Source organism: Melozone crissalis, unplaced genomic scaffold (genome assembly GCF_028551555.1).
Source record: "Melozone crissalis strain CALT ecotype California unplaced genomic scaffold, PUWL_Pcris_2 ptg000004l_1, whole genome shotgun sequence".
In the NCBI taxonomy this organism is placed as follows: Eukaryota; Metazoa; Chordata; class Aves; order Passeriformes; family Passerellidae; genus Melozone; species Melozone crissalis.
This window is the reverse complement of record NW_026535782.1, coordinates 5,872,348-6,131,833: the sequence shown is the minus strand read 5'-3', so window position 1 is coordinate 6,131,833 and position 259,486 is coordinate 5,872,348. Positions and strand designations below refer to the sequence as shown.

General features: G+C 40.2%; 6 protein-coding genes and 1 long non-coding RNA gene across 14 annotated transcripts; 3 read left to right on the top strand and 4 right to left on the bottom strand.

The window, feature by feature from the left end:
• Positions 1-26,417: 26,417 nt before the first annotated feature.
• On the top strand, positions 26,418-30,601 carry SYPL1 (synaptophysin like 1). Its single transcript, XM_054274183.1, has 5 exons — positions 26,418-26,486; positions 27,132-27,250; positions 28,405-28,609; positions 29,439-29,627; positions 30,485-30,601. Exons 1-5 carry the CDS (start codon positions 26,418-26,420, stop codon positions 30,599-30,601), a joined length of 699 nt encoding a protein of 232 aa, XP_054130158.1.
• A 14,212-nt stretch (positions 30,602-44,813) lies between these two features.
• CDHR3 (cadherin related family member 3) lies at positions 44,814-78,611 on the bottom strand. The gene is made up of 19 exons (XM_054276491.1): positions 78,566-78,611; positions 75,611-75,813; positions 71,037-71,205; positions 68,669-68,754; positions 67,595-67,689; positions 67,386-67,490; positions 63,266-63,414; positions 61,763-61,952; positions 61,297-61,459; positions 59,739-59,838; positions 59,482-59,580; positions 58,651-58,877; positions 56,981-57,152; positions 55,177-55,421; positions 51,937-52,118; positions 50,392-50,405; positions 48,915-48,946; positions 47,792-47,840; positions 44,814-45,133 (listed from the first exon to the last, which is right to left on the bottom strand). Exons 1-19 carry the CDS (start codon positions 78,609-78,611, stop codon positions 44,904-44,906), a joined length of 2,556 nt encoding a protein of 851 aa, XP_054132466.1. The 3' UTR covers positions 44,814-44,903.
• Positions 78,612-96,829: 18,218 nt separating this feature from the next.
• LOC128937445 (uncharacterized) lies at positions 96,830-100,701 on the bottom strand. The gene is made up of 3 exons (XR_008483047.1): positions 100,623-100,701; positions 100,248-100,387; positions 96,830-98,065 (listed from the first exon to the last, which is right to left on the bottom strand). It is a non-coding gene; the product is annotated as an uncharacterized LOC128937445 (long non-coding RNA).
• A 235-nt stretch (positions 100,702-100,936) lies between these two features.
• On the top strand, positions 100,937-211,730 carry ATXN7L1 (ataxin 7 like 1). Of its 5 annotated transcripts, none has more exons than XM_054273206.1 (12): positions 100,937-101,164; positions 101,657-101,725; positions 136,565-136,669; positions 178,763-178,985; positions 187,025-187,308; positions 192,131-192,213; positions 193,065-193,321; positions 195,849-196,041; positions 198,356-198,477; positions 201,132-202,083; positions 205,854-205,928; positions 209,085-211,730. In XM_054273206.1, the coding sequence occupies exons 1-12, from the start codon at positions 101,050-101,052 to the stop codon at positions 209,124-209,126; spliced, it is 2,520 nt and encodes an 839-aa protein (XP_054129181.1). In that variant the 5' UTR covers positions 100,937-101,049; the 3' UTR covers positions 209,127-211,730. The 5 variants fall into 5 exon arrangements, with proteins under 5 accessions (XP_054129181.1, XP_054129192.1, XP_054129210.1 ...); XM_054273217.1 differs by having other exon boundaries at positions 208,633-211,730; XM_054273235.1 differs by lacking the exon at positions 136,565-136,669.
• A 7,315-nt stretch (positions 211,731-219,045) lies between these two features.
• EFCAB10 (EF-hand calcium binding domain 10) lies at positions 219,046-220,775 on the top strand. The gene is made up of 4 exons (XM_054277874.1): positions 219,046-219,197; positions 219,311-219,475; positions 219,757-219,841; positions 220,368-220,775. Exons 1-4 carry the CDS (start codon positions 219,098-219,100, stop codon positions 220,402-220,404), a joined length of 387 nt encoding a protein of 128 aa, XP_054133849.1. The 5' UTR covers positions 219,046-219,097; the 3' UTR covers positions 220,405-220,775.
• Positions 220,776-221,359: 584 nt separating this feature from the next.
• RINT1 (RAD50 interactor 1) lies at positions 221,360-232,313 on the bottom strand. Its single transcript, XM_054277862.1, has 14 exons — positions 232,204-232,313; positions 230,957-231,152; positions 230,553-230,794; positions 230,214-230,387; positions 229,983-230,132; positions 228,651-228,807; positions 226,772-226,882; positions 226,365-226,590; positions 225,637-225,774; positions 224,692-224,891; positions 223,286-223,500; positions 222,441-222,621; positions 222,239-222,357; positions 221,360-221,658 (listed from the first exon to the last, which is right to left on the bottom strand). The coding sequence occupies exons 2-14, from the start codon at positions 231,131-231,133 to the stop codon at positions 221,445-221,447; spliced, it is 2,304 nt and encodes a 767-aa protein (XP_054133837.1). The 5' UTR covers positions 231,134-231,152; positions 232,204-232,313; the 3' UTR covers positions 221,360-221,444.
• A 727-nt stretch (positions 232,314-233,040) lies between these two features.
• Positions 233,041-253,862, bottom strand: PUS7 (pseudouridine synthase 7). Of its 4 annotated transcripts, none has more exons than XM_054277331.1 (19): positions 253,825-253,848; positions 253,057-253,212; positions 252,384-252,443; positions 251,385-251,763; positions 249,411-249,495; positions 249,181-249,282; positions 248,377-248,521; positions 246,414-246,431; positions 244,032-244,143; positions 242,677-242,754; positions 240,950-241,078; positions 240,662-240,787; positions 240,305-240,366; positions 239,811-239,971; positions 238,768-238,894; positions 237,964-238,065; positions 235,589-235,718; positions 234,456-234,547; positions 233,041-233,774 (listed from the first exon to the last, which is right to left on the bottom strand). In XM_054277331.1, exons 4-19 carry the CDS (start codon positions 251,732-251,734, stop codon positions 233,638-233,640), a joined length of 1,956 nt encoding a protein of 651 aa, XP_054133306.1. In that variant the 5' UTR covers positions 251,735-251,763; positions 252,384-252,443; positions 253,057-253,212; positions 253,825-253,848; the 3' UTR covers positions 233,041-233,637. The 4 variants fall into 4 exon arrangements, with proteins under 4 accessions (XP_054133306.1, XP_054133314.1, XP_054133298.1 ...); XM_054277339.1 differs by having other exon boundaries at positions 253,117-253,212; XM_054277323.1 differs by lacking the exon at positions 253,057-253,212 and having other exon boundaries at positions 253,825-253,862.
• Between the last annotated feature and the right edge of the window lie 5,624 nt (positions 253,863-259,486).

The window sequence follows — 259,486 nt, the reverse complement described above, 5'->3', positions numbered from 1 at the left end:
GTCATGCCTGCTAAATCCCAGTTGCTAACCATGGATGTTATGTTCTTGGGAGGGTTTTCCTGTTTTACTAGCAGCACAGCTGATCTTGGGAATGATTTTAAAACCTCCTTCACAGAAAGGCATTTGGTTTTCATTAATCCAAAGGCCTGAAAAGCACTTAGCAATAGAGTATTTCTAAAACGCATTTTGCTGTGGCACCATATTTTGTTGAAAGGTACCCTGATGTCTGGCGTAATACAGAACAATTCTGAAGATACGGGAGAAAATCAGCAGGATTCTTCTCAAGTAACATATTTTGTTCCATATCATTTCCTTGCTAATCTTTGCATGAGTGCTCCTGATTGCTTTTTGAACAGAACTTCTAGAATTTTCAAGTTATGGTGAGGTTTCCTGGCATCAAAATGGCAGTTTTCTGCTTCTGGCTGGAGCAGAGGTCTTTTAAGGACAGATAAGGAGCCATTGTGCCCCTAGCAAGGTTTTTACTTCCCTCTTACACAACTCTTCTCAGTTCAAGGGCAAATTTATTGTTTGTTTACCACTGAGAAAAAAAAAATCAGTAAATTTGGGTTGTATAATTCCTTTTTTTCCCAACAGTTCAGTTTATATAGAAATCAAGATGTTTCACAGGATCACTAGATAAATTTACACAAGCAGACTAATTTTTAGTATATGTATTTATGCTTCATTGATAACTTGTTAGATCTGAGGATCTGATTCTTGGTAGTTGATCCAATGCTCATGTCAAGTAATCCTACTGCATATAGCCAGGTAATTATAAATTGCTGAAAATGGCTTCAGCATCTTCATATAATTACAGTGCTTTAGAAATTCAAGTGGGTAGATAATGGATGCAGGGAAGGTTCTGAGGGCTGGACATTTTTACTTCTTTGTCATTAATTTTGGTTATTAATGTAGCTATTTAAAGCTTCCACATCATCTCTGCTAGGAAACTTGTTTTATAATGTCTGAATACTCTTACCATCAAAATATTTCTATAAGTAGTACACATGTCAAACAAACTGCATGGACTCTGAATCTCATCTCTTGTAAGGTAAAGGGGAGAACTTCAGCCTCAAGCTTAATTCCCTTCCCTGCAAACAGAAGAAATGAGCTGTTCTTCAGCCTTTGGGACATGCTTTCCTCAGCTTCCTGGTGAAGAACAAGGCTGGTGTGCTCTTCCCTTTCAAGGAAGTTTTCCCCATTCCAAAAGATGCCACCCTATTTTAAGCATAAGGAATTGTAGCTTGTTGTTGGATGTGTCAGAAGGATGACATAGCCCAGCAATTTAAGAGGATAATCTGTGTGAGATGGCTTTGGGTAGAGATATGTCTGTAAGTCACAGAAAGGTCACTCAGAGCATGACAACTAATCTCCCTCTGGTGGGGGAGCCTCCCTGCCCTTTCTGCCTCAGCTGAGCAGGTTCAAGTCTGTCCTGTAATCTGCTGTGAAAACACTGAGTCTGTTCAACCAAAACAAAGTGTTGCCAGGCCCCTGTGATTACAAAGCAGTGGTCTGTTCATGTGCCCTGCTCTAATGTTAATCAATTTTTCAAGCTTTGTATCTTACATCTACTTAGCCCAAATGCCAGTGACAAACTTCACAAAGCTCCTGTTCCTCCCCCACACTGAGGGTTTTGCAGCCTCAACTCCAGCCCTGCTGCTTGAAGACCATTATTTGTTTTTATTGCTACTGTAAATCTCCAGAAGATAACAAGAATTATTTCACCTCTGTACAAGGTTTTGCAATCATTACATCTTCAAATAAAAGCAAGTAGATTCATGCATTAAGATCAGAGAGAGGTGACCCTTTGTTACCTTTTGTGTCCAAGTTGTGATCATGAAAATGTTAACAGACATGAATCCGGCAAAAATAAGGATATGTTCTCCTGAAAATTGGTTTCCATGTAAAAGCCCTATACTTTTACATGAAAACATATATTTAGAACTTTTATGGTCATTAATGAATCACTGCTGGATACTCAAGCACTTTAGCTTGGTTTCTGCAGGTGCTTCTTGACAGTGCCATGTGGGTTGCCCACAGGTTATCCCATCAGACAGGGTCTTGTGTCTGCTGGGAAAGTCCAACACTACATGAAATAACCTGTCCCACTGCCATCCCAACCACCAAAGCTGGGTTTGCTGAGCCTAATTCAGCTCCAGCTCTGGTTGTAGCTGTGCAGACTTCCCATGGCTCTTACCTTTGGAGAGAGCACACATGGTTAATCCCTGGTCTGTCTTTCACAGCCCATTGTGGATTAGGCAAGGCCTGGGAAGAGTTTCAGTCGTTTCTTCTCTGTTACAACAGAGCCCTGCCCAAAGGCATTTTGAGACAAGAACCCATATGGTTATTGAATATGTGGTGTGCTGTAACCCAGCACAAGAGGAGGGAGTGACTTTGGGGCTTGTGGTATGATTGTAAATAATAACTCCTACCCAAATCAATTGATTAGACACAAGTGCTGTCAGTGGTTGCTATAACATCACAGCAGAGACAAGGCAATTGAGGCAAGTCAGCTAAGGCCTCTGGTTCTTTCTCAAAGGCTTTTTCTATCCACTACTCTCTTAACACACATGAAATTTGGGAAATCCCACTACCATCAATCACCCATGTGTAATTTTCCTACAATGGCATAAATCTCTGTGTCACACTGTTCTTGCCTGGCATTTGACTTACCAGCGTTTGGTTTGATTTGCTTTGGTATTAGTGCTTCTGCACTCTGTACTGACATATTATTAAGCTATTTTTATAATACCAGGACTTTCTATTTAAGAGGTAGTAGATGAATCATAACATGTCTCTTTTTGCAAGGTCAGGATTATTTTCTCCTGTGCACATTGGTTTATGCCAAACTTCATGTCCTATTATAATTTGCATTCACAGTGTTTCATAAAGTCCTTTTGCAATTCTTCACAATCAGCTCCCACCTTTATTGCTGTGCATGACTCAGCACCTCCAGCAAGCTGTCACCTCCTTACCCACCCTTCTCTACATTGTTTAACATGAAAAGCAGCAGGAGCTCCAGCACAGGTCACCAAGTGGAGTTTCACTCTGTGAGAAAGCTAAGTAACTTCCTATTATTTTCTTTGATCAATGTTGTGAACATGTAAGGACCTCTCCTCGTGTCTCAAAACTTCTTAGCTTCCTTGAAAACTTTATAATAAATCTTGTTGAATGCCTTTTTTAAATTAAAGAAGGTTATATCCACACACCTATTGTATCCTTCAAAGGACTTCAAAGAAGGTAACTTTCTCTTGCATTTATCACTCAGAATCTCCCCCAGGAGCTTAAATTCATTCTTTCTACTCTAATTTCTCCTTAGTCTTACTGTGCCTTTGTCCACAAGATCAAAAGTCTTTTGAAAAATTGGAAAATCCAACTCCAGACAGCTCAGGGAATTTTGTGAAATGGATTCTTGTTCTCATGCTGTCTGTCCTTTTGCAGGACAGTGCTTGATGGTGAATGGCACAGGATTCTGCAGTGGGGGACCTTGGGATAAGAAAAGCACTGAGCCATTGGGACAAATCTGTTCTTCAGGTTTGAATTTAAAAAGGGACAATTATCAAGGGACAGACCAACTTATGGGAGGCTTCACCTGCTGATGCCTCTCAGGGACTTGCATGAGCAGGAAAGCTGGACATAAAAACAGAGACAGCCCCTCCAAGCACTGTGGGCTGGAGGCAGAGATATCCTAGTTTGCACAGTGCTCATCCTTGGACTCTAAAAAGAAATCTGTTCAGCAAGGGACTCAGGATTAAATCAGATTCCAGAACATTTTTGAGTGAAGAGCCATTTGTTTGAAAACCACAGGCATCATCTTCATGTCCCAAAAAGATAGATGTATAAACCTGGTCACCTCTATACTTGAAACAAGGATGTATTGGAAGCAGTAGTTCCAATGTGGGTGCCTCTGTCCTGTTTGTTGAGCATCAAGTGAGCCCTGGCAGTTGATATTTTATATAACGCTCATTGTATAGGGATCACATACACATATGTACAGTTTCTACACACACGGATGCAAATCTTTATATATGTGAATAGACAGATGTTTACAGGTGTGTATATATTCTAACTATAGAAGGAAACATCCATAAATACTGAGGACATTCTGTTAGTGATTGTTCAAGGACTATGATCTTTCATAAACTCTGTGTACCTGGATCATGCTTGCTCTGTTCTTTCTGATAACATCATCTTATACATCAAAGGGTTGTGTAAGCAGCCTTTTCAGCCACCAGCTGACTGGCAGTTTAAGATGAAATTGTAATCTGTGGTTACTCCCAGCCCTGGCTCTGAATTGGTCCTTGCCAAGACACTGCATGTCTGTCTCTGGAGTTGTGTAAGTTGGTATTTGGCTACCTGCCAGTGGATGTCGTGGGACTGTGATCAGGCAAGTCAGGTTTGCATAACAATAATCTGTCTTTGCCCCTCTTTATTAGCCCTGACTTTATCAATGGAAGGTTTATGTCATTGTCTAGGTCACCACTGAGCAAAAGAATTGTGGCAAAGAGATCCCAGTCCTGTGGCATCACTGCTACATGTGGTCTTGCTCATTGGTGACCTGCAATGATCAATATTTTGAGATCAATGAAACAACTAGTTTTTAAACCACATAGTTAATTACCTGGTAGTTATATATTATTTGAGTTTTCAAAACCAAATGCAGTGTTGTACTAATGCCTTGGAGGAATTAACATTGCATTATGATGGTTTGCTTTATTCAACAGACCTGGAAAAATAAAATAACAAAAGAAAAAACACCAACCCAGTTTCATTCCCTTTTTACTACCAGCTAGCAAAATGCTCTGAATTGCAATGTTAGAGAGAATCTTCTTTCTCCACTTGGGATCTCCTCCTTTTAGCTTTAAACAGGACCTGCTTCTGGCCAAATCCTTGTTTCTACTGCAATACCTAATGATGAAAAATAATGTAATTAGGTAGAGAATGTGTTGGGAATATTTGGCTGCAGAAAACACAGCCCCAGAGGAGAAGTGGGATCTGTGCACTGGCTGGGTAAAGTCACAGGAGGAGCAGGGTGACCTGGGGACAGCCCAGGCCTCTTTTGTCAGCCATCCCAGGACACTGAGCTGCTCCAGCCAGGACCTGACAGCCCATGGTGGCTCAACAAACCTCTCTGGGAGAGGAGCCTGTGCAGCTTTAGAGCAGCTCAAATGCAAGTGCGTGCTGTATTTAGGGGTTGCCTAGAGTGCATCAGAACAACACACCACAATACACCTCCCAGGGCCTGCCCTGGGTACCTGCCCGGTTCCTCCAGCCCTGCTTGCTTGCTCAGAGTCAGGAGTGTTCATTTTCTGCAGAAATACTTGGACACCCACTGCAGCCTCCACCAGCAGCTTCCTGGGGCCTATGAGATCCATGGGGTAACACATGTCCACCTGTGCAGGACAGACACAAAGCAAAGCAAGGTTGTGCAGAGCGAAGAAGTCTATAGGGAGCCAGCTCTGGGAATGCCAGATCCTTCTGTCTGCAATAAGAAAAGCCAGAGGCATGAGCACAGGTTTGTGTACCCCGTTCAGCTTTCCTGTGGAGCTTTCACTGGAGACCTATTAGCTCCTAAAATTTGGCTATAACTTACTGAAATACTTTGCCTTTACTATCACACCAAGGGAAGGGAAGGGAAGGGAAGGGAAGGGAAGGGAAGGGAAGGGAAGGGAAGGGAAGGGAAGGGAAGGGAAGGGAAGGGAAGGGAAGGGAATGAGCAGAGCTAGAGCTGGCTGAGCACACTTGGAGCACGCTGCTCCCCTGGAGATGCCAAGCTGCAGTCAGCAGTGTGGCCAGGCTGTCCTGGGCCCTGCAGTCCTTTCCATCAGCACTTGCTGCCCAGATGCTGCTCTCAGGAGGGGCCTCTGTCCCGGCAGCCCAGCAGCCCCTGGGGTGACTCCACTCCCAGATCAGCACAGGCCAAAGGTTGGTTCAGGCTCCAAAAGCAGAGCACAGCCCTGGCTGATGGGCAGGTGTGGCACAGCCCGTGGCCCATGGAAGGCACTCTGTACTCCTGCCTCATTCATTGGCACTTCCTTCCAGATAAGATCCTCTCAGTGTCAGCTTGGTGCTGGTCAGAAATGGGCAGCAGCAACACCTGGAAGGAAAAATAATTTCAAAAGTGGAACAATCTGGGATTCCCTGATGTCTTTCTCTGCTGCATGAATAACACACCACACAGCCACAGTGTAAGTAGACTCTCTGTATTTTTAGCAACTGATCTATGAGATCATTTTGCTATTTTCAGTTGTTTGTGACTTGGGATTTTTCTGCTAGGAACAGAGTGAGTGGGAGGAGCACCTACCCTCAGCTTCCAGTGAGGGCCTGAGCAGACCCTGTGTAGCCAGTAATTAATACTCATTTTCTGAACATCCCCGGAGCATCATCAGTGCAGGGCATCTGCTGCAGTCTGAGAAATGCCCTCTAGTGTTCTACCAGGATGCAGGAGAATGAGCACACAGCCAGGAAAAGTCCAGACAGACTCCAGTGAGCTGACCAACAGCTTCCATGTAGGCAGGCAGTCTGCCTGGGGCCTGGATGGGCTCTGCCAGCCCCATTCACAAGCAAACAGCCTCTTGCTTAAAGCCACAAATACAATTCCTGCATGTGCCCTTTGGTGCCTCGGTGGATTCAGCACAAGGGGTCTCACAGCACTTTTCCATATCCTGCAGGTCCTGCACCATTCCCAGTGTCCACACAGGCTGGCTACAGGCACATGTGTCTGCCAGCTGGGCACCATGAGCAGCCTGGGCTCCAAAGGGGCATCTTGAGCATCTCCTGCCCCTGTCCTGCTGCCCTGGGGCTCTGCAGTGTGCCTTTACTGCATCTCTTATCTCAGAGCACAGACTGTGACCCTGAGTGCTGCTGTTCATTCATTGAATAAGGATGCAATAATTAAATGACTGAGAGATAAACCAGAGATTTAATTATATGTTAAGCCTGCAGGATTCCCTCAACACCACCCACACTGTGCTAAAACTGTTGATTTCTGCACTGATGGCAGAATTTTAACATGCATTAAACAGAGTCATCCTTTTGCCCCCAGAGCCAGGCTCAGAGAAGGTGATGTACTGGGGCTGCCTGTACATGGCACAGCCTGGGCAGGGCAGGGGTTGGAATGAGGGGCTGCCAGCCACAGCTCCAGGCCCTTCTCCTGGCACCTTGCTCTCAGCCTTAGCCCCCTGCTCCATCCAGCAATTGTTTCTCATTGTAGATGTGATTTCCTGGTAGCAGCCTGAGTTCTCCCTTTTCTCCCCCATGGGCAAGGTATGGACATGCACCCACCTCTCTCATGGCATAAACAATCTCCCACTGCAACAGGCCTTATAAACAGCAGCTTATTCTCCTTCCCCAGCAAACCTGAACCACATCAGCCACCTTCCACCAGTCCCTGCAGCAGCACCACCAGCACCACCATCCCCTCTGCCCAGTGTGGGGACACTCACTCGCAGTGTCTGTCTGTCCTCACAGGGGCTGCCCCACAGCAGGACGTGTGGACTTGGCTCACACCCCACTCCTGATGACCTTCAGACCTTGGCAGAGCAGCAGGGTTTCCAGCCAGCATGAAACTCTGGCTCTGGAAACCCAAGGGCAAACCTGGGGCCACAAAAGCTGAATTTCACCTGTGCACACCGCCAAGTTCCAGCTCGGTTTTGCATGTTGAGAGCTTTGGCAGGACTTCCATGAGTGATGTCTGAACAATGACCCAAAAACCGCACATGGAGCCACAGGGCCATGGTGGAGCTCCCAAGCAGCCTCATGGCTACCTCTGGCTTTCAGTGAGAAACAGCTCAGCCTTGGCAGTTTGGTGTTTCCACAGCTCCACGTTCACCAGCTCAGCCACAGGAGTTTTAAGCTCCTTTACTACATTTTTTTATAGAGATTATAAGAGTAAAAAATGGCACTTTTAGTGCCAAAAGGAGGCTGTTTATCTATTTTTGTTTCCTTTTGTGTTAGAAGAGGAGAGTGAAAGAAAATATGAACTTGCTTTCTCCAAGAAAACAAACTGACCTTTGAGTGTTATAAAAGCCTTTATACAAGAATTTGGCTGAAGAGGACTGGAATTTCTTCTGTGAAACATATTTTTCCTTAAAAAATGCCAGTTTGCTAAACCAGAACAGTTTGCAGAAAGGCTTGGTTTAAGTGAATCTGCCCATTTGATAGCTACTTAGAAAATTTTTGAACTGCTCAAAGGCTGAATTTGTAAGCATAAGTCTTCAAATATGAAATTAATTTACAGGTAGAATTTTAAAAAGTAGAACTTAAAAAGTAGAAAAATAAATACAATTTAAATTGAAATTAAATATTTTTGCATTATTTAAATCCAAAATGTTTAAATTTGCCTGTTCCAAGACACATTGTGATCATCACAACAGCTTTGAGTTGTGCCTTTCTGGGCAGTGGAAAGTTCACTCCCCCCCAGGTAAAGCTGCCCTGGAAAGCCTCAGGCAGGTGTAGAGCAGGCTGTGGGTGGAAGTTTCATGCCAGTGCTCCAGAGAAAACTGGAATCTTGCTCAATGAAACAGGTGATTCAAGGGTCATAAAACATTCATTGCCATAAAAAATAAAAGTGCCTGGAGCTTTTGGAGTAAATCAAGTACAAGCTCAAAGATCATCAGTCAGGGATGCCTTTAATAGATATTTAAGTAATCAATCATTGGATCATGCAATTCCTAGTTCCCTTCTAGCAGACATTTTACCTGTTAATTATTTTATCTGTGCACTGATCTCACACCACAGCCCAGTGTCCTCCTCCTATTCCTGTCCATCCTTCTGAACTCCTCTGTTGTTAGAAGGAACAGGTTTCTTTCAAGGACCATCTTTACTTTAACCATTTATTTAGTAGATTTATTTTGACAATCAAACTAGCATTAAAAATGCTGGTTTTAATCCAGCCCCGGGGTAACAGCTTTGGGCTGAGCTGCTTTAGATTTCAGACACAAGAAACCAGCTGGGCTTGGTGAGGGTGCTCAGTAGCAGATGTATCACACCCAGCTTTGCCTCTTGCCTCTTTTCTCTCAACAGGACTACAAGGTCTTGTACAGGGAAATTATTTATAACCTCTACTAATCATAAAAGAAATTAGGTAGAAACCCACATAGGAACACTCTAGTTAGGATCTAGAACTGCATTTTGCCAAAAGAGAGAGCTGACATCTCCTGGAGTGAAAGATTGCATTTGCCCTCCACAAAGGACAAGAAAATACGAGTATGTCCCCACCTCTGTGGACAGATGGACAGGCATCTCCATCCTGCACCTCTTCAAAGCCTTCATGCCCAGTGGTGGGTTCATTGTGAGGCTGCTGCTGCTTCCTGGAGGCTGGGATCTGCTGGAGCAATCCCATGGACACAAGAGCACATTTTTGTGTTTTGACTTAAGGGTGACACCAGAATGCCTTCATGGCTGTGCTCAGTGTGTTGGAACAAGGCTGCTGGTCAAACTTGTCACTGTGATGGCATTGTGAGCTTTGGGAGAAGCCAGTATCAATCTAACTCAGCATCTTCAGCACCAGCCTCTTACAGGAAGAGCCATCTGATTCTGTGAGCACTTTCCCCACATCCCACTACGATCCAAGGAAATTTCTTAGCTGCCTCTTCACTGCTGTGTTGGGGCACTTCTTGTTGGGAGGGTTGGGGATAATGTCTCTGTCCCTCTGTGCTCCCAGGCTGAGCAGCTGCCCCCCAGCTGGCAGGGACACTGCCACCCTCATCCCCACCATGGGGCTCCCTGAAGGGAATGTGGCAGCACCAGGGACTGCACAGTGCATGGGACAGTCCGTGCGCCACACACGTCACCATGCCACTTGTCACCCGGCTGCAGGGTGACTGCTGATCTCTCACTGATTGTAATTCTTTTTAATGAGAGCAGATGGACTTTAAACCTCCAAAGGAGTGATTTCAGGCAGGGGAAGGTCGATGCATGGCTCAGTCTTGCAGAGCAACTTTGTGTGCTCAGGCTGAGATGAATTAGCTGGTGGTGGATGAGGAATGTGTAGCTGTGCCTCTGCTCCAGGAGACACCCATCCTGCAACCCAGGCAGCCCCTGGCTGCTGTGACCTCCCCCAGCTCTATGGGGATACCAACTGTAGCCATTATATTTTCTGAAAAATCCTTTCCTTAGGGTTTTTTCTCCTGAGAAACAATGCAAACAATGATTATCTGCTGCTGTGGAATGCAACAGGTGCATCTGTGATTGGTCTCATGCGGTTGTTTCTAATTCATGGCCAATCACAGCTGGCTTGGACTCTCTGTCTGAGACACAAGCCTTTGTTATTCATTCCTTCTTTTTCTATTCCTCTATTCTGATGAAATCCTTTCTTCTATTCTTTTAGTATAGTTTTAATATAATATATATCATAAAATAATAAATCAGCCTTCTGAAACCTGGAGTCAGATCCTCATCCTAAGACCCCTGTGAACATCATCACAACAAACAAATTTTCCATGGCTTGCCTTAGTGGTGGGATGCACACCTGTGTTGGGCACATCATAGGGAGGGATTCCATGAGGCTCCCAGTGCTGGCAGGGAGCTACCAGGACAAGAACCCCTGGAAAACAAGGCAGCACAGCTTGGGCACTGACCATCAACCTGGTGAGGCCACTGTGGCATGTATGGGCTTAATGTCTGCGTGCAGGTATGGCTGGGAGGGGTTCAAGAAAAGGACAAGGAGATACCATGTAGACAAAGAGGAACAAATATGATTTTTTTTTTTCCCCAAGGAGAAACTACTTTTAAAACAAAACCAGGAAACCCTGGAGGAGCTGGGGTGCTGCTGCTCTGCCATCCTTGCTGTGAGCAAGGCAGGGATCTGGAAAGCAGCTGCCAAACAAACCCAGGGAGCGAGTCCAAGGCACGTGGCAAGCACAGCTGGCACCAGCTCAGCCCCCAGGCTTTGTTCTCCTGGGACTGAGAACCCATAGGGTGGCTGTCCCTGACCCTGCTCTCATATAAATCACTACAAATCAGACACAGAGTGACATTAGTGCCATCTGTACCTCATTCTCAGATTCTCATATGCCATTTCACAGGGATTCCCTAACTTCTTGGTGCAAGTCTCCTTTTCCACACATTTTAAAGGAAGTTAATTAACCCGAGCTTGTTAATGTGTAAATCAAGTTGAAATATTTGCTGGTAGAAGACAGAGCTTGGCTTGGCACTGATAAATGGAGCTAGAGCAAAATGTAACATTTGGAAACAGAACATCTGGGTATGCACATGAAGCTGAGCTGGTTTGATGGGGAGCACTGATTTTGCCCTACAGTCAATTGCTGCCACATGACTTCTCAAATACTCCCTGTTCCCACTTTGTTCCAAAGCTGAGAACCACCTGCAGCACTGGGGAAAGGATAGATGAAACAATTGCTCTTTCTGTCTTTTCTGTTCTTGGCAACACAGGAAGAGCAAATTGTGAGGGGGAAAAAAAAGAAACAAATCCATATCTGCCAAGATGAGATTTGCTCTTTTGGCCAGTGGGCTGAGCAGAGCTCATAGCATCTTTTTCAGAGGAATCATGACTGCAGTGAAAATTACAACACGGGTGTCAGGAAATTCAAAGCTTTCCCACATGAAATGACCAGAGGAGATTTTTTTGTCACTGAAGACTATTAGCCTCTTCCCCAAAGACATCACAGGATTTAAAAGTGCAAGCAGATTTTCTCAAGTGACAGGATATAAATCTCTGTCTCAAGGGCAATAGAAATGAGAGTACCTCAAGTGCAATTGGAAAATCTTTCATTGTTTCTTACAGGGTACAACCAAACAAAATTAAATGTCTGGTTTTTTCCTTACTCAGGGCTATGCATCTTGTAGATAAAGGAAGATAAATGTACAACCATCCACCTCTGGCAGCTTGTGCGGTTGATACTCTGTGCACAGGGGCTGTAGAAAACCAACTTGCAGAGTGAGGCATTGACTCATCTGTACTGAAATCAGGCCCTATTTTTTCTTTCAGCTAGGGAAGATCCAATATCAACATTGCTGTCATAGCAGTTGCACGGGGAAATAAGTGATTTCCTGTCTGAGCGTGTTCCATCACTCAGCATTTTATTTTTGTGCTGAACCAAAGCCAGGCATGTCACCCCACCCTGAGCTGGGACTCTTCCCCATTCCCTGCCACTGGAAAGGCACTGGGAAAACATCACAGGGTAAAGCCTGGCACAAGGAGCTCCCTCAGTACCTGTGCCAAAGCCTTCTCCACAAGTGTGTAGCCAAGACAGAGGTTTTATTAGTTTTGGAATAGCCTAAGACTATTCTCCCAGCATATACCCCCTTCTCCCAGAGCTGTCAACCTGGTCCTGCTTTTGGCTGGGATAGAGTTAATTTTTTTACTTAGTAGCTGGTACAGTGCTGTGTTTGGGATTTAGTCTGGGAATAATGTTGGTATCACACTGATTTTTCAGTTGTTGCTCAGCAGTGCTGACCCCTAAATCAGGGACTCTCAGTGTCTCGTGCTGTGCCATGAGCAGGTGCACCAGAAACCAGGAGGAGCATGGCCAGGACAGCTGACCCAGATGACAAAGGGATATTCCATGCCACAGGGTGCCATGCCCAGTCTATAAACAGGAGGACTTGGCTGGGAGGAGCCAATCACTGCTCAGGGATGGGAGAGACATTGGTCAGCAGGAGGTGAGAATTGTATTGGGCATCACATGGATTTTCCCTTGGATTTTATTCCTTTCTCTCTCCCTCTCTTTTCTGTTACAATTGGTTCTGCTAATATATTTATTATAATTTACTTTATTTCAATTATTAAAGTGTTTTTAACTCACAGGCTCTACTTTTTTAAGATTCTCTTCTTCATCCTAATGAAAGAGTGAGACGTGAGCAAGAAGCCACATGGGGCTTAATCACTGCCTGAGGTTAAACCATGCCACCTTGGCACATCTTCCAGCCCAAACTTGCTCCAGAAGCCAGGAGAGAATGAAACCTTCTGTCTGGCTGGGTAAGTAACGGAGGAAAAAAACCCCCAGATATTGTCTGCTCTTTTTTTTTCTCCTTTCAGCAGTAATAATTCTTATAATAAGACAAAAGGGTTAACCAGCATCCTAAAATCATCCCGCTTGAGTGCAGTGCCTCTGATGTCCGTGAGAGGGCTATGGGCAAGCTCTTTGGGGTGTTTCACACTAATACAGAAAATACAGAAAAATACAGAAAAAAATACAGAAATACAGAAAAACACTCTGCCAGCTGCTTGCACAATCCATGGGCAGCCCCTGCTCCCCCCAAGCTCTTGCACAATCCCTGCTTTCAGCGAGGTCCCCCTGGGGCAGGAGGCAGAGCTGGGTGCACTGTCACCTCCTCTGCCCAAAGCAAATCCATTTAATGATTCCATGTGTCCAGGGGTTCTGCTCCCACCCTGGCTCCCCACAGGCTTCTGAGCAATTTTTAGCTTTGTCAGAGTGTTTGAGACAAGTGCCAAGGATTGATTTTCCTAATGTGGCAGTTGAAATAAACCTCATTTTTATCACACGCAGCTGAAAGATTCTGTCAGATCCAAAATGATATGTTTTGTGTCTGATCAGGTAAGCATTTATTCTCCTTATTAAATAAGGAACATTTCAGAATAAAACGTGCTTCCACAGTGGAAAAACTAGAGCATTTGAACAGAAAACATGTAAAAGTGGAATCTTGTCTCTAAATAAAAATATTTCATACCTTTTTGTTCTCTGGGATATATCATACCATTACCTTAATCCAAAAGATGCTTCCTAAATTAGATATAGGTTTTGGTCAACACCTGAGAGGTTCTGGGTGAGCAAGTGATATATGAGAAGGAAAAGAAAAAAAAAAGAATAAAAAAGGAAAACACAAACCCCAAAACCTTTTCTAGATCTGAGATTTTGTTTCCATTCACTTTTGCAGTCCCCAAGAGAGCTGTTGGCTCTTCTGAGTGCACCTTGAGGGAAATTCAATCCAGCCCTGAGGTCAACATGAATGTCAGCATTACCTAGATGGACAGGTCCTGCTTGAGAGGGGCGTGATCTATGGACTTGGCTGGTTAATTGCAAAGGGCTGAATGTGCCCTTTAGATTGCTCCTTCATCTCATCTGAGACTTTGTACATTATTTTTGGGACATTAAGCACAGCAGGATGAGTCCTCCAGGGAAATTTTGCAGCGTTGCCAGCATTCTGATGGCTGGTCCCCTGGAACTCGGTGTACTGCTATCTCCAGCTTCAGGAGTCATATGATTATGTGAGGATCTCAGCTTTCACAACAATGAAAAGCAGGGGTTTAGTCATTGAGACTGTGGAGAAAAGCTGGCAAATGTGACCTCCAAAAGGTCATGGATCAAAAAACAAATCAAAGGGATCTCAGCTATATCAAGCACCTGAATTTTAAATGCACAGCTTAAAAACACCATCATTTTGAAGACTACTGTTAAATCTTGAATAGTTTTGTGAAGAGGGGGAAAATTGCTTCTTGCTTTTTTTCTTCTTCCCTCCTTGCACTTCTTCCTTCCTTTCTAGGGCTCCATCCTGTGGCTTATGCTCCTCTGCTGCTCTCAGTCTGGAGCTGCCAGTGGACACCAGTCAGACAGAGTGTGAGCACTGGGAATTTTCCAGGTTTACAAAATGTTTTCCTTGCATTTGCCAAAGCCGACGGCGGCCGTCGCTGAACACGTGCGGCTGGAAAATCACAGGCGGGCTGGCTGCCAGGGGTGCCGGGCTCTTCGGACCAGGGCACCCGGGTGCTGTGGGTGAGGGGGACGCGGGGCAGGGACCGAGCGGCGCTGCAGGCCCTGGGCACGGCCCCGGGAGCGCGGCCTGCCCTCGGGAGGGAGCCTGCGCTGGTATTCAAACAGCTTGACTGCAATTAAAGCGCTCCGCAGGGAATAAACAGCCTCAGCAAATGGCTGGCACTCGGTGAAGTTATCACCGGGTGAAAATGTGGAATTTTGGGGTTTTAGAATGGGGGTTCCAGAGGCAAGATGGAGGGTTTTGGGTGTGTCCTGTCCTTGCTCCTGCTTCCTCTTGTCCTCCATCTTCTGCTGTGATGGTGGCACTTATGGATTGGTTTAGAGTAGAGACAGACTGTCTGACATAGGTGACAGGTATTGGAAAATTATTGTAAATAATGTGAACGTAGTTTTTAGTATAAAAACTAACAATTGCCCCTGAAGGCAGTCAGTGTGCCATGAACCAACCTGCTGGTCAGAGTGACCCCAAGATAAGTTAGAAAGTCTCTTTTCCCAGCCTGGCGCTCGAAGGAGTCAGAGCTCTTCATTTCTCAGTCTCAAGGTTGTTTATTGTTCCTTATATATAAAATTCTTTCTCCTGTCCTGCCGAGATCCATTTAGCAAGACAGTCAGAGGCACTCTGCCTGCCCTGGGACAGTGTTATCTTTTTATACTAAAAACTACATGTACAATATTTACAATTTCTTTCCAATACGTATCACCTGTGTAAGACAGTGAGCTTCTACTCTAAACCAACCTAAAAGTGCCAACATCACAGCAGAAGATGGAGGCCAAGAAGAAGAAGGAGAAAGGCTGGACACACCCAGATTCCTCCCTCTTTCCCTCTGAACCCCCATTCTAAAAACCCCAAAAAATCTATTTTTCACCCTGTGATAAATTCACTATCATTCTACTTAAACTTTTGTGGCTTGTAATCCTTCATATATAGGTTGGTAATTGTTTTTTCCAAGGGCTAAATCAAAGGCACAGGGGTGTTGGGCTCTGTGCCAAGGTCTCCGAGCCCCCCTCACAGGGGCTTGAGTCTTCCAGGGCAACCAGAGGAATTCCTGGGTTCCCACAGCTTGCTGACATTCAGTCACAGTTCAGCATGGACATTCCCAGCACCCCTTGAATCTTGTGCCAAGCCATTAAACCCTCTCACGTGGTGATAGCATTTGCAAAAGGAGGCTAAAAAGGAGGCTACAGGGTAATTATGTGTCGGAACCCAGGAAATTCCTCTGACTGCCCTGGAGGATTTGAGACCCTGGCAAGGGGCTCAGAGACCTTGGCACAGAGTCAAAAACACCTGTGCCTTGGATTTTAACCCATGGAAACCATTACCAAGTTTATGCAAAGAGTTACAAGCCACAAGAGTTTGAATAGAATGATAGTGAATTTATCACTGGGTGAAAATGTAGAATTTTGGGATTTAGAATGGGGGTTCAGGAGGCAAGATGGAGGAATCTGGGCATGTCCTGTCCTTCCTCCTGCTTCTTCTTGTCCTCCATGTTCTGCTGCGATGGTGGCACTTATGGATTGGTTTAGAGTAGAGACAGACAGTCTAACATAGGGGATAGGTATTGGAAAATTATTGTAAATAATGTACACATAGTTTTTAGTATAAAAAGATAACATCACCCTGAGGGGGGGTCAGTGTGCCACAAACCAACCTGCCAGACGACCTCGGTGGGTCAGAAAGATTATATATTATATAAGAGAAAATAAACAACCTTGAGAACCAGAGCTAAGGATTCCTGTCTTCTTAATTGGTCTCAGGGCTGGGATAAAGAGACTTTCTGACAGCTCAGGGTCATCTTGACACCTCGTCAGTTATGTACCATGAGTGCAAGAAGAAGTGTGGTATGGGAAATTTAAAATTTATATTGCCTGTGTATGCCCACACCATCTGGTAGTGCTCAAAACTGGGGGAAAGGTACCTAAAAGTAGGGAAGTTTTTGTCCCAGCCTTAAATGAGATGTGACACACATGATTTGGTGAGGCAGTCCATTTGCTATTCCATTTTTTTATTTTTATAGCAACTTAATGAATTTGTAGCAACTTAATGAAAAAAAATCAAATCTATCTTACAGAAGGTTTTGTCAAAACTTTTAGGGCCTAAATTCTGCCTTCTATGAACAATATTCATTTTAAACAGGTGCTTGAAGTTCATATGTTAATGTAGATTATGTGCACATACATTTCATGCCAAGCCTATATATATATATATATATATATATATATATATATATATATATACATATATATATACCTGTTTGAAGAAGATCCTAAAAACCCACACTGTCTGCTTTGGATGTTAACAGGAGAGCATGGAGAAGGTGGACGTTTTAGGCACTATGAACACCCAAGAATTTGGTGCGTGCTCAGTGCAGAAGGGATGAAGGGAGGAAATACAAGTGGATTTATGGCTTTGCAGACCCAGCCCAGCTGGGACAGCCTCTCAGTTTGCTGCCTGTGCCCCTCAGAGGTTGTTGCAGCTTTATGTTCCCAAACGCTGCCTGGGGTGACAGCCTACCACAGGACCGATGAAACCAGCTCCTGGAAAATCCCCGGGAAGCTTGTCAAAACACAGCGTTTCCACACTGAAACACGAGCTGTGGTGGTGCCTGGAACCCCCTCCTGGGTTCGTGTTTGAGTTTCCCGGTCACACAGGGAGGCAGCAGCACTCGGGTGCCGCCCCCAGCACAGCTGGGCACTACTGACAGGCTGGACTGGCACTACTGCCACACTGCAGTGGCACCAGCAGGTATGTATGACCCCAGAGTAACCACATAATTGAGAAACACAGGTCTTCCTGCTCAGCTTTCTGTTCTTCAAGATTTTCTCTGAGCAAAGGGCTCGTTGATGAGCATGATGAATGGCTCGTGAATCGCTTGTACAGCAGGATGCTTACAATAAAATGGATTTGGAGCATAAAAGACAGTGTTATTATTATTCCTGTGCCTGGCTGGCTTCTTGCCAGCCTCCTGCTGCCTTCCATCTCCCATCCCGGGAGGATCCCCCAGGACTGATTAGCACGAGAGAGCCCTGTGAGAAACGGAGGTGGTGTGAAGGAGGGAGGTGAGGGCTGGAGGGAGAAACCAGGCTTGCAGGCACTGACACAAGCACTCAAGTGCCTGGAGAGGTGGGAGAGCGATGGGAGTCTCTGCAAGAGGGAATGAGAAGAAAATCCCAGGCAACTCCTCCTTCTATGGGTGTTCCAGCCCTCCCACAAAAATGCTGCTTTGGAATGAGGAAAATTCAACAGTGGCAAGGGGAGAACCTGCCCTCGGCTGCTGTCAGTCAGCAAACTGGTGAGGGACTCCAGGGCAGGAGCTGGCCATGCAGACATGCTGCCAAATAATTCCCAGGCACCTTTCAGGAGTGACAGTGGTCCAGGGATGGTTACAACCAGCACACAGAGCCACCATGGTTTGGAGGCTGGGGCTTTATGAGCAGAAAGTCACAGAACACCATGGCAGCTGGCTCAGAGCTCAGGAGGGCCCCTGGCCACATTTCAGTTGCTGCAGCTGAAACATCTTAGGACATTAAGGTTTTCTGCTGTGTTTTCTGTTACATTTTACTCTGCATTCATACTGGTACATGCAGCATTAATAAGGTCTAGAAAGTTAAGAAAACTTTTTTGAAAATTGAAAAGTCTTAAAGTAACTCTTTTACATGACTTCTAAATTCTTTCTGTGAGGCCCAGCTTTTTACAGCCCACGTACTTGAAAATCTGGACTTGTCAGGTCACATAAAGGAGATTTTTTTTCCTTTTGTTTTCCCTGTGATATTGCTTTCCTAGGATAATTTGCCAACATTGCAATATCCCTTTGCTCAGTTTTCCTGCCAGAGGTCATGCTCCTGTTGAACCCTGCAGTGTGACAGGCAGGTACCAGTAGTGGCCCAATTTATCCCTGGCTTGAAGCAGCAAGAAAAGGCCAGGATCACTGTGTGCCTGCTTGATTTGTTTCTGCTAAATGTCAGGTGCTGAGGCAGTCTTGAGGAAAGATGTTAAACATGCAGCTGCCAAATTGCAGTGCCAAAAGTGCATTTGGTTTTTCTACCTGAGCATGATCTTGGACAAATTCTTGGCTTGCACCAAAAGACAGCTCACCCTCGCATTTGAAGGACTATGAACTTTTAGACTAAGGATTTATGAACTGAGTAGTATTTGCATTTAATGACATTAAGAAAGGCTTTTTCATTAACATGGGCTGCTTGAGACTTATTGAGTTTCTGTTTCAATTTCTAGAGAATTTAGTCTAATTAGATAATAACTGAATTACCTACAAAGCAACATTTTAATTTTCTTGCATCCTCTTTTTCAGTTTTCACTTTACTTCTAATAGCTGTTTGCATTTTATTTAACCTTTATGTATTTTTGCAATTTATGATCTAAAATATATGATCTACAAAGTGTATTTTATTGCTTTCAATTTCTAAACAGACTCTGTAACAATATCTATTGTGTCTCATTTGGCAGACAAATGTTACCTGTTTGACCATCTGCATTCCTGTATAGTTATTCCGCCCAACTCCACAGACTTCCTTTCTCACCATTTAGAATAAGAAATACTTGTACTGTTAAACAGATTAATTTTTATATGTGGCCTGATGTCCATGACCTGGATTTGAGTTATAAACCTGTCATTTGCCAGGGCACATTATCCACTGATTGCATAAGCTATTGTTACCAGGATAAATTTCAAATTCATCTGAAAATCACAATTAACCAATTGAGCAGCTCTACAAATAAGGCCAGCCAACATCTCCTGTCCCTAAGTTCAGTAAGTTTGCTGCCAGACTGACTTTTGAGTTTTAGCTGCCTTGATTTGTGTTATAATGAGAAATATCTCATTTCAGATTCAAATTACAACATTAGCTCAAGTGTGTTGGCAAGTCTTTTAAAGACTCTCATATTCTAAATATGTGCATAGATGATAAAGTAGCAAGATCTGAAATAATTACTATTCATATCCTTCCATTGTTTCCTCCAAAAACAGCACTTTAGACTTAGATATTGTTTTCAAAATGATTAAGCTGACTCCTAGAATGTTTTTCCTAAAATGTTTTTGTTTTTTCAAGTCCAATAATGCTTCACAACTATTTCCATCTGGTAGTAATAGTCTTGTTTATTCTGGAACATCTTGGTTTATAGTATGCCTCTGTGTAACAAAATCTATTGAAATCATGCAAAACACCACTCTCTCTGCCAAAGTCAATAAAATTACTACTTGTTGAAGAAAACAGTAAACAACAGAACTTCATAATGATGTCATTAGCACATACTTTGTCAACACTTGGAAAATCTGGAAACTTCAAGAAAAATAAAGAAGGAAAAAAAAGTAATGCATTCAGCTCAGCTGTATAATTAATTATACATAAAGTTTTAATGAGGTTTGGTTAAAAATGCAAACAATTTTCTAGCAGCATTTGCTTAACAGCAGAATGGCAGCAGTAGTTCAGCAAGCAGGGTGGATGCTGTGTTTTACCCATCCATCAAATAAGTGGGCACATTTTAAACTTTCTGCAGTGCTGAGGGTCAGTGTGCTGCAGCAGGCCCTGAGCTGATCCTGACTGCAGTTCAGGAGCCCAGTTTGATACTTCCGGGAGCTCCAAAGGCATTTGGTCCTGCCCTGGGTTTTCTGCTGGGAGCAGAATTCTACTCTTTGTGTTCAGATGCTCCTGGGACGTTCCCTCAAAACACCTTTTGCTTTGTGCATGCACAAGATTTTTACACCTCTTTGGTAAAAAAAAAAATGCTATTTATGGGTTTATTTTTTGTCCTCATCAGTTCAAATGCATGACAGTATAACCTTGTGCAGAAAAAAGTGCAGCCATGGGTGGAGCATGTTTATTTAGCTGTCAGTGCCAAGCAAGTAAAACATAAAACACCACAAAACCCAGAGGCTGGCTGAAGCATTAGAGGCAGATATTGCCTAAAGTGGCATGGTATGGTCAAAACTTAATTTACTGGATTAGTTCTCAGAGATTACTCTCAAGAAATGAAGAGAAGGAAAAGGGGAAGGGTTTTTCTGATTTCTAGATTAATCAAAAAATAAATAGTAGCATACAGAGTTGTACGCTTTGCTGTGAGGTACAGATCATGTGCAGTACTAAACACAGTGAGACCAGTGTATATTCAGAGATGCTGCTGGTGATCCACACTGAATTTAAGAGGTCTGGCTGCAGCAGAGAATGTTTTCTACCCCCTTTCCGCCGTGTGGGAATCAGCATCCATGGCATTCTTAATGGCTTGCCTTCACCCAGGAAATGCTGTTGTCTTTCAGAGATGACAAACATAAATTGGTAATAATTTATTAAATTAATCAAGATTTATCCTGAAAATGAGCCATTTCCACCGTGTGCACTGTCTCAAGGCGCCACTAGATGGTAGAACAGGACTCTGCACAGCCCCGCAGCCGCCCCGACAAACCCTTACAAACCACAGAAATCCTTCCAAATTCCCAAACCCTTCCAAACCAGACCAACCCTTCCAAATTCCCAGACAAACCCTTCCAAAAAGCAGCCGTATCAATCCTGCCTGAAGATTCACAGCTCTACAGTACAGCTTAGAATTGTTATTGCAGCTGCATACATCATATTCTTTGTCCTTTGTAGCTAATTTATGTTTCTCTTCAGTGACAGTTTTCTGAGGAGTGCTTGGAGAGCAAGGCACACCCCAGCCCACTGCCCAGGGGAGTCCCATGGCACCCAACCAACACCTATGGAGTGATAAACTATGAAAATTAAACCACAGGATTGTAAACTGTGATCCCCGGTGTAAATCACATTGCCTGGGAGACAAGGGCAGCTGTAAGAAACTTCTGTTCAGAATCACCTTCCAGACTAGCCACTGCCTTTCTGGGGAGGGCTGTGTGCCCTCCTGCCCTTTGGAAATGGGCACAGAAATGTGGGGAGTAGGGGACACAACCACCTGCTCTTCTACAGGTATCCAGGAGAATAACAAGAATTTTTCCAGTAGTAGAAAATTTAAATTCAAGGCAAAAAGGATACCAGTAATAGCTCAGAAATAACTAAGCTGATATGAGTAAATGAAAAAAGAGGCAGTGTAAAATTGCTAGATTTTTTTTTAATGGTACAATATATTTTAAAATCTAACTTTTATTCACCACAGAACTTAAAACCTGCTTGGATATGAAAGATGACTGGCACATGGGGTGAAATATGTCTCAAGGACTTTCAGCAAAGATCAAACACATTAAACAGTGATTTCCAAAGTTTTAGAGTAAAGACAGAGCTGTGCTACAGAAGTCAGGGAAAAGGAACAATTTAACTTAATGTTGTTGTTACAGAGCCAGTTGAGAAATAAACTGAATAATAAATATACTTACAGGTCTAAAGAGTGTACAGACCTAAGAGTGTTCTATTTGCTTGTACATCAGAGTGTACAAGCAAATAGAATTATGCATGTACTTGAAAACATACAGGTAACTAACAAAATGCAGATTATTACATGACAAGGAACTATCTGCAGACAGTTATGTGGCAAGTTTTATTTACTATGGGAGAAAGAAAAGCCCTTTCTTCACCTGGTGTTTCCAGCCCTGCTGAATAGACAGTGCTGGGGACAGAGCAGTCCTGGGCAATGGTTCCTCCCCTCACAGATAAGTATTAATTTAATCACCCACTTTGCTTTATCTGCAAACACAGAGCTCAGGACTTCCCTGAATTAATCCTTGTTTGGAGTGTGTAGGGGATTGGATGGGCAAAGAACACAGCGAACCATCAAGTTCCACTTGATGGGTTTTTAACACTGCTATCACAAACAACAATATTGCAAATATTCTGAATTCCCTATAAAACAACTTTCAGTGTTTGTCTTCTGTTGGAAGATATTTTCAGAATCTCACACTTTATGTTTAATATAAATTGTATTCTTTGATTACATGCAGGATCCTTTTGATAAACCTGTCTCTTTGTATAAATCTCTGCCTTCCCTGTGTGTGGTCCCTTGAAGGCCAGCAGTAATACCTGTTAGTTATCTTCATTTTGCTAAGCCACCCAAGTTCTTTCAGTCCTAGAAAATGAGCTCTCTGTGACTCTTAATCATCCAGGTAGTTTGAATTAATCTTCCATGGCATTAGTAATGAGGCTGTTGCACAATGCTTCAGGGGAAGCCCCTCTCTCCTCACTTTGCTGCCTCTGTTGCACACACATCTGGGACAGCCAGGAATCCAGGAATCCCACTGGTTTCTCCCACAGCTTTGTCAGACACCATGAGAACAGACATATAAATGCCACAGGTTTTGTCCTTTTTTAACCCCCAAGGGATGGGACTCGGTATTTTGAGAAACAATTTTTTTTTTCACTAATAATATTGATTTTCAGTTAAAGCTAATTTAGATACCCGTTTTCTAATTAAATCAGTGATTACATGAGTTTTATATCCTTCTAGAGTCATCAAATAACAGGCCAAATACCCCACAGAACCTGAAACTACGTTACAGTGTCAAATATTATCTATCAGCCCAGTCTTTTGATCAGCTTAAGCGTTGGCTAATCAGCAAAACCTGACTCCCAAATGACCATGGAGCTTGATATTAACTGCATTGTTCTGATTTAATTCTCTGTCAAGAGGGTTCTGCATCAGTCCCCCTACCTCTTTTCCTAGGAACAGAGATAAATGGATGGGCCAGTACTGCCACAGAAGTCAGACATGTGGATCCCAGGGTTTCAGAGATGACCCTCGATCATTGTCCATATTAACTGAACTCCTTTATCAGCCCTGGCCAAACTGGGGGTGCTGGGTTTTGACAACTGATATAGAAGCTTTAGCAGATGTGACTCAGCAGTCCCCTGAGCCCTGCTGGAGTGGAAAGGATTTATTGCATGATTAGCATATTAATACTGTCCTGCTTTTTCCCTAATACAGAGTGCAATACTGGCTGTTCCTGCTTAATCTGTTTTTTATCCCTTTCTCTTTTTTTTTTTTTTCCTGTAATTTTTTATATTTTGGTCACTTTTTCTCTAAGCCAAGCTGATTTTGCAATCAAAATACCTTTTTTTTTTTTTTTAATAGTGAAGTTTTTCAGTGCTCCTTGCAAATACAGAGTCTTTTTGCCTAAACCTTTCCCTGCAGAGACTTGATCCAGAGTTGCTTTCAGGTTATGATATTAGCCATTTGGAAGAACCACCTGTATTTAAAATGTTTGGTATCACTTTGGAATAAAATACACAAGCAGAAATGTTCCAAAATACTTTTAAACTCAGGGAAAGGATAAGTTATATGGAGTGAAAAATTAAGAGCCTTTCCAATTTTGAATTAATGAGCCTTGAACATTGTATATAGTTCAGAGTATATCCATACTGGACATTTGACATCTGAGAAGGCTTGAGGAAGAAAAAGCGTAGAAATCAGGACTGAGAGCCTTTTTGGAAAATGCTTTAAATAATGAAATGGTCTTAATTAACTGACAAGTGGAAAAACAGGGTAATCAAACCAATGTCTATATATATTTTAGGGAGATGCATCGCTTATAGGGTTGAAGTAGAATATGCAGAAGAAGGAAGAGAGAAAAAATTACAGAGGCACATTGGATGAGAGGACAGAGTTACTTGGTTCATTTAGGCTGAACTAAGATTGTATATGCCACTGCTTTATGGAACAGATTTTATTTGGCATGGAGGATGTCAAGAATATGAGCAAACAGACATCTCACCTTTGTCAATCCCTGGTTTTATACTCCTGTTTTACTCCTTAAAGGCACTGACTGTGCAGGCAGAGAAGCTAACCAAGGTGGCTTGAACCCTCAGCACTGCTGGTCTGGATCATGGTGGATTTTCTGGGACTTTCATGTGCTGTTTAACAAAGCAGCAAAAGAAATGAAAGAGCCATCCTTTCCAGAGCTTTAGCTTGTACTCCCTCAGGATCTGCAGCAGCAGGCAGATGTCAGCACCTCTCTGGTCGTTGCACAGAAAAATTCTCCCTGAACTGTGTAAGCATGGCAGAGCCTGCAGCCACTCAGGCAGTGCAGCAGTGCAGCCCCAGGCCAGCTGAACACTGCCTTTGTTTCCATTCCCACAGGTAGTTCCCAGCCTGAAAACTTTTCCTGTATTCCCACCCTTGGCTGGCCTCCCATGGCTTATCCACAGCAGGAGCACGTGTTACACAGCAAACTCAGCCAAGCCCCCAGACTCCCTAACCTGAGCAGTCCTTCCTCACCTGCTGGTTCCAGCCCCACAGAGCACCTTGTGCTGGTGCTCACAGGGGCCCCAAGATGAGAATCTTGACTCCATGTTTCAGAAGGCTTGATTTATTATTTTATGATATGTATTATATTAAAACTATATTAAAACTACATTAAAAGAGTAGAAGAAAGGATTTCATGAGAAGGCTAGCAAGCAAGAAGAAGAATGGAATAATAACAAAATCCTGTGACTGACCAAATCAGTCTGAGACAGCTGGACTATGACTGGTCATTAATTAGAAACAACCACATGAGACCAATCACAGATGCACCTGTTGCATTCCACAGCAGCAGATAATCATTGTTTACACTTTGTTCCTGAGGCCTCTCAGCTTCTCAGGAGAAAAAATCCTAAGGAAAGGATTTTTCATAAAGCATGTCTGTGACAGCACCTCAGCTTGTCAGCCCCTGGACTGGAGAGCTGCAACCCCTCAGCAGCTCCATCTGAGCCAAGGGAGAGCTGATCAGAGCTGATCCTGGCAGTGCTGGGACTGAGACCCTCAGCACACCATCACCACCACAGCTGAGCACGCCTCTGCTGCCCTGTGGAGGCTGCAGGCCCCCTTTGGCACAAGCTGCTGCAGCCTCTAACTACACCCAGGAGCTGGACCCAAAGCCAGCTCTTCCCTTGGCATCTCCTCAGCCCCTTCTGCAAGGCTGCCTGGCAGCAATAATGGCACTCAGCTGGGAGCCAGGGCCTTTGGCCAGGATCTGCTTCAGATCTTGCTATAAACTGCCAGATCAGCTGGATCCTGCTAGAAGCAGCCTCAGCCTCCTCTAGCCACCCCTTCCCAAGAGCAGCACCTGACATTCTGGTCCTCCTCAAAGGCCCCCAACAATCCCAGAAGAAATTCCTGCAGGATCTTGAATCAGAGCCAGGAAACTGGCAGTGAGTGCTGTGCCCATGGCCACCTCGGCTATCCATGGTCACTGGCCAGGGAAGAGGGCAGCCCCTCTGACAGCCCTCAAACCTTCTTCACCAGGAGCTTTAGCTCTTCACTTTTACTGATGGTTAACATATCAGCAACAAAGTGCAGTCACAGAAAACAAACAGAATTAAAGCGTAAATAGTGAAAGGCAGTAAATGAGATCTTGGCAAGCACATAGACAAACTAAAATAGCCAAAGGCAGTCAATGAGATTTTGGCAAGCACATAGACTGTCAGGTGCCTGAGCTTCATTTGCCATCAAACCATCAAGCTCAAGGTACAGCACATGTAACTGTCCAAAGTGTGCTGGGTGGGAGAGAGGAAGAGGAAGGAGCTGAGGAAGCCTCAGCCTCATTGCACAAAATGACCAGTGCTGTCCCCCTGGTGACAGCCCCTGCACCATTTCCCCAGCTGAGGAGCCCCAGCTGGGCACCTGGGGGTGGGTCCGTGGGGCTGAAGAGCCCCAGCTGGGTACCTGGGGGTGGGTCCATGCCCACCTCCAGGTGAGGGGTGTGGCAAGGGCTGCCCTTATAGGGACGTGCCAGGGATGCTGCAGCAGTTGGCTGGTGTTGGTTCCTGCTGGCTGCCTTGGTCTCTCCCAGGATGGTGGGCTTGAGGATAGACATCAGCATGCTCCTGGAGCCTCTGGGCTTTGTTAAAGTCCTTGAATGGGTGAGTAGAGCTTGGGGGGCTGTTTCCTCTGCTGTCCCTGGTGTGGGTACCCCTGGGGAGGTGTGAGCCCCTGGGCTGACAGAGCCTGCCCCAGGTTGCTGCTGCTGGGTGTCCATCACTGGGCTGCTCCTCAGCCATGCCCTTGAACTGCAGATACACAAACTTGATGTGGTAATTATGTGATTGTTGATTTAAGGTCTGGATTGTGAGAAAAGAGTGTGGTAAAAAGTGACAAAAGCTATTTAGAGAGTCAAGTTGATATGTGATACTCTGAGCATGTACTTTCTGTTTGAATTCATAGTTGTGGATATGCAAGACTTGTAAAAATATTTCCTGTATCACCTGCAAGAAATACTATGCTGGCTGTTAGCATACAAAAAAAACCAAATACAACCCCCAAAAAATGTTCTGTGCAACTGAAAATAAATTATACAGAAGGCACTTTTAAATGGGCTTTGGTTAGCAGCGTTGCTTATGCTTTTGGATTTTAGAAACTTGACATTTTCTTCCTGACATCACTTCATACTTCAGCTTTGCTAACTTTGTTGCTATTTCTTGTCTCTAGCTATTTCAGCTGAATGTTGAGTTTGCTTCCTTTGAGCCCTAGTGGTGTGCACTAATGTGTCTATGTATCAATTCCTACAGGTTCTTGCCATCTTTGTTTTTGCCACATGTGGAGGCTTTCGTGGTGAAACTGCTCTTCTAGTTTCCTGTGAGGGTGTGGTAAACAAAACAGTTACAGCTGCTTTTTCTTATCCATTCAGGTGAGCATTAGCTCTTCAGTTATTACTTGATAATTGCTTTTTATTCCCCTTTTCCCTATCTGCCTCCTTGTGAACGTGTTCTTACTGTAAAGTGAAGATGTGAAACTTCTGGCTTGCTCTGTAGCAGCAATAAAATATTTAGTTGAAGTCATTCAAAGCACTGTATTTGTTAGTACCTTATAGAAAGAAGTAGTTAGAAATGGCAGTAGGCTGTTATGCTCTGTATTATTCTATCCTAAGCTCCAGTCTAGCAGTGCATGAATGCTACAGAAGGTAATTAGTAAGACAAAAACCACAATCCATTTTAACAGCCTAATTCTTCATCAATTTGTAGCTGCTTTGGAGGTCCAGATAAGATTATTTTGAATGTGCCATTATCCTATTTTTGTTCAGAGGCTGAATGGAGAACTCTTTTCAGTTTATTCCAGCATTATCTTGGTGAGGCTGTTGGGCACAAAAAACCTAAATACTTCAGTGCAGTGCTCTTGTAGAGACAAGCTCCTTTCCTGGAGCAGGAGGAAGAAGGATTCCTCTCAGTTCTTGCAGCTGCACAACTACAGGGAGTGCAGGGTTGGTGTTCCATATGCGTTCAATAAATGTAATAACATAAATAAATATAGAAATTGATTCAATGGACAGCCAGTAACAGTACAGAATTTGGTCACAAAACCCAGCATTGTAACCCAGCTTTTGGAGGGGAGAGAGGATCTGAAATAATTCTGTGCTGGTCACAGGGTGATCAATGGTAGTCACACAGATTTTTTTTATTCAGCTTCAGTGCTTGTGAGTTTTGTAGCTATAATGTCTCTGAAGTCCACCTTGTTTAACTGCCAAGTAATGTTGCTGAGTCTGCTTCCAAATCAGGAAATTTTGTTCAACTGCTCTAAAAATGCAATTAGGATTCTTCTCCTGAAGGTACTGTTGTATATCTTCGTGCAGGACTGGATACACTCTTCAGAGAGCTTGACAAATATTTGTGTTTCATAACTGATTATTTATATATCTGTAGTGTATCTTTCAGAGTAAACTCATACAATCAGAATGCTGAAGCTCTGTTGCTGAAGCATGGAGTATAATTAATGAAGTGTAAACAGTGAAGAAAATGAAGCTCCCACTGTGTAGCAGACTCTGAGTACATGGCTATAATTTCACAGGTTGAATACTGCTGTATTTAGTGCACCAGACCCAAAAGGCTGTGGTGGCACCTGGACTGATGTCTGCCTCGTGGGTGACTTCTCCTCTTCTGCACAGTTCTTTGTTGCACTGGCAGCATTGGTGTTCGTCTACTGTGTTACTGCCCTTGTGGTTTATATTGGATATAACCACGTGTATCAGCACAATAACAAGTTTCCAATAACTGTAAGTAATACTGAGGTGTTTTAATGGCTTGACTTTGAAGCTGCAAAGGGATGAGAACTGTTGCTAATGCAAGAATAATTGGTGAATATCCAGTAGTTACATAAGTTAAATGGAGTGTGAACACAAGTTTCTCAGAGTGGTCCCTACAGCACTTTAGCAGAAAAGGGGACCCAAAGCCCTTGGCCATCCATGGCATCGCATCTTATGCAGTTATTGAAGCAGTGGAATGAGCTTTCACTTTTCCAGGTGAACAGTATCTTCACCATGACTTTTCTTTTGTATCATGCAATTGAATATATTGTTCTGTAGCTGAGACCTCCTCTGTTAATCTGAAATTTTTCTCTGTATAGAGGACCTGCTGCAATTGGCAGAGGAAAATAGTTACATTGTGAATTTTAGTCACCTTCAGTATTGAAGCTCTGAATGAGAAATTTCATAACATGCTTGAAAATGGACTTAATGACTTTTCTAACCAAACTTTAGCCTATCAGCCACCCAGATTTAAATCCTCTGCCTCTATCCTATCACCCTCACTTTACTTAACTTTGGTTTAAATTCTCATAAAATAGGTGCTAGGCATCTGATTTTAGAAACAGATTTCTTAGGTTAAGATTGTCTTTTGCATCTGTCAAGCACAAATACATAGTTTTGTAGCAGATTATCAACACTGAGTTGTAACTATAACATTGTTAATGACTAAAATTTGCTTGTGATTGTTATCACTGATGCAGTTATCTTGGTGATATAACTGATACTGTCCCTGCCTTGCTCTCATGTGTATTCCTGATTTTTTTTTTTTAACCTGTTAATGAGTATTTCTCTTGTGTAGGACTTGGCAGTCAGTGTCTTGATAGCCTTTCTGTGGCTGGTCAGTACTTTTGTTTGGGCAAAGGCGCTTGCTGACATCAAGGTGTCCACAGGAGCCAGCATTGTTCCAGGAATTGAGTCTTGCAAAGCACCAGGAACAACTTGCCATTTTCTTTCTGTGACCCGCATGGGAATCCTGAATGTGTCCGTGGTATGTATGCCTTCCACCATATGGGTACAATAAATGGCACCTAAGAGCCCTGTTCTACTGATTGCATGTGTTGCTCTGTGTTAAGATTTCTTTATGGGTTATTTGTCATTCAGGTCCATTATTTCTGTGGTAAAACACTGGGCAAATAATTTCTTGGAGGGAACAAGTTTTTTTCTGAAGGAAATTAAGAGAAACATCTTGCAGGATCTGCCTCTAGAGCTGTTACATGCAGCATTTCTAGACACATTTGAGTGTCTATTTATGCTTTTAGCCCAGAGCAACTTAAAATATCTTACTGAGCCACCCAAGTGGTTTGATGACTGATATAAGTAAAGAGGAAATGCTGTGCTGTTGCTGAACCTAGCTTTTTATTCAACTGTGAGCATTTTTATGCATCAGATTGAGGTTTCTTGAAACATAATGGTATGAAGCTCATGTTCATACAAAGAACACTTCATATCAGAGTGAATTAGGCTTATTGTGTGATCTTTCTTGTGAATCCTACCTTTCAAAACTCAGGCTGTTATTCATTGGCCTAATAATAATCAGTCATTTGGTATGAGAGTGCATGTGTGGGGGTGCTTAGTGAAAAGAATTTGTCTAATTCTGTGCAAAGTATGGAGTAAGTTTGACTATCTGGCCTACAAAGAGCTCTGTTAAAAAGCTACAATAGCTTCTCTTACTCTGAGGAGTTTGGAAATGTCTTGTCCAAATGAAAGGGATGCCAAAGATAGTGCTTGTTACTGGTTTGCCTTGAAGAGACTTTCTGGCTTGTTTTAAAAAAAGGAAAATAAAACCCAATAAAACACAACAGACTTCATAATATAATATTTCCCCCCTTTTTTCTTTCTCTACAGGTGTTTGGCTTGCTTAATATGATTTTATGGGCAGGAAATATTTGGCTTATATACAAGGACACCAACTTGCACAGCCAATGGAACAGAATTTCTGAAAGTCCAACCGAAAGGGTATAAAAACAAGTTGATATTTTGAAGTGCTTCCACTTTCCATGCTCTTGGTAGTGTGATGTGAGCCATTAGGATTCATTTCAGCAATGACTGGTAATTCATACAAACTTCTGTTTTGTACTATGGTTTGATGGAAGGTCTTGGGTACTCCAACTGAAGTGTTTAATTATCATGAAATATATTGTGTCTTTCAAGGCTGTGCAGCATTGTATTGCAGTTTTTGAAGAGCAAAATGAAGAGGTTATCTGGATGCTGGCTCTTTCTGGTTCTTAAATAAGCCTTATAGGAGGCATGGCTGAGAAGCAACTTTATCTGGGTTATTACTGCATCATGTTTAATTCTGCCAAGTCTTCTCTGAAAAATGGAAAGTAAATTCACCCAGGGCAGGTGAAAATGCAGTTTACTTTCTTCCTGCCACGAATATCTTGCAAAAGTCACCTGAGTAGAATTCATAGCTCTGTCAAAGTTGCAGCCAAGATGTGTGGGTTCCCAGATGGTCCTTTCAGATCATTGTATCAGATCTGCTGCTAAGCCTGTCAGTAAGGACATTACTTCTATGTTTAATATGTTGTTACTGTTTAATGGCCTGGGGACAATCTCTGAACAAGGCAATTTGTTGAATGAGTTCATAGCTTCTAGTCTCACTAATATGAGAGTTTGTATATGGGTGCAATAGATGATGGAGGTGGGGGTGCAAGGAAAAATAAAGTATGGCCCAAAACACTCACAAATACTGTACAAATCAAAGTTGATATAGTCTGCTACTGCTTAGGCTTCTCTCTGTTACTTTTGAGGTGCATGAACATAGTTTGTGCATGAAAGGATATAAGGGGAGATGTCTGAATATGACAAATTCTTCATTGATGTTCAGCTCATTCATTAGGAATGGTATTTGGGTCTTCTCATGTGGACTTCTTTATTAAGGTGTCTGACTTCCTGTGAATTGCCCAAAAAGAATGCTTCAATAAACTTAATACAAAGGCTGTTCAGTTCTTTTTGGTTTGCTTAAACTGTTTGTGATGAAAATGGAGTTAATAGTGTGTGTATGTAATGCGAATTGTAATTGTTTGGTGTGCCAGAGCTATTGACCTTCTAATAGTAAACTGTAGTGTCAAAGAGTGCAATAAAGTCAGTGTGAGTGCTGCTGAAGGAATGTGCCTTGGGGAATCCTTGCTGCTGCAGCAGTGCATGCAGATGCATTCATTGGCTTTGCAGCCTCTGGGGCAGGGCTTTAGCTGTGGCTGGAGGAGTTACCTGTGCTGCAGGAGGGGCTCTTACACTGGGGCCCTGTGGGCTTTTTGGTAAAGAGGGCTATGTATCACTCCTGCAGGCTTCTGCTGCTCTGCACTTCTTTCTGTCTGTTCAGAGCAGAGACTTTTGTAACTTATAGTTATCCAGATTTTCATTTGAATTGCTCTTTGGAAGAGGTAATACAGGCAATTTTCACTTGTTTGCATCACTGTGCAGGTTTATTTATTTAAAAATACATATTTCATCCTAAAATCTGAAACTCTTGTTTTCATATTGTCTAAGAAAAAAGATAGTAATTATACATTAAACTTTTCAATCTTTGGGGCTTAAAGTTATAGATGATATGGCTAAAGATTTTATTGACCTTTAATATTTTCAACAGAACTATGTTACTGTCTATTTCTTACGTGCTTATCTATTTTGTCACGCATAGACCTGTTAGTCAATGGTGTGGCCTAGTTGTAAAATGATAACAGTGAGTATTTTTGCACACATCAGAGCTGTAATGGATTAGATCAGTATATGCCTTAATGATGGCTGAGTTCTAGTCAACAAGTGAAACAGAGATGGAAAGCTTAGCACACTGATTTGTTTAAAAAAAACCTTAAATTTCATACTCACTCAAAAAGACATCCTTTGTTTCCTTAAGGCTGAAATTTACCTTTATGCTTTTTGTAGAAGAAACAAGTGTGTCCCATCCCCAGAGTGCTGTCCTTCAAAAAATGAAGTGATGGAAGAGGCAGGGCTATAGCTGGTAAAATAGAGATTCAGAAATAAGAGATTGTTTTGTACAAATTCAGGCTGCATGTGTGTCTGCTCCATAGAGCTAAATGCAGAGCCAGGCTGCTGTTAACAGGCCAAGGTAAGTGTGATATGTAGACTACAGCAAGCAAGATTTTAAGAAAGGAAAGGTAACCCCATGTACAGTTTTGGCTTGTTAGGATAAAGCTGGTTCCCCTCTGTGAGGGGAGGGACTGACAGAATCCTGCAGGCTTTGATGGCTGCTCAGTCCTGCAGCTGGGCATGGGAAGTGTCCTGCAGCAGGGGAAAGCAGCTGCTCTCATTTACCCTGGACCCCCACAAAGGGCTGAGCAGTCCCTGCCTTTGAATTAACATCATGTTTGTGCTGACAGCCCCAAAACACTCAGTGTCTTATTTACTCATGGCACGGGAGGGGATGGCTGTCTGATTTCCCAGCTTTATCTTGAGTGCACAAGAGTCGCCACTGCTATCAGGGGATGCAGTGTGCTTGATCCCTCTGTACTGAGACAACAAAGGGCCTGGATCTCTGCCAGCTCTCTACAGGTTTGTAATCCTCAGCTGGCAGCAATTTTACTTGCAGCCATCAGTGGAGCAAACTCATAAAAATCCTCTCATACTGCAGGAATTATCCTGGTAGCAGCCCTAGCAAATCAAGTGCTGTATGAGCCCTGGTGTGATGCTGGAGAGGGGATTTTGATCAGAAACCCACAGTGGGGAGGAAGGCTGTAAGGTGATGGTGGAGGAAAACAAAGCTGAGGGGTCAGCATGGGGTAACAACAGAGAACTCCTTAGTGAAAAATAGAATCCATTATCATTAGCAGGTGCTTAAGGAAGCAAATACATTGATTTAGGCTGCTGTGACCAGTGATCTGGGGCTTAGGCCTCTGTGACAATGCTGTATAGTGTATATTCTGCATGTGCTGACTCCTGGGAGCATCCCTGCTGTGGGAGCTGGCATGGTGACAGTGCTGGCTGAGAGCTTTGCCACCAGCCTGCAGGAGAAGCAGTAGGAAATTCAATCCAAGAGAGGCCTGGCAATGCCAAATCCCCAAGAGCCAGTGCCAATAGTGCAGAATGGAGTCACTCTGGGTTCTGTACCACTTTGGCCCTGTCACCTCAGCAGTAAACCCATCTGCAGCACAGGGCTGGGGCTGGGGCACTGGAACACAGGCTTACAGGCCAGCACCACTGCTAGAATGGATTGTACTGGAGCCAAACAGTGAATGGGTGGTGAGTTCCTCAAGGCTCTGGCTCTGCTGCACACTTGGCTAGCAGTGGAAGGTGTGGGTGTGGAGCTGCCACTGAAGGTGAGAAAGGAGACAGATGCCACCTTGATGTGAAGGGCTGTGAGACTGTGGGTTCATCACCTCCTCATGCACACAGGGTACCTGCAGCCTGTTTATTCTCCCCCATTGCCCAGAACTGAGCAGCACATAAAGCTGGGGCCATGCCGTGCTGGTTTGGCTGCCTGCCCTACTGCAAACTCCTGGGGAGCTGTAGGGAACCTCACTCCTGGAAACTGCCTGAAGACAGTCCCTCATGCTTCCAAAAAGGCCCCACTCCTGAGCAAGTCATGACAGCACATCAAATATTCTGGATCATCATGGATCATCTACTTCTATTCTTGTGGGAGGACTTAGTGTGTGTTCATTCCTAACAGATTTGCTGTATTGCCTAAAGCAAAACTGTTGTCACAGAGACCAGAGTCAGAAGCAAGAATTCGCTGCTTAATCACCTTGAAATACTAAGCTGAATAATTAGTTAAAAGAGTGGTACGGGATTGGAGTGCATCCCCATCCATTAAATATTAGGGAATGAGGGCACTTTCTTCAAGTTTAAGATCTAGTCTCTGTATATTAGTTGCATTTTAGAGACTGACTCAAATGTGCAATTCCTTTCTGTCATGTCAAGTGAATCCAGGTGTACCCTTCTAAACACTTCTTTCCTACACACACTATCTATTTAGAGCAGGAAGAAGAAATTAAAATTTTAGCCTTGTGTTTTTACAAATTTTCCTTTTTATTTTTATTTGTAACCTCCAAAATTTTGCCTGCACAAAAGCACTCTTCCTGCCTGGATCTTTCATTCTTCATTCTGAGTTAGGGGAAGGCAGCAAGATAAAGCTGTGTTGTGCCATCCTTAAAATTTGTGGCCACGTGGATACAGTCAGAGGTTTGCCCGTTTTTTCAGGACAAACACCCTAGGGGCTAGGGAAATATGCACCAACCCTGACCGTGGTTTTTTTTCAGTCTTTCTTTGAGGAAATCTTATTCTCAGTTGTCCGTGTTTTCAGTTAATGTTTCACTGTGGGTTCTGCTTGGCTGATACAGGAATGCTTCCTCAGGCTCTTTTTTTTTTTTTTTCCCTTACCTCCTGGACAAAACCCATAATACTCAGTAGAACATCCTTCTTATTCTTCTATAAGAGTGTTTTTCTATCTAGCTCTCTAAGTAGGTTCCCTCTCATTCTGCTACATCAGTGATTGTTGCAAACAGTGGGGGTGTGTTTGGACAACTGGCTCTCATAATCCATCAGGCCCATGGAATCTGATTGATTGCTGCTGCTGCCAGGAGATTGTACCTGCTGCTTGCAGGTACCTGTGCCCTATCAGCAAAGTGGTTTGTGCTTGCCATTACATCCTGTCAGCAATTGAGCAACTCCTCATTTATTCATAAATCTTGCTCAGTCTTTTCTTGGCTTGTGACTTCATGTTACTGCTGCCAGCTGTGTTTCCTCCTTAATTGTCTGTGCAGCCCTTTGACTTAATGCAGTCATGGAGGAGGCTCTATGCTGATATTTAACTCACAATCTGAGCAAAAACTGGTATTAGCATGAGCTTTAATCAATTCACCTGTTTGGTTTCAATTTAACTTGAAGTTTGAAGTAGCCTACACTTAGAGCCAGAGTTGTTGCTTTCTGTGGCCTAAGATCAGCAGCTGAATCCCCTGGGTTATTTCTTGTCATGTAAAGCAGTTGTCGTTTCACATGCTGCACCTGCCCTGCCTTGGGATGGTATTCTATCTGTTGTTATACATGTTGATCTTCCTAGCTCCTTTTTATTTTCTCATTTATATTTGACATCCCCTAAATCATCTTCCTCTGGTGACTTCAAATCCAATTCTCCACTACTTTCTGCAGATACAGCAGCTATTTTTAATTTTTGTATCCCAATCTGCTTTTGCAAGCATCTAATTTTGGCTTCACATTTAATATGATCAGGTTCCCTTGGAGGTCTCCTTTGCTCTGGGGTGAAAGGCTGCACTGTTCATGCTAATCCTTCTGCTGGATTCTCCTGCTTTATGTTTCTGTGGCTTTTCTTTCCCTTTTTCTGAATTGAAAATACTATATTTCACTATAACCTTTATGAGCCACTAGACTCTACTCCTTTTCAAGCTTTAAAAAGTATTTTCTTTTTAAACAGCTTTCAGATCAGAGAAATTATTTTCTGCTTTTACAGTGGCTCTAGAAGGACAAAATGTTTTAGCTGCTCCCCCAACAGCCATATTAATACAGGAATTGTATCCTCAGGTTTCATTTCATAATCACTCTAAAATGGCTAGAGAACACTTATTTCTATATTGTGCCTGATCTATGAACTGGAATGGCACATCTCTTCTTCCACAGAGAGGTGGCTGCAGCATGGGAGATCTCAGGAGTGGTTTTTTGTAGATTCTCTTATATTGCTCAGATTTTCAGTTGGCATTTGGGTGGCATTAGTGGCTTCTTGAGGTCTCTGCCTGCAGTGACATAAAGATTGCTGTCCAGCAAAGAAATAAAAGACTGGGCAAACTGTAAAGGACAGATGTTGGCGATCTAATAAAAAAATCCTTTTCTGGTACCTAGCCTAGTCTGAACAGAGCAAAAGGAGGTTATGATGCCTTGAGACTGAATTTGACCTACTCTTACACAAGGAGTTTTGCACTGGGAGTTTTCCCTCTCTTCAGAAGGGCCACTGTTGGCTCTGGGCCCTTTACTGACATGATGTGCTTCTACTGTCCTGGCACAGTTCCTGTTTACACCATGGAAACAGCCTCAAATTCAACCGGACGTTTCACTGTGAGCTGACCAGCAAAGATCCCTGATCAGCAGCAGAAGAGGAGAGGACCCAATATTCTCATAATGAGTGCAAAGGAGAAAAATGGGGATAGAGTCCTTGAAGCTGCAGCAGCCCAGAGCTGAATTTGGGGTTTTCAGAGGTTCCCAGGAATGACTGTGGATGCGAGGCATCTTTATGATAGTGTGCAGGCAATGATCCCAGGCACAACAGCAGGAGTACTCCTGGAGAGGGCTCATACAGAAATTGGCATGATACTGGGAAGGTCTCTTCCTAGCAGATTATGAGTGCAGGTAGATCAAGCAGTCATGGTTAGAGAATAAAATAGTATGTGCTAGTAGAGGAGACAAGGATGATTATTTTTAGCTTTAGTTTCCACAGAGACTGTGCATCAAAAGTAATGAGAAAGGACTGGCAGGCACAGGAGGCTTTTTGCATTCAGCTCCTTGAAGAGCATCTCGAGAATGAAGACAGACCAAGAAATGAATTTGAGAAATGCTTTGCTAAAGTAAAAAGCCAAAGGGCCTGTATTTCCTTTTTGTCCTGAGGCCCTGAAAGCTCTTAATTAAGGAAGTAATTTATTTTGAACTTTACTGACTGTCTGGTTTATTATGTGGCAAATGTGGGCCCTTCAGAGCTTTCAACATTTTCTTGCTGGAAGTAGAGCGGGGCAGCTGCAAACTTGAAAGATCTCTGTTTTCTTCTTCAAGAAACCATGAACTTATTTTTCCCTGAGCTGGGCAGTTACTTGTATGGATTTACAGCAAGTGCAATAAGCCTCCAGGCTGGAGAGAAGGAGTTTTACTGGCCATGCATATGTGCTGGTGCCCCAATATGGACAGAAAGGATCGGTCCCTTCTGGATTAATCTCTTGAGCTACCATTCAGTTGCAACCACCTGTCATGACCTACAGCTAACAGAGCTGAAAGGACAGTGATTCTTTCATGCAAGAAGAGCCAGCAGAGTGATTGCAGCCAAGTTCTGGCTGGAGGCACCCTGGGGCTGGCTGCTGCTTTATTGTGTTAAGAGGGTAAGTTCATGCCCTTTTAACTCTGTGGAAAAAGCTTCTGGTTCGGTGATGGGGCAGGATCTCCTCAGGAGCATGTAAGAGCATGGTAGTGATTCAGCACTGGCTGTGCATGAGGAAATCCCTGTCCTGACTTACAGAGCAACACTAAAATGCTGTCCTGAAATGTCTGTTATTCTTGTTCTTTGTTGATCATCCAAGCTGGCTCCCTCACTGCAGCAGGGGTGGGGAGGGGACAAAAGGGTGTGAGGTAGAAGCTGCAGCTGTGCTGGTCCTGGAGGGTGCCCTGCCATGGGTGAGCTGTCCCAGGGACACCACCCACCCTGTGCAGACAGATAGGGCTACACCAATGCTCTGCCCACTTCCCCCTTCTCTCTCATCCCCTCCAGCACCAGTGGGGTTGGGGGGGGTGCCAAAACACATCCTGGCATCAGGAAAAGTAGTTTGGGAAATTCTTCACTGAGGTTTATGTGTCACTGAGCTGGATTTGCTGCTGTTAGACATTGGTGGGACTCAGATCTCCCTGGTCAGGCTGAAGCAGGGTGCTCACATATCTGGGGAGGCTTTTGGGGTAGTGATTGGCAGAACAAGGCCACTTTCATAGCTGGATATCATCTGAATAGGTGAGATTTCATTTCTGGATTTTAGTCCTTGCTTTTTAATACTTCATAGCAAGAAAATTCTGTTGTGTTTTGGTATAGTGACTCAGAAATACCCTTTGGCAGAAAGTCACAGGCAGAAATTAGTGTCCATTTTGATGTTTTTGAATGCTGTCACTTTTCTAAACTGCTTTTTTTTCCCCCTGAAATGTTGGGGGTGTCTAATCTCATAGATGTTTTTGCCACAGGCTGCAAGCTTTCACATCTCTAAGGGCATTTCAAAGCGTATTAGACAGCTAGCCCTGGTGCTGGTAGTTAACAGAGAAACCTCAGCCTCCTCTCTAGGTGTCAGTGTGGTTATACTGCTTGCATGAAGTGGGATGATGTGATCAGGCTGGATGTTGCAGGGAGGAGCATTTAGAAATTCAGTGTGAAAATGGATTGAATATGGTCCCTCCTTGCTTTGGTGCCCATGGCTGTGCAGAGAACTGCCGGAGCATCCATCCCTGCCTACAAAAGAGTGGGTGATGAAGTACAGGAGCACCCATCCTGTGTCTCAGCTAAACAGCGAGGAACGGGCTCAGTTCAGTGTGGCAAAGGGAAGAGCTGAAAGCAAACAGAAAATAGGTCATTTGATCGTTCCTGAAGTGACCCAGAGCCTCTGCAGCGGATAAATTCTGTAAGGGGATCATCTCTTTCCGGATACGCCTGCATCGCTATGGTGCCTGGCAGTCGGGCTCGTTTTTCTCTAATTCACTTTTCTTTCTGCTTGACCCTCTCAGCCGCCGACCCTGCGGTGCTCGGGCCCCGTGCGGAGCTGGGGGAGTGCGGGCAGAGCCCGAAGGAGCCGGGGGTCGGTGCCGCCGCTCCCGTCAGGGCGCTGCGCTCGGTGCCACCGCGGGGCCGGGCAGCGCCGGGGCTGCTCCCGTCAGGGGGAGTCCGGGCCTGGAGGGGCTGAGGGAGTCCGGGGAGGGTGAGGGAGCCCAGGCAGCAGGAGAGGGGAACCCAGGCAGCAGAAGCGGGGCTGCGGGAGCCCGGGCAGCAGGAGCGAGGCTCTGTGGGCTCCCCACAGCCGGGCTGCCCCGGGGCAAGGCCGCGCCTCCGCTTCCCCGCCTCAAGCTCCATGCCCTGCCTCCCTCTCTGCCAGCAGCGCCTGGAGAGAGTTTGAGCTGAGCAGCCGCTGACCGGCTGGCACAGAGCCCTTCTTTGCATCGCTTTCCGTACCTGCAGGAGAGGAGAGATGGCTGGAGAGAGCTGGGACCAGGCCAGAGGAAGGGTGCTGGGGATTCTCCTCCACCTGGGGCCAATGGGGCCAGGGTGCTCCTCTTGTTACAGAAAAAATAGCGTTGGAAGGGACTGTTGGAGAACATCTAGTCCAACCCCCTTGCCAAGGCAGGATCACCAAAATCAGGTTACACAGGAACGTGTCCAGGTGGGTTTTGAATGTCTCTGGAGAGGGAGACTCCATGACAGCCCTGGGCAGCTGTTTCAGTGTTCCCACCCCCAGCGTAAAGAAGTTCTTCCTCGTGGTTCTTCTTGTGTTTCACTTTTATGGCCATTGCTCCTCATCCTGTCACTGGCACCACTGAAAAGTGTCTGGCGCATCATTGGCATAATTGAGATATTTATGTTGAGATCCGCTCTCAGTCTTCTCTAGATTAAGCAGGCCCAGTGCCTACAGTCTCTCCTCATAAGAGAGATGCTCCAGACCCCTCACTGTCTTTGTTGCCCTTTGCTGGACCCTCTCCAGCAGGTCTTTGTCCTTCCACCCTGTCCCCTCACAGGGTGCTGCTGAATGTGCAGATACAGCAGCCTGTGGGTCCACCAGCCCTGCTGCCCACATGGACAGGACCAGGCTGCAAACCCTCCCTGGGTGAGGTTCATGTGCATGGGATGCACAGAGCCCCTCTGGAAGCTGTCACAGCTGCCCAGCAGGCAGTGCTGGCACAGAGGGGCCAATCCTGTGCAAACACAGAGCTGCTGCTCCAGTCTGCATGGCCCCAGCTGGTGTCCACAAACAGGAATTAAAAATGAAGCACAACTGCATGGCCAGACCAAGCTGTGCCTTGCCCATGTCATTCACCAGCTGAAATCCCAGGCATCTATTGACCCACAGTTTGGTACCAAAGAACTTCAGTTCTTGAATATAATTCAGGGTCAGATGCATTCATCTGTTTTGTTTGCAAGTGTGTCTCTCATTCAATAATGAGCCTGCTGCAGAAACTTGCTGAAACTTGTATTTAACTTCTTTGATCTCCTGGCTGGGCCCATGCTTCTCTTCTGGGCTGCTGGGATGCACATCTCATGGCATCTGCTTCTGGATGCAGAATTACCCCAAGACAGGTCCCAGAAAGCAGACCTTGAAGCACTGACAAAGCATGGCTGGTGCCCCATCTCACCCTGGCACCTGAGCAGGGAGCAGCAGAGCTATCTGACCTCCCTGCGCAGTTTTTCCCTCGCTTTCAGCTTCCTCAGGCACTGGTGCAGTGGCACAGACCTGCCCTCACCTGAACAGCCTGGGCTGAGACTCAGCTGATTTACCTCTGTGTGCACTCTGTAGGCATTGATATCTGATCTAGGCATGCAGACAGAGCTGCTTTCAGGGCACAGCTCATCTGATCTATTCTAGATGTCTGCTTTTTAATAAGCCACCCCTAGTGTCTCTTTCTCCCCTGTGACAACACAGGGAGCTGGCAGGGACTAGTTCAGACAAGGCCTGTGCAGATGGAGCCCAGGGGGGCCAGCCTGTGCTCAGCCTTTCAGCTGGAGCTTTGCAAAGGGCCTGCTGTGGCTGGGGGTGTCAGACACCCAACCAGCTGGGGCATGTGCAGCGTGCAGTTGTGGCTGCTTGCTGTTAAAATGTTAGTTACATTATGGTGTTGCAATCTGGCTCTCATAACATAAGCTAGCAGTCAGATTCTTTGCTCAGGAGGAGAAGGATTGCTTCCCTTGTCGGACCCCCCCCCCGTCTCTGAGGGGATCCAAGCACCCTCTCCTGCTCCTATGAGCTGTCACAAAGTGGCAGCCTCCTGGGCAGACCCTCTCTATCTCTGCAGCTCAAGTAGTTCTCATGTGTAGGCCTCTTCCAGATCATGAAGAAATGCAGTATCAGCATTTTTATATTCCTTGATATAAATGAAGTTACAGTGCCAGAAGCTGAGACTTCTGATGTTTGTTACAAGTGCTATTTATAACACCAGCATGAAAGCAGAGCCTTTGGAGAAAAGCACAAAAACCCCAGTAACATGGTCACACAAAAACTGCCTGGGGGAATTAGACCCCACCAGGACAAGTGACCTGTGCTCTTTCCTAATTACTCTTGAAACTTTCAGAGCAAGGTCAATCCACAGATCTGGAAGCACTTCAGAGATGTGTCATAGGTGGGGACATATCAATTAAAAGCTGTGCCAGAACTCACACTGATTTTTGTAGACTTCAGATAAAATTATTGCATAACATGTAATAGGCAGCTGTAGGTCAGGAACTATTCCCCCAGCCAATTTGCCTGAACCACCAGGTGCCTTTCCTCCTCTTCTAGTCTCAGCTTATCAGTGTCATCACTCTAAAATAAATGGCACCAAAGTTCACACTTTGTATCTGTGTTCACAGGGACTAACAGAGCTGTTGAAGACTAGAGAGGGTGTTCTCATCATCTACTCTGACCCTCTACAGCACACAGCAGCTGTTCTTGACCTCTGAAGGCTTCAAATGATGGAAAGGGTCCATGGTCTTGACTAATTGTTCCAATAATCAAATGCTTTTATTGTGTAGAGCTGCACTTAATCTTTGCTCTCAGTCCATCTAGTGGCAGCTCTAGACACTGACTCTGTGTTCTCAAAAGACTTCTGCATAAAAAACCACAAAAGCTCCTCTGACAATTAGAAGAGGTTTCTAACATTTAAAGCTGTGCTGCACAGTGCATTATAATCTCTATTTTATGAAAAAATGTATGTTTCTTTATATTCAAAGTATCTTATCACATATTGTTTGATACAGTAAGTAACAAGCATACACCTGGGTCAGCCAGTTCTACCTTCTCTGCTTTGTCCTACCAAAGACAAGCCAGAGACATGAATGGATGTGCTTTGGCTTGGTGAGACCAAGAATTCATTCTTGATTCCTTCACAGGAAGGAAAACTTACAGTAGTAGGGGCAGCTGATAGGAAAATTGTGCTGCTTTAGCATTAAGCTACTGCTCATGTAAAATCTTGTCTGTAGATCCTAAGCAAGGGAAGTAGTCCTATGCATGTCCAAAATAAGGTTTTATAGGAAAGGCCAAGATGAAGAATGATTTGGAGCTGGAGATGAGCATTTCCCACCAGGAAGGGTGAAGCTGTGCTTTGTGGTCAGCACTCTTGTTTCCTCCTGCAGGAGCAGCATGGGACTCACAGGGTGCTTTACCTTGCTTAACCCTGACCCTGCAATGCTGAGCACACCCTGTGCTAAACCCACCTCAACTGGGTGCAGGCATTCTAACAGTGTTAGTGCTTGGATCTGGCATCTCTTCTGTCCATGGCTGCTCTTAGCTCAGCCGTCAGCTGTTCTGAGACCAGAGATGAGAGCACCACTCCAAGAGCAGTTGCTTTTCACCCAGCTGTTGCCCAGCTGTGGGAGACCATGGCACCAGCAGTGTTGGCCATGACATTGTGTATGCATGCATGGAGTTCAGAGCCTGCTGTGATGCCAGGTTATGCTGCTGTTGGGGTTTTTTCCCTAAGAAGGAAGGAAATAAGTTCGTGCCGTTCAGCAGGAGCAGTAGTAAAGAAAGATGAGTAGTCATCTGCCTCTTTGCCAGTTTCCTGGCTGAAACTACAGCCTGTCTCTCCCTTGCCTTAAAAAAAAAAAAAGCATTTGTCCCTTAATCACTGAAGTAGTGCTAGAATAATCAATAAAGTAAAGCAGATGCCCTAGAGAAATGTTCAGGAAAGTAAATACAAACCCCCCTGTGTCTTCCTATCATGGAAATAATTCAGTTAACTTCTTCAGGTAATAAAATCTAATGTCTGGAGGTGCCAGGTGTGCATATGGATAGGTTGGTGTCAGAGTGCTAGGAAGATCAGAGTTCCAACAGCACTACCAGCTCCTGCAGAGTTTCTCTATGTCACTGGAAAACCACCTGAATAGAAACTGAATGTGCTGCATTTGCAGCTAAAAAATGCAAACAATGGTGGGTTGGAGCCCTGAATGTGTGGCTGCCCTTGTTGGTGCTGTAGGGTCAAACAATGTTATGACAACTGCCATGGACACAGTGAAGTGATAATGTGCTCAGGGAGTATAAATCAGTCTTTCCTGTCTTTATCATTGTGGTGTTCATTACACACTGGGTTTCTGATTGTGCAATGAAACAACATTTGTCTGAAGATGATTTGTGTTTGTTAGGGAAGTTGCTCCTGAGCCAAGCCACTCCTTTGGAGCACAGCAAAGAGTTATAGCACCATGACAGCTGGTTTGTGAAGTGTAGGTTCCAGTGATTTCACTGTGGATTTCTCCATCCAGGTCCTTCATTGCATGACAAAAACAATGTATGTGAGAGACTGAATGTAATCTTCATTGACTGCCACTGCTCAATTTAAACCAAAATTTTCTTTTACCACCTGATATCAGTCCCTTGCTGTCAAAAAACCTTTTTGCAATCAGTAAAGAAAACAAGCCAAGACAAGCCATGGAGTATTAACTCATCATTTATAATTACTTTTCTTCAGATTAAAATAATTTTATAAAATCTTGTCAGGTTTGTTTGTTTTATATCAGGTTTTCAGACAGCACTTACATTATACATGCTCACACTCAGAAAAGATTATTTCACCCCATGTGTTTACTGTCATTATTCTTTTGAGTATATTCCACTTGATCCTGTAAAGCATTAAATGTGCCAGAGGAAATACCAAAGGTGAAGATATTGAATGCTCTTAGTGTTACAAAAGATAAATAAGCTCAAAGTGTTGACAGCCTGAGATGCCACAAGAAGCTCTGAGTTTTCTCTACTCCAGGACTGCTTTCAAGCCATGGACTTTTCTACAGCAAATGGGAGGGCAAGGAAAGGCTGAAATAAAATACTGAATAAAAAGAAAATATTTTTAGCTTCTACCAGCAAACATTTCTACCCTGGTGTGCTTTTCACTCACTTGGTTGCTCAGCAGGGACAGGAGACCCCATTCACATCTGTGTGTGCTGCCATTCCCAAAGGCAGGCAGAGGATGGGGCCATGCCTGCCAGAGGTGCAGACTTTTCTATGGGGAAGCTACCAGTGTCTGTAGGAGGCAGTGGGCACTGAATGCTTCTGTCCATGACTCTGCTTTGCTTCCTCTTCTTCTCTCCTGCTCTTACATGCACCTGCCAAAGGTGCATCCAGATTCATCCTGCCTTTGGGTCTGGATTACACACCTTATGACCACCTTTTGTTTTACAGCTGAGAGAGAGAGAAAAGTCACATCTGATTCTTTGGCTGTTGCGATCAGGTGTCAGTGGGGAGGTACACTCTGGCCTAATAGAAAAGAAGAGTTCATTTTGGGAGAGGAGGTCAGTTCCTGCCTTAAGGGGCTGGTGAGGATAAGCCCCATCCTCAGACTCCTCTTTCTTCTTCGGCAATCTCAGCCCAGCTTGGCCTGGTGTTTCTCATTGCCCTGCTGAGGGCTTGGCAGCTGGTTTTGTTGCTGCAGTCAGCTCTTCCCTCTTCTCTGAAGGCTCTTTTTTGCTTGGTGTGTCTGGTCCATCCACCCCTTGGCCACTGTTTTCTGTGGCACTGGACATTTCCTGCATAGCCAGCACTGGCTGAAGGGGCTCATTGCTCTTCTTCCACCTCCGAGCCCCCGACCGTGTATTGAACTCATACACTCTGCCAGTAACTTGAAAGAACAAAAAGACAAAAAATTAAAATAATGTTTGCCTTATCAGATTAAGACATGACAGTTCTCAGCATGGAACTGAAATGAGAAACGTGAAGCACTTGGAATTCAGCTGAGCTGGGGAGGCAGCCCTGAGAGGGAAATCCTCATTTCTGTGGGGAACTGGGCATCAGAGTGGCTGCTCAGAGGAGATGCTGTCACTATAAGAATTGTCTTTGCAGTTAGGAGAACAGGGATATTTAAACATTCCTACTCCAAAACAAATAAATTTCTTTTCACCCTATAAATGTATCCAAGTTCCAGCTACCAGGGGTTAACATGGGCAGTGTAACAAACACATCCACATCTGTAAGGACAAAACTTCTATCTTCAGCCATACTGAGCAAGACCATTGTATATGTCTGTGCCTACTTTGTCATGTAGAGTTGCCTACCAGAGGTAGCAAACCCTGCTTAGGAGCACAGCATGCCACATACATCTTCCAGACCATGTCAGCTCATCTGTACTGACACAGGATTTGGAGATCCAGAGAGTCTTGGCTGCACACATTCCTTCTCCATTTACACAAAATGCTTTCTTCCAGGCTTGCTGTCCATTTTGCCATTAGTAGAGTGAAAGTACTGTGTGTTTCATACAAGTACATGATTTTCTCATATAGATAAAATATGGCTAAATTTGTGATGTTTAGCACACATGGCTATCTCTCATTGTCAGAAAGACTTCTGTCTCTATTCAGATTTTATGGGTAATTTCTACTTGAACATTAAAAGCAAAATATTTTCTCCTTCAGTTCATTGCTACCTAGAGATAAGTGAAAAAATTGCTGTGTGTCCAGTGTGATCCCCTCACAGTCTAACTCACTGTATCTTGCTACAAAGAGAATCAGAAGCTATAATGGCACTTTCTGTAATTAAACAATAGAAGACAAACAAAAGACCATTAAGGCTGGGAAAGAAACAGTGGTTACATGCTACTAAATGTTGCAGTTTTTATCAGAATTAATGGTTTGTGACACATTAACACCATTTGAGCAACTCAAGATGAAACTGGACCTCTTTACATGTTATTTTTTCTGTCTGCTTACAAGTCAGACATGTTAAAGCAGCCCAGATCAGGGAACAGCTTCTGACCATCCCTCTTAATCATATTCAACAGATGATGTGCTGGGGATTATTAAATCTCATTTCCAAAGCAGCAACCCTTGATCCTCTAGGGTTTGCAATGAATTGTGGAGAAGAGAGGGGAGGAGTGGGGGGCACACATTTCCCTGTTGTCACCACAGAGCTGTGTTAGAGCTTAATGTTTGTGTCAGGCATGACACAAATGCTGTGGCTCTGGATGAAGGTTTGGATGGGCTCAGATATCCTGGAGTCCAGTAAGGTCAGGTTTGTTGAGAAAGGCAGCCCCAACTGTCTTCAGGAAGACTGAAAAGCAGCTCTTTCAGCAGCCTAGAGACTACCCGTGTTTAATATATTACAAATGCAGTTATACAGGGAAAAAAACAGGGATTTTGGAGCCCATTCCTCCAGATCTCTTTATAAATAGCAGGTGATCTTGGACCTGGATCAAACCAGCCTTGAGCAACCTTGTGGAGGGACTTAATTGCACAGTAGGGTCCCGCTTGTTTGCCGAAATTGTACTGAAGTCTCCATGCCTGGTGTTTCCCATTAGCTCAACACATCCAACAGCTCTGAGCCAGCTAATAAGAAACACAAGTTACAGGCACTTTGGTGGAAATTGGCCAGATGAATCCAAGCCTTGAAACAAGCCTGCCTTCTTCTGGATGATTTCTAGACCTATTGTTTCAGGCTTATTTTCAGATCTATTTTATAAGAACTTATTTTTTCTGATTGTGACATTTTACCAGCCCCTCATTTACATGCTGGGGCTCACAGCCATTAGGCACAGGGCTGGGCACCCTAATTCCAGGCCAAGAATCAAAGTAAGGGGCTCAGGCAGGGGCTCTGTTTCAGGGAAATGAGGTAAGCCAGATCAATCCTCAGTAAAGCAAAAATATTTTTCCTGTAGTGAGCCCTGCTGCAGAGAAATGGCTGTCACTCAGGGAGCTGGATGAGCTCCCCAGCAGCTCATCCTGAGGTTTGCGGCTTTCCCCTTATTTTTGCTCTTCCCAGCTGGTTAATCAGATATGCCCAGAGTTCACATAATTCACATAATGTCACCAGGAGCCTGTTGCCAGCTGATGGCCTTCCCTTTTCTCCCCAACAAGCAATGCCTGAGCCTTGGATAAACAGCAGCAGCACACTGTTCCTGTAAGGGAGGAGGTTTGTGCAGGAGCCAGTAACTCACCCACCCACTTCTCCAGGGAGAAGTTCAGGAGGTGAAGGCAACACTTCTGCAGTGACATTTATCTCCTAGCCATTCTCCAGACACAAGATGGGTGAGACCATGTAGCTATGACAGCACCAGAGCAGGAGACTTGCAACACATCCCTTCTCCCCTCCCACCTTCCTATACCACATCCATACATTCCAGTTTAGCAGAGGAATTGTGAACAGTCTGACCCTCAGATGTGTGCTTTCAAGGGCTATAAGTATATTCTAGAAATATGAAAAACCAATGTCAAGCCATATTTAAATCAACTAATCCAGTTTGTTTCCAGTCTAATATTCATATCCTCTGTTAATTGCTTTTTATTACCTGGATCCCTGGCTTCTCCATCAAAGATAGTGTTTAGCTTTGTCATTGTCTGTGAAGAAACACAAAATGAAAAATGAAAACTGTGAATTAAATCAGAAAGAGGAGCAGTAACTTGAAAATTGTGATTTAAATGGATGGAGGTGGATCTATATGGCTTGTATATTGCATTCCTTTAGGCTGTTTTTTTTTTAAACTAGTCCAATGGCAATACATTGGACCATAGTCCAATGGCAACAAGAGCCATTTGTGGTGTAGGGTTTCCTCACTAGATATTTAAAGGAGAATTAATAAGTTCTGACGTGCTAAATGCCTCCATGTGTGTTACCACAAGACGATCTCCTCCACCCAGAGTAGGCTTGGGAATCCCCTCTCTGAAAAATGTGGGGAGAGGGAGTTCACTAATCAAAGTGCCTTGCACAGATTCACAGAATATCCTGAATTAGAAGGGACCCACAAGGGTCATACCAGTCCAGCTCCTGGACCTGCAAAGGATCACTCCATGATCCAGGAGCCACACCATGTGCCTGAGAGCATTCTGTCTATTTATGCAGTTTTGCAGCCTTTATGCAATAATGCCTATGAAAAGGAAGGAGCCCTGAGACCCAGGAGCAAAGAAACATCTCCAGCAGTGGAAACATCCATCTCCAGCAGTGGAAACATCCAAAACATGACATTTTGCTGCAAACAGCTTATCAAGGCCAAACTCTTCACAGCCTGGGTGTGCTGGCACACCTTGCTGGTTGCACTCAGGTGGATCAGAGTTGGCTCCACAGGAGTCTCAGCAGGGCACTGCTGCCATCAGTGAAGCTGGGGCACTTGTCCCGCCTCTGCAGTGAGTGTCCCTGTCATTGTTGTGGGCACAGCCTGTCTGACCTCCCACGTACAGCATTTGGGCAGCAAAGGAGCCCCAGTGCAGGTGAACATCCCTCACACCCTTGTTGCTTCCAAACACAGAGGCCAGCTGGGACAGTGAAGTGTTTGCACTTGAGAGCAGTTGTTTCCTTGGCTATCATTTTTATGCTCTCTTTGGAAAACAGACACCATTCATAGAAAGGGTCCTATGGTCATATTGCATGATGGAGCTGGCAATACTGGGGCTTCCTTTGAGGCCAGCAGTACTTACCACAGTTACTTCTTTCTTAGGCTTCTTCTTTTCTACAGAAAGGAAAATGCACATTTTTAATAATCAGAATTTTCTGATGGTGACTGTAGACACTAAAGTCAAGATTTCCTCAAAGAAATAGACATTCTTTCTACTCAAATGCTGAGACGTCTTAAATGAGTCTTATTTCTTTTCAAATGCTGAGTGAGAATCCACAGTTGCCAATGACTAATCAAAAAACTAGCCTTGAAAAGTCAGTAATGAATGAATAGTAATTTTATTAAACAAATTTCCCTTTCTAAATAATATGAACAAATACAGAAATTCACCTTTGGGAATATCTGAACTAGAAATGCAGATTATTGTTTTACACAAATGCTTGTGGTTGCAAATCCTTTGTCAAATATTGGCTTGGAGACAAAACATGGAAGAGCTGCATTTTCAGTCAAGTAAAATTCAGATTGAAGAACAGTTTGGTTGTGTGTGAATTCACCACACTATTAGCTCATCCCACACGCAAACAAATACAGCAGCAGTGCCATGGGCATCTCAACAGCACGGATTTGTGGATGGTACCCAACCAGTTGCTATGATTTCTTCTCACTCACTCCTTGCCAATTTGTTTAATGGCCTTTCAGTGGAGAACTGTGCCTGGCCACAAATGGGCTTCCCAGCCAGGTGTGCAAAACTCTGAAGTGCTGCAGGTGGATCTCAGCCTGAGCACTGATGGGAAACCTGTTCTGTCTGGCCCTTTCTGCCCAGCATTTGGGAACCAGTTTTTCAGAATGCAAAAAGCGCTCACTTTTTGGAAATCAGCCAATACTGAAATGTCTCAAATTGGGCAACCAAGAGAACAGCTAATTTTGTGGGGTTTGTTAGTCCTGCGTTTTTTCCGTTTGGGAGATACTGACTGAGGAAAGGGGAATTACAAAAGCAGAGTCCTACTCAGCCCATATGGACAGTGTTTTCTAGCAGAAATGCAATGGGACTAAAAAGAACAAGACTGCTTAAAAAAACCATGCTTTTCCATGTGTGATTTATCTCCCTGCTAGGTTATGCAAACATTTTAGAAAGCACCAATACTTCAAAACAAATCTTTGTATATGTGAAGTAATGGTGCCAAGGGAGCAAATGATCAGAGAAGTGATCAGAGAATGGGGAATTAGACTGGAGAGGACACTTGAAGGTGCTATAGATGGATGGGATTATTTTTTAACAGATAGATAGCATATAAATTGTGTGTGAAAATTACACTCATTCTTTAGCATCTATGCCAGAGTACCATACTACTCTGAATTTGGGTTTTGCCTAATAGTTAATAGATTTGAAGATTAAAAAGGCCATGAAATCAGGCCTTCCATAATTGGCCAGGATTATCTAATCTCAGTAACTTTCTACTGTGTCAAATTTCTATCTAGAAATTAATTTACAGATTTTACACAGAATCGTAAACAAGGTCTTATTTTTAAACATTAAAATATAGAAAAGAGGTACACACCTGGAGCATTTATCCTGTAATGAAAAGAAGATTAAGAATGTAGTTAAAAATTGTCATGGTTTTCTCTACAAAAAAAAAAAAAATTTATTCCCTTTCACTTGGCAAGAAGGATGTGTTTCCTTGAGTTCTGAGATTGGCTTGATTTATTTGGTTTCTGATTTTGCTTTCATAGAAAGCCTGCATCATTTAATGCTGCTCTCAAACAGGAAAACAGTCCTGAGCATTGCTCTAACACCTCTTCAAGAAGGAATGCTCTTAAAATAATAAAGTCTTGTTGATGATAGCATAATGGATTTATATAATCTGGAAAAATATATTTTCAGATATTGTCATTTTGTTCCATCCTGGGAGGAAGGTCAATTTTTTGGGTCTGATGTGCTCAGAGAATGCCTTTTAAAATATTTGAAAGGTTATAAATGTTTTTGAAAATATAGAAATTGCTTTTTGATCTGAGACCCCAGTCCCCAATAAATCATTTGCCCAATTAATAAATAATAGCAGTATCTTAGATTCATTTGTCATTTTTATCACAACCATTTAATGCTTTGCACACATGATCTGAGCATATAGTCACAGTCATTTAGTAGTTCTTTACATTTAATGTAACTTCCAAATTGAAGTCCAAATCCTGAGAATCCTTGTAGAAATCCCTTTTTTTTTAATCCCAGCCACTTAAAGGACTGCTTATCTTTGTTTTGTGAAGTACAAAGTCAATTTAGAGGCAGTCTGGCTCCAGCCCACTGAGAAAGGAGCCAGCAGGGAACTCTCCACTTCCCACAGTGACTCAGAGCTGGTCCCAGGTGCTTCCATGCCTTTTGCCAAGCATGAACACTTAGAGGTAAGCTTTATGGGCCAGAGCCTTGTAACTGGCTTGGTAAAACTCCAGGAAATCTGCAGAAGTTTTGCCAGAACAATGAATTTGGCATGAACACCAATATTTGCAAAGGACACTGGGATCTGTAGCTGAGAGAGAGGGAAATGCATCCAGTAACTACCTAGATGGGAGCTCCCTTGGAGAGGGGGTCAAATGCAAACCAGAATATTTGTGGTCAGCACAGTCTGGCAGTGGCTCCAACTGAGCCTCATGAGCATAGCTGCCTTTAGAGGTTACAATTGCTAATTCCACTCCTACCTTCTTCTAATGTTAATGTTACTAAACTCATGAAAAAAAATGCCAGGCACACATTTCCTTGAGTTCATATCATTACCACCCATTAATATCGCTGTGTTAGCATTTACTGCAGTGCAGCCATGCTGCTAGAAAAGATTCAAAGCAGCAACATTATCATGGCAGAAAGGCTATCTCTGTTACTGCCAGGGGGTGCTGGGGCTTGCCCAGAGTGCCCTTTGGGGACTCACAGAGAGGTGCTGTGTGCTTTCCCTGCCTGGGGGCAGCAACTGTGTCAGCAGCAGGAGCCCCAGGTACAACCCACACTGCTAGAGAAGATTCAAAGCACTGATACCATCATGGCAGAAAGGCCTGTGCCCTCTCTGTCACTGCCAGGGGGTGCTGGGGCTTGCCCAGAGTGCCCTTTGGGGACTCACAGGGAGGTGCTGTGTGCCTTCCCTGCCGGGGGGCAGCAGCTACGGAGCCGGGTCAGCAGCAGGAGCCCCAGGTGGCCCAGCAGCCCCAGGAGCAGCAGAGCGCCGAGGGTGACCACGAACGGCACATACCACGCCGATGGAGAGTACAGGTTCTCTCTTCTGGTCACAACAGTGACACCAGGCTTTTAAAACAAGACAGAAGAGTTCCTCAGGGATGCATACTGATACCAGTGTCACCTTTCATGAGGCTGAACTTCTGCACTGAGGCAGCCCAGCTTGGCCCGGGGCCCGGCAGGTGATGGGCACAGGGAGGTGAAGGGAGGCAGGGACTCGTGCCATGTGCCTGCCTGCTGACTGCCAAGGCAGCTCCTTGAACCCCTGTCTGGGGGGGTCAGAGACCTTGGCACTGACCCCTGTGCCTTTGATTCAGCCCTTGGAAAAAACAATAACCAACCTTTACATGAAGGATTACAAGCCACAAAAGTTTAAGTAGAATGACAGTGAATTTATCACAGGGTGAATGGGGTTTTTTGGGTTTTTAGAATGGGGGTACAGGGGGCAACATGGAGGAATCCTGGCATGTCCAGCCTTTCTCCTTCTTCTTCTTGGCCTCCATTTTCTGCTGTGATGTTGGCACTTTTAGATTGGTTTAGAGTAGAAGCTCACTGTCTAACATAGGTGATAGGTATTGGAATGTAATTGTAAATATTGTACCTGTAGTTTTTATTATAAAAAGATAACACTGCCTGGGAGGCAGGCAGAGTGCCTCTGACTGTCTTGCTGAGCAGACCTCAGCTGGACAGGAGAAAGAATTTTATAACTAAGATGCAATAAACAACCTTAGGACCAAGAACTGAAGAGTTCTGACTCCTTCTCCAAGTGCCGGGCTGGGAAAAGAGACTTTCTAATGTATCTCGGGGTCACTCTGACCAGAGATAAGCAGAGATTCTGAGAGTGGTGGGGTTTAAGAGTCTCAGGTTGCCTGAGAGGCTGTAAGCACACTGGTGGAGGGTGGGCGAGTTCAGGGAATACTGCCATTACTGAGATACTGTTTTCTTTTTACCTAAGGCAAAACTGGAAGTAGGTCATCTTCACTGCAGTAATCATTCAGACTGCTTTGTAAGAGGAGTTGAACCCTAAGGAACTGGGTTATTGTATAAAAAGAAATGGAACTCCTTCTTTTTTACCCAGTGACTCGTTCCAGAAGGAAAAACCACACTTCCTGAGCAGTTGCAATCTCCCACATCTTCCTGCGTGTCAGGAGACATCTAGGAGCTGGCACATCACTTGGTGTTAACAGCTCATTCATTAAGGTCCCATCATGAAACTATTCTCACACATTTCAAAAATTACTCATTCACTCTACCTAGTTCATTACCTAGTGTGGTACTATTAGTTTTGATCACCTACTGAAGTTTTTATTTAATTTTCTGCAAGACATTTGTAATCACGCTGAGTATGAATTTGAGCAGGGTATCTATTTCTTTCCAGTTTAAGGATAATTTTAAAATAATCTATTTAGTCTTGTCAAAAAAAGATACATCCAATCCTTAGAGAAATGCTCAAATAATCTCAATATCACCACCACCACTTTCTCCTCACCTGGACTGAAGTCACAAGTGACATTTTGTAATGGGGCTTCTTTTCTACACTACCTAAACAGCTTTCCAGTTTCTGACTCATTGAGCTGCTGCACTGAACACATGTAAAGAGTAGTGATGGGAGAATTTGCTGTATTGGAAGTGCTCTTCTGGAAAATAGCCTGCAAGTGGAAGGCTGATATCTCTGGGGAGACAGATTTAATGCTGTGGTATGTGGTTGAGGCTGTTTGTAGTTGTGGTGAAGCATGGGAAAGAAATACAGAATAAGTTTTTTCAGCTTAACTTTTCATTTCCACATCAAGTTCGGGGAGTAGAAGGCAGTGAAAAAAATCATTTATTCCTTCCCAAAAGATCATTAGATAAGAACAGGGTTATTAATCAGTCTGAAAATTTGGAGCTAAGCATGTTCAGAGCAAAGCAACCAGATTTGTATGGTCTGATCTGTGTGGTATGATCCTGCTGTTTGCAGGACCCTTTGGTTCTGGCTCAGTTACCAGAAACCTCCAGAAGATCTAGACCATTTTACAGCAAAGGCCTCTTTTACCACTTCACTTGGATATTCCTGCTTTCATTCCTACATGCAAGAGAGAAAAGGATAATGCCATCTGCAGGCAGACGGGGAGTGGATGGACTGTGGATGAGGGAGGGTGGTGCAGCAAGGCATGACTGGTACAAGGATGGAGACAGAGTGGTCTGTACCCACAGTCTGTGTCACATCTACAGACAAGACAAGAGCAAGCTCTCTGCACATCCTGCACCAGCCTGAGGGAAATCAAAAATTGAACTGGTAAGACAGAGCTCAGCTGGAATGGCTGTGCAGAGGGGTGAACAGGATTGCTGGGACACAGGCCCACATCTCCACAGGATGTGCAAGGTAAGATCCCACCTGGGCTGCCAAAAGCTGTGCAGGCTTGCTCAGCTCAGCCATCGACCATCATATGGGCGTGGAGCTCAGGAAAGACCCATCCCACCCCTCTGGATTTGCTGTCTGAAACCTGCTGAAACTGCAGCAACACACTGAGCTGTGCAAAACTGCTTCATTTCCTGACATGCTGCTCCAAGTTTTACACGACAGTGACCTCAGGTCTGGAAAAGAGACCCTTTTAAGTGATGAGGATTTGTTGTTGTTGTTGCTGTTGTTGTCTGTTTCAACTGTGATAGCCACAGATTAATGTGGTCCAATGATAAAAAAGCACACAAAACTGCAAGGCACATGGGGGAGTGAATAGTTATGAATAAAAAAAGAAGTAGTGCAAAATGCATGAGGTAATTTTAAGGTTCCAGGCAAAGGTTAATCCCTGCTCTTTTCTTATTAATAAAGCTGCCAAAATCTTTAACTTTCCAGTTGTATGGTAATGGCAGCATGCCCAGTCCTTTGGCTTCCTGCCCTTTTTGTTTTAGAAACTGAAATACAAAACACATGTTATGACTCTGTACCTGGGACTAATCCTTCATGACACCAAGCACATGAACCACCTCTGGCTTCATCATAAGAGCAAAAGGCTCAGAACCTCCCAGGACTAGATGCACTCCAGGGTTTTGCTTTCCTTTTTCATACATCTACCCTCTTCTCCTTACTCCTGTGGAGATTACACCCTAAAAGAAATGCAGAACTGGACAGAAGCTTTAGTGAACTTACCGTAGTGGTTGTGGTAGTGGTTGGGTTTGGGATAACTCTGATGCTTAAGGTCACTGTTCCAGTTTTAGTTAAGTGTGTAGTTTTGTCCCTCACAGATACTAAATTGTCATCTGTTATGTGGACACGCAGACTGTAAACCCAGTTTGTATCAAGTCCACTCTCATAGTCAAACCTTGATGCAAGAATCAGACGAGATGTGTTGGAGCCAGCCCTTGGTGAAAAGGTGAAATGACTGTTCTCATTGCCTGCAAAAAGGTAACACCAAGATGCAAAAAAAATTTACTTTAATCCCACATTAAAGTAAATGTGTGTAACAAGTGGTGAAGTGTGGTGAAATGTCAATGACCGGAAGGGCTCCTTGATCTTCCTTGTACCACATAAAATCATTTAAACCAACACAGTCATAAAAGCATCACAATCTAGAATAAGATCTTCTATGGAACATAGTGGAGAGGAGGCTGTGGAAACACTTCATAGCCACAGGGCACACAGGAGGTCACCTGAATGACCTGAACTTACAATCATGGGAGCACCCAACAACACCCAGCTGGGGTGAGGACCCTGCCCTGTGACAGGGCTCATTCCAATACTGGGGTGCCCCTGGAGTGCTGCTCCAGCCCCTCTCCAAGGATTCTCCCTCTGCCCAGAAGAGGCCTTTGAAGAGAGTTAATGGCTCAGTGACACTAATTCCCTGCAGTGCTTTGTCAGCACTGTGGGGCAGGGAGGAGAGCTCAGAAATGCTGGCTCTCTACCCCTTGTTTTCTGTCCACTGTAGCTGGAGAGATGCTCATGGCCCAGGCTGCAGGCAGAGCAGCTCCAGCTGTTAGGATATGGACAGGCCACATATACAGGAAATCAGAGCCTTGAAAAGGCACCAAATGTGCTTCAGTTTTGCTCTTGAGGCCCCACAGAGATGAAGAGTTGACATGTGCTCGAAGGCCATGCCTGTTTTATAGCACAAAAAGGGCCATGAGCTACTCTGTGGCTTAGAGGCCAATGCATGACACAGCTCAGGTCTGTACCACCAGGACTGGGCCCATGATCAGACACTGATTTATTAACACAGCCATGCCAGTTGTATGGAATCGTGTGTCAATACTGTGTCTGTAGAGCCCCTCCTTGGCATCAAGGGACTGCGGTAGGACAGAGATTCTCTCTTTTGATGTTCACAGCTTTTTTACTGGCCCCTGGACAATCTGCTCCCTCCTTCACAGCAGTCACCTCAGCAACAAAAGAAGGAATTGCCCCAAGAGAGTGTTTCTATTTTTGTAAAGCTGAGTGTCATCCGACACCACTGCAGTTCTCCAAGTGGATGCAGCTGATCATGAGGTTCAAAGAAGGATTTTTAAAAGAAGGGTTTATTGCATACAGCATGGACCTATGACATGCAAGTTCAAGCAGTTGTTTTGAACAGTGCACCACCATCTATGTGATGGTGAGATACACAGAAATACAGAACTTTCCATCGTTTCTCAAGATTTACTCAGCTGTAATTGGAAGGGAAATTTGACATCGCACACCATCCCAGCTCATTCTTCTGAAGTTCTTGTCAACTATAATTAATAGCCTATTGATAAATATGGCAGGCAATCCAGCTTGCAAGGGAGTGGTTCTAGCTGCTAGCACCTGAAGCACCAGTAGCCAGCTTGTGGAGAGGATCAGTGTAATGATGTGCAGATCATAGCTAGCTCACCATGAAATTAGCACACAAACTATGTTAGGTATTTGTTTATAAATACAAGTGAACTGTCAGCATTTGGTATTTTTTCCCACTGTTCCCAGCTCGCCCACTGTGACACAGTACCTTCATTAATGAAGTAACGGAACGACCTGGGATCAGAATCACGATCTTGACATTCAATCCTGAAGCCATTAACGTTGGTCCCAACAGCTAAATCAACTGGGATTTGAAGTGAGAAGAAATTGGGTGAACAAACTGGTTCTTCATCATTTACTTCCAAAACATTCACAGTTACCTGGAAGAATAGAGCAACAGCAAGCTGAAGCTGCTTCAGTGTGCCAGGACAGAATTTTGCTAATTTCAGAAACTGTTTGCTTTTGCCCATTTTGTTCTTTTGATCAACAACAGTTGAAGAGCACTGAAGTCCCCTTCCAAACTAGCTCCTGCCAGAAAATGTCTGTGATCATTTGTCCTTCAATTCTTCTTGTGATCAGCATTTCTTCTGGGAACAGGTTCCATAAGCTGAGCCATCTTCCAAAAGTGAAGGCTTTTCAAGCTGATATGTCTCTTTGAACAATCTGAATTGCGTTATAGTGAAAATGAGAAATAATAATAGTACCACAGAATCATTAAACTCCCTTCCAAAACTCTCAGTTTGCTTCACAATCATTAGTTATGCTTCTTAGCATATTTAATAACCATTTAGAGTATGATCCATGGAAGGAAAAGTGTTTATAGACTGTTCCCAGTGAGAGAGAAATGCTGGTAATGGCCTCCTGCACGGGTAGGAGCACCCTGAGTAGAACCAGGTGTGTTTGATGTCACCTGGGATTAGTTAGCTAAAAGAAAAAGGTTACCCTTCCCACAGTTCTTCTTTCTAATGTCAGTTTGTCAGACAACAGACAAGCTTGACATTGGTAAAAGCTTCTGATGCTGTTTTCATTAATTGTCACCATAAAACATTGTAGATGATAAAGAGATTAAATACCTCCTCGATAGCAGCTCTATGGGTGGTGCTTGGCTGGAATGAAAAGCAAGCCTAGTACCTGTGTCACCCCCAAGAGATGTGTAAAAATCAAATGTAAAGCAGTCATGAGGGAGAAAGTGTGAAAAGAAGTCAAAAGGAGCCTGCCTGTGAGGGACACTGCGATTCCTTGAAAAAAGTTACTGTAAAATACCTTTGTGGATATAGCATCTGTGCTTTTTCTGCTGAATAAAATAGGTCTGGGCAGAAAACCTAAGCCCAACCCTGCTATTAAAGCCACATCCTCTCTGTACCACTCCCTGAAAACAGCTCTGCAACACAATTCTCACATTACTTTGGACACTTTCCAGGGAAAAAAATGACAAACAAAATCAAAAGTATGTTTGAGGGCCAAGGGACACTACAGAGACTCCAAAAAGAGTTTACCACTAAGCATGGCTACAATTAGATTGTGCTACCTGGCCTCAAGACCCTGTCCTTTTTCTATTTTCTAGTACTTTTGTAGCCATAAAGAATAACTTAAATTGTCTAGGACACAGAAAACAACTTCACTGTCCAGGTAAAATAAGAAAAAGAAGTCTGAGAAGTGAACACCACAGTCAAAAATATTGAAATATTATTTTATCCTTTTTGTGAGAAATAAACCAAGACTGAGTAAACAACACCTCTTTCATCTGAGTAATATATAATTGGGCAGGGTTGCACTTGCCTTTTACAGAAAGTGCTTTGCCCAGTGTCTTACTGTTCTTGCTAGGAAGAAGAGAGAAAGATGTAGGTAAAGGTGAAGTAGTAGAGTGGATTTACTCACTGATGCTGTTGTAGACTTCTGTTGGTCTGAGGCCTGGACTATGAAAACATGTTTCTGAGTTGTTTCATAGTCTAACCTAGCTAAAATCCTCACATCTCCTTTCGTTGGGCTGATCCAGAAGATATTTGTGTAATCCCTGGTGCCAGCTCCAGCTACAATGGAGTAAGTGATGACACTGGGTGGCCAGTCCTTGTCTGTGGCATGAACTCTTCCAATGCTGGATCCAACTTAGAGACAAAAAACCCCATATTTCATTAACATTTAAAGTAATACAAGGCACAGATGAACCTGAACTAAAGATGTGGTTAGAGTTTTTCACCCAAGAAAAATAAAGCAATGGTATGATAAGCACTGTTTCCCTTGGTGTGCTATGGCTGCCCTGTACACGGGCTGCTAACAATAAATGCCAAAACACAAGAATGTATAGGGAACCTCAGCAGAAGTGCTCCATGGCTGGGCCAAGGGAGTCCTCACTCATCTGTGTCAGTCTGTAAAGGTTTCTGTGCACCACCACAGTCCCTCCAAAAGGCTAATTTAGCACGAGCAGAAAGACAGTCTAAAACAAGACATCCGAGTTCAGTTCCTGGCACTGCCACAGATTTCTTGTGAAATTGCTGAATTTGTCTCTGTCTCAGCTTCCATCTGTACAACTGGAGTTTTTGCCAGTTTAGTCTATTTAAGGGTAGTAGGTGGTTGCATGGTGGAGACCCTATTTGAACTGGAACTTTGAGCCATTTGCCTCATCTACATATATGAAAATTCATTTGGAGCAAAAAGGCACTTAACAACATGGCAACATTGTTTCTATCATTTAGGTGCTACTTACTGTACCTTTAGTAATTTCTGAAACACTAAATACATAAGATAAATTACGGAAGACTGGAAAAAATTCATTCAGTGGCTTTATCCTGATGTAAATGTAGATGATATCTGGAAATATAACAGAAGATTAAATCAGAAGATTAAATCATAGTTAAGTATGGCTGTGAAATTTTCTCATGCATATATTCAAAATACATATGGTATTCCTCTCTCCATGATGTTACAGCACAGAAAACTATCAAAAGAAATGTAAAAGGGATACTTGCTTGAGTAGTTAGGATGGGCAATATCTTGCACCCTGACAGTCAAAGTATAAACTTCAACTCCTGGATTATCTGGGTTTTCTAGATCAATAGTTCCAGTCATCTAAATAGAAAGGAACATAATCATATTTGTACCTCCATACATTAAGTCACAGTACACATGATGACAATTACTCTTTTCAACATTCTGTAAGTATGATCTCCCCCTAGGGTATATAGAACTGTTCTATAGGAATAACACAGACTAATAGTCAATTCCAGGATTGAATTCCAGGCTTTTTCTACATGCTTACGCTTCTGCCCACAAAATTTCTTCCCATTTAGAGCAGGAAGTTTAATCATTTGGATGATTAGGTCTTGACCTTTTGCCTAGTCAATGCAAAGCTTGTGTAATGAGCTGGCTGTTTGTGCTGCCCTTCCTTGGCTCAACAAGGATCTGCAATTGCTAACAGTGATAGCTTGAGCTATCACCTGAGCTCATGCCTGCAGACACTAAAAAAAGGTATCAGGTCCAGCCATGAGTGTTTGCCCAGGAACCAAGTTGTTACTAAATGGTGGCTCACAGAGATTTAAATCCTAATCTTCTGAGCTCTCTATCTTGCTGTGGAAGCCTCATAAACTTTGGGGCAGTGGGTCTAGCACAGAGGCATCCCCTGCTGGCTGTCTCTTCAGGGAGGCTCCTGGAGAAACAGGTTGCTTGGTGTAGTCTGTTACATTGCACATACACAGGGATCAAAGGCTTGACAACAATCTTATCCTGTGCAGGAAGGAAAATGCTTTTTATGTTGGCAGATGAAGCAGCTAAGAGTGTTCTTATTGACAAGGAAACCTCAGTTCTAAAATTAAAGTAAACCATACAAAATCATTTTACTGCTCCTGTAGCACTCTTGACTTTTAGACAGAATGCCTATTTTCTGTTGTTTCCTTTTTTCTGCAGTTGCCCACGGGGGTTTTTTTAAAGCAAAAAAACAACCACCATTGCACATGTCCAGGAACTGGTGGGGTTCTGGCCAATGTCAGTTTGCCAGCAGCTATCAGCATAAGGAATCCATATTTTGACATGCAAAATCACAGAAGTGCAAATCCCACCACACTTTTGTGAAAATTTGCCACTCAAAGTGATTTTACGGTTCTGACCAGTTACTGAGTGTGAGATTTCTCAAGTATTTAAATTCTTCATGCTGAATAGCAAGGATCTTCCACAGTCTGTCATGAGTAAATGAGTATGAAATGGCATCAAATTTCTCTGTTTATCCATATCAAAGTTGGTGCTTCACACTCCCTAAAAAAGAATTTTTTTTTAATCGTATCTAGCACATTTATTTAAAACTGAAGAAAACACTCTCTGCTCACTAAATTCTGTAGAATCCTTAGAAAGCATCCTATCTAGGGGTATATAGTTCACAACCAGTCAAAACAGTCATTCTCCACATCACACCTACTGTGAAATGGATTACAGTAATTTTTTTTCTTGTACAATAAATCTAAAAAATCCCTTTTAATATTTCATAAGTTGACTTCTCTAATGGGGTAATCTAACATAAAGACACAAATGACTGACCACAAGTCTTCCAGTGGACTCCAGAGCAAAGTTATTGCTTCCAAAACCAGATAATCCAGTGAAAATAAATTGGTTGTTTGATGGATCAGCATCAATATCTTTACAGTAATTTCTAAGATCAACATGAAATGCCCCAGGAGCGGTATTTTCATTTGCTTCTTTCCTGTTTAAAACAAACACATTTCCCGTCAAAGCAACTCATATTTCTGCTTTTGAACTCTTCATATATCACAGGCCGAAAAATTGATTTACTTTTTAAATTAAATCCTAGATCTAAATATGCAACCATGGAGGAAGCAGCCCAGACAGTGACCCATGCATTGTGATGGACAGCAGCCCTGCACGATGGGCAGGCTGGTGACAAATGTCCCCTGGAGTCTCCAGCTGTAGGTCTGGGGCTGTGCCCTCGTCTGCACACAGGCCTGGGGCAGCAAGGCAGCACCAAGGCAAGGAACAGACTCCATACCTGAAGGCAGAAGGATTGCATTCTGGGGGGTTGTCATTGACATCCTCAACAACAATGGTGATCTCCATCTCTCTGGCATGGCCGCTGCTGGGGCTGTCCTCCGCCCGCACCACCAGGGAGATGTTGGGATGGAGCCGCAGCGGAAGCGCATCCCGGTCGATCCTCCCGGCCACCTGCAGCTCTCCAGTCGCTGCCAGAGCAGCCAGGAGTCAGACATTCACCATGGGGGGAAGCAACAAACAGTCATGGTGTATGTGCAAGAGGGCAGGGCAGCTCAACAGAAAGGTAGCAGAATAAAAACAAGCCTTCTGTTCTGTGCAAATCATGGTGGGTTTAGTTGCTTTTTTAAGTGATGCAAAATGGTTCTGAACATTCTGGGTAAGATTAATGGCTAGATACCCTTGATGAAAAATACACATGGGAGGCCTCAGCAGAGGGTTTGTAAAGCATTCAGGTCTCCCTTGCTCTCAAGCTTCCAGTGCAAGCCAGAGTTGAGTGCATACACAGAGCATCAAGGACAACAAGCTGCTGATGCCTGTGCTGTCCTGGCTCCCTAGCTAGTAAAACAGCTTCTCTTTCCACTGGTATCATTCAAGCATCTGTCAGCACGTCCAAATCTACTCACAGATCAACAGAGCTGTGACAGATTGTGAGAGTGCTCTGGTCAGCCACTCACTTAATACTTTCTTTTCACTTCTGTTAGCCTCTGTCAAAAATAGAAGATTTTTATGGCACAGTACTATTCCCAGAGCACAAAGGAGTTAAAAGAACAGTGCACACATCCTCTGCATTTTGGAGTGTAATGAGGAGGAAGGTGGCAACACAAGGCCAAAGAGCATAGGGAATCCAAAGCATTTATGGATCATCCCGATCCCCCACAGCACTGTGTTGTGTGGCACTTCTTACAACTGTGATAAACAGATCCAAAGCAATAGCAGACAAGGAGCAAAGCTGTCACTGAATGCCAGCCCTGGAGGAAAAACCCCTGGGGAACGGATGTACAGAGCCCAGAGAGCATGAAGAAGATGGAATCACCATGAGAAAGCAACTCCTTTGAGGAGGCTCATGAATGGAACAATGAACTTGAGGTGTAGATTTGCTGTGCGCCTCAGTGCTAGAGAGGATTTCAGACAGGAGGGAGGACATCACGGTCTAACTACCTGCAGACATTTCAGGAGCCCCAGAAGGGTCACTGCAGCCCTCAGATTAAAAATAAGTCAGCAATCTTACTTCCACTCGAGGAACCATCACCCATGAGCCACAAGTCAGTATTTGTCAAGAAGTCACCTTTGGTCTGCTTTTTTCAAGATAGCTTATCAAGTCTTGGCCAGCTGACCAAAGAATTGCACTTTCTTATAAGGGACTGAGCATTCCTTATTGCTATAGGGAGCCACTAAATAAAATAAGTCTATTTAAAACTAAGGTAAAGATAATTTCTCCAACAGATAGTCTTTTTTTATTTTATTTTTCAGATGTCAGAAGTCACATTTTTGTTTGTCTGACCTGGATTTATGGAAAAACGTCTGTCAGATGACTGGATACTGTAGAAAAGTCTGCTGGGAGAATCTCCATCATCAGGATCTCTAGCTGTTATATTGGCAACACTGGCGCCTGGGCTTTGCTCCTCTGGAATCTGGTATATTCTTTGTTTTCTACAAGATAAAATTCAGCAAAGCACACATCTTGTTTGTAAGGGCAGCTGATTACAGACTTAGCTGAGAAGCCAACTGTAGCAGCAGAGCCATGGCTGGGCTGCTGGGCTCAGAGATGGCTATTTGCATGTCTGGATAAATATCCCATCCATGGGTTCTGCCAGATGGACATGCAGCAGTAGCTGAACTGGCATGTGGTCATGGCACAGCCACACAAGCAAGAATTCTTCCTCTATAACTTTTCCACAGTAAAAGCAATTTGACTTTCACAGGACCATGGAAGCAGCACAGGTAGGAGGCCATTAAGTCATGTCATCCATCTCCCTAAAGAGCCACCAGCTCAAAGAGCCATTTCCTTTAATTCCCTCATTTTGCAAGAGAAAAGCAAAAATTACAAGTAATGTAGTTAATCATCTTTTGAAATAAGTGCCGGAGCCTTCTGGAGGGCAACAGTATTACAGAAAAACTGAATTGTCACTGCAGTAGGCCAAGGCAGGAAGGAGCATTCGTCTGGGTGCCTAACAGATGAACATGCCTCAAACTCCCAGCAGCATCTGTCTGTCTGATGCATTTTACATTGGGAAAATGGTTCTCTACTGGTGCTGCTTGGTATGCCAGTGCTCCTAAATTTCCCATGAATTGAGTTTTATTGGTCAAATATTGCCAATGGCAGGCAATTGTGCAGGGTTGCTTACAGTGGTGGCAGTTTGATGTTCACACAGGTACGCAGGTGGACAATTTCAGTACTTGTACCACATGTGAAAATAGGCATGGGCCAGGACAAAAATGGTGCAAGGAATTTCAGATGACTGATTTATATTACTGAAACACACACGAACTCACATGCATCTCCTAATTCTAGAACTCAAAGGGAGTTGAAGATCCTCAAGAGTTCAAAAAACATTAGAAGTGTGTTTCAAGACTAAATACTTTTTGCACTTTTAAAAGATGCTATGCTACCACTTAGGTAACTGCCTGCTCTGTAGTTCCCAGCACAGGAAGACACGAGTCCTTTGCTGTTCTCTGAAGACACACATCATGGAGCACTCAGCAATTGGAGCAGAGAATTGCACAGACAGAACAGAAGATCCCATGTCTCAAGATATCCACTCACAATTTCAAAAATGGTTATGGAGACACGCTGTCTTCAACTGTTCTGTCAGTTCATATGAAAAGAGGCAAGCATACAGGGGAGAAATCACAGAGGGTTTTCCCAGTAAAAAAACCTAACTTACAGCCAGAAGAAAACAAGGAGGTTATGAAGCCTACTGTGTCAGTTATTCATGAAGTTTCTGGTCTTGGCATTGAGTCCCTTCCTTCCTTATTGTCCTGCTGCTTCCAGAGTCACGCAGAAAGAAACAGATCCCACTCACTCCCACAGCTCTAAGCGGTTTTGGCCCAAGGTAGGAAACTCCCCAGGCCCCTGGGACCCCAACTCCAACCTCTCTGTGAACAGCAAACTCACCCCAGCTCCACCCTCACAGCCCTACCAACCCTTCTGCACCCTGGTTATCCCATCCCCACTAGATATTTGGGGAAGAAATGGGGCATTATTGGGCACACCCCCATAGCACAAAGCACCAGTACAGCTGGGGAGGAGCTGGGGCCACTTCCTACACAGCTGTGTCTGGGATGTGTCCTGCTGTCCATCTGTCTGCCACCTGCCAGTGGCTTTGTACAGGATGGCTCTAGCAGACCTTTTAGTCACTGCCATGTAATTGCAAAGGAAGCATATGCTTGTTTTCTTGTCTTCTCCTTTGTTTTCCTGACTCCACAAGTTTTCCACTGATTTTAACAGCAACAATTTCAAAAGGATGATTGCCAATGTAGTGTTGTGAACACCAAAACCAGATGTGCTTGCAAATACTATGGGAACAATTAAAAAGACTCTTTGAAACTCTGTTATTGACAGCTATGATTGGGATAAAATAAAGGAGGTTTGCTAACTCCTCGAGTTTCCCCAGCTCTTACCCAGCACTGATTATTACAATGTCAGGCAGTACTCAGCCCCAGCATGCAGCTCTCACTGTAGCAGGGGACAGGCCATACACGTGCATAATAAGGATAGATCATCAAGTGCAATTTAATCTAGAGTTCTTTACAAACTGAGCTGCTCTTTTTGATCTGTAGTGCCAATCTAAAAGGGAGAAGATTCAAATCAATACCAGACTCTTTTTGTGCTACATGAGTCTTAGGTGTTACAGATTCTCAAGTCACTGCAGTTTTCGCTAATTCAAACAAGTAGATAAATATTTAAAAGAGCTCTTTTAGCATTCCATACACAAGGATAAATACACAAAAATGGCAAAATTAGGAGGGAATAATCAGTCTAGAACACAATGTGCAGACAGTGGCACTGAGAAGAAGATTCCTTATGATGCCTTAAGTTTCAGCTTTCATATTTTCCAGATACTGCATTAGTATATAACTCTGAACTTCATATAAAGTGTTAGCAAGTTCTCTTCACAGTTCAATTGGACAAAACAATCCTTCTTCAGCTTGAGAACTAAGGACACCATTGCAGCTTCATGCCCCAAAAGGATAAAAAACAGGGAACTGCAGAGAGCAGTCTGGGAGGATGGGACTTCATAACCTGAAGGTGTAATTGGACAATGAACCCCAATATGTAAATGGAATGAAACCTCTAAAAGTGTGAAAACTCATGACCGGTTGTCCATCTTGGGTGTAGCCTTGGCTGAGTTCTTGTACTGCCCAAGGTGTATCCTCTGAAGGCCTTTTAATGAATACATACTTTATTCCTTTAACTCTGCCTAGTCTTTGTTCTAGGCAGCCTCCCAAGGCATCACTCCTGCTTGCAGAAGTACAGTAACATGGAATGAGTTATTAATGTTCATGTTTATTGCAGACATGAGGTTCAAGTATTAAGTAGGTAGCAAAAAAAAAATAAAATCAACAGCAACAGCAACAACAATTCATGACTATTTCTAACGTTTAATTCTTTTGTTTCTTCAGATTCTTCACCCCTTTATCCACCAAGGTCCAGATCATTGGCCTCAGCCCAGGAACCATGCATTGCTCTGGGTTGAGACAACACCCAGAAGATTGTTCCAAACAAGTGGCTGGAACCTCCTGGCATGATGGCCCCAGGTGCTCTCCTGTCTCCACTGTTGCAGAGGTGGCAGGAGAAGAACCATCATAAATATTCTCAGCAGGGACCTTGTAGAGTCTCACAATCAGCAGACACAATGACAGTGCCTTAAATCCCATCAGTGTCTCATGCAAGTGACATAGATAAATCAACAACAGAGTCAGATCAGCTGTAGTAATTGTCAAGCTCCTGCTTCAGAAACAACCATCCATTGTGCTTCCCAGAGCAAAACAGCTTGCTTGTAGCACATGCATATTTGTTCCCATTTTTCTAAATTCTTAATATATCCTGACTCCATTAGCCTTCAAAAACTATTTCTGACTTGTGTGTTATGACACAATTTCCTGCTTATGACACAGTAAGAGACAGCAACGTTTCAAAGATCACCAGGATTGTTTACAAGTGTGTCTGGGAAGAGAAGACTGATCAAAAGGGAGACCTTTTTATGTCTAGACATTTCTGCATGAATAACACAATTATGGTGAAATGCACACCTGCATAAGGAGAGAACCCTATATGATTGTATTCACACCGGGTGAAATTAACCTCCTTGTCTGAACTTGTCCATGAATCTTTGCATAGCTTTAACCTTTGTAAATGCTAACAAGTAAAACAAGCTTGTTTGGCTGTTCTTAGTGTAAAGACAGAGCCTGGAAAACTTTCAACTATTAAGAATACAAATAAGAATAAATGAGTGACATCAGGACAAAGCTTTCCAGTATAAGAACAGGACTTATAGCAAAACTAAAATACTTTTTTCAGTCATATTTTGTTGTCATATGTTAAACCCTCCCACTGGTGCCAAAGCAGTAAACCTGAGAAAACACCTACATTTTGAGGGCAATGGAAAATTTTTACTCACGTGGTAAAGTAAGGTCTTTCATCATTGATGTTAATTATATTTATATTCACTGTTCTAGTTGAGTTGAGTCCATCTGGATCTGTCACTGTTATATTTAAGAAGTAACTGTTAAATAAGAAAAACAGAACAAGAATCATTCTGCTTATGTCAGAAAACATTTCTCTGGATACTATAAGCTAATAGGCCATGGGAATAAAATACATTCTCACCTATGTGGATCTTTCTCATAATCAAATTCTTTTGTGGAAAAAATGGCTCCACTTTCCCTGATTGAGAATGGTGCTGTTGCAGGGAGCAGTGAATACTGAAATGGAGAGAACAAGAAATTAGTCTTTTTACCTTTAAACATCTCTCCATTCATTCCTATCATTGTAGAACAGGGAAAGTTACGGAGGGTCAAGCACCACAAAAATAACCTGCAAAAGCCTCTGAGCAGATCTGCCCAAGGGTGTAACAGCATTTCTTTATTTTCAGCTTCCTATGCCTCAGATGTGTCAGGGTTAGAGGGCACAGGGAACTCCCTGCCTTTGCTTTCACACACAAAGCAGAGCTAAACCCCCACAGCTCTGCCTCCCTCCTCACCAGCTCAGCTTCACTGGGCAAAGGCTGAGCACAGACTTCAAGCTAATTGCTTTAATGAATAACACTAAACATTGAGGCAGCATCTTCGGGTTCAGTTCTTGAATGTACTGTATTTTATAAAGCCAAACTAAATAAAGCAAATTCTTAGCTAAATGCAGTTACTTTCCCCCAGCTACCAATGTATCTTTCCCCACAAGTTTTTCTGAATACCAAGAGTATTTTCAGATCAGCCAACACATTTTCATAACTGAAGGTAGATCACAGTTTGTCCTGGAATTGTCCAAAACCTGATATTCATTTGCCTTGTGATTTCCCTACTGTCTCATTTAAGAGAATTTAAATTGTGATACAGAAGGTTAAAATTTTTACTTACTTTTAGTCACTCTTATCTACAAGAAACATTTTGTAAGCCTTTTGTAAATTTTAAATTCACAATTTTTACTGTGTCTCTGATTAACTATATCAAATTCTGCCTTCAATATCCCTTAATTTAGGAAGGCTGAGAATTTAAAATATAGTTTGTGTCCAAGCATTAAGGCTGCTTTTTCTTAGTTTAGTACTGAGAATGCTTCTTTTTTTCCAGATTAAAACTTTTCCTGTGTTTCTGATAAGGAAGGAAGTTGTTGAAAGATGATGGGAATTCACATTTCAGACACAGCAGATTATACAGTCTCTGGAGTTTTTTGTTTAATACAACTTACTTGGAGTTTTGCATTTTCAGGATCAGCTGCACCAACTTGGTAAATGCGTTCTGGAGGTGTCCCTTCCAGCACATAGATCATCACAGCTGCATGGATGTAAGACTAATCGTTATCTGAATAAAGCAAAGGGCACAGCAGCAAAGAGACTGATGCACTGAAGCTGTCAGGATGTATTACTGCCTGCTGCTTCTTCTCTCTTCACAAGTGTAATTCCAAAATCATCACAAAGATCACAGATACTCAAAGGATAAAAAGAAACCAATTACAAATCTCTAAACAGGCAACCACCTCTGCAATATGAATTGTCCCTCCAAGGCAAAGACTGATCTTCCCTGATGGCCTATCTTGAGTTGTTCACAGGTTATGGAGTAAATTGTGCATTTGGGCTACATCTGTGGGGGTTTTTACCATGCAGATGGGAAGAATGCAATCCTGTACTAGGTCCTCACCACCATCCCCTTCCTGTACACACCCCGTGCCCTGCCAGGAGAGCTCAGAACCTTTCCTCTTCATTTCTGCTTTTCCTTTACACCTGTGAGGCAGATAATTAGCAAATGGTCTGCACTGACTTAAATTCTTGCTTTGCTAAGGCTGATAATTCAGTGCAAGGTACATTCCTTTCCATGCCATGGATTCTCACAGCTGGGCTATCCCACACTGGACCACTGGCAACAGGCTCATCTCTCCTTGGGCAGAGCAATTAACAGGACAACAGATCTTCAGATCACATCATTTGCTTTATGCCCTTTTGTGTCTGCTGGATCTGCTCTTTCTGGACTATTAATTTCCACTGTGACCCCTACTGACTGCTGCTCCTCATCAGAGCAGTGGGAATCCCAGAGCAGCATAATGAGCTGTTCCCAGAGGACAACAACATGAATACAAAGTTTAATGAGAGGGAGATGCTTTTTCATAAACAGCAAATGTGCAATTAGTGTCTAATTGTGGCTGGTACTGTTAACTAAAGCCACACAGTCAGACAGATCAGACATCTGTGCTCACCAATTTATGGCAGCTCTAGCTGAGAGTTAAGCTGATGCCTTTATTTGTAACAAGCTCCCACGTAGTGTGTTTCATGCTGTGTCGATCCCTCCAAGTGTCAGATTTAATTATTATTAGATTCCAGTGGCACCCATGATATGCAAGACATCAGCTATACCGAGAAGATGACACAGCCTCTTCCCTGGGGGAAGCTAATTTGCTTTACAAACTAAGTATTGTATGGAATCAGGGATGTCAATGTGCTCAGGAGGCACCAGTGAGGAGGGCTGAATGTGAGCAGGCTGCTCTGAACACATCCCTGAGCAGCAGGAAAAAGTGCAGCCAGTGTGGTCAGTGCAGACCTGGGGGGTTAGCAGCCAGCTCTGAGTTCCTGCTACAAAGGGATCACAGTTTAGCATTTTCAGATATTTTTAAACTGAATATTGAAGTATGCTTGGCCATACAGTGCTGTTAGAACAGCAAAAGTGTTCAAACAGGCTCTCAGTATTTTATGTAGTGAACTGAACTTTTCTGTCTGCACATGAACACATAATAAACAAATCATTGTATTCTGATGCATCTGGTACAACTTTTGCAGGTCTTCTTCATTAGTAAATAAGCAAGGTAAGATCTCAGTGAGTAAGACATTTATTTCCCATCCTTTCTGTCAATGGCAGTGTCACTCACACCAGGTACAGCACGACTTGCAAAGCCTGCCCTGGCCACAGCTGCAGCCCAGGCTCTCCAGCCCCGTTCCCAAGGCTGCTGCACATTCCTCCCCTGGCATCTTTGCCCCTGGTCTAAAAGTAAACTTGGTTAACATCAACTGCCCCATGTAGGAGACAGAACTCTCTGCCTCTTTCCATTTGTACCACCATAGATCACAAGCTCTGAGGTCTCACTCTTAAGACTGATTTCCAACTTACTTCTCATGTGAAGGTGTAAATGCAATATGCAGATATAAAACATCTGCAAAGCAAGGTTTTATGGTTTTCTCACATAAATTCTTGCACATCCACTATGCACTTGTTAAAAATACCTTGCTTGTCCAGTTTCCAACAAACTACATACTCAATGGTCATAATCCCAGAAAACTCCAAATTTCTAATTTTAAAAAATATGCATTTATTAGTATAATTTTTTCTTTTAATTCTTCAGCTGCCTCAAAATGGTTAATTTTTTTTTTTAAACTTCAAGAAAAATAAAAGGGCATTTCCAAAGATAAAGCATACCAACACTTTGTGTAAAACAAAGCTGTGTTCCTCCCTTGTTTTCCTAAAGGAAAATGCCTAGACTACCATACCTACAGGCACTGTATAAGATCAATTTTTTTAAGCTGATGTCATCTTTTCAAGTGTTATTCTTCTAAATTCTACCATCATCTTACTTTGAGTTGCCATATTTCCTCGAAATACAGGATGTTCATTTTTATCTGTTACACGAATAGTCAATATGTTAAGGTCAGTCCTTCCAGTTGTATCTTCAACAAAAATCTGCAAATCAAAGCTCTTTGGCATAGTTTCATAATCTAGGATGGGGTTTCCAGTGGTAATAACCTGAAAATAAAAGATTGTTATTAGCACATGATGCAACAGATGGAACTTACAGTCCAAATGAGAGAATACAAATAAAGGGACACTTTCAATCAGTAAAGAGTGAGTGTTTAAGATAATCTTGTACTTGTTGGCACATTTCTCAACAGTGGCAAAAATGAGACAGAAACAGAGTAAAGAGACCAAAATGTGTGGCTTTGTGGAGTAACTCAAAGATCCTTTGTGTGAGGAGCAGTTTGAGGAGGAGACAGCCTGGAAGAAGCTGCCCCACCTCACAGCTCTGTCTTCAAGCTCAGGACTATATCTTGCAGGTACGTGTCTGCTTCAAGTGTTTTCCTTTCCACATCATGCTCCAAAACTGCTCAAGGTGTGATGACACTGAGAATTCAGAGGAAACCTTGCAAGACACAAGGGCAGCTTCACTGTTTCTGTGAAATAGGAACATGAGGAGGAAGAACTTTTACTTGAAATAAAGAGTGTGGAGGCAGGAGACCATATAGTCTAATAGCTACCAGAACCTTCCTTGTGTAACCTGTATCTGGGAGAAGACTTGCAGGAAAATCACAGAAGAAGGAAACTTCATGGGTACATTGTCTGAGAGAGGCACCAGAATTGTTTGGGGAAAATGATGAACTAATTGAAAAAATAACCTTGAGTTTTGCAAGATTGATAAGGCAAAATTATTTTGTTTTGGGGATTTTATTTCAAAGGCTTCCAGCTCTGCATATTGCCTTTTAACAATGGATATGTACTAGCACAAGATTGACATTCTATGAAAAGAAGTAAAGTGCAATCATTCTGGATTTAGGATGAGTCCAGAGGAGCAGCAGGATGCTTAAAGTTGTATGCCTCAATCTTCACTGCTGAAACCAATAGATTTTCCCTTTCTTGGACAAGAAAGGAAAAGGTGACAGTTCCGTTTTTTGTGTGGCTAACAAACTGTGAAACTTGAACACAGTAGCAGGGTGCTGTGAAACTGGAGAAGGAAAACTGTTGGGGCTCATGAGTGTATGTGACAAGTAGCATGTCAGTGTATTTGCAATACTGCAGAATAAAGGAGGCTGAAGAGCTTCCAGAAGGAAAACAATGAAATAAATCCTTGGGTTTAGATGAGATGCTGTGGGCCTGAGGACAAACACAAAAGTGATGCCAGCACAGTTAGAAGGCAGAAGTCAAAATAGAGACAAATAACAAAGAGTTGGAGGGGAGTGAAGAGAAGCACAAATGTTTTGTGCCTTCTGGTACATAAAACAGCTTCTGTTTGGAATCTCATGGATCTTTTTGTTACAATACTGCAGGAGAAAATAACTGTGGCCTGGATGGTCTCCTCTCCTCCTATAGTACAGATACAAGTTTCCCATAAAAGTGAGGCTAACACAGAAGAAACATTCTAAAAAGCTTGTCACAACAGTGGAAAGCTTGATGTTCAAAATGAATGTTTGATGGAGATCTAAATACCATAAACACATACAATGAATTCAACATTTTAAAGTGTCCAGTTCTAAGCAGAAGTTATGTGTTCTGCAGATTATCCCTCCAGTCCACAGCCAAATATTTTCATTGGTGATGTAACTACAGCCAGACTAAATATGTCTAAATACACATCTCCCACCCTCCTTTATAAATGCCTTAGAAGTGAAGATGTGAATCTAAATTGCCTCTTCCTAAGTTGCTTTTGAAGCTTTTTGGGAACAGCATGCCACTGGTGTAGGCTGTGAGCCAGAATTCACCTTTCCTTCAGGTAGGAGCAAAGCTCACTGATAAAGGCAGGAGTGCACACACTTGTAGCAGCTGCAGGCTTCATGAAGGGGGATCTAGAGTCACCCCTAAACTATCTAATGTCTATCACTCATTCCACATGAGAATTTCACTGCTCCCTGCTCCACCACCGATATATTCAATACATTCAGAGAGCACCACTAAGAGCACCCAGGCAGTTTCAGGCAGCAGCAGGTTTTTATACATTCCACACATCTTCTGCTCCTGAGAACCTTCAAACAGGAGTAAGGCGAGGAGTAAGGGACAGAACTGAGATCTCAGAAATTGTTACTTTCTCAGAAGTCTCAAAATGTATCAAGAAACGTGATATTGCTTTCTGCTGCTGCAACAGGGCTAAATGTGCTTCATAAATACTGAAAAGCCTATTCTAGCAGGTACTTAGTAATCTCATAATTCATTCATGAAATACTGCCTTCTTCTATATCTTAACAAAGATTTCATGGCAGCAGGTAGAGCTGAGGTGTCTGGTTTTGGAACACATCACTTTTTGTGAAATATTGTTCAGATCTGCTACAACATAGCATAAGTAATTAAAAGTAGCAATCCTCATCAAATAAATTAACTAAAACCACCCATGTATTTATCCTTGCTTTATAAGCTGTAATTAGCACTCCTCTGCTAATTTGCAGAATTTGGATGTAGATTGCTTTATGATTTTTTTCATGGCTGGTATTCTCTGGCTCAAACTCTTTATTCTAGTCCTCCGAGTGACTTAGGGAATGTTTAAAAAAGCAACAGCTCAAGCAGAACACAAACAGGCTCACAGGCCATTCTGGTAATGTGGCTGTGGTGTGAAATGGATACAAACTGGCACTTTGGAAGAAGCTGTCTCCAGTTTCCAGCTTTTTTGGCATTCATTTTCATCCTTGTGTCACCCTCCACTGTTCTAGAACAATAATTTCTCCATCATCCTTGCCATGAAAAAAAAACCAAGAGGGACTTTTTTCTGTTATTTTTCCTCCATATTAACTTCTCAGTCCCACTCAACATGCAGCAATATAAATTCTTGTGTGTCACAACATAAAGATGACGTGGGATCGGACCAAGCAGGTATATAAAAGGACTAAGGTTTTTTTTGCAGCAGAAGCAGAATTAAAGAAGCTCTTTAATTCAAAGTGCCAAAATAAAGCTTAGGAAGGGAGTCCTACATTATGGATTCTCTGTCAGCAAAGCCAGTTTAAGGGGTGTATCCATTTCCTTCTGATTGTAACTCCTGTTACACAGGAGTCGAGGAAAGAGCATGAAGCAGAGTTTGGGGAGGTTTAGGTTACACATCAGGCAAAGGTTTTCCACCCAGAAAGTGGCTGGGCATTGGAACAGCTCCCCAGGCCAGTGGTCCCAGCACCAAGCCTGGCAGAGTTAAAGAAGCAATTGGACAATGCTCTCAGGCACATGGAGTGATTCTTGGGGTGATCCAGGAGCTGGATTAGATAATCCTGAAGGAACCCTCCCAACGCAGCATATTCTATAATGCTATGGCTCTATGATCTCTTCAGCTGACCCAGTCCAGGTATTTGTACAGTCCCACCCTGTGCTTCACAGCTAAAGATGGCTTTTGTGAGAGGTTTTTTAGCCATTTCACTGACCTGGCTGGGGAGCAGTAAAGAGCCATCAGAGCTGGCACAGGTGAACTTTGTGCTCTGCTGGGAGGCTGGAGCATGGGAGACACAGCAGTTCCCTGCAGGCTCATCAAATCCATGAGCCAATATCATAGCCTTACTTTTTCCAAATTTTCTCCCAGAATCACCAGCAAAGAGAACTAGAAAAAAAGCTGTTGTATCAGTTCTGTGAAAACCTGAATTTCCTTGGAAACACCCAGAAAAGGATATTCAAACCACCTTTTTAAGACTCTGCACCATTTCCATCTGTATCTATTAAAGCCACCCTTTAGTATTGCTGTTCAGGCTCAGATACACAAGCAAGTTGCAGTGGGATGACAATTTATCATGCATCTGAACACTCATTGCCTGTGACATATGTGAGCTAATATTTGCTGATTTATTCAACAATGAAAATCAGCCTGAAGTAATGGAGATTACTCTGCATTTGCCGCAGGACAAGAGCATGGAATGGAGAGAGACAGGTCACAGATATGTGGAAGGGTGATAGCTTCTACGTCAAGATAACTTCCTCATATGTCACAGCCTTTGTTCAGAATTAAAAATTACTTTGATCTAATTCAGTTTCATTTATTTTGGGAGTAAAACAAATTAATTTTCATTCTTGGTGAGAGTGGCCAAACAGAAGCTGAATGTGGTTTAACTAAGGCACTTTCATTTCACAGTGACTTCATACATATTAAGCTGAAAAACTTTGGATAAAACCTCAAAACAGAAGCAGATCCTCCACATTCTTCTTCACTTCTTATTTTCTAAAAATCACATTTTTTTCTATCACAGAACTAATGGAATTATTGTGATGAGTGATTTTTCCTAGATGCAATTAAAAATCATAATTACTATTGCTATTCATCTGTCATATCTATTGCAGCATTTTTGAATACCACCACAGTCTGCATTTAAAATTCTTTTCTGATTAAAAGATGAGACATTGTGCACTGTCAGTGCTCAGTAATCCAGGAAACATCAGCCTACAACTGAAAATTACTCAAGTTAAACTGAAAACTCACCCTGAATTCAAGACCTCCTTTTGATACAATGTCAAAAGCTTCTGTGAGTGGATTTGAATTTACTATGGTAGGAGGAATTGCAACACCTTCAGAAGCCAATGGAGAAAGAGTTACATTAAAGTCATAGACTGCAACACCAGCTGCAGAGTTTTCTTCGACAGTGCTTGTTGCAGGTAAGCCCTGAAGCAACTGGGATCTTCTTCCTGCAGAGGAAAATGAATGTGAAATTACTTGAGCTAACAAATACACAGCTTTTTGACAAGAGCTGCCATTAAGGAACACAAAAAGCCCTGACTCTCTTTTTACCTATGAATGGACACATGTGGCAGTAAATCCAGAATTAATGGCAAAAGAATCCATCTTTTCTGTAATTCAGTCCTATAGTATTGTCATCTAGAGTGGTCATTGTCAAAGTATTATTTTGCTGCATCATTTGCCTTCATACATGTCTTTGTACGGAAGCAAAGAAGCCCAAAACGTTTCTATTTTTCATTTTGCTCCCTGTACTAATTCTTGCCTCTGCTCACTGTTACATGAAGTACCTTGGATCACACAGACCCAGACACAAAGAAGCAGTGGTTTTTTGTGGACAATGCTATCTGCAGCACCTATTTCCTCCATTTTCCCTCTTCTAATTCTTTCTACAGCAGCTGTGTGCAAGCCTGGCTCTTGCGTAGTGTGGTCTCATAACAATTTCAGGTGTGTACTGTCATGTCTCCTGCTTTGAGCAAGGAAGAGCAGCCTGGAGTCTTTGGAGAAGATGCAGGTCCACAAAAGCACCCTGTGGTTCAAAACTCCATGGAAGCTGCACCTGCTGGTGAGGTATCCACAGATTTGCACAAGCTCCTCATTTGTCTGGATTCCCCAAACCAAACCTTCTGCTTTCTCTGTCATTTAGCTTCTAGTTTTTGGTATTTTTGACAAAGGCCTGCTGTGCTTCATCTTATTAAGAAAACATAAATCAGGGCTGCTTTTGATGCCCTGAAACAACACTTCAGTAATCTCATACCCTTGAACCAGCAATGTACCTCAACACCAGACTATGGCAGGGGCGACTCTTGCTTGGGGATGGATGCTTCACTGGCTCATTTAAAACACTCTCCAAGAAAGCTGGCTATGTTCAGCCAAACTTCTACACATTGTGCCAATAGGGAGACAGATACTGCCCACTGTGATCAGCCAAACTTCCTGCACACTCTGTGCCAAGAGGGAGACCGATAGTGTCTCAATTACTGTGGCAAAAGCTCCATGAAGTCTATTTTTTTTTTTTTTTTTGCTGAGGAGTTGCAAGGTGAAAAGCTGCTACAGGAACTGGTCTGAGACCATTAGAGCTGCATGGAGATTCTCATGATCCTACACTGCAGATACTGCAGGTTCCTGGGTCACTGATCCAGCTGGGATTACTTGGGCATTTATGGAAAAAATTACACTGGAGATACTCTACAGGTACAGGGTGGGATGTGGGACACTGTGAGGTGGGAACTGCCTGAAAGAGTTAATCTCTGACCTGACTGAAACAGGTCAGTCTGACACCCTGGTAGGACTGAGTTCAGCTGAGCTGTTACTGATTTATGTCAGCAGGAGCAAGATACAGTGAAGGACCAAGTTTTTATTACTGTTATTACAAATTCTGGAAAACATCATCAACAAAAATCACCCATGCAAATGAGGCTGGGCTGAGAGGGGTTTCTGGAGATACGTTTCCATAAGTGGAGCTCAAATGTAATCTCCTGTGGACAGTACTTGATGAATTCAGTTCACTTATCAAGCCACAGTTCATTAATGGAAACCATTTATACAAGCAATGAAATAATTTACAGTATTTAGAAATGTAGAAAGGAGTTGCTATTTTTGTGTTATGTCCAAAGATTGCATTGGCTGTTTATTCAGAATTTGTCTTTCTAAATCAAAAGTTCTAACTTCTTGCTCTTCATTTTAACTGAAATCTGCTGCATCTGAATGGCTTCTTCTTTTTCCAACAAATTTTACAAAACTTCTCCTTCCATATTCACAAATCTTTGCTTACCTCTTTACTTTGCAGACCAAAATATTTCTGTAGCAATTTAACACATTATTTATCAGAATTATCAATGACAATAATTGACAAATTATAAGTCCAAAACAAAGCAATAATGAGATTATTTTGGAGAAGTTTATGTATATTTAAGACTTATTTATCTGCGATGTGCCAGTCTTTAGAGTGTGCTTGAGTAACACCCTCAAGATTTTCTCTATCCACAACCATGCAGGTTAGAAAAATGCTATTTTTCAAAGAAAGCTTAAAGTGGCAGGCAGGATCCTAATCACAGTTTTGGGAACATCAGGAAAACCACTGAAGACTGAGAGGCTCCTGAGGGATGGCAGAGCTCTTACAGCTCCTTGAGAGCCAAATGACCCTTCCTGAGCAGGTGCCTACAGCAACAGCAGTGCTTCATGTGCCACCCAGACTTCAGACAGTTTGAAGATCTGCTAAGTTGCTAATGTGCAAATACTCGTATTGGCAAATCTCCCATGTATTTACACTGATCAAAGTTAGTCATGTTATACTATGAATATTGTCCACAACTTTCTCTCTGTTTGGCCCTGTTAGATTGCTTGTTTTACTTTATCAAAGAGAAATGCTATCAATTTCTGAAAGGAAGATACTGGAGTATAACCACTAGTTATTGTTTCTTGGAGAGCTGACCTCCTTTCCCACTCCACTGCTGACACACTGGGCAGTGGCTATTAGAAATGAAGTGCCTCATCCAAAAAAAGAGTTTTATTAAAGAGTCATATTCTCTTCATTATACTGCTGTAACCACAGAGCCCAGTCTATTTCAGTCAGAAAATAATTGTTGCTTGATTTTTCCCATCTGTGTCTGATCCCTAAATATGTATTATAAAGTTCCCTAGAGAAAGTATAACAGCCAACAGTGTTCTAATTTTAGCAGCATAATGAAATCATGTTCTTACCAGATACTACTCCCAGCAAAATTAGGAAAAGGAGCATGTTCTTCATTGTCTTTATGACCTGTCCTTCATGTTCCCAGCATGCAAACTGAAGGAAGATCACAGTATGATTTCCCCAGTTTACATCAGCTCCACCTAAATTCTTCCTCTTTTTCATGTTGTGCAGTGAGAAATGAAACAAAGGACCCGTGTCTCCAAGGGAGTTTCCAAACACCACCAGCTTGTTTGCTCATCAGGGAGCTGCTCCTTGCTGACACTTCATTCACAGCCCTGGTCTGCACTTGGGAAAACAGTCATTAATTGTCCTTCCACTATAATCATCTTATTCAATGAGGCATTGTGAAGAGAATCTAGTATGTTTTAAATCTGGAAACACCATGCTGCTTTCACCACTCCAGCAATGAGGTGCTCTCTTCACCCACCAGAATCAATTACTCAGGGTTTTTACCTAAACCAGGAACCTGAAGTTTTCTTGTTTTTCTGACTACCAGAGAATCTCTCAGAACACACATACTGCATACTTGGAGGTGAGGCATGTGTACATGATGAAGTTTGTACATGATGCAGCTTCGCTGCAGCTGTCTCAGGAACACCATAGATCCCCACAGAAGTGCACTGGTTCCCTTAGATTAGGCATTTAACTTGCTAGCTCACAATACAGCCAACTTTTTTTTTAAACTAAGGACAGTCCTAGTGTTTGTTCATGGAGCATGGGAGAGAAGTGACATGAATACTGGAACTGGGTGCAGTATAGGTGCATTAGAATTCACTCATAGAATAATTTAGCCTGGAAGAGACCTCTGGAGGTCACCTAGTCAAATATCCTGCTCAAAGCAGGCTTAATTAAATCAGGTTGCTCAGGGATTCATCAAGTTGATTCTCAACACCTACACACAAACTTAGCAGCTCTGCTAAGAGGCAGAATTTTGAGATTCAGATTTAACACAGCTGTGGAGAAACCTGACTGAATTGTGATCTCAGCTGGCACCTCTGGATGTTTCTGCATGACCCTCTGTGGTTGTCCCACTGAAGGCTGACAGCAGCTCAGTAAGTTCTGTCCCTTGCTCCTGTGTTTTGTGTAGCATGAGCCTGTTAATTGAACATGCTGAGCACGAGCAGCCAGTTTAACACCAGGGCAGGCACTGCCTGTGCCTGCTGCATTCGCACCTCAGCTATGGTAGCTGTGTATGGTACCTGTGAATTCTGCTGACACCATGGACCTGGAAAAGATGCATCAGTAAAGCCTGCTGATTGGAACTGAACCATACCTACGTATCAGATACTGATTTCTTAGTTTACAGATTCTCATGAGGAATCGTGAGAAATACTCATTTTATGGCTAAGCTGCATCTATTTTAAAGTGCTTCTAGGACCTTGTAATGGTTTAAAGTGGATGTGGCCACACAATATCATTTGGGAGCACAACCTGTAGTACCAAGGAAGCTGATCTTCCTTCGTCCCAGGAAATGTGTGTCTAGACTTCACATTAGTAAAGAAAGTGTACGGACAATCTCACTCTCAAATGACCGAGTTATGCTAATAATAATGTAAATATATTTATAGTGTCAAAAAATTCTAACATGTCCCTTTACCTATCAGGTCTTTGCCCATCCCTTCATATGCATTTCCTGAGTTCACAAAGAAGCTTTTGATGTGACAGGATGCCTCACAAAGATGAGGTCTGTGTGCACAGGCATGAATCAGGCTTGTACAATGTGATGTCTTGTACAGTAGTACAAGACATTAGTAGATCTTCTACTAATTACCAGAACACTGTAAAACTGCTGCTAGCTTTATTCCCTCCTTTTAGTTGTAACGTGTAACCTATCCCATTATAAACCTGTTTCTTTAAGTCTTGAAAAAACTATAGAAACATCTGAGACAAGTTTCAGAGTCTTTGAGGATTTCTAAATTTGTTTAGTATCTGCTTTGAGGGATAGGACTGATTCCATCCTATGCGCTGGATAGACAAGCCTTCTCCAGAAGTCATAGGTCAAAATCTTATCCTTTATTTTCTTTCTTTTCTTCTTAAGCTGGGTTTTGGTGGGGAGAAGGGGTGACTTGGTTTTGGTGTGGCTTGAGGTGTTTTTTGTTCCTTTAGAATATATTTCTCTGCTTCTTTGTTTTGATCCTCTTTCTGACAATGTACACAGATCTAATTTCAGCAAGGATTCAAAGTCCATAAACATAAACCAGACATTATTTATGATATAAACACTGCAGAGAGCTACAGGAGACATGTATGGGAAAGGCATCAGGAATGCACACGTGCTTGCAATGCTATCCTGTCCCCAGCTTCACCTGGAAATGCAATGGGTAATTGTTTCAGGTACTAGGTAAATACCCATAGAGCAGTTAATTTCTGCTTTCCCTCTAAATATGTCTCCAGGGCTTTCAAGTAGTTCCTGTTAAGCGTCATGGTTCAAGCCTGTTGTGAGGAGACTGTAAAGGTGACCATGGAGATGAGGGGAGAGCCAAGCAAGCCTGCAGGAAGAGCAGTGTGGAGAGCAGCTCATGTAGGTGGAGTAAGGAGAGCAGAAAGGGCTCCGACTCTTTCTTCTTCCTTGAGTCACTTCCAGTGTGTCCCATTACTTCCCTCAGATCCCTCAGTTCCTATATTCCTCCAAGTGGATTTCTGTGGTTCTCTGATTCCACCTGCCAGGCTGTGAGACATGAAGTGAAAGGGCAGCCAGAATTAAAAGAGAGCCTAGAAGAGGTTGAAAATCAAGTAGAGAAAAGATACAAGCTGGTTAGGAATGGGTGAATTAGGAAAAGGTGAGCAAGGCAGAAATTCACTGGCAAGTCTAGAAACAGCAGCATTTACCCTGTAAGGAGGTCAGGAATGAGCTTCCTGGGAATATAAAGCAACTAGATGAAGAGAGGTCAAGGCAACACAAGGAAGAATACAACTAAGGGAGTTTTCAGGCAAAATAGAGGGAAGATTAATTTTGAAGCAAACAAAGAGGACAAAAAAAAGTTTTTGTAATTCTCTGGTTTTCAAGATGATTTGCAACTTTATTTGGGTTCTTTGGAGCAAAATAAAATGTACTTCTGAAAAAAAGTCTTCTAGACAAGCAGGTAAAATGGAGAATATGAGGAAGATGCAACATCTTTCAAGAGATTAAAGAATCCTGGTTCCAAGGAAAAGATCAACAGATGGGAGTATGATAGAATGCACTGGTCTGTGCTGAAAACAAGTCCTCCCATTGCTCCAGCAGTTATACACCCAAGAAATGAAAGCATTTGCCAGAGAAGAAGGAATCCTGAGTCTGTCTTTTGCAACAAAGAATTTGAGCACTTATTTTAGGACCACTGGGAATATGGAAGGCATTAAGGTAGCAGAGATTTTTCTGATCCTTCCCATTCCCTCTGCTTCATCTAGAAAGTGTGGTCTGAGGCAGACAGATGATTACAAGGACACGAATTAAAGAAAGCTCCAGAGGTACTTGAATGCTCCAATGTAAAGATCAAGTGACAACAGCAAAGCCACACAGAAACTCCAGAAAAGACAGAGGTCCTAGTCCAACTGCCAAGCTCAATCATGTCAACTGTAAGACACCATGACTGCAAAAACCACATGGTTGCTAAATATTTTTCTCTTTAAGAAGTTCTTGTGCTGCTTAAAAATACTGTATTTTCTTCTGCCTTAACAAAACATGGAAGTCAGTGATAACAAGTTTTAATATTCATTCACCCAAGCAAAAGTAGATGTTACCAGCAAGTATTCTGTGTTTTGTGATTTGAGATGAATAATGTGTAATAGAACATTTGGTGTCTACAAAAAATTGTGTCACTTGTCCATACCAAATACGTTTAACCCTTGAATTTTAATAATATCTTCCAAACTAAGTTCTAGTGCCATTAAAGATACAGTGAAAAATGTGTTGATGCCAATGAAGTCCTCTTTCTGCATTTACTGGTTATTGGATGAGGGCCTGAACCCATGCAGCAATACTTTGTACCACATGACACAGCATTTACTCCCTGTTACACATTTGTTATTGTAATTGCTTGGCCACCTGAGCTGTTTGGTAAATATATAAACCAGGCTGTGAATAGCAAAAGATGCAAGTGAAACAAGAAAGAATGCTCTGGGAAAATATGCGTACACAGACTCTAAGGTTTCTATGTACACAGTGTGATGCACTTCATTTAGTCAAGTATTTTATTATATCATCAAGAATTACTTAAACATTATGAAACATGAAAAACCTTTGCATTATGAAACATGAAAAATCTTCCCTGTTTTATCAGCAAAAGGCATTTGATTATTTTTGCAAAAGCAACGTTGCATTTTAGCACACATAAAATATTTTCTATTGACTTTGAAAAAACAACCCACAGAAAAGTGTGCAACTAGCAGAAAAGGGCACAGGCTGAGGGCTCAGGTGGGGGAGTTTTACATGGAGATAGATGGATTTTTACACATAAGTTCCTCCATCCTTTGAACAAGAGGAGTGAGAATAATTCACTACATCCTAACAGTGTGAAATTTTGCTTCTTTATGGTTTCAAGAGCTTTGAGACCTTCAGCTGGGCTCTGTGGCTCTGCATGGGACCAGAAGAGGGACATGGTATGTAAGGAGGCATGTTTCACTCTCCACTTTTGTTTCAGAGAACTTAATCATTGGAAAATCATTTTAATGATCGTGGTCTCACAAAAATCAATAACAAGCCTGGTTTTGAAAGCAGCAATTTCAGTAGACCTGCACCTTGATAAAGTGGTACAAAGGCAAAAAAATCTTCATCACCCAAAGGAGATAGAAATATTCATTGCTGGCCCTTTTCCTTGTTGTTCTCTGCTGACTAGAAAAAACCTTAAGAAATATCACACAGAGATAGGGTTAAATTCATCTGGGTACAGATACAGATTTACTTTTTTACAGTTGCTGAGTTTAGATTATGCTGATTTTATATGAGAACAAAATGAATGGAAAAAATAATCCACTTACAATTGACATGAGGCAACATTATATCTGAGTAATGACTTGACTGAATCTGCCACCACATTAATACACAAAAGGCAGCAGGAAACCAGTGCAATATTCCAGATGTATATATTTCTTGCCTGTGGATTTTAGCATCGACATAATGGAACAGCCTGAGACCATAAGAGCTTTCTTAATGAAACAGAAGATCCCACACAGTAAACCTAGTGTCCAATAAATGTTTTGACAGAGAGCTATGAAGCTGTAAAGGTAGGTGGATGAATGTACAGAGATTTTAAAAAGCCCTGCAGCCCAGACTGAGTTTAATCACATAAAACCTGGCTGTTACAATATGAGTTGCATGGGTGACAACAAGGAAAAAAGGTCAGGATGTGTCCCTTTGCTGTGTATGGCTCCCCTGACCATTGCAGGAGCTGAGGGAATATTGCCATCTAGTGCCACACAGAAATCCAGCTGTCTAAACAGAAAAGAGCCATTTAATTCATGCAGGCAATGGTTACAAAGCATCCTAAAAGGATATTATGGGATGTATGTGCCCAGGACACCATTTTGGTCAGTGTCTTTGCCAGGCTTGTTATTGGAAATGGTACATTTTCTCCTTTAAAAAAATTACTGTGTTGTGGGAGCTGAGTCATAACACTTTGGGGGAAAGACCCTATTCAGTTGTTCTGAGGTTGTGAAAAAAGTGCAAAATATTCTCATAGCAGTTTAGCAAGTAGCTGCCAGAATTATGGGATGTTGTTGAGACTAGGATTTTTCTTGTATGCCTAAAACACAGACCTGTATATGTTATTGTTCTATGGTCACCTCAGGCTTGTTTTGGAAACAAAGAGGCACTACCAGGGCACAACTAATGTGACCAATTTTAGCAGTTGCATTTAGGATGGGAAGTGACGTACTTTTGAAACATCTGTTTCTCTGCAGAGACAACAAGGGGGGTTTGGGATGTCTGGTTCTGATGTTCAGAGCCTTTGAACCTTCAGTGCCTGTTTCTCTGGACCATTTTTTAACCAGATAGGCAATGATTTTGAGGACCTGTTGGTGGAAAAATAAATACCACTTTTAGCCTTCCAAAGCCCATGCTCTCAGCTGTGTGATGCTCATTCAGGTGGTGAGGACACTTGTGCTCCCACAGGAGCTCCTGCTGGCCCGTGCCAGGGTGCACTCACTGCTGGGCAGGCACAGTGGGACACATTTCCCATTCTCCTCTGTGTGCAGCAGCTTTAGGAAGTCCCTCCTGTTGTCATGCCACAAAGGGGTGACAGAGCAGCTCTGTTCCCTTCAGCCAAAACCCTGCTGGGCCTGAGATGAGGGGTTTTTAATCAGCACATATGCTTGAGATACTTTTAATGAGGCCATCAACTCGCTTATCTACGCCACCAAATACATGCCAGATTATAACAATTTTCAGTCATTGCCCATCTGGAGCAGATTCAAACCAGTGGTTGATTTTCAAAAGCAATTTGAAAATCAAAATCAGTTAAGTAATCAAATCTTCCAAAGCTGCAAATAATGTCCAGATTTTCAAGCCAGCAGCATCATGTTTATAAATGTTGACTTAAAATTACTTAAATGTCCCACCAGTACCTCTGAGTTAATTGCCATGTTATTGCTTGTGGCTGTGACTTTCCCACTATTTCTGCCCCCTAGCCATGTAAAGGCAAGGATTAAATCACAAAGAGAATCGGAGTCAATAACGTAAAAGAATATTGTTTTTCAACCTGAGAAAGTTTTAGACACCCACTACTCCTTTTCTTTTATTTAACATGAGTGCCAATTAAGCAAGAGGCTGCTGCTAAGTTAATTTTATATATATATATAAGTATATGTGCTTATATTTTAAAAATCCATTATTTCACATCATCAGATATAAATCCCTACATCAACTATAAATTCTTTCCTTTTCTACACTGATTTTAAATACACTGCAAAAAATGTGTATCTGAAGTTCCTCCAAATGAGGATTTGTTTAGATAATAAATTGTCTCACAATAATAGTACTGTATAAAGTTACTGATGTCAAACTCTGCCAGGATTTTTAGGGTTATTTTCTTTGCGTTTGGTGATTTGGCAAAGTCCTTAAATATGGTATTTGAAAAGAAATAGAATATGTGTGCTCTCCTGAATTTCCATAATGTGAATCAAAATTCCATCTAAAAAGGAACCTGAAAAGCAAGGGTTGTAGATTTACAAACACATGTTAAAGCACCTAGAAATGTGACTTTCCAAAGCCCTTACTCTTATCCTCTCAGTTCCTCATAAGTAAGTTTAGCTAAAAAAAAAATCTAAGCTAACAGCTTCCAGAAATAAATAGCAACAAACTGGCAGCAAATTCTGGAAATCCCCCATACCTCTCAGTCCATGGGGACACAGGCTGACCTTTCAGATGCAGCCCAAATCCCACTGATTTCCTCAGGCTTTTGCCTGACTCAGACAGTTTGGGTGTTCCAGGCAGGCAGGGAAGGATTACTAACATTAGCTATATCCTAATTGCTGTACTAAAGAGGCTGCATACTGCTGGATCCAGCACAAAGCTGTCAGTGACTTCACTGGGATCTGGATCAGTCTTTTAAAGTTTGAAGGAGCTGGAGAAATGTCAGGAAAGATGGATGGCAGATTTTACCTGCTGGTACAAACTGCCAGGACTATACTGACATTTGCACCAGCTGAGTCTTTACACCAGGACATGCAGTGTTACGAAGCTGTGACGTAAAATAGAGTCATAAATTGTTTTCAAATAGAGTCACAAATTGTTTTCCTGTGCTAAGGAGCAGCAGTGGGATGACATGCCAAATCTATTGAAGAATCAAGAGATGAACACCCCAAAATGTCCACACACCCAGCAGTCCAGCTGGATGAGTTCTTAACACAGAATAGGGTGATGTCCATTTAAGTTGAACATCAACGCCTATGGATCTTTTGTTTCAATCAACATTAATGGCAAGTGGCAGGGCTTGCCTATTTTGCTTTGCTGATATTTGCAAACATCTAAGACTGTTTCCTTGCACAAAACATTTTTCTGGGCATGGACATTTTTCTTGATGAAACCAGACCAAGCTGCACTGTCCACTCAGTTGTGTCACATCAGCCTGGGCTGTGTCAGGCTAATGCACCTGCACAAGTGCTGGTGTTGCTGCACAGGGAACTGGATCCATTGATTGAGGCTGGATGAGAACTGAGCAAGTGGATGATATGGACAGGAAAAAATGGCCAGGAAATAGGGGTCTGGGCAAAAAAAATTCCTGTGGAATATGGCCTGAAACACACCCTTTGTTTAAGTTCAGAGGTGTGCAGTAATGCTGGTGCTGTTTGTGGGATACACCAAGGATGTGTTTTAAGGGCCCTGAAGCCCCTAATGTTGTTGTTGTGACTACAGAAATTTAGCCTTGTTTCTGTTAAAAAAAAGGTGCTAAACATTATACTGTTAGCTTTTTTCTGTTCAATTACATTTCTGTGAAATAGCAGAGGGACAGTCACCATGTCCCAGCTAAATGGTTTGTTTGTAGCAAATTATTTTCTATTCTCAAGGAAAAAGAATTTAATCAAGTGTCAGAAACAAGCTACATCTTGACAGATTAACAGGATTGCTGCTGTTAAAATTAATTTGTTGCCAGATTTGTTTACAAATCTTATTTTTTCAGGGATGGGTGAACTTCCTGGCATTTGCCAATCTTTTGAATAAATATTGTGGAGGATTTGTAAAATGAGAATTAATTAAAACTTTTCCTGTGAGTGCAAACCAGACATTTTGTTCAGTGTAAATAAGTTGCTTGAAAGCTAAAGGGAACACTTTGAAGGAGATGGGTGGAGAGGCAAGGAAATTTGAGCACTGTCTTCTCTTTTCCAAACAAAATGTGGGATATAACAAATATGACTAATACAGGAATTGTAATTTATATATCAGATTTGATATATCCATTTTTAACTTTCTTTGCAGTTCTGAATTGACCTCAAGCCATTTTGCTTCAGCTTTCAAGCTCCTCAGAGATTTGTTTATTTTTCTACAAATCTTTTTGGTTTGGCTGCCTCTGTATGAGACGTGGCAGAGGTGCTCATTTCTGGATGTGGAGCTTTAGATACTGGCTCTTATATATGATTTGTGTGGCTCTAAGAAGGCCTTTCAGTGTTAGTTTGGGTGGTATCACCACCTCAGACAAAGAGATAAGCTTATAGTCATCATCCATTCATTCTGCTAGGGTGAGAGAAAGAATCAGATCATGAAATGCATATCCAGGAAGAAAACAAGGACAAGTGTTTGCATTCCACCTTTTCATTCACTGCAAGTTGGTTTTGTTGGTGGGATTTGGACTGTTTTACTGTTTTTATAAGTGATCATGACAAAAATATTCTTCCTCTATGAAACAGTAGACTGCACTTCTACTCTTTCATGGATAAAGTCAAGAAGTGTCACTAAAGATCCTTAGAATGATTTTTCAGTGACTCCTTTGGAAAGGAAATCCAAAGATAGATTTTGAGCAAAAGACAAACATTCCTCCCATTTAGACTAAGATTTTTCATTTTTTTTTTTTTCTCCCCTGGCCCTAATGTCCCTAACCTAAGAAATTAGTCCTGGACAAAAGCCTTCAGTGCTACAATTTGGAATATATTGTTTCTGACAAAGCCAGGGGCAGATGTCAGCCTGGCAAAGGAGAGTCTGCAAAGGCAGCAACAACTCGAGGGACACCAGCACTATCCAGGTTAATTAAGTACACAGGCCATCAGTAAGTCCTACAAATAAATTACAAAACAGTTCATGGATTTCACAGAAGACACAGGATTTTACACCATGCAGTATTCAGGCAAACAGTCTTTCTGTGATTCTTTAGGCATTAAATCAGAAGGATTGATTCTTCCCAGTTACTTCTCCCCAAGATTTCCTGCTTTTAAAATTACCATGCCTGGTCTTAAAGGTTTGATTAGTTAGAGCTACCACACACTGCTGCTGTACTAATTGAATTAAACTCCACTGGGTCCATCCTTCCAGAGCCTTGTGCATTTGAGCAGTGTTTCCCACGGTCACATGTAGGAAGCTGCCTGTTGGCAGGAGGGAAAAGCATCTCTGCTTTAGAGACAGCCTCAAGCTTTTGCTTAAAGAGGCTAACACTGCCACTAACAACTAGGAAATCCTGGCAGATAGTCCACATGAATGTCTCTTTCTATATTTGCACAATGTCAAGCACACTATCAGCCCTGAATAAATAATAATCATAGAAACCTGGAGTCAGCCAGGAAATAGCTGTGAATGAGACATTCATATTTTAAAACCTGAAACTGCAATATTATCTTGTTATGACTCTGGGAAAAAGATTCTTTTCCTTTTCCCCTCTTGTTTTTTGGTTTGAGTTTTTTTCCCCAAAAAAAGAAGAAATGCTAATACTGCTGGTAAAGGTACTAAAAACACTTTATTTGGCCCTGTATTACAGAATGAAACATCTAAAGTGTTCTCCCTGATAAATACATAACGAGCAACATTGAGAACAGTGCTGATTTTAATTCCAAAGAATTTATTTCTAAATGAAAAACAATATTAGAGATGGAATACAGCTGAAACTACAAACTAGGGTACAACAGTGATTCTATGGGAGAAAAAGGAAGAGTAGCTGAAAGACAGTTTCACAAGGCAATATCGCTTTTGATAATGTCTTGGCAAAATTGAATTTTTTTCTAAATTTAATTGAAGGTTCCTATTTGAAAGCATTTATATTAGTCATATATCTTTAAAACAATGAGCAAAATTCATGAGGAATTCAGTCTCCATCTCCATAGAAATAAAAATGAAGGGCAACTCCCTGTAGTAAAACTAGTTGAAAGTGGTAATTCTTATTTAATTCAGACTCTTGACAAACATTCAGAGTTACTCCTTAACAAAAGAATAATTTATTTCTCCTTTTCTGTTCAGATGTAGGGCTCCCATGCAGACTAAGCACGTTTCAAGATGGTATTTTTATGGTTACAGATGAGAAGAAACAGATTCTTACTTTAAAATCTGGTGTCATAATTGATGGAGGGATACATGCACAAATTCTTTTTCATATATTGATCACCTTTAACAGTAATCCAGAAAGATCTGAGATCTGAGGGCTGTCTCAGTATAATCAAATTGCAATTAAGTTAGCCCAGAAGCATTTGTTAGAAGATATAATGGCAAGGACTATAAAGGAGAAGAATAAACTGAAAACACAGAATGCCAAAAATCACCATCTGCTGAGATGATGGGAGTATCATGCTCAAAGCTGTTAAGGTGTTACTAGAGCTGTTGACTGTTACAACATTAAACAGTTAATTGCAGTTCATGGGTTTTAAGTAAAAGGACTGGGGACTGCTTTTTACCATAGCAACCACAAAAAAGAAATCTCTTCCAGCATGTGTGCAACACGCGCCAACATAAAAGCAAAGAAAATAAATATATTTGGAATTCGGCATTTAAACTATAATTATTTGGAGAAATTCCTCTTTCCAAATTTACATTCAGAGCATCCTGGAGTGAATTAGATGCTCATTCCTAATTTACCAAATGTCTTTCCTGAGGGACAAGAAGATGTATTACATTCTGTATCTTTTCCCACTAACAACTGTTAGGATGACTCCTGCTGCTTAGGTAAACAGAGGGAAGGGAAAGAATACAGAAAAAAGGAAAACTTTGTCATCTCACTAATGTGTGACCACATGTGCTGCAGGCAGGGCATGGGTGTAAATGCATACGTCAAGATCACGTGTACCATCACTTACCTTCTTCCACTCCATCCATTTCTGCTCTGTGCTGAGGTCAGCCTACTTGTGATCTTTGAGCAAGAAAAACACGTTATGGTGACAACAGTTCTGATTGTTTAATCCCAGGTCAGGTCAGGTTAAGTTTGAAAGAAGGACAGGAGAAAAGGAAAGTGACAGTTACGTCATTATCATGCCTTAAATACTAACATATAATATTTTGGTGCCAATGGAATTTATTGATAGAACTTTTTGAAATAAAATGCTGATGAGTTCAACTATCTTTCCAGACATAGTTTCATTTTGATGGAATACTTATTTTGAGGCATGATTTTTCTGAAGCCTTTGCAAAATCCAGACAGCTGTAGAAGCAGCAGATCAGAGAGGCAGCCCAGCAAATTACCTGGAGCAGTGACCTAAAAGGTGAGCCAGGCAGGTGAAAAGCAGCTGGAAAGAGGGACCAGAGGTCCTGCTGGTTGCTGTCCCTAGAGGATGTCCTGAGGGCAGGACACAATAGGAGAATTGTATGCCACTAGCCCTGAACTAACTAAAGGTTTGAATATGGAAATGTTTTTAAAACATCTATTGTAGCTGCTGAAAACAATTATGTCTGTGGCATCTGCCAATTCTCATCATTATCTGCTGTTGTTTCAAAAATGGGCATGGGAAATTTTGCAAAATCTAGGACCAATAATCCCATAGCTGACACAGCATGCTCTTAGACTCTTACACCACAAATGTAGTGTGAGATCAGAACAGAACAGTTGGCTACATTAGGATTCAGACTGACAAAGACAGACTGAGGGGGTTTTGTCAGCTGATGTAAAAATTTCCATAGGCAAAATCATAAAGCCCTGAATAAACAGAGAAATTTACCCACATATGAGCACTTTCAGAACCCAGAGATGTCCTTCAAGTTGTCCCTCTACAAATCCAGAAGACACAGGTTCATGGCTCTATGCACCTGTAAGTTCTCCATAGAAGACCAATTCTAACCCCTCCAATGCAGACTTATTTCTCAATTTGAATTCCTATTGTACTGCTATTGTATATTGTGTTTATCAAGGCACTCAAATTCTTAGGTCTTGTCACCATTGAAACTCGCTCTGTTTCCATACAGCTTTTAGCACTGTATTTTTTTTTATAAGAGCATGGCAAAAGTTTTGCTCCATTGCTTACAAACAACTTCAGAAATATTCAGAAGTGTGCAACTCGACAGTGACATGAACACATAATTCAATAAAATGCCACTGCTTATGCTATTAATAGATTTCAGTGAGTTGCACTAATTGTGCTAATTATGATGATGTGTGAGGGCACAGAAGAAGGGCTCCACATCTCCTGTAAACAGAAGAGTAGATACCTCTTTTTATAGAGAACTGACAGTCAATATATGCTTAGACAAATAATCTATTGCAATTTTTTTCAGCTCACTATACATAAAGCATTCTCATTTTGCCAGTTTTCCTGTACCACAGACCACAACTGTAATATTTTGAAGTCACCAGCAGCTTCTGTGCCAATACTCTTCTTAGTGCAGAAGGAAAACCAGGCATTGTGGCATTGTGTTATCAGATTACTACAGAATCCTTGAATGTCAATATGAATGCAAGTTTTTAAGGGCTGATTTAGTATACACTGAAAAAGATTCCAATTCCATAGAGGGAGGAAGAGGAGTTCATGCTTAATGGTTTAGATATGGGTATTTTCAAATAATCTATTATTATTGTTATATATGATTTGGCAGAATTAAACACAGATAGGGAATCTACAGATGACTGCTGTATCCTAAAGAAAAAGCACTTTTTTATCTGTCAATTAAAAGATTTGGGAAACAACAGACAGTTCTGTTAATCTTGGATCAAATGAGTATCTGAAGTTGAATTACAAGATTCTCAAATACTAATGAATTTCAGTTAATTTTTTCCCTAAACCACTATTGTTCACTTTTCATCAGTCTTGTAACTTTTGCATATACCAGATGTCACATGCTGAGTGTCTACAAAACAAGATTTGATTAAATGCACAGATCTGTACCACTGGATGTTATTAGCCAGTTAACATGTTTGGTGGCCATAGAGGTACAAAGATTCTCTTAATCTGAGCCTGCAAAGTTGCAGTCTTAGCTCATAGGCATTTCAGAAGTATGCACCCTTCATAAGTAACATGGGGTATTTTTAATGATGTCTGAACTTTTGTCTTTACCAGCTATGGTTTCCATTTAAATCCAAAGTATTATTAGTAGTATGTTTATACTTGGATTCCTTAAAGGAAACAGTGCCTCAGGAACACTCATCAAACCACAGGTTTCCAAAAAATAGCAAAGGACAATGTATTTTTATCAAGAGGAGGATTTAATTTAAAAATTCACTTGATCTGTGAGACTGTAACTGAGATCCATCCACATCAGGTCTCTGCAACCACATTGCCTTTGTAAAAGGTCAGGTGAAGTCTGATGACAGAAGTTCAGGGTGGCCATGGGAGGTTTACACATGTAAGTCAGTGCTTAAACATCACACATAATTTTTACTTTGGGTGCATTTTGGTGTCAAACACATCACTAACTACACCCCAATCCTGCTAAGGCCTTTGAGATCCATTTTGGCTGAGCACAGAACTTGCAGTGCTTATCAGAAATACTACATTTGACTCTTCCTGGTTGTAATGGGAATCTTATTAGGACAAATCTCCTTGCAAAATTAGCACAACAATGCACAGAGCTACAAGAGAATTCCCTCTATAATAGATGAGACACAATTGATTTCTGGCACTCCACTTCCAGCCTCAGCCAGAAATACAAGATGAACAGGCTTGCTTTCTTCTGTGATTTCAACACGTCTGCTTCCTGTAGGAGCTGGAAGTAGGACATACCATAACAACTGTCAAAACATTTCAGAACCTCGAGCAAGGTGTGATTGGAGCCAGCCTCTAGAAGCAGAGAGGACTTGGAGAGCCATGTGAGTGGGCTGGGCCCTCTGCTCTCCACTGATCCAAGGACCAAATGTGACCTTACCAAAGGTGTAGCAGTGTGACTCTCACTCAAATCTCTTTTCTGGCTGGCCCCAAACATTCACAGCCAGGCTGAAGGACACTTGAGTGACTCCCAAACACTGAGGGCCATCATCCCTCCCCAGCTGAAATCTTCTGGCAGCCTGTGGGTGCCTCCCCTCAGCCCACTCACCATGGTGCCTGGCCCTGCCAGAGCTGAGTCCCTTTCACAGTGGGGATCAGGGAGCTGCTGAGAGAGGGGCACAGACAGGGCTCCAGCACTTGAGGAAAATGGTGAGATGGGAGCCAGATCACTGAGGCCAAGGAGCTCCAGCCAGGGCCAGGGTTGGGAAGGACTGCTGGCCTTCCAGGGAGAGGCAGAGGAGAGGGGAGAAGGAGAGGGAACATGCCCCAAGACAGGAGGAATTGCTTAGAGAGGAAAAGAGCTCTGTGATGGAAGGGGCAGCTCACTGGTGGGAGGAGGAGAGGTGACTCAGGACTGAGAGACCTGTCCTCCACTGAGGGAGACATGGGAAAGGAGAGGAAAGTCTCCTAACTGCAAAGTAGGGGATAAAATCAAGGTACTGTGTATTAAAAGACATGGCTGCCTCTGGTGAGGCAGCTGGGCCCAAGTGGGAGAGTGGCGAGAGATGAGCCGAGAGTGAAAAACAGGCCCCAAACTGGGGTTTCAGTGCAGGAGATGAAAACACACCATGCAGGGGTAGGGTAAAGTGACAGAAAAGTGGGAACAAAACTCAGAAAAGGGAAGCATTTGGGAGAAGGAAGGATACAAACAGGACAAATATGGCATCTCTGTTGAGAAGGAACAGGAGAAAGTTGGCTCCAATGCAATGAGGGAAAGGCAGGAAGCTGCTGTTGTGTGCTGCCAACACACGCAAACGTGGCTGGTGAATGGAAAGTTAAAACATACATTATTCATCAGGGCAAACTTAATTTTTAATGAAAGAATATTTCTATGCCTACCTCACGAGAAATGTGTGAAGATCTTTGGGGACTCATGTTTTGTGGTCTTGGTTATTCACATGGGCATTGTGGGAGAGCAAAGCACAGGAAAGCAGCACGCTATTTGAAAGCAGACTTCATACTGAGGCAAGGTAACTTTCTCCATTCCCAAGAGGTTTTATATCTCAAAATCTAAAGAACTTTGCTCTGTCTTTCAAAAATGCAAGGAATTCCTACAAATTTCTTCCTTTCTGTCCCAAATGGTTAGTTAAGAGCCTTCCTCTAAAATCTGGATATGGCCTTTGAGAATATTATTGTTACTTTTATTTACCAAAAAACCTCTTTCAAATAAATAAAACCAAACAACAAACCAAACAACAAACAAAACTGATGAATATTTAGTAAGTATGATAAAAGGGATTTGCTGCACCAGTGCTAGATATGTTTAGTAATTTTAAGAAGCAGTACGAGACATGCAGTGACAATGTTTTAAAACAATTTGTCTGTGATCTTTCCTGAGTGCCTGTCAATACAAGCAAACTGAATTTTAGCCTGCCAAGTACTCTTTGACCTGTCATTCATGTCTTTCAATTTCCAAAACATTTGCATTAGTCGTCACTCTCCTTCAGTGAATGCACTCCTCTGACCTCGTCTAACCCTGTTTCTTGCCACAAGAGCAGCTGATGAAGTGTTAGCCCAGGGACTCTGGGTAGTGCGTTTTAAGAAGGGAGTTTGAGATCCAAGTTTCATACAGGTTATGCTATAGCACTGAGAGAGGACGGTCAGGTGTTTGGGGGAGTTCAGGACACTGGGATTATTTTCGAGAGAGAAAAAATCCTAGCAACTGACACGGGTCAGAAACTGAATTCTCAGAGGCTCCTGGCTGAAACCCGAAACAGTTGCAGAAAAAAAAAAGAAATTGTTTTCCTTCTCTGAAGCAATTGGTAAATCCTCCTGTTCAGTGAGGATACATGCCTGCACTGCACAAAGAGTACCATGGCCAGCTTTGGTATCAGAAACACTCCAGCAACAGTAATAAAGTAGAGAAGAAAACTTATCCTCTGGAAAAAGACACTACAGTAGTAGGTTAATGCCATTTAGATGACAACCAACACATGAGAAAAAATTGTTTAGTCACTGGAGCAAAAGGAAGTGCAATTTTTTTCACAGTACTTGTATAACTCTCTTGGGTTTGAAATGTGCAGTAACTGTTGATTTCCATTGCTAGTTCATAGCCTTATTTTTGGTATAATTTCTTCTTTAAACTTTCTAGAGTTCAATGTAGAAAGTTAACTAATTGTGCATTGTTTGCTCATAAACCTGTGTGGTGCACCTCTCTTTAGATTTCCCATTTCATCTGATTAGAGCTGCTGTAGTGTTTCAAGCGTTGCTTTGTTTTGTGTGAAGCAATTTGCAACCCTTTTATGAGAAACATGTTTTTGTTGGGATACAAGAGTATCTCACTTTGAATTTCTTTTTCAGTTCTCCATTTTTTCTGTTTCTTTTTTAAGTGCTAGTTTCTTTGGCTGATATGGAACCGAAAGCATAATTCAGGCTTTTTTTCTTGTGTTATTTCAGAGGACATTAAAAATAGATTTTTCTGCTATAAATGTCTATTTAATACCGTTTTCCAGCTGAAGTCTGCTATGATGGTACTCGCATAGTGTTTGAGACACCTTCTGAAATTACAAAGAGATCAGAAATAGTACAGGGACCACATTTTTGGCCAGAGTGGTTCTAGGGAGACTGGCTCATAGTGGCTTCTGCACTTGGCTTGCTAACTCCTGAGTTGTTTTAATGGGCATCGTGTACACATCTTTTTGCAGAAACCTAGATATAGTACCTTTTTAAAAGTATCCAATTTATTTAATTACTTCAACTACTCCAATTATCACATAGCATACTAAAATGTTACATTGTATTAAAAAAAAAGTTTCAGAATCAGCTTTAATGGAGAAATGCAGGACTACCCATTCGGTGGATTTTGTACCTTGTCAACACAAACTTCTCTGCTAACCTGAGGTGTTGCTGTAGCATTAAAGAGAAACTTCTTTTATCCACTGTGGAAAGAGAGACTGCAAACAGATGACTGCAAATAGATAATCTAAAGGTTTAAAATCAGCATGAGTGTAAAAGTCCACCATAGAAATAGCTTGCACACAAGTAAACATCCAAGCTAGTTTTGCACTCCTCAAAATGCTGAAGGATTAAAATTTCTGCACCCCTGTGACTGACACCCAGCTACTTTGCTGGTGCTTTTCTTATGCAAACTCCATCACTGACTATCTGTAAGAAAATCTTGTGATTCATTTACTGCTCCACTTCCACCAAAGTAGATACCTGGGTTCATAAAACTGTCTGCTATGTAAAGATTTCTGTAATATAAGGCAAAAGCACCATTGTGGTAAATTCATTGCACAACAGGATCCTGGGAAGTATTTATGAATCTCCTGCCAAACTGCTTAAATCATGACTTTGTTACAAGCATCAGATGTTAATAATCTTGTTATGATATTGAGGCCTTATACAGCTGGCTTTTTACAATACTTTTGTAGTCAGTTTAAAGCCATCTGGTGCAGGTATTGCCAGGTATACATGATTTTGTTGTTGTTGTTGTTGTTGTGACTACACACGCACCCTCAGCACTCTCATGGTATTTTCTCAGGGTGTGACAGTACAATTGAAGTTAAATTGTGTCATTGTTTATTTGTACTCGGTGACTACATATGATGTTCCTGAGAGCCAGAAGTGAGAATTGCTGTTTTAGTTTGTCATTCTTCAAATTCAGATCCTGAAAATTATACAAAAATGTCGGATTGGTCTCCAAATAAGCCAAATATTGATATGCAGCTTTGGATGTCTTCTAATGTCATAACTTTTACTGTGCTTTTATAAAGCCCAAGTCTTTAAACATAATTAGAGTAAGAAGGTATAGATATCACAGACATGATATAGATATCATATAATTTTTGTCTTTTGGTTACCAGACAAAAAGCTTGCATTTGGAGATCATCTTATTAAAAGACCAATGATATATGGATTAAAAATATTAGAGTTGAGGTTTTATCTGTATTTTGCCATTTATTAGTTAAAGGCCATCATTTGTGAGTAGTTTACTTTTTTAATACCCTGTTATGATTGGATCACTCTAGTATTTAGAGGCTGCAAACAAAATCAAGGCTGTATTACCTTGGATTCTGAAAAATCACATAGGAAAAAGAAGCTTCTGCTTGGCAATTGAAATCAAAGAATCCTCAGGGACCAGGGAGGGAAAGAAGGACCTTTCCTGACTGACTTAATTATTTTTCTGTGGCAGAATGACTTATTCAAGGTCATAGAAGAATTAAATTTCTTTATTGGCGAGCAGGTGGAAAAAAAAAAAAACAACAGAGGCTGTTTAATCTGCACTTTCACGTGCAGTTTTTTTTACTAATTTCCTAAGGAACAAAGTCTTCTGTGACCATGTTTGTGACCTTCCCTCACTTCTTTCCCTCTCCATCCATAAACTCTGGCCCAACTGATTAATAAAAACAAATCTGAAAGAGGAATGAAAGTCTTAAATATGTTTGTCTTTCTATGAATTTTGTGGAAGCAGATGCCAGGAGAAGGGGAGAAGAAACCATCTGCATGGTCTGTCTACAGTAAAGCTGCAGCTCGAGCTCGCATTCACAAGACAGCACCACATATATTCCCTAACAATGGGAAAACTCACAGGTAATCCTGTGAGATCAACTCTCTTCCTAGTTTGCTATAAGGCTCTGGAGCACAATCACAGCTGTCCATGCAGCATACACTGGTTTATTTGACACCAATGTGGAGTGAAACAGGAGGTGTTCTTGGGGAGAAGTCCTGGTGCAGAAGTGAGGATGCTTTTCTGCAGCTTCAGGACCTGCACCCTACAAGACAAGGATGACAAACTGGAGGCTGGCTTGCTCAGGGATGGTGTTATTTCTTGGTGCAGATCATAGAGGCAGCATAGATGTAATCAAAACAGAACTCACACTCTTTAAACAAAAGATGCTGATCACAGGAAAGCTGGGCATATGTGTAGCTGTGTCATTTAGGGACATGTTTCAGTGATGGAATTAGGGCTAATGGTTGGACTCAATCCTAAGGGTCTTTTCCAACATAAATGATCCTATGATTCTGATTGTAGAACCATTTGTTTAATGACAATGTGGCCCTTGAATATAGGAGGAAGGAGAAATTCCTTGGGGAGGGCTTTGGAAACCTTTCTCTTAAACAGTAAGTCACTGGATTGTTTCTTTTTAGGAAGGAATTGGTACATCTTGAATCTTTGATTTTATGCTAATTTTCCTTCATATGGTCTGTTTCTGTTAAGAACCAAGACTGTCTGTAGTGTGTCATGGTAAGCAGCATGTAGATCAGTGCCATGTGTTAAAGCTGGGAAGTTTCTTCTTTTTCTTTCTTGGTTTGAGGCAGCTTGTATTAAATACTTTACCCTTCCCCTTTTTTCTCAGTTGTATGATTAGGAGCTGCTTTACTACTTGTGCATCCTGTAGTAGTGTTTAATATTAGTTGGACACTTGGCCCTGAAATCTAACGTTGGTTTTCATCGATGGGGATTTCCTGGGTGCTCACATGCCTTTCTTTTGCATCCTCTCTCCAGATCCACATCTACAGTAATCCCACCACTGTTATGGTAACAGCTGTGCAGTTAAACTTCTCTAATTATGAGACTATTTGGCCACTGTCAAGACATTTGCTCAATTATCTTGCAGTGAATTTGAACACAAGTGTCAAACATGGTTGACTATAAAGTTCATGTCATTTATCACTCCTTCTAAGGAATTCCATCTTGCTCTTCCTGACCAAAGAGGTTTTCAGTATAGTGGGCAGAGTTTTCAATCTCAGCGTAAGCAATTTATGTCTATTCTCTTTTTCTTCCTCATTGATGTGGAAGGAATTATGTGTCCTTATAATTAAAAACATCAAACTTATTCACTACCAGCTGAATTTTGTTAGACTAATTAAAACTCTCCTCAAATGATAGAATCTTAAGTCCTCTGACCCTTCTCATAACCATGCCCACACTTTTTTTTGGTAGAAAGATAGTGGAATAGAACTGCACATAATATTCCTAAATATATCTTGCCAGGGCTTTGTATTGCATCACAACTACCCTTCCTGCTTCTGGAAATTCCCCATGTAGTCTATGAAAGATCATGCATCCTATGTCTGCTTCATGATGGCTGCTAACAAGCCTGCTGTGATTGCCTGGTTTTATTTGAAGGGTGTTTTGGTGAGCTTTCTGGTTCTTTGATAGTGTTACTGAAGTTTCTTGTATATAATGTTCACTTGACTGCAGGCACCCTGGCTAGGCCATACAGAGTGAAAGCTTTTTGGCTCACCTCTGGGCATTAGGGACGGGACTTGTATATTCCAGCTGCTTTTTGGAAGAGGTGGAGTGTGTTGACAGTGTACATAAGGCAAAGAGTGTCTGTCCTGTGCCCCAAATGTTTATCCATTTTAGCACTATAAGGAGCTTAGTCCTAATGAAGTTGTGGGAAATTTATTTAAATCCATTCTAGACTGCAGCACCATATACCTTCAGCAACTTCTGTCCTGCCCCTCTGGCCACCGCTCCAGCTTTTGAGCAGGCCTGAAATGTTTTGGTGGGTTTTGTTTGGTTGGTTTTGGTTTCTTTGTGGTTTGTTTGTTTCTTGGTTTTTTTGTTGGTTTTTTTTTGAGTCCACATTAATTCCATGTTCTGCCTCAGTATTGCCTCACAATGGTTTGAACCAGAAAAAAGTGAACTAGTGTCTGGGAAAAGATGCAGGACAAGGATGGGATCACATAAATCTCACATCACCACTGAGAGAAGCATCTGTTGGACCAATGACTTCAGTCATATCACCCCTAACGGGGCTGCAGAGCTGTATGAAACCACTACGTGAGGGATATGTGAGGCTGCTTAAATAAAACCAAGTCCTTCACTGGGAGCCTTTATATTTGGCTTAAGAGGTATGAGTTGAAGCAACAGGCTTATGCTGAAACTCCTAATCCAGAGCAGGTATAGTGAGTATAAAAATGTTCACGCTTATTTTCTATTCTTACCTCAATGGTGAAATAAGCAAAAATGACACTATCCTAAATTAAAAGCATTTACGTCCCATAGGTTATGTAGAGCGAGATGAAAACCTCGGTATTGTTTGAGAGAAGCCGGACCTGCGAGTTCAGAGCTGCTGTAGCGTAGCCTAGAACACCAAGACGAGAAAAATCCCATTTGCAAACAGACGGAGCCTACTACAGACCAGGCAGTATTTGGATAACAAAATGGCTGTGGTTGTGGCTATAGGTGATCCACAGGAGCGCAGCTGGAAGCAGGGGAGCGGGGGAGCCCCAGCCCCGCACTCCGGGTCCGGTCCGCGGCCGCGCTGGAGCGCGGAGGGGCCGTGCCGCAGCTACGGAGAGCCCGTCCCAGGCACTTACTGCGGGAGCGGCGAGACGCGGGGCGCGCAGCCCCGAGGCGCACACGGCCGGCGGCTGCGCCCTCCCGGCGGGGGTCCAGTGCCGCCGGTCCCGCTCCGCTCCGCCGGGCCGTGCCGAGCCGAGCCGTGCCGTGCCGTGCCGGAGGGGCAGCGCGGGGGCTGCGCGGGTCCGGCGCCCCTCGGGGCGGGCGCGGGCCCGGTGCCGGCGGCGCGGGGCGCAGGCGCGGGGGACGCGGGCATGCGCGCTGTGCGGCGGGGAGCCCGATCTGATAGGGAGCAGGGGCTGACACTACCCCCGTGTGGGCGGCGGAACGTCCCGAGGATGACGTGCGGCGTTCTCGAATCCCGTGTCTCGCTCGCTCGCTCGCCGCCGCCGCCGCCGAAGGAAACGGGAAAAGCAACAAGGAGGCAGGAGCAGGCGCGGCGCCATGGCGGCCCTGGAGCGGCCCGTGCCCAGTCCCGAGGCGTTCCTGGGCCAGCCCTGGGCCGCCTGGGTGCGGGAGGCCGCCCCCCCGCACGCGCACGGCGCCGCCCCCCCGCACAGTAAGGGCAGGGACCGGCCGCGGTCCGGCTCCGCACGCCGCTCCCCCCGGAGCGGGGCCGGGGTCCGGCCGGGCCGCCCCCCCTCCGCTCCCCTCCCTCCCTCCTCCCGCCGGGGCCGGGAGGTGCCGCCCCCCCGGGCGCTCAGCTGACGCTCGGCCGAGCCCCCGTGCCATGTGTGCGGGAGGCGCACGCCGCGCCGCGCCTGCCGTGCCGCTGCCCCGCGGCGCTGGGCCGGCGCCGCGGTGGGGGAAGGGGGCGAGGGGGAGGATGCGCGGAGGGGCCGGAGGATGCCGCGGGCGGGGAGGGGGGGCCCAGGGTGCTGCCGCGGGGGGCCCGGCGGTTCCGCTCCCTGGCAGATGCTCCGACCATTGTGCTTTTGCTGTTGCAAATAGAAACACTGCTCACCTCCTCACCTCTCCTCCTCCCCTCGCCAAACAATAAATGCACACCTCAGGGCCCTCGGCGCTTCCTGACTCTGCTTCTCTTCTGCAGGTGTAGATCTGGAAGAGACTGGAAAGGAGGGTGGAAAAAGCAGGGAGGTTATGAGGCTTAATAAAGAAGGTAAGTGGATAGTGCTGGCACACCTCTCTACCTGTCTGTCTCTTGGTGCTTGTGAATGACTGTGGTTTGGCCTTGACAGGGTGGTCTGATAGCATATGGATTTCTCTGCCGTGAAGAACGTTTCAGGGTTGGATACAGGCAGATGACTGCCACTGTGTCAACTTCTTTTGAAGTAAGGGTATAACAGGTGTATACACACAACTGACAGATGTGGTAAAAGATGAGACAATTTTGAGGCAAAAGACAGCTACACATCAGTGGCCATATTGGATTTTTTTGTGGACCCTGTCCCTTGGTGCAACATTCCAGTTGCTCATGTGAAGATAAGCGTATAAACTTTAAACTTGATATTATTATTATTAGCAACTTAAGTGGAGATGTTTTCCCTTGCAGTGAGAAAGGGTTTGTTACCATCTTTGAGTTCTTTCACTTTAGCTCAAATCACATTTTATTCTTCGTTTGCACTGCTGAGTGTGACCTACAGTCAACTGAGCAGCCAGCATCAAATATTATATCAGGTTACACTAGCCCATGTATATTGTGCAAAACCAAATAAAATTAGTCATTTGGGCCATAACTACTTCTGGTACCGTCAGTGTGAACAGGCAAACTCCAGGTTAGTGCTATTTGCCAGGCCTGTCACAGCTCTGTCCGCTGCGAGAGGAGAAACATTTTGTTTGTGATGTGTGTCATGAGCATCATGTTGAGGTAACACCTAATGCAAGCAGTGAAATAGTTCAGGATGCTTTTTCAAGTAGCTTTGTTTTTGTTTCTGTTTCGTTAAGAAAGTGCTTTGCGTACACAGCCTCTCTGTCTTGGGAAATACTTCTTGGGAAGTCAGTTCATAGTGAACGATCCCATCGTAGTGAAACTTTGGTGTGACTTACCCATGCTGAGAGAAATCCCACTATTACCTGTAATGTCATAAAATATATTCTGAAATGATGTGAAGTTTCTCATTACATTACAGTTGTCATTCCATGTGCATTCATTTTGAGTATCTTGGCAGCTCAAAGGAATCTTATGTTTTCTAAACAAGCTCTTGAAAAAAGAATGAATTAATGAGTAATGTAGATTTGTGTAATAAACTATAAAATTGCACAGAGTATGCATTAAAGTTATTTAAAATATCATAAAACTTCCTTTTCGAAAGACCTTTACAGAGATGCCAGGTTTGATTGTGTTCCTGTCTTGATTCTTACGTGCCTGAACCTCTCTGTTTTGTCAGCCCAAAGATAAGTTAGCAGCAGAACTGGGATTTTCATGAAGTTATTTATAGGTAAAAGGTTCAAGGCTCTGTACATATATCAGTAATGTTGATTCAAAAATAATTGAACAAAAATTTTGCTACTTCAGCTGTGCCTTCATAAAGAGCTTAATTTGTTGAGATAAAATGTTTTGTGCACAGAAGTCCTTGAACACAAATTCCTGTTATAAGCATGGGTCATAAAGATTGAAGCATCTCTACTCCTCAGTTGTACATAATATGTAAATTGTTTCCTAGAAAGATTCAGTGTAAATTATCAGTTCTAGTCTTGTTTGGTTTTTGGGGGGGTCAGAGACTCCATCAAAGGAACTCTATTTAAACTCACTAACCAGAAAAATAACTTCCAAACAAAGTGTAATGTCATTGCTGACATTATGATCATGACAGGTGTGAAGCACTTACTGCCTTTTATAGTACTTATGTCATAATACCATGTAAAAAAAACCAAAATTGACTGTTATATTTAGAAAATAAAAAGCCTTAGGGATGTTACTGCTTTCAAGTAGTAACTTGTGTTAGATCACTTAGAAAGAACTTCATGAAGTGTGAATAAATGAGTATGTATCGAAACATTTCTACTGTATTCACTTAGGCAGTCTGTTAATACAGGTGTTTTCACCACACCCATCTGTGTGTCTGAACACCCACTGGAAATCTTCCTTGGGCCCCACAGTCCTTATTGGTAAAGGCGGGGGAAGATTTTAAGAGTTAGATTGGTCTGCAAGAAACATTTCTCATGTATTTGCAGAAATGTGCTTGTGCTTTTACTCTGACCTTGCTCATGTGTTGTGTGACATGTTGAATTTTTTTGCCTGCTTCGTTCATAGATGAGGGTTGTGGTTATGATAGTTCTGAAAACAAAACCCAACTCCTTTTTTTACAGTCTTATCAACTTGAGTAGACCTTTTTAATGGCATCTGTGGTGCCAGGAAATTGTAAGTGGTGTCTTAGAAAAATCAAATGTTACTTGTAACCTACTTGTATCAAGTAACCAGGGGCAACAGATGGACAGGATTTTAAGTATCAAAAATTACTGTTCTGTTTGATTAAGATGGTGTAAAACCTGATCTCTCTGCACTTACTTATTTGTCATCTTTAGTTGATGTGACTAGGTTTATGCAGCCATCCCTTTGTAAGCAGTTTAGCAGGAAGGCTTTCCAGATGAGTGAGACTGTGTGCAGAGCATGGTGGGAGCTAGAGTGGGAATATGTTGGTTTTCAGACCACAACAAGGTGTTTCACTTTGGTTTTGTAGAAAAACAATGGTGTTAGGTGGCGAAAAGTGCTTCCACTTAGCTTGATCCCCGCTTTGCTGCCTCCTTTCTGGTTGTGTACTATGTGTGTTTAGGGTGGTGGGCTGCTCTCCTTCCTTGCCCTGGCCCAGGAGGGGATGTGGGAGGCAGCATTTCCTGGAGGTGGGGGTAGGAGCACTGCCTGCCCAAGGGGTTGCTGCTTGCATCCCTGGGCAGAGGGCTCACAGTCTGACTGTGCTGTTCATTTCTGTAATGCAAGGGATGCACTGAGCCTGTGTGCCCCCTGTGCCCCATCTTGGGGGTGAAAGTAAAGACACAGGAGTATTGCCCACTGCTTTCCTTTATTCTGCAGTGTAGATGTAGGCTGCATAGAGGGAGAGAAATTTCCTGAATGTTTGTTCAGTTTTCTAGACAGAATTGCTTTTTGCATGCTGACACTTACTCTGAGTTTTCCTATAGCAAATGCATTCTGTCCATGGTTGACTTTTACTGGCATGTGGATTTGTAGAGAGGGGATTACAAAGTTTCAAGTGTTCACAGAAAGTGAGAAGTTTTTAATGTAAATGTTTGTGCCAGAAAAGAAACCCCAAAACTTATCTGCTAATCTAATCAGGAAACAGAAACAGTATTGTGTAACTTATCTGACAAATCACTACCAAGCAACCAGCTTAGCTAAAAGAGGGGTTATCAGAATTAGAGCAGCATTTAGAATTTATGTTGAATTTTAAAAGGTTGAATGGCATATTTGAAGAATTGAAGATTTTCTTGCAGATAGCAGGCATAGTAAAAGAAGTATTTGAGAGTTTGTGTTCTGTAAAACATCACAGTTACTGTGTGCCTGAGGCAGGTACAGTGTTCTGTTATTATGAGCCATAACCTGTAGATGATTAGAGATTAATTTTGGAGGCTTGTGTTTTACTTTATACAATATCTGAAAAATAATAGAAGAATGGGATTTTTTTTGTTTCATGTACAGGACTTGTATTAATAATTGGTTTAGTAATGTGCAGGCATTGATTGCTGTAAGTGTTTGTAGATAAACACAGGCTGTAAAGGAGCAAAAGATATCCTTTGAATCTTTGTGAATTACAGCAGAGTTAAGTATGACCTGTGGCATTTAGGTCTGTGTCTGGGTACTTGGTGTCATAGTCAAGTTCACTTTGCCAGTTCAGTGGGTTTGTATTATTGAGGTTTCAATCTGATGATGTGTGTGTTTTGTCTTGGATAATCTTTTCACCAATCATAGTGATTCATTATTGTTTGACATTAAGAATGTTATGTAAAAAAATTCTAATTGTTTTTCTGATTTTATGTTACACGATTTTTATTGTTCCACCCCAAACTTGACCATTTCACTTTATGATTGCACATGGAAACTGGAATTTTAAATCTATTGGATAATTGTTTACAGTATATTTTTTCCTATTTTGACTTCCCCCCACAAATATCTGACAAAGTTTTTTGATAAATCATAAGAACAAAATTAAAGGGATACTAATTAGTCTTGCTTTTAGTATCTTTTTAATTCTTCAGAAAAATATTGTGATGATCTTATTGTTCTTCTTGGAAAAATAAGAAGTTGAGGAGGTTAGGTGGCGGTAAGGAACACTTCTATAGGGGGGAAAAAGGATGTGACATACAACATTCTACTTTATGAAAAGCAAGAGGAAGAGAGCTAAAATTATTATGGGGAGATTGTGAAAGAAGAGAAGACAAAACCAGCTGGTTAATGTAAGCATAGAGATTGGACTTAACTTTGATTTAATTATTATTTATTTTTTGTTTATTAGTGGTTTGCCTGTGCTGCTATTTGTCTCCTTTATAAAAATACTAAACAAAAGAGAATAAAAACATTCTCATTTTACTTACTGCCTTCATCTTCCACCTTTTTGTGGTGGTAGGGAAAGTTAGAAAAGGCTGAGAGGGAAAGAAAATTACAACAAGGTTGTAAACACATACTCCAAAAGAAAGAAGTGAAGTTCTTGAATTTAGACCACCATAGTTGGTGATTTGGAGTTGGTTTTGGTTTTGCAGTGGGAAAGGAGAGGGTTGAATGTTGTATAATTTTCTTTCTCTTCTCTGTAAGCTAAAATACTCTTCCAGAGATGCTGATTCTTAAACAAATGTAATATTCTGTGGTGCTTGATGAATGAAAGAACTGAGAATTGGCAGGGCACAAAACTGTGGCCTGCCAACGGTAAGAAACTTTTTCTTACCATTATTTATACTGGGAATAAGAACAGTAAGCAGAGATCCCCATGGGGTCTTTGTTCAGGGTGAGAAATTACAGTGGAATTGAATTCTGGTGTGCATTCTGATGTATAAGTGACTGATCAGTTCTATATATGATATCTGGCTCTGATATTTTTATTTCTTCTTATATGGACAGCTTCTGAAAGGGGGTGGCATGCCTCCTGGTTATGGCTGTCACCTCATTTAATGTGTTTCAAGGAATGATGACAGAGGAAGAATGAAACATTATGTATGATAGCGCCCAGAAAATTTAGTCAGAATTGTAGTTTATCTTCATAGTTGCATAGTTATTTTCTGAAACCTGTCCTTTAGTTCTTCAACCCACACACTGGATAAAAGGAGTGGAGTAATGGTAAAGCTCTCTGATCAGACATTCTGGGTTTTGAATCAAGATTTTGATGTTTTTGAATATGTATCTATAACTGATGTACTATAAATGACTTCATTAAAAAAAAATCTGATTTTGCTAGGTGCACATATCTTGATAAAATTCATTATTTGTGCAACAGTTGTTCTGAAGAGGTTAGATCTCCTGTTGTTTAAGGTACCTTTTTTTGATTATGTGTGGGGAAACCATGTGTGATTCCCTGTCAACTGACAGCACTGTCACTAAGGATCTGTCTCTGACATTTCTTCTACTAGTTGTAATTTATAACCAGACTTGAGAAAGAGGGAAATTTATGTGTTTACTAGAGGGTACCCCAAGCACTGCTGTCACTACAGAAAGTAAATGGCTTTGTGTATCTAATTTTGATTTAGATGTAAAAACACGTGTGTGTCTTCTTGTTGATCTGCTTCTGTGTGTAGTTAATAGTTTGTAATAGATGAAATATAGATTTCTGTGTGTTAAAAAGAGACTACACTAAAGCTGAACCATTTCCACTGTGAAAGGGAGTAATTTCTTTGAAATAGGCCTTTTTTTCTAGTTAATTAAAAATAGGGACATTATCAGGTTCAGTTTTACCTTTGGGCAAAAAAAAATACTAGCCATTTAACCAAGGCTGAGGTGTATGAATGAGATGAAAGCAGTGGAAAATCCTATGGAAAACATTTCAAATTACATTTGAAGTTGTGAATCACAGGAGTCCTGTAGGCAGAAAGCATAGGTTTCTGATAGTCAAAGTGAAAGGTAGTCACTGCTTGCATTACTAAGAAAGATCACCTTCAGTAAAAATAGTATTGTTGCTATGAGTGTTTCTTGAAGAGTTAACTCCAATATGAGTTTGTCTGAATGCCATGACTATTCATTATTCAAAGTGATTTTGGAATAACTAGCAACTGGTTTGTATGGACATGGATGAAATTACTGGATCTTTCTGTCTTCCAGGTTCAGCTTGGTGCAGAAGTTTAGCTTGTCTTTGAAAAAGCTGATTGAGGAGTTAATGGTGCAGGATGCCAGGTGAAGCTAGTGTCTTGAAGTAATTAACATGCAAAAAAACCCCTTGGCAAATGCTGTCGTGACACAGTAAGGATGTTTGACAGAGGTCTATTAGCAAGTCTATAGCAAGAAATCTTTGGTGGTTCTTTTGCTGGATGAGAAGGGTAGAAGCCATGAGAGTAAAAATGGCCCAGTTTTTTATCACAGTGCTATGCAGCTGACTAAGCTGACTCAAATTGAACCAAGAATCCAGCGCAGCTACTTGAAACTGATATGGAACAGAGGAAAAGCAACTACGGCATGCATAATTTTTCTCTTTTTCTCTTCTGTGTCCCATTCTACGGTTGATTTTAAGGGACTGATTTTGTCATAACTTTTTGTATGGCTTATTAGGAGTTGTGCCTGAAAGCCACTGATGTTGCTGGGGAAGTGATCTTTCTGATTGCTCTTGGTCTTGTACTTATAAAAACGTCTTCCCTATTTCTGAAATGTTTTGCTTATTATTCAGTAATTTCATTTCATATTTTACTGAGTTGTATTAATAATACAGTGCTGAAGCCCAGCACTATTCCTGTCTCTGTTTTCTTGACAGTAATTAGAATTTACAATTATTTGGTCTTCCAGCTGCTGGATTTCTGTCTTCGTGTATTTACAAAGTGTGTGCTGTTTGGCAAAAAGAGAAGGGGAATTTTCCCAGATCAGAAACAGCATCAGCCAGAAGTAGCAAAAAGCTTGCTGACAGAAGTTCCAGGTTCTGCAGAACTGCTGGTTCCAGTATCTGTCTAGTGCAGTTTCACTTAGTCCACAGCCCCTCCCGAATCATCTGTGAAACGGAAGCAGTTGTATTGTGACAGAGCTGTGCATGGTACACAGGGGTCAGGCTGGCTTCCCTTTCTGTCCCCTGGCAGCAGGTGTTCAGCAGAAGAGACAGAAGAGTGACTGATGAAGTAGTACCAAGACATGAGAATGATTGGCAAAGGGCAAGAGTTCCTGGGGTTTGATTATGTGATCTTCTTTATGTTCTTTATTTTGTTTATATTTATTTCTATTATACAGTGGTTTATGTTTTCTGTCCAGTCATTCTTTCTCTTCCTTTTCCTACTGCAGGGGACTAGACATAGGGGGCAGGCACAGTCTGGGAATTTGCAGTTATATTTGGATTGAACACTGCTAATGTCGTATCAGTAGTTTTTGAGAAGTTTGCTGGATCAGAATTCTCTTCTCTAGCAAGACAAGGATGGGACTGGACATCTCCAGTAACAGAATGAGGTGACTTGAGCTTGTCATCGTTTTGAGCTGAAATGCTCAGAATGGAAGCAGAGATATAAAGAAATGTAAATCATTATGTGTGTTCGCTTTTTAATCTCTGATAAGTATCCTGTCCTCAGGTGGCTTTCAGGCTGGCCACTTGTGATTGTGCAGATTAGGTAGATTATCAAGTGATAGCATATTCAGGTTTTTTTTTTTAAGCTGCTCTTAGTTATGTCTTACTGAGACAGGATGAAATGATGATTTACATCTGAAAGTTTGTTGGACCCATGCCACCAGAGCAAACACTGACAGAGCCAAACCCTTATTTGTTTGGGTCTGATAATGGAGATAGTCAGTGGACAATGATCTGGAGGACTATAAGTAATTAATCTGTTACTGCATTGACTAGGGAGGCAGTATTGTTATTTGCATGAGCCTAATGCCTAGCAGCCCCATCAGGCACTAGATGCTACTCTGCAGGGTACCAGCAAAGGGAGGAAGGGTGTGTGCTTGTGTTGTGCAATTGTGCTGCAGAGAACTAATTTTTGAATGTGTGACAAAGCAGGAGTTCTAATATTGACAAACAAAAGCACTTAATTGCTCAATGTGATTGATGGTTGACTTTAGCCTAGACTAAAGTGACTTTCTTAGAACCATAGCAAGGAAAGCTTTAAGGTGATATTTGGGTGGTACTGAAATAATTTTGCAAGAGCTTGGGAGGTATCCTTACTCAGGTGTGGAAATGGGCCTGAATGAAAACACCGGCTGGTTGTTGAAAGCTTTGTAAATGGATACTGACAATGTGAACCAACTAGAAATGTGAGCAAATGGTGTGACAGCAAGTAGGATGTGGACAGTTTAGTGTACATGAGACAGAGGAGCCTGGAAAGCAAAGCTGAGTTGTTCCCAATATTCAAATTTGGAATGGAGGATTGTGCATAGAAGGATGCAGAGAGTAAAACAGTATGACAATATAGAAGAAACTTTAGAAACAGTGTGAACAAGCAGGATAATGTTTGTCAACATGGAAAATAAGAAAATATCACTAATGTGAGGTGAAGCCTCAGACAAGCCTTTAGTTCTGAAGATGTTTATAGCAGACTTTGTCCTAGGGATACCCAGGAAGAAGCATTCAGATGTGGATGTAACCTGAATGAACAGTTTAAGAGAGAAGCTCCTGCAAAGATGACATAGTATTTTATCATAGTATTTTATATCTGAATGATGGACAAGTTGATTATTTTGTCCAGGGTGATCAAGAGAGGAGATGCAGAAAAGAGGATAGGAGTGGTGGGATCTAAATTCTGTTCTGGCTGTATCGAGCTGAAGCTAACAGTTACTCAGTGGCAAGAGGTGTCAGATAGAATGAGATTTTTTGTTTAGATGTAAATCTACTGTATTTGAGACTGTTCTCAGGAACTGAATGTAAAATTCTCAGACATAAGAGTAGCAGCAAAAGATACATCTCAGTGGAGGCCTACTAGAAGACAAAGGAAGTCTGCCAGTACTCTGTGTAGGGATTGGTACATGAAGGATGGGCAGTAGGAGAGGGGAGAGTAATGGAAGTCAGAAACAGAGCTTCAAAAGGAGAAAAGCATTAATTTTTATGAAGAATACACAAGAGCAGGGGGGATGGAGATGATGAAGTTGTGATGTTGCAATAGTAAAAGATTTTTAGACATTTTAGTGAGTATAGTTTCACTGTATTGCAAGGGTCAGATGAAGGAAACTCACGCTGAAGTTGGAGACAAAAGTGTAATTTATTATCAAACAGAGCATAATAAACTTAGATGTGAAAGAAGGACAGGAAGAGTAATGTGGTTAGAGAATCAAGGAGTCAGAAGCAGATTTCCAAACACAGGAAAGACTGATTGACTGTTCTGCTGTTCAGTCAGAGCGGGAGGAGAAAGGAGATGTGAGGTATGGGCTGATGAGAGTGAGCCAAGGAGAGAGTGGAACAGATGTGTTTTACATCTATTGTACAAGGAAGAAGGGAGAGCTATAAGGGAGAGAAAGAGAGTGGGAAGGGAGAATGTGAAATGGTTATTATGTTTTCTCGCTTTCTCTTGGAATAAATATTTGCATTCTATTGCTGAGAAAGAAATAGATACAAAAGAAAAGGTTTGAGGAGTGAGTCAAAAGTAGGAAGAAAAAAGGCTGAAATTGCAGGTGTGGGTTCAGCTCAACTGGAGGAATGGCACAGATTAGTAAGCAGCAGGAGAGAGAGAGAGAAAATGTGCGATAACCTCATTTTCAGACTGGTTCTCTTTTCCACTGCAAATTCTAGGACAGGCGAGAATATAGCAAAGAAAATGGATGTTTAAGATAAGAGTGAGTTCAGGATTGGTGGAGTTGGACCTAGTATTAGCAAGCAGAGCAAAAATCATCACAGAAAAAGAAAAAAGCTCTTCAAGGAGAGAGAAGAGTGTGTGGTCATATCTATCACATAGCATGATGGACATGAAAGTAGTAGTTCTGTTCCTTCCTGCAGTGCATCATAAGTACTCTTATGTCTACATGATCTGTCACATACTGAAACTGACTTGTGCTTCCTGCTTCCAGAGCTGAGCCAAGGCCATGGGATTGCATTATCGTGGACTGGGCCCCGGGTGATGTGGTACTGCTCAGGGTGTATCAGGGTGAGAGCTTGGGCACGGTGCTGCAGTAACCATGGGTGTATGGCTTGTGCTTGTCTCGCAGGGCAAAGCAGCTTGTTCCTGTCTACATGCTACAGGCAGGCATGCTTTATGATACAGCACTTTTTGTTTTTTTCTCTGAGAAAGCAGGACAGTTATTTTAGAGGGGTTAGATGGAATGGCTGTCATTCATGTCATTCAGTGTCTAAGAAGTTAATCTCAGGTTTTCACATCTATTTAGTAGATCTAAACAACTGTTTAAAGAAGAGGAAGATGCTGTGGGAGAGATTAGTTCCTTCATGTGCAGAGCATTGAGCTGATTCTTTGACTTGGAAGGCTTTATTCATTACCTTGCCTGCCTTTCCCAAGCAACTTTCTGCATGTCCCTGTATGTTATCAATGTTCAGCCATCCCAGCAGCTTGTACACGTCACCATGCAGAGGTGCTGAGAAAACAGGAAAAGAAAAAAATCTTCAGATTTTCTCTTCAGGGTCTCTCAGGTGGTTGTTTTTTTGGTTTTTTTTGTGCACTATATGAAGTTTTGTGGTTCTGATTGTATTCATGCTTTTGCTATATTTTTGGCTTTTTAGAAGACTTGGAGAACCTTGGGCAAATATATTAAGAAACTGGATGCATGGCAATGGAAAAACATGAGGAGAAATGGGAGAAAAAATGTTTCAGCTCTTGAAATTATGGTGAGCTGTGTGTATAGTGCTTTTAATAGAGTCTTCGAACATTCTGTGCTTGGTGTAAGTTTTCTTCAGCTTCTCTCATAACTCACAACACACTGGGTGTGAACATTAACAAGCCTTTTAGGTATTTAAATTTTGAAAGAGGTAATGCAGCTTTACATATTTTTGAGTTTCTTGCTCATCAAGAAAAATTATTCTTGACTGCATTGCTCAAGGAGGGAATGCTACGAATTTTATTTTGTGGCATTTATTATTCTTTCCAGCTGTTCAAGATACCTGTCACTATTCTGACTGTTTGTTTTCCAAGTTCCTTGGCAAATCAAAGGTATTGTAAACTTTTATCACTTTCCTGGAAGGTAAGAGGGTATCCTCTGTGGGAGTTCTTATAGGCTTTTCATTTAAGTTTTTTAAATTCCTTGTAATTAGGCATGTATTTGGAGAAGTCCTAAAGAGATGTGTGATATATGTGTTCAAATGATGTAACATATATAAGTGTTAGCTTTGAAACAGGAAGATATGGTCTGTATTTCTGAGAGTTTCCAATACATTTCAGACAAAACCATAAGTAGTGTATGTTGTGAAGACAAAAATCAGTCTATGAATGCTGAAAAATTTCATGCAGTAAGCTATTTTAAGGAGGAATTTGAAGGAGGTAGAGAATAATTAGTTGATGTGGAGGAAGGAGGCATTAAAGCTGATAGTATAGCACACAGGAAAGTAGCATACAGAACAGATTTCTAGTGAAAGCAGCTCATTTGTAAAAATAAACTCTCCCTGTTTTACTAATATTGTCTTACTGTCTCGGAGCAGGAAAGCAAAACTGATTGTAATTGCCAGACTGCAAAAATAACATAAATATTGAAAGATAAATCTTAATCTTTCTTAACTCTGTTCCCTAAACATGACCTCTGTTCTCCAAATACTTAAACATTGCCTTTATTATTAGGCTTCAGCCTCATCTGTTCTCTTGAATAGCGCCCTAGTTTTGCTACTAGGCAAAAAGTGAAGAGAGACTAACACATTGTGTATGCAACAACATTTGTCATTCTTTTACACTCTTTCTTCTGTATTAGTTCATTTCTGCCTGTTTGTTTGTATATTACAGGCTTGGAGGGTAAGTGGCAAGCAAAATTCTAAACAGTTTTGACTCTTGTTCTCAACTATCAACCTTAGAATGAGCCTGTTGTGTCCAAATTTCTCTGAAGTTTAGATTTTTTTTTAGGAGAACCCCTTTGAATGTGGCCTTTCCATGGCAGATTTCTGACTTACCATTTGCTAGCATAGTGTGCTATGAAAACAATACGCAGAACAAGTGCTTTTAAGAGCTTGCTCATTTTAGTACTGTGAGGTTATGAGAGAGACTTTCCCTGAGTTCAGAATTATTATATGGAAGATGCTTTGAATACTAATCAGGCCAATGTGTATATATCCAGAGGAAGGGTATGAAATAGGATCCAGGTCAATGTGAGGAATGGCAGAAGGAGTGAGTGGATGGGAAGAATCACAAGAAGAAACAAGTTGATTACTGATGTTTATAGATCACCTCTCTTTGTAAAGAGGCCCAAGATGTCCTTCCAACTATGTGTAGAAATGTTGTGTCACTGAAAGAGGATGGGCAAACATGGCTGCTGCTGAAAGACTAATCATACCTGCCCTGGAATTAACTGAAAGAACACTGGAAGCCTACTCTGTACTGATAGGGTGCAATCCAGTCCCCACTGAAGAATGTTATTGCGTAACAATTTCAAAAGGAAAGGGAAAATGCTTTATTTCTAGATCACAAAGAGAATACAGGCACATAGAATGTATTTATTTTTGGGGGGGTGGGGTAAGAAAAAGCAAAATACCAGAGCATGTTACTTTTCCCTATACAGATTGTGGCAGGCTTTATTGACTGGCACTCTGTTTATTGTTTCTCAAAGATTGATGCTGCCATTGGCACCAAATTTTGCTTACATTACTTTACTTATATTACACCAAATTTTACTTTCATTACATTTACTTACATTAAAGTAAGGACTAACTTACTACAAAATACATTGCTGGGGGTTATCTTTCTCTCAAAGAGCAGTTACCCAAGCCACACTTGGAAGAATAGGTCAGCTCTTGTTACAGCAAAAACCCACAGTAATTCACCATATTTTAGCAAATCACCACATATTCTAGTAGTGCCTTTCAATAATTTTTAAATTACTTAAAGGCAGAATTTCATGTTGCTGCTCCAAAAGCTACATTGCTTGCTCCTTTGCTGTGCAAACATTACCATCACCTTTTCTGCACCCATCCACTCTACCAGTGAGGACCATGGACTTTACCAGATATGAGAGGATATGATCTTATAATCTCTAATTGGATTTTTTGGGGCATTTTTCTTTTTGTTGTGTTGTGAAAATGGTCATCCTAGATACTTCATGATTTTACTTGAGTTTCTTTTTCATCCAGGATAGAAAGGGGAACTAGCTGGTGATACAGTAATAATTAAAGATTATAACTGGCAAGTAATTTTCACTACATGGATAGATTTATAACATTAGCAAATCCTCCATGACTAGCCTGCAGCTCTGCCTTTTGTCTGGAAGAACACTGGCTTTAGCCTGAAGCAATTTTTCGTTGTGCCCACCAGAATTTGCTGAGAATAAAACCTGCTGTGACCACCCAGCACCTCAAGAGGTGAATATATAAGTGAGCATCAGAATGCCATAGTGCAAAATAGACTGGGAATGTTCAGTTTATGGAATTAAATAGTGGTTTAAAGAGAGAGCTTTAAATTGGGTAACTATTACATGATTGCAGTGTAATCTTTCTCTCTGCAGTTTTTCTCTTGTAAAATACAGGCACTGAATTTATACGTTTCGTCATTCTTGCAGCTTTGGCAATTTGGGTTAAAAATACATATTTTTTTCTTTACAATAAACATGTGAACTTGGTCATGGTCCATTCTGAATTTTTTGTATTTGGAAGAACTAGGTAGAATGTAAGCAGAGACAAAAGAGTTGCTTTTGAGGGTTGATTAATTGAAGTGTTACTCCTTTTGCAAAGGGGTCTCGAAGGAGGCTGAAAGTGCATGACTGGGAGAGTAGGGGGAGGTGAATACTGCTACATTTTATACAGCTTTACTGAAGTGTTGTATCCCATTTCTCACTTCCACATCTGGTGTTGGAAAAACTGGAAGGAGTTCAGAAAAAAAATACATTAATTTAAGGCCTGGATAATCAGCTTTAGAATGGAAGATTTAAGAAGCTCAATCTATTTAGTTTATCAACAGACAGTAGAGGCTACCTGATAAGTCTATAAGTACTTAGTCAGGGCAAAGGTATCTGACAGTTAGATGGTTCTTTGTCAGGTAGATTAAGGGGATTCTCTTGGCTGAAAGCTGAAACTAGATCAGTTCAGACTAGAAATAAGATGCAGTTTTCTAACAATACAATTAAACAGGAACAGCTTATCAAGGGCTGTAGTAGACTCTGTTGCACAAAATACCTGCAAAAGGTCCTGATCCTTTCCCTGGAAGCACGCAGGGCTTTAGCCATGCAGAAGGCTTGGGTTTGAGGCTAAAATAGTATGGTTAAATACTGTGGCCTGTTTTAACATAGAGTGTCAGTACAGACCATAAGGAAGATTTTTGTTCTAGCTCTCTAAAATTTCATATGTTGTTACTGCTGCTTTTGTTAACAGAATAAGTTCCTGTGAAAGATAAAAAGCTTTCTAATGTGGTGAGTGAGAAGGAACTGTCCTCTAACAGCAGGTAAAAGAGGAAATAACACTTTCCAATCTCGCTTTGTGTTTTTCTGGTAATCAAAACCACTGATATCCCTCCAGTCATTAATTCTAAGCATAACTTAATCATTTACCAATGTAATTGTTTGCCTTTTCAGAAGCATTGCAGGTAGTTTGTGCCTTCTCATTGTAAGGTCAGGTAATTGACAGCTGGACCCAAATGCCTTCTTCAACTTTGTTTGCAAAGCAAAACAATCTTTGTCAGTAGGTTTTCCCTGGTGCTGCCTTCTTGGCCATGGATTTATGAGAATATAGCAGGTCAATCTTTGTGGTAGAGTAAAAGGCTCTGTTATTTCTAATGAATTGAATCAGAAGCCATATCCTAGTTTTGCAAGGATTTGTTTGAAGGATATTGGTACTTGTATCATTTAGTTTGCCTCTTTTTTGTGAAATCATCACCAGTATGAGAGAAAGTGTCATGGTTTTTCTTGGTTATGCTGACAGCAAGGCAAATCAGTGCTGATATAAGGTAGATTGAACTTAGATGGGAAATGTCTGTGGGGTTAAAGGAAGCACCTAACCTGCTTTTAGAGGTTTTCCCAACATCAGTAGTTCTATAACTCTTGTAAACACTGTATACAAAATAAGTGAAGAGCAAATGTGCTGCGTCTTAAGTTTATAAATTTTTCACCCTCATCCCCTTACCAGTATTGCTGCCTCCAAAAACTGTAAAAAAAGAAAGCGTGAATTGAATTGGTGTTCTAAACAAGAAAATAGGCAATACTAAATTTTATCAGAATTTGGGGCATACACACCCAACAAAAATTAAAGAATTTAATTACTGTGGAATAGACTTTATTGTTGGTTTTGCTGCACTTGGAAGGGCTAAAACAAACTGTGAATTGGACAATGAGGTTTACTTCAAATACATGTTAGTGTGTGTTCTATTGTAGAGCCATGTGAACTTTGAAGTTCATGTGGGCTTTTTCTGGTTGGGAGTGTACAGGGTCACACATATCCTGTGCTACCTTGTAGTGATAGCATGAGGAGATTCTGAAGGTTCAGGAAATTTGGTCTTCCTCAGTTCCTTGTTGTTGCCTGTGACAGTGTTGCACAGCTTGGTGGGTATCTGATCCATCAGTTTTTGGCTGAGTAGTTACAAAATGTTTAGAAGTTTATATTTGGAGTCACCTTTAATGTTTCTTGTATAATGAGCTGAACTGAATGTTTGGACATTGTCATGGTCTCCTCAATAGGTGTATCCTGTTACAAACGTTGGATTAGGTAAGGATCTGCTGCAAGGCTGTGGAATATTAACAACCATGCTAAAATGAATCACATGATTGGTCTGCTTAACCTTCCCAGCATCATTTAATCCATACCTGCATTCAGGTAAATTGTATTTGAGATTGTGGCAAATATGACAACAAAAGATGATATTTGCTTTGCCATAAGGCACTAAAAAGGGTAATTTCTAATATGAAAGCAAGAATTCAAGGAGACTTGAAACCCTGCGGGAGGGAGAGATTCATTAGAAATTGGAGGAAATAGTCAGATACAGTTACTCTGCTGGCAGGGTGTGTCCAGCCAAGGCAATGGTTTGTTGGGCTGTGTATTAGGCAGATCTGTATCACTGTTGCTGTTGGATAGAGATCTTTAAAATGTATGGAACCTCAGTGGTACTGTAGAAAGCTCAAGACTTCACCTTCCTGTGAGGCACTTTCATGGCTGTTACTGAAGCTGGAAGTTAAGAGCACCAAATTCTTACTTCTCATTTGCTTTCTCCAGGAACAAAGTACTTGTTGAACAAAATCATGCTCTACACTGTCATGCCACAGTCTCAAAGTTTAAATGGATTAGGACTGTCTTCTTACTGAAGTTGTGCTTGCTTCAGAAGAAGTAAGATGCAGAGCTTTAGAACCTCACATAGCACATGACAGCACCAAACTATTCAGGGCATTTTCTTGCCTTTTTTTATCAGTGTCCTACCTACAAAAAGGCAAGGCATCTTGAGCCATGTGTTTCCATCTGATGTCTATTGATTACAAAAAAGCCCATCCTCTCTTCCCCACTCCCCTTGCCAAAATGTCAGTACTTGCTTCTGCAAGAGACAAATGGCAGCAGTCATACCAGAAGAGTTCCTGTCCTGAAATGTGCAGAAGCTTGATAACTATATTCTTGATATGGCACATAGGTCAGGTGCTGGCTCCAGAAGAGATGCCCATCTCTGTGCATCTGATGGAACTGAAACTCTGCTTTCTTACTGCCAGTCACCTGCTGAGAGAGAACCATGCTGACCTGTCAGGAGGGAAAAAAAATGTGATTTTTGCTGTAGTGACTCCTCAGGATGCTACGGACAGGATAGGTTCTGCAGTGTGGATGTGGAAGTGTGTGATTTAAATACTTTGAGCTGATGTGGGAGCTTAAGGATGTAGAGAGCTAGTGAAGAATCCTGACAGCTGCATCAGGCCATCTTTTAAATTGTGTGTTGGATACACTAGCAGCAAAGTGCAGTACAAATATACGTTTGCAGTCTGAAAAAGACAAAGCACACAGCAAAGTTAGCTGAATTAAGGTGAGGGATGGCTCTGGAGTGTTGCTATATGCTGAAAATCTGCAGGCAGATTTCCTAAAAATATATGCACGTGTGTACACATACATTCATATATCTAGAAAATTGTCTGGAATCATCATTGCTCTTGGGTTTCAAGATTTTTGTTGAATATCTGGTGATTCAAAATTACCTTCTTTCAAGGTATCACTTAATGTTCCTTGATCTAATATTACAACTGTTTTACAGTGTGCTGGGGCTCTTTTACCTAGTTGAAAACTGGTTTTAATCTGTGATACATATAAGATTGTTTGTCTTATTTCACTAGTCATATTTTAATGATTTTTTTTAAATTACAAGAAATCATACTGTTATTTATTTATTTCTCTTTTGAGTTTCTTATTTTGTTCCAGCTGTCTCTTTAACTGGTTTAAGCTATAAAAGTATGTAAGTGGAACTGGTGTTTGGGAGTTGGTAGATATATGTCTGTATTTTATATAGCTGGTATTTTAAGACAATCTTTGTCCATTGTCAATATTTTAGGAGAACTGTTTTCCTTGTCAGAAATGGATGGCTTCCTGAGAATTCTTTCAGTGATAGATTGCAGTAAAAACAACAATTGAAAAAGAGCAGTAGCCTATACCTGGGGCTTGTATAGATACAAAACTTTCATGTGACATACTGGTTTGAGCGATGTCTAGGGCTTAAATGTGTTTACTGTCAGTATTTAGTATATTGTCTTGCAGGTGTTGGTTGGGAACAGTTGGCCCTTGTCTTTATTAGCATCTGAACTGTTTCCTGCCCTGAGCAGACAACCTGTAGTTGGCATCTGCTGTCAGTTAAACATTGTTGATTCCTTAGTGGAGATCTTTCCCTGTGGCCTCTGGATGGTGAGTCTGGCTGGGCATGTGTCACTTTGGTTTGGCATTACTGCTTTGCTTCTCTGTGCTTATCACCTCCTCTGGGAGTGTAACAGTAAATGGATGGAAAGGGGCTTCAGAAGAAAACCAGATCTCTCTAATGTAATAAAATACCTAAAGTATGGAGCCTTTTTTTCTGTAAAGGTAAATAAGATACTTCTACATTTTAAAAGTGCAGCCACCTTTTAGGGATCTTGTTGGTTACATTCCGGCTTGGTTAACAATTTACTCTTTCAGAACCAACAAACAGTTTTAATGCTTTAGTAACATACTCCTCTAAAGCACTTGGCAGGCTGCATAATAAATTAAGCCTCTCAAGCTTTCTGTGAAGCATCACAAATGGAGAAACAGAGAAACATGGAGCGGCCAAGTGACTAGCTCCAGACATGTAGGATAAATCTCTAGTTGTGTTGCTGGAGTGCTATGGTTAAATGCACCTGCATATGGAGATTGTGTGAAGCTGAGGTGAATAAAAATAAATAAATTGCTGCATATAATTGCAACATGACATGTTTTCAGCAATATTCACCTTAGACATAGATCTTGTTATTTACACAACACAGCTAGTTGTATCTGCATGGGAGCTACATCCTCCTTACCACTGATATTTTTATGAAAGGTGATGGAGGACCAGGTATGTATGTGGGAACTTGGAGACTGACCAGCCACTGCTTTACGTTGGTGCTATGGGAACAGTTAAGTTTTAATTTTCGTTTGTCTAAGAAGAGAAAACTGCTTTTTGGTCTCTCCAGCAAGTGCCTGTCTTAAGGATGGTTTTACAGAAGAGATTTTGTCATTGGAATATGTGTACTTTATTTCTTACTGTTCTTTTTTTTGTTAAATTGTTTTCAAAATTTGCTGTTCTTGCAGTCAGCCAAAGGTAGGTACTTAGCAAAATCCAGGTCTCATGTCAGACAGCACTGGCAAAGCTTGCCTTGGAGTGTACAATGTATACAGAAATATCTGTGTATTGCACTCCAGTAACCTGTGTACTGAACCCTCTGATAACTTTGAAGTGTGGGGTTCTTTTTCTTCAGAATTTGTGCTTAGATCAAAGGAGTTGGCAGAGTAGAAATTTGGTGCCACTGTGTGTTCCATAGCTTGAAGGAGGCTTTCCCTCTCTTTAACAGGTATCAGTTAATTATTTTCTTTTTAAGAAAGCAAATTGACTCAGAGTGCTCCTATGAAGTTGGTTCATTCAGAGAGACATGTTGCAGCAAGGAACTTGCTTGTTGTGTGGTGTGTAATATCTTCTTTTACACAGTTTTGAGTTGCTCCTGGCTTTTGTTTGTTTTTTTTTTTTTGGTCATAGCTTTGTTTTATTTAGAGGGATTTTGAGGAAGTGAAAAGTTGGAGGGGGCTAGGGGTGAGTGGAAATTACCATGGAGTAGGTGGCAGGGTGTGGGAGGGACTGTATCATCTGAAGTTTCAGGGGATGTGTCCTGCCTAGTGCTGTGACCTCTTGCCTAATTTGCTTTGTGCAAGTGCTTCAGATATGCCTAATGTGAAGACGATGGGACCTTGCAAATCATCAGAATCTGTTTGAAGGAGTCGAGAAGTGTGGTAAATGATTAAGGTTTTGTTTGCTTAAAGTGTCCTGAGTTTGGTGTGTCTGGGCTACTGACTGCTTACAGTTCCTTTGGTATGTGTGTTCAGCACTCTGCACAGGCAGATAAAGGGCAAAGTTTTCATTAACAGCAGCATAGCTCCCATCATGAATGATATCGCTCACCTTACATGTCCCAAATCTTTCTTAAAATTTCAGAATATGGACTGTTTTGAAAATGTGAAGATTCCTTTTTTGTGTGAGTTTGTAGTTTGTAAAATCTTGAAGTCTTCTGAATGCAACTGAGAACCATGCAGTCAAATCCTTGCATGTGACCTGAGGAGATCTTTATATTCTTGTATGCAGATGTCATGGTGATAACACAGTAATCCAGTCATTGAAATGTACTTTGTTCTGTAACTTTTAATAAAGTGAAATGCAATTCAAGTGTGTGAAATAACAGTTGACAGTAGAACTGGAAAAAATAGTGCTGTATTATTTGAATTTTTTTTTTTTTTTTTTTTGCAAAGAAAAAATATTCACCTGGAAGGAATGCTTTAGATTTTTGGGGTTTTTTCTTCTGTATAGCATATAATTTTGGTGAAATTTTAGTAGAGGTGATTTTATTCACAGTTTCATCAACAGTTTTGCAACAAGTTTGATATTTTGTAATGCTCTGTTTGTACAGAGGAATAAGTCCTTGTAAGATTATTGAAACATGCAGTTGTGAAGCACTTGGAATGTAAACAGTGATTGTGAGCTAGCTGTCAGTATGTTATTTTAATAAGAATTGGACATGTTTTGATAATTAACTGTGCATGAATGATTACTAGTGATTTTTATGGTATTACAATTTCTTTTTCATGATTGCTTCCTCTCTTTTTTTTTCTCCTTTCTTTGACAAGGGGAGTCATCTGTTAATTTCTGGTAGCTACCCTGGTGATACTAAATCAAAATAGGTTAATTGTGAATGGCCAAGTGGTCAGCATCTAAACTGTAAGTGGTAAATAGTTGCAATACTCTCCTTGCTGTAAAATCTGTAAAATATAATTCTGAGATGGAGCTTATTATCCCCACTTTTCCACTTTAAGTATGTGGAGATATAGACAAAAATTTTGAATCCAGGGTTAAATCTTAGTTATGCCTGTGTTTTCTACTAAAAGCATTCGTGTATTGCTCTTGGATTTAATAGGCGATGACTTTGCTAGTGTTGGCTGTAAAATTCAGCTGGTGCATGAAAAAGAAACTGCTTTCACTTAAATGGTGAAAGAATAACAAAGTAGAAATTAGCAAGTTTTAATTTGTGTTTATGAAGAGCTTAGGATGATACAATCAGGAAGGAAAAAATAACACTCTTTTTCACTAGCATGAAACCATGTTGAAAAAATGTAATATTATAAGATTTTTAGCAGTTTGTAAAATGCTGTTGCAAGTATCCTTCAAGTATTGCAAATATAGGTAGGATAATAAAGCTATAAAATAATTTTTCAGATACTAAATCAGTAAAGAAATGTATAGGTAAGGTGTCCAAACTGCCTTAATTGTATTGCATCATCAGGTAACTATTGTATCATCATGTAATTATGCAGTAACTATCTATCCTAGTAACTTACTCAGAGGATGTGCTTCTCCTTTCTCACTGTTCTTGCAGGCTTTTTGCATTGCAGAAACATGTTACAATCACAATAAAGAGAGTCCAGTTTTATAAATGACAAGGACTCTTTACTCTTTAATGTTTGCAATTGAGAGACGAGTTTTAAACAGAGTAAATGACCACATTTTAGATATCAAATAATGTACTGCTCTTGAACATGGAGACTTAAAATAACAAAATGTGGTATGAAACTAATTTAGGAAGCTTTGAAGCTGCTTTGTATTTTAACACTCTGGAATAAAGTGTATTTGGGACTTAAAAGTTCTCCTTAGGCAGAGGCTTTCTATGATGGAAAGATATTTATGATCATCCTGGATGGTATTTAATTGCAGAGTAGTTGGATAGATTATTCACAGAAGCTTCATTAACAGGGAGTTTACATTAACAAGTTGTGTCTGCCACTCAAATACACAGTTCAACAAAGCTCATATGTCTATCCAAGACAAGATTGTTGAAGTGCACATCACTAACATGGAGGTGTTGTGAATGATACTCCAGAAATGCACTTTACAGATGTATATGGTCATTCTATATGCTGTTCTGGGTGGAGTGTTAGTGCTAGTTGGTGTTAGTGTTGGGTTTTTCTATACTCAGGTATTTAGAATCCTTAACGAAGAATTTCACTGACTCTTTTGACTAGAATAATGATTCTGTCTGGTGTTGTATTACCCTTCATTACCTTTCATTAAATCCATGCACCACATTAATCTCTCACCAACCTGCTGGCAAGATTCCTGAGGCTGGTACCTTCTACAGCTCTGGTGCTGCAGGAGCATACACAGTGCAGTCCTGTGCTGGGATTTGTTGCACCCCTCAAAATGTGTATGTACCTCTTTCAGCTCATGCAAGCAGCTCCAGAGTTTGCTTCTGGTCTGCAACTTGGAGAACATGCAAATAATTTTTAGTGGTCAGGTGTCAACTCACATGGCTGCTGTGCCATATTTAGACTAATTTCTGTTGAGATTTTTTTTCCAGAAGCTGGAGTTTGTTGAATTGAGTCTTTTGGAAAAGTAGTAATACCAGTGGTGTTTTTCCAGATGAAATGCTGTGATAGGAATTAGCTGTCACTTATGCCATTGTAATTATCACATAAAGTTGCAGATGAGTTGTTAGCATTTATTCAAATGTGCATAATAATGGATATACTTCTTTTCTTGTGTGATGCTTTTCGTTCGTAAATTTGGAAGTGCTTAATTATAAGTTACAAATGTACATAATTCCTCTTGATCTACATGGAAAGACATTAAGAATTGAAGAATTTTTTCTAAAAGCTTTCCCCATAGAGGATGAAGGAGTGCAGGGTTTGACTCCTTCTTTGTTCACTGTCCTGTCTGTTGGATTATGCAGTAATTAGTAACAGCCCTCCAAGGACCTTTACTGTTAAAGTAAATGGGGGTTAGGCTTGTTCCTTATGATAATGTGGAAGATATTTTTGTTAAATGGGATTGGTGAAAAGGTGTCACAACTGTTCTCTGTCCATACATCTTGATGAATTTTTATTACTTTATGATGCTGGAGTGTACTTGAAATCCATGAGACAAGGCAGTGTATTTTTGCTCCTCTGTCTCTTTTTCTGTCAATTCAAGGCACTCTTGAAGCCAGATATGTGCCAGAGAACGGAGTGTCTCTGAAAAGCTGTGTCTTGAACTTTATCTAGGAAACCTCTTGTTCCAGTGACCCTACAATTAGATAAATCATGGAGTGCTAGGGGGCACAGCAGACTTGAGGAGAAAACGTGAATTCTAAACACATGAAGAATCAGTCTTTAAACAGAACTGGTTGGTTGATATTTTTTTAGTTGTTGAAGAGCTAGAACAACACTCAGTATTGGATGAAATAAATTAGCAAAAAAACTGCTTCAATGCACCCCAATCATCAGAAATAAATGAGCAATTGCTTTTCTACACCCAAATCCTCAGAAAAGGATAATGCTGGAAGGGAGATTGCTCCTAAGCAAAGTTGACAGGCATCAGACTGCAGCATAAGAAGTGTTAAGTGGTCTGCTGATGTCAGTGAGCTGTTAGGTGGGTGAGATTGATGCAGAAGCTGGGTGGAGGTGAAAGCATCGCTCTGGGACCAGGCCCTGTCAGCAGAGGTTGTTGAGACCTCTCACACGTTTGTGCCAGGAACCTGAGACAGTCACTGAGCAGAGCCATTTTCAGCAGCTTGCTTTAATCTTGGTCAGGTTTTCTTTGTGTGTGTCCTTAGGATGTTCTTAGCAGCCCAGTAAAAATGTCTGAGCCTTTCATATCCTAATTTCAGTCAGGTATCAACAGCAGTGAAGCTGCAGTGTACCTGCTGCAAGGAGTGGCAACCTGGGGACTGCTCTGGGAAGGAGACTCCCTGCCTTCCTGGTCAAATGGAACTGAAATGTTTTTATTTGTCCCTCAGTGTAGCACATCTCAACTCAGCCTGCTGATACTTGATCATCAGTGATCTTCCTTTAAAGAGAAAGGCTTCTGGAGTCTTAGAAATGCTACTTTGTGGTATTTGAAGAAGAAATGCTACTTAGTGGTACTTTTCCCCTTGAGGTATCAATCAAGTACAAACTAGTAAGTCATTGCTGCTGCCAAGTAGTGGAAGGTGATCTACTGTTGTGAAGAGCAGTGAGCTGGAAAGATCCTTGTAGTAGTCATGTGTTTAAGATTAAAATTGGGGAAATCTGTTATCTTTCCATATTTTGAGTAGTTTATTTCACAAAAGCCACCTTTTTCTCCTGTCCAGGAAACAAACAAAAAGGCTCCAGAGACATCTGAAGCTTTCCCAAAACTTTTGAGAAGCTTTTGAGAACACAAAAACAAAATTCTGGGTTTTTTTTTTTTTGTTAGATAGTGGGTATTACATATGTTCAGATGAGAATATGACTTGTGCAGTATTCATTGTAGCAGAAATTGAAACACAACAATAATGTGATTGAGCTAATAAACTGCTTCTTTCTTTCATTAAAAGGAAAGAGCCCCCACTAATAGCTTCTATTATATTAGCATGTATGCCTTTGAGTGACAATATTAAACCAATGATTTGTCTCAGGAGTAGGGACTGTGCAACATAACAAGTTGATGACAGATACAAGTAGTAAGTGTGTCTTCCATTGCTTTTCATTACTTTCTTTTGCTTCTTCAGTACTACTAGATGGGCAGGTTATTTTAGACTTGCCCTGTAAACTTTTTTAAGGTCTTCAGAACTGAAATATCTTGATATTTCAGAGGAAAACATGTAGAGTTTCTTCTGCTCATTCTTTAGTTGATAAAGGCCATGGTGGCTGGCCTTTTTTTTTTTTTTGCTTGATGTAGGAACAAAAAACTTGTTTTTACTCTCATTTAATGGCAGCAAATTTCATGAACTTGTCTTGCTAGTAGAGTTTGCTTCTTTATAGAGTAGTCACTTGAACTGCAAAGCTTTATTTTTGTGGCTTTAAATTGTGGTTGATCCTGTACCTTGGAGAAAGTGGTAGTAGCACTTCTGGAGGAAGGAGGGAGGTGGAGGGAACCGAATACCTCTAAATATGTGTGTGTGTATATATATATATATATATATATATATAGATATATAGATATATATATATATATATACTTTAATATGTTCATACTGAAGATTTGATGGACACTTTAGTGGCATACAGACCTGTGTTGACCTGAGCCCTTCATGACCATGTTCATGAAGGGTTGTGTCTGTTAGAGGTAAGAACACTCCCTGAGGTGTCCAGCAGGCTCTCATTGTGGACTCAGTCCAGCAAAGCTGTGCTTTTACCTCCTGCAGTAAGGATGGGACTGCTGTGCCAGCACAGAGTGCTGCACTGCCTGACTTGTTTGTCTGTAGGCAACATGTGGAACCAGCAGGAGCATATTCCTATCCTGGGATAGGAAATGTTTGTGAGATGTTTGTGGGAGTGCATGGAAGTGTACCGTATAAATCTCAGAGCTTATGTGTATATGCTTTTTCAGACAGTGCAAGTCTGATTTGAGTGATTATCTCTGCACTTGCAGAGATAATTATTCCCTTGAGACCAGAATTCTTAGAATGAGAGCTGTTGTCTGGTGTTGTGTGATAGTGGAACTATAGGCTGCTCTTCAATTTGTAGGAATTTTTTGGCAGTTTTATCTAAGTGGCCTTGGGGTAGATATTTTGTATGTTTGAATTTTGGTTAGGAAGTTTCTCATTCATCTTTCCACCTCCTGTTATTCATTAATATTTTTTCTTATGTATCTTTCCTTGGCATAAAGTCATCTAACTGAAAAAACCCCACAGCTGAACACTTTAGCAGTAGCTTGATCTGTATGCCTACGAGAAAGAGAACTAAATCTATTTCATTTGAAACTGTGTGAAGGAAAAAGATGATGTTATTGAAAGTCTATCTGAAAGTAACTTTCTTCAGAGAGTTGAGTTACATGAGAGGCAATATTCCTGAAAAGAGGTGCTGTTACAGGTGTAGGAGGCAATAGAGAAGCAGCTCAGAGAGTTGGCATAAGAATTATTTGTGTCCTTTTAGACAGTATGTTTAGACAATAAATTTGCGTTTAAAATCCAGCTGTTGATTAAGAATGAGTAGACACTTTCTATCTTGAGTGAGAAGAGAGTTAAATTAAAAGATATTCTTGTCCTCAGCTCTTGTTGTAGGGAGAAGTGAAGATCAATGAAATACTTGGCATTTTGTAAAATTACATAGATGCAATTAAATATTCTATTTTTCTCAGTATTTATTTGCTCATTTACTCGTTGTTTTCCCTACTATAAAAATTGGTCATTTTCTGACAGATATTTTTCTGAAAATGCTATTTTATTTTCAATAATAATAATAATGTAACTAAAGAGGTGGCCGAGAAAGGTGTGAAAAATTCATTTTTATATGGCTTTCTTTTATCTTTAATAACTTACATCCTTAATCAAAAAAACAGAATTTCTGTCAAGATTGTCACACAGTGCTTGTAACACACACTGCAAGTTATCTTATTAGTTGCTTGTTCTATTGTCATAGTGAGGTCCCAGCCAAAATGAAGGGCCCCATTGTGGTCCCAGTGTATGCACAAATAGTAAGAGAATACTGAAAGGCTGCAATCTAAACAGGCAGGGCAGACAAAGAGCATATTATCCTGATTTTAGAGATGGGATACTGAGGCACAGAAAAATCTAATCAGGGTCATGCAAGAATGTTGTTTGGGAGCCAGGAATTAAGCCAGCTCTGTCCTTCAGTACAGTTGTACTGCCTTAAACCAGAGTCACTCTTGTGCAGAAGATAATACAGCTTTGCAGGCGAGGGTGTGAGTGCCAGTTGTGTCTTGCTGAGTGTTTATGAAGGAAACACCAGTTGGAGGATTAAAGTCTGTTTCATGGCAGTCTGCACAGAAGAAATAGGAATGAAGGTTTTTGTGGCCATGGGATTCTTCTTCTTAGGACTGTTTTACTGCAAAGATAACTTTTTCTTAGTGTATGTTGAAGAAAATGAAAGAATAAAACCTGCTGTCCTTGTAGTATTTCATTACTAGCACTCCAAATGTTGGAATTAGTAAAAGTATTGCAAACTAATTGGATTTAAAACATTTCTTTTTGCTCCAAATTCAGTAATCCTAATATGACTATTAGAAGTCCCGAATATGATATATTCAATATTTCCTTAAAAAAAAAAAAGAAAAAGAAAATGTCAGTAAATGTCAAAGAAGTTACTTTTCTTTCAAATATATTTTTTAGTTCACTAATATTTGTTCACTTAACATAGGATCATTGAAGCTGTGAGAAAAATGGGGGAAAATAAGGAAAAACCACTTTTTTTTTCCACTCTGACTCACTCTAAAGAACAAAGGTACTGTTGTGAAGTTTACAGATGGGTTGTTAAATTACTTTGATTCTTTGTCAAGCAGCATTTGGTATCTCCAGAGCTTCATCTTACTGCTTCTGCAGGATCAGTATGTTTATGGTGTTTCCAAACTTGTTTAGTTTCTTTGGCTATGTATCAGAAAGCTTAATCATCTTCATGCAGAAAAATCAAAAGCTGAAACACTGTGTATTTCTGTGAGTTATTGTAGTTAATTTGCAGATGACATCTCTTCCTGTGTCAGGGTGTGTTTTCCCAGCATAGAAGTTGTCAGAGTCCACCTGCTGCAGAAAGTATGGATGTGGTGCAACCCTCTAACTGTTGCTGAAGGTCAAGTGTCTGATTCCAGAGAGTTATGCATCAATCTGAGCTGAAATTTAGTGCCATCATCCATGAAGGGTACTGCTTGTGATGGCAAGTCTCATTTGCAGTGAGACTTCTCTTGATACATATTTGAGAAGGAAAGAATTGTTCTGTTGCTTTGTGGTGGTTTGTGGAGACTGCCTAGTCAGGGTGCATGAGGTTCATTTTGAATTATGAGAGAAATGAAGATTATTTCCAGCCTTTCCTCCCTTATGTCTGCCTGTGGAATGTTAAGAAATCAGAATTCTAATGTAGAGAGTGACGCTTTTCCTGCACATTCCCTATCCCTTGTATGCACATCTGTGTGCAGACAAAACTCTGCAAGGTTTTTGGTAGTGATATATGTGAGATCTAAGAGAAATCCACTGTATCTGCAGGGTTAAAAATCTCTAATCAGCTCTTTGCCATGCTTTCCATACTCCGGAGTCTGGGGACAGTCATGCTGTATGTTATACAGATGGAATGTCACCTCTTCTTCTGGATATGGAGTACATGGTTTGGATCCTTCTAAATAATGTGTCTTTTTTTCCTTGCTGTCAGTAATTTAATTTTTGCTGTCATTTGATAATACTATTGCTGTCCTGAAGATTTCCAGACATAAGCAAGATGAAATTTGTAGCTGGAGGTGATATCTTTAATTAGACTAAATGTATCTGGTTGGGAAAATAGAGATATTTGGTGGTACACATCTCCTTAAATCCCAAAAGCCAGATCTAAATGTAAACCTGTTGTTTGAAAATACTGTTTACATTTACATTACTCTTCTGACTTGCTTTTGAACACATTAAAAGCCTTTTCTTGCTTGTGTTTTGCTCACCTAGATTTTTGAGGGATATTTGGTAACTGATTTGTGGAAAATTTGATTTTGTTTTGGGATTTTTCTTTGGGTTTTTTTTCCCCCATTTATTTACATCTTTGGATGTTAAAATGTTTAACTGGTATCCTGTTTTACAATGTAGCAGGATTTTCTTCTGAGTATTGACTGCCCAGTTTTATAATACAAACTACATAAGTAGTTGCTATAATTCCTGAAATATGTTGTATGTAAAATAGAAGCCAATTCAAAATTCAGGTTCCTGAGGAAGAAACTTTTTTAGATAATTTCCCTTAAGTACAATCTAATAATTAAGGAAAAATGTAAGAACAGTTAATGATTTTGTAGCTGTTACTGGAGTTGTTACAGTTGCCTTGTGTTTTACAAGAACACATTTACATTTACCTTATTGAAAACTAGATACTTTGTAATTGAGTGATGTCCATTTCAATTTCAAACATCGGTTTTATTGTCCTCACTCTGCTAAACTGACATGAAAAACTGAGAGTTTTTGGTGTCACAGGTATGCAGCATACTTTTTGATGTGTGAGTTTTATGTTTTCCAGTATTCTTGTGATATGTTAATCTGGTAACCCAGGCAGCTCTGGTCCTCTATTGCCAAATTGCCTTAGACTAGGATGACAAATAACCTACATAAATGACAAAAAAGCCTTCAGAATTATGGAAGAACAAAATTGTCACATTTTCCCGTGCTTATTTCATTCTTCTCTTTATTGGTATGTAGTGTCTTATGCAAAACAGTAATGTCAGTGTTGCATAGTGTACTTTATAATCCCTTCCAAACAAGATTGTTACAAAAGATATGCAGATATGGTTAATCCACAGTATTTGTTTAGATCACTGGTTCCCAATCATGAACTTTTGTTTTTTCTTTTATTATGGCTCTTTGGGAACAGAAGGCACATTTCCATCTTGGGTGCCATTTCATAACGCCTCGATAAGGCCGTGGAGGACAAAGTCTTTCTGCGTCACTGGGGCTGGTATTTGTTGTTTACACTATAATTAATGAACTATTCCCAGCATTCTTTAGGACTGCCACTGTCCTCATGATTGCTCTAACCTGGGAGGCAGCATGCCATTCAACCATACTGGGCTGGTTTAAAGGTGTCATGACCTTGACTCTTTACCACACTGACACCTAAGTCCATTTGCTGCTTTTTACCTACTTTTTTTTTCCTTTATGATGATCATGTTTCATTTATTATTGCTGCTCTTGAGAAGGCCAGTATTTCTGTTTTCTTTGTCATTGATTTTCTTTCTCACTTGACTTTTTAGCATGCAGAAACGTAAGTTCTTGTATTAGCACCTGAAGGGCATCAGTCAGGACTTCTGACAGTTGTGTTTGGTCCTGTGTTAATTCTGTTACGTATATTTTAATTTTATTTTGTCCTCAACTTCATGATTACTGGCATGACCTGCATTTTTCCATTAGAAAATGATCTTGAGCATTACTTTGTGGTTCTGACCCTGAAGTTAGCCACAATTTCAGCAGGATTTTGGAGTAAATGACATCCAGCGATCTCTTTCAGTTTAAATCATTCTGTGATTAATTTGCAACTGTGACTGACATTTTCAGGGGTAAAATGCAATTTATTCTGGTGAACTAATTACTGAAGTGACTTACTGGTTTTTGTGTAAGAAAGGAAAACTGCACTCGGGGGAGAATAAGCTCATGTTAAATGGAAAGAGTGTGACATTTATTTCTATGATAAGACCAACCTGTCTATGCAAGTGTGTTTAACTGCTGTCTGAATAATGCCCTGAAGATTGTCTTTTTATTGTTGCAGTTTCAAGTTTCAATTCACCATTCAAATTACTTAGCTTTTTAAGTAATCTCAAATGTAGAAGTAATCTACTGCACTGAAAGATTTTGTACTTTACTCCAGTTCTTGAATGATGTACATATTTGTTGCCTCTGTGAACAAGACAGAAATACTGAACACAATTCTATGCATAGAGTTTAAAAATGTGTAGCTCCAGGAGCTGGAAGAATCACATATATTTGGTTTTGTCCATTGCCATTTTTGCCATTGCTATTTTTTTTTAGCTTTTCTCTTTAATTTTAAGCCAGTGTGCAGTGAATAATCTTTCTCTTCCCCTCCTCACTCCCCTTTTCTCTCTTGGCACATAAACATCACTAATATTTTTCAAAGCAGGCTTTGTGGGTATATTTAGTGGAGCAACAGATATATAAATGAACATTTAAAGTGTGTATAATTTATAGCAAAAGATCATCATTAAAATTTGATTTCCCACGCAATACTGTGAGGTCTTACTGTTTGACAACCTTAATTCTGCAGTGGAAGAATGTTTTAGATTATTTCTAGCTTGTGTTTTATTATACAGTGGGATGTAAATGATTATGAATTATATAATAATAGAGAAGGAACTTCATGTAAGTCATCTGCCTTGGATCGTTACTAAAAATAATTCCTTTCTGTGTGTTATTGGAGAAGATAAAAAGTCGTATCTGACACCTGCATTTTTGTGTTTGTGCCACAATTTGCAGAAGCAACATTTTCTATTTTTTCTATGATATTTGTGTTCTTAATGCACATTTCACCAAATTGATGTCTTACAAAACTATGTCATATGGCTACAGCTCTCTTTTTATTTGCAAATGTTAGTAATATAACACCTACAGGCAATAGTTGTATTCATTTTTCAAGTGCTATAGCAAAGTATACACAAAGTAATAATTTAACATTTTAATCTATGAAAGTAATTTTGAACAGGCAACATTCACTGTCTCAGATTTCCACCTATATATAGAATATCTTTCCCATGATATGGGCCTTTTTGCATGCTGTTAGCTCAGTAGCTCATTTTCAGGCAGGCTTTTGTCACTATAGTATCAAGGGGCACGGCTGTGGCAGTTGTGGTTCATTTTGAGGGGATGACAATTCAGCACTGCAAGGAGTGAGGTATGTGTGGATGGCCCTTACTGAAAAATAAGTTATCACTTCTTTTTGGCATCAGGGGTCTAGTTTGAATCTGCTGGAAGTGTCTTCCAGTAAAATGAGGTGACTGTGATGGGGGCTGGGGAGTGCTTTTACCTTGTGGGAGGGCTGGTCAGTGTGTGGTGAGTCATCCATGCTGTGGTCACTTTTTTCACTTTTAGAGGGAAGGCAGTTTTTGGTAGAAAATAAATACTGTTCACATTTGCTTTTCTGTCCTTCCTTATTCTTTTTGTACCCTGATAATTATTTCAGTAGCATTTGATAGTCTCTCACCTTATTCAGTAATTATCTGTCTTTTTCAGTGGTCTTGCCTCTTCCCATGAAAAAGTCTTTCCTGACCTGACTTTAGAGACATGTTTTCTTCCCCAAAAGTAATCTTTTCTGAAAAGCTTATCACGATTTTTTCTGACTAAGCATGCAGGGAGATGTGATTATTGCCTTTAGAAGACAGTTTTGTGTTTGGAGAGGCCATTGTCTTTTTTTGTTGCACACAGAAGGTCTAAATTGCCAAATGACTGCAATCTGATCTAAGAAAGATACCAGGGTCTAAAATAATCTTTCAGTCTTGGTTATTTTGAGTAGGACATGGTAGCATTGAACTGTTCTTATTAAAAATAGAAAAACTTGTATGAAAAGATATATAGCTGTTAATCTTTTTTGCTTTATTTTAAATTTCAAATGTTTCTTGCTTTATTCATTGTAAATTCTCTGATCTGGATTGTATTTGTAGTATTATTGCATCTAATAAAGTGTATCCCCAGTTGGACTTTGTAGTGAGACAATATTAATATGTTGTGCAATTTCAATTGGAAAGTAATTTATATCATTACAAATCATGAATTTAATCATGAAAACAGATTTGTGCCAATCTGGTAACATGAATAAACTAAGAGAGGTAGTGCTAGAACTTTAAAAATTTTTTTTTCTTAAAAACTCCTGCATAGTAAGAGTTTTAAGGAATCTTAAAAGCCTGAAAGATGGTGTTTAATTTAAGTTTTTTTTTATCTATGGTGATTCAATAATAACAGTATATTTGTATGCTGTGATTCCTATTTTCAACCTGCAATCTTGTGTCTTCAAGATTCTTGAATTATTTTAAGTGGACTTTTGAGAGGGAGCTGATAACTTCATACAAAAGAGTCAAATTTGCAATGGACTACTTCTAGGCACCTGCAAAATGAAAAAACTTCCCAAATGCTGCTTCAGGATGTCACTTACTCTGCTTCTGTGCATCTTTTTGATGCTATGTATCTCACAGCAGCATTTTGGTTTGTTTTCCTATATGTCTGTGCAGTTTCTTTGTATATTAACCCATATGGAGTATGAAAAAATCCAAAACCTGGAACGGTGCAATTCACGTGTTAGGTGCAGTGGTGTTTGCCAGGGTAGTGGAGCAGGCTCACAGGCCTTTTCCTTCATTGCTCTGGCTCCTTGGCAGTGCCTGATGAAAAGATAGATGGTTTTGTGGTCCTGTGAACTAATCTGCTTCCTTTTCCCACCTATGTCCTTGAATGGTTTTTGCCAGTATTAATACCTCATGTTTTTCATAAGTTACTCCCTGCAGCCAGAAATCATAAAAACTCAGATTCAGACCCAGCCAAGCTTTAGGCACCTCTAAGCTGGACATGTTTTAAAGGTAAATGAACTTAAGGAATTTAAACTGGAAAACAGTTGTAACTTTTCTCTTTGTGGAGGGCAAAGTCTCTATGTTTTTGTTAGAAGATTGTCACTGTACCTTTCAAACAACAGAAAAATAATTTTGAAATGTTTTAACCATTTAAAAATAGTTCATAACTGTAATTAATATATGTTTTTGAGCTGAGACTTTGTGTCAAATCATATCCAGAAGAAATACTCCTTTCTGTGGAATTTACAGTGCTGTCATTAGAAATCTGTAAGTTGTGATCAAAACTATCCAGCTAAGAACTGCCATTTTGAAATAATTTTTACGGTCACTGAATTATCATATTAAAACAATAAATAGAATTAAAAGGCCTGTTTTAGTGCCTGCTTAGGGGTTTCTTTATCTGTTTTACCAGTAAGGAAGATTTGATTGAACCTAACTTTGGCCTCACCAGAAGTACCACAATACCTCACCACCAGCATTCTTTTAAATTTAGGCTGAAAAGGTATCATGTCTGGTTAACCTTTCAACTGATTTCATAGCCTGGTACAAGCAGTTAGAGAAAGAAATTGTTTTGGTTTTCAGTGGATAAAGGAGCAATGCACATCATATCATACTATGAAATACCTGTAGGTTGGGGCTGGTTTGTGCCCAAGAATTCTTGAAGGAGCCTCTTTGCATCTACCTGTGGTACTGCCTGTATTACCATGAGAGTGATGCCCCCTTCCTCTGGGCTTTTTGGGAGCTGAAGACATTTTCCACTTCATCATGCCAAGCACTGCTGTCATAAACAGTGATGTTACCTACAATGCCAGAGGCCAGGGCAAAATTATTTATGAAAGTAGTTCTAGGGCCAAAATAATTGCTTTAGTAAAGAACTAGTGAACTAAGGTACTTGCTTGAGTCAGTTTTTGAAAGAAATCACTATTTTTTAGAAGTACGTGACATATTGGAGAAGTAGGATTTAGTTGTTGATGTTTATCAATCACAGCTGCTGTTTTACATGTTTGTTCTCTTGATTTTCCTCCTGTTTAAAAACCACCAGATGAATATTTCAGTCTACATTTGTAAGTTCTGTAACAGATTTCAGATGCTTCTGAGTAACACTGAAATTTACATTTTTATTTTTATAATGTGAGAGGTAGTGTGATCTGTGGGGCCACTACTTGGCATGGGGTTGCCAGTGCAGCAGCACATTCATTAGCAACACTGGGTATGGTGACATGATCCCACTGAAATGCATAAAAGTGCCTGGAGTTTCTGTCCTCCAAGCTGAGGTGGATGAGTGTGTGTGCTTGTTGTTAAGGTATACCAATGAAGAGTAGAACAGGTTACCTCACTTGTAATGTTAGAGTTCTGAGGGCTTCAGTTAGTAATTTAAGCCCATTTTACTCTGTTTGTAATGGCTTAAGAATGCATATATTGCATTATGTGTTTCATCTGAGAGGGACAAGTGCCTGACATCATCTGACTGTACCTGTCTGGATTTCATTAAATTCCTCATACCATCACCAAGAAATACCTTATTAACCAACTTTGTCTCTTCCCACAGTATTTGTTGGGGGCAAACAGCAGGGTCTCAGAACTAGAACTAGGGATTTGCACAGAACCAGAAATTTCATATGGCATGGCATTCCTGTCTGTATTTGAAGCTGTAGGATCCTTGACCTTGGTTACTATAACTAGCTTTTAAGCAGGAGCTTTTCTCAAACAACTTATATTCAAGCTTAGAATATTGTAACATAGAATATAACCTATGAAACATGTTTTCTGTAAGGATCTTTAGGCAGAGATTTTTAAAAATTTATTCCTTTATTGTTTTAACATTTGACCAGTACAGAAATGCTTATTCCACTTCTTGGCAGTAAGTGTTAAGAAAAGGTGTTGCAGTCTGTGTTCTGACTCAGACTGAGGGATGAGACTGCAGCATTAGTACAGGACCTTGAAACCCAAAAGAGGGAAAAAAATCTCTTTAACATACTAAGAAGCTCTTATGGAGCAATGTATACATTTGCTTTGTGTAAATTAATATAACAATAATGGCCCTACAGTATTTTCAACTTTTTTTTTTCTTAATAGATATTTAAAGCATAACTTCTAATTCTTGTATATATTTTTAACTTTCCCACAGATATGCACTTATTTGGCCATTATCCAGCTCATGATGATTTCTATCTTGTAGTGTGCAATATCTGCAATCAGGTAGTCAAGCCACAGGTTTTCCAGTCACACTGCGGTAAGTGAATGTTTTCTTTCCTGAATTACAGTGCCAAACTGGCGTATGGCTCTCATAAGAATCATTGCAACAATCATAACAGAGGCATTGCAGATAGACTTTTGTGGTTATCTTGTGTTCTTTCCACAGAAAATACCAGCAATGCCTTCAAATAAGCATATTTCCTGTAGAGGAAGTTGAATTAGTTGTTCTGGAAGCTGAGCTTTTCAAGTTGAACTTGTTACACTAAATTAACGTGTTACAACAAATAAATCCTGTTAGCTAGAGACTAGCTAGGCTAAAACTAGTATGACCTAACATTGGATTGTCTTTTATCAAAGCTGCAGATTGAGATCTATGATACTGATCTACATCAATTAGAAGTTGGATGTTATGGATTGTTTTCTGATGGGATTAATGTGTATCTATATATAGGGTATATTTTTATATTTACCCTAAGGTTTAAATTTTGTACAAAATTGGCATTTTGAAGCACATTTCTTAAATAAACAGTTTTCTAGAGAGTCTTGAGAAGCACATGCATATATTAATTTCTCAGTTAGTATGACAACAAGATGATGATTTTTATGTTGACTATTTGAAAGCAGAATTACTTCAGTTAGAATTTTTTGGTATTGATTAACAAACTACTTTCAATTATTTCTGAAAAACTTGATCCCAAGGTCTGGTTTATTTATTACATAACTAGTGGTTTATTTGTTATTTGTCCAGTGATTTGTTTCTGTGGTGATTTTTTTGTTGTTTTATTATTTTTTTAAGGCATGCAAAGAGTGACTAGAGTAGCTAGCTTTGTATAAGGTTTAATAAAATTTAGTTTAATCAAAATAATTTGAAGGTGGTTGCATAATAATGAAAGGCAGCCACTACTGAGGATGGAATCAATTAAATACATTAAGGAAAAGAATAGCCCAGCTGGATTTTACTTGTCTAAATATAAGTAAGCTTCACAAATCCTGTACCTCTTTTAGTATTTTTGTCAACAAAGCAACTCAGTAATGGAAAAAAGTAAGTGGGATGGACAGAAAATAGTTTATTTACTTTTAAAGACTATTACCTAAATACTAGGTTGTGTTTGTATGGATAGACTGCTAAGAACAAACCAGGAGTAACTGCTTTAACCCTGGGAGGCAGTTCTAAGACTTGCCACCAGCTTTGACCTAGATTGAAATAACAGTGAAAAAATGGTTATAATGAAATACAGCTTTCTATCCAGTGAATGAGAAAAGGGCTAGAAGTATTTTCTAGGGTGAAAAAAGCTTATTAATTTAATGGTGGGGGCAGATGTTGATTTTAGTGTATTAACAAGCCATCGTGCTATTTTTTTCACAATGTGTTTATTGCCCTCAGTCTTGTATGGTTCCTTTCTGCCCAGCTTCAGGTATCTTATGATTGTTTCAGTAACAGAAAAGCTTTTCTGCATGTGGCTGTGGGCACATAAACATGGAACTTGTGCATGGATAAAATGTGTTTCAGGACAGAAGGAGCTGTGGGAGGCCTTGCTGTGCCCTTCCAGAGCTGAGCTCTTTCCTGGGCATTAACCTGGTTTGGTGAGCAGTGTGAGAGCTGGTCCTGTGTTCAGGTAGTAGGCACATAGAATAATGTTCCTGCTAGATGGGAGGAAATTCCTCTGTGTTAGAAGGGATTTTTGAGCTCTTTGTAAGTAATGTATTGCCATCAGTGTTAGAGTAATGCGTGTAAACTACAAAGATCCCATGAATTACTGTCTGCTTTTCTCCATTATTCCAATTTGTTTACTGTTCCCTTCATCTTCATTCTAGCAATTCTTTTACACTGGTTGATTGAATGTTAAGTTATGAATTGCTTGATTTAAGAGCCTAAGGTCAATAAAGACTTGGAAAAAACTGTTAACAAACCCCCAGAGAATACTGAAAATAATTGACCAGAGGTCTGGAAGATTGTATTTAATCTAGTCAGACTTGTTTCAGGAAAGGTATACTGGAATATTACTTTAAGGCCTGTGAAAAGGCTTTAAATAGATAAATAAATTATTTTTTTAAAAGAAGAAACAGTAAAGGCAATGTACTAAAATATAAAAGAAGTTTTAGAAGATAGGTCTCTTCAAAGTCTCGTGAATTTTTGTAAAATACCTAATAATTTATTTTTAAAAAGTTATTCTGTTAAAAATACTCCATATTATATATGTGAAATGCATCTACTAATTTATCATTTTCATTAGAAATGAGTAAGATTTAAAGAAGGCCTTCACAGAGATATTATTAATTGATCTGTAGTTGCATTGTCTGGTTAGGAAATTATAGAAATCTGATAGAAAACACATTAACCATTAACTGCTTGTGGTTGGATAATTTTTTGGTGGATGTGTTATGGTTCCAGTAGTCCACTGAGAAAGGCCTGGACAAGGCCTCATTTGAGACATTGATTCTGGCTGCACAGAGCTCTTCTGTGAAGCAGGAATATTTAATTTTCTGTTCTATTTCGAGTTTTATCACCTTCAGACACATTCATTTTTGTGGATCAGACTTTTTTTAATTAGAGGATGCAGCAGAATGCTTTTAAATTCAGTGATGCCAGGCACGTCTGTCAGTAGACTTTGAGGTGTTTTAGACTATCATATTTACCACAAAATGCATTGTTCCACAGGTATTGAATTGCTGCTTCAAAGCTGTAGTACAGGCAATGGAAGGAGGAAGCATTAGAAGGCACCACTGGTTTTTTGGCTCTTGGAGGTTGTGTCATGGGGAGTCTTTATTGCTGTTGACAAGGGCTTGTAGAGATCTATCCCAGAATCTCCCACAAAGTGTGGTTTGTTGCTAATATCCCTGGTAAGATCCAATCCATATCCTCTCAGTAAGAAATGAGGTCCATGCCAGGCACATGCTTTATGTTTCCAGGTTCCCTGCATTGTAACTTGAAGGTCTTGGCTTCAGAGCAGCACTGGAATGCTTTAGTTTAGCAAAGGTTTTTGTAACACTTCTCTTGAGCCCTTGCTGGCATCTGCCTTTCTCCAGAGTGTAAGAGGACCCACTGTTTCATTTGCCTCTGATTTCAGACATGTGGCAGCCATCCTTGTCGATGGCTCTGTGAGGCTGTGACTATTATAGAGGCAGATGTTGTTTTAAGGGCTTGATTCCTGGAATATCAAGCAGAAAAAAAAGAAAAATCTGGTTGTGGTTGAAGCTATTTTAATGTCAGGCAGTGCATCATAGAACCTTAGGCAGTAGAAATCAGGGAGGTAAGAGAAGAGATCTGGCTAATAAGAGGACTGACTTGCTGGGCTTGAGAGTATGTGTAGTGAACACAACACAGAGCTTGGTGTTGCAAAGTAACAGATCTGTTCCAGCCCATAAGTCAGATAAATACTGAGGTGTTTTTAAGAGCAGGTTCACATCCTTGCATCTGCAGGATAAGCATATCTATTTGTAAGTATTAAACCATTCATTTATATATGATGTAAGCCTACCTGAAAGAGACTTGCTGTTATAGGCTGCTGGATAAACCATGTAAGTCAAATAAGTTCTTGAGGTTGTTTGGTGTTACTGTGCACTTATAAAATAGTACATCATAATGTCATCAACAACAGAGTAGAAATAGTGGTGTTTGCTTCGGAAGCTATTTCTTTTAAGTAACTTCTTGTAGTGGCACAGTATTTGGATTTACAGTATCTTGGATTTACTTTTATTTTTAATGTATGAACATGATGAACATGTATTTATTCTTCCACAAAGTAGTTTGAAATAAAAAGTCAGTATGGATATGCAGCTTGTAGCATTCCTAAGTGTACTTGGCATGTAAGGAATTGTAATTTTGATTTTCAGAAAATTTTAATTTGTTCTCAAATGCCAACTTCAATGAAGATCACTTCTTGGTATATCAAAATATTGTGCCATAGTACAATCCTGAAGTATGATAATGTTCTTGCTGTTTGTTTAGGGTTTTTTGTCCATCTGTTTTCTAGGAGACTTTTAAGCTGGCAATGTATGCATAACTCTGTCCCTTTGACTTCTGTTAACTCCAGCTCTGTGTCATTGTTAAATGCTGGTGAAGATGGCACCCTGTAGCATTTCCCAGGAAACATTTCCATTTTTCTTTGGCAACAGAAAGTTTAAAGCTTCATGTTCTTATATTGCATTGTCCTTTGCTAGACTTAAGAGCATCAGATACAGTTCTGGTTGTTATTTTTATGTTTTGTACATTAATAGCCTTGTTAACTTTGGTCTTTTCCAGTTAAAAGGAAAACCTCTCATAAAATGTAGCTCTGGCACAGTGAGGATCAAGCAGTGTACTTTGAGAGAGCTTGTCAAGACATCTTGACTTTTACTGTGAGGAAACTAATTAATGATGGGAAAGTGTTAAAAAAAAAGGAAAAGTTGGGGGGTGAGATGGGGGAGGAGTTGAATTAGCCAAGCTAAAAATGCAGTTTGGTTAAACAGCAGCAGCAGTATAACCATCAAAGAGAACTTCCACACATGCTCTGGAACAGTTTCCAAAGCTGTGGATGGTCTCTTAATGAATTGAATAGTTAAGATCCCCATTTGATGAAGTTGTAGCATACAGAGGAAACCAATTTTGCTTCATCAAGGAGAAATGACTTCTTGTTTTTGCTAATTTCTTTACTGGAGGCTCGTTGATAGCTATCCTGCCTGCCTATAAGGTTCTTTTAACAGGCTTTAATTAAGGAGTAGAAATTCCTATTCCTTAAAAAAAATTAAAAACCTACACTTTGTTTTCATTGCTTCTGAGTTATATATCCTTGGGTTGGTATCTTCATGTCCTCATGAAAGTTGCAAAGGGATATTTCCTTCTTATCCTTCTATTTGGCTGTGTAAGTGTAATTTAAAAGAAAAGCAAACTAAAAAGTAATGGAACACTGAAGAATGCAAATAAATTATTTAGCCTTCCATATCATAATTATTTTCCTGAGAGAGGTTATATATTTTGAATTACTCAGAGTAGCTATTTTACATTGTGCCTGTAGTGCACTACAATTTAATGAACTGTGATTAAAGACTAGAAGGCTGAACTTAAAGTATTAATAAGAATGATTGGCTTTTTTAACACTGGCTTGAGCATTACTAGTTGGCACCTTTCTTGCATAGGGATTTTGATCCAGGTGTGAGTGTCACATTTGACAGATTATTCTGTTTGTATATTTTAAATTATTCGGTACCTTGTTTTTTATTAAATACAACTGTTTGGGGATTTGTAATTTTTAATACTTTATCCCCTGCATTTGACCTTTTATCAGAGACACTTTTGTGCCCTTAAAGGGCAATGACATTTTGAGTTATTTTCCTGTTACTGTGATTTTTCTTTATTCATAGCCTTGTCAAAACTTATTCTATGGTATCATTATTGATTAAATAACTTTTTGCTTGTCACATGTTTAGGTTTCACTGCATAAAAGAATTAAAATAATAAAAATTGGTCTCATCTCTATGGCTTCTTTTTAAAACTGGAAACAGCAGCAGCTAGACTGACAGGATTCAATTTTTTCCTTTGGTAGGAGTAGGAACAGAAGGAAGATGGATTTGAATGTTTTATGTACCTTGTATGTATGTTTTTATTTATGCGACTGCCTAGGATACACTGATTTTGTCTGACACTCTAATTTCCATTGCTCTAAATTGGAAACCCCTTGTTTCCAAAAAAAGTTCTGGTAGCTTTGCAGACTTTCTATCAGAAATCTTGTTCTCAAGACAAAAGTACAGCCAGTAGCAAAAACCTCTGTCTTCTGTCAGTGATGAAAATCTCTGCTGTAGTTTCTGCAATGATATGTGTGGGTCTGTCATGTCCATGTCCTTGTAAGATTTCCAAGCCCAGCATAATAGCAGTCACTGAAACTGGGGTCACCAGCCATCTTCTGCACCATTCCTGGAGTAGTAAAATACATACATATCCAGGTCAAGCATGTATTACCCTTGAAGAGACAAAACTAAGACTGCACTTCTTTGAATTCATTTTTTCCTTATATATTCTTGGAGTGACATATTCTAGACTGTCAGCAGTTCTTGAGGCTCTGAACAGGTACAAAAATGCAAATTTCTGGCTTTGTTTATTCTGTTACAAAATCTTACTTTGTTTATATTCTAACTGCTGATAGAGTCTGGCCAGAAAAGCACTTAGCTGCACAAAAGGCAATCAATTGGTTCAAATGATAAAATGAAGAAAAATCCCTCACAGCTGCTGGCATGTGTGAGTGTGTTGGTCACTTCTGTGTTGGCTCGTGTGCTCATTCAGGACTGCCAAACAGTCCTGGCCTTTTTTTATCATTTCACTGAAAGATATATTGACAAGACCATGTCATTCGAGAAAAATGACAACAAAATCTTTCTTTCCTGTATTTACTTGTCCAGGAAGCAAGAGATTTGGCTTTAGTAACCTTACCACCTGGGAGCTATTCTCTCACCTTCCACCTCCTGAGAGAGGACAACACACCCAGGATAACCCAGGCTAAAGCAAGACAACACATGCTTTTTGCAGCAGAGATGTATCAGACAAAGTGAACCTGAATGTAGAAAGTAATACCCAGATCAAAGGGAAGGACTGTGATGGGACTGAAAAAATGTGCGTCTGATGTTCAGAACAACAGCAACATAATGTGTCTTCACCTGGCAGGGTGCTGAGACCTGCTCAAGGCTTGGAGGAGTTTGTTGTGCTTTCCTTACTTAGTCTAGCATGTGGATTAAAAGTGGAGCTGTGTTCAGACCGGCCAACCTCTTTCCTTAGAAGCAAGTAGCATAATATTGGATAGGGTTGGCTTTTTTTGTATTTTCTACTATCATCTTTTGCTCGGATTGTTTTCTTTCTTGTTTACTAATTCATCATCAGTGACGGAGCCTAAAACAGGGAAGTTCAGGTATAGAAATGGATATGATACATGAAGAGTTAGAAGGTCAATGAGTAGTGTAAGTAGGAAGCTGCCAACTTCCCACAGATAATTTGGCCTTAGGTGGATGTGTCAATAATTGAAAATTTCTTCATTTAGAAGATTCTTTGAATGAGAAAGCAGGAACACTTTTGAGTGTTGAATCTCAAAGGACTGTGCATTAGAGAGCAGTCAGTATTCAACAGGAGAAAACATTCAGCAGTGAACAGAATGCCACACATGTATGCAGTTGCTATTCAGCATACTAACCTACACACCCTCCCCATATTTCTGTGCATGAAATTGAAGCCTTGAAGTAAAACAGCAGTTAATTGTCTTTTCCCTTGATGTTTTCTATTAAGTTCTTTACAGTGCCTTGATTGTGCTGTAATTTTACAATGCTGATCTTAAATCCACATAGGAAGGAGATTGAAAGAATAATAATGGCACTGGGCTTTTCAGTGCACTGGAAGTCTTACTAGCCTAGTTTACACATAATCCCTACCATTATATATTAACTCATCTCTTCCACATTGTGTAGTCATTGATAGCATTTGATTAGTGAACCCTTTTGTGTTTTTTTACTTTGGATAAATTGTGGTAAATGATGCATGCATACTTGAACTGGGTGGTGTTGTCATGGCAGTGATGGGCAATATGTATCACATGTAATTTCTTTCAGTCAAGATTTTAATAGAGTTGTAGCTTTAAATAGTAACCAAAAAGGATTTCATTTAAGGAGTGTCCATTAATAGAACTCAGCTGTTGAAGGTTGACTGTAGCATTAGGCTTAAGTTTAATCTCCTACATACTATTATTTACAGAGCTGTGCTAAGTGCATCAGTCTTTTGGCTGCCTCATTGGTGGAGAAATGGGGGTTGTGATAGTGGGAGAGAGGAGAGAAGTTAGTGAAAATTTTCTGTCATAATCTGTAAAAACCTGACAAAATTAAAATTTGGAGTATTTGCCTTGAAGTCTTCCATAGCATGTCTTACTGAGTAAGGTGGATGCTTTCCATCTTAGAGAATGAAGGTTTTTTTTAAATAATTTTATAAAGAATTTATGGTCCTATTCCTAGACAAAGTCCAGAATAGAATTAGAGTTTTTTTAAGTCACTGTTTTGGTGAGCAAAAGATAAGCAAGATCAAATTCATTCTTATATCAAATTGCGCTGTAGTCTAAAAAGAGAATATTTGAAGTGGAACCTGAATTTGCCAAATACCCAAATAAGAAGTCATTGCTTCTTCACTGCATTCAGAAGTATAGAAGTGTTAAGAGCAAGTCGTGTCTCTGTTATCTCTTTGTATTTCCTGCTTGTGATTAGACAAAGAAGTCTGTATGGTGGATTTTTTTAATGCAGGGTGTGGGATTTTTTGGTAATAGTGTTTCACTTTACATACACAATAGTGTTTACTTTACAGAAGGTAATTAACATTTGAATTAGATACTAGTAAATATTGTAAGTTCCATTTCAAGTCTGTAGAAGTCATGTCTGCGTATAGCCCTCCCCATGGACCATGACTTTTAGTAGTTGTCTGAATATTTTGGGTTTACTTAATTTTCTGAATGTAGTAATTTCTACTGTGTTATCATTTAGCATTTTCTTGCAAAACAAGAAAAGTCTAGTAATTTCTTACTGTCTTGGTATTAACTTTTTCTGTAAGCTGGCTCATAAATTTGATTTATGTCTATTAATTATTGGGCTTTTCCTTGCATAAGCAGTAGCACTTTTTTGGGGTAGTGTCTTCTCTGGCAGCTGAACATCTCCTGTGCCATGAGTTGTGGTTGCTGAGCCTGCAAGTGAGGTGGCAGGTGGGGCTGGAGTTGCAGCTTGGCTTGGGTGTTCAAGAGTTTCCTTCAGAGCTGGGGAGGCCTGGGATGAGCTGGATGGCCCCAGAACACAGAATACAGCTGTGCCCCCACAGCTGCCTTCTTATGGACACTGGTGAGTGGACAGAAAACTGGAATGGCACTTTATTAGGGTTTGGAAGTGCCGCTCCTAAGAGACGGAAGTGCTTCTTTCCAGCAATGTTTGTGTTGCCTTTCTAACATCTACAGGCCACTTGGGGTTAGTGAGGAATACAAAAATCCCATTGGCATGCAGGCAGATGACAGGGTAGTCTTATGTCTTGTTCATAGGTGTGCAATGGAGAGCAATTAAATTAAATATTGGGCTGTATTTCAAGAGCTTGAGTTTTTGTCAAGCTGGAAGTAGTTACATTAAATGCCTTTCATGAAGAAATCTTTTTTTATTTGGTGTTTTAAAAAAACTTCTATTTTTGTTAGAGGGAGATCTCAGCTGTGATAAACTCACTAGTACAAGGCTTGCAAATTACTTTTCCCACAGTTTTCAGTAGTAACATTTATCCTAGGTTTTGTATACCTGTTATTTTTTAAAAATATTTCTGCTTATTTTAATATTATTTTTCATCTTGTATGCAAACGTGTTTGTCACATCCCCATGTTTGAAACTATTGAGTTCTGTTTATTTCATTGTAATAATAGTACACAACCTCTTGGTACCTGACTAGTGTCAAATCTATTCAAAACATTTTATTTGTGGGCATACAATACTGTAGTTAAAGTTCTCATAATTTCAAATATATCTGAAGCTCCTTGTGTTTCCCATTTCATACCCCTTTAGTGATTCATATAATTATCTTAATGGCTTGTTACTATTATCTTTAACTAGTGATATTAATGTAATAATTGTCACATTAAAATGTAAAATATTGAATTAGACCTTGCTCTATTACTGCAGGTAGGTTAGACACACTGTAGGCTTCTGTTTTCATAATAAATTTTTTTGTATTCATTTAGCAAGATTAAAAAACTATATTACTCATGATGCAGTAAGAAAGAAATGTTTAAAATGTTACACAAATGATGATGGACTATTGGTTCACTTTAATGTGTGCATATTTTCATTATGATCAATTTTCAAATACTTGATTTAGCTTTCTGCACTGAAACCTACCTTTTGTTAAGATGCCTAAATAAAATTTAGAAAACTTGCCTCATTAGCTATTTATGTTTGTGAGATTAGTGATGCTGTTAACTGGGGACATTTTCTTTGACTAGTGCTCTGGGAAATAACATCTTTTTCCAGTCGCTTTTTTGGGCAGACTTCTTGTTTCTGTGAAATCGTGCCTAGCATCTGCTCTGCAACTATGAAGTATAACTAATAGCATATTTATATAAAATAGCAAGCATTGCATGTGAGAAATGTGTTTAAGGCAAGCATTAATGTGTCATTACTTGATACACATCCTTTCAGTTTGTTCCCTCTGTTTTATAAGGTATTCTTTTCATGAGTATGTTATCAATGTTGTGCTTTACTAATTAGGTAACGAGATAAGTTTGATTTTTTTATAATTTTTTTTTAATGAAATGTAGTTTCTTGTTTTATATTTGAGATTGGTAATTTCACTTTTTAATTCAGTTGGTTAGGATTGACAGGGAGGAGACTGTTTTCAGAGCCACTTCTGCCCAAAAATACTGAAGCAGGAATACATCTGTACAAGCTGACACTTGGTCCAGTAATTGGCCAACAAGACTGTAAAAGTCTACATTGATTATAGATATTTCAGATAGATTGTTTGTATTGATGGAGACAGGACTGCAGGAACTGTGGAGACCAGTGCATCCTTGTGTGCTCTTTAGGCTTTCTCTGTGGAAGTATCTTGTGGAAGTACTGTGCTTGTCCTAACGAGTCTGAAAACAAGTGTTTCTCATTCTGTGATTCTAGATAGATGAAGAGTGTAAAATGTGAGCAAGTAATGCTTTTGAATCTGGCTAGGACAACAAAGGATTTGTTTGCAGTTTAAATAAATCTTTATATCACTGTCTAATACCAGATGTATGTAGCAGGAATGCTGAAACAGGCAGTAAAAGTTTCAGCATTTTTGCATGGACAGGAAGGGCATGGTCAATACCAGACAGATGAGTCTGTGAGGAAGGGCACCGTGCAGAACTGCATGTTTCATTAAATGGGTATAGAAATGGTGCAGCAAAAAAGGACACCTTGAAAAGAAAAATCTGGTATTTGTCACTGTGCTGCTAAACAACTCTGTTGACACAGTGGTTTTTTGAAGTTAATAGAAACTTAAGAGCTATGTGGTCCCTTGGAAAGGATTCTTAAAACTTAGGTATACGCTGTGTGGAGAAATACCTCACTTTTTTGTTTGTTTTTGTACCAGCAACAAATTATCATTTCCTGTCCATAATAAATGTACACCATAACCCTCCTCTGTCATCACTCATCCAGTTTGACAAGTCCAAATTGGTCTAATTGTCACTTGTGGAAACTCCCTGTGTCTTTCCTATGTGTTTTTGTATCTTGCCTAACTCTTCTAAACAATTTTTGAAGGGATGGAAGTAGTGGTGTGATGTGCTGTATTCCTTGCCTAACATTTGTTTTGCTTTTGTGACCACCACAAATCATTGAGATGATAATTTCATAGAACTGTTACAAGACCAGTGTTTCATTATTGTGTGATTATAATCGAAAGACCATCATTTCATATATAAAGTGAAAATACTTTTCTTCTTCCATGTCTGTCACTTTACATTTCTCTACATTGAATTTCATTTCCTATTTATTACACTGGTCAGTATTAAGTCTTTCTGCAATCTGTTGATTTTCATCTTTAGTACTCTAAATAATTATATACCAGAGATCTTGTTCTCTCACTAACCACCACATTTTTTCAGTCATTTCTGGGTATACTGAGTACTTCAGGCAATAACACAGGCTCTTGCTGCATGCCATTTTTGCTGAATGCTTTCTTTGAGGATTGTTTTTACCTTCTTTTCCTTGGCCTGTCAGTAGTTCTGTAGCCTTTGGGTGAGGGTTACAACAACATTCTGCCTCAACAGCAGGTATCTTTACTTTAAGAAATGGTCTTGTTTCACTTACATGTTTGAGTAGACTGTGTCAGTTTGGTTTCTCTTGTGTCAAGTCACTAGTTCAGTTGAAGATGGGTTTTCTAAATCCTTTGGGGCATCTGGACTATGAAGATAATTTTTGTCATGACTATAAGCAAAGTTTTATTTGTGCATAAGTGTCTATGTGTATGCATTGCTCTGTGTATTCACATGCATTGCCTGACCTGTCCATTGCACCCCAAGTGCAGTTGTAGCCTTAATTCTGTAATACCTGCTAGGGGGTGGCTTATTGCCACTTCCTGAGTAGATACAATTGGTAAAAGAATAGGATATTTTTCCTATAGCATGCTGAAGAATAAAAGACAGAGGTTTTTCACATTAAAAAATGGCTTGAGTGTAACAAATCTTTCTCTCATTTTCTTACCAAAATAATTTCCATGGCCATTGAGGTGAAGTGTTGCACTTGGCCTGAGGTAAAATCTCTTTTAAGACACTGGGGAAAAAAAAGTCCAGAGGAAATTAAATTCTAAGTCTGCAAAATTATTTCTGTTCCTTTAGCCACTAGTGTGGTGACTAGAACAGTTAATGTGCAATGTGGGACACTCTCTTTACACTTTTCTTCCCAAATCTGAGGGGAGTTGAATCAAGCCTTAAGCAGGCTGCCTGGTGTTGATAGGTGTTTTTTCTCCTTTCCATAAGGAAATGGTAATGACAATTGGGGTATCTCATCTGCCAGGGTGTGGTGGAACAATTCTGCTTGTGAGACTTTGCCTGCTTCTCCTGTTGCATCTTTTGTATGGAAAAGGAATGCAAATGATTGAGAGGAACAGAATTACCTGCAGACTGGGGGCTTCTGCTATTGGAAAACACAAGTTCCAGTCCACACTGATTTCTTCTTTCCTTTTGGTGTTTTTATTTTGCATAAGATAACAGCAGTTGAACAGAGTAAGAGGGGGAATTCATCCCTAACTTTGACAAGTAAGATACTTGGCATCCAAACTGTGGTTCAGGAAATGTGTTTATGAAAGGCTGAAATAATTTCAGCAGGATGTAGAGAGAACAACTCCTTAACACCCTTCACAAGGCTTTATCCTTGTCAGAGATCTTTTATGAAGAGGGGAAGATTTGGGTTCAAGTTCAGACAGATGACAAGAAGGTGAGTGTTTTAATCAGGGAAGTAGTCATCTCCCTTTCACCAACTTGGTCTTGTTTAAAGACCTAGCAGTAAATGGCTTTCTAATAAGAAAATATATTTAGAAATACTTATTATTCTGTCAGAATTTTAGATATTAATCCACTCTCTGAACCAAGCCAAAGCAGCTGACTGTAAAGTAGAAACAAAGGCAGTTACAAAATAGTTAGAGGATTGTATATTGATATTTGAGGGGGAAAAGCCATATTATATCAGCTGCTGTGTTTACTGGTGTAGTGATAACTACTGATGAGTTGTGAATATAAAATAATTTTGGGGACAGGCTGAAGGCTCAGGCAGTAGTTACCAGCAGTGAGTTGGTTGACAAAACCTGAGGGTTCCCTTACAATTCCATGACATCATTCATGTCCAGTTGGTCCAGTAGAGAGCTATGGGCTATACATACACTGAGTTCAATATTCCCTAACATATGGCTTGATAATACTATAGGTGCCCTTTAACTCTTGCCATGTTGAGGTCAGAGGCTTTTTCTTGCAGAGGTGGAAGGGGCAGGGAGGTGGGTAAAAAACAAACCACAACAAAAAACTAAAAACCCTTTCTATTGTCTCCCAAAAGCAGAAGGATGAAGTGCCTGAGGTTGTTGCACACAATCCCAGTATCAGAGTTCACACGTTCTAGCTTGGAATCCTGGGAGTCATGAAAACTTCAACCAATGTTTGTTAGACAGCCATGGGAAGAACTGGAGTATTTTGGCCTTTTTTCTCTTCTGTGTCCCAGGTCCCTACTGCTCCATAAATATTGTCTGGCAGACTGGAAATAAACTCAAAATTAGCCTGGCTGCATTTGAGAAGGGACAAGAATGAAAGGTCAATGGCAATCCTGCAGCAAGGAACACACTTAGCAGCCTTTGGGGGTTTTTTGTTGTAACTAGGAAGAGGGACATGTCAGAATATTTGCATATCCAGTCCGTGTTACCTTCACAGCTTTCACTCTAGTTTATTTTCATAAATTAGAGAAACAAAACCACATAGACTGAACGACCATGTCTCACATGACATTAGTAGTTTTGAGATCACTGTGATACTTGTTCAGCCATCCTCCAATTCAGGAGTTCTTAGAAACAGAGAATTGAAAAGATTTTATCTTATGGTTAGCATGGGTCAAATGAAAATACTTGCCTATGCATGCTCTGAGGTTGTTCTCCTTCAACACTTCATGCAATGTTTATCCATGTGCTTTCCTGCCTTTTCATGGTGATTCTCTTAGCACTCAGAGTGAATAGCTGGAGGGAGGCATAAGGGAACAAAGCTGAATTTTTGCTTCTGCCCTAATTTGAGGATGTCCAGTCATCTTGAACTTGAGTGGCCTGTTGGTTCTCTGTGTGTGAAAAGTCAAAGTACAAAGGTAGATTTTGGAAATGCAGGCAGGAAGGGGTGAATTGTCTGTCTTCTTACATGGTCATATCTTTGTCAGTGAAATGTGGCAAAGCTGACTTCAGCCTCTGCTTTGCTTTCATCTGCAGAGGGATCCAAGGTACAGTATCCTTAGGACAGTTTTATTTCCAGTTGCTTATGGTGTGATGCAGTTATGTGAAGGAATTACAAAGTTGCTGCAAGCATTTGTACCAGAAGCACTCAGTAAGAAAATAACTCATGTTTAATTTTGTGTTTTAACTTAGGTTTGAAAGTGACAATTCCAGCAAGATGGTATTGCTGAGGTGAAACAAAGTTCAAATGAATGATACATAGAGCTTCAAGTACCACACTTTAAAAAGGAAAGCTATAGAAACAAATTCATTCCACTGAACACTTAAATCCAGCCAATTTAATGCAAGATTTTATTTTAACTATTTATATTTCATTGATAAATGCTCCATAGTTGCATTTTATAAAACAGAAATATTTTTTAAACTTAGTTTAATGTCTTTTTAGAATTGCCTAATGTCTTGATTTTGTTGTTTTAGACTTAAATGTTTAATTTAGAGTTAGACTGACCTTTTTATTCCTCCCGAAAACATACATATAACACAAAAAGAAATACAGTGTACTTTTTTTAACACTTAGAATTATCTGTTGGAAAACTCTGACTAATGGGCAGAGAATATACAAATGCCAGCTGACTCTCTGCTGTCGGAGTTGCATAATATCAACTGTTGAACAGGTAAAACAGGTGGTGTTTTTACGTGTGTATGATCTAACACACCTGTCTCCTCTGCTGCAGCAGCACATCATATCTTCACTTTGCAGCCTTTCTTCTTTAGCTGTGGCAGATTGCAAACTGTGCTTCACTCAGATCTGTCCAGACAGGACTTTGAGGGGTCCACTGCTACTTTCATTTTTTGAAAAAGTATTAAAAACTTCACTGCTTCAATTAACATAATTATCTGAAACTTGGGGGTCCCTATGTAAGAGTCAGCTAGCTGCAGATCTAACCTGGGCATTTTATGTCTATGAAGGAAATTAATACATAAAGTGTAGCTTAACTCAGCATTATAAGGTGTACTATGGAGTTGCACGAGTTGCCAAGGTACCATTTTCTCCATTATCTTTATGCGTTTTTCTTGTAAATTTTGTAGCAGTCATTTTGTGTTCTTAGGTTATTACAGAATCTGCTTTTAAAAGTGAAGTTAATATTTATTTATGAGCTGTAAGTTATGAGCTGTTTTATCACAAGTAGTGTTATGGAGCAGTTCAGGCAACAAAGATCTGAAGATGCTCATTCAAATATATCCTCTATCTCTTCTAAAACTGGATGGAATACAATATGGTGTCTTTTTTGGTGCACACATGTCTGTAAAGGTGATAGAATTGATGTTTATTTTACTGCCAGTAGAAAGCATAATACGTGTGGGGACTTGTGACACAGGAAGGGGTCAGACCCTTGCTTCATTCAAAGAGGAAGCTGCTTGCTTCTCAGTATTTGTGTTGCAAATTGTTCCAGGCTTTTAAAGGACCCTGTCTGACCCTTCTTTTTTTCTTCTTCTTCTTTCTTTCCCTTTCAAGTAGGATTCTTTTTTTAGTGCAATTCACATAAGACGTTTACACTGGATGAAACAGCATCATTGTTTACCTAAGCTGGTTTTACTTGTTAGGCTTTGCTTTTCCCATTTTTCTGATATGTTTCATTTTAAAGCTCTGCTTCAGCTGAACCACACAGATAGTACCACTTGGGTTTTAAAATATTCCATTTAATGGTTAGTTTTAGGAATGTCACTTTATTCCTAAATAATTGAACCATCCAAGTGGAAGCAGAACCATGGTTCTGCACAGGTTATGTGCAGGTATAGCTGAGTTCTTCAAGATCCCCTTGCTTAGCAGGATGTGTACTGATCTTATTTGGGAGAAATGGCTTTGGGGATTCCAAGTCTGCAAAGTTTCTGCCAAGAACCTCCATGTAACTTCTCTAATATTTGAGAGGATAAAGTGTGATCAATATAACATTAGCTGATTCTACATCTTATGCAGTTAGAAACAGCAGTAGGCTCTATTAAGTGTCTCATTCAGATCACCTGAAGATATTCTTAGAAGTTTTGAAACATTGTCTATTTTACTGTTATTTTTTAAAAAGTATGCCTATTTAAAAGAACTTAAATTCTAGGGTTTTTAACTAAGAACAAGAATTTTCTTTACATCATCTAGAAATATTATTGAGAAGTGTTGCTGGCTAAAGCTCTAATAATTAATAACTTGTTTGAATTGAAGAATGACAACTATGATAACTATTGTATAGGAAGCTGTACTTTGGCCTAAAATGTTTGATTTTCATGTAAAAGGAAGAATGATTAAAGTTTTAGAATCAATATTATTACAAAATTCAAGATTTTATCATGTGGGCTTTGCACATTATGTCATGTGTAATGGACATGGAGACCTGGACTTAATTTTCTTCAGGTGAATACAGTATAGAGATCTATGTGTAAGAAACCCATTCAGTATTAGCTTTACATATGGAAATAAAGGGGATTTTCATAAGATTACACTAAAATTTAGCAGTTTATTTTAATTATATTTTTTAAATACTACAGGAGGAAAGGCTGAGCAGCCTTATTTGTCTTACTGCCCCGTTTATCTCCCTGCAATACAAGAGTCTCTGCTTCACATTCCCTGCAAGCGTTCCCTGGTATGCAGTGCCTCCCCCACACTGTGCGGCTGAGCTGGCCCAGCAGCGCCTCTCCCCATTAGTCATCACTGCCTGATGCTGTGTGCAGGAAAGTAATTCTTTAAAGCAGTTGCTCCTGGTTCTTTTTTTTTTTCAAAGATTATTTCATAATACATCATTGCAGTAGTATCTTCTTGTAAGTATGGAGCAAATCTTGGTCACTAAGCACAAGCGGTTTTATGTGGAATGAAAAGATACACTGCAAATAAATCACTACTTATTTGCTTTAATCTGGTTTCCAAATTGTTTGACTTCTGCCTTTCAAACACAGTTTCCATTCATGTGTTTGGGAAGCTTTTGAAAGCATATGAATGGTAATTTTCCCAGTTTTTCTGGAACTTTAGTTCCAGCAATGTCTGCAGCTGGCTGCCTAATAAAAATGACTTGCATTCCTAGAAACATTGGATTGTGCTGATGACTAAAATGACTAAACTGTTTTAAAATGTAACCCATGCTGTTACATTAAAATATGTTTTGGCTTAGGTGATATTAATCTAAAGTGAATTGTTACCTGCAGTGATGTTTAGTAGTGGTTTTATTAATGTGGATTAGCCACTTACAGAAAAGGTCTCATCTTGTAGCAGTTTGTTTTTTTAACATTGTAATCCATTTGTTCTTACATCATTGATTGGCTTCCTTGTGTCTCTTGCTTTCGTGGTTTTTCTTTTCCTGATGTGTGAAATATTCATATAGTGTTGTAAGAAATGCAATAATCACTTTGAATGTGCTGCATATGAAGATTACTATCAGTTTTACACCATCTTGCACCCTGGTTTTTCTTTTGATGGGAAACCTGTGTTTTATTTATTCCATGTTGTCAGTTTTGGTATAGTGAAACTTCTTTTAAATGTAGAACTTAATTTTAATGTAGCAAGATTATTCTTCTTAAATCTTTTATTTTAAGAGTTATTTTAGCTAAAAAACGTAGTTTGAGTAGCTAAGAGAGAAAATAAATAGTACAACAGTCATATTTCTAGTTCGTATTTTATGTGAAAACTTTGGGGCAAATGAAATACGCAAAATGCTTTTATTTTAAAGTTTAGGATATAGAGAATTTTCATTGTCAGGATTAGATTGTTTTTTTAATGAGCTGTATTAGTCTCTCAAGGAAGGTACTAATATTATAATAGTGTTGAGTCTATGAAGTCATGTTGAGTCTATGAAGTCATGAAGGACTGTTATGACAAATTAATCATATTCTGTATTAATTTTCTAATAGTAATTTCTGAGATATGCAGAAGTCACAGATGAAGTAGGTCTGCAGTGTCCAGTAGGCTCAGCAGGTGTAATTTTTTCTAGTATTTTGTTCTTTAGAATAAGGTTTGTTTTTTCTTTACAATACACAATGATAGTGAGTGAAGTTTCTCTCATTTTTTAATCCAGTTCTTTACAGAACCCTCATCACATTTCTCAAAATATTAGTTACTTGTTCTTACTTACTTGTCATGTCCTCTCTGCTGCCATAACTGAAGGCAGATAGGTTAACTAAGACCAGTCAGTGTGGTACAAGTATCACACAGTTGATTCCAGACTACCACACTTGCTATTGTTTCCCAGAATAACACTGTTTGAAATAGGACAGTGGTCAGTGATGTTTTGTGAGAATAAACTCTTAAGCCTCGATTGGTAAAGACTGGAGGAAGAGAAGATGGGTTGGTGACACAGCTGTGAGAGCAGCCACAGGTCACAAGGTGCAGCAAGTGTTCTTTTACAGCAAGGACTGATAACCTAGTGGCAGCCATGGTCCTTTTAAAATAAGCAAGAGCTTGTTTCAACAGCAGCAAGACCTCCAGTAGCTTTAAAACATGATCATCTCTCTGGGATGTTGTCTCTGTTGGTGACATCAGTGCCCTTTCTGCAGCTCTGTTAACTATCACTGTGGCAGGGTGTCCCAAATGGATCTGAAGGCACCCTGCTGGAGAGGGCAGAGTGTGTTTTTCACACCCCACCCTTCCTACCCAGCCCAGGGATCCTCTTCCTTCCCTTCTGCTCCTCTCACCCTGTAGTGACACTATTCAACTTATTATTGAATAATAGGAGGAAGCTATTTAGTTATTTGTGGTTTAGCAATTTTTCCCCCTCTCTTTGGTTAGTTTTCTGCTTAGCAAGCTAAGCTCACCCATCAGGGCAGCAGGTGAATGCCAGAGATGGTGCAAGGCAAAAGCATGGTTCAGAATGCATGGTTCAGAGTGGCACTTGCACAGGGAACAGCAGCCACAATTAATTGTTCATTCAACTCTGCCTGTCTTCTTTAAACTACTATCTTAAAAGCATATATTTTGAAAAGGACACCTGACCTTGAAGATGAAAGATTTACCATTTGAATTTATCTTAAGGTGGTCTTTTTCTGGACTGTGTCTGTTCAGATCTGCGGTTTGTTGTTTTTTTTTTTAAGTTGGTACCTACAGGCTGTTGACATAAGATAGATTGATATATTGCCAGCCATATCCTTGGCTGCCTCAAAAGCAGCATGGACAGCAGGTTGAGGAAGGTGCTTCTCCCTCCCCCTCTACTCCACTCTCAGGAGACTCCCCTGGAGTACTGCATCCAGATCTGAGGCCCTCAATATCATAAGGACATGGACCTGTTGGGGCAAATCCAGAGGAGGGCCACAAAGAATGATCAGAAGGCTGAGGCAGCTCTGCTGTGTACACAGACTGAGAAAGCTGGGGTTGTTCAGCCTGGAGAACAGAAGATTCTGGCAACACCTTGGAGCACCTTCTAGTACCAAGTGGGGCTACAGGAAAACTGGAGAGAGACTTTTTACAGGATCATGTAGTGACAGAACAGAGGAGAATGGCTTCAAATTAAAAGATGGCTGGTTAAGATTAGCTTTTAGAAGAAATTCTATACCGTGAGACACTGGCACAGGTTGTCCAGAGAATCTGTGGCTGCCCTGTCCCTGGAAGTGTTCAAGGTCAGGTTGGGTGGGGCTTTTAGCAGTCTGGTCTAGTGGAAGGTGTCACTGCCTATGGCAAGTGAGTTGGAACTGGATGACTTTTAAGGTCCTTCCAACCCAAACCATTCTCTGATTCTGTGATCTAAGAATTGGTGGCAACATGCCTTTTTTTTTTCTTCTCCCAAAAGCACTCTTCTCTAGCAGGAATTCACAGCCCTAAAGAGGGATGTGGTGGATGTGGTGAAGAGTAGGTTTTAATGTGTGAAGTAAGCCTGTTAAAATTACTAAAAGACATAGAAAGTCTAGAGGACAACTCTAAAACTTTACTGACTGATTAGGATTAAAGTAAAATTAGAGAAAATGAGATTTAAGTGGGGAAAAAGTGGTGAGGACTGCTGGACTACATGTCCAGAATATTGCTTTCTGCAGCAGCAAATTCAGGAGAGAAGAAATGACAGATTGTATAAAGTTTCTGCAAAAACTTAGTGAACTTTACACAATGCTTATGAAGTGCTTTCCTTGTACATTATCTGAGCAAATGTATTTAATGAGACTGCACAGATGCTACAGATTTCCAGAGGCTGGGGATCAGAACAAAAGTAAGGAATTTTTTTATATTTAAATCTTCTTTTTAATATTTGTTTCGTTTTGGAAGTATTATTTTATAATATGCATTATATGGGAAAAAGAGTTCTTGAAGTCTGAGGTGATGCATGTAGTAATACAGCAAATGACAGGCAAAAGCTGTGTTGTTTGATTCAGGAGTTAAAAATGTAGCAATAAAACCTGTATTTCTTCGATGCCTGGAGATGTCATGAAAATGTGTTTTGTGCATGTGCTTTTGTATGTTCAGATAAATCCACTCTGGACTATTTTTGAGGTACATGTCAGCAAGCAATTAAATACTGGTTTGACGGTTTCAATCAACTTCTGTGCAACTTGCAGCACGTTTTTGCAGTACTGTCAAAACATGCATACCCACAGGACGTGAAAATTATGTGAATTTAATTTAAATCTAAATCACTGATTCTAATGTGAGACTAATTGAAATAAACCCTTTATTATCAGTTGAATTAAGTCAGTAAAAGCTACCAGCTAGTACCTGTGATTGTGAAATTTCACAGCTAAGAGATATAATGCTAAGGTGGTTATGAAGGCCTGAGCAGCATTGCACACATCAAGCGACAGGTTTGTTCTTGTTTGCTAGAGGAAGTTAAAGGATACATTAGAGGCCTTGTAACACCTTAAGGAAGCAGTGTGTGTATATGAGAACAAAAGTAATAAACTTCAGAAACCACTTCAAGGTACAGCAGCATTGCTCCTTTAAGAAATACTATTTTTGTGTATTTTACTTGTGTATTCATTAATTCTTTCTGTATCATTTAGCATTATTAAATTAGTAAATATTATTCTAAAGTACTCAAAAACTTTTAGAGACATGGAGCAGTGGCAAAAGTTGTATGACAGAAGTACTGAAGATGCGTTGTGTCCATGAGCTCACTTGTTGAATTGGGGTTTAGGTGTAGGAGGAGAGATGTATGTTCCCTTGGTTAGTTTCACTGGTTATCCTAGAAGTGCCTAAGCATGGTGTGTACCTAAGTGAGGTACCTGAGCCACCTGCAGTGGCACTGCTGAACCCATGGCACTGGTGAGGTGCCCAAAGCTTTGAAGTAATTTATAAGCAACTGAGAACAAAGACTGGGCTTTACATGATTGCACAATATTAACTCTAGCTATTTTGGAAAGACAGTGGGATCACTTCTTGGTACTTCAACTTGTGTAGATTAGGTTTGAAGGTTTACAGCAAGAAAGCTGTGTCCAGCTCAAAATGGAAACAGAACTTATTCTTAATTTTGTTGTTATGATAGTTCATCTTTAATAAGACAGACTGGTCTTTAGGAGCCCCTAGGGGGTCAGATCAAGAAACAAGAAATCCTGGGCTAGACATTAAATAAACACTTTCTGAAAAGATGGTATTTTCCTAAGAAAGCAGAGGGTAGGTTGTCTTTTATTACACTGCTAGAAGCTGATTTTAAAATGTGATTTGCATACATTTTGACACCTATATGGACAACACCTTCTTGACTGGATAGGTCATGAAAAAGGAGAGAACCCTGTTTGTCATTAATCTCTGTAGAGTAGGATGGAGCAAATTTCATGCATGTCTGCCTGAAATCAAAGTGAAAGGGAATGGAGCTCCCTGCCTCAAATATGGACAAATTCTGATACAGGGAGATGATAAGCAGAAAAAATAAGGCGCTATCTCAGAGTATGGATATATGTCGGTCCTTCTAGGATTTCCCAAAAATAACAGTCTAATTTATAGATTTAGGAGTGAATTGTGCAGGACTAAGGTGCTCTTCAAGTAAACCAGTGTTCTTCATTTTTCCAAGAGATTAAACAAAACTCCAGAATCCTATGGGGTTTCTGGAGGAGCTGCTGTGAAAAGTTGGGATTGCTGAGGCAATAGTCTCATCTGTAAGGTAATGTAAGCATAACTGAGTGTCTGTCAAGTGCCTCTTGTTAGTCAGAGCTTTGTATTCTTCCTCAGTAAAACAGTTTGATTTGTTTATGAAGGTCTGCAATGCTTTAAGAGTCAAAGGATTGTCTTACAGGCCACAAACACAGCTTTGTAGAGTGTGGTTCTGAAAATGGATCAGGTGCTTGATTTGTTAGAGGAGTTGAGTCAGGATAATTGGAATTCATAGAGATCTGGGTCCTCTGTCTTCTTTTCTGCTAAATGTGGTTAAGATAAGATGTCTGCAGAAATTATCAGCTAGAGGTTCAGAGATTCATCTGAAATAATCTCCACATGCAAAATCAGTACAATTTTGGCTTTCTCAAGGACTCTGACTTGCATTTCTCTAACACCTCTCTTTTGTCCTTTGGTGCTGAAATATCCATGATACTGAAACATAAGAAAACTGATTTGGGGTTCAGAGTGAGATTAGCATACAGATACAGAAAAACTCAAAATGCTTCATATAGCTGCTACTCAAATATACATGCTAGTGTTTTACTGGATTAAAGTCTTTTGCCTGAAGTCTCTTCTGGTTTTGCTGGTGCTGAATTGCCAAAGCTGTAGCCTTGTTTCTAGGTGGGAAAAAAAACCTGCATGTTGACCTACCTAGCAGTACAAGGAAACAAAATTAATTTTAGCACTGTTTTAGGCCCTCTCAGCTTTAGCAAGAAACATGTGCACTGCCAACTGATTGAACTCTTGTTTCTGGATTTTGAAGTTTTAGTCCCAATACACATTCCAGACTAAGTGGTCTCCGTGTGCTGAGTACCAAGAAATGTTCCTGGGTTCAAGTAGCTTAAATGTGCAAGCTGTCTGATAATGCCAGTGTCCATCAGGAAGCACTTAATATTTAAATTTTGGGCCTCATGTTGAAAATTCTATGGGAGCATTCTGATGCACAGCATAAAAGAGTCACCATAAAGTGCTACTGGCATATCACTTTTTTTCTTCAATAGACACAAACCCAATTTCATCAGTACAAATCTAACTACAAAGATCAGATGTTTTCTTTTCAAGATAAGCTTAAATGCACCCTGATATCCTAACTTCATGTTCACATCAGGCAAGTTAATGTCTCTATCTAGGCTTTGATAAGTAGGCAGTTTTATTAATGGTTTTATATGTAGTATTACTATAACCTGAAACACATTTATAGCCTGAAAACAGGTTACAAAAGAATCATTCTTAGCTACTCCTTATTTCGTAGCCACTTAATTAAAGCTTGCAAGATGAGCAAAGAAAGTGATCCCTCACCAAAAAAATTCCTTTCCCCATATTACCTACAATGAATAGTTCTTTTAACTATTGATTAGGTTTGTTCTTAGCCTTTCTGCAGATCGTGGGTTCTGTGCAGAAATTTCTGGATTAAGATTCTAGAGTTAGAAAATAATTACTTCCTGTGCACTATTTTCTCAATATGATTAAATGTAGAACTTGTCTGACAATTAGCACAAACTGTCTCTGTTAGTATTGCATTGATTTACATAAGTTAATCTATAAGATGAATGTCTGTGGTCTTCAGCACAACTGTACAAGTCCTTTCCTATTTAAACATTAAAAATTTCCCATTTTAGATTGAAACTTAAAACATTGATTATCACTTCCTGAAACATTTGGTTTAGGTGATTTATTGCTGGATCACTTGAGATGCCCAATATTAAGGTACAGAAAGCTGTCAAGATCCTGATTTTGTTTGAAACAAAAGCTAACATCAGCCTTGGTTTTCAGAAGATGTAATTTTGATTTTCAGATAGTGAAAGCATTACTTTAAATTTACTTCTGCTAGATAGTTTGCATGGTTACTATGCATATTCCCCACCCACCGCCTCCAAATTCTGATGTGTTGTTTTGTTTCTTTATAGAAGTTAGCTCTCCCTTAACACTGTTATATTCTAAATCTTCATGATCACTCAATGAGCCTTACTGTCTGTTCAAGACCTCTGATATGACCTTTATCACAAGCTGACATGGGGCAGCAATCACCATTCACTTTATAGCAGCCTTGCAGCCCTGTGGATCCCCAGGATTATGTGTTACAACGTGCTTTGACAGCTGCTCCACAGGCACCAATCTGAGATATACAAATAGGTATTAGCAGTGTGTAATGTCCTCACCATAAAGTGATGGAGGTATACCACACAACCACTAGTTCCTTTCAATCTTCTATTTCTCAGCTTAGCTGGAACTTTTTACTAGCCTACATTTTTTGCTGGCTTTTTTCCCCAGTCAGTTTTAAGCATTGTACCTATTTGTCTTATTTATTTGCATGTTGATATTACTTGCCTATTATTTCTATACCTATTATTGTTTCTTCTGCTTATTTATACTTTCATATTTTATTGTGTTTCATTATTCCTTGGCTTCAGTGATTGCCTCTTCTGTGAAGCATGTACACCTGCAGTGAATTATTTCCTAAACAGGAATCCCAGAAGCATTCAGGGCTATTTTGTTTAGCTAGGCTTATGCTTCAAAAATATAGTGGCTTAATTTTTACTACAAGTCTCATGTTCAAATTAAATAAAACAAAGCAACCAAAGCCACAAAACAACTGGTTATGCACCTTCAAAGATCTGTTGACTAAATTTCTGGGCTCCATCTTTGGGTCCAGTGGATCAGGATATTTTGAATCCAGTTCTCTTCTGTCCAGTAGAAATCCCTGCCAGGAGCGCCCACACTGCCCTCTGAAGAGCTTACTTACTGTAAGTAATCTTTGAGAGTTCTGGTTCTGTTTTCACACTCCCCACCTTTTTCCAAGGCCTCAGGCAGAAGATTCTGTGATTAAGATAGAAACCTGAATAAATTGGGGCCATTCCTGCTCCTGCCCCGCTGGGATCACTGCATAATCAGGAGGGTGCACAGCCAGGGAACGCAGCACTCCGTAGAAAAGTTCTAGCTCAACTTCCTGGGGAACACCACTCAATGTATGTGCTCAAATATATGGAATTTAATCCCGAAACGTTGTAAGATACCTTGCAGTGTGAGCTAACATTTGTTGGTATGTTTCATGCTGAACACAGCTGTGAGAATAAATTTGCATTTAAACTGAGGTCTCATGCTGGTCTGCTGTAAATTGGTGGGTTTGGCTGGGTTTGTGGACAAGCCAGCAACTCCTTGGCTGCAAGAGAAGTTGCATGTATGTGAGAAGAGCTGAATGGCTGCCCATTCAAATATAGTTGAAACAAATTACTTGTAATGGTATCATTAAACATTAAACATACTGCCATTCCAAATCTTGAGAGTTATGCCAAAGGAAGTATTTCTGGTTAATGGGGAACCCACCATTTCCAGCAGCAGTCAGCTAGCTGAGGGTTTGGCACAGGGATGCTTTAACACACAGAGCTGTGCCACAGCAAAGCTCAGCTTGTTGACTGAACTTTTTATTTTGGGTGGTGACACCATAGCTCTGATATTTGCGTACTTGCAAGTATGGAGTACTTGTAAGAAGAAAAATAGGTGATAAAGACCTTTGTGTTTATCCAGCAGCTGACTGTAACAGGATCTTAATCTGCTTGGTCCACTTGTACTCCAATGTGTAAAAATCAAAGATAATCAGATCCTCAGAAGCTTAATTTTTTATTACCAGTTACCATACATTATTGTGTGGAGTTCAGAACGAGAATTTCAAGTTAATGTGTATCCTTGCCAGCAGTGGCTGAAGCTGTGGCACTGTTGATCGAAGGACTGCCTTTCCCTAAGCCTTCCAAAACTAAATTAGAAGTTGGACGAGTTGGCAGGAGAAAAATGGTGTGAAACGAGTTTTGCATTTAACTCTGCTGCTCCTGACCTTTCGCTGTTGGGGCTTTCCCTGCTGGTCGCGTGAGTAGGGCCGTACGGAGCAGGACGGATGGCGGCGGCGGCGGCTCCGGGAGGGGGAGCTCCGGGCCCGCCGCTTCCCCCTCCCGGCTCGCTGCTCGCCTCCTCCCGGCCCTCCGCTCCCGGCAGCCTCCCGGCCGCTGACGGCGCCTGCGGCCCGGCGGCCCCGCCGAAGGACGGCCCGGAGCCCTGCAGGCGAAGCTGTCAGCGCGCCAGGGGAAGGCGCCGCTGGTGGGTTTTGCAGCGGCGGGCTGAATGTGAGTGAGGGTCGCTACAGATGCTGCCTTGCTTTGTCGCTGCTGTGCTCGAGCGGCGTGAGAAAGCCGGTGCAGGAGCCGCACGAGGTTGTAGGACGCAGCTGTTGCTGGAGAAAAACACGCACAGCGTTACATCCCTGCGCGGTGCGGAGCGAGGTGACCCGTGTGGCGGGGCTGCCTCAGCACCTGCGCTGTCCGGAGCAGCCGAGGCGGTGCGGGGTGCGAGGATGGCATCGAGCCCCCGCCCCGCGCCGGGAGCGGCTCCTGCGCTGAGCCTGGTGCAGCTGCCCGAGCGCAGCCCCGGCCTGCGGGACTGAGGGTGCCAATGCCTCTGGTGCACCGCAGGGCTCCTAAAACTGGCCTCATGGCTCACAGTAATGTAAGTGAGCAAAACAAGTATATATATATATATATATATATATATATATATATATATATATATATATATGAAAGAGAGGAGGGAATAGCAATTCATTACTTTAGCAAAAGAAAGATAAAATATATTTAATTATGAGTATTTTAGACTCAGAACAGGAAGTGCCAATACTGAAACTTCATGCATAACCAGAACTTTGACCCTTGGTTATCTGTGCTGTGATTATTTTTACTTTTTTTCCCAACTATATCAGCATGCTGTTGTGCAGATATGATAGCTCGTGTTGCTTACAGTCTTAGAATCTAATACAGTCTGTGATTTTTATTTTTATCTGCACAAATCTACACAAATTATTGCAAAGATTTTTAGCTTGAGAGCAGACACTAAGCTCTATTTGCTGCAGCCTCAGAAAGATTAAAGAGAAATATATGCAGGCAACTAGAAACTTAGCAAGACCCATATTTTCAAGAAGTCACCTTGATTTTTCCCTTACATATGTGTTTGTATGTTCTGTGTTTTGTTGTGACATTTTTGGTTATATTTCACATATGGCAATGTGGTTAAAAATAATGCAAACTGTGATTACATTGGTAATGGGTAGTATTTTAGAAATATATGGATAAGTTTTTTTAAATTTGGTTAATAACATGACAGTGATACCAAAGTAGTTTAAACAAAATATGCCAGTGGGGAGCTGCTGACTCTTGAATTGACAGCTGTTTATGCTATGTTGTATATGTATTCTATAGAGCTTTTTAAATGAAGAACAAGGCAGTTGCTGAGTGTTTGCTTTTGGAAGCCTCAATATGGGTCTAGATGTCTAAGCTCAATTTAAATTTTATTTAAAACTTTCATGATACTGAATTTTTCTTTAAATATATCTGATTTCTCTCAGTGTGCAGTTCTTGGAAAGAGAGGGATTACCTGCAAGCTTTAAGGGCTAAATAGTATCAGGTTTAATGTTGGCGTTACCGCTTTACCTCTGCTATGCTGTGGTATGAATTACAGCTGGATTACTTGCTGTGTGCATGGATTACCTTCTCCCTCTATTTGTTCTAATGAACTTAAAAGGAGAAAAACAGAAAGTTCTATATCTCTGTTACATTTTTCTAAACGGTTATGAATCTAAGTGAAACTAGAAAACTTCATTAGACTTTTCAGGGAAAAAAAAAACAAAACCTACTTGTTTACTTGAAACCAGTGTTACCTGATAGAGGTGTCTGTCTAAGTCTGTAAAATACTATGGCTGTTAAATGAGCTCTGATTTCTGTAAAGTGAGAAATGTCCCGAGGTATCTAACCAATGTTGCTTTATATTTAATTAAAATACAAAACCAGCATAGAAAGATTTGTTTAAAACTCACTATGTACCAGATTTTGACAGATGATTATAAAGAGGAAGACAGAAGTCCTTCAAAAGTAGCTCATATAACTCTGATGTTTAATAATTTTATAGTTAGCCAGAAAGGGGTGGGAGAGTAAGTAATAATTGCAACTCCTAAACTGGCATAAAATTACTATAAAGAGAGAGGTCCCTGATAAAGGATGAATCAAGACTGCTTGTGAAAGAGGGCTCAGCAGGCCTTTTCAAGTATATTGACTCAATGAGGCTACATCTGGAGACAACAATACACACTGTACTTGCAGGGCAAGAGCAGTCAATTCTAGGAAGCAAATGCTAAAAGACTCAAGGTTGTGTTATACAATGTGCCTGGTCTCCATCCATACACTGTAATTCAACCATGGATTAATACCAGATTGAAGCCAGAGGTGTGCCAGGAATGTTTTGAAAGGGAAGAGGAGCAGAAAAAGAAATTGCATCTCTTTTTGATGCATGGTGCGACCGCAGCTGTAACATGCAATGCCTGATACAGCTGCCACACTTCACTCTGGGGCCTTCAGGCCATAAAAGTTCACTGTCCTTTTGTAAGTGCCACCTCTGATGTTCTCTGAAAGTGTTTCAAAGTCTGTTGCTAATCAAATTCTTGGCTAGAATTGATATCTTGGAGTGGGAGGAGCAGTAAGGGAGCAGAAAGTTTATGTAAGTGTGGTTCACATGTATGTGCTTGACAGATATGCAGCCGATTAGCTGGAGGTTACAGGCTGACTTTTACTGTGGCAGTGGCCCCAGATACTTTGGTATCTTTCCATGCTTTGAGCAGGGCAGTGAGTTTTTTCAGTGAATGAGTTAGTGCAGTGGTTTTGTTTTTATGGTCTTCCCTAGTTTGATGAGGCTAAGAGGCAGAGGGAAGTGTTGACCTAATCTTGTTACAGTAAACAAGAGGTAAAGACTTCTAAACCTTCTGTTGATGTGATTGTTGAATGTTTAAGAGTCTTTTGTTCCCAGTTGTTTACAGTAATTGAGTCTTTTCCCTTGTAGTGCTTGTGCTGCTGTCCTCATTAGTGTGTATTCCAAGATAAATACCATACACGAGACTTGCAAATACTGCACAGCAGAAGATCTGTTCTCTGGTTTTGTTTGCTGAATGTTACACCTTCCAAAATATTTTAGATTTTAGTCCCTAATACTGAGAATAGACCTCATGTCCTTAGGCAAAACAGCAAAGACAGACAGCAGACCTTTGGTAACTGCCACTGCCATCACTTTTTATGCGGTAGGCATTTAGGGATCTGAAATGTAAGGAGAAATAAGAACAAATAAAACTGCCAGAGTTCTCTCATAAGTGATATCTATCATAGTGAATGTGCTTTTGAACTGTTTTTTTCCTTGAATTACTTTTTTTCAGACCTTAAGCAACTTAGAAAGTCAAGGAATTTGGGACTAGGGAGGAGGAAAGGAAGGGGGGTAATTGGAGATTTAGGACCTGCAGATTTCCTCAAGTGTTACAATGATCTTCTGATGGGATAGATAACCCTCTTTTTCTATCTCATCCTGCACTCAGTTTCTTGCTATTTGAAACTACTTGAGCAGTTCAGTGTAAATAAAGCTTTTTCTCTCAGTACTTAGATACAGTAGGCAAATCCCAGGGATGATAGCTCAGGCATGGTTAGTTTTGGTTCACTTGTTAGCCATTGCTGGTTAAATCTGCTGTACTGTCTAGCTAACAATTGTCAGACTCAGCAAAAAGCTTTAGAAAAGACTTGCTCTGTGATCCATTTGCCAAATACAGAGTTTAGTTCCTCCTCTGTAATCAAGCTGGAGTCAGTTGATTATAGTTGAGATTTATCATGCCAGTATCCTGCTTGTTGTCCTTTCCCTGTCTCTTTGGTTAAGTGACTCCCGTGGCTGGAAAAAAACAAATTGAATCTCAAATTCTTCCAACTTAGAAGTATCTTTTATTATCTCTAAACAGTAGGATTTCTCTCAACTATAGAGCATGAATTTGATGAGAAGGGACAACTTCCAGAAGATCATAGTCTCTTCTGGAGTTTGCTGTCTCCTGACAGATGGAGAAAGGTTTCAGTCCTTGAGCAAGAACACAGATAGTCTGATTCAGAGGAAGCAATTGGTAGGTAAGAAATGTCATGTTGGATTTTTTCCATTTCCTTACCTTTTTTAAATCTACCTTTGTATTTCACTGTCAATTACATTTTTGGCATTGTGGCCAGGAAAACAGCTTCAAGCTGGATTGATATTGCTATGGCTGGGTTTTTCTTGAAGTTAGAAAAGTACTTGTTTTAATTTTCCCCTCATTTAGAATATCTGGTTTAAATGACTTAAGTTTAAATGGTAATCTCAAGGGATGTCACAGCTCAGTCCCTCTGCACAGAGGCCACCCCAGCTGTGTTTGAGGTGCCTGCTGTTTGCCATGCTGGCTGGTGCCTGGCTCTTGCTTTGTCACCAGTCTCTGGTGCTTGTCTGCACCCAGCTCCTGCCAGAGGCCGCAGCCCTGACACAGAGTGCAGGAATGCACGCAGCCAGCTCGGGCTTGACGCTGGGCCTGAGTTCACAAAGCTTCTTGGGACCCAGAGCATGGGGGTAACACTGCCAGGCAGTGCCTTTGTCTGAAGTCTTTGCCATTTTCCCCAGTGCTCTTGCCTTTGGAATGCTAGACAGAAGCAACCCAAGTGACTCACTTTAGATTGAAAAAAGGACTTCACTGTTATGCTGAAAAAAATGCTGTGTAATTTTTAAACCCACAGTGTCCCTAGAAGTGTAGGGACATTTGCACCGAGCTGCACCTCTGCTAATGAGCCCAGCTGGAGCTGATTTGTTTCTGCATCTCTGGTACAGATAATCTGACCATGGATAATTGAGTGTTGACTCTATAAATAACCCACTTTGAAATCCTTGTCTTAAAATTGTTTTCTCTTCTTCCTGTTAGCTTCCAGGCTTACTCTCTGTAGTCATTTCTTGGCTGACCAAGGGTTACTCTCATGTCTTGGCACACATATGTCCTATTCATATCTTCCCACCTGAAGTGAAATGTTACACCAAGCATGGTGAAACCAGGTTCTAACGCTATAAAAAAACCAGCTAAGTCCTAGTAGGAAGTAATCATCCTAATGTTTTACATATGCTCCAATTGACTCTGGGGGTTTAAACCAAAAATGACTGATACACATGAAACATTTGATACCTTGGAAAGATACTTATTGCATGCTTCTTCTCAGAGATATCCTTTTACATATATAATAGTTAAATGTCTTCAGGTAAAACTGGTTCATTTGTATGGACTTGCTTCAAATCATCTTTCTTTGTTTGCTTCCTGTCCATGTTAAAATTCACAAGAATTGTTCTGAGTTATGCCTTGCTTTAATAAGATTGTTTTTCTATTAGCTTATAGAAAGTAATTAGAATGCCTCATAGGAAAAATATCCTGTGTCTTCAGCTGGTGAGCACCTACAATTTTTTTTTCCAAAAGTTTTTCTAAAATATGGTACATATGTGCTTCTGAGCAGATCCATGGAAAGTTAGAGCCAACCACACTGGATTACAGTTTATTCAGGGCATTGGCAGTGGGAGAAGGGAAAACAGAATTGCACAGCTGTGCTGTCACAGCAGTTCATGCACCTTGGTAAGTAGTTGCACTGGAAATCACCTGTCTCTTCTCCCTGTGTCATTCCTGCCATATTGTTCTAAAATAGAGGCAACATCAGGGGGTGAATAAACTTGGAATGCTTTAAATTAAGATCTGCACTCTAATGGCTGTGTGGCCTTGGAAAATGCCTTTCTTCACACAGCACCTGAAACACTGACCATGCTTCAACAAACTTTGGAAAACTCAATTTGAAAAAAACTGAGCAAATACCTATCTGAGAAAAAAAAAATCTTATTTATATGTATATATAGGTATAGCAGACATTTAATGTTGTAGACATTAAAGACTCTCATCATAAGCAATGAAGGTAAATTTATTAAATTATGAATGGAGAAATAGTTTATCCAAAAGAAGTAATTTGTATTATGAGAAGTTCATTGCAGTGATGAATGGTCAAGAGGTGCATGAAGAGACAGAATATGAAGTAGTTGTCACTTGGACCCTCAGAGGTTAATTTGCATTTATTTCATTCATGTGCAGTTGGGTCTGAGTTTCTTTAGTTTACGCAGTTAGAAGTCATAAATGATGCAAGTTAAAGTGAAAACCAACTTTAGAATTAAGAAGCTGTATGTAAATACAGAACTAAAGAGTTTTTTAAAGGGAGAGGAACAGATTAAAAATGCCCTGCAAACCCACTTTTGCATTTGGATATGTTTTTCAGTGTTGTCTCTTGAGTTTTTTTCTGTAGAAGGTTAAGAGTTTGGTTTCTTTTTTGTAAGAGCTATTGTATGTAATGAGGGAAACGTGAACAAGTGACCTCTTCAGGAATTGTTTTTCCACATTTATTTTGGAGGCTGTGTATTAAGGGGTAATCACTTGTGGTTATTCATGCAGCATTCTAAATAATAGATTTTCTTACCTCTGGCAAATAACGTGCTTGAAAGATGAGTGAACTGATTTATCTAAAATGTCTGGAATGAGGAAATACTCTGAACTGACAGTTATGCTGCTTTTGTAGCAGGTTTTGATAAAGCCAATTGAAACTTAAATATCGACTCATTCAATTTTTAAAAACAAAACAAGTGTCCCTAGCTCTGTATGGTTACCTGGATTTTGAAATGATGTCAGAATATTCCAAGGGAATTCATTTGATGCCTTGGAATACCCATGAAGAGTGGCAACCACAGAGAACCAAGTGAAAACAAATCCTATGTAGATTTCAGCTTGGATTTCCTATAATATTATAATTATTGTAATAATGCTACTAGTAAAAAAAATAATAATAGCAATAAACCTTATGTGATTGCATCTATTTTCTGTTTTGTCTGAGAATTTTTTGCTCTTTGCTGGTTTGGTTCAAAACTCCAAAGTTTCAGCAGTCTTTTGAAAATCAGCAAGTGTGAGGAGACAGCTTAAATAATGTGGCCCAGAGAACAGTATTCCATGTGATAGCAGCACATTTGCAGCTTGTACTGACAGCTGGCACATGTCTACCTGCAGACCAAACAGAGCTCATCCCTTGGGGAGAGGGACAAAGGCTGTGGGTACAGGATGAAATGATGAGGCTGCTGGGGGGCAGATAAGCTCAGGGTAACAGAGATGGAGCAATTTATCATGAATTTATAGAAAAAATTTACTGTGAATTTATAGAAAATAAAAATTCAATTATTTCTGTGCTTAAAAAACAACTTGTTAAGGAGCGCATTGATTCACCAGGTGCTGGGTTTGGATCCCAAGTAACAGAAAAAGCCAGAAGGTTTAAACAACAGCTTATATGCAAGTGCTGCAAAGATGTTATTTTGGGCTCATTTCAGTGAAGTTACTATTTCTCTAGAAGTTATTTGTGTGGAATGATGAGATAATAGTAGGAGATCTTGATATTGAATAAAATCTGGTACCGTGTTTTTCACAGAGCCAGGTGAAGAGTATGTCACCTAAAAATGATACTCTGTTTTCTCAGAATCATAATAGAGCATTGGTTTTTTTCCAAGCCACCTCAGTAGTCCCATCTCACTCTACAATGGCTTGTCTTTTCTTAACATTAAAAAGGAATGACATTATATATTTTTGGATTAAGTAAAACATTAAAGAAACATTAAACATTTCTGGTTTATGATAGATGAGGGGAAACATTTAATTGGTTCTTAAAGCAACTATGTACATAAATTACTTTATTTTGTTATTGTTATGTAAATATAGTTAAGGAAATAAGTAAAGAGGGAAATAGAGATACAGTGAAATATTTTACCTCATAAGTATAAATGAATAAAAATATGTGTCATTAGATGACCTTGAATGTGAAAGATCTGCCTGAGGGAACAGGTCTATTACATGGTACAAAGAATGAGAGAATGACAATACTAAATTTTCCTCAATTTTGCAACAATCTGGAGTGTCATTATTTGAGTCGGGTGTTTGAATAAATGAATATATTATTTGTTTATAAATTTGTGCATTTAGCCAAATAAAAGATTTCTCCTCACATATAAAATCACCCACAAAATTCTGATTTGTTGGCACTATTTACCTTTGACAGTACTGTGGCTTGATTGCTAGAAATATTTCAGCATTTCACCTGATACGTCTCTCCTAAGTTTAGGGCTGACAATGCATTTCCATCCTCCGAGTACAAAAATAGTGGGAATATGGGTCAGCAGGTAGTAAGATACCAGTGCAAAAGGCTGATGAGGGCTGTCCTTGTGGTGCTGGACACAAGGTTTGAGGTGATATTTAGCTCAGACTCTCGTTTCATGTTGGACTTAACTGTGCATCTCCTCCAGCAGAATGTGAAATTTTTGTGCATAAGCTTTCCTTGCTTTTCTTTGGTAGGCTGTCACTCACAAAAGTGTGTACCCAAGATTCACTTGCTCTGTTACTTCTTTTTTGCCTGGGGATTTTTGGCCTTGCTGAGCTGAGAAATATAGAGATGAAAATTGTCATTTTTCCTGCAGTAGCAATGTGTCAGGTGGCAAATGCTGGTTACACGTGTAGAATTGTGTCATTACAGGAATGATGAATTCCTACTTAAGTCTTCAATTCCTTTTTTAATCAAGTTAATACTCTAAATCATTAATATCCCCTTTTATAACTGTAGAAACAGACCTTGGCACTACAGTTAAATCTAGGTCTTCCTGCTCAATGATGTGAAGACTGACATTGTCACCAGGGCAGGGGTATTCACACTTCTGATGTTTTCCTGTCTATCTGATATTTCAGTGATACCTTGGAGCTTCATATTTCTATCTCAGAATCCTTACGAAAGAAGTAGGCAAGTACCCACAAGCTTCAGTTTACATTTAGGATAATTAATTGCACTATTTGAAGCCTTTTTTGGAGTTCCATTTGACCCTTCTTTCTTTTCATGCTTTTTACTTATGAGGAATAATAGTGTTCTGGGAAGTGCTGTGTATGGCTCTTTATGGAAATATTGCCATTTTTTAGATATTTGGCCCCGTAAATGTAAAATAGTGATAGTCTAGAGATTATTTCTCATGTGTTTTATAATTATCCTGACAAATGCCAGGTTACTTCATAAATAAAAGAATTTTCAGGAAAACATCAAGTTCATCCTACTGTGTTGTACACAAACACTCTCCTTCTTTCCTGGCTCAAGGAAGTAAAAATTCAGTGTCCTCTTCTAAATATACACTTGTGGGTTTTGCTGCTTTCAATTTTGCACTTTGGTTCCTTTCTGCAGTTACTTGAGTTGTATCAACAATTATTAAAAAAAGAAAAAAAAAAGAAAAAAAGAAAAAAAAAGCCCTGCAGCCGTTTTCAGCTCGTGTTGTTCTTGGCACAGGTTCAGTTCTGGTGTCCAACTGGTAGGACCGAAACTTGGTGCTTAACAAGTGCCTGTAGTCAAAACAGTTGGTGTGAGGGAGCAGAGATGTGTGTTTGCTGCGGCAGGTCATCTGCCGGAGTTCCCCCCGTGTGCAGAATACCTAATCACGCTGCTGTGCTCCTCTGACGGCATCTGTGGCAATGTGAATCGCTTCACGTTCCAAAAGTACATGTTTACAGTCGTCGTAGAATCAGATTAAGTTGGCAGCCTGCTCCTCTCTGTAAGTGGCTCAGTTTACATTTCTTCTTCTAGCAGGATGTTTTGCATAATTTTGCTGATCCTACTCACTTGTAGACTTTGTGAAATGGAGAATGGTTTTAGTGGGTTTCTGTCAGAAAGCGAAGCTTGTGTTTATTGTAAATAAACACCAGCGGAACGGTGGTTATTTTAGCACTTGATAATTTCCCAATTATGTCATTTGACCTGGAATGAAGCTTGTGATTGTTGAGCAGTGTTTTATGCAGCAGATCAGTCCGGGGGTTGGAGCTGGCAGTTTATTTCCTTTGTCAGTTTACAAGAAGTATCAAAATGAAACCGACTGTGCTGTTTCCTTTCCAGTGCGCAGTGCAAGAAGGGTGGAACGGTTTGCGGATATTATTTCCAAACTTTTTCAGCTGGACTTGGAATAGTGTTTTGTCAAAAAAGCTGGTAAAGTTATCCTTCAATCTTGCAACATTATGCTGTAGTTTGCTAACATCAAATACAATTTTAGTTTTGTTTAACCTCACGTACCGGGTTTTGCTAGTGTTTTTTCAGACTGTGGCTGCAAAATGAAAGTGCTTACAAGGTGTTTATGAGTTCTTGTTATGAACCAGCTGCCAGTTCCTGCAAGATGACACATTTCTGCAAGAGTCTAGGTTGTTCATTTTCTGGTTGCTGGCTGTTGCTTTTCGGGCATGTGTGGGGTTTTTTTCTGTTTTGGTTTTATTAGGATTAATGCCAAGTACTTTTGCAAACTTTGAACTGGGATCAGTACAAGGTGGTAGGTTTCATTTACCGTTTATTGAAATTGTAAGTATACATTGCTCAGCTTTGCACAGTGAAAGGCTGTGCAACAAAGCACCTCAGGATATAATGTAAATAGAAAAACTGTAATTTGTGCTAAGGCAGTGTGAGTTACCATGAGTAACATCTTCATCAACAAGACTATGAGATACTAAATTTCATTACCATCTGCTTAAATATTGTAAATGGGGAGTAACAGTATTCATATTGTTTTAAGGGCAGTTGGATCAGTTACTTTATGCTATTCCAAGTAAAAGGACCATGAACTCAAGTGTTGTGATGAATACAAGCTTAAAAAGCAGTTTTATTATTCCATAAATGTTTACTAGCAGTAAATAACTTTCTTACCTATCAGAGTTTTAGCAATTGAATTTTGTTTGTTTTTACCAAGCGTAATATCAAGCTATAATCCATAACACTGGGTCTCTGAGTTTTTCATGGGTCAACCTAAAATTGATTTTTTCTTTGGGCCTCTTGTACACAGGAAGTCAAATCATGCTGTACAAGAGTAGTGTTTCAAAATGACTCGTGCTGACAAAGTTTTAGTGTCTGTCTTCTGACAACATGAAGGGCTTTTTTTCCCTTTTTTGTTTAAAGTATCTGAAAAGAAAAAAAAGCACTGAAAGATGAAAGACATATCTTTCTCTATGCTCAAATTATATCCTTACATTTTTCCTCCATGATTGTCTGTCATGTTGATGGAGAAGGCACTAACTGGGGCAAAAACTTTTCACTTGATTTGGTCAATTTTGAGTAGCTTATGTTGGATGAGAATGTGGATGCAGGTGGGATATACTAAGAAATGGGTTTTTGTTTCTAGTCCAGATAAGAGATAATCTGCAGTTTCAGGATCACATAAAGATCTTTTTTGGTAGGAAACTGCAATGTTTGACATGTTTTATGGGCATCATACTTGCTGTAGTGTCATTGTTAGGTTTGCTGTGAGCTGAGTGCTTGATGTTGCGTATAAGAGTCAAGGCAAAAATTGGAAAAGAGACTTTCTACTCAGAATGTGGTTTTGCCTCATTTTCCCACACGCTGTGCTTGTGGCTCTAGAGCTTGTGTTGCCCCTCTATTGCTTTGCTTTTTTTGCTTATGATTAGAAGATGTGGCGTTTCCTGCAAAACAGCTGCTAGTATTCCCTGGTGACCCATCAGAGAGGATCCAGTGGAGTTACAGATTTAAAGGCAGACCTAGAGGACTTTGGCAGCTGCAGCAGAGATCTGGGGAAAGGCAGGGCGTTGCATTGTGCTGGAGGCAGGAAGGAGGATTAAAAATGGAGTATAAGGGCATAGGAGAGAAGCTCTGGAGATTCAGGGACTGGACTGTTAGGTCTCCAACAACATAAGGACTTCACATCTACAAACAATTCAGATTTGGCTGAGAAAGTTGGACTATATCCATGTTTCCATAGGACATGGAGAATCTCCTGGAATAGTTTAAGATCATTTGCAATGCTACTGATGCAGAGTTTACAATGCACCTTAGAACTATATGTAGCACCAGGCTTTCGGACAAGATATTGATCTGAAATTGATTCTATAGAAAGTGAGGTAATTCAGTGAGAGTGTTAAACTTTCCTCTTAGATTAATGCCATTAATACCTTAACTGTTTGACAGCAGAAGTCACATGTTGCTTGTCACTTGCTTGCAGTGGCCACGCTGAGACAGCTGAGAGGTTGCAGAAAGATTAATGTGGTAAAGAGGATTGTAACTTTGATTGTGCTCCTGTGCTCTTGGATTTGACAGCACCTGGTATTTAGAAACAAAACAGAATATGTGTTGTTATTTATGGGGAACGTAAGCATTCATTTGGAAGTATTTAAATGAATCAGAAAAATCATCTTTTAAACTGGAGCATGTATTCATAGCATTGCTGAAATGTGTACAGAATTTAGGTTAGTATCTTACCAGTGATGATAACTGGTTTTCTAGTTGCCATGCTGCATTTAATCATTTCTAGGGGCACAAACTTTCATTCTTCTTTAGTTTTATCAATGTCCACTGGCTGTATCACTGGTGTATGTGAATAGGGACAGCCATGTCCACAGCTGTGTGAATACAAGTTCACCTGCTTTACTAGATCTAATCTGTTTACATATGAACTGCAAATGAGCATAGAAAGTGTTACAGAGATAGCTGATTGTCTCCTGAATGTGGTAGTATGTGAATATTTAATTTTATCACAACTATTTGATGTGCAAATGTCTTTTATTCACACATTAATTTATTGCATAGGCTGTATAATAATAGATTTGGATATTGTGTGTCATTCCTTTTACATATGTAAAATAGGAGCAGACAAATTAGTTAAAAATGTTTAAAACAGATTTGACCACAAAAGTCAATTTGACAGAGGAGGCCACCACCACCCTGGTTTAAGCAGTTGATTTTGACAGCTGACAGCCCTTTTTTTGTCATATATTCCCATTATTTCTCTGAAACATATTACCGGTATCTAAGGGTGATCGACTACCAAATACATTGTAAGGAATGAAGAATTAAGAGGCAACTTGATAGTTCTTGAGAAGGAATATACACCAATATTTAGTTACAATTTATGCACTCACCATTGAGATTTGTCTGAGAATTCACACCTTTGTCAAATACAGCCTCTTGCAAGCATGCTTGCCCAGCTCAGGAGTTTGTGCCCCTTTGGAGGGAATTACTCTTCCAGCTCTCCACTCTGCCATACCTGCAAGGTGTTGCTGCCATCTTCTTCTGCTGACATTGAAGTGACATTAACTTTTGTGAGGAAATGCACAGATTTTACCCATCCAGGCAGTGTCTCAGAACACCTCTGGTTGTGTGGCACTGGCTATTTACATTCTTTCTCCTGTAGGACTTTGCAGAGGTCACAGTTTCCATTTCCATTCTAAGAAATTTGAAGAAAATCTGTCTCAAATGTGTATTGGAGTCTGTCTAAAAGGTAGAAGACTTTCTGTAGCCATGTTTTGGGGGGAAAGAGGAGTTTCAGAAATTAAAAGGAAATGCTAATTATAGCAGTCAGTTCTGATCACAAGAATGACCACCAGTCAGTATCTTGAACATTCATCTTTCCAGAAGATTAATTTTAATAAGAGTAATATATTTAATTTCTAAACATATCCATAGGTCTCATATTGAAGACACAGTTTACTAGAAAGCAGTCAGGTTTAAGCAAACCAGTAGCTGTGTTGAAAATTGGAGTAATTAATCCTAAGTTTATATAGTATGTGTGTGGAAAACATGTTTTCTCTCAAGTTTTACTTTATATACAGCTTGATTTTGTTGGTAGCATGGCATTTCCTTTTCATCAGTCCTCCTTAATTAATGGGAAAGTTGCAAATTTTGATTAGCCTACTTAAAATTGATTAAATAGGTGCTGAGAAGATTGGTAAATCTTGAAACAATAACTATTATTTAATAAAATAAATAGCTTGTGAATGGAACTATGCATTTCAGAATCAGATGTGTGGCTTACACAGGTGTTACCACAAATATGAGGTGAAATGAATGTAAATCCACTGCATCCTGCAAAGGAGTTTTAAAGGCAGAGGCTGCACACTGAAGTGTGTGGTAGGGTGAGAACTGGCAAATGATAGGAGACATTTTGGGAGTAAGGATAGATTCTTTTGTATTTGAAAAAAATTTAAGACTGTTTTGCTCTTCAGTTGCCGGAGAATCTGGAGGAAATTCCAGCATTGGTAATTAAAGCTGTGAATGTGAAGATATGGAAATGCTTGATCTTAAATAAAAAATTACTTTATTCCGTCATTTGAGATCTAATAGAAACATTTTGGAATTTTTTAAGCATTTCTCTTTGTTCTTGAGGTATTTGCGTATTGCAAGTTAATCATGGATGAATCCTTCTGCTACTGGCAAGTTTTTACTTGTGAGGATGCCAGACAAATTGTCATGTTTTGATTCTCTGTGGGAAAATTTTTCTTAGGTGTCCTTGAAATATCAAACTAGCAAGTGCAGGGTTGATGATGCAAGTACAAAACCTTCCCATGTAGTACAGGTCACTGGTGCTTCCTTACCCTGCTCTTGGTTGACTGTGTGATGATGGTCAACTCAAAGAGTAGCACCCACTTGTATTCTTCAAGTTAAGTGCTGAAGGCTTTAGACAAGGAAAAATTGCAGCATGTTGAATGAGAAACTCCAGCTTGTCTGAGGTACTCAGCCTATGCTTACATTCTGCTCGCTGTATTTGTTTACTATGTTGGTTCTGGGGGTGCCTTTCTGATTTCTGATCCCTGCTGTGATCAGGCCCTTGGTGTTTGGGACCAGCACACTGCAGTCAGTGCCAAGGAGCCAGGCCCTGCTGACTGGAAAATTCCTCTTCCCCGAGCTCCTCTGTACCACCCACCGCTGCCTTTGGCTAGGGAGCACTGGGGCTGGGGAAGGGGTGTCTCACAAATGGGGCCAGCAGGACTGTTCAAGGTTTACTGCACCCCTCAAAAATCTTACAACTCCTGTCTCTTGTAGGATTTTGTAGCTGTGCTGGAGTTCACAACACACGCCTGTTGTTTGCTGCACACTGGTGCAGCCGGCTGGCAAAGCACTGGCACTTCTACCCTGGAGAAAGATATAGTTAGTAAAGAATGGCCAAAACAGTCTTTTTACTTAACAATAGGAGGGATAGGACATTTATATTTTAAAAAATACTAATAATGACCCAATCAAAACAATTTCACTGAAGCCTGTTTGTCTCGTGCGGGATCAGTCAGGCCTTGCTTTTTTGCAGTGCTTGAGAGGCCTCTGGTGAGCGTGAGCAGTGCTGACCTCCAGATGCCACATTTGTTACTGAGACATAAATTTCCTGGGTTTTTTGCACATGCCATTTTCTCTGTGTGGAAAAAGCCCCAGATTTTTACCCTGAATGGTGCTTGGAGATAACCAAGCGAACCAGGCAGAGCCTGCCTCTCTGGCAGGGCTGGGAGCTACGTTCCAGTCTTCCTGTTGTTTTCCTACAATTTCTCATTAAAATTGAAACAAGATAGTCATAAAGTAAACTGCCCAATAACCAGGTCAGATGAATTCATCATAAACCATTTTAGGAGCAATCACATATCTGTCACAGAGCATTTTACTGAGTTGTGTTAGCTGTTACATACTCTCCTTTCTACTTGGCATCCCAAAGACTTGGGACACCAAATACAAATTTTCTGATAGATTATTGCCATTTATTTTACTATTTTTTACTTTTTTTTTTTCAGAGCGTTTTATGAAGCTGACTTTTGTCTAATTATCATTTGATTTGATTACATTCACAACAGTAATGAACTGGTGTTCTTTGGAGTGATGAAAATCATTGTACCTGGCATAGAAAGAACAATTTCCTCTTTCCCAACTTGTATTTTTAATTTTAGCCTATGACATATTGTAAAATTCATTCCTTTTCTGTTACAGAACGAAGACACAGTTCAATGTGTAAACCTTCCCCTTCTCCAGCTTCTCCAGCCTGTAATTCCAGGACATCCCTAGTACAGATGAAACCGAAATCCTGTATCAGCGGCCATAACCCTGTCAGCAGCAACTCAAAGCCATTCAAAACGCCCAAAGACAATCTACTTACCTCCAGTAGCAAACAGCACACAGTCTTTCCTTCAAAAGTGTCACGGGATAAACCATGGTAAGTACCAAAATAATAGTTACCAAGATGTTGGTGTTCAGAATATCTCTCTCTATATATGTATCACAATAAAAAAAAAATCCGAATTCTCATTTTACCTAAGTTTACAGTTTAAGCTTCTATATTTCTAAGGGAAGAAACTGGGATATTTTTTAATGAAGAAAAAGAAATTATATATAGGAAGTGCAAGAAGGACTGAATTACTTTTTCAATGTTCCATCAGATGTGTTTTTCTAAGATGCATATAGCAAGTGAGGTTTTGACCCAGTTTGCTATCTATAAGGTTCATCTTCCATTACACTATCAGCCCTTAGAACTGATGCTTTTAAACAGTTTAACAGGATAATTTTTGCAGAGTTCTTAATATTGGCTTAACTGATGTTCATGAAAACTTAGTGGTTATAGTCAATTATCTTCAATAGCAGCTGCTTTTGGAGTTCATTCTGTGTTTTGATAATGTTTGATGCCTTATAAGATGACAAGAAGATTCTGGCTACAAAAATCGCTATTTTGGGGGTGTCTTACATCATGTACTGTGATATATGTACACATACAGGCTTTGAGAGTGCTGTGCCCATCCTCCCGTGACTGTGACGATAGCAGCAGAGTTGCAAAAATATAAATGACAGCAGAACTGGGTCACTATTTTATCCCTTAGGAAACTGTTTTGTCTTCATTATCTGCAGGAAAGATGCTTTGTGATTAGGCCATTAGGTTGGTGACTTGAGATCTGGGTTGAGTTCCTGGTTCTGTTATACCTTGGTCTCTTCAGCTTCAGTTCTCTGTCTGTAAATTTGAGATAGTGAGACTTCCTTTTTCTTAAGATTTATCTACTTACTTTAGAGATCCTTCCCTTTTATATGTATTACCTAGCATAAGAGGGTCATGATTTTAGGTAGGGTTTCTGGACATAACTTCCTTAAAACAGTAAATCAGTTAATGCAAGGCATTCACTCATGAGACAAAGAATAAGCTCAGATTATGTTAAAGGCATAGCTCATGTTTCTGCCTGAAACATGCACAAATTGGCATGATTTCAAAGACAGCCTAGCTGTACAATTTACCTTGCCCTGGAAAAAATTTATTCTTTCTATAAATCTGGACCTACCGTCTTTTCAAGCATAATGAGTATTGTGAGCAATTATGGTATGAAATTCTGAAAATAGGAAATCTGATTGTTAGACTTTACATTCACACATTAACTAGACTAGCAGAATAGCCTGTCTCAGTTGTGTGTAAGTACCTCATTAACTACTTGAAACCAAATATTATTGACTGAATGGTGACTTTTTCTTCTGAATGTTGGAGGGGAATTTTATACAAGAGGGGGATTCTTTTATAAGTCTAATTAAAAGAAATTCAGAAAGGATTTCAGAGTATTAACACTATTGACTGTAAACCTATTTTTCATCATGTTACAGACAGCAACTTACATATCCACATTTCAGCAGACTCACTGAATCTATAAACAATATCTTCCGTTCTGGCAACAGATGTCGTTCTGGCAGTCAGTAAAAGCTGGAAGGGAACAAAATAACTGAGCATTTCCACAAATCCCTTTTCCCTTTTTTGGTAACATCCTAAATATTTACTGATGATTATTGACAAGGTAGATTTAACCATTCAGAAGTGTTGTACTGCTCTGTTGATTGTTTGGCAATGAATATGACAGTAGTTGTACCAAGAATTACATCATTCTTGCAGCCGTGCTGGGAGATCATACTGCAGTTTTGTTTTGTTTTGGGGAAAAATGAGGCATATAGTAGTTAAAGATACTGTAATTACCACATAGCAAATCACAAACAGTTTGAAGTGAAGATCAATAAAATTCTCTTGCAAAATACAGTATTAAGTGCCTTAGATTACATGACTTGTTAAAGAATAAAATCTGTCTGCTAATCATCACAGGTTATAGAGAGCTGACAGCTGAGAGCTGACAAGTGTTTGCTCCTATTCCATTAGAGGATTATAATATTTATTTAGAATACTAGAAAATATTCAGCAGATCTGATTTAAGGTGAAATTATTAATAAAATTTATTCTTTTTTAAGATTCTGTTTTCCATTCAGCTGCTGCACAAGCCATAGAATTTCTTGTCTTAGCTTTTAGAAAGAAATACTCAATTGACACAGAAACATTTGTCTCAAAAATGCAAATAGGATTCATGGTGCATCCAAGTGTGTTGTGGTTTGTCATCCTCAGAAGCTTCCAGGTCTTCAATACTTTTGCCTGTTACATTGTAATCTCATACCGAGCTTTTCTTTGACCCAAGTTCTTCCAGACAGTTGTCAAATCAGCTTATTTCAGGAATTATATCACTTTAGTGATTGCTTTTCAGACCTGGAACAACCTTTGTTGGGCATGCCAGATTGTTTTGTACAGCATCTCCTTTAAATTTTAGTTGTTACAGCTAGAGTTTTACCTCTGCAACAGCATAGCCCAGTAGATCTGTTGCTGTGCCTGCCTTCATGTAGATCCAACTTGTGTTGTTGTATTTGTAATAGTTTTGGTTGAGGCATCATCTTAGCCATTGACCAAGTAGCTCTTTCTCTTGTTCATGTCCTGTGTTGTTCTAAGATGTGCTCCAGAGGTCCTGGTTGCTTCATGGCTAACACTTTAAAAATCATGATTGGAATGATCAGATAAAAGAGATCTGGAGCTGTTTAATTTTTTAGCTGCTGTTTTAATACCTCCCTTCTTGTAGTTGGAATATAAAGTATTATTGTGAATACATCATCCAGAAATATCTGTCAGTTCTGATTTTTTCCCCCTGTATCTCTCTGTATGGTTGCTATTAATACAGCAGTGCTTAGAGATGGAGCAGAGCTGGAGCACCACTGCACTGTGCACAAGATAAATGCAAGCCATCATTTTCTGCAGCTTGCAGTCAAGGTGGTAAGAGGTATAGCAGAAGGGTAGAAACTGGGGAGAAAAGGGCAAAGAATTGGTGGAAATAACAATAGTAAGGAACAAGTGATCATAATTAGTAAGCATAGCTCAGATGCTTACCCTTTATAAAAGGCATTCCTGCAGTCGGGAGCTCTTTTCCTCAGTGCTGACCTGCCCAAAGGAGGGGAGCTCTTTTCCTCATTGCTGACCGTCCCAAAGGATGCTGCTTCACTTGCTGTGCCCCAGCACAGCTTCTGGGTGCTGCCATGGTGGATTTAGGTGTTGTGATACTACAGGCATTCATTTCCACCTATCTGTGATCCTAAGGCAGCATGAAATTGGGGTAAAGTGTTGAAGTAAGCTAGTGCTGAGAAACCAGCTGAGGCAGATCTCCTTGGCCTCCCTCCACAAAGTTTAGCCTGCCAGAAGTTCTGAGAATGAAAAAAATATGAGATGGCAATGATGTGATTTTCATCAACACAGAGAAAACCGACTCTTTCTGTAAACAGAAAAAGGATCCCAAAGGTATACCTCTGGGCAATCCTTTAAAATTTATAATGTCACTTTTCAAAGTATTTTTTAATAATCTCTTGGCCTTTAGTTCTATAAGGAGATATCATTTTTCATACTGAGGCTGAGAAAGTGAGGATAGTTGTTATTTAAGGATATTCCTATTGCAGCATGGAAGCAAAACTCAGCAGGGTTAACTTGGACCATATAGTCTAACATTAAATCACAAACATTTTGTACATTTTAGAGGCAATTCCAGTAATGTAGAATAGAGCAATGTTTTGTGTTTTTAAATGTTTGTGAATTTCTTTTCTCACATATTTGAAGAGTTTGATGAGTGGCTGAGCTTTTAGAATTAATATCATTACAAATGACCAAAACATAAACCCAGCAAAATTACATAATGGGAAGGAGAAATAATTTTTAAAAGCCAAGAGAAAGGAAAACAGAAGTAAGAGGAACTACAGGTATGAAAAGTATTGTGACATACTACATTTATTTTTCTTGCATGCTGGAAGGGACCTACAATGCTCATCTAGTCCAACTGCCCAACAAAGCACAAGAAAACAGAAGGAAATGTTACCTTATTTGAAAAGTGAATGAGCTTCTAAAGCCTGTCATGACCATGCACTTTTTGTAGTCCTCATTTTTGAGCCTTTACTTGTTCCTTTCCAATTCATCAAGACTGGTATTGTCCCACTGGTCAGCAACACTAGAAGCCATAATCCAATATCAGTATAGCCAGGGACACGTGAAAACTATTTCTTACTTGCCATATCTCATTGTTGACATAAGCACAACAGTAAAATAAAACCTCATATCCCTTATTCATTGTGGCCACTGAATATTTGTGTCACTGTTTTCCAGTGTGTTATTTCCCTGTATTTCACTGCAGACTGAGCAGCTTGTTATTTCATGTGTAACTTTACATTCATTGGTATTAAAATGTGTCTTTGAGTTAATGAACTTTACCAGACACTCCATACTACTTTTTATAACTTTGTCTCTTCATTATTCAGTTCCTATCAATCCTGATTCCATCAGCACATGTTATCACCAGCAATCTTATCTTTATTTCTCAAATTCACTGAAGTTTTTGGTCATGTCAGACTTGGTAATGATGGCTAAAAATGCCCCTAGCAAAACACCCCTAATGAATCATAAATCTTGTAAAAACTAGATTTCAATTTCATATTGTTTAACATTTGCTTTTAAATAATTCTTATTTGTGTTTTATAATGCCTTTCAAAAACTGGAACATTTTCATAGTTATCTTTGTCAGCTTAACTGGTAACTTCATCAAAAACTGAAACCATATTTGTTTGCCAGAATCTGATCCTCAGCAAAATCATGTCAACTTATTATCAGTTTATTTTTATTAGCTTTTCTAATATTTCTTCCAAGACACTTTGGTTTGAGTTTTCAGCATGGATGAAAGAGCAGCACTCAGCTAGCTTCTCTAAGATTCCAAGATTCAATTAAGAATTAATATGCTAAGACCCAATATTGCTGAAACTCTTTTGGAACCCATTGTCACATTATGCAGATTCCCTTATGTAAAAAGAAAAAAATCAATCATTATTTTTCAGCTGGCACTTTGCACTTACTGAAGGAATCAAAAAGCATTTTTATCTGACTGGAGAGAGTTATCCTATTTCCTTCTTAGTGCAGAAGAAATAATGAATGTTTCTGATGTGTTTGCTTTGGTAGTAGCTTTTATTGCCTATTAGGTAGATAGGTAGATACTGCTATTCTTATTAGAGTTTCTTTTGTCAAAAAAAGTCTTTACTGAATAAATTTTTTTCCTCACTTTTTATATTTGTTCCATGTTGCGTTTCTAATTGTCCCCTTCAACAGCTGTCTTTTAAAAAAATCGAAACAATCTTATTGTTAGAAAACTCCTTTCAAAACACAGTAAATAAAACTAAAAACCTGGTCTTTTTTCTAAAAAACTTTGAAATAAACCCTCAATTTTTTACTCAAAAAACTCTATTTGGGAAAAGAATTATTTTTAACTACCAAATATAAATATGAACATTTGTGATTTATTTACTTTTTAAGACCTTAATAGTTTACTCCAGTCACTGGTCCTGTGGACCTTCCAATTTCCCATTTGGTAATAAATTACTCTTTGTATGTTATGCTAAGACTAAACTAGAGGTTTTCACTGTTCAATGCAGTAAAAGAGAGAGACAAATTATAATCTGTAGCTTCTGAAATCATAACTAATTTACTATAGAGTACCAGAAATCCTATAGAATGTGTGTACCCACAGGTAGTGGAGTGATGCCTAAAGAGGCTAGACAGAGTTAAAGGAATAAAGTAGGTATTTGTTGAAGGGCCTTCAGAGGATACACCCTGGGCAGCACAAAAGCTCAGCCAAGGCTACACCCAAAATGGGCAACAGTCATGAGTTTTCACACTTCTAGAAGTTTTGGTCCATTTACATATTGAGCTCAATTGTCCAATTACAGCTTCAGGTTATGCACTCCCATCCTCCCAGACTGCTCTCCTCAATTTGCTGGTTTTTGTGCTTTTTGGGCCTGAAGCTGCAATGGTGTGCTTGGTTCTCAGGCTAGAAAAGGATTGTTTTGTCTAATTAAACTGTGAAGAGAACTTGCTATTGCTTATTATGAAGTTCAGAGTCACGCACTAAGGCAGTACAGAATCTAAAAAATATGAAAGCTAAAACTAAGGCATCAGGAGTATTTTTATTTTTTCTTCTACACTACAATGCATAATGAAGGCTGACTTGTTGATCTGTAACAAAATGAAGCAAAAATATTCCCTCCCATGGGCATTTTTCATTATCACAGTGATCCAGCCATATGTGCCCTAGGATCTGAGATTCTGAACACCGCAAAACAAAGAAACTCTGTCCGTTTTCATTAACAATATTTCACCACTAAACCGGATCATACACTTGATTTTTTTCACTGAATTTCAGTATATTGAATTAAGATAGTTCTTAGAAACTGGGCATGAAGATTTGCTCATATGTTTTTATATAGTTTATGTATAGTAAAACTACTTAATGTAAAATTCTCCTATTTTCAGATAATGTAATTACCATCTGTTTAAGGACAAAAACAAAATAATTCCTTTGCTGAGGTGTTAAAATTTTTGCCTGCCATTTAATAAATTCAGAGCAGTTTAAAAAAGGAGAGAATCAAACCCTCCCTTTCAATAGCTACATGTTTGCATTCATTTCTGATTTTGTGAATAAGGTACATTTTTTGCTTAATTACTGGCCAGTGCTCTACACATTACTGTAGTTGCATCTGTATTCTGACTAACTGCTACATTTATAGTACCACAGGACACAGGAGTTTTATATAATTTAATTTCAGCTCCAGAAGATGTCTTGGTGTCTAAATCTTCCTCACAGTTGTGCATACTTATTGTTTATATCAATGCTGGTACATTTTCCTATGTTAAAATACTCTTAGAATAAGGTTTATCATGTTCAGCAGCTACAGAGAAGCAGAGGTTTGTAGAAGCCCAGGAAAGTCAAGAGTTGAGTAATCTTGAACCCTGCATTGATGTTTCCAAAGTGTGTCCCATGGAGAATGCCATCTCAAGGTCATCTTTTTCTGATTGTGAAAACTGCACAGCTGTAAACATTCCTTCTGTAGAAAGGTGCAGCAAAGGTGCCATTTTTCAGACACAGGAGACTGAAATTGTGTGAGCTGTGAATGGGGGGATTTCCCTAACCATACATGCATTATGTTATATTTTTTATTTGGGTTTGTTTCAGTAGGGAGGGGTATATAACATATATTAACTGGTGGTCACAAGATATCCAGTTTTGGAGTTGTTGAGCAGATAATATCACTGGATATTTCCTCGTGGAGATAGAAATGTTAAAATACTGTTGCAGCTGAAAATAATTTGTCTCAATCTGTTTTGCTGGCAAATTGAGAAGGTAGCATTTATTGGTGTCACAAATATGCAAGGGTGGTAGTTAAGTTAGAGTAAGTTAGTTACTGCAAACTTTACTCTGAAAAAGGCCAACTAAGTTAATAACTATATTGAGAATTTTTATTTTTAAGTCCCTAAGATTTTATTAAAATACATTGTAGTATTGCTCAAGTCATCAAGGATTTTAATACTTTTAAAGGGACAGCTGTTAATATTTCTGTGCTTAAAATCTCTTTTCTCCTTGTTTCCAGAACTTGTATGTCATTTAGACACATCTGAGCAAATGAATTATTTTTGTGTTTGTTTAAAAATATTAATATTATTAGCAAACTGCTTCATTATCATGGTGAGTTTAGTACAGCATACACATATCTGGTATGTGCTTATGTTAAAGGCATGAGACTGTATTTGTAAGGAGTATGTTCTGCTTGGTACCAAATACTGATTTTGCTTGTGAATACTAGGGGATTGGATCTTAAAAAAAATACAGAGGTTCATTTTCATAATTCTCTTCATTGCTGGGCTTTACAGATTCCTGGCTTTGTAAATGCTTGATTGAACAAAAATAGTCAATACTGGTACCAAGTATTTCATTTTAGTCTGGTCTTAAGATGCTGTGTCACTTGCATTGAAATTTTTGTATCTGTGGAAAGGGATTAAGTAACTGTAAATCTTTGGTGCAGAAAATACCACATGAATATTTTCCTTTGATCTTGCAGTGTTCCTGTTCCAGTAGTCAGTCTAGAGAAAATTCCTAACCTAGTGAAGGCAGATGGTGCCAATGTTAAAATGAATTCTGCAACCACTACCACCATCACTTCCTCCTCAACTTCTTCATCCACCATACCTGCTCCAACTTTGGTTAAATCTGGTTTGACATCCAAGTCAGTGCCACCATCACCAGAAAAGATTCTGAACGGCAAAGGAATTGTAGCTCCATCAATAGACAAGAAACACCAAAATGGCACTAAAAGCAGTAACAAGCCTTACAAAAGACTTTCAGGTACGTGATGCTGTCATTCACCTTTTGTGGCAGTCTGTTTTTCTTTGTTCATGCTTCTATAGCTCATAATGCAGCTAATAAAATGCTGGGTTTGGTTTGATTTTTTTGCTCTAAGATGCTGGGTTGCATGTATTAAAATGAAGGGTTTCACACTCTTAGCATGTGTAAAGTATTTTTAAAGTACACATTCTGTTTAGCTTGAAATTACTGGTCAACAGGCCAAATAAATTTTTAAGGAAGTAAATTCATTAAAACAGAAAGGCAGAAAACTTCTTTAAGCCATTATGGGATTTGAGTCTGTTTACAACAAAGGGAAATGTGCCTTGGTTGGGTGACTTTAGTCATGATCAAGTTGAACAGGTTTAGGACATTGGTTTATCCTCCAAGTCATGATTTGTTTAAAAACTCTTTTTTTTAGTTTTAGATATGAGGAAATTCTTAAGGAGATATGGGAAATGCTGGGGAAGTGTTAAAAGCCATCATTTCCTTTCAGCCCCCTCCCTCTGCAATTCCCATAAGAGTGGCAATGTTTCTAGCATGAGGATCTTTATCTTACCCAGGAAAACAGGACAGTGGAGTTGAGAAAATGACATTAAATGGGAAATGCCCTGGATGGCCTTAGGCAGGGTTAGTTTTGAGGATGTGGGTCGCTGTTGAAACCTGCCACCAAAGCACAGAACACCACACTGTGAGAGGGCAGAGGCTCTGTTAGAAAGGTTGTTGTCCACTGGGAGGAAGAATTATTTTTGGTGGAGTTCCCTAGAGGTGACCCATGTCAGCTGCTGGGCAGCAAGGAGAGAATTTAGCCCTGAAAGCAGAAAACAGATTTTTGCTGTGAATGAAGGGAAACAAAGTGTTTTGAGGGTTTTTATTTTATGTTTTTTTAAAGCAAAAGTAACTGACTCAAATTTACAGCTGAAGAAGCTGTGCAGGGTCTATTCATCAGCTGGCAGTACTTTGTGACTCGGGCAGGAACTTCTTGTGTGTACTGAAAGGCTAATTTTGCTAATGGCAGCATGATCCGCATTAGATCGTCACTTTGGCACCAAGTTAGTTCACGTGATTTCTAAATGTGCACTAGTTATGAACCAATATAAGTTGTACAAGATAAATGCTTTCATTTCCAGTTAATGAGTGTGTCCTAATTTTTGCCTGAATATCAGGTTTATTTTGTTCATTTTCTCAGATTTGGCAGTTAGCCTATGGTGCTGCTACCTTGGCTGGATTTCAGACCAGTGTGAGGTGTTAGCTAGGGCTGTGTGGGGCATGGAACAATGCCATTGCCTGAAAGGATTCAGTACACTGATTGCTTTCTTAACTAGTTGAAGGTGGCATATAAGAAAACACAACCATTGTTCATATATAGCTTTTCACAACATGAAAAAATGTTACAGGAGGGTAGCTTAAGATATAAGCTTTAACCCTTATATTTCACTTTTTGAGATCCAGTATATTATTGTAATAAAAACTCTCTATATTTTACAGTTAATTTAGAATATTGCTTCCTTTTGACCTATTATTTCCCATAATGGCTTAGATGCTGAATTTAACTAATTAAGTTAATCAATTCAAAATTCCTTCTTGAGCAATTTAAACTGTTAGTGGTTTTCCTCATGTTGTCACTTACCACTGCAGGACTGCGGGTGATATTTGTACATTTTTGTGCAAGCGCTTGCAGAAATGTGTTCATAAAGGAGAATCAGTTCTGTAGGGCCTTCCTGCAGCTTGCTGGCTTTACTGTGTAGGTGGCTCTGGCACTGTTCTTTCTCTCAGCTCTGACTTGCAGTGTCTTCTAGGCTAGGGAACACGGTGGAAATTTCTGCACAGGACTGATTGAGCACCTGGATAAGCATGTGTTTACTTCTATATGTTTAACAAATACTCAGAACTGAGACTTTTTTTTACAGCTTCTCTGTCATGATCAGATTTGTGATCTGTTCAGTCTTACTCCTACTGCCTTGAGTATTGATGCAGCAATGCAATAATTTAGGGATTATTCAAATTGTAGAAGTCCTGAGAGCCCTGGAGATGAATTGCCTGTAGATTGTGTGTCACTATGATGTATTTCTCTCCATTATTATACAGGACTGTGCAAAGGCTGATAAAAAGATCTTGGAAGGTCAATGAGATGATTATTTAAGTTATCCCATAATTTCATTCATTTCATGAAAAGGATGAAACTGCAGCCAAGGGATTTAGGTTTCCCTCAGTCTGCTGCCCTTGAGCTGTACAGACGTTAATTTTTGAAGCTGCCTAATAAGTTTGGCCAGTTTGCATCTGTTTCCTTCCCTTTTTAGCAACCTCTGCTCTCTCTCACACCATTTTCCTGACTGTGATAGAAGTTGATTTTTTTCTTTGCTGAGAGCTGGTGGTTGTTTGTGTGATGAATGAACCTGCCCTCTTTTCAGGAGCACTGTCCTTGTTGAGAGAGAGGGAACAGCTTGTGGAACCACAAAAGACAGTCTGTAGCTGCCCAGCATAAGTGGATCAGTGTTTCCTAGTAGCAACTGCAAAAAAATTTTTTTTTTCCTAAATCTTCCTTAGTTCTTGTTCTCTTTGGGGTGATGTTAAAGAATGCAGATGCCCAGTGTACGCCAAGAAAAACTGTTCTGTTGCAAACAGAAGTTTCTGACAGTTCAGTCTTGCCCCTTGCTCTTCTCTTGGTGAGGTTATAACAAATGTTCTTCACTTTGTCCACTGAACGCGAAGAAGTGGAATCCATTCCAGAAAAGCAGCTTTCTCAAGCTGTGCCTTTGCACAGGGCTCTGGGCCTTGCCACACTCCACATTTCCTAACAGAAACAGTGGGCAGAAGCTGCATTTTGTTACTGATAAGAAGGTGGTAAGTTTCATGTAGTGTTTTGCCCAAACCAGGCATGGCTGTAGCTGGCAATTAGATGCTCATGGATTCTCCAGAGCAGCCATAAATGCTTCAGCCAGGAGAAGTGGTTTCCTGTTTGTTCAGTATTTTCTGTTTCTTAGGGAAACAATATTATTTTATTGTTCAGTCAATGGCAGAGACTTCCGCTCTTTCCTCTTACAACTCCTTATGTTGATTTTTGTCTGTATATGTTTTCCTAATAACTGACTTTGCTATAATCAGTCCTACAAGTCTTAGTCAGTTGGGCCACTTACTGACAAGTACCAATCTGGACCACTTTTGATTTTTTAAGTGTTTCCCTGTTGGTCCAAAACAGTCCTTGCTTGGTAACTTTCAGAAGACATTCCATAGCCTTATCATTGTCTTCAGGACTTTTCATTTGAAGGCATATTTATTAGTCCATTTTGTCTCCTTAGTTTGTGTTTTTCAATTTGCATTGAAGGTTTTAGGTGGGTCATTCAGGAAACTGTAATAGGAACATCTTACACTCAAGCCCCAGGAGCAACTAGCTCCTTTAGTTCACGAACGTGTGTTTTCTTCTATTAAGTACAAAAAAATAGTTATTATATTGAGTCACACACTGCTATTTTTGTGTTTATGTTGTGTTGTGAATGCCAAAGGAACTACAACTGCCTATAACATATTTCAGTTCCTTTCTAGATTTCACAAATAAATAACTATGCCAGCTGTCTTTTCCAAGCTTCCTTTTTTGTATGGCTCTACTAATAGGTTAATAATATAACCATTGAATGTTTGCATAAGCATTTTTAAGTCTAGATAGCAGAATACATAAAACTGCTAGAAATTGTGCTATCTGGAGGCTAGTTGCTGTCCAACATAAGCTACTTCTCCTTACTTTTCTTATTCCAGCTGTTCTCCTTGCTGTAGTGCTGTCATAGCATTGTAACACAGCTGTGAATCACTGTTTTCCTCTTAGCTCCCATTTGTTTGTTTAAAAGAATTTTTAAATCCTCTGATTAAATGTTGTATTTGAGTACAGGATGTTTATTGTATCTGAATGTAACACCACTGTAAAGTTAAAACAGGATTTGGCAAATAGTTTGTATTCCCCTACCAAACAAAAGGAAACCTATCTGCCAATTACACCGTGATTTGTCAAGGTCTGTAAAGGTAATGGTAAAGGATTTTGATGGCATAAACTAAAAAGTGTGTGTCCATAGTTTTGTTACAATTTTTAATGCAAACCCTAAAATTATATTCACATAACCTAAGGGAAGTGATGCTATCTGTGGTATAGAAATAGTAAATTATTAATGAAATTAAATCTACAGATACAGCATATTAAATATTAATGCCCTTTTAATGTTAATCATGAGTAGAACTCATGTAAATGCCTTTTCTCATAATCTCTGCAAACTTTAAATTCTGTCTCTCCCTTCACATGGGGAAGTAAAAACTAACATACATGTGATTTTTATAAAGATTTAGGGGACAGATTTAGATAAATTTTATTTTTAAAATGCCACCAGTAATCAACTATGGGTTGTTTTCTAGAGTTTCTAAGTATGTCAGAGAAATGTTGTTTAAAGCACTTGTGGTACCATTTGTGTCTTAGCCCAGCTCTGGAGCCAGAGCTGCAAATGCTGTATTTTATAGCCTCAGAGGCAGGCGGAGTCAGAGAGGGAACTGAAGTCACAGGGAATTGGCTTGGTCCTTTGTTTGGGCCACTCCACTGTAAGCAGACTAATTTCCATTAAGTCTTTGGCTGAAATCCTGCTCTAAATGGTTTTAAACATGCAAGGGCAAAAAAATACACAACTCTATGAGTGATGCACTGTTATGGGATGCTGGGGTTGGGATCAGTGGTTCAGGTTGAGCCTGATTAAACCGAATTCTATCAGGCAAAAATTATAAGCTACTCTGGTTAAAACTTCTATAATAATCTATTTTTTTTTTCATTTCCCATTCTCCCACTAAACAGAAAGAGAATTTGACCCAAATAAGCACTGTGGAGTACTGGATCCTGAAACAAAGAAACCTTGCACAAGATCACTCACCTGCAAGGTATTTTTCTTAGAAGATAAAATATCAGATGCTTTGTTATAGTTTAAATCCTACCACAGTAGTTTGAGAGGTCATACCTGCTCCTGTCTTACAGACAATGGGTATGGTATTCAGGCGCTGTCTTCAGGTAATTCTTTTGTGTAATTCTGTTTCTTTGAATCAGAGCATCTGCATTATTCCACTGATATTTCTAAAAAGATTTTTTTCATGTCATTTTATTATGCAAAAAGCATTAACGTTTCATGTAGAAGCCCAAGTGTTATTTTAAATGCTTCTTTTTTGGTTCATGTGTGCAACAATGTTAAAGTATAGTCACTTTTTAGTAAAAAAATTACCATATTTTTGTATAATAAATTACTTGGAGGCTGCCCTTGTGATAGTAATAACTCCTGCATCAAAAAGTAGCTGCAATGTGAGACATTTCTAATGAACATTTGTATGTGTATGTGCTGCCTGTCAGTAGAGATCATCAGCTAAATTTGCTTTAAAATCTATTCATGTTTTTCAATCCAATGAAATCAGTTTTTCATTGTAAGTTAAAAGCTACAATGATTTTCTTAATATCTTTAAATTACTGCAATTCTATTTTCCATCTTGAAAAAGGTAAGTCAATAGTCTCTATTATATAAAAATTGTTGCAAAAAGTAATTTTAGCCTTGATGTTGGCATTTCTTAAGAATGACTTTATAAGTTATCAAAGATAATGTGGAATAGCAGCTTTATTTCCATAACTGTGGCTAAAGTTGTTTGAAGTAGATTTTATCTTTTAGAGTAGTGCTGTATCAGAAGTGTAGAGGACTCATAAACAATGTCATGCACACACAAATGCTTTTTAACCACCCTATTTTTAGACTCATTCACTTAATCATCGACGAGCAGTTCCAGGCCGTAAAAAACAGTTTGACATCCTTCTAGCTGAACACAAAGCTCGATCCAGGGAAAAAGAAGTTGCAAAAGACAAAGAGCATCCACCATCTGCAAGGGAAAACTATCAGAGCCAGCCCACACCAGCACAAGACTCTCTGTCAGGATCCTCAGTGAACTCTGGGCAAGAATCTAAAGTAACATCTCCTGCAAAATCTAGACCACCAAATTCTGTACTTCCAAGGTAAGCAGTTCTCCAGTGTGGAATGTTGCATTCTGAAAGTGCTGTAAGAAATTTCTTAGATGTTCATACAGATTGCTTTATAAGTATTTAATACTTCTTTAGGCTATTACACAATAAAACATACTAATATAAGAATTTCTGCTAGCTTATGTTAGCTGAACTCTGTCCATGGTAGCCTGTGATCTAATTGGGAATGAGGAAAGGAATAGTGTCCACCCTTGGCTCAGAATCTTAGACTACCTGCATTTTTTCACTACAATGGTAGTTATAATTAGGAAAGATTATAGTCAATTCATTTGGTCACAACTGAGAAGAAAAGTCTGTTTACATGAATCAGTGTAGGTATTAGTGGTAAAATTCTGTACATTTATATAGAATTTTTCTCCTGAAATACTTTTCCCATTACGGTGTAATTTAGTGTTGATTTAAAGCTATTGATATGAAACTATCCATAGTATGTCTTCCCTTGTTTTGAAGATTTTTCTTAGAAAGGACAAAAACATTCTTCAGAAGGACAATGAAAACTTCTGAAGGCATCCTTTTGCAAAAAACAGTGTGAGGTATTTGATCTATTGAATTCTAATTATCCTCTGAAAACTTCCCATATGTTTTGTTTATTTGTGGGATTTTTTTGGTACTAATTTTGGCTGGAGTGCATAGGGCTAAATTAGTTGGCTTTTTTGGCCTTCATATTTTTTCATCATTCATTTCTTTGCAAAAACCTTGGTGAAGACTGGGTGCTCATTTTGGGACTGTCCTACTACGATAGTCCCTATTTCCTACTATGATAGTCCTTATGAAGTATCAAAGAGATATTTCTTATATTTGCTGTGTCAGACAGATGTTTCCAATGCTTTCTCTGTGGCCACCAAGCCTGAATGCAGTTTCATTCCTGCTGTGGCAGAGGTGGGCCTTGCAGGGTTTGAGTGAAAAGACAGTGAAAGAATACCCACAGATGAATTGGTGCTTCTCTGCCTAACTCTTGTAAAAGCAGTGACCTTCCACAGAGAGCAGCACAGACAGACAGGTAGAAATGGGGTTCAGTAGGTGTAACAGTCAAAGTAGCAAAACTGGAGTGCAATTCCATGAGAGTCAGCTGCAGAAACTGCAGAGGTAGCAGTACTCGAGGAGGAGGAGGATTTTAGCAGTCAGACATTGTGTCTGCATTTCTGTTTCTGCTGCAGTGCCTCTGTTGGGCTGTCCTGCCCATTTCAGAGCAGCCATGGAAGCCTTGTGGCCTCTGTGTTGGCCAGCGAGCCTGGGGCTCTGCTGCTGCTGCTGCTCAGGGACTGCTCTGTCCTGAGAGCAGGAACTCAAGGCTGAAGATCATCTACAGATTTTGCCCACTGTGGACATCTCCTCAGCCTCAGAGCTCTCAACATACATGGTTGTACAGACTGTAATTGAGAAGCCTTTCCACCCCCACTTCTAATCTAATCTGTTTTCAAACCACTTTTGAAGGCAAGGCACCATCATACCCTGTGGTGCAAAGACATTCCTACTTTGTTTCATTGCATTTTAGACAAAGGTAAAGAAAACCTACATGCTGTGAGGAGCTCTCCCAGTTACTGCTCTCAGTAATCTACCTGTAGAGGCTGGACAGCTAAACATTCTTATATTTAGTACATTAATTTTAGTAGAATTTTTGTAATTGGACCCTTGGGATTAATCAAGTAGCAGAGTAATGGTTCAGTGTAAGAAGATTTTTTTATACCTGATTTTTATTTGTGTTTTAAATATACTTTGTCTCTTAAGATCTGAAATCAAACTTCATGACAAATTTAAAATTTCAAGCAATAGAAGTGTGCTTTTGTTTACATGAACTTGGTGACAACCTATCATGGTTTGATGCGGGCACAATGCCAGTGCCCCCATGAAAATATATTCTCCCTGGTGTCTGCTGTGAGATGTGACCAGGAATAGAGCAAAGCAGGCTCCAACTTAGGAATAAAGAAGAAAAACTTTATTAACCTACAACTATATATAAAAAGAAACACATACAGAACTCGGAATGAAAACATTCCTCCCCCCCCACCAAATTTCCAATACATCACAGTAGTACAAAACCTTGGATCCTCAATTCACTTACCACCCCTCAGATCACCAACTCTCAGTCCATCACCACCCTCTAGATAATCAATTCTCTTGTACCCTCTTGTACCATAGGCTTCCCCTGGAAACACAGTTGAGACCTCTTGTGTTTCCCCCTGGGAGTTCTCTGCTTTTAACCCCCTGTGTTCTCAGAGGCGTATCCATGTCCTCAGTGGCCACACCAGGTGCCAATATTCAAATCTGAGCACCTATTGGTGTGACCACAGCATCCCAAAAACCTCACTTCCTTTTCAAACCAGGACACAACCCCACTGTATATTTCTGACAAGATAAAATGCCAGCTCTTCAGTGTCTTTTACTGCCCTTGTTTATATTGATCATTTCTGGCATCATTTGCTTTGATGCTTGATGCCAGCAGGTAGGTTTATAGAGCCTTTGAACACTGATGATTTAAATGTATATATTTTCCTTCTAGACCTTCATCTGCAAATAGCATAAACAGCACCAGTTCTTCAAACCACAGTGGGTATGTACCAGAGCTGCCACTGCCTTCCATGGGAGGAGACATCACAAGCAGATTGTCCAGTGATGAAGGAGAAGCGGATGGACCTGAAGAATCTGAGAAATTAGACTGTCACTTTTCTGGACACCATCCCAGACCTCTTGGGGTATGTGTCAGTCTCTGGCATGCCTTGCCATTGTTCTTGCATAATTAGGGAGAGCAGAACAAATAAGTAATTTAATAAGAAAGTAAGGAATGAAGACCTTACATTCTGAAAACTGTTCTAAGGAGAAAAACTACATTTAACAGAAAAGGGTGAGGATGGATAAGGTAGGAGGAGACCACTGGTCAGTACACATGATACATTGATGTAGGACAGGATGGACAGCAGAAAATCAGAAGTTCTATTTTTAGATTGTCCTCTCAGTAGACCTCAAATTGGGTGTAGTTCTGCTAAACTGAGGAAAGTTGCATTGCTTTAAATGTGACATAAGCAGATATTCTCTTGGTTGCAGCTCCTACAAAACTGTACCTTGCAGTTGGTGGCAGAAGGCTAGTACAGTGCTCCATTGATTTTTGTAGTCTGGTTTAAAGCAGTAATTAAATGTCATTTATGTGAGTGTATGTGGATTTAGAAACTATTGCTTCATTTATCTCAAAATGGAAAGGCTCTGGTGGTGGCTCAATTATGAGTTTGAGCAGCTGGTTTTGTCTTTCTCCTGTGTTAGTGAGAAATTTCATTGTAAGTAGTAAAAGCTGGTTTGTGGTATTATCTCTGCAGTGTGAATTTGTTTACACTGTTCAAACCAAAAAGCAGTGGGAGAACTCTTGAAATTCTTAGAAGTTGTTTCTCATAAAAATTGAGCCAAGGAATACATTTACGTGTTTTCCATATGATATGCAGAATAAAACAAACATTGTGATAACTGGTAGCATTGTTTGTATTCCCTAGAGCAAAGGAGACCTTGTTACTGTCAGACACCAGAAAAAAAGCATGACCCAAACATTAAATGACTGTCAGACAAAATCCTGTATTTGGTTCTTACAGAGAAAATGTGAATTACTGTAGTCCACATAATACTGGGATATGCAGAAACCTCCTGTTTCCTTGCTACTATTGTATGCTACTTTGCTATTCCTGGCTGCTTCTCTATGAATTAAAAACTAAAGGTTCACTGCATGGGTGCCCACACAATTCAAAAAATAATCTGAGTGCAGCCAGTTCTTGTGCATGCCTCAGCAGTGAGGCGTGGCTGTCAATAGCCATTTTGGTTTAGGATCCTAGTTCTGTTTCAAGGCAAACCCTCTGACTCATCTGTTCTCTGAGATCTGAGCATCTCTCAACTGAAGCTCTTGGTCTGTGTCAGTGTGAAGTCAGAAAAGATCATGTAAATCACCTCCAGATCATGCTAAATTGCTGAATTTTGTATTAAAATAGACTGTTTTCCTTACTAAGTCCCTCTCCTGGCCAGGTGGTAACAATTAAACAGGGGGAAAGTCGGTAGCTACTTAAATTGCCTCTTGGTGGTACTTGATGTTAGTGGTAGCTCACTGGGAGCTGGGGCTAGTTTGTCAACTTAGGTGATGGTTTTAATTAACCTGTTTAACCTTGTCATGAAACAGACTTAAAATGAACAGTTGCAGTCTCCACTTACTGTCCATTAAACTGACAAGTGTTTTGAACTGATGCTCTTCTCCCACATCAGTGGTTCTGCTGTCAGCCAGAATTGCTGTGACTGGTCCCTTGTATGATGGAGAGTTGTCTTGTTTCTTGAGGATGGTTTGTAACAGGTTTCTCTCCTACAAACAGGCATTGCATCATTTAGATCAGTAAGACTGAGCTGAAACAAGAGCAGATTCCTGATTGTAACATCTGAGTGTAGTAGGACTTTTCAGGAAGCTCTCCAGAGGAAGGGGTGCAAGTATTCCTGAGCTCTGCAGAATTCTCAAAATACTGCTCCTCCAGTTGATTTTCATGCACTGTGAAGAGTGTATCCCATGTTCTGTTGTAGCACAGATGCCATGGATGATAATTCAACTTTTTACTGAATTGTCAGGGGTTTGTTTATTAAGTGGATACTAAAGATGTTCCCATTGCACTTATTTTCCTCTTCAGTTATATTTTTATTGCTGTCATGCAATTATGAGATTTAAGACACCCAGAACAGTGTAACTTGTCTTTCTGAGGCAGTAAGAATTTTTTCTCTGAATGTACCTGAACAGTTACATTCTTTCTCTGGCACTGATTCCTTAATGAAGTATGAAATGCACTTTACACTAGGCTGAAATACTATGCCCATATTTCATAATTCTTAAAAAAAACTCTTCTATAGATCATGAAAACCATGTTTTAAAAGAAGTTTTATACGAATGATACATATTGCAGCATTTTATTTATTTGATTTATTGATCAGTCAATAAATATTTCATAATGTAGAAGTACATTTTTATAAGCAACACTGAAATACCTTTTCTTTCAGTTCTGTTCATATGGCAGTCGCTTAATGGGCAGAGGGTACTATGTCTTTGACAGAAGATGGGACCATTTTCGATTCGCACTGAACTCCATGGTAGAAAAACACTTGAACTCACAGATGTGGAAGTAAGTGGGATTTTTATTCTTGGTGGGTAATTTACATTTTTCATTCTGTAAAACTTCTAAATTAAGCACTCCATGGCCAGCGTTTGTAAAATTGCCTCTTAATTAATTACCTCTTAATTACCTCTATTAAGGTATAGCAGTAAGCTGTGTACAAATCTTCTCTTCTCTGTTAAGGAATATATAACACAACAGAATAATCTCCTAGTCCAATGTAAGTTTCTACCAGATTTAGGACTCTTTTTAGTCCCTAAGAATGTAGATTTTTGCTTAGGATTTTATGCCTTTATCATGCCCCTGTATCACCCATTGAGGCTTTGCTGTGCAAGACTCATGAGTGGTAAGATAAGGAACTTGGTGCACATCTGTCTGTGTGTAAGATGGAATATGATAGGTTTTTAATCCATAGTGCCCTTTCTGCCTTTGGGATTTCTTAAAATTCTGATTATTACTCACCGTTGAAGCACCTCTCTATCACATAGGCAGGTTCCAAGCACTATAGGCTTTTACTACACAGAGCCATTGAAATAGACTGCACTTCTAAAATAAATGTTAGTTCTTTAAAAAAAAAATTAATTAAAAGTTCATGGAATCTACAGATAGAATTGATTTTTTGGGGGTATTCTGCTACAGAATATGCATTCTTCTTCAATGTAATGATGCTAAAGTGCAGTGTTTCATGTCACTGTTTATTATCAGGACTATGTTATATTCTTTGGATGCCAGCCATTAGATAAACAAAGTTTGATTTTTATTTAAATATATATTTTTAAGCACTAAAGCTTGGCTTGTCTGACTATCCTAGTAACTTAATGATAACGGTGCCATTGTGCTAGGAGTTTGGAAATTGTTGGTTCTGCCATAAAAGGGTCAGTTTCATGTCTGTTCAGAGACTGATCATGCTCAATCTGCTTTGTAAATTCGTAAACTAGTTTCTGTCACCTTCCACAAATAAAATTATTTTAGTTTCCCTATATAGGAATATTAAAATTTGTTACCTATTGGCTTCGTTTGTCAGAAGAAAAGATGCTTGGGCATCTGAAAAAACACATACCACCACTAGTACAAACTAGTACAGAAAACCAAACCTCTGTAGTAGTTATTCAAAACCAGAAGTAAACAGGCCTTATCCTGCTCCCACTAAATCTGATTTTAAATGTTTTCCCAAATTTTAGCTGTTTATGTAATCCCTAATACTTTAATGAGCTCCAGCCATTCTCACTTGTCTGTGTAGCACAGGAAGCTGACAGTGCCTAACCCCTGTTTTATTCCTCTGCTGTCCTCAGCCCTCCTCTGGGCTGACCTTTCCCTGTGCTCCCCAGGCAGAGCTGGGTGTGAGGCTGCTGTTCTGTAGCTCTGCAGCTGTGGCCAGAGGTGCAGGGATGCAGGGCCACGTTCTCAGAACTAACATTAACAAAGTACTTTTGTCTCTAGTTCTCAAACTACTTTGCAAAGGTGGGTAGGAATTTTTGGCCATTCTTTAAAAGGAGCCTGAAGGACAGCTCTGATAAGCAGCTGTGTTTGCATGGCAAGTGGCAGGCAGTAGGACTTCCTCACTTCTGACAGCTTGGACTGTATTTAATCCCTTGTGTAACTGTGCCATAAACTGTGTTCTGTCCAACAATCTCCTTAGGAGGAATAGCTGGAGAGAACACTTGTAATTAGGACTTGATTTATGATAAAACAGCACACCCAGGGCTGCTCTTTTATCGTACTTCTGTGAGGGCAAGTGTAAGCCTTTCAAAATGGGAAAGGTGTCAGTAGTGAGGGTAACAAGGGCAGAGTTATGGGGCTGTACAGCTTCTTAGAAAAGAGAAATAGGATTAAACTGTGAATTAAATATAAGTCTAAATAATGGGAAAAGATCACATAATAGTTTTCCAAGAGACATTATGAAGGTCTGGTTCTTCAGTAACACCACATTAAATGAAATAATAGGTGATGGCTGAATGAAAAGGAATTTGAATACATCCTACTGATTTCACAGGTAATATTATTGTACTTTCTTCTCAAAAGAATATTCAGCTGTTAATAAAGCTTATCAAGCTCTGTTTAATATTTTGTCAATTTTTCAATATTAGTGAAAATTAATCAATAATTTGCCTGTTTAATCCCACCTAACCAGGTCTCAAATGAGCTGTTGGGAATAGCACTGCATTTGGAAAGAGGTGATCTTTCCTTTTTGTGCTCAATGATTAAGTGCTTCACAACCCCCCAGACTGGCTCATTTACTGCCTTAATGAAATCTAACCTATGAGTTTAGGTTGATATTGAAACTGTTCCACAGTCTGAACTTTGAAGCAAAATATATGTAATTAATGAAACATAGTGACTAGAATATGTATAGGTGCCACTGTCAGGCACCTATACGAATATACTTGCATATATCTGCATTTTTGAATATATTTGCATTTTTAAGCTGTTTGGTAAAATAAGAGAAGGGAAAAGGAAATTAAATTTGTAATACTGTGTTTAAATTGTAATATTGTGCACTTAAATGCTGTATGTGATTAATAGAATAGAATAGGAATCAAAATTATAATGAACTAGGTTTGCCTTTGTGAATAAGTTAATGGAAATTATTTCCTATCTGCATTTTTTGGATGGAATTTTTTATGTATCTCATTTTTTTTCCTTTCTTTTTCTTTTCTGTTTAGGAAAATCCCTCCTGCGGCAGACAGTCCCATGCCTTCTCCAGCAGCACATGTCTCCACTCCTTTTCCAGCATCAGTCCTACAACCCTTCAGCAACCCCAGTGCAGTGTATATTCCTTCAACACCTGTCAGTTCAAGGATCACTTCTTCTTACATAATGACATCAGCCATGTTATCAAATGCAGCCTTTGTGACAACGGCAGAGACGAATTCCATAATGTCGCACACCACAGCTTTCCCTCACGTGGCTGCAAGCCTAAGTATCATGGACTCAACTTTTAAGGCGCCATCAGCTGTGTCACCAGTGCCAGCAGTCATCCCTTCCCCATCCCACAAGCCATCCAAAACAAAAACCAGCAAATCCTCAAAAGTCAAAGACCTGTCATCTCGGAGTGATGAGTCTTCAAGTAACAAAAAGAAAAAGCCGCAGTCGTCGTCTTCGTCGTCGTCCTCGTCCTCATTATCTTTGCAGACATCTTCCTCATCTTCATTTTCAGGGTCCCACAAAAAGAACTGTGTCCTGAACCCCAGTTCAACGTTGAACTCCTATCAGGCGACATCCTCCTATAACAGTGTGTCTGTGCACAATACCAATAATGGAACAAGCCCACTCAGTGCCAAATCGGAGCCCTCAGGACGGACTTCACTGTCAAGTAGTTCAGCAGACTCAGTGAAACACATGAGCATGGTAGTGAGCAGTATTGACACTTCTAACCTGTCTGTATCTTCTCTCGTGCACCACTCAGGGGACCACTCCCTGGGAGCACACAATGCAGTGTCTTCTCTACCCCTTTCTTTTGACAAATCAGAAGGAAAAAAACGTAAAAACTCTAGTTCTAGTAGCAAAGCCTGTAAAATCACTAAAATGCCTGGTATGAATAGTGTTCATAGAAAGAGCACTGCCAACCTTATTTCTGCGGTGCCAGATCCTACAAGCAGCTCCATCTCTCGGCAGGTAAGGGACTCTTCCAGTTATTTCTTTGCAGATCATGTCTGACTTCCTTGAAATATTTCATCCATTCTGAAAAGAAAATACCACATTTGCTTCAGATGGGTTTTCATCACACGACTTACTTTCTAGGTTAATACAGAAACATATTTGTATTTGTTTTGTACCAGTCATAGAAAGATGAAATTTTATATATACATACATATGTGTATGTATGTATATATATATATGTATATATATAAATACTTTCTCAAAATATTTTTATGATATTTTTTATTCAATTATTAAAGTACCTATTTGTATCTCTGAAAGTAAAATTGAATGTCCAGAATTGATAAATAATTTTTAGAAAAAAAATTTTTCTTAATTCTCATCTCTCTGAAATAAATTGTTATTGAAAACAGGAAGATGAGTATCAGAATTTCTGTTTATTTCTTTTCCCAAACTTGTTGCTGGGTAATTTCCTAATGCTATGCTAGTCTCTTCATATCTCTTCTGATGTAAAGATGTAAAATACATCAACCTTTCTCCTGGAGAGAGTCTGAGGTGTTCCCTGTTTGAAACTGGAAAAATTAATAAATTAAGTTCTTAACTGGATGACCTTTAGGGGATATTTGGTTACTTTTTCAACGTTCCTGTGTTCACAGAATACTGAAGTCAGTGCAGCAGATAAGCTTGCACACATTTCCTTCATTGAGAGCTTTGGCTCCTCTTTCAGTGGTGCTACACAAGAACAAAAGTTTATGTGGAGCAAGATCTGGTGGGAAAGCTGCCAATATGATCTTTATAATGATCTAAATATGATCTTTATAATGATCTACTGTTTCATTCTGCTACTGTGTCCAGTGCTGTGCTGTGCACACAAACAACACTTGGCCCTGGCATCTGGAAGACAAAACCATAGAAAATAGGATACCTCAGAGAATCCAGACAAGGTAGCTTAGGAAATTTTGGTTTAGTTTGGTTTGGGTTTTTTTTGTTTCTGAAACTCTAATTTCCTTAGGATATTGCACATTAAAAAAAAAAGTGGAATTTTGAAAAGAAGATAGTAAGGGCAAAGCAATCCATAGGTAATGTGGCAGAAATGGGAGAGGAAAAAGGGAATAAATTAATCCTAAAGTTGCTGTAGGAGACAGAATGAATGTTTCAAAGAATGGCCTAGCAAGTATATTTTCTCTTTCCTACTTCCAGCAGAGGTGCAACAGAGATTACTTGTTTGGCTTTTTAAAATGGAAAGTGGCATTGTCTTTCTATTGTAAGCCTCTTAAATGTGTCCTGCAATCTGAACTGATCTTCAAGTAACTGAAGTCAGTAGAGGTTGCTGTAAATTCTTCCTTCTGTCACTCAGTCTGAATTTTGAAACATGTGTCCCCCAAAAAGATTAAATTGCCCTGAGGTTTAAGGTGTCGAATGGAAAGAAAAAGTAAGTACAAATTGGTGCTTTGGTGCAAACATGGGTAATAGGAAATGAATTGTATCATCTTTTCCCAGGACACAGACCGTGTCTGTAGCTAGCACAGTGTGAGGAAATCTTACAGAGATTCTGAGTTCAAATCCTGAGCTCCCTTGGGGTCAAATCTGTTCCTGTGTGTCATCCCTGTTTCAGTTTGTGATGTATTTCATCATGTTGCACAGCAATAGAAGTAAATAAACCACAAGAAATCAATCAGAGGTCTTTGCTGAATATTTGTAAAAATGTAATTCTGGCTGGTATTTTTTTCTTAAGTAAGAGGTTAAATATTTGTAATGAGTGTTACAATATACAGATATTTAAACATGTTAAAACATTATATTAAATATGATACAGCTATTAAAACATGTTACCTCCTCAAAAATAGGAGGTAAAATGGAGTTAATTGTATTTCAGACATCTAGCTGGCAGCTAATTGTCTTTGTGACAAGGATACTCTATGCAATACAAAATAAATTGAATTTGAACCCATTTTTAAGCATATGGGTCAAATATTACATACTCTACATGTGTATATTGGAGCTCTGGAGAATACAATACTTAAATTCCCTTTTAAGCTGTGCTGTTTGACTTGATGTGTTCTAGAAATACAATGACATTAAAAATCCCACCCAAAAAAAATCTTAAAATCTTACTCCTGTTCCTTCATGTAATAGGGGAAATTGAAGAGGTTAAGAACACAGCAACAGGTGATAGGCTCAGGTATAGTTTTCTTATTTAATTCAACTCTAGACTGGATAGATAGTAACTGGAAATGTTAATCATTGGGTTTTGAAGTACACTTTATTTTTAAAGGACACTGGCAAAAAAAAAAAAAAAATAGTTTTGGCCTCCCACTTATCCTTTTGAAATGGTGTTTCCCATCATTAAAGACCCAAGACATCTGGGAAACTTTCTTTCCTTTCAGAGTGCTGTACCTGTCCAGCCTGTGTGGCCATTTCTCCATTTAAAAGGAGGACATGTATTTATTATGAAGGGGTTTATGAATGCTGTAATGGTTCATGCAGAGAGGAAAGATTTGCAGATGTGTCCCAGTGTTCTGAATGACCAGGAAAGATAAAAGGTTGTGTATCTTTAGTGAAGATTTGTAGCTGAGGAATGTTATCCTCTAGAGAACAGCTGAGACAGGCAAAACAAGCTGAAGGGAGCAGGACAGGCAAAGACTCATCCTTTTAATCTTTGTGCACCACGGGAGCACCTTCAAAACTAGCTGTAAATAAAAACTTTAAACATTTATTCTGGACAGAGTGTGAGCAGAGAACACTGTTTCGATCTCTCTGTGAGAAAGGGCAAGTCTGGAGAGGAAAAGAGAAGCTACCTTTCACTCTGTACCTGAAATGGCAGAATAACCAACAGTGCTGCAGAAGGGAAGGAGAGAGCTGCTGCATTTCTCACTGCTTAGGAGACAGGTCCTTGCTACCTCTCCATCAAAGGATTAAAATGACGTTACTTGAAGTCAGTGACTTTGTAAACAACTATTCACACTGCAGTCATCTGCCATTTACAGACAGGTGTCCATGGTTCAGTTTTATCAGTCTTGTAACCCCTGAGGAACTACTGCTGTGACTCAGCAGCTGTGGCCCTTCTTGTATCACAACAGAAATACCTACACCGTGTTTACAGGTCATTGTAGAAAAACCTTTGACAGGCTGCTCTTGTAGAGTGCTGTGAACTCACAAACATTGAAACAAGCTCTTGGAATATTTGTAACATTATAACAAGTACTTCTAAAATGTATGTATGTGTACTACAGTTTACACTCATTCCCAAAGAAATTCTCTGATGCAGTAAATGGATACAAATGCAAATTTGAACCTTTGGAGTTTCATTCTTTTGATTAATATTTACTTATTGAGTAATGATATATGGGGGAAAAAATGGAATAATTTAGGGCATGCTGTGGTGCTTGGCCACTTGGTTTGAGCTCCCCAGGAGTGGGGAAGGTCTCCTGGGGAGGATCCCATGACTTGGAGCAGCTGCCGTAAGTGACTCCAGTAACTAGAGAAACCAGTATTTCAGTCTAGAGAGGTGGGGGGTTACACTTTATATTCCTTCAGCTACTGTTTTGTATGTTATTTTCTGACCTGTAACAGTATTTATGTGCCTTTTAAGACTATTAAATTATAGAGGCTCTGAGAGATAAAGGTGATTCTATCTGAAGTGTATCTTTTGCAATAGCAAAATACCTGTGTTCCAAATGCAACATGATTAGTACCACGTTACACAGGGAAGGGAAGGCCATCACCAGCATCTGAATTCAACTGACAAATATGCCTCTCAATACTGCTCAATTAATGTTTTTCAGATTGGAAAAAATAGCAGTGTAGCTTTGTCACAATCCAGTCCTTCGAGTACATCAAACCCAGTACACAACAGACAAGTAAGTTGCTTTTAAAAAAGTGTACTTAAGTAGTCTGTAAGCAGTTTTGAAACATTTTATGCTATAAAACCTTCAAAATTTCTTTATGAATCCAGTTATTTATAGAAGCTGCCTTTTGGTGAGCTAATAATAGATTTCTCCTCTCATATAATTTTTCCAGCTATTTTCCCCTCCCAGAATTGTGAATTACACATTTTTGGTTGTTTTTCACCACCTGTATTATAGCTCAGGTTGGCTCATGGTGCTGCTCACTGGCTGTTGCTTTGGTGATAGAGGCTCAGCAGCAGCAGCAGCAGATCTCTGTTGTTTTTTCTATCCCACTTCTCCTGCTCAGCAAGATGGCACAGCAGAGTCCCCAGACTGGCACAGGAGGGACAGCATTTAAAAATAGGCCAGAAGTGAAGCAGCAAAGGGAGAGCAGAAACAGGACAGAGAAGATGAGGCAATTGACTATTCAGAGAAACTAATCTGAAAGCATAACTAACTCATGTGTAATGTGAGTTCTTCTTAAACAGGCTCTGAGCTAGATAATGATAATAAATGCTGTAACTCAGCTTTTTTGATCTGGCCCTCATCTGTCTGGAGGGCTGATACCCTGGTTTATTTTAATATGGCCCCTACTATTTGACTCTCCCAAGCTGAGTACTTTATGAAGAATATAATGTCAAATTCTTTAGTGTGGAAAGGTTTCCCACCTCAGCAAGGTGTAGTCACATGTAATCCAGAGGGTTTTTCTGTACAGCCAGTGTCTTAGAATTCTGTTATGTGTTCTGGCTAAATTATGCATGAATAGTTATTCCAAATGGCTGTGCTGTTAGTTTCTGCTATGTAGATGCAGGGAAAGAATAATAATGATAACCCACACTCACACTTTATGCCCATTCAAAATACTCTGAATCTCTCATATCTTTAGATGAACTGCCAAACAGTAATTTTTTTTTTCTCTCACTGCTGAACGCAAATAAATATGGAAGAGCTACTCTGAAGGGAAAAAGTGGAAAGTTTCTTCATACTTCTAAGGAGTGGCATTTTCCTGTCTGACACTGTCATCCAACTGCCAGTGACAAACTGTTCTGAAGTGCAAAACTGTTTTTGTTTTAACATCTTGCTCCTGTGTTAGTATAACATAGACACTACCCGAGGAGCAGAACTTGTTGGGATCTGTTGCCTAGATCCCATGGGGAAAACCTCAGAGTACAAAACATTAATTTTGTGTCATCTCTATGTAAACTGAGATTATTGCAGAGCTTTTCAGCTGTCTGTTTTCATAACTTTATCAAAAATAGAAGTGTTTGCTTGTTTTAAGCCCCACAAATTCTTGCTTGTTAAAAATGCTTGTCAGTTTGGTAGTTGAATTTGGGGCTCAAAGTATAAATACAAAAAAAAATCAAGTTGATACTAGATTCTATTAAACTTTTTTTTTTAACTTACACAGGTATTTAGTATTTGGAACCATGAATAATGATTCCTTATTTAATAAATGCTTGTCACTGTCAAATCTGAGCTGCTTTGTTGGCAGCTTTTATCTCCAATCTAGCAATTGAATAGTCCCTAAATAAAATTTCTGCCTTAAACTATGCTGTAATATTTCATTATAAAGGTGTTAATAGTTAGGTAACAATAAGTGGACCTACAAGTATGTGCTGTGTCAGTAGAGGTATTACTGTGCAAGCTGAGCTCTCCTGTTTTGAATGTTGGTGTAACTATAACCATGAGAATCAGGGAGTCCAAGTGAAGCAAGGTCTGTAGGCAGAGACAATCTCTGCTATACACCAGGGTTTATAGTTGGAAAAATCTGGCAAGTTTTCATGAATACATCACAACAACAGACTCATAACAATGCAGTTGGAAGCAGAGTTGCAGCTGCCGAGCTCCCTGTGCATATGGAGCAGTTCCTCTGGGCTGCCTTCGCTGTGTTCCCTGGCCAGGCAGCCTGGGGGAGCTGTCTGCTGGCTCAGAAGGGGAGCCAAAGGGAGAGGATTGTTGTTCTCAAGAGAAGGGAGAGGGTCCGTAACTCACCACAGGGCTGAGTGGCTGGGTGACAATGTGGCTTTTGGAAAATTGTGTGGGCTGTAAACCCAACCCACGCCCCAGTCTCGTTTGTGCCTGTGACTGCCCGGGCGCAGTCCGGCTGGCAGAGCTTCCTGTGGCTTCCCAAAGCAGCCAGTGACAGTGACAGACACATGGCAGTGCTGTGAAAGTCACCTGCCACCCGTAACTGAGTGTTTCTCCTTACTGAGCTGTGAGCTGAAGGTGGGCTGTACTTGTTCTGATGTCACAGGAGTCGCTGCTTTTGGTCATTTGCTCCATGTGTTGAAGTTCACTCGGGTTCTCCCGTGGGACTGGTGGATGATGAGAATTGTTGTGGGCCTGTCAGTTCCATCCCATTGTGTTAAACTCCATCAGGCTGAACTCAAACAGATTCTTCCCAATTAATGTTTAATATGAATATTCCTGCCCCTCTTTGAGACCTGAATTAGGGATTGTATACATAAAAGCATGCCTGTTTTTCCAACTATTATTGTTGCTTTAGTAAAAGAAATTCTACTTTTCCCTACAAAAACTACTTGATCTTTAAAAATAATTAATGGAATGATAGTTTTACAGTCAAATTATTTGTGCCTGTATGTATTAAAAGTTTGTTTTCTCCAGATTTTATTCTTGTTCTAGGTTTTTAACTAATCAAGTCTTTTTGTCTTCATAGTGCTTTTAGGTGCCTGAAAGTGTTAACACTTCAAGACCTCAGTATGCGGTGGTTTTTAAATACTGAATAACTAGATCAGTTTATTAAGGGAAGGTGACAACGTGTGTGCTGTGTGAGGATTCCTTGTGCATGAAAACATGCTGTGTAGAGGAAAAGATTCTTCAGAGTTGTCGTCTAATTGCTGCTCTTTATTTGTAATGATAACCAAGTTAATGAACATGAAATTCACCAAAGCTTACTAAGATCAGACCATCCCAAAAGGAAATATGCCGTTTATTCAAAGCAGTTCCTTTTCTTAAAGGTCTAATGTAATCAGTAAACAGGGAGGAAATTTAGTTCAGGGACTTGAAATAAATTCCTGCTTTGAGTACTGTCAGCCACAGACATTATTGAAGTGTTTTATACCAAAAGACATTGTGTGATTTTGAACCTGGCTCTGGTTTCTCTTTTAGAAGACATCAAACCGGACTGGTAGAATAAGGACTCTTCCATAACAAGGAAAAGGAACCAGCCTATAATCTCTAGCTCTCAGCAGCCCTACTCCACAGGGTTTTTCTTTTCTATGTCCTGCAGATGGATTTAATCTTTTATGAATTTGTGGTTTTAATGAGAATTAAATTTACAGAAAACTGTAATAGTGATTTGTTTAGTTTTTCCACTTGTATTTGCCACTGATCTGTGCGTTCTGCTTGGTTATGTTTCCTGCCTTTTAAAGCTGTTAGCGTTGCAATGCTCCCTTTGTTTCCTAACCAGAACACAATGGACATTCCAAAACAAAACAAAAATCCAGACCATGATTTGAATTTATTTAAAGGATCTCCAAATTTTTTCATTAAATAAAAATTACAGTAATTCTGTATTTAAGCTTGTCCTATGGATAAAAATTGAGTGCATTTCTTAGTAATTTGCAAACAGCTGGGGCACTGCAACTTTAGGGACTAATCCTGATTGGTGCTCTGTACCTACAGCATTTAATAATTTCAGTGGGAACTCTGAGTGTTCAGCCTCTTCCAGAATCAGGCTCTTAAGGAATCTATACTTCAATCAATGCATAGCAGAATTTTGCACCAAACTGTAATTACTGTTATCAGGGCCCAATGTGTAAAATCCCCGTATCTTGGGGGATTTCCAGACCCTTAAGAACGCAGCACTTGATAACTTCAGTGAGCAGTTTGGGTTTGCGAGGACAGGAGTTGAGCAGATTGGCTTGCATTAATAGAATTGCACTGACAGTGTTTCTTATAGGATTACTGAATAATTTTTTAATAAAATATAGATTTTATAATCAGGAAGCCAATACTAGGTACTGGAACAATAGTACAGAGGAGTTAATTTTTATTTCTACAGTGTTAAAAGTGCACTTATATGCTGGTTTATTTACATCTTGGGGAAAGGCGAGAGACTGCAAATAGGGAGATTATTACTACTTTCTTTTTTAAAAAAAGAAGGGTTAAGGCAAATTTTAAGACTAAAAATGTTTAAGCAATTATAAACAAGGCTAGACCCTTTGAAAAAAAGTTTAGAAATATTCTTAAAATAAATTTTTATAGTGTTAATTTTGTAATAATTTATGTTTTGCTATACTTCAGAGCTAACTGACCGGTATAGTTTCAGAAACAGTATGAAACTTAGGAAAGTTTAAGCAATGTTTATATTTTTAAAATGTTCTTTGAATTATGTTTTTATTGTACATTTCTTCAGACTGAAAAATGTGTACATATCTTTGTTATTTTTGCACAATTTTTGTCTTGTTCAGTTTTAGGAGCAGTACTATGTTGATTTTTTTTAATTTATTTTGAGTTATAAAACTGCAGGATTTTAAAAATCTCAGTAACAAAGTCATCCTCTGTAATCAATGAACTGCTATTTCTAGTTGTTGAGGGAAAACAGTGGTTGTGAGATTCAGTGGTTGCTTCTGAGAAATAATGCTAATCAGTGACCGAAGGAGCAATTTTGTAGTTTTAGGAAGCTTTAGCTGTTTCCATGCATCTTTTAATTGGAAAGCTGAATTATGGAGCCTGTCCTTTGAATGCTGCTTAAATTTTATTTTCAACTGGCTTACACCTGACAGCATTTCAGGAAAGTTAAGCACGAAGTAAAATCCCGTGGTGTTCTTTCATCATCAAAGAGTCGTTATTTAATGAAATGTATCGGAAATTTTAGCCTGCAAAATGAAATGGAAGTAAACCTTTGGGAAAAAAGTGGATACAAACTGGACCAGCCTATAATGCATTCTTAGTGTAGCATTCACTTGTAGTTCTTTTTCTTCCCCATTTGCCTGAAAACCTTGTGATTTGTTTCCAGCAATAGAGGCTCAGAAGCTTTGGTTGTTCCACATACGCAATGCATAGGCCCGTCAGCCATAAAAAGCGACTTGGATAACTTGTATGCCTTCTTTTGTATCGATGTAACAATTGTAAATAGTGCTGATCGACCTTTGTAGAGAATAGTTTATACAGCATATTCTATTATTGCTGATTCTCAGTGAACTATTGTTTTAAAAAAAAAGAAGAAAAAAAGAAATTTTTCTATTTACACCTTATATTTTGTTATGCTGTTGACCCATGGCACTTTAACAAAACTCTGTGGGTTTTGCATAGCTGGTCAGTCATGGGATATATTAAATAACTGTTGTTGCACAGAAATGAATTTGCACCTGCTATATTGTGCTTTCCTACTACAGATTTTAGAACCTTTTCCAGAAGACTTTTGAAGAAAGCATGTCCAATCATTCTAAGAAAAAAAAATGCCATACTTGTACAGCCAATTTCTTTTCTACAATCCATATTTTGTAACACTAAGTATTTTCATTCTTTGTCCTGCACCTTTATGTATTAGCAGTATCAAATAGAATTCATTCCATGCTTGTGATAATTGTAAGCAGAATAAATGTCTAAAGTAGGTGTAAATAGTAAATTCTATGGCTTACAGTTTAAAAAAGGAAAACCAGAACAAACATGTATCTGATTGATACTGCCATGGTTCAACACCGGGCCTGGAGATATTCTCTAGTGAGCGATTGTATTTTTTGTTTTTTGCTTTATTATTATTTTTTTTTTGTAACATGGCTTTGTAAATAAAATAATTTATATGTTTGTAAGAAACAGATGGGGTTTGTCATTTTTTCTCTTTGCAAAGCAAAAATGGTGTGTATTGCTTTCTTTTCCCAGAGGCTGAAATACACTTTGCAGATGCCCTGCCCTGAGAATTCCACGGTAGTTCAAAAGATCTGCCCAGCTTTCTGTACAGGGCTGAATTGCCCTGGGATTATTTTTGGCATTCATGTCTAAAATGTTTCTGTATTTACATGTCAAGACACGTGCAGCGATCAGCTACTGAGGTTTTTTGCACTGATAAACCATTTTTAAATTCCTTTGCTTAGCTGAATGCATTTTCTCATTCCTTATCAGTGTAAGAATTAACTTTGTTACAGCTGCTAGATTTAGGAATTCTCACTTCAATGGGCAGGGCAAATTTATAACCACTCTTTTTATCATCATTAATACTAAACCCGCAGCTCTTATCTAGGCGTTAAGATTCTTGTTCTGTGCAAAGCCTGTTCCAATTACAGATCAAATGAGACTTAAATTGTTCATTGGCTCGACAGCTCTGCAGAGAGGATTGCAGTTTTTTCTCTTGCAGCCACCCTCTTCTGCAAATCTGGGGAATATGGGCATTTTCATGCTCCTTTTATGAAGCAGCTGGAAACTGTCTTGGAGATACTGTACGGAAGATGCTCACAATTACAGTACCTTTTTTTAAAGCAAGCAATTTGGATTGCAAAATGCATTTTGTGTGCACACACTCAGAACTGGCAGAGGAGATAGGAAGCTGGGCTGCCTTGCAGGAAAAGGGAATTGAAAGAGGGAGATTTTGCCTTCTAGGTAAACAGCTTTTTGTGTAATGTCTTGCACTTTCTGATTCCTGTCACAAAAGCTAATCCTGAATTTCCTCTTTACTGTCTAGGTAATGCCTTGATCTGAGATACTGAGATACTTGTATTTTGAAAGCTTTTTTTTTTTAATCTTTAGTTTATCTTTTTCAGTACAGAAAAATATAATATCATTAAATAGTAGTAGATGCTGAAGTTTCATCTGATAAAAGTGGTCTCCATGTATGGCTAAAGATAACTCTGTGTTTGTAAGATGCTTTGCTATTTCTAGCAGCCATTAGAAATTCAAACTACAGCCAAGAAAACAGAATATGGCTGATATATTAACTGCTTGCCATCACTGCCTATGGCCACCTAAGGTTGAAGACCACTGACTTCCCAAAACTGAATCAGTAGTTTTTTAGCTCTTTTGGGTGTGTTGGAATTAACTATAAGCTGTTCTCATATTTGGAGCTGGGTTTCCCCTCCTTTTTTTGGTTATGCACAAGTGTTCTGCTTGTAGCACTCCTCTCCTGCTCGTATTCTCTAACATGCTCTAAATATCACCCATTTCAGAGAGAAGCAAATCACACTGTAACTTCTTTATTCATTGCACTCTCATTTTTGTGCTTCTGTTTTTACCATGGAACTATTTATTTTAGAAGGAAGTCATTGCTGTGTGCAACCAGGATCTGTTTTATTCTTCCAAATCTGTCAGGATTCACAATTGGAAAAAATGCCAAATACTGATTCCAGAAATATTTGGAGGAGAGTCATACAACACATTCAGACTTCAGAACACAAGAATGTTTATTTCATGCAAATCTTTCTATGCTGTTTTGCTCCTTGAATACTTCCTGAAAGCAACTATTCAAAGCAAATGCAGATCTCTTTTAAAAGACACTTTTCTAAGTAGAAGAAATCTAAAGCTATCATTGAGCAGCAGGTGCCAGTCTGCCCCTTGCCTGGAGGATCCATGGCAGGCGGTGCTGAGCCCTTGTTCTCATTTTGTAAGGCACCACAAATGACACAAACTGGATTCTTTTCTGTGGGGGTTCTTTGTTTATGGCTGACCCAAAAATATTTAGGTCTGGTCTGTGATCTGTTGTCCCTACAGAAAGGAGAGGAGAAGCTTTAGGAGAAGTTTGCCAGCAATAATAATCAGTTTCCTTGATTTGAGGGTAGGGATACCAGCAGGGATTTGAGATGGGACACTACCTTCAGCTGTGCCCTTTGCCCATTTCCCAAATGTGCCATGGTGAGCTCTGAAATTCAATCTGGGTTTGATTAACTTGGAGCAGTTGCTAACATGGTTGATGTGACACCACAAGGGTAGATTTCAGAAAAGCTGTTTATTGTGGACAAAGTGCATTTACAGAACCACAGGTGTGAAGGCTTTTGGTGTAAGTACAAAGAATGGCCTGATGAACACGAGTGCAGCCCTGGGAGTTCCCCTGTCTGTGTCTGCTCATTTCCAGCCTGGCCCCACTGAGGCAGCAGATGAAACTGTGATGGAGGAGACATCACTGCAGAACAGAAACCATCATCCCTTCCCAGAGGGAAATTACCTCAGTGCTGATTTGGAGCACCATGGCACAGGTGAGTGAGATAAGTCACTACTGGGAAATGACTACACAGGCTCAACCTCTTTGCCTTTTCCACCACAGCTCCAGAATATATATATATGTATATATCTATATCTATATCTATATATCTATATATCTATATATCTATATATCTATATATCTATATCTATATCTAGATAGATATATAGATATATATATATATATATATATATATATATAGCCTCAGTTCTAAGCTGTTCTCAACAGCCTACACAAGAAACCTTCCCCTCTGGTCAGCTCCAGTCTTAAATTGCAATTATTTGCCTTCCTTTTTCTTTAGTTTTCTCTTTTTTTGATCCATAATCAGTTGGGGAGTTTTGTGGTGTGGTTTCTTGGGCATTTGGGGTTTTTGTTGTTTTTATAATCTTGCCTTGAGCTACTCCTTCCAAGTTACTTTTCTTTAGGATTTGTTTGTAACACCAAGTGCTCTTCCTGGTAACTCTGCTTTTACAAAGTACTGACTGATGTGACTACAGTTAGAGCAGATGTGTGGATTTGCAATCAAGTACAGGAAAAGTCAGGGGTTACTCTTCAGAAACACAAACCTTTGGAGATGCACAATCCATACTTCTGCTTCCTAACTGCATGCCCACCTTTTGTTGCTCAGAATGTCTGTTTGAACTATGGGGTGTCAGAGACACTGAGGTGATGGAGATGGACCTCTGATCTCTCCCACCCTGTGGAGTGTGAGCTCATTCTACAGATACTGCTGGAACAAAAGTTTCTGTGCTTTGAAGAGCCATGGGCTCAGAGCCATGCTTACACAGGAAATACACTCTGTATCTCAAAGAAAGCAGGCTCCTGCTCAAGTAACTTCTTTTTTCCCCTTTGCCTTCAGCAGGAATCAAACCATAGTTCCAGGAAATCAGTTTTGTGGCTTTTCAGCCCACTGAGATGTGGACAGTTCTGTTGACTGAGATGTGGACAGTTCTGTTGCAGTGAAGTCTTCTGATCTCAATCTAGGCATGTTGTGACTTATTCTTCTCCTTGACTCAGAAACAAGAAGTATTTCTGTAATTCTGATTTATTTTTCCCAGTACATGATTTCTGATGGCAGGTTTCACCTTTATTTTGCAGCTGACTGGGAGAAAGGAAAAGAAAAGCCAACATTCACAGCTTAGACTGATGACTGTGGGCTCTTGTTCTTGTGGAGAGGACTGGGATGGCACAAGTGGTGATCCAGCTACTCCTGCAGTACATCAAGGACAGGTTTTTGACAGAAGGGCTCAACAAGGCGAGTGGGGCTTTGCTAGACATGCTGCTCACACATGGGGAAGGGCTGCTGGGAGCACTGACACTGCTGGCAGCCTTGGCAGCAGCGACTGCAGTGTGGCAAAGCTTGCAGTTCTGAGGGAAGTGAGGAAGATAAACAGTTGAACTGCAGTCCTGGAATTCAGGAGAGCAGACTTTGTCTCCTGCAGACATTTTGTTGGCAGAATCCTGCAGGAGACTGACCTAAAGGGCCCAGGAGAGCCAGCTGCAGCACAGGAACAGTCCAGTCTGACCTGCAGGGAGCTGAGCAGACACAGGAGAAAGACAGCATGGCTGAATGGAGAGCTCCTGACAAAGCCAGAGGCAAAAGGCAAGGACACAGACTGTGGAAGCAGGGGTGGACTACCCTGGAGGAATAAACACTGCCCAGGCATGCTGAAACAGAAACAGGAAAACCCAAAGCTCAACTGGAGCTGGAATTAGGGAGGGATGTGAAGGACACTTCCAGTACATTAACATGGAAGGAAAAGTAAAGTGTGGGCCCCAGTACATGTGAGGACAGGGAGGTGACAGAGGTGCACTCATTGCTACCTTGGCTTCAGTTCTTAACTGGACAGGTCTGTGCTCAGAGCTTTGGGCACAGTTTGGGCAGTGAGGTGCTGTCCCCAGGATGTCTCAGTGAAGGACTGCTTATCCTGCATCTCTGTGGGAAAAGCTGGGCTTGGTCCAAGGATCCAGGCTGGTACCATCCCTGTGCAGCTGAGCACTGGAACACCGAACAAATGGTGTTGGGGAGTCTCCATTCTGGAGACAGTAAAAACTTGACAAGGCTGTGAACAACTTGAGCTGGTTTTGGAAATTAACCCAGTTTGAAGAGGAAAGGGAGTTGACCACATGATCTCCAGAGGACAATTTCAACTTAATTATTCTGCTGTACTCTACAGTAAAAACAACAAAAAAAGCAGTTCTGGGTGTTGGGATAACCAATACTCAGAAGCTCAATATTTCTGTAGCTGAGCACTTTCCTCTGTAAATGTACAATATAAAACTCCCCTGATGAGGAGCTCACCTGTATTTTGGAATCCCTGGGGGCACCCAGAGGGAAGCTGCAGTGGAGCTCTGCCAAAGCAGCCACAGCAATGGCAGCACCAATCCCTCCAGCTCCCCCTGTGCTCCCAGCTGAGCGCTTCCCAATGCCAGGGAGCAGAGGGAAGCAAAGCCCTCAAGGAGCTGCTCTCAGCAGCTGTGCACAGGAGGCCTGTGGCACATCCAGGGATCCTTCCCAGCCCGTGTTGCTCCTGTCTTTTCCCATAGCCCAAGATTTCAGTCTTCTGACACTCCCATTTGAAAGAACACATCCATCTGTCTGTTTTATCCTACAGGACAAATGGTTGTCTGGAACCAGCTGCACATCTGACCTGCAGCCCTGTTTCTCTTCATTACAACTCTTAAAGGCTCATTGTAGTCTATTTAGCCCCATTAAATTAGATAAAAGGCTTAAATTACTAGTGATATTCTGTAGAAGGCTCAGCTTCTATCACAACAGGTATTAAGCCTTTTAAAGAAATCTAATTTATATAACCAGGGTGCTTTAAACAGATGAAAATAATTTGGTCCTTTAGTTCTTTATTAAAAATTATTTAGCAGCACTTCTATAATGGACCCAGAATACTTTCAGGTGTGTGTCAAATCCTGTTTTTCTCAGCCACCAGAAGTTCAATTTACCTTACAATAGCCCATGGGAGCTCCTTGCAAATTATCCTGAAATATCATACTTTAGGATCCATATATATAGCTGGTACTAACATTATATGAACTGAGGATAATAATTTATTATGTAAATAATAAATACATGATTCTTCATCAGAATATTTTTTCAAGTAAATAAATTGTGCTCCCCTAGTAGTGAAATAGAATTTTAAAAAATACATTTCTAGTTGTAAATCAAATTGGGATTTGCTCTATTTAGTGTTTTTTTTTTAACCATTCCTCAGGGAGACACACTTAAATCCATAATTCCTGTGCTTATTCTTAAAGTTTTAGCCTTAACATGTATTTCCTGCTGTTTATCTTTGTTGACTACTAAAGGAGAAACATCCTTTGCCAGATGCTGGGTTTCCTTCACCCAAACACTGACTGACCTATCTACCAGTATTTCACTTGCTCCTTCTTTTCCTGTCAGTCTTCCTCTCCTTAGGTTCTCATCTTCAAGAATGTATTTTCCACATCTTTATTTCTCCTCTGCTCCAGCTCTTCTCCTGTTTGTACTTCTCCACATTTCAATCTACACTTCCTGCTATGGCTCTTTTTTTTGGAAAAATTTTTGCTAATGCTTTGCAAACTCTGCAGAAAGGCATAGAAAGACAAATGCAGGAATGGATTGAGTAATGTTTTACTCAGGAGAAGGAGGTTTCCATCACTGCCTGGCAACTCTCATAAGAGGCAACTGCTACAAACCTACAGTTCCTCTAGCCCTAATTGAGACTAAAAGCAGGTAGCATAGTCAGTTTAAAATAACAGAGAATACAGACAGCACATGGCTGTACAATCTCTGCAGCTTTGGATGCTGCCTTTCTCCCACTTTATCTAAGAAAAAATTAAGTGAATTCTATTAATGTCTTGTGATATTTTAGTTTTGGCAAATAGTTAACTATATTTAGCACTAGATTTTTCACAGGAATACTATTCTGCTTTACTATATGCTCATTTATCATTGTCTGATTTTATTTGATGGCCAATAGCTATATTGTTGTAGATTTCCTTAGGGTTTTTTTTTTGTTTTGTTTTGTTTTGTTTTTAGTGGGATGGTTTACTTGATTATGGTTGTCCTATTAGCAGTGGGTAGTACAGTCAAAAGCTTCTTTGATGTCTCTTCAGTTTTGCACAGGTTATGTTGCAAGACTTAATAATGGTTTTAAAATGTAACCTCTCTTACTCTCAGTTGCTGGCCACTGGTTTTGCCCCTCGTAGGGGTGTAGAACACCGGGAACATCCTGGCAGCCCCCCACAGGACGGGATGAACCGGGGCTGTGCCAGGGCTGTGCCCTGGGAACGGCGGGAGGTGAGGAAGGTGGAACCGCCGGTGGAAGGAGACGTGGCTGGAGGTGAGAGCACAGAATCACAGAACCCTTGGGGTTGGGAGGGAGCCCTGGAAGTCACCGGCCTGCCCCGCTGCCCGGGCACGGTCACTGCCGCCGGTGACACCGGAGCACATCCCGGCGGGTCCGGAATGTCTCCGGAGAGGGAGACTCCGCCACCGCCCTGGGCAGCCTGTTCCAGTGCTCTGCCGCCCTCAGCGTAAGGAAGTTCTTCCTCATGCTGAGGTGGAACTTCTTGTGTTTCATTTATGGCCAATGCTACCCGTCCTTTCGCTGGCACCATTGAAAAGAGTCTGACACATCTTCTTGGCACGGCCCTTTGGGACATTTACATGCATTGAGGGGGATACCATGAGTCTCCTCCGGACTAACAGGCCCTCAGCAACCGCATTCGTGTTACCAAGGACCGACCGCGGGTGATTCGCTTTCCCCACGAACCAAGGCAGAGCCGGGACCCAGCGGGGAGCGAGGCGTGGCTGTTCCGGTGCTACCGTGACGACTTCCAGGAAAGTCAGTCAGTTCTTCCTTCCCTTCCCGCTGCCCCCGCGGAGCGTCCCGAGCCCGGAGCCGCCGCCTCGGGCTCCTCTGCTCGCCCTCCTCCCGCCCGTGCCCGCCCGGCTCCCGCCGCTGCTCCCCTCACGCCGCCCCGGCAGCGCGGGATGGCGGCGGGCGAGGAGGAGAGCCGCGAGTACCTGCGGCGGCACCGGCTGCCCGAGCTGCTGCACCGCCTCGGAGCGCTGCTGCTCTTCCACCGGCCCGGTGCGCGCAGGCCCGGCCTCGCCGGCAGCGGGGGCAGCGGGGGCGGCGGGGCTGCGCGGCCTCCGCGCCCCGGCTGAGGCCCGGTGCCCGCGGGCACTCTGACCTCCTTGCAGAGCGGCCGCGAGAGTTCCTGATCCAGGTGCTGGAGCGGGTGAAGGCTGGCAGGCGAGCCGAGGGCGAGTACCCGTTCCTCATGGACGAGGCCAACGTGGAGGCCATGTTCGGCCTGCTGGATGTCCTGGGCCAGGGCTCCATCCGGCCCGCGCAGTACAGGGAAGGTGCGTCCGCCTGCTCCCGGCCACACAAACTGCTCCCTTGCACAGAACTGTTAAAATAGCCTCAAAGTTACCTATCTGTGTACTTCAAAATTATCCACACAGCTGCCCACACAACCTGGAACTTGGAAAGTTGAAAAAGGTTACATGTGGTTAGGTTTCCTGCGTTAAAGTTACATGTTGTTATGTTACACACATTTACCTTCTGTTAGATCTAGGCACCTTTAAATTTAAATTTGTCTTTCCAAAAACTTGCACAAGAAATTCTCTTTTGTTAACTTTAGCCCTTAAAACTTTGGGACTGAGCACTGAGGATTTGGAGCTAGAAGACGATGTGGAGATCACACTGGATGAGTTCAAGGAAGGAATGTAAGTTTAATTGAAATTGTGGTGTCGGTTTCTGGGTTTTTTTTTGGGGGGGGGGGGAATATGCATATGAGATATTTTGAGATTTATTTTTTATTTACAAAGCTTACATAATTAACAGATAATTTAATTGCTAGTTTAAGCTCGACTGTGTCACTTTGCATTGCAAGATTAAAAAAGAGGTCAGTTAGTGCCTGACCTTGCCTTGCTGTAAGGTGAACCAAACTCCATGCCCTCCACCCTCAGTTTCAGGATCCTCTCACAGTACCCACCCCTCAGGTCAGAGTGAAGTCATCAGGCAGCCCAGGGTTAAAATACTGATCTAGAAATGTGGAACAGCGAGAGCCTGTTGTCTTCTTTGTCAGGGATGGTAGCACAGCTGGAGATGAAATAGGTTCAGATTTCAAATAATTTCTCACAGTCAAGGTATGGTTCTAGGAGCAATGTTTTAGTAACTGTTGCAATTGCTGAAAGGTAAGGAACTAATTATCCTCATTATCTAACTAGAGATTTTCTTTTTCTGTCTTAGGAAGAAAAAGATGCTGGAAAGCTGGTCTGTGTATTAGTTTCAGCAGTGGTCTGCTATATATATTAAAAACAGGCATCTTCCCCACTTTTTCTTCTGTTTTGTCAGCTGTGAAGAGTTGATTTTAAGCAATATTCTCTTTTCTCTTTTTCTCATCTTCCCTGCCCTTCAGTGGAGCAATCAGCTGAAGAGGACAAGTGACAAGAACATGTGCATGTCCAGCAGGCACTGGAGAGGAATATAGTTAAGAATTGCTGTTCTTAATATAATTAGATGGTTAAAAAAAAAGGAGAGATCTCTTTTGCAAATGAAATAGTATTTTGGAGTTTCCTCCTTCAGGTCATAGTTTACAGTAAAGGATTGTTACCTGTTGGCTCATTAGCACTGAATAAAATAAAGTTGGTTTTTGGGCTTGTGCTGCATTTTGGTTTTTGGGTATTTTTAAGGAAAAAACAACTTCAACAAGTTATGACAAATGTCCACAAGTAAATGCAGGTAGCACTTCCAATTGGTTTTTTCAAACTTTGCACACAGTATGCAATTTATAAGGAGAAACTTTTGTTTAAATATTAGGACTTTTGTTTAAAAATTAGGAGATTGTTTTTTCTGTAAAAGACTATCTCCTAATTTGTATGAAGAAAGCAGTGACATATTCCTTCCTTCTGCATTGATTATCTACATTTTAATACAGAACATCCATTATCTGGAATTTGGAGATCTAAAACATCTGTGTTTAACTCAAGACAGACCAGTTCACAGAGAACATTAGCCCACGTTGTACAAAACTGCATTTACACTGTAAATACTCTGTCCTTAGAATGATGCAGACATGGCAGACTATTCATTAGAGATGAACAGTTTTAGCTTCCAAATGCAATGGCAAGGTGGCCATGGAAAATAAGATCAGCACAATTCAACACCAAGTCAGTAGCATCTTGAATTTTTTCTTTGAACTGTATAGAATAAGGCATAAGATTTAATTGAAACAATCAGCATAAGAAATGAAAGAAATAAGTATATTATAAGATTTTTGCTTGGAATATGTAATGTAGACCACGTTATTAACCATTTTTGAAGTCTTTATTTTCCTGTATTTGGCCAGTTAGCTCTCAAACTGAGAAGAATCTCAACATCCCTTTGAGCCAGTTTGTAAACTCCAAGTTCATTTAGTGCTGCTGTTGCAGATGGCTGGCTGGGCTTTAATGGTTCATTTTCTGAAGCTGACTGCAGGACATCCTTCAGAAGCAAGGCAGAGCCAATATTCAGGTTCAGGATAATGCAGGCTTCTTTTATGCTAGAGGAAAAGTTACATGGATTAATGTAAGCAGCACAAATTTAAGTGTAACAAAAAGCCCTTCCATGCTCCATGTTGGTTTAAAAATATTCAGATTTCAGCCTCAATCAGCTGAGGATTTTGATGTTGGTCTATTGAGGAGACTCTGGGCTAGTGAAATAGACTAACCAGAAATAAAGTAGCAGTTTCTCATCCCTGACAGCAACTAGCCTGCCTCACAAGGCAATCCTGAGGAAAATAGTTTAAAGTGGTCCTTCTTACAATAGTTTGTTGTGTTGTAACTGTATCTTTCACTAGTTTCTTTGGCCCCAGAATCAGAGGTTTGTGCTACTTAATATTCCTTCCATAATTTTATTTAGACATCCTGACTGCACAAAATACTCCAAGACACATGCCACAGTCTGTGGCATGCTGCAGAATCAACTTTCCTAGTTGAAAACATCACACACATAAACGATCCACACTTTTAAAGTGTGGATCAAAACTCACTGAAAAAAAATCTTGGTTTTAAGTAGAACACTTTCATTTCTCTGGACATTCACTTCTGAAATACCAGTAGATCACAAGTTTGCCTACTTACTGCTTGAAGTAGTTTTCTGGCCTCTTGCAGTAATGTGAAAACAGGGGGAACAAATTCCGACTCATGTCGAAGTGGAGTTGTGCTGCTCCTCCTTCATTGAAATGATTTGCCATAATGATCTGCAAACACAAAGAGGAGCATCTGCTGTTGGAGCCAGGCACTGACACCCACCTGGCACTGCACAGGTCACTCTGATACCCACCTCCTGATAGATGTGCAGATCCACTTTCTCTGCGAGCATTTGCCAGAAGATTTTGAACAGTGAGTGGCAGAGCTGCTGCTCCAGCTGCAGCAAACGGTCTCGCAGCGTCTGCAGCATCGGGCACGCCGTGCTCGACAGGGACATCACTGCTTGCTCTGCTTGAGAGGGTAAGGACAACCACCTAAAGAAACCATTGCACTGCAGTCATTAGAGTGAAATTATTCATGTTACAACAACTGAACTTCAAATTACCCTTTAAAGAAAAATCTTACCCATTTACAATGTTTCAGAGACAATCCTTTCCCATTTCTAATCTAAAAGTTATCAGTCTAATGCTGTGTTTGAATTTCATTTAATATTAAACTCATGCTTTAGTTATAAATCTCTGAACATGTCATTCTAGGGAACCCCATCTAATCTGAAAATCATTGAGTTCTATTCCTTTTATGAAATACTTCAGAAATTCTACTCAGAAGAAAATATTCAAGAAGCCCTAGGAGTCTGTGAAGACAGAACCGCCATGACAGGCCATTTTGCATAATATCTTCAATACCACTATGAAGAAAATAATTCCTGCTCAAAACAGAAAACTAGAACTATCCAGAATCTTTCCTAGGATTTTAAACTAATACATGTAGTAATTGTGGAACTACTTTAGAAAACATAGCATGACAATTGTCCCCAGGTAAGAATAAAGAGAATTTTACACAACTTATTACCCTGCAACTTTCCTACTCCAGAAAAAACAAATACCGCCTATTATCTATTCTTGCCTTTACTTACCTCAATATTTTTAACAGGAAATAATCCTGTAATATGCAAAGAGATTAAATAAACAGAATCACCTCTCTTTTTTGTAGAGCTTTGCAGCATCTTTGACCTCTCTGAAGACATGATCGACTTGTCGTGCCAGCATGTCGTGCTTGAGGCGCTCCAGGAGGTTGATCATGTCATCAAAGACAGAGCTCTCCATGGACGCCAGCTGGCCCAGCTGCAGCTGGCTCATGGTGTCACTTTCTGCACGGACCTCTAGCTCGGCCTGCTGCAGCTGCAAGAAGAACTAGGCAAACAAAACCAGAGAGGAACAGCACAGAAAATAATCTTACTCCTTGAACTTTTCATTGGTACTTTGTTAGACACTGTTGTAGAAAACACTTGCCTCTGGCACATTTATAAAGTTAAAAATTTAAGATTTTAAAAACACTTTCTTATCTTTCCCTGTGGTCCTGATTTAGTGAAAAACAAAACATGGTGGTTTAATCCTAGTGATGGAACTGATACAGGTTTCAGATACAACATCAGACAGGTAAAGGGAAGAGATCTAAAGAAATATTGAAAAGATATTTTAAGATTGACAGCAGCATGCTTTTAAAATACCCTACCTTGGCCTCTTTAAGATTTGCAAAAGTAAACTTTAATTGTAATTTTTTTAGCAATGATTATTCATTGAATCATAAATTTACTGTGCTGACAACAGCAAGAAAATAAATTTAGTTTATTGAGTTCATTGTGGCAACAGCTTGTTGGTTTTGCTTTTAAGCAGATCAAGACACTAGTAGATGCAGCTAAACAACATGAAGGCTGCTGTCCTATCAAGTCAAGATTATCCCCTGCTAGAGCCACAGGTTCCTGTGAAGACAGCAAGAGTTTGGAGGCAGCCCACAGCCCACACAATGCCTTATTCTGCACACTCCATGTGTAAAAGGATTTTTGACCTTCAGCAACAGCTGCAGCAAAGCTGCAATTCCTCACCAGGCCGTGCTGCCACCAGGCTGTTGTACAGCAGTCACTAATTCCCAGTGATCAGTGAGTGGCCTTTCTGGGCCACACCTGAACTGTGCTGCAACACAGACACACACATGGATCTGTCTAAGCTCTCCTGCCATGGGAGGAGTTCAAGCACCAGGCAAAGGCTGCTGCTCTGGTGCTGAGATCTTCAAAATCAATTCTTTTTTTTTTACAATAAAAAGCATGTAAAAGAGACTAGGTTTTTTTCAGATTATTTCATTTCTCAAGCTCTCTCTGCATTTCCCTAGAAAGTTTATAATTGGCAGCTTAGGCTTCAAACAGTAACCTGTCCTTACTTATACATCTTTTACTAAATCCAAATTTATATCTCATTCTACTTTTTCAGTAATTAATTCTCCTGAATACACCCAAAAAGCGCTGAAAATAAAATGTTTGTTACAAAACAAACATCTCAAGTCCATTTTAAAGTATTTTTTTTTCCTAAAGAAGAATATTTACTTACTACATTGTCAGCCCAGTCTGCCAGCACTGTTGCTATGTAGTTAACAGCATTAAGGATTGCACAGTATCGGAATCCTAAGGAAGCTCTTGTCTCCTCCTTCATCACTTGAGTTAATCGTATCCTGAAATCATCAACCAACTCCTTCTGTAGGCCCAGGAACTGGAGTTTTCTGGAAGCTGTTGGAAGATTCTTATATCTGTCTGGAAAGACATGAATAAAATGGTTTTAGGCTTTCCAACACTAAATAAAAGTTTTCAAAAAGAAACATTACAGGCATCAGGTGCATACATGCATCACCTCATGCCTATGAGAACATCACAGAGTCAGTATTTAGCTGTCAGTATTTAAACCAGCCAATATTTCAATGTTTTCAGGGAAACTGCCCATGCAAAAGCTAAACATGCAGACTTTCTTCCCCCTCCTGATTCCACAAGCAGTTTGTACTCTAACACTTGAGGCAATGTGTGATAACACCACACCCTCCAGCGTGGCCCCTAAAGCATCCTCACACAGAGAAGGACAAAGCCATTGAAGATGCAATGGTCTCCTGAAAACAAACTCGCTCTTATGTACTGTTGCAAAAAAAAGAGAAGTTACTTAATAGCTTCTGAATTGACACAGATTCAAAAGGACAATTAGAATTTATTAGTGAATTGCAACAAATTATATTCTGCCAACTATGAGAGAATATGGTTAATATCAAACATATATTTATAATTCTTACTTTGCAAACATGTCACTAGGTCAAGATTACTCATGCATGAGTTAGTCCAAAATACAAAACGAACAGGAAGTTTTCATTAAACTGCAAATATCACAGCTTTGCAAGTTTATTTGGTGACTACTGCTGACAATGAACATTTAGTAAACTAGTTAAGAAATCTGTTAGTTGAAGGTTTTTTACTGTTCATTACAAATAAGAGCAATGCCCATAGATATAATTACCTGTTATAACTAACAAGAGAGTCATAAAAGTTTCAGCACAGTCTGGAACTTTCATTTCATCTACATCAGTGATATCTTTGTACTGTGATACCCATGCAGCCTCTGATGAAAGCATAGAGTCCATTTTCTGAAGAGCAACTGAAATGCAGAAAACCTATAAGTTAAGTTTTTAATTAAAAAAAAATCTAACAAATCCCCTCTAAAGTATACCAACATGAAAGCCTTATCTCTAGTAAGTTAAATTTTGCATTTTCAGTTTATAAAAATTACTGACAACTAATTTCATACAAAACCAGCTTCAATCTATCTGCATTTGCAATGCTGTTAACAGAGTTAAATGCCAGAATTGATTGGGGGGGTTGGTTTTTGTTTTTTTATTGTTGGCTTGCTCTTTTCCAATATATTTCTTCTTCATTTCTCAAAAACTAATACCTTGTCCTTATTTCAATTTGAAGTCCCTCTCAGTCTGCATACACATAACATTTGTCTAAAAATAAGCCTAATTGATTGCATACAGCTCAGGGACAAGAGTCCCTCAAAATACAGAGGCACTGTTGAAACCTAATCAATTTTTACTCAGAATAATTACAGAGCATAAAAATACATATGTTTTTGGCAGTAGCCCTGCCCAAGTGACTTATTCTATTTAAGAAGGGTAGCTGTGTAAGTAGACACATACTTTCTGACTGTGCAATATAAAGGCCAACAAAATGCACTGGAAGTCTTACATTTTTTTTCCACTGTCAGCCACCTCTGGAAGCAGGATTCTTCTGACAGAATATGCATGCAGCTGGGAAGGCTGCTGAGATAACCATGGACACTGTATAACTCTCTCTCAAACAGAAGGACCTCATCCACGAGGTGACAGAAGAGTGTGTCATCATACAACAGGCAGGGAATGTCAGCAGCCAACTTCTCCAAAATCAGCATCACTAGAGCACGAGAGAATTCAAGCTTTGGAAGGAAAGAAGTGAATGTCAGAGACAGAAGTACTGACATGTGCAAACATGTACACAAGACACTGCTACTAGACTAAGTCTCATCACATACACATTTCAGTGGAAACGGGCCAAATATCTATCAGAAGCTGACTTAGATATTTATATTCACATTTACAAACCGTTTCATTACTTACCCCAGCATTGACTGAAGATCCTGCCTTGTCCAGTATTGGCTGGATTTTGTCATCAAGGAACTTTGAATGATTTCCAATCCACATAAGTACTTGTGTTAAATACCACTCAGGCTTATTTAAAAAAAAGAAAAGAAATTATTAAATGCATCCAAACATTTATTCAAGTGCTACTAATATTTTCGGACAAATTTCTAAATAATACAATTCTCTTACCCTGCCTTCTTGTGATCTCAGGTCACACAAGTTTTTTTACTCTGTTTTACTTAACTGTCATTTATATAAAAGCATTATCAGAAAAATATTTCTGGATTTTCATTGTCTTAAATGTACCAAATATTGTGTTTCTCAAGCAAAAGTTGCATTTTTATTTCCCCTTTCTCTACTGCTTTCTCATTCATGAGAGCCTTGTTTCTGCTTCATATACTCTTTCCTGTTCTCCTGTGTGGCCCTTATTTCTTGGTACAACAAAAAGGATGTGCTCCTGAGAAAAGCTCTGCTTTTATTGTTATTGTACCTAACCTCAGCCCCACCTTCCCCCTAGAAGTAGGGAATCTACCACCCTCTCATTTCACATGTTAATGCCTTTAAGTGTTTTCAAGTTTCCACACTTTAAAGTATGGGCTGCAGGTTTTGATGAACACTTCTTTCAGTGTTAGTGCAACTGGAAGCAGTTCCTGTTTCCTCACTCCCAACAGCTAAAGAACCTTCTGCTGAGGTGAACTCACATTCTGTGTGTCTGTTTCTCACCTCTGTATTCATTTTCACTTGTCTCATTAATTTTATCATGCTTGGGTTGTTGAGTTTTTTTGACAGTCCTTCCCCAGCTGGGCAAGGTAATTGTGAACTCTGAGCCTCTCCTCTGAAATACTGTTAATCTTGTCCAGGTTGCTGTCTTTTAAATATTTTACATTGATATTTTCTTTGTTGCATTATCCAAGTAATTACTAAACAAAAAACCCAAACCAAATTTCAGCAATGCCCTGTTGAAATATCATTCTGACCTGACAATAGATTCCCTGTAACATTTTCTTAATAGGTTCTTATTTTTAAAATAATTGTTCACCTATTGTTTGCAAATTCAATGTCTTGAACATAGATTTTCCATTTGCTTTTAAAATAATTTTGTTCATATCTAAAACACCTCTTTCCCACTAACATACACAACAGTATTTTAGTAGCATCTGTCAAGATTGCAAATGCATTTAGATTTACACAAGATGGTGATCATAAGCAGACCTGGGCAACAGGACTGTTACAAAATAGCTCTTAAACTCTGCTCCACTGGCATAAATGCAATGAAACCTATTCCAATGGTAATTCTCAGATAAAAATCCTCAGTCTTTGAAGGCAATTCACACAAAAAATGAGTCAGTTTCCAACTGATAAACTCAGCATCTCTTCTTTTATGTCAACTTAAAAATTCAACCCAATTAAAAAAAAATATTTAACAATACCTTTAGACTGATCACATTTCATAGCCAACATTTTCAGTTACATGAAGGTAGCAAAACACAGTGCCAAAAATCAAAGTCACAGCCTTTGAGCTCAAGAAATACAGAACAGTGCAAAACCACTTGCAACAAGACAGAGGAAATTAATCAAAACCTGTGAACAGATGGGAGTCAGTCTAAGATTGTAACAATGCTTTATGAAGGGTCTGGGCAAGGGAAAAATATTGCCTCACCCAGAGAAAATGCCTGTGTCTCTGAAAGGTCTCCAAGTGCTATCTTGATGTCTGTCCACACTTAGGTAGGCACAAGAGCTGCACAGTTTTGAAGAATCCTATTTTGGAAAATGTGAGATCTATACAATTTAAACACAGCAATCTAGAGGTTGCTTACAAAGCAATTTAGAAATGCTAAACCACTTTCTCCCATACCTTGTTAAGAACATTGGTTTGTTTATTTCCAGTGAAATGATACTTGAATCTTTTCTGAAGAGGATTCAGCATGATTTGCATTGGAAGGATGACTGGTGGGGAAGGGGGTAAAGGGTACTTTTCTGGCAATTGCTTGGGTTTGGTTAACAGCTCATCTCTAAGATTGACAGTCAAGGATGGATGTAAATGTTGAATTACCCCAGCATCATCATTTCAATATGATAGGTTTATAAAAATGAACACTGCTTAGTTCTACACTATTGACTGAAGGCAGTACGATGAAAACAATACAATTCCTTATAAAAGATACTCAAAATATTCCACTTTATGTAGTATTAAATATAACTCAGGCCTTTAGGGTTTATTTATTCAATGACAATACATGTTCCTTAAGCCTGTTTGATTTAGGAAACTTGTAAGAAGCCAGCAAACCACCACTGTCAGAAACAAACACAGTGGCTGTCCAAGAGCCACACTTATTCATATTTGTTAAAGGAGGACAAAGACTCCTGGGATTAATAAATGCAACACATGAATTCCCATTTTCATCTGATGGATTTAAGTGAGCCACTCTGCCAAACCAAAATTGTTACCAACTCAGGATTGTGCACAATGGCCTTGCATCTTTCCACTATGTGATTTAAAAAAAAAAAAAAAAAACCAGCCACAAGCCACAGTCACACATACACACAAAGGCTTAGTTGAGCTTTAGTTTTAACTGATCTTTTGTGAATTATTTCATTCATAAAAATCAGGGACAGAACGAGCAGCAGTACCCTCTGAGGTACCTCAAAGGCAGACTGTGATTGCTGTACAACAGAAATCCTCCTGCAGTCTCCCCTTTTTGTAAAGTCTCCTTCCAAGACATGTATGTTTTTCCTTTTTAACTTCTGGGGCGGGGCATATTAAAGTGATTAAAGGTTATTTCACAGAAAGGTATAAAAGGAAAACCATTAACTGTGTCTAATAAAACACACAGCACCATTTTTTCATTAACATGCATGGGTAATGGTTCCAAACAGTGTAAGGCCAAATCCCCATGCAACCTACACTGTCAGCTACCATGAAAGCACTGGACCTGATGACTTGGAGTTAAAACGTTGCTACTGACAAAAAGTACAACTTCAGCACTTGGCATTTTCTAAATGCCAAAATAATCCCAAATAAAACAAAACAAAACCAAATCCCCACAACACTCTTAAGTTAATACAAAGAAATATAAATTATCTTCTCTCTTTAGGGAGGAAAATATTTTAAATAATTCTCTTTGAGAACATGCATTTTTAAGTTTTTATTCTTGCTAACATACACTGCAAGAATTGAAAAGGATACGAGGTTTGCAGTTTCAGAAGCTGACAGAACAGCATCTCCAGGTTGCTGTACACCTCAGGAGCGTTGGCTGGTGCAGCAAGGCCAAATGCCTGGGACTGAGGTGGCCCCACAAAGGGCCAGCGGAGCTGGGTCAGCACCTCCTCAAAGTCACTGCAACACAAGATATAAACACACTTGGACACCAACTGACAGAACAACACAAAGATGAGGGGGTCACAGTATCTCTGTTACCTTGTCAATTTGTCCTTAAGGATTTTATGCCAGAATTTAACAGTGGATCTCACAAAAGCAAGAAGATGAGAACAAGACGAGTCCTGAAGTTTAATATCCAGCTCTGCCATGAATGCTAGAGTACTGGCTGCCTCTGGAACATTGTTGGTCATCAGATATTGCTGAATGCTATCACTACAAAACACAAAAGGACAAGGCCAAATATTCATTAATGATAACAGAAAAGAATCATTAGGATATTGAAAAGTAAAGACAAAACCTTCTTGAATTTGAAATATTTTAATAAGGGGATGAACCAGGTCACCAGTCTCAGAACACACACACAGCACTCAGAAGTACCTGAGCTCTTCTATGCGAGAAATCCACTGGAGGTAGGCCAGGTGTCGCTCGATCTCCTCCACCTGACCTATCAGCACATCCAGCTCCTCCATCCATGGCTCAGCTTCCAGCAAGTGCCTGTTGATAGACTCTGACAGAGCAGTCTCCTCCTCCAGAAGCTGACTCAGAGACCTTTTGGAATCTTCTGCATTCTTCAAGGCGTTCTGAATTCTTTTAGGGACTTCTGATGAAACTGTAAGTACCTGCATTGACGGAGATGTGTTAAGGCAGACACAAAACCACTGCACTGTGCAGAGCAGTGCCACTGTGTATCAGGCCCACTGATACATTTCACTTAGTTTCAGATTCTCAATCAGTCCTACAGCATGTTCAGAAGAAACAAAATGAAGCAGAAAGATGCTTACCTGTTCCTCTAACTGCTTTTTGTTTTCAGACAGCTTTTCAATCAGGCTGTCTAGCTTCCCCAGGGAATCATAGTCATTTCCAAGTTCTCTTTCCACAAATTCAGAAACATAGTATGGAATGTCACAGTGATCTAGATCTCTAGTGACTTCTTTCTTTCCAACAGCAATGCTTGCCATGGTTTCTTTTTCTGCAATACTGAGTATACAATTTCTAATTAGCCGACACTAAGCACAAATATTATCTATTGAGGAACAAAACTCCATGAAAAGCTGGGCAGTTCAATTTAAACTGAAATTTAAACTGAGATTGAAATATCATATTCATGAATTATACTGCCTTAAGTGAGACAATTTGCTGGCTTAAGTCAGGTCTGATAAAACCTTGCTGACATATCCAACTGGTGATACATTAACTACTGAAGAGAAACACATCTGTTAATTTCTTCCTTCCCAAAAAGCATGAATTTTATTAAAAATAATTCAAGAAAGATGTAGTTCCTACATATATAATATAGAAAACGTAATGAAAACTACAAAAAATTGTAAAATGCAAAAGAAGATAATGTTCCACTTTCCCTTTTCACAAGTTTAGGAAATTTCAGAGTTACCAACTCATAACAATTGTGTTACTAGCAAAGTATCCATGTGGGCCTTACAATAATTTGGAAAGCAAATACATTTAAATCAAATATTGACCAAAAAAACCCCCACACAGTATAACATAAAAGACACTTGCTGATCCACACATTTGGCAGCATCCAGAGAAACCTGACATTGAGAGGATGTTCACAGCGAAACAAAAAAGGCAACAATGACAACTATTTGGCTAGTTGGCAGTTCAATCCTCAACTTCTTCGCGTCACTTTCAAAACAGTATTTAAAAATAAAACCTGATACGCTTGCACTTTGCCTGCTATTACCTTTAATTAAGTTTAAATCCCTATTAAACTGACAGCAGCAGTGAGAAAGCGGCGCCGCTAATGAGCCGGAGTTGCAGAGGCAATAGAGAGCACCAGGATGAACAAACTGGGTGACCAAGGGTGCTACAGAGGAACAATCGAATAAAGAAAGCAGAGCAGTAAAATTCCTGTTTGCAGCAACGTAAACATCATACAGCAGGAAAAAAACTAACCAAACGGTACTCTTTGCATATTTAGTGGAAAGGAGGGGTTACACGATATAGGAACAGGTGTGGGGGCGCATCCCTCCCGCCAGCTGCCTGCTCAGCCCCGTGGCTCAGCACCCACCTGGGCTAGAAGGCCCGGCTCTTCCGAGGGCCGGCTGGAGGCTCTGCGGGCTCCGGGAGGCTGCGAGCGGAGTGCCACCGACCGCGGCCCGGGCTGGGCGGCCGGGCAGCCCCTCAGCCGGGCGGCGGCTCGGCGAGCCCTTCCTTCCCCACCACGGCCGACGAGCCGCCGCTTCCCCTCGCAGGACGGCGCCGCGGGGACGGGAGGGCGCGGGAGCCGCCGCCCGGAGCCCTCAGCGCGCTCCCCGCGGGTCCCGGCGGCCGCGGCGCCGCCCCCGCCGCGTCAGCAGCGCCGCGGGTGACGGAGCGCGGGGCGCAGGCGCGGCACCGCCCCCGGGGCTCCGCTCCCCGCCCGCCGGCTCGGGGCTGCCCCGGCCCGCGCTCACCGGGACACGGCCCGGCGGAGCCACTGCCCACCGGCTCGGGGCTGCCCCGGCCCGCGCTCACAGGGACACGGCCCGGCGAGAGCTGCAGTCCGCCGGCTCTGGGGCTGGCCCAGCCCGTGCTGAAAGGGACACAGCCCGGCCAGAGCCGCGGCCCGCCGGTTGCAGGGCTGTCCCCTCCCCGTGCTCACAGGGACACGGCCCGGCCAGAGCCGCGGCCCGCCCGCTCGGGGGCTGTCTCGCCCCAGGGACGCGGCCTTGCACCGCACGGCCTCCCCGCCCCTCCGCTCGCCGCCGTGGCCGGCGACAGGACTGCAGCACAGGTTTGCACTAGGCTGAAAAGGCCAGGTCTCTTTAGAACAGCTGCACAATGGTTTTTTTTCCCCCAAGAGGAAGGCCGGCTCGTTCCCCGCCAACAAGGGGCAAGGGACAGGCGCAAAGGAAGCACTTACTGCTCAGAGTTTCAGGTTAGTTTATTTTTAGTACCTGTTCTTTAGTACAGGTATTAGCTGGAAAATACAAGTATTTTCTCAATGAAAAGTCGAACTATTTAAAAGAGCTGTACAGCTTTACAGCACACAAAAGCCTTGCTAACAGAATCTGCTACCAGATCAGTGCAAATGCTACCAGCAAAACTCCAGCAATACATATGTTCATCAGTATCTTAATTTTGTTGTAATTCTTCTTTCCCCATGTAATGCATTATATTTGAAAAGACTTCAAGAGTGGCTGAAGTCTTCCTCTTGAAAACATTCAGTGCTTGCCCAAAGAAAGCAAGCTAAACATTCTTCCAAGTCTAATGCCATTATAAGCACAATTCTAAAGATGCACCCATGTTACAGCTCAGGTAACTTACTCATTCAGTAAAAAGCACCAGTCACTAAAATCTGTATTATATTACAGTCACCATCTTGCAAAGGACTACTGAAGTTAAATGATAGCACTAAAAAACTTAAAAAAATACAAATCTCTTACTGTGACTCTTTAAAGATTTGTACAGGACGTGTAAATAAGAAAACACTTTGTTAAAATGAAGTCATTCTGCAGTTCATTTAGCGCAGCCAGGTCGTATTCAGTTGTGTCTGGTTCTTTATGCTTGTGTCCATTTTCAAAACTTCTCGAATCGCCATGGTAGCGTAAGTGGAGGGGGGAAGGGAGAACTCCATCTTTAGTGCCCTGAATTTGCCATCTATTAGCAGGTACAAGAGACAAAAAGCAAGAATAAGTGGTTAAGGTCATATATAATGCTTATTCTGGATGCCATCTAAACTGAACTAACAGCTTCCACAACCAACTTCCCCTGCCCATAAAGCAAAACAACCACCATCATCACACTCCTGTTTATAATCCACAGTGAAAAATTTAATGAAACCATTTTTTAACATTTTCTCTCAGGACAAAGTGGTGGTTTCAGAGTTTTCTTCTTCTAAAAGCACACATTCATTCTTTCAGACTTAATCCCTAGCCTGTCTTCACTTTTCTGGAAAGCAGTGTTAAAACACCTTGTGACCAGAGTTAAGTATTTCAGTCATCTGTGCTCAGCACCAATAATACAAGTTCAGTATATAGACAATTTGTGACTTAATTCCACCTTTGTTAATAGCAGACACTTACTGTTAAGCATTTACCTGATTTTACAGATGCCTGTAAGAAAATGTAACAGTCAATACTGATGCTGGAGAGCTGGTTTGCACCCTTGAGAAATCAGGGTCCTTATTTAGATGCCTGGCCTTAGATGTCATTGCTACCACTGCTTAACAAGCAACAGTTAAATGAAAGCTCTTCCTTAAAGGAGCTTTGAATATGTAGCAGTTGAAAGCAACAGCCAGATCTAACTTCCAATTTGCAAACCAGCAAAAAATCAACTTACCTGTAGGGAGAACTGGTAATGGTTTTCCTTCCAGTTTATCCAGATCCGTAGTAAATAATGGGATTTTAGGATCATCATATGCAACAACCTCCCTTTATAATATACATAAAATGTATTATTATTTTAAATTATTTAGGTTTACACATTTTATATAAATATGTATTATTATAATACTATTTTGTTATTATTACTGCAATTTGGCATTTACAACTGAAATTGAATTAGGCAAAATAACAGGTAGAGCTTTATGTAGAAGACTTGCCCTGGCTTTATGAAGATTATTAAAAAACAATTTTAAGTTAGTGAGAAGTTTCTTTGCATAATTCATCTGTTTGCCCTTGTGTGCTGTCAGAATTTCCAACTATACAAGAAGTATAGTTCATGAAATTAAGGGAAGAATGGTGTCAACTCCCAAGAGTGGCTAGCAGGACTGAAGCCTTTCAATAGTCATCCAAACTTTGAAAGGGCTAAGACACATTCCATGGTTTCTACCATTCATTTAAAGGAAATCCCATATGTAAACATGAGGCTGAAAAACTAACTGGGAAGTAGACAAGCTCAATATTAATTAGTGCTGATGTTTCAAGTATATAAGTATTCCTATTTCTGTGCTCCCTCCTAAACCCTCTATATATTTAATTCTATGCATCAGTGATCATGTCTTTCTGCACATTTGTACAGTTCCCTGTTTAAAAGGTTGCCATATGAAAACTAGGTTGTATCTCCAACAATAGTGATTTAGTAGGGTTAAGTGATACAAATTTTTTTGACTGACAGGTAATTGGAGACCAACTTTCTCACAGCAAGACTACAAAAAAACCCCGTTTTGAGTATTATCTACCATTTTCTCAACATAAGTAATTACCTATGAAGTGTTCAGGCAAGCCCTTGGAAGGAGTGAACAACTAGATAAGATGTCTTGATACTCCTCCACCACAGACCAAGAGAACCAAGGAAGAAATAAGGGAATAGTTCCACTTTAGCTGCATTAAAAACATGAGAGAAGGGCAGAGAGATTCCTTTCTAGCTATGTTTCAGTCTGTGTGCATGTCCCATGGATCAGTCTCATGTTGTTTTGTACTTAAACTCTATGCTGTCAACTCAAGTGTAATTTCCCTTATGCTCCCACTCACCAATTGACATTCTGAGGCCGAATGATAATCTTTCTGTATGCTCCAGAAAGTGAGTAATCTCTGATTTTATGCCTCATGTTGTTGATATCAAGGTTGTCAGCTACCAGCATCTCCTTGTAGGCCTCACCAACTGCAAGAGAGGAAAATATTTAATAGGAGAGAATGTAGTGTGGCAAATTTAAACTGTTTTCATGGATTATTCCTTTCCCTTACATCTAGTACTTTTCAGCATAGATGGGATAAATGCTACACAGAAGTTTAAAATTACTGCAGATCTTATTACCTGTTTACTTCTACAGCTTGATTAGCAGAGGCAGTAACAAAGAATGCATCAAATCAAATTTCAGCTGAAAACAAAATTTACAAAATACTTCATTGACTTTTAAATGTGACATTTAAACTCATATATGCTTTCCAATTTTCTAGACTTCACAGGATTAATCTCAGGTACATGGGGGAAAAAAGGGCCAGACTACCCATTACTCTCTCATTAAAAAGCAGCAGAGAGAAATCAGTTGACAAACTGACAGTACAAGAACAGTTCAATCCAATATCGAGGAAAACGTGCAGGGAACTCATGACTGACCTCATCTATAACACAGAACAGGTGAAACCTGGGGCCAGCTACAAAGAGCAACTCTTTGTCCATGCACACAGAAATGGTGTTAGGAAAGCCAGAGCTCAGCTACAGTTGAAAGCAGCAAATGACATCAAGACCAGGAGGAGTTCAGCTGCAACATAAGGACTGAAAGACTGCAGGGAAAGCAATGGCCTGGTGCTAAACAGGGCAGCTGGTCTAGTGACAGACATCAGGCTGATGGTCTCAGTGTCTTTTTGCCTCAGCCTTGACCAGCAAAGTGCCCCAGGCCTCTCTTCTTAGAGGCAAGGTCAAGAAAGAGGGACTACCAGCAGTTGGAGAAGGGTTAGAGAGGCTGAGAGAGCTGCCTCATGTCATGGTGAAGTTTTTCTCTATCATCTCAGAGATTGTGCAGATCTAGGGATGTCCCAGACAACTGTGGAAAATCAAGTGCTTGCACCCAACTCCAGAAAGAGCAGGAATGATAATTAGGGAGTTACAGACCAGTCAGGCTCACTCTGGTCCCTGGGAAAAATAATGGAGTTAATCCTCTTTGGGCACACAATGACTGTGGTTTTAATAAGGAGGAGAAAAAGAAAAAGTAAAAAACCCACCAATACTACTGTCTTCTATGATGAAATTACAACACCTATGGATGAGGGGAGGTGCTGTGGGAATGTCAATGCAGTCCCAATGCATTCCCACAGCATCTTTGTGTCCCAGGTTAGAACACTACAGTGGGTGGAGAAAAAAAGAAAGGGAGAGAAAAAGAAAAAGGGGAAGAAAAAAAGAAAGGGGGAAAAAAAAGAAAAAGGGAGAAAAAAAAGAAAAAGGGAGAAAAAAAAGAAAAAGGGAGAAAAAGTAAAAAACCCACCAAGAGTGGGTGGAGAAAAAGAAAGGGAGAGAAAAAGGGAGAAAAAAAATAAAAAGAAAAAGGGAGAGAAAAGGAAAAAGGGAGAGAAAAGGAAAAAGGGAGAGAAAAGGAAAAAGGGATGAGAAAAGGAAAAAGGGATGAGAAAAGGAAAAAGGGATGAAAAAAAGAAAAAGGGAGAAAAAGAAAGAGTAAAAAACCCACCAAGAGTGGCTGGAGAAAAAGGGAGAGAAAAAGAAAAAGGGAGAGAAACCCACCAAGACTACTGTCTTCTATGATGAAATTACAACACCTATGGATGAGGGGAGAGCAGGGGCTGCTGCCTGCCTTCAGCAAGGCTGTCAATGCATTCCCACAGCACCTCTGTGTCCCAGGTTAGAGCATTACAGTGGGTGGACTGTAAGTGGGTAACAGCTGTCTGCCTCAGCATCTCACAGTACAGTCACTACTGACTGCAGCTCTACCTAAAAGCAGAGTTCCTCAAGGAACTGAGATGTGTCCTGTGAAATAGTGGAGGAGAGCTGGAATTCACCCCAACCAATCTGTGGGCTAAACCAAGCTGGGGTGGCATTCAGTACATGCAAGGAGAGGACTGCCATTCAGAGGGACTGAGGCACAACAGGAATGGGCCAAGAGGAACCTCATGAAATTCATCAAGGACAAAATCCTGTACCTGATTAAATCCTTGCAGGGGTACAGGTTAGTGAGAAACTCTGCTCTGCAGTCATCTGGGATTCCCAGTGGGAAGGAGACTGAGCAGAGCACCCTGGCAGCAACAAAAGGCTGACATTAATGTTTTAGAGATCTGAAGTGATGTATTGCTTTAAAAGTCACCAAGGTTGAGTACATCCAATCTTCCTTTAAAGAACAATCTCAAAGAAGACTTATGTTTTCAGAGTAAGCACTTCAGTTAACAGTCAGACTTACTTTTATGCTTTGGATAAATAACATCAAATCCAGGCAATGGCATCACTACATCATGGATAGTGTAGTTATCAACATCTCCTTCTTCAATGTGAACAGCTGTGGCTAAAGTCAGGACAGAAAAATGAAGTTACCAGTATAGAGGATGCCTGTGACAGTGAACTTCAGCTAAATTTAAAATAAAGCCTTTGATTGAAATAAGCTTACTCTGAGAAAGATAACTACCATGTTTTATCTCCACTTAACAGACAACATTTCTAAGAAAAGAAGGAACAGCCTCCAAGGCTGTCACAGTTACTGGCAGAATCACAGCCTAGCTTCCAGTGACTTGAAACTACATGAAGGAAGGACTGCAAGAGGAACAGCCCCTTCCATGCACCAGGCATACATAAAGGAGAATGTAGGAAATGCCAGAGCAAATACAAGCAAAGAAAGTTTTAACTGAGTGGAGCAATCAAAAACTTTTGAAGTAAAAACTTCATCATGTCCTTCCACAGTCCTTCACAGCTCAACTAGGATTGAGGTCATTTTTGAGAATAATCAGTCCTCCATAGTCTCTCTTCCCTATCCAGTTATTTGAAAAAACAGGCTAACAAACAGCTCATGGAAGTCTAATACCTAACTTCCAATCCCTTGCACAATTTGTCTAAAACAGGCCTAGGGATTCAGCTATCACTGGGCCAAAACTGGTGAGAGAAAAGAAGCTATGTAAGCAGTATCAGACAAACACTGACACAACACAAACTATGTGCCTTGTTTCCCTAGCAATCTGAACTATACAGCATCACTGGCTTTGGCTGATTTTACCTCCTTTAAGTATGAGATCTCCTGGTACAGCTTTAAGCCCATATTCTTCTATTCTCTTGCTCACCATATTATTCCACACATAACTCTGGTAGCTGTGAATGTACATTAAACGATTATTTCTTGGTATCTAGAGGTAAAGAAAAAAAATTAAACACTAGATAAATATATTAAACATTAGATAGAGGTATTTTTTGGTTTTTCTGACAATCATAACCAAAAAGGTGTATATTTGAAATGTCACCTTATCTGGCAAAAAGGCATGCACAATTTCTTGATATACATTTCTTTTTTTTATATTTTTGATATACAATTTCTTGATTTTTGTTCTATGTTTGAGAAAAGGATATGTGAAGAAATAATGCTTTTACACATTTGAAATCTGCACAAAAAAGAACTGTGCTTAAATTTACAAAAAAAAACCCCAACACTTTTAACTCTACAGGTCAAACATACAGGTCTATTATAAAACACTGAATTCATATTCAAGCTCCTGAAATCTTAAGTAAATTCTGCAGCTGTGAAAGCACTGTGTTATTCTAATTATCTTCTTCATAAACAAGAAATTATCCCCCAGATCTTACAATGGGCCCAGTAGTTTGCTAGTGATGAGGTATTTTCTCCAAAGACTTGATCTTGATTACAGCACTTGAAAATGACAAGTGGATCCATCACCTCCATATCAGGCTGATTCATTAGCCCACCATCAGTTTGATTTATACTTTTAAAGCAACAGGAAAACACTGAAACTGAGCATTTGCACAATTCTCAGATCTGTATTATACATAGCTACTAAGTATAGCTGTATTGCTGCCCACATACCAGAGAGACTGTTGTATAAATTGGAAAGCTCATTATGCATACATTAATTAGAGATGTCTTCAGTTACTCCACAGCAGTACTTCCAGCAAAAAGGCAGGATAAATGTAAAGATTTTTAAACTTAACTTTCAACTCATCAAGGATCAATGAGTCTATTTTAAATTCATCCTGATACCATCAAAAGAATGTTTATTCAAGTAAATACCACCCAACTTTTACACTCACTATGCCAAATGCAGAGATTATGTTCTTCATTCCATACTTTAAGAGTCCACGTAGAAGCTGTCCTTCCACGCACCTTTTTACAGGCAGTTTCTTGAGGGCTGCTGCTGGATCTTTAGTCTTTGCCCATTCTTCTCTGCATTTCACTAAATATCCCTTTTCAGCTAGAACAAGGATGTAAAATGAAAACATTTTAACTATACACCAAAAAAAGCATCCATCTCACCTTTTGTTAAAACAGTTGAAAAATTAAAGTTTCAGTCATGGTGATTAGAGATGAACAGAATCATAGAACACTTGAGGTCACATGGAGCAAACACTAAGTATTCAGGTCCCTTTCTAGCCCCACTGCAAGGAATTGCACAGCAAGGAAAGTGAGGCAGAAAAGGAGAGTCTGAAGATTGCTTCTCCACTGCTAAACTGGCTCAAGCTTTTCCTAAACATATGCTTATGGAGAAGAGGCAGAAACACAGGATGTATCATTTTTCAGTTCTCACCTCCTGGTCGTGGCTTTAATATCAAATCCATTACTTCATTCCAGTTGTTCTGTAGAATAGCTCTAGGATTCAAACAGGAAAGTGTATTAAGAATTGACTAGAATTATTTTAAAAGGATTTAGCCAACTTATCCAAAAAATATGTATTAGTGTTTAGACTTATGCAATATTAAAAGTAGTGCTATTATGCAAGATAACTGCTGAAGCAAGTTCAGAAACAAGATCTTTCTTGAATCTAAATTTAAAACTGGTACAGGCAATATGTTAGAAAAATGTTCCCAAAAATACATTAAGTTACATGGTGATAAGAGTAAAATTAAAAAAAAAAGAAGGGGGGTAGGATGAAAGCAACACATACCTGCCAATTTGATAAGTAGGAACAGCTGTGGTTCCAAATCTTTGCATTCCATAGTAATTAATAAATCCAATTTCCCTGAGTGAATGCATTGCTTGCTCTATCTGCTCATCAGTTCCTGTTATGTTTCTAGCATTAAAAAAAAAAAAGTTATAGACAGATTAAGGGTATATGCTATTTTGAGATGCCCATTAAAGTTCAACATTAATTTAAATTAAAAAAAAACTTCTTTATCTATTTAAAGAAAAAAACCTTTTAACAGAACCATCTAAATACCTACTAACATACTACCTGAGAACAACAGTGAAATGGTTCCCTTGCAGTTCTCCCAATTTCAGTGGATGGTTCTTGTAACTGAAATTTCCTAATTTGAAGTTCATCAAACATTTATTCAAATGAGCAAGTCTTTGTGCAGTGATTCTAAAAAAAAAAGACATCAGTGACCAACCTATGCTTAGAAAAGCAGATAAATACAGAAATACTGCCATTACAAAATGAAAAACAGTGAGTCCAGTTTCCCCAATTTTCTGCCTTTTCAAAATACTTTAATGAAAGAGCTAAAGGAAGATAATACATAATTCTTAAGGGTACTCACACAAAAGAAAATGTATACTGTGACAGACTGTTAGCACTGTCTTTTCACATCTATATTGCAGTATTGATGTACACTGTACCCCACAAGCTGAACTCTGCATAATCTGAGTAACTATTTCATGAATACATACACCCCAGTCAGCACAGCTATGAATACAGAGTTAAGTAAAATTAGCTACTGTGTATGCCTAGAGCAGATGAAGGAACATGGAATCCAACGTGTCACTGATCTGCCATTTTTGTTGCTGGTATTTTTGGAAGCATACCCTGTTCTTTGCATCACCAAGCTGCTCTTGGACATTTCTGCTGAATTTTTACCAGGATAGTGGAGCTTATGAAGCAGCATGGCCAGCATACTCAGCTTAGAGCAGGCTGGCAACTGGCAATGTCCCCTCCCCTGTGCAGGAGAGCCAGGGGCTGTGGCACCACGGAGCAGACACCACACAACACCTACAGCACTCTGGAGCCCTTGGACACAACACTGAATGTGATAATGTTAAAAAGTAAATGGAACAGCACCTGAGATGGCTACATCACAAATCTGGTTAACTGTCACCAATTTGCAAAGCTACCTTGCATCAACATGAATCTGGGGCCTCTCACAATTGATAAATCTGAATTTCTTTTTATATATGTTAATGCACACACATACAGAACACTGGGAGAAAATATATGAGCAGTTCAGTAGTAGTTCTCCTTTTAACAAGGATTTGATCAAACCTCTGGCTTTCAAGCTCTGAATTCCTCACTCAAGAAGTTTGGTTTTCAGAAAGTTGTAAAAAGTAGTGCAGGTGGGATATTCCTGCCAGCTAAAACAATATTGCAATACATGTCTGGGAGACATCTGCCATTCCCAGTTATGGATCTAACACTAACCTAAAGTGCCCAGAAAACATATAATTATCTTAGAATATGACAAAGTAAATTTTATTTTTCTTAGAAGGTGACTTAAAGGAGTAGGTGAAGGCAGGAAAAACTCCTCATCATTTTTTTGCCCCTTCTGGCTATTCACAGATGAGCAAGGGCAGTGTCAGCCTTCTCTGGCACTGTTCAGAGTACAGTGGGAAAGAAAATAGGATTCTATCTGTAGAGAGGGGGAAACAAAAGCCAGGAAGAAAGTGGGACATAATTTTCACCATGTCATTCTGTTTTTCTGCTGTTGCATGAGATCCAAGCAGCCTAAGAGCAGGCAGGCAATCTGTCCCACTGCCTTGGCCAAGTACACGTGACCAGCCCGTGACTCAGAGCACCACTGACTGAAAATATCACCAGTAATCACAGAATACAAAAGGATTGTGGCATCTTCCACCTGTGCTCTACAAGGTCAGGACCTGTACCTGCCATTTGTGTCACTGAGTCTTTTAGGTATGTATCCAAGCTACCACAGCAGAAGTGCAAATCCTCCAGACTGTACTTTTACTCACCTGAGAACAGCGATCTCTTGAACTGTTATAGCCCTTTTATCTTTAGTTCCCATGTAGGAAAATATGTTTGGCTTCACTCTTAAAAGCAACAGTAAAAGATATTATGTATATTAAAATAGCAAGAGATCAAACATAATTTTAAGCATAATTGCCTAGAATGATTAATCTTATAAATTAAAAATAGAAAAATATACCTACATTCCTCAGAACTGGGTTACAATTTGACGTGTGTGTGACATTTTCTAATCTCACCCATGAGTACATAAAACACAAGAAAACTTCTGTTTTAATTATATGTAGACAATTAACTTTTAACACAACAGTGCTTGCAAAACATGAACTTTGAAGTACTTCTTTATATACATTAACTGGAGAAAGAAATGAACAGTCACCACCAACTTCACTCAAAAAAAAAAACACGTCCACTTCTTCCTTAACTTCAAACCTCTCTGAATACCATGCCTGCACATTATGAGAGACTATGAGAAGTTAATTTAAAATTTGACCCACTCCTGTCCCTGAGAGGAAAATTTCCTTTCCTTTTCACTTTGTACTTTACAGCCTGTGTTAGATGGAGTATTTCCAGTTATGCCAGTTAAGGGCTCCAGGGAGTAGCAGGATTGCCATTACATGCAGTCTTACACCTAACTATGCCCTTGCCATTTTGTTCTCAATACCAATGCTAAGTAGTTCACTGGTTAAGGTCTAGATTACAAATTTGTTTTTTGGACAAGAAGGGAAAAGTGGGGAAGTTTCCTTATGAGTAGATCACTGAACTGACCCAATTTTAAAACTGTTCTTCCTCTGCAATTCACTGTGCTCATGTCACGCTTTGGCAAATCTTTTTGTTTCTGCACTTGATGGGGTGAAAGGAACTAAGCCTGTGTTGCCATGGAGAAATTAATACATGGAACAACAGTTTATCAACTGTAATTGCTTAGGAACTGATCAGCATATTATCACAACAATATCTGACAGGTTCATAACATACTTGCATATATTCACACACTGGGGAAAAAATGGCTTTTAATTCATGTTACGTACATTGAGGCTTTCAGCTGCCAAGCCTTTCTCAGATCAGCCAATGTAAATTGAGGACTTTTTCCATTGAAGCAGTAGAGTAGTCTTTAAAATTTCTTAGGCTCATTTTGTTCCATTCTCACCTCCTCACAAAACTTCGATATTTAACATTTGACATTTTAAAGTAACTTTTCATTTTAAGCTGTCTACAAATTAGAGAACAGCAATCACTTGTGTTGCTCTTACATAATTACGAAGCATAATGTTTGCAGCAACAAGAAACATGGAGGGAGAGGGCTGCATGCCAGCCAAGATGGCAGAAACAACGGCCTTACCTTAAAAATTTGGACAGGACATTGATGGCATCCATAGTGTCTTTGTTCTCCTTGTACAGTACAAAATGGCAGTAGCTTCCCCTAGATTTTGGCCAAGAGTGCTTTCTTGGATCTTTAAAAGCAGAAAGGTTAAAGTGTCACTTTTAAAAAAATTTAATATATTTGCCATTGCAACCACATTTACTTTAAATATGCAAGATACAATTTCTGCTAATTTCCATCTGCTTTAAAAAAATGAAAAGGAAAGAGTTAATTGCTGACAGCAAAAGCTGTAAGGCACATTGAAAATACCTCCCCTTCCACTGGACAGTAAACTTCTCTTTAATCAGTTCTGTCACCTAGAAAATCCTGAATGAAATAGTGACAGTTCCTTTATCATGAAATTATCTGAAAATATTGCCTAGTCATTTAATTGCTGTATCACCTGATTAAATTTCTCAAAAACATTATCATTATACTGACTTTCAGCAACAGAAGCTACACCACATTTCTTCTAGCTCCTTCTATAATTAATAGTTGAGAACCACTGGATTCCTGTTTGTGGGAAGACTACCATTATTATTTATAGTACAGACATATTCTTTATTTCTGTAGTATTTTTTCTGTGTGTCATACAAAAGAATGAATCATATCACTACAAAACCCTAAGAAATCATGCTCAAAAAATTGCTTTAAGATGGTTCTTTTTTAAAATCCAATGGGAGCAAGAAATCTGGTACAAAAGAGACATGAACATACAATCCATGGCAGGTATGGTGCCGTGCTTAGAAAAGGCCAGAGGCTGAAATAACTTCAGATCCCACAGATTAACAACTGATTTACAATTCTGTGCTATTATTTGACATTTTCTGTAGAAGGAAGGGAACTGTCAATGATTTGCTCTTTTTTGCACATTAAAAACCACCAGAGATAAAACTTTCAGTTTCCAATAATCCACTGTCGATGACATTAATGGGAAGGGAGACTGATTCTACAGAGGTTTAGCAACCAACTGTGAGGTTCCTTCAATTCTGAGGTTTATCAATTCCTTGTTATTTAAGAACAAAACTAAGGATTTGTTTTGTTTTAAACAGGAAGTCCCTTATCTCTTGCTGTGACTAAGCAGACATACCTGGTTTTGTAAAAAAAAGGCCTAAGCATCTTTCATAACAGGAAAAGCTAACTGAAAAAGCCAGCCTTATTTCAATGTACAAACACCAATGCAGGAAGGAAGTTCTTGGGAAATACTGATCTTTTTTTCACACTGGTTTTACAAAGTCCAGATATCCCACACAGACAGTAAGTATGTTTAATTCTTGCTTGTTTTTGAGAAGCTGCCATTCACACACACACTTCTGCAAAGACAATTTTGGATGCTACAGTATAAAAATATATATATGCACAGGTTTTAGTCACCTAGAATTATTGCATCACTTGCCTTGCACCATCAGTTTCTAAGCACAGCCCCCCTCCCACAGAGTTTCACTGGACCTGAACTGGAGACCTCATACTCCTGCTGGTCTCCCCTTCTGAGGCAGCACTACTCAAACTCAGTCAATGCAACAGTGCACTCAGCTGCAAGTGCAAAGTTCTCCACTAAGATCTCAGCAATTAGAAGAGAGTAAGGCACAGCTCAATTCACAAAGGAGAACCCCCTCCAGCTGGAACCATTCTTTATATTTAACTATTACATCTTGCACATGGTCATTTCAACACATGCCAAGAAGTGAGCCCTAATGTGCTCTACACTAAAAGGATTCTGTAGGTACCACACACACACACCAATGGGCTCCTCATGCTTTGGGCACCACAGCCATGACCCTATCCAAAGGAGGCTGCAGCCACAGTCCTGATACTCAACCATTCCTCACCCAATACTGCAAAGCATTCAACTGGGTAGACAGAGCAGTGGGACAATCTGCAGTCCTTATTGCTGTGTTTCAGAGTCATGCTACATTTCTGACAATAAAATTGTATTTCCAAGCCTTTTGCTGAAACTCGAGGCTTGGAAGCCTTTTTTTAATAGCAGGGTATGTGATAAATGTTTTTAAAGTTGTATAAAGACAGATAGTAGTGTCTGAAGTAGGGGCTGAAGGGCAAAGGCTTGGCTAACAAATCCATGGGAAATTTACTATAGTTGTCAACATGAACTGAAAAAATTGATAATTCATATCACTTATTACTAGCAGACTTACTCTGCACCAAATGAATACTGCCTATACTGCACTACAAAAAAGAGGCAGAATAAGCCTAATTCTTGGCTGTTTCAGGGCATTTTAAGTGATACTTATGTGTAGGGATTTTTAAGAAACTGTTACAATTTAGGCCAGTCCTGTTGCTATTTAGGAGGTCATAATGGTTGGCATTTCATTTTTGTTAGTATGAAATGTCAACGTCTCTTACCTGTTGCAGTTCTGACCTCTGTCCCAATGCAGAGCATAAAGAGTACAAAAGAGTAGCATTTAATTTTTAGATTGTCAAAGGGTTTTTAGAGGTGAACATGCAGGTTTTATGGTTATGGGATTGTTTATGCTTCAGGGAGCATCCAACAGCTAGGTGGTGGATGACAGCAATTTAGACAATTATGGAATGAAATCGTGCAGAGGCAAACAGTGAACATATGAAAAGCTTCAATTGGAGATGCAACAAACTTAATTTGAGGACAATGATGGAACAACAGTTTACTGACAATTTAGTAATTTTAAGTATTTGGAGGATAAACTGACTATGGAAACAAAGCAGCATCTGATTTTAAATTTTAGGAAGCACGTTTGGTAATGTTTTATGTTATCAACAAAGTAATCAGGCATCTCAGCTAATAATCCAATATTCTACACTTCTGAAATGTTTCTTGCCTGGGGAGTCCATTCATGACTAAAACATGTTTGTGCCTATATAAAAAGAAAGATATATATAATCCTGACTAAAAAGAACTTCAATCTTACATCCATAAGCATTTGCACACACTCACAGAAACTGACACCTCCACCAACAAATGCACAGGTGCCTGCAGCATCACAGCTGGGGAATCCAAGTTTAAATAGATGATGCTTCTCTGCATCACAAGATGGTGCTCCACATTATGTTTTAATCCTAGAGACACACCACTAAATTCTTTTCAGCATGTTTCAAATACTTAAATTCTTTTATATATTATCCCTTAAATCAGCTTAACAACATCCACTTGACTGTAACAGTGGTTAAAGAATAGAAGCAGCAGAAAGAAAAGGTGGAGGAAAAACCATTACAAACGAGCAGAACAAAACTGGCTGAGGAGAATTCTGTGCTGGTAAGTATACATACTCCATGCATAAAGCATGCAAACATACACATTTTCTAAACATGACTAAATAAGACACATAAACACATTATAATTGGACCAATAAAATACAACATTCCCATATTTGCTTATAACAAGCCTTAAACAACTAAATTATAGGGGAAATTACTTTATTCCCCATTTTAAATGACTCTATTTCTTTATCGTTCTTCCATCTCCTTTGTCTTTAAAATTAAAGGGTTAGGTTTACATACCATCATTTGTAGTAAATTGAAATGACAAGGAATACAACCAATTTAAACCAAACCTTAGTATCTTTAGTTAAATGTGCACCATTCTGCAGGTAGATAATCCTCTAAACTTACAGTAGCAACAAATTTTTAGTAACATTAAAAGATGTAAAACATGTTAATTTATTCCTAGTATCCAAAACAGTATTTTGCTAGATTAAAGTGGATAACATTTCATTTTGAAAATCCTTCATGACTTTGACTATTTCGAAAGATTAACTGTGATCTATAATGAATAAAGATGATTTTCTGCAAATATCATTAGCCTTGGAAGCAGAAGTAATAATCATGGTAAGCTATGTTTATATGAAACTATAACTCTGAGTAAACAAAAAGATGCTTGTCTCTATTCAAGTCATTGAGAATTTTGTCATTGGTATTCAAGACAGTGAAGATTACACCATTTATCAATCTAATGTACATTTTCCAACTACAACCTCTTACATCCACAACACACACTTACACACACAGCTAAGATCGTGAAAGTTAAATTCAAAAAATACTGAAAATAAAGTCTCTGTTTTGCCTATTTCCACTGAAGTAGAAGATAATATTCTCTCCTCTAATATGGCTGTATTGGATGAATTATTTGGAAAGAAAAACAAGTAGAAATTTAAATTTAAAGCATTTCTTGTGGTCCTAATCATTTTAGATGCACAGCATCAGCTGAAGCGAAGGAAAAATGAAGTAAGACTACGTTAGGAAGCACACTCACTTGAAGTACTTGCTAACAATTCTTACTTTGGGGATAATTTTAGCATTTACTTTACCCATCTGCTGTGATACTGAAACTCACTTGCCAATGCTTTTTTCCCAGCAGCATGATAAGCAATAATGTATTTCTTTCCATCTCTATCTTCTGTTTTAGTCTCTAGTCCTGGAAACAAGGACTTCACAGCCTGATGGATGATGGTTCTTTTTTCTTTGGTGTCCTCAATTACCTGTGTTAATGCACATACATGCAGAAACCAAATGAATTAATACAAAAGGGGAGGATGCCTTAAAGAAAAAAAAATTAGCTAGATAAGATTATTCAGTGTGTGAATGCTTCTTTGAAACTACCAGGTATAATCCTACTCATCTCCATGTCCCAAATTTAGCTCAATAGTTATTCTTTCAATATATGGAATATTTGAATGTTTAAAAATATCAATGCTTTAATGTCATTTTCTTATCTTTCTTGTTACAGAAAAGCATATTTATCTTCTTTTCTATTAAATCACTAAACACTGACCTTCAAAGTAGTGTTCCATCAGGATAGATGTTTTATGTACATCTCCTTATTCTTTAAAACAATATACTAGAAGGAAAACAAAATACTGCAAGGTAATCTTAACACCACAGCAATTAAAACCTATATTGAAGTTCCTGTGTACAGTCTCACCAAAATCAACGTAACAACTCACATATGCATGAATTTGAGTACATCTGTAAGACTTCAAATAATTAAACACCAAACTGTGTCCAGTTTAGGGTTATCTGTCACATCATGCTCAGACTGCTCTTATACCTTACACACATTAGAAAGGATGTACCTTCTACTCCCTCCCTCAGCCTCTCTCTGCCCCATCCCAAACTTGATATCATTTATTAATTTTACCTCTATGGCAACACTAGTTTCCTTATTCTTAAAAAGCTGGAGCTCCTCTAAACGCTGCTTGTCTTCGTCTGACAAAACTGTAAATGTTTCTTCTGATGGGTCCTAATACATATTTGGGGAGAAAAAACAAACATCCAATAACCCTCATGGAGTAACTTCCAGTTTTTCAATGTTCTTGCTTAAGGAACATTAAGAAGCATAGCTATTACCAAATCTATCTCAGAATTTACCTCATCATCCACTGGAACAGAAAAGTCATCTAAATGGCTCACACGTCCATCTTTGCCTATTTCATGGACAACAAAGTCTGAGTATCTGATAGAAAGAAACATGCATTACATTTGTAATAAAAATCCCACATCACATAAAGTCCTTTCCTAAAAAGCTGTTTGCAGAATTCACTGAAAAATTCTGAATCTGTGTAAATCAATTAACGTAAAACAAACTTAACAACCATGAGAAGGCTGTACCTATTCCCACCCCCCAGAAGGATACCACAAGAACACACAGGCAAATGCAGCAGACTTCTTTGCAGATCACCAAACCCTGCTGTAGTTAGCCTGAGTCATTCTCTCACCAGTTTGAATAAATCAGTAATGCTTATCCTCAATCCCAGTCATTACTGCCAATTAAGACTCTACTGCATTGCCACAATGTGCAATGCATTAACTACTGCATTATCTCTGACACTGGAAATCACCTGCAAAATAAAGTGCATTTCAGGCACTCTACAGAAGGCAGGACAAATTCAGCCTTGCTTATATATTCAGTTGTACAGAAGATTCAAATAAAGTTACTCTGCATACTTTATGACAGCAAAAAAGAATTTTACTTTGACATTTTCGATTCAGTCACTCATGTCTAATAATAAAAACAGCCCAACTATAACAGAGCACAGTTGGTTTGTGTTGCAACTGCTAAATGATTTTAAGCAGCATTTGCTAGCAAAGTGGGAAAAAAAAAAAAAAGAGAATAATTCTTATTCTATCAATGTTGAAAGATTAATAAAACTTCAGCATGGGAAGCTTTCTACTGTACCTCACCCAAGCCCCCTTTTGCCCCTCTGTGCAGATACACAACATATTGGTAGAATTCCTTCCTGAGGAGTGTCCTCTCCTGTATTATCTGCAGCTGTCTAGACATGCTAGTGATGGCTCCATAAAAATGCCAAGAGTGAATTAATAATAGGTGTTAAAAACTAGAATCCAAAAAAAACCCCACAAACCCACGAGTTTTCTACCACATGGCTACCTTTGGCCAACCAAAACTGGCAGATTTCCCAGAAGAAGGTTCAGCACAGACTATGTTTCAGAGAAGGATTACACTAGCTGCTTAATGCTGCACATAAAGATTAAATCCATACATATGTATATATCATTTTATTTAAAATTATCTATGTATGAAGCCAGTATTTAAACACAGGAACTTTTCAATGTGTAAACAAAGCAACCTGAACTGCTTTGCTAAGTCAGAGAAACAGTGATTCTCACTTCAGTGACCTTTTGTATTTGCATTCTGTTTTATTCAAAGCTATTCTTTAATTTAAAAAATCTAGAAGTTTCATTTTAAAAAGCTACTAAGCACCAAACATCTTAATAAATATATAAGGTATACGTATAATAAATTCCACATCCTGAATTTTGAAACTCCCTTCTATGTAAATTACATTAGTGAGCAGACAATAATTTAAAGCCTAACTATCCTTGTTTACAGACATTAGGACAAAAGAGTCAGAGAGATGCAAAGAACCAAGGAAAGAGGCTTTGATGCCATTTTTCAGTACATCTCATATGAGCACTGAGAAGAGGTACAAAAGGTGGGTGTACTGCATAAGGTTTTATGTTTCTGCTACTGCCAGAGAGCAAAGGAAACAGCAAAGCTCAGTGTAATCATGTATCCCTACTCATATAAAGCTTCCTTCTTCAGAGCTCCATTTGACACGAAAATAAATTAAAAAAAAAAAACCAAAAACCAAGAAAACCAAAAACCAAACACACACCAAAAAAACCCTAAACAAACACACAAAAAAACAACAAAAACCAACCCACAATCTTGAAAAGTCCTAAATTAAACCTTTCCTTAGCAGTAAATAAAGTAATGAACCTCACTTAATCCAGCTGCAATCTGTGAGTCCAAAAAGGAAAATGGAGAACTACAGCTGTGCTACACAAGGAATTAACATATGAAAGAGGACAAAGAGTTACCTCTCTTTTAAGATTCCAGAAAACCCTTTGTGAGAGCTAACAAATTTAGTTATGCCAACATCGCTTTCTGTCAGTCCATGCTTCATCATGTCTGCAAAGCTCTCTGGATCTCCATCTTCATCACTATCCTCTAGTTCCTCCTCTTCCTGCTCCTCACTTTCCTCTGTGGGGATTATTTCACTTTTCGTGTCCTCGGGTTGTTCTGTTACATTCTCAATGCTCTGCCCAGAGTCGTTCTCTGCCTTGGACTTCTCCAAGATCTTCTGTCTTTTAATTTCATCTGCATTGGCCACATCATCCTCAGAGCGAGGACGTTTCAAGGATACACTATTCACTTCTACAGTTTCCATGTTTAAGGCACAGGGTAGGATAGGAAGCCCTGGAAAAGAAGAAGAAAGGCTTATTTTCTGTCTAAGAGCAATATCAATACATAGGCACTTCACTCCAAGGACTCTGCCCTGTGCAACTTTTCAGGAAAACCATAAACTTTCTGCAATTAAGTTAAAAATCAAATAAACATTTTGAACACTTAGAAACAAAATGTACTTTGGGAGAAAGAAGGAAGACATTGAGGGCAGCATGCATGCTGGACTACAGCAGAGCAGGACTCAGTGCTACACTGACCACTCTTGCCCACCCTTACCGTGGCTGCCTGCAGCCCTGTGCACACACAGGCTCTGCTGTCAGCAGCAGTTTAGTGCCTAAGAAACTGTTTGTTCCCAAGCCTTCTCTTTAACATGATTACTCTCAATTATTCCCTTCCCTATCAAGATTCCATCTTGCAAAGACTGAGAGAGAACGGCTGAGCTCCCACAAAGCTGAAATCTCATGTCTTTGTTTTCTATGTGCTTCCAACACACACAATGCTACACAGAATTCAAGGTGGCATCAATTCAGCCCAAAAGATAAGAGGGATGAGATATGAAAATCATTGAATCAGTGAGACAAACAAAACAACAAGGAAATTAAACAATCTCTGAGAAGAACATGACTACTCACGCTGGTGGAATAGGGCTCAGAGTTGCAGCCTTTGTGTCAGCAGAACCACTGCCTTCAGATCTGAAAAAAAGAGGAAAATAACTCTTTGAGAAGGTTTTATGGAAAAAATATTATGGAACATATATGAATGCAATCACATATGGACTCAGACAGACATGTTAATAAATACAACTGCCAAAGTATAACCATCCTAGTGACACAACATATTATTGCTATTTAGCAAGCTACAGGGAAGAACTTTGGTTTTATTTCTAAGTGTATAAAAGGAAACCGGGGTTCCTAGAATTAGGCATGGACAGGACCTTTCTTCCAGCATCACCCAATTGGCACAGTGTACTATGGATGAAGTGCAGGTTTTAGGAGCAGGAGGAGGCCATAAACTGCCCTGTGTGGGCCATGGCCAGTTCAGCTGGCTCCACAAACCCACTGCCTGCCACCCTCCAACTCATGCAACAAGCACAGGGCTCCTCCCCTGCTCCAGTTCATCTGAGAAAGGGAGAAGCTGCCAGTGGCAGCAAAGGCAAAAGAAAGCACAGAGGGGACACGTGACAGAGTGCTCAAAAAGGCACAGGGAAGCATGGAGAAGGGGACAACTTCTGTGGACACAGCTGGAGAAGCACTCTTGGAAGGAAACTCTCCTCACTGGAGGAGGGACACTCCTGATGGGACTGACCTGTGGAGGTGCCCACGCTGGGACAGGGACACCCTTGAGGGGCCCAAGGAGAACACTCACATGGGAGCAGAAGAACTGAGCAGCAGAAAGAAATCTCCATATACCAACTCCAACCTCCTGCACTACTACTGCCTTCCCCAAGGGCCAGAGCATGACCTGAGGGCCAAGGAGGAAAGGGGAAGAAAGGAGTTTTCTCCAAGTCTGTGTTTAGGTAGTGGTCTTCATAATATATCACCAAACAACTGGTAATTAAAAGTTAACTGGCAATAAATTAAATTCCCCATGTCAAGTCAATTTTGTCCACAACAACCAAGTTTCTAAATTAATAGGATTTAGCTGTTACTGAGAAATTAATCTAGGCAGGGAGCAGTATTTTAGAGCTACACACATCATCTTGTATTATTTCCCCACCCACTAAATAGCATAATCTACCCAATTTTAAAGGGCATGTTAAAAGAAGTCCCACAACTAACTTGACAATCAGGATTTGCTGGGTTGGTAAGTAATTGTTACAGCTGTTAGCCAGGACTGACTTCATGGCCTGGACACCTCAGTGAAGAGATCACCAGATTAGGCTAAAAAGGCAGGAACAACTGTTTTAGAAACGCCTGAAATGTTTTGCTCAAGTGAAGAACTGAAAATGAGTGCCACAAAAATAAATGAACAAAAGGGAAATAAGGAGAGAGTTAGAAAATTAAGTGCATGTATGGCATGAAGAGTGGTAAAACACACACACAAGAAAGCAGAACAATTAGCAAAACAATGTACCTTCAAGCTGAAAGCACCAATTTTGTCTGTCTTCAAATTCAAATAAAAGTTCATAAAATCCTTCTTTCAAGAGGAACAACACATAAAAGTCATAGCCAAGTGAAGCAATTCACCACTGTTTCCAGACTCTCTTCCCATGTACCAAAATTTACAGAGGCTGGGTTATAAAGCATTGAAGTGGAAATGGCTTTTAGATGGCTTGTATCTTCACACAGCGAACAAAACAGCATTCAGCACATTGAAATCCTCTGAGACACCTGCCAAAGGTAGTAAGAAGAGAAATCTCGTGCTTCTTAAATAAAACTGTAATACCTAGCTATTGATTTATACAGACTGTTACGAGAATTTGATGTTGGGCACAAACACTTCGGAGCTGTCACACACAGACTATTCTCACAGCAGAACAGTGACTCACATTCTACAGAGTGCTATCCTGTGCCCCACGGCAGCCATCGCCGGGATGAATTCTGCAGGATAATTGCCTGAAGGAGCACGCTGAAGCGAGCGGGCACACACTGCCTCACTTGCGCAGGCTGCCAGTGAGAGGCTCCTATTATTTTTTGACAGCTGCTCAATTGTCTCGGCCCTTTTCCTAACAGGTGTTTCTATAAAAGCCAGAATCTGCATAAACATCAACTCTGCAGCAATTTCGATGTTCTAACAGAGACTGAGTTTACTACTACAAATAAAACACTTGACTCTTCGCAACAAGAACCGCCGAGCGATTACTGCTGGCGCGGTACCAGTCAGGCGGGCACGGCGGGGGCTGCAGGGCGCTGAGGAGCCGAGGTGCGAAGCCGCCTCCTCATGAGACGAGGCACGTGCGATTAAAAGGCGGACGAGAGGAGCGCGATGGTGCCGCAGCAGCGCCCCAAGGCCAAGCCTAGCGGGGAGGGCAGCGGCGCTCGGAGCCCGCGGGCCGGGCCGGGCCGGGCCGAGCCGCCGCCACACCGCCGGAAGAACCGCTGCGAGCGCCGAGGCTGCCGGAGCAGGGCGGGAGGACGCGCTGGGGTTGGGGCCGGGGCAGGCGGGGCACGGGGCCGAGGCAGGAGGAAGGGCTCTGCCGCGGGGGTCCCGGCAACACGCGGCGCAACATGGGGGCGGCAGGGGATAGCCCTGCGCCGGCGAAGTTCCCCGAGGCAGAGCCACCCCCCCCCCCCCGGCCCCACCGCGGAGCCCCGCGCGGCTGCCGGGGAAGGGAGGGCACGGCTCCGCCCGCCGCTAGGCAGGAGCCGCCGAGGGGGAGCCACTTACCCGCACGGCGGCACGGGAGGACGGCCCGGGCGTCAGCGCGGCGGGGCGGGCGGCGGAGGCGGCGCGGAACGGGCCCGGCCCAGCCCCGCGCGGGCGGAGGCGGCCCCAGGCTGCGCCCGCCCCCGGCCGGCCCCGCCGCGCTGACGCCGGGCGGGGAGCGGAGCCGGGCCGGGAGGTGAGACCGGGCTAGGGGCTGCTCCTGCTTCCCACGCTTCCGACACCGCCGGCCCGCTCGGGATGCCTGGGAAGAGGCTGGGGTAGGCAGGCGGGGATGTACGGAAGAACTGCAACTGTGCAGAACAAAAGTTTAATATCTAAAAGGCGGCTATAGCCAAAGCAGGGAATCGTGAACACGAGATGAGGCCTTCCTGAGCCTCCTGGCATCTGAAACACGTGGCGCTAAGTGAACATTAGTCCCAGGACCAGGGAATGTACCATTGAAAACCTACACTGTAACTATGCAAATCACTTTAAAAACCAGGCCAGATCTGTGCTGTCAGTCCTTGCTGATACAGTTAGAATGTCATCTTCTACCCGCTTTTCTATTTTAAGCACTGGTGCAAGGAAAGTATTTTCATTAACTTCAACACGTAGATTTGTCCTTATTTTTAAGACCCTGTGTGTCATGTCCCAATCCCAGCCTGTCTCAGACTTCCTCTGAGCCAGGCTATTAATAACTTAGTGTCTCATACTTCTTATTCTCTAGTTGTATTGTATTCACAGTCTTAGTGATGAGACTTACAACTGGTATATGTATGTGGGTAACTTATTTTCTCTTCTCTTGTACTTACCTTCTCTCATGGAGTAGAATAAGAAAGTAACACAATGGAGTACTTTGCTCGGAATTAAAAAAAATCCCAGGTATGCATGAATTCCTCAATGACTAGCTTATAAAAGACCTCATATAGGAAAAAAGAAAGGAGCAAAGATGCAGCTCTCCTTAGGTCTGAGCAGAGAGGGATCTATGGAGATTTATTTTATAAAGCCCTAGGGGATCAAATCTTTGTCTTTTCTACAGAGCTTTAGTTTACCATGCATTGGTCCAACTTTTTCTGTCATGTAACTTCTTGCTTCTATCTTTTGCAGGAGAACTTCGCTAAAATACTTATTTTTCCTCCTCAAAATTCCTACATTAAGTACCTGCTTGTCTTCAAAATCCTTGTCAGTAATTAAGTAGCTTCTATCTTACAACTCTGCTTGGTATGATAATTACCCTTCTCTTAGTTTTCCCTATTGACTACATGTTCATCTATCATCCCCTACCATCAGCTCAGATGGAATTTGGAGTGGTATGAAGTACCTCATACACTGAAGAACCAGCATTTTGAAGGACCTGCAGGTGCTACCACAAGGTAAATAGATTAATAAGATCATTCCTATGTGTTTCCCAAGTCTTCTAATATATTCAGAAAAGTTCATTACTCCTTTCTCAATACCAACAAGATTCTCTGACATATTAAAGAATTGTCTGCCTGTGTCTGAGAATCACAGACAAAATGCACAAGATCACCCTTTCTATGATTCAGGGGCTGGAAAGAGGGAAATGCTCTGAAGGTCTGCTTCAGAGATAAAACTGATCCACCCTGGCAGGTAGAGACCATCAGTAGAGTTCACTGAAGATGGCTTTCTCAGTCACCTCCTGTTATGATCTACCCTTAACATGGTTTCCAAGTGTAAGCTGGCAAAGGGCTCACAGTCATGACCTCTTTCTCTTTCCCTTAGTCAAGCGCTCCTTTTACATACAGAGTTATACTGTAAAATATAAAAAAAAATAATATGTGGTTTGAGCTTGATTTTTTTCCTCTGGTTGGTTTAACAATTAAAACCCCTTCTATTATAAATTATCTAATATATCCATCGGTTGGTATCATTAAAATATTACGTTAATCTCTATTACAATGTATCAGTATATTCCCATAGAAACTTTGTTAAGTGTAACCTAAAGGAGGTTTGTTTTGTGGAAAAAAAATACGAGCGAGCTCTAATAAGTTTGTGATGTCTTCCTACTCTCAGGCTCCCTAGGAGGGGAAATCAGGATAGCAGATCTCAGCAGATGGGAGCATAAATCTAGCTAGGAAGAGAATGCAAGTGAGAAGCATCTTGAGTCAATCTCCTCCAAAGATGCTCGTTGAAAATCTGAAGGTACAAAGTTGAGATGTTCCCAGCCTATAGAAAAAGCTAATAAAATAGAGCAGCAATAACTGCTCTCAGTCTTGTTCAGTTCTATGCCTCCCAGGGGCACAGACAATCAGGCAGGTAAGTTGTAATTTTACACCCCTTTGCACCAGCTGCACTTAACTAACCTGATTTTTACCTGCCGCTAATAGCACCACAGAAAACTAAAACCAAAGAACTATTAAAAGCCTAATGTATTTTTCATATGTAGGTTGTTTGCATTTTTCATGCTTATTTTGAGGCCTTGCATGAAGCAAAAAGTGGGGGTGATAACTCATTACCATGCAAAATTTAAAAATATAAAAGTATGAAGAAGAGATTTTTTTGAAAATACAGAATTTTGTTCACAACGCAATTTCAGCGAGAAGGTTCCTTGAGGAATTTTGAAAACAGTCCAGAATGAATCATACAGATTTCCAAAATAATGACAAAAATGGTTTTCCAAGAAAACAAGTTATCAGTTTATAGCACTTTAATAGGCCATCACCTTTAAGTTGATGCTTCCCCTTTTCCCTTCACCCATTATTTTCTTTTAAATAAAAAGCTGCTTAGTTTTGAAATTAACCTCTAAATCCATTTGTCAATTAGTTGGCAATCGAAGAAAGGTGGAGAAGCATCTTATCTAGACAGATGAGGAGAATTTTAAGCAGAGAGGGTTTTTTTTTTTACCAAGTTTGTTCATATCTAAAAAAATTAATGTGCTCTACAGGCTGATTTTAAAATAAAAATGCATTTGACTATAGAAAATCAACCTTAAGCATGGGATTGGGAGGTAACTGTGAAATACGTTTTTTTACCTTAATTTCACCATTATGCAATTGACTCAGGGGTGCTGTAAAGCTTTGCAGCAGTGTAGACAAAACAGGATGTGATCACCCACAGATCTGAGTGGCAGCCTTCAGCTTTTGCAGAGATGGTAAAGAGCAAACACAATATGAAATAGGGATCTGCGCTGGAGGAATAATTCTGTATTTCTGCCCCTATTCACAATTCTCTCAGAAAGCCTTTAAGGGGTGAAAGACCTTCCTTGTAATTGTGCAGAGGAGGAGGGAACAGCTGGGATGGGACAGAGGCTGAATGAGGGCTGCAGAGGAGCAGGGGTGAGGAGTGATGCTGGGTGGGACCCCCTCTTGCAGCAAAGCTGCTGCCTCACACACAGCAGGAAAAGCCAAGGCTACAAAGGTGGAGGGAGAAATGAGCTCTCCTGTCAGCTCATGCTGCATTCATGGGGAGGCCTGCAGGGTAGCAGAGTGTGCTCTTTACATGCCTGCCTGCCTTGCCTGTGCCTGCTGTCACACTGGGCTTTCCATGAATTATTTTAGCTGCCTTTGATCACTGTCACTGCTGTGAAATTTTGTACCTTATTAAGCTCCTGGTAAAATGCCTGTTTTCTCAGTGCAAACTGCATCTGGCCACTAAAAACTGTTAAGGCACAACATTCATATCAAAGATTCACAGATGTGAAAGTGAAATGGATGGTGGGAATACCTGGGGTATTTTTTACTCAGTTATGAATGACTTTAAACTCTCCTTCCTCATCATCCATACAGAAAATCCTGGTACCTGAGTTTGGCTAACTCGCAGATTATAGCCACAATGTAGTACTCCTTCTTTATGTGCCTAATTCTGCATGTAGACAATAAAATCCAGAATACAAATAATCTTTCACCTTTCTATCACCCATCACTTTCCTGCTGTTTGAAGATACTTTGGGATATATGAAGGAGACCTCTGGCATTCCTCATTCACATATGGAGCTGTTCTAAGTGATTAGCACGGGCAAAAGTAATCCCTGGGTCCTCCTGGCTGCTTGACAAGAAGAGCACAACTGACTTCAGGCTACTCTGTAGAAGCAGTACAGAAAACATTCATGGTTTCCAATAGGAAATAGGTAATATTAAGTGTGTAATTTTACAGCAGTTTGTTTTATCTGAGCACTCACTGGGCCAGTGCAACCATACTAGGGGCACATAAAAAAGGTGTCCTATGCAGGCAAGGATGAGGAACAGAATCCTGAATCCTCTCAGGTACCTGCTAGCTGGTCAGCTGGGAACATGGAATATGTTCTGAGAGCAACCACCTTCGCTGTATTTTTCAGTGTACAAAATTACCCTGTAGCTATGAAATAAGTGCAGTGTTAGGGATAATTTGTACATCATGCTAAGTTTGGCTGTGGGGCACAGTGGAAGCTGGATAGGGGGCTGCTACAGTGGTTTGCCTGATTCTGTTCCTT

What these genes read in the sequence shown, in the direction of transcription:
- SYPL1 (XM_054274183.1), top strand. Translation starts at nt 26,418, where the DNA reads ATGGTGGGCTTGAGGATAGACATCAGCATGCTCCTGGAGCCTCTGGGC. An exon ending in GCTTTTTCTTATCCATTCAG is followed by an intron (nt 27,251 to 28,404) that starts GTGAGCATTAGC and finishes ATAATTTCACAG; the next exon opens with GTTGAATACTGCTGTATTTA. An exon ending in ATAACAAGTTTCCAATAACT is followed by an intron (nt 28,610 to 29,438) that starts GTAAGTAATACT and finishes TCTCTTGTGTAG; the next exon opens with GACTTGGCAGTCAGTGTCTT.
- CDHR3 (XM_054276491.1), bottom strand. Translation starts at nt 78,611, where the DNA reads ATGAAGAACATGCTCCTTTTCCTAATTTTGCTGGGAGTAGTATCTG. An exon ending in AGAAGTCTACAACAGCATCA is followed by an intron (nt 57,153 to 58,650) that starts GTGAGTAAATCC and finishes CTATTCTTCCAG; the next exon opens with GTAACTGTGAATGTTTTGGA. An exon ending in CCGTTACTTCATTAATGAAG is followed by an intron (nt 55,422 to 56,980) that starts GTACTGTGTCAC and finishes ACCTTTTTGCAG; the next exon opens with GCAATGAGAACAGTCATTTC.
- ATXN7L1 (XM_054273206.1), top strand. Translation starts at nt 101,050, where the DNA reads ATGGCGGCCCTGGAGCGGCCCGTGCCCAGTCCCGAGGCGTTCCTGGGC. An exon ending in TTGAACTCACAGATGTGGAA is followed by an intron (nt 198,478 to 201,131) that starts GTAAGTGGGATT and finishes TTTTCTGTTTAG; the next exon opens with GAAAATCCCTCCTGCGGCAG. An exon ending in GCAGCTCCATCTCTCGGCAG is followed by an intron (nt 202,084 to 205,853) that starts GTAAGGGACTCT and finishes AATGTTTTTCAG; the next exon opens with ATTGGAAAAAATAGCAGTGT.
- EFCAB10 (XM_054277874.1), top strand. Translation starts at nt 219,098, where the DNA reads ATGGCGGCGGGCGAGGAGGAGAGCCGCGAGTACCTGCGGCGGCACCGG. An exon ending in GCTGCTCTTCCACCGGCCCG is followed by an intron (nt 219,198 to 219,310) that starts GTGCGCGCAGGC and finishes ACCTCCTTGCAG; the next exon opens with AGCGGCCGCGAGAGTTCCTG. An exon ending in GCCCGCGCAGTACAGGGAAG is followed by an intron (nt 219,476 to 219,756) that starts GTGCGTCCGCCT and finishes TGTTAACTTTAG; the next exon opens with CCCTTAAAACTTTGGGACTG.
- RINT1 (XM_054277862.1), bottom strand. Translation starts at nt 231,133, where the DNA reads ATGGCAAGCATTGCTGTTGGAAAGAAAGAAGTCACTAGAGATCTAGAT. An exon ending in CTTCTGAAACTGCAAACCTC is followed by an intron (nt 228,808 to 229,982) that starts GTATCCTTTTCA and finishes TGTCAATCTTAG; the next exon opens with AGATGAGCTGTTAACCAAAC. An exon ending in GCTGACAGTGGAAAAAAAAT is followed by an intron (nt 225,775 to 226,364) that starts GTAAGACTTCCA and finishes TCTGCATTTCAG; the next exon opens with TTGCTCTTCAGAAAATGGAC.
- PUS7 (XM_054277323.1), bottom strand. Translation starts at nt 251,734, where the DNA reads ATGGAAACTGTAGAAGTGAATAGTGTATCCTTGAAACGTCCTCGCTCT. An exon ending in CTGTTCCAGTGGATGATGAG is followed by an intron (nt 249,283 to 249,410) that starts GTAAATTCTGAG and finishes AATATGTATTAG; the next exon opens with GACCCATCAGAAGAAACATT. An exon ending in CCTACTTATCAAATTGGCAG is followed by an intron (nt 240,367 to 240,661) that starts GTATGTGTTGCT and finishes TTTGAATCCTAG; the next exon opens with AGCTATTCTACAGAACAACT.